The sequence below is a fragment of the Arachis ipaensis genome, chromosome B10, assembly GCF_059453495.1.
Source record: "Arachis ipaensis isolate K30076 ecotype BB chromosome B10, ASM5945349v1, whole genome shotgun sequence".
Taxonomy (NCBI): domain Eukaryota; kingdom Viridiplantae; phylum Streptophyta; class Magnoliopsida; order Fabales; family Fabaceae; genus Arachis; species Arachis ipaensis.
The window spans coordinates 22,973,623-23,261,980 of NC_142435.1; the positions used below are offsets into that span (position 1 = coordinate 22,973,623).

A 288,358-nucleotide genomic window follows, 5' to 3' on the forward strand; every position below is an offset into this window, starting at 1 on the left:
CAATTGAAAATCAAATAGGATAAAAAGAAGAGAATATACTATAAATTCCAAACTATCAATGAAACATAGCTTCAATCAGATGAGCGGGACTTGTAGCTTTTTGCCTCTTGAATAGTTTTGGCATCTCACTTTATCCATTGAAGTTCAGAATGATTGGCATCTATAGGAACTCAGAGTTCAGATAGTGTTATTGATTCTCCTAGTTCAGTATGATGATTCTTGAACACAGCTATTTTATGAGTCTTGGCCGTGGCCCTAAGCACTTTGTTTTCCAGTATTACCACCGGATACATAAATGCCACAGACACATAATTGGGTGAACCTTTTCAGATTGTGACTCAGCTTTGCTAAAGTCCCCAATTAGAGGTGTCCAGGGTTCTTAAGCACACTCTTCTTTTGCTTTGGACCTTGACTTTAACCGCTCAGTCTCAAGTTTTCACTTGACACCTTCACGCCACAAGCACATGGTTAGGGACAGCTTGGTTTAGCCGCTTAGGCCAGGATTTTATTTCTTTAGGCCCTCCTATCCACTGATGCTCAAAGCCTTGGGATCCTTTTTATTTGTCCTTGCCTTTTGGTTTTAAGGGTTATTGGCTTTTTGCTCTTGCCTCTTGGTTTTAAGAGCTTTTGGCTTTTTCTGCTTGCTTTTTCTTTTTCTTTCTAATTTTTTTTTCGCCCATTTTTTTTCTCTGCAAGCTTTGTTATTTGCTGCTTTTTCTTGCTTCAAGAATCATTTTTATGATTTTTCAGATTATCAAATAACATGTCTCCTAGTCATCATTCTTTCAAGAGCCAACATATTTAACATTCTTAAACAACAACTTCAAAAGACATATGCACTGTTCAAGCATACATTCAGAAAACAAGAAGCATTGTCACCACATCAATATAATTAAGCTAAGTTCAAGGATAAATTCGAAACTCATGTACTTCTTGTTCTTTTGAATTAAAACAGTTTTTATTTAAGAGAGGTGATGGATTCATAGGACATTCATAACTTTAATACATAGTTACTAACTACTAATGATCATGTAATGAAGACACAAACATGGATAAGCACATAACATAGAAAACGAAAAACAGAAGAAAGAAGAACAAGGAATGAATCCACCTTAGTGATGGTGGCGTTTCCTTCTTGAGGAACCAATGATGTCCTTGAGCTCTTCTATGTCTCTTCCTTGTCTTTGTTGCTCCTCCCTCATTGCTTTTTGATCTTCTCTTATTTCATGAAGGATGATGGAGTACTCTTGATGTTCCACCCTTAATTGTCCCATGTTGGAACTTGATTCTCCTAGGGAGGTGTTGATTTGCTCCCACTATTTATGTGGAGGGGAGTGCATCCCCTGAGATATCTCAGGGATCTCTTGATTTGCAGCCACATGTTCTACCACTGAGCTATAGACCCTTGAGATGAATCTTTCCATCTCCCATGACTCAGAGGTGGAAGCCTTTGTCTTCCCTTCCCCTCTTTTAGAGGTTTAGGTGCTATCAATGGTAATGGAAAAACAAAAAGCTTATGCTTTTTTACCACACCAAACTTAGAATGTTGCTCGCCCTCGAGCAAAAGAAGAAAGAATAGAAGAAGAAGAAGATATGGAGGAGATGGAGGGATGTGTGTATGGATGTGAGTGGTGAATAGAAAACAGAAGGGATGGTCATGAATGGAAAAAGAGAGGGTGAGGTGGGTAGGGACCCTGTGAGGTCCACAGATCCTGAGGTGATCCTGTGGGGTCCACAGATCCTGAGGTGTCAAGTATTTACATCCCTGCACCAACTAGGCATGTAAAATGCCTTTGCACACAACTCTGGGCGTTCAGCGCCAGGTTGGTGCCCATTTTGGGCGTTCAACGCCCATTTGTTGCCATTTCTGGCGTTGAACGCCATAACCATGCTTGTTCTGGGCGTTCAGCGCCAGGATGCTGCCCATTTTGGGCGTTCATCACCAGAACCATGCTCTGTTCTGGTGTTGAACGCCAGACAGGTGCTTCCTCCAGGGTGTGATTTTTCTTCTGCTGTTTTTGATTCCGTTTCTAATTTTTTTGTTTATTTTGTGACTCCACATGATCATGAACCTAAAAAAACATGAAAAACAAAAACAAAATTAGATAAATAAACATTGGGTTGCCTCCCAACAAGCACTTCTTTAATGTCAATAGCTAGACAGTGGGCTCTCATGGAGCCTCACAAGCGTGCAGAGCTTTGTTGAGACTCTCCAACACCAAACTTAGAGTTTGGATATGGGAGTTCAACACCAAACTTAGAGTTTGGTTGTGGCCTCCCAACACCAAACTTAGAGTTTGACTGTGGGGGCTTTGTTTGACTCTGCTTTGAGAGAAGCTCTTTATGCTTCCTCTCCATGGATGCAGAGAGAGATCCTTGAGTTGTAAACACAAGGTTGTCCTTATTTAATTGAAGGATCAATTCTCCTCTGTCCACATCAATCACAGCTCTTGCTGTGGCTAGGAAAGGTCTTCCTAGGATGATGGATTCATCCTCTTCCTTTCCAGTATCTAGGACTATGAAATTAGCAGGGATGTAAAGGCCTTCAACCTTTACTAACACGTCCTCTACTTGTCCATAAGCCTGTTTTCTTGAATTGTCTGCCATCTCTAGTGAGATTTTAGCAGCTTGCACCCCATAGATTCCCAGTTTCTCTATTACAGAGAGGGGTATGAGGTTTATCCCTGAACCAAGGTCACACAGAGCCTTAAAGATTATGGTGCCTATGGTATAAGGTATTATGAACTTTCCAGGATCCTGTCTCTTCTGAGGCAATGTTAGTTGATCCAGATCACTTAGTTCATTAGTGAACAAGGGAGATTCATCTTTCCAAGTCTCAATACCAAACAATTTGGCATTCAGCTTCATAATTGCACCAAGAAACTTGGCAGTTTGCTCTTCAGTAACATCCTCATTCTCTTCAGAAGAGGAATACTCATCAGAGCTCATGAAGGGCATAAGGAGGTTCAATGGAATCTCTATGGTCTCTAGATGAGCCTCAGAGTCCTTTGGTTCCTCAGAGGGAAGCTCCTTATTGATCACTGGACGTTCCAAGAGGTCTTCCTCCTTGGGATTCACGTCCTCTCCTTCCCTTACAGGTTTGGCCATGATGCTTATGTCAATGGCCTTGCACTCTCCTTTTGGATTCTCTTCTGTATTGCTTGGGAGAGTACTAGGAGGGATTTCAGTGATCCTTTTACTCAGCTGGCCCACTTGTGCTTCCAAATTTCTAATGGAAGATCTTGTTTCATTCATGAAACTCACAGTGGCCTTAGATAGATCAGAGACTAAAATTGCTAAGCTAGATGGATTCTGCTCAGAATTCTCTGTTTGTTGCTGAGTGGATGATGGAAAAGATTTATTATTGTTGAACATGTTTCTTCCACCATTATTAAAGCCTTGTTGAGGCCTTTGATCCTTCCATGAGAAATTTGGATGATTTCTCCATGATGGATTATAGGTGTTTCCATAAGGTTCACCTAAGTAATTCACCTCTGCTATTGCAGGGTTTTCAGGATCATAAGCTTCTTCTGCATAAGAAGCCTCTTGAGTACTGTTGGATGCAGCTTGCGTTCCATTCAGACTCTGAGAAATCATATTGACTTGCTGAGTCAATATTTTGTTCTGAGCCAATATGGCATTCAGAGTATCAACTTCAAGAACTCCCTTCTTCATAGGCGTCCCATTACTCACAGGATTCCTTTCAGAAGTGTACATGAACTGTTTATTAGCAACCATGTCAATGAGTTCCTGAGCTTCTGCAGGCGTTTTCTTTAGGTGAATGGATCCACCTACAGAAGTATCCAATGACATCTTTGATAGCTCAGACAAACCATCATAGAATATATCCAGGATGGTCCATTCTGAAAGCATGTCAGAAGGACACTTTTTGGTCAGCTGTTTGTATCTTTCCCAAGCTTCGTAGAGGGATTCACCATCTTTTTGTTTGAAGGTTTGAACATCCACTCTAAGCTTGCTCAGCTTTTGAGGAGGAAAGAACTTGGCTAAGAAAGCCGTGACCAGCTTATCCCAAGAGTTCAGGCTATCTTTAGATTGAGAGTCCAACCATACTCTAGCTCTGTCTCTTACAGCAAAAGGGAAAAGTATGAGCCTGTAGACTTCAGGATCTACTCCATTAGTCTTAACAGTGTCACATATCTGCAAGAATTCAGTTAAGAACTGAAAAGGATCTTCAGATGGAAGTCCATGAAACTTGCAGTTCTGCTGCATCAGAGAAACTAATTGAGGTTTCAGCTCAAAATTGTTTGCTCTAATGGCAGGAATGGAGATGCTTCTTTCATGTAAATTGGAATTAGGTGCAGTAAAGTCACCAAGCATCCTTCTTGCATTATTATTATTTTCGGCTGCCATCTCCTCTTCCTGTTCAAAAATTTCTGACAGGTGCTTGCTGGATAGTTGTAATTTAGCTTCTCTTAGTTTCCTCTTCAGAGTCCTATCAGGTTCTGAATCTGCTTCAACAAGGATGTTCTTGTCCTTGCTCCTGCTCATATGACAAAGAAGAGGGCACGGAAAAATAATAATAATAGGGATCCTTTTTACCCAAGTATAGAGGTTCCCTTTAGGTGAGTGGAAGAAAAGGAGAAGAAAAGAGAGAGAGGGAATTTTCGAAAATTGTTTTTGAAAAATGGTTAGTGATTTTCGAAAATAATTTTTGAAAAAGGTTAGTGATTTTTTTTTTCGAAAATTAAAATAAAAAATTAAAATAATTAGTTAATTAAAAAGAATTTTTGAAAAAGAGGGAAGATATTTTCGAAAATTAGAGAGAGAGAGTTAGTTAGGTGGTTTTGAAAAAGGTAAGAAACAAACAAAAAGTTAGTTAGTTAGTTGAAACAAATTTTGAAAAGATGAGAAGTTAGGAGGTTAGAAAAGATATTTTTGAAAAGATATGATAGAAATTGGTTTTGAAAAAGGTTTGATTTTTTTTTAAAATCACAATTAATGACTTGATTCACAAGAAATCATGAGATATGATTCTAGAACTTAAAGTTTGAATCTTTCTTAACAAGCAAGTAACAAACTTAAAATTTTTGAATCAAAACATTAATTGTTATTGTTATTTTCGAAAATTTGATATAAAAATAAGAAAAAGATTTTTGAAAAATATTTTTGGAATTTTCGAAAATAACTAAGAAATTTGAAAAAGATTTGATTTTTTGAAAAAGATTTTGAAAAAGATAAGATTTTCAAATTGAAAATTTAATTTGACTCATAAGAAACAACTTGATTTTAAAAATTTTTGAAAAAGTCAATCCAAATTTTCGAATTTGATGAGAGAAAAAAGAAAAGATATTTTTTTTATTTTTGAATTTTTATGATGCGAGAGAAAAACAACAAAAATGATGCAATGCATGAAAGTTATGGATCAAAACAATGAATGCATGCAAGAATGCTATGAATGTCAAGATGAATACCAAGAACACTATGAAGATCATGATGAACATCAAGAACACATTTTTGAAAAATTTTTAATGCAAAGAAAACATGCAAGACACCAAACTTAAAATTCTTTAATGCTTAGACACTAAGAATTCAAGAATGCATATGAAAAACAAGAAAAGACACAAAACATGCAAATGCAAAGATCAAACAAGAAGACTTACCAAGAACAACTTGAAGATCATGAAGAACACTATGAATGCATGAATTTTCGAAAAAAATACAAGATGCACATGCAATTGACACCAAACTTATAACATGACTCAAGACTCAAACAAGAACACAAAAATATTTTTGATTTTTTTATGATTTTATGATTTTTTTGTAATTTTTTCGAAAATTATTTGAAAAACAAAAATAAGGATTCCAAAATTTTTAATATGAATTCCAGGAATCTTATGCTCTTTAATCTAAAGCTCCAATCAAAGGGTCAGGTATGGCTTAATAGCCAGCCAAGCTTTAGTATGCTATTACATGCATCAGCTAATTTGCTAAGAAAGACAAAGAAGCTCTTCTCTTGAGTATAAGTGAAACCTCAATCCAAAAGAATTTAGACATGGTTTTACAGCCAGTCAGGCTTCAACATGCTTCATGAAACACTAGAATTCATTCTTTAAAAATTCTGAAGAAAATTACATTTTTGAAAACACATTTTTTTTTTCGAAAACAAAAGAAAAAATTTTTGAAAGATTTTTGACAAATTTTTGAAAACTTTTTGAAAAGAAAACGAAAAGAAAGTTACCCAATCTAAGCAACAAGATGAACCGTCAGTTGTCCAAACTCGAACAATCCCCGGCAACGGCGCCAAAAACTTGGTGCGCAGAAATTGTGATTACACTTTGATTATGTAAAATTCATCGCTCTTTCTTTCCCTGGTAATGGCGCCAAAAACATGATGCCAATACCATGGTTCACAACTTCGCACAACTAACCAGCAAGTGCACTGGGTCGTCCAAGTAATACCTTATGTGAGTAAGGGTCGAATCCCACGGAGATTGTTGGTATGAAGCAAGCTATGGTCACCTTGTAAATCTCAGTCAGGCGGATATCAAATGGTAATGGGGTTTTCGAAATTAAATAATAAAAGAGGGATAGAAATACTTATGTAAATCATTGGTGAGAATTTCAGATAAGCGCATAGAGATGCTTTCGTTCCTCTGAACCTCTGCTTTCCTGCTGTCTTCATCCAATCAGTCTTACTCCTTTCCATGGTTGGCTTTATGTAATGTATCACCATTGTCAATGGCTACTTTCGGTCTTCTCTCGGGAAAATGATCCAAATGCCCTGTCACGGCACGACTAATCGTCTGGAGGCATCACCTTTGTCAATGGTTACATCCTATCCTCTCAGTGAAAATGGTCAACGCACCCTGTCACGGCACGGCTATTCATCTGTCGGTTCTCGATCATGCTGGAATAGGATTTACTATCCTTTTGCGTCTGTCACTACGCTCGGCAATCGCGAGTTTGAAGCTCGTCACAGTCATTCAATCATTGAATCCTACTCGGAATACCACAGACAAGGTTTAGACTTTTCGGATTCTCTTGAATGCCGCCATTATTCTAGCTTACACCACGAAGATTCTGATTAAGAGATCTAAGAGATACTCATTCAGTCGAAGATAGAACGGAAGTGGTTGTCAGGCACGCGTTCATAGGGAATAATGATGATTGTCACGTTCATCACATTCAGGTTGAAGAGCGAATGAATATCTTAGAAGCGAAATAAGATGAATTGAATAGGAAACAGTAGTACTTTGCATTAATCTTTGAGGAACAGCAGAGCTCCACACCTTAATCTATGGAGTGTAGAAACTCTACCGTTAAAAGTACATAAGTGAAAGGTCCAGGCATGGCCGAATGGCCAGCCCCTCTGATCTAAGAACCAGACGTCCAAAGATGATCAAAAGATTCAAAGATGGTTTAAAAGATGTCTAATACAATAGTAAAAGGTCCTATTTATAATAAACTAGTCACTAGGGTTTACAGAAATAAGTAATTAATGCATAAATCTACTTCCGGGGCCCAGTTGGTGTGTGCTTGGGCTGAGCTTGAGTGCTGCACGTGTAGAGGTCCTTCTTGGAGTTGAACGCCAGTATTTGTGCCAGTTTGGGCGTTCAACTCTGGTTTTGGGTCCTTTTCTGGCGCTGGACGCCAGAATTGGGCAGAGAGCTGGCGTTGAACGCCAGTTTGCATCGTTTATTATTGGCCAAAGTATGGACTATTATATATTTCTGGAAAGCCCTGGAAGTCTACTTTCCAACGCAATTGGAAGTGCGCTATTTTGAGTTCTGTAGCTCCAGAAAATCCACTTTGAGTGCAGGGAGGTCAGAATCCAACAGCATCAGCAGTCCTTCTTCAACCTCTGAATCTGATTTTTGCTCAAGTCCCTCAATTTCAGCCAGAAAATACCTGAAATCACAGAAAAATACACAAACTCATAGTAAAGTCCAGAAATGTGAATTTAACATAAAAACTAATGAAAACATCCCTAAAAGTAACTAGATTCTACTAAAAACATACTAAAAATAGTGCCAAAAAGCGTATAAATTATCCGCTCATCACTGCTGATTAGTGGTTACTTGATGATTGACAAGACAAACAATCAAGTGTATATCAGATGGTTGCTACTGTTGGCTGACTTCGAGAGGTACAACAGTGTGTCGTGGGGGTCCGCAGTGCTTGCATGGACGTACTACTTGTTGTGCCTTGCAACACGTCGTGCTATCACAGGCATAGCCGGATGCACACCGCTCATAGTCTCGTGGATATATGATGAGTAGATATTTTATACGCTTTTTGGCATCACTTTCATATAGTTTTTGGTAGTTTTTATTTAATTTTTATAGGTTTTAGTGTTAAATTCTCATTTTTTGATTCTACTATGAGTTTTTGTGTTTTTGTACAATTTTAAGTATTTTTTTTTACTGAAATTAAGGAGCTGGAGCAGAAGTCTGATTCAAAGACAGAGAAAGCACTGCAGATGCTGTCCAGATCTGACTCCTTGCATTCAAAAGAGGTTTATTGGAGCTACAGAAGTCCAAATGAAGCGCTCTCAATGGCTATGAAAAGCTGACTTCCAGAGATTTCTAGAAATATATAATAGTCCATACATTTTTTGGGATTAAATGGCCCAAAACTAGCGTCTAACGCCAGCTTCCTGCCCCCTTCCAAGCGTCCAACGTCCAAAAGAGCAGAGACCAATGTACAAACGCCCAAAGAGGACTCCCTAGCTGGCGTTCCATGCCCTAGAGACCTCATAACACGTGGATCTCATCAAAGCTCAGCCCAAACACTCACTAAGTGGGCCCCAAAAGTAGATTTTAGCACTAAAAAAACTATTTTACCCTTGCTAGTCATTTGTTTTGTATTTAAGGGATTATGTTTATGTAATTCAGACCTTTTTATGCTATTTTCGAGTTTTACCTTGTGTTTTACATCAGTATGAGTTTTTAAACCTCCTAGGTTGAGAGGAGGAGCCCTGCTGAGTCATATGAATTAATAAAAGTATTAGTTTTTCTCTTCGATCCGTGTTTGATTAATTCTAAGATGTATATTCATTCTTCATCAATATGAATGTGTTGAACTGGCATAAGATTATCACATTCTACATGGGTTCAGAGTGCATCTTTCATCGGACAATGATGAACCACCAGCTTGAATATACGTCTCTCAGACGGCTAATCCACGACTTCGTTGGGGACTTCTCGAGACATCAATTCAGCCGATTTTCACGGAGATTAAGGTCTCTGTGGTAGAGGCTAGAACCCAAAGTGCAGCATTCTCTTATCCGGAAGATCTGACCTTGTCTGTGGCATTTTGAGTAGGATCACTAAGGAGAATGAACTGTACGAGCTTCACCCTGAAACAGAATGGATCCGCACTAAACCTGGGGTTCAGATCTGGAAGAGTATTCACAGCTGCTCAAACCAGTGTCAATCACATACAACCTGCCATTGAAAAAATCAATCACAAGCAAAGAGAGCAGTAATACCGAAGTTAAATCAGAAAGGCAAAGCAACTCCAATCCTCAACTCTATCTTTAAAGTATTAGCACCCTATTATAATAATCTCATAAATATTTATCTATCAACCTTCTAATCTGCTTGACTAAGACCTGCAAGATAACCATAACTTGCTTCAAACCACAATCCTCGTGGGATCGACCCTGACTCGCTCAGGTATTACTTGGACGACCCAGTGCACTTGCTGGTACTGCTGTACGAAGGTGTGGGGATTCGTACGCACCAATATACCACAGGTTTCTACAATGGTGTCCGTCTGAGAGGTAGATTCCAACGTTTCCCCTAGCAGCGAGGTAATTATTTTCATTTAAGGAGTTTGTCGTTTCTTTTTATGTAATTAAACTTTTTACTGCATGGAGTGACACACTTTGATTATGCATATGTTAACAGGTTGATAGGTATGTCCCAGCAAAATAGGGACTACCATACACAGAGAGTCCTTTGATAAGTTATCATGTTTCTCGTTTACAGTGTCAATGTTTTAAGTTATTATGTATCTCTATTCTTCTCCATGTAACATGTGTGCACACGTGATATATGAATAGGAGTTTGTGCACACTCTCTCATTTACACTGTAAATAAAATAAGACATGTTATGAAAATCGGTAAAAACTCTTCAAATTGTCTATTTCCATAATTAAAATATTTATTTTATTTATTTAAAAAAAAATCCTAGTTTCCATGCACAATTAGTCTAAAACACTTTTTTCTTATTTACCCTTTTTTATATATGTTGCTAAATTATTATCCAAAAAAGATTAATTAGATAAATATATAAAATGATCTATAATATCATTTCTTCTAAGTTAATTAAACTCTCCATAATCTTAAATTTCTTAATAATATTTTATTATTTTATAATTCCTGTTTTGCAATTTTTTTATGTCATTGTGAAGTTTAGTTTTTTAGCACGTCAGTATATGTATATTTTATTGATCTCTTATTTTTTTATATTCTATATTATTATTTAATATTTTTTTAATATTTTTGCTTTATTTTATCTATTCTAGATGACTCAACTAAAAAGAAAAAAAAGAGGTTGATATTACTTAGAATCATTGGGAAGCATAAAAAGAATTGGCTCTATATTAAATGCAAACATTATTCACATACTTATTAGAAGTGGTACTTCAAAAACGAAATATCAATTAGATAGAATAAGATGAAATGTGATCCCTTATTAGTCCAAATGAAGTTAAGAAAATGTTTGTGAAGTTATTACCCAAAAAAATGACAATCATGTCGAGTGTTTTAACTTTTAACGAGATTGAAGCTACAGTTACACAAAAGGGAACTATATATCTATTTGTCATTAAATGAAAAGAGGAAATAGCTAAAATTGTCAAATAACATAATAGAATTCTGATATGCCTCCTTTAACAGCAAGAAAACCAGTACCTTATGCTCAGAGATCAGATACAGTGGCGGAGCTTTGTCGTGGGAAGGGGGCATGGCCCCAAAATTTTTATAAAAATATTAGTAATTTTATTTTAAAGAAAATAAAATTAGTTTTGTTTAATTAAATTGATATACTTTTAATTTATGTATCGGAATTTTATGTCCATTTTTACCATTCTTTCAAACTTTTTATCCTATCCTATTTGACATAACAAATAGTATATATTTAAATCAACAACAAGTAACATATCTTTAAATCAACGTTACAAATTAAATATCATTATAAAATTAACACTAAATTATATTTAACTTCTCATATAGTTTCATGTATTATTTTATTTTTACAATAATAAAAATTATAATATAACTAGTAGTAATATCAGTTATTAATAAAAAAGTTATTATTTTATTTTTAGAGATAATGACCAAATCAGTACCTGAAAGATTCAAACGCTGACATTTTAGTACCTCACTATTGTTATTGACAAAATGGTCCTTAAAAGATTTTAAAATTTGACAAGCGTACCCACGAGTTCACCGGAACACATTTCCGGCAAGCACAGTGCTGACATGGCCACTGCGTTTTGATGACATGGCAAATACCCTTTCCCACCCTAATTCTTCTCCTTCTCCTTCCCCCTCCCCAACGCACTCCCCCCCTTCCCCTTCCTGAATGCATTCTCCCCCCCCCCCTCCCCAACCCTAATCCTTCCCTCCCCCCTCCCTAATCCTAATCCCCCATCTCCAACGCACTTCCCCCCTCCTCAATCCAAAATCCCCCTTTCTGAACCCTAATCCCCTTCTCTTACCCCTTTTAATAAATTCATCAATTTCCGCTTACCTTTCAAAATGATTTGCAGATTTCATTTAGCATTTCAGATTAAAACCATATATATTGAATAATTTTGTGATTTGACATTTCACATTCCAAAATCAAACACTTTTTTCTCATGCAATTCTCAACGATGTTAACAATTCAATCAAGGAGAAAATCACACGATTTAGCAGAAGGAAGAAGAAGGAATGGTGAATGCAAGATGATTTTAACAAATTTTTTTTTAAAAAGAACAAAACCAGCAAATTCGCGAGAAGGAGAGAAGAGAATCTGAAGCAGGACAGCGAATGAAGCAGTTCCAAATGGCAAGGGAGGAGGTAGTGTAAAGAGTGACGGGAACCACGGGAGAGAGCTACTTGCGAGAGAGGAAGCAGTGCCAGAAGTGAGACCTCGTCTTCGATACACGGAAAAATGGGAAAAGGGGACGGGAGCTAGCAGCAAGCACATACAAGTAGTGAAGGCGACAGCAGTGAAGGCGAAGGGGAGAGAGAGTTGAGAGTGTGAGACACTGTGTTGGGAAGGGGATTAGAATTCAAAGGGGTAAAGGAAGGGGATTAGGGTTCAGAAAGGGGGATTTTGGATTGAGGAGGGGGGAAGTGCGTTGGAGATGGGGGATTAGGATTAGGGAGGGGGAGGGAAGGATTAGGGTTGGGGAGGGGGGAGAATGCATTCAGGAAGGGGAAGGGGGGAGTGCGTTGGGGAGGGGGAAGGAGAAGGAGAAGAATTAGGGTGGGGAAGGGTATTTGCCATGTCATCAAAACGCAGTGGCTATGTCAGCACTGTGCTTGCCGGAAATGTGCTCCGGTGAACTCGTGGGTACGCTTGTCAAATTTTAAAATCTTTTAAGGACCATTTTGTCAATAACAATAGTGAGGTACCAAAATGTCAGCGTTTGAATCTTTCGGGTACTGATTTGGTCATTACCTCTTATTTTTAAATCAACTTTACAAATTTAATGTCATTATAGTATAACACTGTTTATATTAATAAATTTTGATATTTTTATTTTATTAGAAATTTAAGACTTTGTTTTGTTGTATTATATTATTTAATTTATAATAAAATAATAATAAAAATAATCAATCTTGAGACTTTTGAGAGATAAATATTATCAAAAATAAAATAAAATTTTTAAAATATTAAAAAATAATTTATAAGTTATAATTGATTTTATATAATTTAAATAAAAATTTAATTTTTTAAAATAAAAAATCAGTTTTTAAATAAAAAAAATTAGTTTTTTAAATAAAAATAGATTTTTATGTGCAAAAACTATTTTTTTATGTAAAAACTGATTTTTTTAAATTAATTTTTTATTTAAAATCAAATTGGCTTATTAACCTAAATAAAATATTTTATTAATCAAAATCAGAATTATTTTTTGTTAATCTTAATCATATATAATCCTATATATTAATAATAAATTTAAAAATAAAATAATTATATTTATAAATTTTATTTTAATATAAATATTTTTATATAATTTTTTATTAAGATTTTTTACTTTTGACCCTGTCAAAAATTTTTTTCAAACTCCGCCATTAGATCAAAACCAAGAAAGAACGAAAAGAAAGAAAGAGAGAACAGAAAATTCAATTGCTCAAGCATATAGAATTGTACTACAGAATGTTATTCACCACTATAACTAACCCCCAGGCTATCTATTTATAGCACTGTTTCATGCTCTCCTAACTAACTGACTCTTGTTAGCTTGGACCACAATTCTATTGTCCTACTACATAACTAACTCTACCACTTTTTTCAGTTTCTGATTGGACTTTTTCACACTCTTTATGCAACAAAAGAAGCCCCTTATTATATGAAAAGAAGGAACATCTAAGGAAACTATAGATCCATTTGTTAAGTTATACGACAACGCTTTGTATTTAATTTAGTGAGAAGTCTCTTATTTGTTGAAATATTGAAAAGCATTGATGATTGGTAAAAGTTTGAAACTTTCTACTTATCATGAGATAAGATTTTCTCGCTTAATGAAATTTATGGATAAGATCCATAACAATATGAATAAATATATGAGTGGTGAGAAAAAGCGAGGTTGTACTTCGATATGTGATGATTGGACAGATAATAGAAAAAAGATTACTAACTAATAATTTTTTAGTTAACCATCTAAGAGAGAGTGTTTTCCTAAAGAATATAGATAATAGTAATGTAATTAAGGATGTCAAAAAAATATTTGAACTATTGGACAACATAATAGAGGAAATCAAGAAAGACCATGTAGTTCAAGTTGCAATTGATAGAGCTTTAAATATTGTAGTAGTAAGGAGAATGTTAGAAGAAAAGAGGAAACAATCTATTTTGGTCTTCATGTGTGGCACCATAGTTGTCAGAATCAGACTGATTTATCTGGTCGGACCAGAAATCTAGTGAATTGATGACAAAGTCAATTCGAGTGTATAATTTGACCGAAAAAGAAATTAAACCAGTGTGATCCAGTTTGAACGGCCAGATTTAACTAAAACCAATGAGTTTGAAAAATCTGGACCGGTTCAGACTCTTTTATTTTTTCAAATCTAAAACAGCGTCATTTCTACCTTTAAAAAAACAAAAAAAAAAAAGAAAGAAACCCTAGCTCCTAAGTTGTCCGCACCCACCCAAAGTCCCAAACCCATCCAATTCCCTTCCCTCAAATAGCTGAGATAGTGCTTGTGAGACCTAACCCCTTCTCAGTCTCACTGTGCTTGCACCACTCGACCACCGGCCAGCGTCACCTCCATCGCACGGTTGCTGCGACATCACTGGCAACTCAAAGTCGTCTCAATGGCTCATGTGCATCTTGACTCATCGCCTCCTGTGTGTCTGTTGTCGTCCTCGCTTTGCTGGTTGTCCCCGTCCTCGTTGACATCACGTCTTTGGTTGTCCCTGTTGTAGTCGTCTCTGGTTGTCCTTGTTGTAGTCTTCGTCATCGTCGTGTCCTCGTCCGGCGTAGCTCATCGTCGCTTTTGCCTTCTCGCCGTGCTTGGTCTCCCATTTCTCAGGTATGTTTTTTAATTTTTTATTTATTCAGTTATTAACTTATTGTCTTATTGGGTTATAATTTGATTAACTGAGTCATTGAGGACCGAGTAATGATATTGATTAATTAAATTTGTTGAATCTTAATAGTTTTTTATTATATTCGGTTGATTATAATTTATTAATTAATGTTGCAATGCTAAAATTTTTTTTCTTGTGATTATAATTTTGTCTCTGTTTGAAAAAATATCCCCAAATTTGTCTTTGTTTTGATGTCTGATATTGAAATGATCATATATGTGGTGGATTTGAATGTTGCGGTGGCCATTGGATATAGTATTTTGGAGAGCTAGGATTCAGTGTGTTTGAAAAATTTAAATTTGAAAATTAGAAACAGATGAAGATGAAGATGAGTAGTTGAATTCATTACATATGGGAGAAAGATTTAGTAATTTTGTGTGTTAGGAATGTAGTGGGATTTAGAGTTGAATTTATATTATATTAGTATTGAGTTGAATTTGTATTATAGTTGAGTTGAATTCCAAACTTTTTATTGATTATATTTGGTTGGTTATAACTTGTAGTAGATTATTCAATTTTTTGTTTTATAGTGTAATATATTGTTCATTGTTGTGTTATGTTGTTGCTGTTGTATATATATTGTTGTATATATGTTGAAAATTTTTGCTTGTGATTATATATTGTTGTATATATGTTGTTTTATGTTGACTATTTTATATTTCTATTTACGTAGGATCAGGTTAACCAGTTCAACCTGTGACTCAACAGTTGAACCAGTAATTCAGTGACCCAATAACTTGACCAATTTGATCATCGATTCGGATCTGACAACTATGCGTGGCACCCTTAATGTGTGTATCTTTGCTCTATATCTTATAGATAGTAATTGCAGTAGGACAAATAAATATGCAGCCAAGATAACTAATTAATATAGTTGCAATAACAATATTCAAGATAATATTAGATCAAGCATAATTAAATAATAATTTCTTCCAAATCCAGTTAATTTGAGGGTATTACATATTCTTCTTACATGTTTCAATTAATTAATGACATGTGTACTCTTTAATACCAATCAACAAATGAATTTTTAATTTTTAAAAATAAAAATTAATGTATTTAATACATGTATAAAATACTTTATATAATCTTAAAACATTGTACGTACATTTATGTGTGGTTAAATCAAGCCACCATATGTGGTAAATCTTAAATAAATTATTTAAAAGAAAAAAAAAAGAAAAAGAATTAGAATTAGACAACGTTGTATCTACTGTTGGAGAAAGAGGAAAGAACATAGAACCCTAATTTCCTTCATTTAATTTTGTCTTCGTCTCTTTTCTATGTTCACAGAAAAAATTCGTTTTCGTCTTCTTTCCTCTTCCTCACTCTCATATACCTTCTTTTTCCTCCTCATTTTCCAAAGTCGTCGGCCTTGTTGCTGGAACCAGAACAATTGATCGTTTTTTCTCCTGTTCTTCAATTCAAAGTCGTCAACACAACAAATCTCTCTATCAGAATTAGATATTATCACACTCACTGTATTTGCAAATTGTAACAAGTCACTCTTCGTTCTCTTTTCTTCTCTTATTTTATTCTTTCCATTAATTAAAATTAACATTATTTGTCTGATGCTAATAATTGGTATAAGTGTATTTGTTCTTTGTTATTATTTATCATTTACAAAATTTATTTTAAAACCTATTATCTTTGATTTTTTTTCTTCCATAAGTAGCAATACTATTTCATTAATTTAGAATCACCAAAATAAAGAGTACTTCAAAGAGTATTAAGAAAAAAAAAGACTTAATAATAGCCATTGTTAATAATCCTACAACATAGATACATGATATAGCCCATAATTCCTAGCCCCTGTTTATGAATTATTAGTTTATACTTGATTTTATAGGTATAAAGTAGGATTAGTTCATTTTTAATATTATACAAATTAACTAAAAACAGAAGAGCTAATTAACATATTTCATGATATATAGCTCTTTAGATTATAATTACCTGCATAAAATATATTGTCAAATCTAAATATACTAGTTTAGATTAATTATTGTGAGATGCTAACGGTATGGAATAAGAGGGTCTTATAATGTTTTTTAGATACTAATTAGGAGTTATGTATGAGTAAGAATTAGCTAGTGTACTAAACTAATATTAAGCAAAATAGTTTTAATGGGAAGTTTTTGAAAAATCTAAGTCGTTGTTTTATAACTTCTAAAACTAAATATTGCTTAAAACTATCATCATGAACTTATAAACAACTTAAAATTAATTAATACATAAGTGCATTTATTCAAATTTTTCTTATGTATATCTATATTTGTTTACTATAGATAATAATTTGTTTGACATTAATTACTTGATAGTATATTATTATATATTGTGATAATATATTTTTTTTACTATTCAAATTTCCTTACGTGCAATTGAATAGTATTGTGCTCATATTTTTTTTTACGTTTTATGTTAATAATAGACTTACAACATAAGTATGGGTAACATTGACAAAGATTCAACAAAGAATTCTATTCAATTTGATGATTTGAGTTTTGATTATAGTGATAGTTCAAGTAAAAAAAATGATGTAAATATATCTCAAAAGAATGGTACAATTGGTGAAGGTATAAAAATGGTTGATCCTGGAAATAGATTTAGTGAAGTTGAGAAGAAGTTAACTGAGTTGACCAAGGATGACATTTGAGGTATTAAGCATGATAGTGTAGAGCAATGTGTTCAATTCTACAAAGATTATGCCAAAGTACATGATTTTGTTGCAAGGTGTGATCAAAAGGGTTATGATTTCAATGACAACCTTAATATGCGACAAATGATTTGTGATAGAGAGGGTACACAGAGAAAGAAATATTTGGAGATGGAGAATAGGAAAAGGGACCACAGGTCGATAACACGTGTAATGTGTCAAGCCAGAATTAGATTTTACTATGATATGAAATTGAGTAAGTGAAAAGTTACTGCATTTGAAGAGACTCACAATCATGACCTTATCCCAGCTAAATATATACAATTTTCCCCTGCATATTGCGTAATGACAGAGGCCGACAAAGCACAAGCCAACAGTCTACATGATTATGGTGTGAGAACTTGCCACATAATGAAATTTATGTTAAAGTAAAAGGGAGGACTTGAAAAAATTGGTTTTCAAAGAAGGATTTGTATAATCATATTGACAAATCAAAGCGTGCTAAAGTGAATGATGGTGATGCATATACAACATTGAATTACTTGATTTCTAAGGCCAATAAAGATCTATTGTTGTAAGAAAAATTTATTCTGAAAGATAATAAACTTGAAAATTTAGTATGGGCTGACAGGTCTAGCATAGTTGATTATCAATGTTTTGGTGATGTGCTAGCATTTGACACAACATACCTGAAAAATAAATACAATAAGCCATTGGTTGTCTTCTCAAGAACTAACCATCATAGTCAGACATGCATATTTGGTTGTGGCCTACTAGCAGATGAGAAGCATGAGATATATATATTAGTTTTGAAGATTTTTCTTAAAATAATGGGTAATAAACATCCAATAGCAGTGGTGACAGATGGTGATCTTGCAATGAGAGGAGCAATTTGAGAGGTGATGCCAAATGTAATACACCGACTTTGTGCATGGTATTTGCATCACAATGCATGTGAAGCTATAAAAAATTTTGAGTTTCTTCATGGATTGAAGCACCTTATGTAAGGGAATTTTTTTTCATATGAGTTTGAGGATAAATGGCATTGCTAAGTATCAAAATACAAGCTTTTTGAAAATGAATGGGTGAAAAAAACCTACGAGATCAAAAGGATGTGAGCTTCCGCATATTTGAATGACAAGTTTTTTGGTCAAATTAGGACTACGTCACAATGTGAAGGAATTCGTTCATTGATAAAGCATTATATTAGTAAAAAATGTTATCTTTTGGATTTGATGCATAATCTTAACGAGGTAGTGAGGAAATGTCGGACAAATGAGATATTATCTGACTTTAAGTCATTGTTTTCAAGTCAAATTTTAACTACATGTTTCGAAGACATCAAAAAAGAAGCAGCCAATATTTTTACCAGAATATGTTTAAAGAGGTGAGGAATGAGATAGTAGAAGCGAGTAAACTAAGCGTTATCAGCCATTCAAATAATGGTAACAAAATTGAGGTGAGAACGAACAAATATCAAGAGCTGGGTATTGAATATAAGGTTCGGTATGATAGAAGCACTAACAAATTTTTTCTTGTGATTGTCAATTATTTAAGAGTCGTGGTATTCCATGTTCCCATATTTTTTGTACTATAAGGCATGACTGTAACACCCTATCATACAGAGCTTTACGCTTAAGTCATAAATCAGAGGTGGTGAGATATTACAAATATAATTGAAAGGAGTTATAACTAGGAGCCTTGAAGAAGAAGATAAGTAACAGCGTAACAGAAAATCGAATCACTCACGTCCGGGTAAGCGTAAAATGAATAAACAAAATTGAAAAAAAGGCTAAACACACACACACACACACACACACACACACACACACACACATCATAGTTTCAAAAGATACAGATATCAAACTCCAAACTCGACCTGCGAAGCTAAAGTCCGCCAGAGTATATATATATACAACCCAAGGGTTAACTCAACTACAAAAATAAACACCTATTTCTCCAAGTCAACCTCTATGAGGGACAAAATATAAGATATACAGCACAGAGAATATAACTACATATATACATAGCTTAAACACCAAATATCATAACCCAAAATACAAATCTTCGCTTGGATAGAGAATTTCCAGACACTCAACGAGGTGCCTCTCGACCTGCATATAAAAAACAACAATATATGTGTGGAATGAGAACCGAGGGTTCTCAATATGGTTAAGGTGCCCATATAGATAATATATAAGGTCTCGAAAAAGTCAGAGGTATTCCTAGAACTTCGACGGTTCACATTAAACTTAAAGTTCATACTAAGCCAGAATTTCGGTAATCTATCTAAGGGATTCTAGTTTTAATCTAAGTATTCATTCTTTGTTTCCTTCATATCTCCTAACCACCATATATAGAACAACCCTCATCACACTTCCGCCATATGAGGGATCTCTCATGCACACACATACAATGCAGACAAGGAAAACACAGATAGGGTACAAATACAGCAAGTAAAGCAAGTAGCAGATAAGCATAACTAAGTAGTTAAGCAAACCAAAATAATGCACACTAAAGCAAAACACAAAATTGCACCTAATGTATGCTTGTGCTATGGCTAATAAGTCTCATCTATCGGTTATATAGCCAAATCCAACATGTCCGGTAGCTACCCCGGACATTGCCTCTCTGTTGTGCACAATTATCTCAGCACATCGTTCTGACCATTAGAGGGAGAGTGCCCTGTCATCATAAAAGGAATTATGTGCCCTGTCACCAAATGCAACCAGAGAGAATTCATAGACATATTCACCATCAATCATCGTCATTATTATAATTATCCCCATCATAACTCAACATCTCAACATTTATTGCTTACACACATAATCCTCTTCATCATCGCCTCACTACACTTAATCCATTTTTCCTCAATATAACTTCAACACCTTCAATATGTTCGCTACTATTTCGAAGCCTAAAAACCAGCTATTAGATCTTAAACAGGGGTTATGGAAGTTTACAAGTCTGCCGAGAAGGTTAAACAGTTAAAAATAGAGTTTTGTATGAAAAATAGGGCTTGTGCGTATGCATCAATGCTGTGCGTATGCACGCAGCAGAAGAACTTCCCAGCCTGTGTGCACGCATCATGGTGTGTGTGCGCACAACTTGTAAAATCCCCAGGGTGTGCATGCATACACTCCACGTGCGTACACACGAGTCTCACCAATGCTCTGGTCTATACCTGCGCACAATAGTGTCCGTACGCACGCATACCAGAAATTCTTGTTTTCTGCAAAATTATGTTTTTAAACCCAAATTTCAAATGCGCATAACTTTTTCGTTAAAAAAAGTTTTTAGTCCGTTCTTCAAACGTTATAAACTTTTTGAACCCAATTTTCATTCAAAATAAGTTTCACAATATTTGAGGGTCCGGAAGCCAAGTTATGTCCCGTTAAAGTTGGTCAAAAATTATGTTTTTCCCAAAAACTCAAACCTCAAGTTGTCCAAACTTTTCAATTCAAAACCAACCAAATCTTGACCAAATCCATCTCAAGCATTCTCATGACTTCCAAACACTAATCGACTACTTATCAATCATTTAGTCACTCAAAACTCATATCACATCATCATTATTATCAACTTCTTACACATATTCAATTTCAACCTCCAAATCAAATCCACCACACATATTACACACACACATTCAATCAATCCATACATACAATTTCAACCTATCTTAGGGCCATTAGGCTAAGTATTCACGTAATATTATATGTTAACTACGAGAAACCAAAATCATACCTTGACCGATTCCTTTCTAAGCTTGGAACACCTTAAAATTCTCTTTTTTACAAGCTCCAAGTCTCCAAATACCAATTCAAAAAGCTCAACCACCAGAATTTCATTCCAAACCATCAATTGGACTCCAATTTACATGAACTCAATCTAATTTCATACAACTCTTTGAAAATCACTACCAGGGCTTACCAATGTCAATAATTCACAAGGGTTAGGGTTTCCTTACTTCACCCACCAATGATTGGGGTAAAATCCAACAATTATCTAATGTTAGATTACACCTAAACTACTAAAATCATCAAAATATCTCAATATCCAAACCAAAAAACGTAGAAAAGAGAGGAATAGAGAACTCGGCACAAAAGTTAAAGATCCTTACCACTTTGTTAGATTAGGATTGAAGAGCTCAACGAGATGAATGCGTGGCCGTAAAAGGTGTAGCGATCGGAGCTCCGGATTGAAAGTTATGGGCAGAAGAAGATTGGGGTGAATAGTGTTTTCAAGTGTTTGTTTCCCTTCATCTCAATGCAGCATGTCTCACTATGAAACCAGGGAAGAATGGCTGAAAGCTTGCATATATACGAGGTAATGTAAGTGGACTTGGGCCCACTTGGGTCCGGTTCAATCGGTTTGGCTCGTTGGTCTAATTTTAGACCAAAATCTTTTAAATTAGTGTTAAAATTCGTATTTTAAACATTTTTTCCTCTTCAAAATATAAAATTTAATTTCTTAATTTCTTTGGCTCATAATTAATTTATCAGTTAATTATTTATTAGTTAATTAGAATTTTACAATGACCACATTAACACTATTCTTGATACTCTTATTCACAAGAGGTTGACGAAAGACGCCAAAAAAGAATACATTTGTTTGCTTACAGATAAGGATACTAAATTTGAAAAGATTGCTGGCATTAGGTACGGTTCCCTAACAATGCTTTGTTTTACACTTTGTGATAAAGAATCGAAACATCGGGATGACTTCATGGAAATCAGAGAAGACATTTTTGGATTGATTATGAAACTCCATAAAAGACACAGTCCTAATGAGAAGTTATCTTCTACCACCAATTTGGTAGGTGACCCAAGTATTGTGAAGACAAAAGAAACCCCACGATAAACAACTAGGGCTACTAAGGCCCATAAGTATTCGCATCGTAAACGGATTGGTCATACAGTTTGTAGGTGTCCAAAATTATATGGTGGAGAATGCTCACTAAGTTTGAATGAAGAAAAATTGCATACTGACAATGACCAATCAAGTACAGAATCAAATGATGTTATGGTTATATTTATTATTGATTTTTCTTTGTTTGGTTACATTATTTGTTGTACTACCTATTTGTTTTAAAATTTGTATGTTGTTGGAATATATTGTATTACAGGATATATCTGATAAGGAAATAAGACACCAGTGTAAGAAAAAAGATAGTGATTTGTTTGAAAATAGCCAAAATAAATAAATAAGGCTCATGTCAAATCAATAGAAGTTCAAAGTAACTACTACAATGATAACAAAACAAAAAAGTCTAGTGCACAAAAAAAATGCACAAGAAGCTACTTTTGAAGTATATAAGAGTGTATTATAAGATAATTATACCTGCAAGAGCTATTTTATGGTTTCCATAATTTTGCATATAGGACACAAAGAAGGATAGAATTTCAAATGTCCAAAAGAGTAATAAAAGAAAGCGAGTAGATAATAATCACATGAAAAAGGTTAGTTTGTTATGTTGTATCCTCATGTATTGATACAATCATAGTTGTCAGAACCGAACCGGTGATCGAACCGGTCAGGTTACCAGATCACTGGGTTACTGGTTCAACCAGTGAGTTACTGGTTGAACCATTTAACCCGGTCCTATATAAATAAAAATAGCTAAAAATTTAAAATACATGTTTTCGCTAACATTTTAAGAATATTAAACTATTTTAAAATAATATGGAATAGGAACAATAAGTATTTTGTTATTTTTATTCTATCATAAATATTTTTATTTTGTTTTTATATTAAAATAACTATTATTTTTAAATTTTAATAATTTATTAATTAGTTTATATCTATTATACTATTATATACTACAAGTATTTATTAAAAAATAATATTAATATATATTATATAATTATGAAAAGAAAAAATAAGTGAGTTTATAATTATTGTTAAATAAAAATATAATTAAAAATGATCGAATTTATAACTAAAATTAAAATAAATTAAATAAAAGTAAATTATTTGATAAAAGATATTTATATATATTATAATTTGCATGTAAATGAATAACGAACATAATAGCCTAGCGGCTATGATGGCACTTTTGTTCCGTGAGGACAGGAGTTTGAACCCTCCCTCTAACATTTTGAACAAATTTGCATTTCCAAGCGGTTCAGTCGGACCGGTTTTCAACGGTTTATTCTGGGTTTGACTGGTTTGTACCGATTCCCTTTCTTATGTGGTCTAACTTTCGGACCGAACCAGTATAGGATCTGGTTCACCGATTTTTCGGTTGAACTGGCCGATCCGGTCCAATTTTAATAACTATGGATACAATAATGTTTCTATAAAAGCATTTTTTTAAATTTATTTTTTTGATATTTATTTAGCAGAGTAGACAACCAAAGAAAGAAGATCATAAAGAAGTATCAACCGAAATTGTAACTTATGGTGTTATATCTTATACAAAGGGTTTTGAGAATTTTCAATACATGAATAGATTGTCTATGTATCCCAATTTTAATGGATATCTCAAGCCACCTTGTTATTCATACCGTAGAGTTAGAACACCCATATTCCAGATAAATCCATCACACCCTAATGTGGCAAATTACTATGATTATTGGAATGCAAGAATTTAATATTTTAACAAGAAGAAAAATTAATGCATTTTCCAATAGTTTAAAGTTGTGACTTGTGTTCGCATTGTTGTGAAAGTGTATTATTGATGAGCAGATATTTTATACGCTTTTTGGCATTGTTTTCATATAGTTTTTAGTATGTTTTATTTAAGTTTTATTATATTTTCATAGGTTTTAGTGCAAAATTCACATTTTTAGATTCTACTTTGAGTTTGTGTGTTTTATGGTGATTTCAGGTATTTTCTGGCTGAAATTGAGGAGTTGGAGCAAAAGTTTAATTCAGAGACAGAGAAAGCACTACAGATGCTATCAGGATCTGACCTCCGTGCACTCGAAAGAGCTTTTCTAGAGCTACAAAAGTCCAAATGGCGCGCTCTAAATGGCTATATAAAGCTAATATCCAGGGCTTTCTAGAAATATATAATAGTCTATATTTTACTTCAGAATTGAATGCCCAAAACTGGCATTCAACGCCAGCCACCAGCCCCATTCTTGGTGTCCAACGCCCAACAGGGGGTGGCCAGCATCCAACGCGCAAAAGGGGACCCCTAGCCAGCATTCAACGCCCCTAGGAAGTCTTAGCACGTGAGAGACACTCAAGCTCAGCCCAAGCACTCACCAAGTGGGCGCTAGAAGTGGATTTTCGCACTAATAGACTAGTTTATCATATTTCAGTAATTCTTAGTTACTAGACTAGTATATATAGGAGAAGATCACACATGTTTAGGATCTTTTTCCTCCCCCATTATTTCCGAACACTATTATGTACAGTATGAGCCACTAAACCTCCTAGGTTAAGGGGAGGAGCTTTGCTGAGTTTTATGGATTAATAAAAGTATTACTGTTCTATCTTCAATCCGTGTTTGATTCTCTATTCTAAGATGTATCTTCGTTCTTCATCATTATGAATGCGTTGAACCGGCACAAGGTTATTTCATTCTACATGGGTTCAGAGTGAGTCTTTCATTGGATAATGATTAACCACTAGCTTGATTATACATCTCTTAGACGGCTAATCCACAACTTCGTTGGGGACTTCTCGAGATACCAGTTCAGCCGAGGTATGGGGAGATTAGAGTCTTTGTGGTAGAGGCTAGAACCAAAGGCACAGCATTCTCTGATCCGAAAGATTCGACCTTGTCTGTGGCATTTTGAGTAGGATCACTAAGGGGAATAGACTGCACGAGCTTCACCCTCAATCAGACCTCTCAAAAAAGGTGTTGATCATATACAGCCTGCCATAGAAGAAGTCATTCACAGTTGGAGCAGACAGTAAAACTGAATTGATCCAGAAGAATAAAGCATCTCCGAAGCCTTAACCATCTTCTTATCATTGCATTCACCATCAACTGAGGCCCAGTTTGGGTAACTAACTTAATTAAGTTCCGTTTGATAAAATAACTTAAACAGTAAATGACTCTGTTAAAAGTAACTTATAAATAAGTTATTTTGTGTTTGGATTTTTAACTCTAAAAGTGCTTATTTTAAAGAAATGTAATGAAAAGTAGAAGTATTATGAGAGAAGTCATTTTTTTAACTTCTCTATAAGCTCCAAAATAGCTTCTTAGAAAGTTGCAATTTGGTTTTGAAAATTGCACCCGACATTAATACTACTACTTTTCATAAGTCAAAAGTTAAAAGAAGCTACTTCTAGAGTTTCCCAAACGGGCCCTGAGTAACGTTATCTTTATTTTACTTTTATGCATTTTAAACAACCAACCAACTTTTCTATCTGCCTGACTAGGATCTACAAGATAACCATAGCTTGTTTCAAATCACAATCCTCGTGGAATCGACCCTGACTCACTCAGGTATTACTTGGACGACCCAGTACATTTACTGGTTCAGTTATGCGAAGTGTAATTCCGCGCACCAAGTTTTTTGCGCCATTATCGGGGATTGTTTGAGTTTGAAGAAACTAATGGATTATTTTGTTGCTTAGATTAGGTATTGTCTTTAATTTTGTTTAAGTCTTTTATTTTCTTTTTCGAAAAAAAATAAAAAAATTTTCAAAAATCTTTTTCTTTTCTTTATTAATCTTTATCTTTTGTTTGAGTCTTTTGTTCTTTTTCTTGTTTGATTCTTTTTCAAATTTCTTGGTGTCTTTTTCCAAAAATTTTCAAAAATAGTGTCTTTTGTTTGAGTCTTGTGTCAATCTTTAAGTTTGGTGTCTTTTTGAGTCATCTTGAGTCTTTAAGTTTCTTTGATTTCAAAAATCTTAAGTTTAGTGTCCTGTGTGTGTTCTTTATTTCTTTAAATTTTTGAAAACTTGTTCTTTGTGTTCTTTCTTGGTATTCAAGTTATTCTTGTTTCTTTTCTTGTTTGATCTTAAAAATTTTAAGTTTGGTGTTTCTTTATGTTTTTCCTTTCTAAAATTTCGAAAATTATATGCTTTGATTTTAAAAACTTTTAAGTTTGATGTCCCTTGGTCCCTTTGGTTTTCATCTCTTTTAACCTGTTCTTGGTTTTTCTTTCTTGATATTCGAACTGTTCTTTGTAATTTTTCTTATTTTGATCTTTAAATTTTTAAGTTTGGTATCTTTTGGTGTTTTTCTTTTTCAATTTTCAAAAATTTAGTGTCTTAGATCTAAAAATTTTAACTTTGGTGTCTTTTGGTTGTTTTTCTCTTTCTTCATTAATTTAAAAAAATAAAATAAGATATCTTTTCTATCTTTATTTCAAAATTATTTTAAAAAATTTCAAACAAAATTTCAAATTTTAATTTCAAAATCATTATCTTATCTTATCTTAATTTCAAAAATCAAATTTCAAATATTATCTTTTTATATCTTATCATATCTTTCTTTTAATTTGATTCTTTCTTATCTTATCTTTCTTTTAAATTTTAAAATTCAAAACTTTTTCAAATCTTTATCTTATCTTTTTTTTAAGTAAACGAGCTCAACACAGTAAAGTGGAGCAAATAGAAAACGATAACCAAACTAGACTAGCAACACCTAGAAATGGACACAAAATAAAGAATCTCCCCATGTCATCTCCAGCATAGCCATCAATAACACAAAGAGAATACGCCTTCCCACTCCTTGTAGCTAATCACAGTCATATTGATGATTTCGTCTACACCTTTGCTTATATTCTGAAATATCCTCCTATTCCTTTCCATCCAAATGTGCCAGATGACCGCACAGAAGCACATCAGCCGCGGCTTTTGATCTTCCTTCCTACGCGGTTCTTCTGTCCAACTTAGGAAGTGGTCCTTCAACAATCCTGGAAAAGATCATAGTCTGCCAAACAAAGATATCCAAGCAGTCCACACCTGCCAAGCAAAATCACAGCCAAAAAATAAGTGATTGACCTGTTCAGCATCCCTGTTGCATAAAACACACCGCTTATCATCCTGATTGATTATCCTGAACCGACTCAGCCTATCCTTGGTATTCACCCTGCCTGTCAAGATAAACCAAGCAAACAATTCCACTTTTAGTGGAACTAAACCTTTCCAAATGGTTTTAGTGAAGCTATAACTGGCTATATCTTCTGAGAGCATTCCTTCTTGTAATACTTACTTTTTATGCTTGGGTCTACATCTTCTCATCTTCGCTTTCTGTTTTGCCATTTTCCTCTTTTGACCAAGTTTGTCATTCTGAGCCTGAAGAATGGCCATGATGTCAGCTTTATCATCGTACACCACAGCCCCTGATTCCATTGCCAGCTCCAATGTCAATTTGTTCTCCGTCATCTGTTCCTCAAATCCCTGGGTTTCACTCTCCCTATCCTCTGTTCCACAGTCATCTTGCCCAAAGCCAGCATCTCCAGAGGCTACCCCAGCATGCCCATCTGCCCTTCTTCCTCTACTTTGATCAGAGAGGGTTTCCTGAGCTGTTTCCATTTGACCATGGTTACCGTCTTCTTTCCTGTACATTTTAGCAGCAACACTCCCTCGAGACAGCCCATCTACGGTGGTCAATTCGTCCCCCACTGTGGCGTTGTGACTACCCTCAATCTCCCTTGTTCCCACCACCCTCCAGTTCGCGTCCCCACGCTCCTCCCCTGCGTCAGCCCGACCAGTCAAGAGAGCGGTGCTGCCGATCAGACCCGCCCCACCGTTGACGACATTACCGGTGCCGCCATCAGATCGATCGCTGCCTTCCTCTCCGCACAAGAAGAGGCATCCCGAGATCCTGACCATCGTTTCCCGCTGGCACCGTCTCCGGGTCGGGTGTGACCATCCCCACCATGACCGCCCTCTCCATCGAAACCCTTGAGCTGCTGAGCGAGAGGAGCAAGTGTGAGGGCCAGCGCCTCGTTCCCCTTACAATTCGGGTCGGGCTCTATAGCAAACGAGGATAAGCCCAGACTGATGGAGTTAGTTACCAAACACTTGTCCTTAGTCCTGGACCAAACCTTAGAGCCAACATGGGTTTTTTGTTGTTCCTTTTTTGAAAACCTGCCCAGCTTACTATGCATTGAGTTGTAAATGCATGTAACCGTCCTATTGATGTGTGGAAAACGATCCAACACGAAACTCACTGGCAAGTATACTGGGTCACATCAAGTAGTAAAACTCACGTGAGTGAGGTCGATCCCACAGGGATTGATGGATCAAGCAACTTTAGTGGGTTATTAGTTTAGTCCTTGAAGTGAATTGTGTGAAATTGTAACCAATAGAATTTTAAATGACAGGAAATTAAAGTTGCAGAATGTAAATGGGCAAAAACTTAAAGAACAAGCAATGTAAATTGCAGAAACTTAAATGACAAGAAATGTAAATTGCATGAAAAGTAGAGGAATTGGGTGCTGGAAATTAAAACAGAACTGAAAAATAAGAAGTGCCGTAAACTTAAGAACTCTCAGGTAAAGAAATTCAGAAACAGATTGATTCAATACCAAAACGGAAATGTAGAAGTGCAGAAGAATTAAAACAGAATTTAAATTTAGCTCCATTGTGAAATCTAAAGGAGAAATTTAAATTCTGTTTTAATTCTTCTGCACTTCTATATTTCCGTTTTGGTATTGAATCAATCTGTTTCTGAATTTCTTTACCTGAGAGTTCTTAAGTTTACGGCACTTCTTATTTTTCAGTTCTGTTTTAATTTCCAGCACCCAATTCCTTTACTTTTCATGCAATTTACATTTCTTGTCATTTAAGTTTCTGCAATTTACATTGATTGTTCTTTAAGTTTTTGCCCATTTACATTCTATAACTTTAATTTCCTGTCATTTAAAATTCTGTTGGTTACAATTTCACACAATTCACTTCAATGTTAGCTTGACTAAACTAATAACCCACTAAAGTTGCTTGATCCATAAATCCCTGTGGGATCGACCTCACTCACGTGAGTTTTACTACTTGATGCGACCCGGTATACTTGCCGGTGAGTTTCGTGTTGGATCGTTTTCCACACATCAAGTTTTTGGCGCCGTTGCCGGGGATTGATTTAGATCAACAATGATTAAGTGGGTGAGAAGTCTAGATCAAGTATTTTCTTTATTTTTGATCTCTGTTCTAAGTTGAAACCAAGGTGTTTGAGTTATTGCCTCACTAAGAAATTCATCTCTGAGATATGAATTTCAATTTTCCTTGGTGTTGTGTTTTACAAAATTCAAATGGAGTTCAACTCATCTTATGATCAAACAAATTTTATGGGATATTACCCACCATCACCAATCTCTAATGGTGGCTGGGAATATCACCAAGAGAATACACATTCTGAGCACTCCAATTCATGGAGATTTGCTTCAGAGACACAAGATGAGCAAGAAAATCATATGGAATATTTCCTTCCACCACAAAATGATGCAAGTCATGATTCTAATGGTGGCTGGAAAGGGAATTCTAATGCTCCATATGATATTCATCCAAAGTTATCATCACTTGACCATGCTTCAACAGAAAGCCCCTTTCAAAACTCACCACCCACACAAACTTCCATGAACCACTCAAGGTTCTCAAAGTTTGAATCCATGCTCAAAAGATATGAGGAGATGACAACGAAAGTTTGGAAAGAACAAGAAAACTCCCTCAAAAACATGGAAGTGCAGCTAGCTCAATTGGTGAGTGCAACGAAGAAGGAGGAAAAATAAGAGGAAGAAGCTACTGAGTCAAGTGGATTTTTAGTGAAGAAAAAAGAGGTGGTGGAAACATTTGAACCTGAACTTGCATATTCACAGAGGCCACTTGAGACGACAAGGGAACATGAAAAATCACAACTCTCTCAAACCTCCTTGAAACAAAACGGCTCAACAATTGAATCCATGATTGAAAGATATGAAGAGGAGATGAAGAAATGTTGGGAAGATCAACAAACCTCCTCCATAAAAGAACTATTAAGTCAAATGTTGGGTGCAAAGAAAGAAGTGGAGGAGCAAGAAAGTGAGAAAGACAACCAAAGAATTCCAAACTCAAGTGAAGCAGAGAAGTACAGAGAAGAAAAGCTCATGGAACCACCAATTCAAAAGGCTCTGGATGAATACAAAACTCCAATAATCACACAGCAACCAAGTCTTGAATCCAAAGAAGTGAAGGCAACTAGCAAGAACACCAATTCTGTCCCTAATCCAGCAAGCAAGATCAATCAAGCCATTTGCAAAAGGAAGCTTGCTGAGGAAAGGCCAAGACCAGGGACAGTAGCTGAATCTTCTCCCCCCCTTGAGGTCATTCCTCTTAACAAACTGGAAGAAGAGGAAGAAAGTGAAGAACAACATGTCAAGCTAATGACACTAAAAGAGCACTTGTTGGGAGGTAACCCAACCGTAGGTAACATTTCTTATCTGCTTTGTTTTCGTTCTTTGTTTTAATTCAAATAAATTGACATAGGATTGCATTCTAAGTTTGGTGTTGCTATGCAACAAAATTTGCTTCCAATCTTTACAGATACTTGCATCAATTCCAAGTGAAAGTGTCACACTAAGTTTGGTGTGCCACTTATCTTTTATGCAATGTATTGTGTACACCCTCTTATCTATGCAATCATAATGTCTCTGTCTCTTGTGCCTTGATTATTATCTTTAATTTTGCTTGCTTAGAACACATGTACTACTAACTTTTCATTGTGTAAGACATTCATGATCCATCTTAGCCCCATAGCCATTGTTCTAATTGTTGCTTGAGGATGAGCAAGCATTCTGAGTTTGGCAAGGGAAGGAGGAAGAATAGAGGAAAAAGGACAACAATAATGAAGATGAACTACAAGGTTGTAGAGTTCCTTTTCTCCTCATTTATTTCTAGCACTTACAATGCATGATTGTCTTTATATTCTCTATGTGCATGTGTGGTATGAATAAGCATAGCTTGAATACTGATTTGTAACATGTTGCCATGCCATTATGACTACCAACTTGAGTTTTGTAAAGCTTAAAGCAGTAAAGTATCATGATCATAAACAAACAAGGCATTAAAGAAGATTTTAGCATGTGCATACAAGTATTGGAAAGCTAGTATGATTAATTATTGCTCAATTGCATTGGATTTTATTTAATTGAAGTTTTCATCTAGTACATTTTGTGAAATCTTTTGAAAATCATGAAAACCTTGAAAGAAAAAGCAAAAAAGGGCAAGAAAAGAAAAAGGGAAAGAATGAGAAAGCTGAAGGCTCTGAGTACCAACGGCAATTTATTTGTTAAGTACTTGTGGTGTTTATGTATCAAGCCAAATGCTTGAAAACAAAACACTTAGAAGTCAAGGCTAGGCTCAAGTGCAAAAGCACTCCCTCAAAGCTCAAGGCTCTGAGCATCAATGATTAGAGAGTCAAGAAAAGAAAAGAAAAATGAGCTTAATGAAGTCCTCTAATCAAATGCTTGTGGTGCTTATGTATCAAGTGGTAATACTTGAAAACAAAGCATTTAGAAGTCGTAGCTTTGTTATCAACTCATGGGGCAAAGCACCCATAAGGAGAAGCTAATAAGAAAAATCAAAAGCTTGCTTCAAGGAAGAAATATAAAGAAAAGATTTCATAAATTGAGCTAGATAGAAGCATCAATCATTTACATTTCTTTTGTGATTGTAGCATGCTTAGAAAACTAGCTTACCATGAACATTGAGTTGCTATTCTTCTTACCTTGGATTGTCAATCTCTATTGCATGATTCTTTTCTTGCTTGAGGACAAGCAAGGTTTAAGTTTGGTGTTGTGATGACATGTCACCATGTCATGTTTTCCTATGCTTTTTCATTAGTTTTTTTTGGTTTTATGCACTTTCTTGAGCGATAAGTAAGCCAATTGGGTGGAATTTCATGTTTCCTTTGATTCGATCAACCATGGATAAATTAATGCATTTTCATGAGATTTTGTGCTATAATTGTTATATATTATGAAAGAATAACAATCTCATGATTTTGAGCATAGCTTTGATGTGCTTGGTTGATTGATGATAGGTGAAAAGAGCTTTGAAGAAGGTTGAAGAAAGAAGAAATGGCAAGGAGCAAGAGAGAACAAAAAGCTTGAGCAAAAGCTTGCCTCAAACTTTAGCTCAAACTTTTGGAAGAGTTGAAAACACCCTGGATGGAGCAAAAGCTTGCGCCAACGTTTGCCTCAAGCTTTTTGGCAAACGTTGGCACCACAAAACAAACACCCTGGAGGAAAAAGCTTGCGCCAACGTTTGCCTCAAGCTTTTTGGCAAACGTTGGCGCCACACCAACATACCCAGGGGAGAAAAAGCTTGCGCCAACATTTGCCTCAAACTTTTTGGCAAACGTTGGCGCTCACATGCATACAAGGGGTATACTTCCAACAAGAATAACTTGAGCTACAGAGCTCCAAATGAGGTGATTCAAAAAGCAATGGAAAGTAGGAATCGAGAGCTTTCCAAGCATATATGGCACTGCATGGTGGACACTAAAATTGAGGGAGAAAACTGCCCCGAAATGTGCATAAACGAACATGGTGGCAACCTGCAGTGAGGCCAACTGACCTCTGCACCTTCGACGGAGTATAACTCGAGCTGTAGAGCTCCAAATGATGCGCTTCCAACGGCATTGGAAAGTAGACATTCAGGGCTTTCCAACAATATATAATAGTATGGGGTGGACAATGCGTTTGAGCCTCCAAAACTGGCGTTTTCGACCACGTTTGAGGCAAACTTTACCTCAAACGCTGCACACCAAAGCCAGCGACCCTGTCCTCTTCAAATGAGCATAACTTGAGTTTTAGATGTCCAATTGAGGTGATTCCAATTGGGTTAGAAAGATGACATGCAGAGCTTGCCAACCATATATAATAGTCTATAGTTGGCATAAAATTTGCAATGTTGACAAGAGGACAAAGTAGCACCCCAAGAGGCATACAAGAGGGATCCACGTTTGGCTCAAAGTTTGACCTCAAACTTTGGCTCAAACGTGGATGGCAGCAAGGAAGGCTAGCTGATATGAAAAGTTTGAGTAAAAGTTTGACCTCAAACTTTTACTCAAGCTTTTCCGGTTCATGGCCCGGTTCACAAGTGAGTTTCTCTCCAACTCCAAGAGCAATCAACAGAGGCCATCCTCAACCCAAATCCAAAGCAAGCAAAGCCCATTATCATCACTCAAAGGCACAAGAGATAGATAAAATAGGAATTTTATTTAATTGTAATTTGTCGTTAATTTCACTTTCATTTTCATTTTCATTTTGTAAAAAGCCTATATAAGGCATCATTCTCATTTTAGAAAGAAGGGAGCTCTGATACAGAGCATTGAGAGGCTGGCTCCAATAGGGAGCAAGTAGAATAGAGAGCTCACTTTTACACCTTAGCTTGAATTGGAGAATTGAAGGAATTCTGTTTCAATTCTCATTCTGAAATCTCTTTGTTCTTCTTCTAGATAATTCAAATTTCATTTACTGTTTTAAAATCTTCTTCTTCTGCGATTGTTTCTTTTAACTTCTCTGCAATTATTCTCTTGTTGGATCTAGGAAGGGAGTGAGATCTAGACTTATTTTCTAGTCTCTTGGAGTCCCTGAGATCTTAAATTTTATTTTCCATTGAGTTGAATTTAATTTCTGTTTGCTTCTTCAAGCAATTCTGTTTAAAATCTACTGCATTTGATTTCACATTCTGGTTCTCGGATTGATTGCTCTCTATTCTAATTGTTCCCAATTTACTTTCCTGCACTTTTGTTCCTCTGCACTTTACATTTGAGTTGTTGTGATCTTGATTTATTTTTTTTCCTACAATTTACTATTCCTGCAATTGTTCTACTTCTTGAATTATTGCTTTCTTTAATTTTCAGCACCCACTCCCCTTTAATTTCATGCAATTTACATTTCTTGCAATTTAAGATTCTTGCAATTTACATTTCTAGCTCTTTAAGTTACTTGCCAATTTACATTCTGCAACTTTAAATTCATTGTCCTTTACTTCCTGTTGGTTACAATTTCACACAATTCACATCAATGTTAGCTTGACTAAACTAATCACCCACTAAAGTTGCTTGATCCATCAATCCCTATGGGATCGACCTCACTCACGTAAGGCAATCAAAGACCAGGAGGATCCTGAGAATGCCATTGAGCACGCCCTTATAGAAGAGAAGGAACCTCAAGTTGATTCTTCTCTGGGCGTGCAAGAGGAGCCTGTGATTACCACAGAGCTCGCCCTTGCAGAGGTGAAAGAGCCTCAAGAGTTACCTTTCCTAGGCATGCAAACAGAACCAGAAGATGAGACTGTGGTACTGACCAAAGAGTGCAGTGCTTTAGTACAGAATGAACTACCAAGGAAGATGCCAGACATAGGGAGCTTTCAGCTCCTATGTCCTATTGGAAAGATCACTTTTGACATGACCCTGTATGATCTGGGCTTGAGTTTAAATCTGATACCTTCATCTGTGATGAAGAAGCTGGGAATTCAAAAGGCACAAGAAACAAGGATTTCCTTGCATGAGGACTAGATGGTGTTCAAGGTTCTTGACCCTCCATTACCCCCTGACAAAGGAGGCACTTGCATAAAGGATTCAGCATTCAAGCCTCCTCCCTTGATTGAAACCAATTCAATCCCTCCTAAGACCAAATGTAAGTTTGGTGTTGGATGTACACTATCCACCAAGGAGGAAGGCCCCAAAAGGAAGATGCCTAGGGGCTGGAAAAATAAAAATATCCATACTGAAGACTTCTCATCATGGAAGATGGTAGTGTTCCCTTATCTCATCATGGTGTTCACCATGGAAGAGGGAAGTGGCAAAAAGGGACACCAGCATATTCCTGCAAGCCCAATCCTACCTCATGCAGTGAACAAGAGCCTGTCTCTTGAGCGTATTAAGCTAATCCATGAGAGCACAGGAAGGACGCTCCCAGTAAGGAGTAAGAGTTATTCCTCTATGACTATCTTCCTCCTTGAAAGGAGTTGTCCGTCAAGCTAATGACACTAAAGAAGCGCTTGTTGGGAGGCAACCCAACTATGAGTAGAGTATTTCTATTCTTATTTTTTTCTTTATTTTCATTTGAGTTTATTTTAGTTTATTTTTAGAGTTTTCCCTTAATTTTTAATGTTTGTGATCATGTGTAGTAGTTAGAATAGAAACAGAAATAGTCAGAGCTGAAAACAAAACACCCTGGAGCAGAGGCCCTACTGGCATTGAACGCCAGCCAAGGAGGCTAGAATGGGCGTTAAACGCCCATGAAGAGCTCATTGCTGGCGTTGAACGCCAACTAGGGAGCATAGCGCTGGCGTTGAACGCCAGCCAGGGAGTACATCACTGGCATTCAATGCCAGTAATGGGGCAGAAACCTGCGTTTAACGCCTAATAAGAGGTACATAGTTGGCGTTGAACGCCAGCCAGGGGCAATAGCTGGGCATTCAACGCCCACAAGAGGGCAGGGAACTTGAATTCCCTAGCCTCCCAGGACCAGTGGGTCCCACAGAAACTCCACTTACCTCACTTAACTCTCTCATTCCCAATTGTTCATATTTGCTCGAGGACGAGCAAAACTCTTAAGTTTGGTGTTGCAAAAGCTTTGCTTTTTTACTTCTACCACTCTTAAGTATGGCACCAAATACTAGGGAAACCTCAAGGAAGAGGAAGGGAAAGCCTTTGAGGTAGGGAAAGGCACTTGCCTCCACTTTCCTCACCTCATATGTCACTTGTGCAATTCAACTAGAATTGTCATAGAATGAGACATCCCCATTAAGAGGGACAAGCCCATCACTAAAAGAAGGATGGAGCATGTTAGAGAGCCAGCACATGGACCACAGCAAGAGCATGTGGAGCCGCCTCAACAAGAAATCCCTAAGATGCCTCAAGGATGTATTTTCCTCCCCAAAAATTTTTTGGGATCAACTGAACACCTCTCTGGGAGAATTAAGCTCCAACATGGATCAGTTGAGGATGGGACATCAAGAGCATTCCACCATCCTCTATAAAATAAGAGAAGATCAAAGAGCCATGAGGGAAGAACAACAGAGACAGGGGCGTGACATAGAAGAAATCAAGCACTCCATTGGATCCCCCAGAAGGAGCAGTAGCCACAATCACTAAGATGGATTCGTTCTCTTAATCCCCTATTGCTTATGTTATTTTTTCTGTTTTCCATGTATTTTGTTTTATTGTCTATTTCTAGTGCATGATCATCTTTATCTATGTCTTAAAGCTATGAAATATTCCATGCATCTCTCACATTGCTTAAAAGAAAAATTTTTTATTTGAAAAAAAAAGTAAGATGAATGAATTTTGAGTTATATATTAAGAATAGTTCAATTATTTGATGTGATGGCATTGCTTTTATTTTCTGAATGTATAAATGAACAATGCATATTTGATGTTGGAGTTAAGAATATCGGCTCTTGAAAGAATGATGATGAAAGTGAAGTGTTTTTGGTAATCTAAAAAATCCAAAAATTTATTCTTGAAGCAAGAAAAAGCAGCAAAAAGCAATAAAAGAACAAAAAGAGAATATATGTGCGAAAAAAAACAAGCAGAAAAAGAAATAAAAAGCAGAAAAAGCCAATAGCTCTTTAAACCAAAAGGCAAGAGCAAGGATCCAAGGCTTTGAACATCAATGGGTAGGAGGGCTTAAAAGAAGAAAAAACTTGGCCTGAACAGTTCAAATGAGCTGCTTCCCTAACTATATGCTTGTGGTGTGAAGGTGTCAAGTGAAAAACTTGAGACTGAGCAGTTAAAGTTGTGATCCAAAGAAAAGAGTGTGCTTAAGAACTCTGGACACCACTGGCTGGGTATTCTAGCAAAGTTGAATCACAATTCTAAGGGGTTCACCCAGTTAAGTGTCTGTGACATTTATGTATCTGGTGGTAATATTGGAAAACAAAGTACTTAGGGCCACAACCAAGACTCTAAAAGCTGTGTTCAAGAATAAAAAACAACTTAACTAGGAAAATCAATAATATCATCTGGATTCTGATTTCCTAAAGATGCCAATCATTCTGAGCTTCAATGGATAATGAGATGCCAAAACTATTCAAAAGCAAAAAACTACTAGTCCATCTCATCTAATTGAAACTGAGCTTCATTGAGAACTCTGAGATTTATTGTATCCTTCTCTTCTTTTTATCCTACCTTATTTTTGGTTGCTTGGCGACAAACAACAGTTTAAGTTTGGTGTTTTGATGAGCGGATATTTTATACGCTTTTTGGCATTGTTTTCGTATAGTTTTTAGTATGTTTTATTTAAGTTTTATTATAGTTTCCTAGATTTTAGTGAAAAATTCACATTTTTTTATTCTACTTTGAGTTTGTGTGTTTTATGATGATTTCAGGTATTTTCTGGCTGAAATTGAAGAGCTGGAGCAAAAGTTTGATTCAGAGACAGAGAAAGCACTACAAATGCTGTCAAGATCTGACCTCTATGCACTCGAAAGAGCTTTTCTGGAGCTATAGAAGTCCAAATCGCGCGCTCTAAATGGCTACGAAAAGATAATATCTAGGGCTTTCCAGAAATATATAATAGGAGTTAAACCCCAAAATGGTCCCTGAGATTGGCGTCGTGCACTAAAATCGTCCCTGAAATTCTAATTGCACCAATTACGTCCCTGAGATTGAAAAAAGTGCACCATATTAATCCCTGACCTATTTTCCATTAACAACGTGATGACATGGCATGATAACGTAGACTGTAAGTGACATGTGTCACTTCATGATTTGGCCACGTATAATGGTATGATGATGTGGTGACCAGCGACACGTGGCATGCTGATGTTGATGGTTGTGCCACGTGTCACAATGTTATTTGGCCACGTGTTCGTTTGTGCCACGTGTCGCAACAGTATTCGTCTGTCATCCATTATGTCATCATTGTATATGCACCAAATTAGTCCTTCACTTTACATTAAGTGACTCATTTTAGTCCCTGAAATTGAATGTTGTGCACCAAACTAATCCCTTCACCAATTTTTTCTCATTTTTTTCTATAAATTCAAAATTCTCAATATTTTTGAATTCATTAATTTCAATTTTATTTTTTCACATGTTCTTAAAAAAAAGTGTTTTTATAAAATATTTTTTCTCTTGCGAATACCCTAACTGCCGACTTAGAGTTGACGTGAAGGCTTTTCAAACACCTGCACTACCATCTCCGACCTCTTTTAGTACTTTTATAAAATATTTTTTTTCTTGTGGATACCCCTAATAACCGCCGTCTTGGAGTTGACGTGAAGGCATTTCAAGCTTTCCTCATTACCATCTCCGACCTCTTTCGTCTAGACTGCAGAGGTCAAAGATGGTAGCGAGGGTGCTTGAAGTGCCTTCAATCTAGCTCATTTATACATAACGAAAATGTGTATTTCATAAGAAAAAAATGATTATTTTAATTATTAATTTATTTTTTAAAACACATATTTTTTATGAAAAAAATGTGTCTAATCAATCATATAATTATTTTTTTATAATAACATACTTATATATTACAAAATTTATCAATGTTAAATTATTAAAAAAATTATATAATTAAAATTAAAAAGTAAAATCTTAAAAATTTTTATGAAAGCACTTGTATTTAAATGATATATGAAAAAATAGAATTGAAATTAGTGTATCCAAAATATTAAAAGTTTAAATTTAAAAAAATGAGAAAAAATTAGTGAAGGGACTAGTTTGGTCCACGACATTCAATTTCAGGGACTAAAATGAGTCACATGCAAAGTAAGGGACTAATTTGGTGCATATACAACGATGACATAATGGATGACATGTGGATGAATACTGTTGCGACACGTGGCACAAACGAACACGTGGCCAAATAATATTGTGACACGTGGCACAACCATCCACGTTAGCATGCCACGTGTCACTGGTCACCACATCATCATACCATTACACGTGGCCAAATCATGAAGTGACATGTGTCACTTAAAGTCCACATCATCATGCCATGTCATCATATCGTTAATGGAAAATAAGTCAGGGACTAATATGGTGCATTTTTTTCAATCTCAGGGACGTAATTGGTGCAATTGGAATCTCAGGGACGATTTTAGTGCATGACACCAATCTCAGGGACCATTTTGGGGTTTAACTCTATATAATAGACCATACTTTACTTCAGATTGAATGCCCAAAACTGGTGTTCAACGCCAGCCACCAGCCCCATTCCTGGTGTCCAACGCCCAACAGGGGGTGACCAGCATCCAACGCCCAAAAGGGGACCCCTAGCCAGCGTTCAATGCCCCTAGGAAGTCTTAGCACATGGGAGACACTCAAGCTTAGCCTAAACACTCACCAAGTAGGCCCTAGAAGTGAATTTTTGCACTAATAGACTAGTTTATCATATTTCAGTAATCCTTAGTTACTAGACTAGTATATATAGGAGAAGATCACCCATGTTTAGGATCTTCTTCCTCCCCCATTATTTTCGAACACTATTATATACAGTATGAGCCACTAAACCTCCTAGGTTGAGGGGAGGAGCTCTGCTGAGTTTTATGGATTAATAAAAGTATTACTGTTCTATCTTCAATCCCTGTTTGATTCTCTATTCTAATATGTATCTTCGTTCTTCATCATTATGAATTTGTTGAACCGGCACAAGGTTATCTCATTCTACATGGGTTCAGAGTGAGTCTTTCATCGGAAAATGATGAACCACTAGCTTGATTATACATCTTTTAGACGGCAAATCCACAACTTCATTGGGGACTTCTTGAGATACAAGTTCAGTGGAGGTGTGGTGAGATTAGAGTCTTTGTGGTAGAGGCTAGAACCAAAGGCACAGTATTCTCTGGTATGGAATATTCGACCTTGTTTGTGGCATTTTGAGTAGGATCACTAAGGGGAATGGACTGCAGGAGCTTCACCCTCAATCAGACTGGATACGCACTAATAACCTTGGTGTTCAACTTTGGAGGAGAATCGACGACCTCTCAAGAAAGGTGTTGATCACAGTTGGAGGAGACAGTAAAACTGAATTGATCCAGAAGAATAAAGCATCTCTGAAGCCTTAACCATTTTCTTATCATTGCATTCACCATCAACTGAGTAATGTTATCTTTATTTTACTTTTATGCATTTTAAACAACCAACCAACTTTTCTATCCGCCTGACTAAGATCTACTAGATAACTATAGCTTGCTTCAAATCACAATCCTCGTGGGATCGACCCTAACTCACTCAGGTATTACTTGGACGACCCAGTGCACTTGCTGGTTCAGTTGTGCAAAGTGTAATTCCGCGCACCAATTATTATGCTCCAAAAAAAATTTTATGTTGTGCTATTAGTTGAAGTATTGTGGTAAGAAAATATCAATTTAATTCTCAACCTCTCTTTCCCCCAATTTCAAAAATTGAACAATTGGGTAATGAGATTTGTGGTTGTTTTAGTGATTTAGGATCTAATTAACCTGAGAAAATTAGTGGTCTTATTCAATTGATGCATGAATAAGGTAAGAACCCTTAAACCCTCTGTGGATTATTAAGTTAGTGAGCTTTGATGTCGATTATAGCGTTATGTGTAAAATTAGATTGAATTATGTTGGTTTGTAGTTTATTGATGATGTTGGGAGCTTGATTTTGGATCTTGGTGGCTGGAATTCTGTTTGGAGAGGCTTTGGGGCTGTTGACACTTGAGAAATGATGAAATTGAGGTGTCTTTAGCTTAGGGAGAAATCGGCCCAAGGTATGATTTTGGTTTCTCGAAGATAATATATAATGTTTCATGAAAACATAGGCTAGACAACTGATGAGCGGATAATTTATACGCTTTTTGACATTGTTTTTAGTATGTTTTTAGTAGGATCTAGTTACTTTTAGGGATGTTTTCATTAGTTTTTATGTTAAATTCACATTTCTGGACTTTACTATGAGTTTGTGTATTTTTCTGTGATTTCAGGTATTTTCTGGCTGAAATTGAGGGACTTGAGCAAAAATCAGATTCAGAGGTTGAAGAAGGACTGCTGATGCTGTTGGATTCTGACCTCCCTGCACTCAAAGTGGATTTTCTGGAGCTACAGAACTCGAAATGGCGCTCTTCAAATTGCGTTGGAAAGTAGACATCCAGGGCTTTCCAGCAATATATAATAGTCTATACTTTGGTCAAGAATAGACTACGTAAACTGGCGTTCAACGCCAGCTCTCTGCCCAATTCTGGCGTCCAGCGCCAGAAAAGGATCCAAAACCAGAGTTGAACGTCCAAACTGGCACAAATACTGGCGTTCAACTCCAAGAAGGACCTCTACACGTGCAACACTCAAAGCTCATCCCAAGCACACACCAAGTGGGCCCCGGAAGTGGATTTATGCATCAATTACTTACTTCTGTAAACCCTAGTAGCTAGTTTATTATAAATAGGACCTTTTACTATTGTATTAGACATCTTTGATCAGTTGTATGCTATCTTAGATCACGTTTTGGGGGCTGGCCATCTCGGCCATGCCTACCCTCTATTCACTTATGTATTTTCAACGGTAGAGTTTCTACACTCCATAGATTAAGGTGTGGAGCTCTGCTGTTCCTCAAAGATTAATGCAAACTACTACTGTTTTCTATTCAATTCATCTTATTTCACTTCTAAGATATTCATTCGCTCTTCAAGCTGAATGTGATGAACGTGACAATCATCATCATTCCCTATGAACGCGTGCCTGACAACCACTTCCGTTCTACCTTCGACTGAATGAGTATCTCTTAGATCTCTTAATCAGAATCTTCGTGGTGTAAGCTAGAATGATGGCGGCATTCAAGAGAATCCAGAAAGTCTAAACCTTGTCTGTGGTATTCTGAGTAGGATTCAATGATTGAATGACTATGACGAGCTTCAAACTCGCGATTGCCGAGCGTAGTGACAGACGCAAAAGGATAGTAAATCCTATTCCAGCATGATCGAGAACTGACAGATGAATAGCCGTGCCGTGACAGGGTGCGTTGACCATTTTCACTGAGAGGATAGGATGAAACCATTGACAAGGGTGATGCCTCCAGACAATTAGCCGTGCCGTGACAGGGCATTTGGATCATTTTCCCGAGAGAAGAACGAAAGTAGCCATTGACAGTGGTGATGTATCACATAAAGCCAGCCACGGAAAGGAGTAAGACTGATTGGATGAAGATAGCAGGAAAGCAGAGGTTTAGAGGAACGAAAGCATCTATATTCGCTTATCTGAAATTCTCACCAATGAATTACATAAGTATTTCTATCCTTTATTATTTATCTTTTAATTATATAATCTAATCACATTTGACCCTACCTGACTGAGATTCGCAAGGTGACCATAGCTTGCTTCATACCAACAATCTCCGTGGGATTCGACCCTTACTCACGTAAGGTATTACTTGGATGACCCAGTGCACTTGCTGGTTAGTTATGCGAAGTTGTGAACCATGGTATTGGCATCATGTGTTTGGCGCCATTACCAGGGAAAGAAAGAGCAATAAATTTTACATAATTAAAGTGTAATCACAATTTCTGCGCACCAACAACCATAGGATAGGTTGGAATGTGAAAGTATGTTAATGTTTAGTAACCCTGAATGAAATATGGAATATGTTGAGAATGAGTTGATGAATGACGTTATTGTTGATTGTGATGTTGATGTATGATGATGATAATATATTATGATGTGTTATGTGTATGATTTTGGGTGTTTGGAGTGGAAATCAATATAATTGAGTAAATGATTTAAGGGGGAGGAAATGGAATGGTTGTGATCTTGTTTTATATGCAATGGGTATGGTTTTGAGGAGTATATATTAGTTTTGAAATGAAAGTTGGTGAATATAGAGGTTTTGGTGATTTTGAAAGAAACTTAATTTTTGATCAAATTTTGGTGGACCGTAACTTGGCTTCTGAACTCTTAAACTTTTCCAAACTTATTTTAAATAAAAATTGGGTCTGTGAAGTTTACATCGTTTGAAGAATGGACTAAAAATGATTTCTAACAAAAAAGTTATGCGCGTCAAAAGTTTGGTGTGTAAAAGCGGATTCTGCAGGACTTAGCAGCTTTTTGACACTTATTGAGGGCATCCGTACGCAAACACACATGCGACGCAGACCCTGGGCTCTGCCCAGACATCTCGCGTACGCGGGCAGTGCCACGCGACGCGGGAAGTTTTCCCTGCCCAAGGGGATCGCGTACACGAGAATGGCAAATGACACCACCGCGTAAGCAAAACACTACATGCGTATGCGGAACCCCTGTTTTTTAGAAAAGTGGATTTTTTATGATTTCAACTTATTTTTTAACTTCCAAACCTCTATAGTTGCCTTTTGAGTTCCGAATTTAGTTTTTACTCATGGTGAGAGGGGTGAACCTTGAGGGGGTGTTGACTTGGTGGTGAAGAAAGATTGTAATGTGGTGAATTATGATTGAAAAGTGCTAAAACACTGAATGTGCGATGAACAATGGCTAAGATTATATTGAATAATTGAAATCTGAATGATTATTTTGGTTGTGCACTTCTTTTTTATCTGAGATACGAGTTTTTCTGGGTAAATGTAGTGGCTAAACACCACTTGCTCCAGGTTGAGACTCGATACTCTATTGACCCTACGTCGCAAAATTTAGCCGGGCACTTTAACTCTCCATAAATTCCCCCAATGAGCTTAATTTGATAATTGATTGAAAAAGCTATGCATAGACTCTTGGGGATACATGCACAAAAGGATTGTCCAGGGTTAGCTACCAGACATGTCGAGTTTGACTTTATAATCGATAGATGAGACTCATCAGTCATAGGGTAGGCATACATCATATGCATTTGTGTATTTTGTTTGAATTTGCATTACTTGGGATTGCCTATTTGATAATCTATGCTTAACTGCTATGTGTTCTGTTTGCTGTAACTATATTCTACCTGTGTTTTCTTTGTATGCATTATATGTCTTTGCAATTAAAAGATCCCTCGTCTAGCAGAGGAAGGACGTGGATAGTTTTACCGGTGTTTTGGAGTGTTAGAGGAAAGTGAGAATCGATAGGTTAAGTTAGAATTAGGTTAGAACCTAAGTACCTTAGATAACTTACCTTGTTCATGGTTTTGAATTATAACTCTAAGTTTTAAATCTGGGTGTCGGAGTTCTAGGATCGCCTCTGGCTTTCCCAAAACCTTATATTATGTATGTTGGTATCATTACCATGCTGAGAACCCCCGGTTCTCATTTCATACATATGTTGTCGTTTTCAGATGCAGGTTTAGAGGCACCTCGCTAGGCGTCTGGAGTTTCCTTTGGTAAGCGAAGATGGGATATTGTCTTTTTTATTTTGTTATGTATATAGATATGTGTATAGACTTCTCCTCTGGATATGCTTACTTTTGTTCCTCCTAGAGGTTTTGCGGATATATTGGAGTTTATGTCATGTATTTTGAGTACTTTTGGAATGTATATATATATATGTGTGTGTGTGTGTGTGTGTGTGTGATATTTTCTGGCCAGCTTTGGCTTCGCAGGTTGAGCCCAGAGCTTGATATTCAGTGTCTTTTGACACTCCGTTCTTATGATATATATGTGTCTTTACCTTTCTACGTATGCAAGTTTCTGTTATGTGAGCGTTACGCTTTTCTTTTCACGATTTTGCTTAAGCTTTCCTTCAAGGCTCCTCGATTATTAAATTCTTTCAACTATTATTATGTATATATTTTATTTTGGTTTAATTACTCTGTTGGTTCATATAGTTTCGCGAAATTTTTAATTAGGTCCTATACTTTTTTTCCTTTCAATTGAGTCTTTATACCAAATTTTTTTAATTGGGTCCCTATACTTTTTTTACTTTTATTTGGGTCCCTGTACCAATTTTTTTTAGTTGGGTCCCTATACAATTAAGCCAATTACTACCAAGAGGGACCTAATAAAAAAATTTTGGTGTAGGGATCCAATTAAAAGAAAAAAAGTATAGGGACCTAATTGAAAATTTCACGAAACTATAGGAACCAATAGAGTAATTAAATCTTTTATTTTTAGAGGTCGTAATACCACACCACCTCTGTTTTATAACTTAAACGTAAAGATTTGTGTGGTAGGATGTTACATTATGGTATCAGAGCAGTTCGTTCCTATAGAGTTTGAGGGACGAACTGGCTATGCTTTTGGACATACTCTAGGTGTCTATACATGATAAATTAGGATATCTAACTGATGTATGTGTCATGAATATTCATGAGCATGCATTTGGGACTTCGAAGTACTGGACTTGAGATATTGAGACTGATCACCTTGATATCACTTGCATGGTGTGCCTACCACCATAATCTTCGACAGAGATCCTCATTTCACTTTAAGATTATGGAAGCTTTCCAGCAAGCGTTTGGAACTCAGTTGAGTTTAAGTACAGCGTACCATCCTCAAACCAATGGCCAATCGGAGAGGACTATTCAAACCCTAGAAGATATGCTGAGGACTTGTGTTCTAGATCAACCAGCGAGTTCGAATCGGTATATGCCACTAGTGGAGTTTGTGTACAATAACAGTTACCATGCAAGCATCGGAATGGTTCCGTATGAAGCTCTGTATGGGAGAAAGTGCCAATCTCCACTATGTCAGTATGAAGCTGGAGAATCAAGTATGTTGGGGCCTGAGTTAGTAGCTGAAACCACTGAACATATTAAGAAGATCCGAAACAAAATTCTTACTGCTCAAAGCCGCTAGAAAAGTGATGCCGATCAAATGTAGAAGCCTTTAGAGTTCAAAGAAGGAGATCATGTGTTCCTAAAGGTTACACCAACAATTGAAGTAGGTAGAGTGATCAAGACAAAGAAGTTGAATCCTCGTTATATCGGTCTGTTTCAACTCTTGAAGAGAATTGGGCCGGTAGCCTACCGAATAGCCCTACCCCCGCATCTTTCGAACCTGCACGACATATTTTACTTGTCACAGCTTCAGAAGTATACTCCTGATGCCATCCATGTTCTGGAACCTGAATCAGTGCAATATAATTAAAAGAGGATTTGACACTTCAAGTAACTCCGGTTAGAATTGACAATACCAGCATCAAACAATTACGTGAAAAAGAGGTTTCATTAGTCAAAGTTGCTTGGAGTCGGGCTGGAATTGAAGAACACACCTGGAAACTTGAATCCGAAATACAGAAGGACTATCCACACTTGTTTTCAGGTAGCTAAATTTTTTGGGGGAAAAAATTCCTATTTAGGAGGGTAGGATGTAAACCCCGCGTAATTAGTAAATAATTAGCCAAGAAATTAATTATTAATCAAAAAATTAGGAAATTAAATTTTATTAATCCAATATGGTAAAATTATTAACACAATCACGCTAGGTAACCAAGAGAGGTTCTGTCAACTGCTGCCAGCTTCTATTGGGTTGGACTCCAAAGTCCATCTTAAAAAAAGAAAAAACAGATGTCCAATCATCCATGGTAAACCTTATTCACCCCTAATTACCACTAGTAAATATAATTAACTCTATCTTTTACCGTTCAAGTCCAGCCTCATCCCCCAACCCCGACGGCTGCCCCTTTTCGACCACTCTCCTCCATCCTTGGACCCATTTTCATCGCCAGTGTCAATAGTGGTCAGTGCCGCCCGCGCTTTCGTCGGCGAGCAACCACTGGTCTTTCGAAGTGTATTTGAGTGCCACCATTGCTATACAAGACACCTCCTGTACAAGACACATTCACAAAAGACACCTCTATTTAAAAGACACATCCACAAAAGACACCTCCATTAGAATACACATGTATAAAAAGATACTTCCTAAAGATACATGCATAAAAAGACACCTCCATTAGAAGCATATTCATAACCCGCATCAATGGACGATGCATTCGTTCCTTCTTCTCCAAATATACATTCCATCCACGAAGCCGTCGGAGGATGCAGGATTTTTGTTCGCGGCTTCGGGACGACGTCGAGGGATACGCGTTCGATAGCAATCGGGTGATAGAACACACACGAGTTTTCTTAATAACAGGTTTCACCATCACGAGACAGCGGCACACTAATGAACTGGCGATGCAACGGTTATTACGGCTGGAACAGCAATGCACCGCAACGGCGGTGAATTGGCACCTGGCAAGGAAGATGACCGCAACCCGCATGATAAAAGCTTTTGCTAGAGCAAAACAGCCGCGCACCAAGGAGCTGGTGACATGGTGGTTGTGCAGGTGTGATGGGAGGATGCTGCAGTGGCAGCGAAGCGGCGCTGTTGGCGAGAAAGAAGATGTCGCGATGATAGGAGGAAGACGGACACTGATCACAGTGACCTTGTGGGCGGTTACTCAACACAATCCTTATTATTCAAATTTCTCATTAATGTTATTTTTTTAAATTCAAATTTATTAAAATAATTTAAAATTATTAATTAGTAATTGAGGTGTCAAAAGTTGGCAGATTGACTCTTGGTACCCAATACTTTTCCATATAAAAATACGAATTTCGGTACTAATTTTAAAGAATTTAGCCCCAAATCGGGCTAACAAGCCAAACTGGTTGGATCGAGCCCAAATCGGACCCAAGGCCTAACCCAGACTCACCCACACTTAATGGCTTTAGCCATTTCTTCCCTCCCTGACTATGAAACACGCTGAAAACACCCAGGGAGGAGAACAAGAAACCCAAACCCTTGTTCTTGATTCAATTTGCTATAACTTTCAATTCGGAGCTCCGATCGTCGCATCGTTTGCAGTCACACGATCACTGTGTCAAACTCTAAAAAACCCACTAAACATTGTGGTAAGCGAATCTCAATTTCATTCTTAGACTCTCTTTCCCCAATTTCAAAATTTGAACAATTGGGTAATGAGATTTATGGTTGTTTTGGTGATTTAGGATCAAATTAACTTGAGAAAATTAGGGGGTCTTGTTCAATTGATGCATGAATAAGGTAAGAACCCTTAAACCCTATGTGGATTATTGATTTAGTGAGCTTTGATGTTGATTATAGTGTCATGTGTGAAAATAGATTGAATTATGTTGATTTGGAGTTCATTAATGATGTTGGGAGCTTGATTTTGGATCTTAGTGGCTGAAATTCTGTTTAGAGAGGCTTTGGGGCTGTGAACACTTGAGGAACGGTGAAATTGAGGTGTCTTTGTCTTAGGGAGAAATCGGCCAAGGTATGGTTTTGGTTTCTCGTAGATAATATATAATGTTTCGTGAAAATGTAGGCTAGACGACCATAGGATAGGTTGGAATGTGAAAGTATGTTAATGTTTAGTGACCTGAATGAAATATGGAATATGTTGAGAATGAGTTGATGAATGATGTTATAGTTGATTGTGATGTTGATGTATGATGATGATAATATATTATGATGAGTTATGTGTATGATTTTGGGTGTTTGGAGTGGAAATCAATATAATTGAGTAAATGATGTAAGGGGAGGAGATGGAATGGTTGTGATCTTGTTTTATATGCAATCGGTATGGTTTTGAGGAGTATATATTAGTTTTAAAATGAAAGTTAGTGAACATAGAGGTTTTGGTGATTTTGTAGAAAACTTGATTTTTAACCAAACTTTGTGGGGCCATAACTTGGCTTCCGTACCCTTAAAATTTTCTGAATTTTTTTAAATAAAAACTGGGTCCGTGAAGTTTACGTCGTTTGAAGAACAGACTAAAAATGATTTCTAACAAAAACGTTATGCGCGTCGGAAGTTTGGTGTGTAAAAATGGATTCTGCAGGATTTAGCAGCTTTTGACACTTATTGAGGGCATGCGTACGCAAACACACACGCGATGCAGATCCTGGGCTCTGCTCAGACGTCTCGCGTACGCGGACATGTGCATGCGTACGTGAGTGGGGAAACATACAGGCTCACATACGCGGACAGTTCCACGTAAAGCGTGGAGTTTTCCTTGCCAGAGGAGGTTCACGTACGCGTACAAGTGTTGTGTACGCGAGAATGGCAAATGACACCTTCGTGTACACGAAACACTGCATACGTACGCGAAATCCCTATTTTGAGAAATGTGATTTTTTTATGATTTTGACTTATTTTCTAACTTCCAAACCTCTATAGTTGCCTTTTGAGTTCCAAATTTAGTTTCAATTCATGGTGAAAGGGGTGAACCTTGAGGGGGTGTTGACTTGATGGTGAAGAAAGATTGTGAAATGGTGAATTATGATTGAGAAGTGCTGAAACACTAAATAATGTGTGATGAATAATGGCTAAGATTATATTGAATAATTGAAATCTGAATGATTATTTTGGTTGTGCCCTTCTTTTTATCTGAGATAAAAGTTTTCTTGTGTAGATGCAGTGGCTAGCCACCACTTGCTCCAGATTAAGACTCGATACTCTGTTGACCCTACGTCACAAGATGTGGCCGGGTACTTTAACTCCCCAGAAATTCCCCCAATGAACTGAATTTGATAATTGATTAAAAAAAGCTATGCATAGACTCTTGGGGATGCGCGCACGGAGGGACTGCCTAGGGTTAGCTACTGGACAAGTCAAGTTTGGCTTTATAACCGACAGATGAGACGCATCAGACATAGGGCACGCATACATCATATGCATTTGTCTGTTTTGTTTTAATTTACATTACTTGGGATTGCCTACTTGATAATCTATGCTTAACTGCTATATGTTCTATTTATTGTAATTGTATTCTACCTGTATTTTCTTTGTATGCATTATATGTCTGTGCAACTGAGAGATCCCTCGTCTGGTAAAAAAGAGATGAGGGTAGTTCCACTGGTGTTTTGGAGGGTTGGAGAAATGTCAGAATTGAGGGTTTAAGTTAGAATTAGGTTAGAACCTAAGTACCTTAGATAACTTACCTTGTTCATGATTTTGAATTATAACTCTTTAAGTTTTAAATCTGAGTGTCAGAGTTCTAGAATCGCCTCTAGCTTTCCCGTGACCTTATATATTATGTATGTTAGTACCATTACCATGCTGAGAACCCCCAGTTCTCATTCCATACATATGTTGTTATTTTCAGATATAGGTCGAGAGGCACCTCGCTAGGCGTCTGGAGTTTCCTTTGGCAAGCGAAGAAGGGATATTGTCTTTTGTATTTTGTTATGTATATAGATATGTGTATAGACTTCTCTGGATATGCTTTACTTTTGTTTCTCCTAGAGGTTTCATGGAGATATAGGAGTTTATGTCATGTATTTTGAGTACTTTTGGAATGTATATGTATATATATGTCTGAGATATTCTCTGGCCGGCTTTGGCTTCGCAGGTTGAGCCCAAAGCTTGATATTCTGTATCTTTTGACACTCCATTCTTATTATATATATATATGTGTGTGTGTGTGTGTGTGTGTGTGTGTGTGTGTGTGTGTGTGTGTGTGTGTGTGTGTGTGTGTGTGTGTGTGTGTGTGTGTGTGTGTGTGTGTGTGTGTGTGTGTGTGTGTGTGTGTGTATGTATGTGGTGTGTGTGTGTGTGTGTGTCTTTACGTTTCTTTGTACGCAAGTTTCTGTTACGTGAGCATTGCGCTTTTCTTTTCACAATTTTGCTTAAGCTTTTCTTTAAGACTCTTCAATTATTAAATTCTTTCAAGTATTATTATGTATATATTTTATTTTTAGATGCCGTAATACCACACTACCTCTGTTTTACGGCTTAAGCATAAAATTCTGTGTGGTAGGGTGTTACACATTTAAAATCCCTTCTTCTGATCAAGCAATGATAGACACGATAATGAAAATTTTGGTCACTCCCCCGGTTAAAAAAGGCTTTTTTTGACAGAAAAAAATCTATTCTCAGTGTGAAGAAGACTAATCCCAAAATTTCTAGCACCCAGTCATCCAAAAAAGTACATGATAAACAATTTTATGTAGCAGATACTCCACCAACTGATATTGTCAAGTCATTGCTGAGTAATGCATCTCCCACTAGCTATCATATAAACAAGAGGACTCCAGGGTTTACAAAACTCCAACAGAAAAATCTTGGGGTTGAAGCTCCATTTTTGAGTGTCAATTGCTTAAGTTTTATTCGTCCAAACACTTTTAAATATTTTTTAATTCTTGAGTTATTTTAAATTTGGAGACTTGGTTTTTGTTATCTTTTGTTCTTCTTAATAGTGACTACCAGTATTATTTGCATTGTCAACTACCATGGAATTAGATGACACAGAAATCATGGTTGTAACTTACATATTTGGAACAAATAAAGATAATGAGTTTAGGAGGTAACTTATTTTGAAAAAATAGTCTTTGTACTTTGTCATCTTATGATCATATGAGAAGAACAATGATAGATTATAATTTTTATATTTAATCAATTGTAGGCAAGAGATATTAGCAAAAGGATGCAAATTTGATACAACCAGGGATTCTTTCCTTAACCTAATTCTAAAGGATTGGATTGACCAAAATATAAGTTAATACGTACTATTAAATTTATTTGATTTAATTTTGGGTACCAATCCAATCTCATGATCATCATCATTATCTAACCACATTTAATATACATTTAGATACTAGATGTATATGCCTATATGCTAAATGATGAGGAAAAGACTAGCTCTGGAGTTTTAAGACATTGATATATGCCCACAGCCTTTTCGATAAGCCACACGTAACTCATAATAAATCCCTTCCATCAATATTTCAATAATCTTTAATATTTATCACACTTGTTCATATAAGGTAATATAAATGCTTCAAATGCTTATATAATATAAATAAATTAAAATCTTTCATACCAAAAGAAATATATAATTTTCATCATCATTGGGTGTAATATTTATATGTAACATTAGTTTGGAAATTTAACATTGACAAAATTATATTCTTCACAATGTATAACAAATCACATTGTCAAAAACTATCCCAACTAGTCAAGCTCGAGAGAATTATAAAGCGGCATTCATGGGCAAAGTTAAAGTCTGTAGAAAGGTAATAAAATCATATAATACTATTTCATCTCTACCAAATAAATGTGTTCCTCTATTTTTTATGCATCCTTGATAAATAAAATAATTATTTTGGGTTTGACAACTTTTTTCATCAAAATGTAAAGTGTTGAATCTTGTGATAATAGGTTTATTTTGGATAATAAGTCTTATGACTATATGGTAGCGTTTGGTGGAGAGACAGAGACGGAAAGATTGAGATTGAGAGACAGAGACTGAGACAGAGATTGAAATAAATCTCAGTATTCTGTTTGGTGTAAAGTGGGAGACAAAAATTGAAACAAGAATAAAATTCTAATTTAATTTGTACAAAGGGTAAAATTGGAATTAATTATTTGAAATGAAGGTATTCTAGGTATAAAATGTTATTAAAGTTTTAGTCTCTATCTCTAAAAATTTTAGTCCCATGTGTCCCCACTTTTTGGAGGTACTAAAATACTGAAATTTTAAGGACAGAGACAGAAATTTTAGTACCAGTCTCTGAACCAACAAACATGATACTGAATCTCAGTCTCTCAGTCTATGTCTCAGTACCTCAAAACAAACGCTACCTATGAGACTTCATATTAAAGACACTCCTATAATAAAAATTTTTATACTCTTTATAAAGAAATTTATATTTTTTAACTATCAAAAATAAAAAATAATTAATTCTTGTATATGTGTACAGATTTGTGTGCCTATTAATGAAGATAATCTCCATTGGTATCTTGTTATCTTCAACATGAATAAGTGTCAAATAATTTTTTTGGATTCCAACTTGGATTCTAAGAAGAAAGCCCGTAAAATATTCAACATTAAGCAACCGGTACATCATTTTTATATTCAAACATTTATAGCATAAATTTTACATCTTCGTTTATATTATTTTTACCATTTATAAAAATGCTAATTCAAACCTAACCACTTATTAGGCCTTGTACCTTAAAGGGATGCTTTAACATGACTCTTTCTATGATTTTAAAAGTACGATTAGGCATAAGGTGTTTGAGTGTCTCATTTTGGAAACTCTTGAAATAGAGAGACAAAGAAATGACCCGTAATTATCTAGATCTTTATTTGGTTTGTCAAGCAATCTTTTTTCTTTTGTCACATTGTCTAACTAGTACTTTTTTTTCATATAAAATATAAAGTAACTTTGATTGGGGTATTTGAGTAGCCACTTGGATAAAGAACTATATTTGGATTGATGATTATATCATTTATATAAGTTATATTATATGATAAATTTCTAATTGTTTAATTCCTAACTACATGAGTGTGTCTTACTACTGGTTTTATCATTTGAAGGCTTATGACACAACTAAGATGCGCATTGCTATAGATTTGATCATGAAATCATATAATCTAAAAAGAAAAACCATTATCAAAGCTGCTAAGAAGAACTACAAAAAATTTGAAGAAAAGAACAAGAATTTAGTTAAAAAAAAAAAAAAGAGTATATGTTACTCTTTAATGCATTAGTTGAAAAAACTCTAAATAAAGTATGTTAATTATAAATTATATAAATAAGTCATTTTAGTGCTAGTACTTTGTAATGTGACTTTTTTGTGGTAGCTATCTATTTATATAGAATCTTTCTACATATAAATTAAAATCTATAACAATCCTATATATTTATATTTTAAAATATTGAATTTTCTTTCATTTGTAAGAATGGATTTTGGTATGACACAATTTTTTATAGAATGTGTCAATATTTTTTACCATTCAAAGACTTTTATATTGATTGAAGACTATATAAAATTCAACAAAAAACAAGGATATGCTTACAATTTTTTTAATGTATATATCACTTTAAATAAATACAAAAAATTAATCTCTAATTACATTATTTACAAAAAGAATTTCAATATCAATTGGCTTTTCAAACATTGCAAGACAATACATCCATTAAATAAAAATCAAGAAACATCACAAGTATAATTTTGCATCACAAGTAATTATAAAGATCACATGTCCAATAATTTTAACTCAACAATGATCACTACTACATAACTAATTTGAACCAGTATGTTCAAAGCAAACTTTATACAAGTAAATATTATAAAATACTTCAAATTAACTGCTCTATTTTTGGTAAATTTGTATACCATTAGAAATTACTCTTGTTTTTTTTTTATTTGTTCAGCAGTCAAATAACATTACATCTATATAATCAAGTATGAACTAATAAATCATAAACAATGGTTTATAATCATCAATATGAAAATTATATATGAGTTATAACCTGTATTTATATTTTAGGATTATTAATAATGGCTACTATTGAGTCTTTTTTTCTAGTACTCTTTGAAGTATTCTTTGTTTTGGTGATTTTAAAATAATGAAATAGTGTTATTATTCAAGGAGGAAACAAATTGGAGAAAAAAAATAAAAAATAATAGGCTTCAAAATGAATTTTGTAAATGATAAACAATAACAAAGAACAAACACACTTATACCAATTATTAGAAGCAGACAAACAGTGTTAATTGTAATCAATGGAAAGAATAAAATAAAAAAAAGAAAAGAGAACAAAGAGTGACTTACTTGTAACAATTTACAAATGCAGAGAGTGTGACCGTATCTAGTTCAAATATAGAGAGCTTTGTTGTGTTGACGACTTCGAATTGAAGAATATGAGAAAAAATAATCAATTGTTCTGGTTGTAGCAACAAGGTCAACGAGTTTCCAAAATTAGGAGGGAAAAGAAGGTATATTTTGAGAGTGAGGAAGAGGGAAGAAAACGAAAACGAATTTTTTGTCTGTGAACATAGAAAATAAAAGAAGACAAAATTAAATGAAGGGGATTAGGGTTCTAGGTTCTTCCCTCTTTCTCCAACACAGATACAACATTGCCCAATTCTATTTTTTTTCTTTTTTTTCTTTTAAATAATTTATTTAAGGTTTATCACATATGGTGGTTTGATTTAACCAAACTTAAATGTATGTACGGTGCATTAAGATATGTATACATAAATATTTTTTACATGTATTAAATACATTAATTTTTATTTTTGAAAATTAAAAATTCATTTGCTGATTGGAATTAATGAGTACAAATGTCATTAATTAATTGGAATATATAAGAAGGGTATGTAATACCCTCAAATTAACTAGGTATGGAAGAAATCCCCATTAATAAAAGTTTGCAACAACCTTTAAGATAATATAAATTTATATCAAATGTCTCTCTAATATCATCACATTTACTTCCTTTTGTCACCAAGGCATGAATAAAAGGACCTGTTGAAGAAAGTTAGAGGCAAAATAATAACATAAGTAGTAGCAGTAACAGAATATTTAGTGATTACAGTTATCCAAAATTAAGAAAATTGTCAGATCATAAACAGCTATGAAATATGGACAGTAGCAATCTCATGCATTAAAACTGGGATCTTCAATTGTTAAGAATTTAGGATCCTCAATATACTGCTTGAAGAGGTAGGACAGGGGATGTAACACCGTACCACATAGAGTGTTACACTTAAGTCATAAATCAGAGGTAGTGAGGTATTACGACTTCGAAAATAAAATACATATAACTAGTTGAAGAATTTTAATAATCGAGGAGCCTTGAAAGAAGGTTTAAGCAAAACCGTGAAAGATAAAAGAACCTTTACTTGCGTACAAAGAAAGGTAAAGATATATATATATATATAAAATAAGAGCAAAGTGTCAAGGATACAAATATTCAAATTAAATGCTCAACCTGCGAAGCTAAGACTAGCCAGAGGATATTTACATAAGTATATATACAAAACCTAAGTTTCCAAAATACTCAAAATAAACCCTAGTTCTCCATCAAAAGCCTCTATGAGGTATAAGAGCGAAATAACATAAGGGAGAAGTCTATACAAAAATATACATCTACAACAAAACACCAAAAACACAACATCCTAACTCCGCTACGACAGAAACTCCAGACGTCTAGTGAGGTACCTCTCGACCTGCATCTGAAAATCACAAATATATGTATAGAATGAGAACCAGAGGTTCTTAGCATGGTAGTGTTTCCCAACACACATAATATATAAGGTCCTGGGAAAGCCAGACAACGAGCCTTTTAATTGCACAGACAAATAACACAGACAAATAACACAGACAAAGAAAACACAGGTAGAAAGCAAGTACAGCAGGTAGAATATATAGCAAATAAGCATAGGGAAATCACATAGGCAAACCCAAATAGTGCAGAATCAAACAAAACAAACATATGTATATGATGTATGTCTGTCTTATGGTTGATGATATCATCTGTTGATTATATAGTCAACCCGACATGTCTTGGTAGCTAATCTTGGATAGAAACCCCATTGCAAAGCAAGTGGGACTAGGCCACAACCCCCTTGCTACTATTCGCTTAACCCAAAGCAAGTGGAATAACCACTACTACTGATACTACCCAAGGCATGTGTTTACAAGCTCAACCTGGAGCAAGTGGGACGTACCACAATCCTTGTTACTGCCCAGGTATCTCATTAAAAAATTCATGCATTATCAATTCTGTCTTTATTCATAACATTATTATCATTACCGCACTTCATCAACCACAAATAATTACTCAAAACCTTTCTTCACTGCCATGTTAACACTCTCTCAAGGTTCTCCACTATCACTATAATTAAAATTAAGTTTTAGGACACTGAGGATTAAAAATAGAGGTTTAGAAGTTTAAAAATCATGTTTAAATTACAAAATCACAATATTACTGAAAACAGGGTCCCGCGTATGCATGCCATGTTGCGCGTACGCATGAGTGTCATTTTCCTCACTCGCGTATGTGACCCCTGTCTGCGTACGCGAGCCCCCTTAGACCGAACATTTAGCTCGCGTCGCATGACATTTGCCCGCATACGCAAGCATATAATTTTTACCTCTCGCGTACGCGGCACATGGTGCACGAAATTACAATCACACTTTTGTAACTCCGCACAACCAACCAGCAAGTGCACTGGGTCGTCCAAGTAATACCTTACGTGAGTAAGGGTCGATCCCACGGAGATTGTCGGCTTGAAGCAAGCTATAGTTATCTTGTAACTCTTAGTCAGGATATCAATAATTCTCAGATTTAATTGTAAAAAGTAAAAGAACATGAAATAAATACTTGTTATGCAATAATGGAGAACAGGTTGAGGTTTTGGAGATACTCCATCTTCTGAATCTCTGCTTTCCTACTGTCTTCTTCTTCAAGCACGCAAGGCTCCTTCCATGGCAAGCTGTATGTTAGGTTTCACCGTTGTCAATGGCTACCTCCCGTCCTCTCAGTGAAAATGTTCAACGCGCTCTGTCACAGCACGGCTAATCATCTGTCGGTTCTCGATCATGTCGGAATAGAATCCAGTGATTCTTTTGCGTCTGTCACTAACGCCCAACACTCGCGAGTTTGAAGCTCGTCACAGTCATTCAATCCTTGAATCCTACTCAGAATACCATAGACAAGGTTTAGACCTTCCGGATTCTCAGGAATGGCCGCCAATGGATTCTAGCTTATACCACGAGGATTCTGATTAAGGAATCCAAGAGATACACACTCAATCGAAGGTAGAACGGAGGTGGTTGTCAGGCACACGTTCATAGGTGAGAATGGTAATGAGTGTCACGGATCATCACATTCATCAGGTTGAAGAACAAGTGGTATCTTGGAATAGAACAAGCATGATTGAATGGGAGAAACAGTAGTAATTGCATTAATCCATCAAGACACAGCAGAGCTCCTCACCCCCAACCATGGGATTTAGAGACTCATGCCGTAGAAGATACAAAATGAAACGTGTAATGTGTCATGAGGTGAAAATACAATAGCAAAAGGTCCTATTTATAATGAACTAGTGACCTAGGGTTTACAGAAAAGAGTAAATGACGTAAAAATCCACTTCCGGGGCCCACTTGGTGTGTGCTTGGGCTGAGCATTGAAGCATTTTCGAGTAGAGGCTTTTCTTGGAGTTAAACGCCAGCTTTTGTGCCAGTTTGGGCGTTTAACTCCAGTTTTTGTGCCAGTTCTGGCGTTAAACGCCAGAATTCTTGAGCTGAATTTGAATGCCGGTTTGGGCCATCAAATCTCGAGCAAAGTATGGACTATTATATATTGCTGGAAAGCCCAGGATGTCTACTTTCCAACGCAATTGAGAGCGTGTCAATTGAGCTTCTGTAGCTCCAGAAAATCTACTTTGAGTACAGGGAGGTCAGAATCCAACAGCATCTGCAGTCCTTTTTCAGCCTCTGAATCAGATTTTTGCTCAGGTCCCTCAATTTCAGGTAGAAAATACCTGAAATCACAGAAAAACACACAAAATCATAGTAAAGTCCAGAAAAGTGAATTTTAAATAAAAACTAATAAAAATATAATATAAACTAATTAAAATATACTAAAAACATACTAAAAATAATGCCAAAAATTGTATAAATTATCCGCTCATCACAACACCAAACTTAAATTGTTGCTTGTCCCCAAGCAACTAAAAATCAAATAGGATAAAAGAAGAGAATATACAATGAATTCCAAAAACATCTATGAAGATCAGTATTAATTAGATGAGCGAGGCTTTTAGCTTTTTGCCTCTGAATAGTTTTGGCATCTCACTTTATCCTTTGAAGTTCAGAATGATTGGCTTCTATAGGAACTCTGAATCCAGATAGTGTTATTGATTCTCCTAGTTAAGTATGTTGATTCTTGAACATAGCTACTTTATGAGTCTTGGCCGTGACCCTAAGCATTTTGTTTTCCAGTATTACCACCGGATACATAAATGCCACAGACACATAACTGGGTGAACCTTTTCAGATTGTGACTCAGCTTTGCTAGAGTCCCCAATTAGAGGTGTCCAGAGCTCTTAAGCACACTCTTTTTGCTTTTGGACCACGACTTTAACCGCTCAGTCTCAAGTTTTCACTTGACACCTTCACGCCACAAGCACATGGTTAGGGACAGCTTGGTTCAGCCGCTTAGGCCAGGATTTTATTCCTGTGGGCCCTCCTATCCACTGATGCTCAAAGCCTTGGATCCTTTTTTTTATTTCACCCTTGCCTTTTGGTTTAAACGGCTATTGGCTTTTTTTGCTTGCTTTTTCTTTTTCTTTCTTTTTCTTTCTTTTCGCTTTTTTTTTGTGCAAGCTTTTCACTGCTTTTTCTTGCTTCAAGAATCAATTTTATGATTTTTCAGATTATCAAATAACATTTCTCCTTTTCCATCATTCTTTCAAGAGCCAACAATTTTAACATTCATGAATCAACAAATTCAAAAATATGTACTGTTCAAGCATTCATTCAGAAAAACAAAAGTATTGCCACCACATCAAAATAATTAATCTGTTTTAAAATTCAAAATTCATGCACTTCTTTTTCTTTTTCAATTAAAAACATTTTTTATTTAAGAGAGGTGATGGATTCATTTTCATAGCTTTAAGGCATAGACACTAAGACTCTAGTGATCATGTAATAAAGACATAAACATAGATAAACATAAAGCATAAAAATTCAAAAAATAGAAAATAAAGAACAAGGAAATTAAAGAACGGGTCCACCTTAGTGATGGCGGCTAGTTTTTCCTTTTGAAGATCTTATGAAGTGCTTGAGCTCCTCAATGTCTCTTCCTTGCCTTTGTTGCTCCTCTCTCATAACTCTTTGGTCTTCTAATTTCATGGAGGAGGATGGAATGCTCTTGGTGCTCCACCCTTAGTTGTCCCATATTGGAACTTAATTTTCCTAGGGAGGTGTTGATTCGCTCCCAATAATTTTGTGGAGGAAAATACATCCCTTGAGGCATCCCAGGGATTTCATGATGAAGAATTTCCTCATGCTCTTGTTGAGGTCCATGAGTGGGCTCTCTTATTTGCTCCATCCTTTTCTTAGTGATGGGCTTGTTCTCTTCAATGAGGAGTCTTGGCCACAACTTCATAGAAGTGGTCTTGATGGACCTTTGAGATGAATCTCTCCATCTCCCATGACTCGAAGGTGGAAGCAATTGCCTTTCCTTTCCTCTTTCTAGAGGTTTCTCCGGCCTTAGGTGCCATAAATGGTTATGGAAAAACAAAAAAGATTGAGCTTTTCCACACCAAACTTAAAAGGTTTGCTCGTCCTCGAGCAAAAGAATAAAGAAAGGAGGAGAAGAAGAAGAAGAAATAGAGGAGATGAAGGGGGTTTTGGGAGGCAAAGTGGTTTGAATTTGAATGGAGAAGGGTATTTAAGGAATAGTATTATGAAAAGGTGGGAAGAGAGAGTGAGTGGAGGTTGGTGGGAATCCTGTGGGGTCCACAGATCCTGAGGTGTCAAGGATTTCTCATCCCTGCACTAATGAGGCTTGCAAAACGCCCATTGCTGCCAATTCTGGCGTTAAACACCAGGTTGCTGCCCATTTCTGGCGTTTAACGCCAGCTTCTTGCCCTTTTCTGGTGTTAAACGCCAGTCTGGTGCCCATTTCTGGCGTTAAACACCCAGAATGGTGCCAGACTGGGCGATTAACGCCCATTCTGCTACCCTTACTGGCGTTTAAACGCCAGTAAGTTTCTCCTCTAGGGTGTTCTATTTTTCATTCTATTTTTCCTTCTGCTTTTGCTTTTTCAATTGTTTTTGTGACTTCACATGATCATCAACCTATAGAAAACATAAAATAACAATGGACCAACAAGCGCTTCTTTAATGTCAATAGCTTGAAAGTGGGCTCTCATGGAGCCTCACAGATGTTCAGAGCAATGTTGGAACCTCCCAACACCAAACTTAGAGTTTGAATGTGGGGGCTCTGTTTGAATCTGTATTGAGAGAAGCTCTTCATGCTTCTTCCTTTTTCTGTCTGCAAACCATGGTGCCTCCTGAATGGCAAAGAGTTGCTCATCTGGAAAGATTTCAGAGATATCAGTAGGAGGGAGGGATGCCCCTACTACTGGTTCTATCCGGGACAGGTGATCAGCTACCTGGTTCTCTGTCCCTTTTCTGTCTCTTATTTCTATATCAAACTCTTGCAGAAGCAACACCCATCTTATGAGCCTGGGTTTTGAATCCTGCTTTGTGAGTAGATATTTAAGAGCAGCATGGTCAGTATACACAATCACTTTTGAACCTACTAAATAGGATCTAAACTTGTCAATGGCATAAACCACTGCAAGTAACTCCTTTTCTGTGGTTGTGTAGTTCTTCTGTGCGTCATTTAGAACACGACTGGCATAGTAAATGACGTGCAGAAGCTTGTTATGCCTTTGTCCCAACACTGCACCAACGGAATGGTCACTGGCATCACACATTAATTCGAATGGCAATGTCCAGTCAGGTGCAGAGATGACTGGTACTGTGACCAGCTTGGCTTTCAGGGTCTCAAACGCCTGCAGACACTCTGTGTCAAACACAAATGGCGTGTCAGCAGCTAGCAGGTTGCTTAGAGATTTTGCGATTTTTGAAAAATCCTTTATGAACCTCCTATAAAATCCTGCATGCCCCAGAAAGCTTCTGATTGCCTTAACATTGGCAAGTGGTGGTAATTTCTCAATTACCTCCACCTTGGCTTGATCCACCTCTATCCCCTTGCTTGAAATTTTGTGTCCAAGGACAATTCCTTCAGTCACCATAAAGTGACATTTCTCCCAGTTTAAGACCAGGTTAGTCTCTTGGCACCTTTTCAGGACAAGTGCTAGATGATCAAGACAGGAGCTGAATGAGTCTCCAAATACTGAAAAGTCATCCATGAAGACTTCCAGGAACTTTTCCACCATATCAGAGAAGATGGAGAGCATGCACCTCTGAAAAGTTGCAGGTGCATTGCATAGACCAAAAGGCATTCTTCTGTAGGCAAATACGCCAGAAGGACATGTGAATGCTGTTTTTTCTTGATCTTTAGGGTCCACTGCAATTTGATTATAGCCTGAATAGCCATCTAAAAAGCAGTAATAATCATGACCCACTAGTCTTTCTAGCATTTGGTCTATGAATGGTAGAGGAAAATGATCCTTCCTGGTGGCTGTATTGAGCCTTCTGTAGTCAATACACATACGCCACCCTGTAATTGTCCTTGTAGGGACCAGTTCATTCCTTTTATTATGAACCACTGTCATGCCTCCCTTCTTGGGGACAACTTGGACAGGGCTCACCCAGGGACTATCAGAAATGGGATAAATAATCCCAGCCTCTAGTAACTTAGTGACCTCTTTCTGCACCACCTCCTTCATGGCTGGATTTAGCCGCTTCTGTGGTTGAACCACTGGCTTGACATTATCTTCCAATAGGATTTTGTGCATGCATCTTGCTGGGCTAATGCCCTTAAGATCACTTATGGACCACCCAAGAGCTGTCTTGTGTGTCCTCAGCACTTGAATCAGTGCTTCCTCTTCCTGTGAATTTAAAGCAGAGCTTATGATCACTGGAAAAGTGTCACCTTCTCCCAGAAATGCATACTTCAGGGATGGTGGTAGTGGCTTGAGCTCGGTTTTAGGAGGTTTCTCCTCTTTCTGAGGGATTTTCAGAGGTTCTTTTATTTCCTCTGATTCCTCCAGATCAGGCTGAACATCTTTAAAGATGTCCTCTAGCTCTGATTCAAGACTTTCAGTCATATTGACCTCTTCCACCAGGGAGTCAATAATATCAACGCTCATGCAGTCATTTGACGTGTCTAGATGCTGCATAGCTTTGACAACATTTAACTTGAACTCATCCTCATTTACTCTCAGGGTCACTTCCCCTTTTTGGACATCAATGAGAGTTCGTCCAGTTGCTAGGAAAGGTCTTCCTAGAATCAGAGTTGCACTCTTGTGCTCCTCCATTTCCAGCACTACAAAGTCAGTGGGAAAGGCAAATGGCCCAACCTTGACAATCATGTCCTCAATTATGCCTGATGGGTATTTAATGGAGCCATCAGCAAGTTGAAGACATATCCGGATTGGTTTGACCTCTTCAGTCAAGCCAAGCTTTCTGATGGTGGATGCAGGTATTAGATTGATACTTGCTCCAAGGTCACATAGAGCTGTCTTAGTACAAGCACCCTCTATTGTGCATGGTATCATAAAGCTCCCTGGATCTTGAAGCTTCTCTAGTAAGCTTTTCAGAATGACTGCACTACATTCTTCAGTGAGAAACACTTTTTCAGTTTCTCTCTAATCCTTCTTATGACTTAAGATCTCTTTCATGAACTTAGCATAAGAGGGTATTTGCTCAAGTGCCTCTGCAAACGGGATCTTTATTTCAAGAGTCCTGAGATAGTCTGCAAAGTGGGCAAATTGTTTATCCTGTTACGCTTGGCGGAGCTTCTGAGGATAAGGCATCTTGGCTTTATATTCTTCAACCTTAGTTACTGCAGGTTTATTCCCTACAGAAGTGGTTGGAGAAGCCTTCTTAGAGGGGTTACTATCAGCACTTGCAGGTGTCTGATCCCTCATTGGCGTTTGAACGCCAGGAATGGGGACTGAATGGGCATTTAACGCCAGGTTCCCACCCTTTTCTGGCGTTTGAACGCCAGATTTGGGCATCCATTGGGCGTTTAACGCCAGTTTTTCCCCCCTTTCTGGCGTTTGAACGCCAGAGTTATTCCTCTCTGGGCTCTTAATGTCCTCAGAGGGATTTTGGGCAATGGTTTGGTCATCCTCTGTCATTTGTTCCTTTCTTGACTTTTTGCTACTTTGAGCTGAGTTATTCAATGTCTTCCTGCTCCTTAGTTGGACAGCTTGGCATTCTTCTGTTATCTGTTTAGATAGCTGTTGTCTTGTCTGATTCAATTGTGCTTCTATATTCTTGTTAGCATCTTTAGTGTCTTGGAGCATCTCTTTGAATTCTGCTAATTGTTTTGTCATAAGGAGTAATTGCTGATTAAGTTCAACAATCTGTTCTTGAGGATTGGGATCAGTAGTTACTGCCATAGCCTCTTCTTTTATGGAGGACTCACTGTTTGAGTACAGATGTTGATTTCTAGCAATTGTATCTATGAGCTCTTGAGCTTCTTCAATTGTTTTTCTCATGTGTATAGATCCACCAGCTGATTGGTCTAGGAACATCTGAGCTTTTTCTGTAAGCCCATAGTAGAAGATGTCTAACTGTACCCACTCTGAAAATATTTCAGAGGGGCATTTTCTCAGCATCCCTTTGTACCTCTCCCAGGCATTATAAAGGGATTCATGATCCTCTTGTTTAAAGCCTTGGATATCCAGCCTTAGCTGTGTCATCCTTCTTGGAGGGTAAAATTGATTCAGGAATTTGTCTGACAACTGTCTCTATGTTTTTATGCTTGCTGTGGGTTGGTTATTTAACCACCTCTTAGCTTGATCTTTTACAGCAAATGGAAACAGTAATAATCTATAGACATCCTGATCCACTTCTTTATCACGTACTGTGTCAGCAATTTGTAAGAACTGTGCCAGAAACTCAGTAGGTTCTTCCTGTGGAAGACCGGAATACTGGCAATTTTGCTGCACTATGATAATGAGCTGAGGATTTAGCTCAAAGCTGCTTGCTTTGATGGGAGGTATACAGATGCTACTCCCATATGTAGCTGTAATGGGGTGAGCATATGACCCCAGAGTCCTTCTGGACTGTTCACTTCGCATGACATTTGCCCGCATACGCGAGCATATAATTTTTACCTCTCGCGTACGCGGCACATGGTGCACGAAATTACAATCACACTTTTGTAACTCCACACAACTAACCAGCAAGTGCACTGGGTCGTCCAAGTAATACCTTACGTGAGTAAGGGTCGATCCCACGGAGATTGTCGGCTTGAAGCAAGCTATGGTTATCTTGTAACTCTTAGTCAGGATATCAATAATTCTCAGATTTAATTGTAAAAAGTAAAAGAACATGAAATAAATACTTGTTATGCAATAATGGAGAACAGGTTGAGGTTTTGGAGATGCTCCATCTTCTGAATCTCTGCTTTCCTACTGTCTTCTTCTTCAAGCACGCAAGGCTCCTTCCATGGCAAGCTGTATGTTGGGTTTCACCGTTGTCAATGGCTACCTCCCGTCCTCTCAGTGAAAATGTTCAACGCGCTCTGTCACAGCACGGCTAATCATCTGTCGGTTCTCGATCATGTCGGAATAGAATACAGTGATTCTTTTGCGTCTGTCACTAACGCCCAACACTCGCGAGTTTGAAGCTCGTCACAGTCATTCAATCCTTGAATCCTACTCAGAATACCATAGACAAGGTTTAGACCTTCCGGATTCTCAGGAATGGCCGCCAATGGATTCTAGCTTATACCACGAGGATTCTGATTAAGGAATCCAAGAGATACACACTCAATCGAAGGTAGAACGGAGGTGGTTGTCAGGCACACGTTCATAGGTGAGAATGGTAATGAGTGTCACGGATCATCACATTCATCAGGTTGAAGAACAAGTGGTATCTTGGAATAGAACAAGCATGATTGAATGGGAGAAACAGTAGTAATTGCATTAATCCATCAAGACACAGCAGAGCTCCTCACCCCCAACCATGGAATTTAGAGACTCATGCCGTAGAAGATACAAAATGAAACGTGTAATGTGTCATGAGGTGAAAATACAATAGCAAAAGGTCCTATTTATAATGAACTAGTGACCTAGGGTTTACAGAAAAGAGTAAATGACGTAAAAATCCACTTCCGGGGCCCACTTGGTGTGTGCTTGGGCTGAGCATTGAAGCATTTTCGAGTAGAGGCTTTTCTTGGAGTTAAACGCCAGCTTTTGTGCCAGTTTGGGCGTTTAACTCCAGTTTTTGTGCCAGTTCTGGCGTTAAACGCCAGAATTCTTGAGCTGACTTTGAACGCCGATTTGGGCCATCAAATCTCGGGCAAAGTATAGACTATTATATATTGCTGGAAAGCCTTGGATGTCTACTTTCCAACGCAATTAAAAGCGCATCAATTGGGCTTCTGTAGCTCCAGAAAATTCACTTTGAGTGCAGGGAGGTCAGAATCCAACAGCATCTGCAGTCCTTTTTCAGCCTCTGAATCAGATTTTTGCTCAGGTCCCTCAATTTCAGGCAGAAAATACCTGAAATCACAGAAAAACACACAAACTCATAGTAAAGTCCAGAAAAGTGAATTTTAAATAAAAACTAATAAAAATATAATAAAAAGTAGTTAAAATATACTAAAAACATACTAAAAACAATGCCAAAAAGCGTATAAATTATCCGCTCATCAGCACACTCCCACATACGTGAACACGTATGAACAGAACTAAATGGTCACGTTGCGTGTGCACTCACGTATGCGAGTCCCTCAAAAATGCCAAAAAGCTATTAATGCTGCAAAATTCCCTTTTACACATCAAACTTCCGATGCCCATAACTTTTTCGTTAAAAATCGTTTTTCATTCGTTCTTTGAACGGCATAAACATCACAAACTCAATTTTTATATAAAAAAATTTGAGAGAAATCGAGGGTTTGGAAGCCAAGTTATGGCTCGCTGAAATTTGGCCAAAAACCAAGTTTTCACTCAAAATCTCAAAAACCCAAGTTTCTCAATCCAAAACAACACCAAATTCCATCCATAACCATTCCATACTCTTTTCACCCCTTTCGCAACACATAAATATCCAATTCTATCAATTTCAAAACAATAACTTCATAATTAAACAACATTTATGCATAATTTAACAATATATCACTAACATCACTCATCATCAACCATCAACCTCATCAACAATTAATAATCCACCACATTATCATAATTATCTCATCATGTACATCAAGAATCACTAATCTATAACAAGCCCAACTAATCCAACTTATCCTACGGTCAATGATAAACCACTATTTTATGGTTTATATTGTGCTGCTTTGAGTGGTTTTTATCAATTCTTTGCTCACTTATTCATATAAATGGCATGGTTTTACAATTCCTTCCTAATTCTGTGATATAGTTGAAAACATGTTTCCTGAGCCCTTAAACTGTCAATTTTAATTATCCTTTATTACCATTAGATGCCGTGATCTGTATGTTGAGTGCTTTCAGGCTTTATAGGGTAGGAATGGCATAGAGGATGGAAAGGAAACATGCAAAAGTGGAAGGAATACGAAAAATGGAGTTTTGAGGAGCTGGCAGCGACGCATACACATGGACTATGCGTACGTGTGCCTAGCGCAGAAGACGAGCGATGCGTACGCGTGACTGACGCGTACGCGTGACAAGGAATTTTGCCAAACGACGTGCACGCGTGACATGCGCCACGTGCAGGAAGTTGCAGAAAGCGCTGGGGTGATTTCTGGGCTCCTTTTGGCCCAGTTCCAAGCCCGAAAAACACAAAATAAGAGCTGCAGAATGGGGGAAACACATGAGACAACTCATACAACTTTCATTCACACAATCTTAGGTTTTAGATGTAGTTTCTAGAGAGAGAAGCTCTCTCCTCTCTCTAGGTTTTAGGATTTTTCTTAGTTTTAGGTTTATTCTTTCTCAATTCCAGGTTCAATGTTCATTTAATTTAGTTTCTCTTCTACTTTTATTTATTCTAGCATTCTAGTTTATTTATTTTCCTAATTTGGTTTATGAACTCCATGTTAGATTTGATTTCTTTATTTAATGCAATTTGAGGTATTTCATATTTATGATTTTAATTTAGCTTTTTACATTCTTAACTTTGGTTGAGTAATTAGAAACTCTTGAGTTATCAAACTCCGTTGTTGATTGATAATTGAAAGTTGCTAATTGACTTGAATTCCACTAACTCTAGTATTTCCTTGGGAGTTGACTAGGACTTGAGGATTCATATTGATTTATCCATTTGACTTACCTTTATAGTTAGAAGGTTAACCAAGTGGGAGCAATAAATAATTCTCATCACAATTGATAAGGATAACTAGGATAGGACGTCTAATTCTCATACCTTGCCAAGAATTTTTCTTAGTTATTAATTTAAATTCTTATCATTTACATTCCTTGTTCCTTATTCAAAAACCCAAAAAGATACTTTTCCATAACCAATAATAAATACACCTCCCTGCAATTCCTTGAGAGACGACCCAAGGTTTAAACACTTCGGTTTATGAATTTTATTGAGTTTGCTTTAATGACAAACAAGTTTTTGTACGAAAGGATTATTGTTAGTTTAGAAACTATACTTGCAACGAGAACTTATATCTGAATTCTTTACTAGCAAAAATCTGTTCGTCAAAATAGCGCCGTGCCGGGGAATTGCAAACGTGTACCTTATTATTGGTTATTGTAAATAATTTTGCTTTTTCGTTCTTTGTTCGTGTTTCTAGTTTTAGGAGTTTATTTTCATTAATTTTTATTAGTTTTTACTTTATCTTACTACTATGAGTTCTCACCCCTTTGGCTATGAGTTTGGGTCTAATTATGTTGTAGGGAATGGACGCTACACTGAGAATATGCATCAAGGATGGGAGAATCAAAGATGGGAGGAGCCACAAGGATTTTATCATCCCTCTTGGCAACAACCTCCACCAACATACTATGACCAAGAGCCATTCCAAGAGGCATACCAAGTTAATGGCTATGGTGAGCACTCTTTTGATTATCAACAACCACCACCATACGTCTGTGAACCCCCCCCCCCCCCTCAACATAATTTTGAACCACCATACTCACAAGCCCCTTACCACCAAACACCCCCATATGACCCTAATCCTTATCCACCATATGAACCATACATAGAACCATCCCAATTCCAAAACAATTTCCCCCCTTCATCCCCCAATGACAAGTTGCTTCACTCTGTTAAGACCATGGAAATCACACTTACCGATCTGACCTCCGGTATACAAGCCCTCGTCTCCCAGATTGGATCATCGAATACCTCCAACATTCAACCCTCAAACTTTACTGCACCACCTCCCCACGTGCAAGAATACCCATATCCATCAATCCAAGAGCAACACGATCCCAATTATGCTAGTGACATGGAACAAGAGAGAAGGGATCATCTTAGGAACGAAATGGATCTCATACTTCACAAGAAGCTAGAGGAGGCCCTAAAGGTGGCGGTAGGAGAGACCCTTGAAGGAAGTTGTCGAGAGATGAAAGTCAACAAGGAGGAGCTGGATTTTGTACTAGAGCAAATGGAGAAAGCTGAAATTACTGAAGAAGAGGAAGTGGTTGAAGATTTAGGAGATGCGGAACCAACATTTGAACCTCAAGTCATAGAGCCTCCTTCCAAGACGGTTGAATTTGATGTTGAGGATGATGTACAACCTCCAAGGCATATCATGGTTGAAGACTTGGAAGCGGCTGATCATGAGACAGGTTCAATAATTAATGAGTTTCTACCTATAATTGAACTCTCTCCCATTGAACTAGAGGAAGAGGTTAATGTTACAGAAGCTTGCAAAGAGGTGGAAGTTGTCAAAGAAGAGCTCAAGGGAATGGAGCTAAAAATCACCTTACCAAAGTTGTTGGAGACCTCTCCCCAAAGCCATCACCATCCATTCCTTCATTCAAGTGGGTAAATCTTTCATCTCTAAGCTTAATTAACCCACTTGAATATGCTTTGCTTGAGACAGATGGTCAACTTAGAGCTCTTTGTGGCTTTAAGAGTAAGAGGAAGATGGTTAGTGGTAGGAGTCGTCCTGCAAGGTTCAATACGGTTGCATGCTCCAAATTGAAGTACAAGGATTGGTGTAGAGCTCAATTGAATGGGTCTAGGAAGTTGTTTGGACGCTTCAGTGAGAATTCAAATTGTTTGCCACCCGGTTGGGACAATGATGATCAATGCGAAGACAGGTGCAAAAGCAAGGTTTGGGACCCCGGAATTCATTCTAGTAATCAACACTATTAGGGCCTTGTCACTTGCTTTAACTTGCTTACAGGCTTTATGCAACTAGTGTGGGATCCCGGAGGCTATTGGAATTACAAACACTGGTGGGGATTCCTAGATGAGTTCAAGCACAAGCCTCCATGACAAGGAACTCACCAATTGTCCAACTTAAGGACAATAACTAAAAGTGCTACGTGGGAGACAACCCACTATGGTATGATCCTTCTTTTTCAGTCTTAGTTTTATTTTATTTTGTTTTATTCTTTAGTTTTATTTTCTTTTATTTTTATTAGTTTTCATTCATAATCTCTGCATCATCACCTGCATTCTGCATTTTGCTTCCTGCATAAAAAAAAAAAGGGGCAACCCACGCGTGCGCATAGGCCACGTGCGGGCGTCAATCCCACATTTTGCTATCCAATCCAACGAACAGAAAGTTATGATGGAATCGTGCGGCTGGTATGCTCTGCACACAATTTGAGCCACACGTATGCATTTAGGACGCATGCGCGTCACCTGTAACCTGGGAAATCTACGCGTACGCGTCACCCACGCGCACACGTGGATAGGACAATCGGCGTAAATTGGTGTTTGACCCGAGAGTTGTGCTGCCCTTGCGATGGGACTGTGCTAGAGGCACAAAATCATTCTACGCGTATGCGTCCCTGACGCGTGCGCGTCATTTCGCTTTCAGACCACCCACACGTACGTGTGGGCGACGCTTACGCGTCGAACGGCCAACTCAGTTTTCATGCGTACGCGTGATGCACTCGTACGCGTCGCGCCCTGTTTTTAATTTTTTACTTCCTACTTCTCTCCTTTCTCCTTCTTTCTTCCTCCTTTCTTACTTACTTCTTCTCTCTTTCTTTAAACTTCTCACCTGTTTTCTCTCTCCTCTATCTTTACTTAATTTAATTGCATACTTCCATTCATTGTATTTTAATTTTGTGTATAATTCTTTTATTTTTTTCTAAGTTATTCTTTTACCATTGGTTTTAAATGTTCTTATTCAACTGTTGTATCTTTTCTGGTATTTTTATAGTGCTTAGTGACTTGTTCTACACTGTTGGGTAATATTACTTAAATCAATGCCAATCTTCTATGATACTTGTATTCCTTTTGCATTGACATGAACTTCCACTGTCTTTCATTACCTACTATCTCTTCCCCATTGTTGTAATTTTTTCACTATTGATATGCCATGTGCTTATACAGTTTTCTCACTTGCATGTTGTAGCTACCATGTAATTGAGACCCTCATTATTCGGCATACACCCAACCATATTTTATTTGTTTCTTATCTTTATTTCTGGGTTACTTTTCTCCTTTTTCCTCTTGTTTCAGGATGGCCACCGGAGAAGGGAAAGGGAAACGCTTCCCAATGGGACAACAAACAAGCCCGTACATACGCACAATCTTTAGAGAAAGGCATCAGTTGGAGCCACCCAACCACGTACACATCTTAGCATGCACCGAGGACGGTGCAATCTTTAAGTGTGGGGAGGTCGATACCAACTTCCGTGGGTTAGTTATTTCCTTCTCAAACACCAATGTTTAATTTTCGTTGTTAAATTAGTTGTTGCATTTGCATGTTTGACTGTATGTTTGTTTGTTTTTGTGCATTTAGCTACTACTTGGTTGAAGTAATATTTTCTTTTCAAGACTCTATTTTATAATATTTTACTAATTTAAATTAAAATTTTTTTGTTAAACTTGATTGAGGATGGTAAATTGGAACATGAATTATAGCTAAGAACACACAACCTGTGAGATTTGAGCTTAATTACATGGTTACACTATTTAACCATAATATTTTATTCTTGTGTGTTTTCTTCTCTATGATTGCAATCTATATTTTGTTTCATTCTATATGTCCATTGTTTAGTGAATTTACATGCTTGCATATGATTGAGGCCATTATTTGTTATTAGCTCACTTATCCCAAATAGCCTACTTTGAGCCTTTTAATCCCCTTTTGTTCTATATTTTACCACATCACTAGCCTTAAGCGGAAAAATAATTAATTACCCCAATTGAATCTTTGGTTAGCTTAAGTTAGAGATTGTGTATTAATTAAGTGTGGGGAACTGTGGGAACTTGGGTTGATGAAAGTGTACAGTGTTCTATTGATAAAATATTGGGAATTTGGGTGCCTACTCATGTGAGACCAGAAAAATTAAAATACCATGTGCATTGATATGTTATGTTTATTTTTACCTTAAAAAAATCAAATAAATATAAGTAAATAAATAAATAAGGGGACAAAATTACTCCAGTGTCAAGTTTAATAAAAGGTCAATGCATATGTGGTGAAACTAAAGAAATATTTGGTACATGAGTATATGATACAAAAGTGGGAATTATGGGTAGCTAGGCATGATTTTAGAAGTATATAGAGTGTGTATGTGTTAGGTGAGAGCTTAAGTTAGTCAAAGATTCATATTATAGCTCACTTGACCATACATATATCATCACCCTTACCTTAGCCCCATTACAACCTTGAAAAGACCTCATGATATTTGCATTGATATACTAAATTTTTGTTGATTGGTTAGATGAAGAACAAAGTTTAAAAAGCATGACTAGAGAAGAGTAGAGTGAATTAACCCTAGACACTTGAGAGATTAGAGTGCATATACACTACCAGTGAGGATTTAATGCTTGATTCTATGTTCCCTGCTTTCATGAGCTATCTTCTTACAAGCTTACTTGTCTTTTATTGTGTGATTTAAATTAGTGGAATCTGATTTATATTTGTCTTGGAGAATTTGTTTACTTTAACCAAGTCGGTAGAGTATTTTGCATTTCGTTACATTCACATTTAAATAGGTTGCATTGCATAAGTTCCACCATTCTGCCTTCACTCCTTTATAGCTTCTCTTGAACTTAGCATGAGGACATGCTAATGTTTAAGTGTGGGGAGATTTGATGCACCACTATTTCGTGATACATTTTGTACTTAATTAAGTGGATTTCATCCACTAAACTCACACTTATTCATACAATTTGCATGGTTTTACATTTTCCTTCCTAATTTTGTGCTATGATTGAAAACATGCTTTTTTGGCCTTAAATTACTAATTTTAATCCTCTCTTATTACCATTCGATACCGTGATATGTGTGTTAAGTGATTTCAGGGTTTATAGGGCAGGAATGGCTTAGAAGATGGAAAGGAAACATGCAAAAGTGGAAGGAATACAAGAAGTTGAAGGAATTGCTAAGCTGTCCAGCCTGACCTCTTCGTACTTAACAGACCATAACTTCAGCTACAAAGGTCCAAATGAAACGTTTTCAGTTGCATTGAAAATCCAACATCCGGGGCTTCGAAATGATATATAATTTGCCATAGTTTTTCTGAAGATAGGCAACGCGCACGCGTGGATCAAGTGTACGCGTGACCTGGCAAAATTTCAATCCACGCGTATGCGTGGACGACGCGTACGTGTGACAGAGCCACGTGCTGGACGCATTAGAAAACGCTGGGAGAAATTTCTGAGCTATTTTTGACTCAGATTTCGGCCCAGAAACACAGATTAAAAACTGCAGAGTGGGGGAATCAAAAAAAGACAACTCATACAACTTTCATTCACACAATCTTAGGTTTTAGATGTAGTTTCTAGAGAGAGAGGCTCTCTCCTCCCTCTAGGTTTTAGGATTTCTCTTAGTTTTAGGTTTATTCCTTCTCAATTCCAGGTTCAATGTTCCTTTAATTTCGTTTCTCTTCTACTTTTATTTATTCTAGCATTCTAGTTTATTTATTTTCCTAATTTGGTTTATGAACTCCATGTTAGATTTGATTTCTTTATTTAATGCAATTTGAGGTATTTCATATTTATGATTTTAATTTAGCTTTTTACATTCTTAGCTTTGGTTGAGTAATTAGAAACTCTTGAGTTATCAAACTCCGTTGTTGATTGATAATTGAAAGTTGCTAATTGACTTGAATTTCACTAACTCTAGTCTTTCCTTGGGAGTTGACTAGGACTTGAGGATTCATATTGATTTATCCATTTGACTTACCTTCATAGTTAGAGGTTAACCAAGTGGGAGCAACAAACAATTCTCATCACAATTGATAAGGATAACTAGGATAGAACGTCTAATTCTCATACCTTGCCAAGAGTTTTTCTTAGTTATTAATTTAAATTCTTATCATTTACATTTCTTGTTCCTTATTCAAAAATCCAAAAAGATACTTTTCCATAACCAATAATAAATACACCTCCCTACAATTCCTTGAGAGACATTATAATCTACGAGAAACCAAAACCATGCCTTGGCTAATCTTGCTAAGCCAAGGACACCTCAAGGTCACCAATCCTCAAGTGTCCACAGCCCAAATAGTGCACCAAACAGAAAATTCAGTTACCGCAGCCCAAATTCAGCTTACCAACACCACCAATTAGCCTCCAATTCCATCTACATGCCTCACAAACCCATAATTCACATCTAATACCAATAAATATTACTCAATCAATAGGGGTTTCACTATACCACAGATTTTTCACAAGGGTTAGAGTTGTCTCACCATACCATCGCGAAATTGAAGCAAGACCCAGTAATATCTCAAGATTAATATGCTCCTAAACATCAAAATTCAATAGAATCTCAACACCAAGGCTCAAGAAATTAGAAATTATAGGAGGAGCAGATGGGTGAGAAGATGTGACTTACCAACTAAATTGTTCGGTGGATTTTGTAAAGCTCGACACGGTGATTGCGTGGCTGCAAATGGTGCGGCGATCGGAGCTTCGGATCAAAAGTTATCTTAATTTCAAATCAAACCAAGGGTTTGTGATTTTGGAAATGTCTTCCCCCTTTCTATGAGCTTCAGCGTGTTTCATTGTTTTTAGGAGAGAGAATAGCTTATGCTCTTGTGTTTTAATGAACTGGGTTGGGCCTTGGGCCCGTTATGGGTCCGATTCGCTCAGTTTGGTCCGTTCGACCCGATTTTGGACCAAATCTTTTAAAATTAGTGTTAAAATATTTTAATTATTTCTACTTCATTAAAATATAAAATTTAATTTTATAATTTTTTTAAATGATAATTAATTTATTGGTTAATTATTTACTAATCACTCGGGATTTATAGGGGATGCAATAAAAAGGTGGCCAATAGGGGTGACAATGGATAGGATATGGTAGAGTTTGAATTCAACTTTAACTCTACCTGCGGGTTGAATTTGTTACTAAAATCTGGCTCTACTCTACTTGCGGGTTGAGAACAATCCAACCCTAATCCTACCTGCAAATTTTTACTAATATGCAATATTATCTCATTATCATATAACCTAATGAGCGTGCAAATTAAAAATTCAATACAAACAACACAATCATCCCACAAACAACACAATCGTCCCATAAACAATATTACCATCAACTGTTCAATTCTACACAAAAGTCTTTACTTAAATTAATAACACAAGCACAAATAAAATATTGTGATACAATATTGTATTTATATATCACTAAAATAGAATTGATTTTTTATATAAACAAAAGTGTTAAATTATTCTTTGATGATCTTGACTGACTTTTGCACTAAGTGAGAAGTCATTGGTTCAACATCTACCTATAACATATGTTTATAACATATACATATATAGGGTGTGGGTTTGTCAGGTAGGGTTGAGACTCAACTCACATAGGGCTGGACATGGATCGGATAAATTCTACATATCCGCGGTAATTATCCGCATCCAATTCAAATTTTACGGATATTATCCGATTGGCAGATTTGGCAGTGATATCCACGGATCCGATCCGCATATCCGCACGTCTCATATAAATAGCATAATTTATAATATCTTGTTTTTAATTTTTTATGTTGTACTTTAACTTAGAATAATTAAACTTAGATCTTGTGTTATTTTTTTTTTTAGTCAAGAGAACTTTTATTGATAATATTTTAGGAGTAAATAGGCTTAAACAAGTAAAAAAAAAAAAGATTTTCTAGACATTTTTTTTTTGTAAAAACAACCAAATAGGACCTTAAAACAATTTTTTCAAATTATGTGGTTATACCCGATATCCGACCCGACTTGAAAAAATGTGGATATCGTATCCGATCCGATGAGTGCAGTGCGGATCGGATAGTATTATAGGCTATATCCGATCCGATCCGTGTGCATCCCTAAACCCGCACCCTACCTGACCCGTGTTTAAACCCGCTCCATACTCAATCCTACTACCCGCAGCGGATCGGGTTGGCTATCCTACCCGACCGGATTGGGTAGGGTTGGATGCCTACGAGCTGAGTGCATGCTGGCACCCCTAGTGGCCAACAACTTTTATGTGAGCTATAGGTGAGTTAAGAATTTATATTTAAATTATATATTTTTTGGTGTCTGAACAAAAATTAAAGAAACTAAAAAAGCAAAAGAAAGACACATTGGAGACCTCTATAACTCAAGCAATATCTCGATCTTGAAGAAGAGCTTCAACAATGTTACTAGGAAATCAAACCACTCAACGTACTCGTTCTGACTCCAAGCTCCGAGCTTTGCTATCAGATCGGCCACCATATTTCTCTCTTGAAGCACTAGACTAAAATGAACCTCCGACTCCCTGCCAAGCATTTCATGAATACGCACCATCAGATCCCCATCTTCCCTGTCTTCTGAAGCAGGCTCACTCTGAGCAGCAATGAATACTTCCCTTGAATCTGTTTCGCACACAATCTTCTTTAAGTCACACTTTCACGCTAAAACCAGCTCTCTCCATATTGCAAAGAGTTTGGATCTTTTGATACTTCAAATTAGAATCCTCCCCAAACAACCTTTTATCCAAACACCTTCATTATTTCTAATCACACACCCAAAATCTGATTTTTGAGCTTCCAAAAAACTGCTAGCATCACAATTTACTTTCAAAAAATCAAGTTGAGAAAGTTTTCAATTCACATTCTTGAACAAAGATAGCTAACAAAGTTGAAACCGAGCCTGTTCTAACTCCATCTTCCATCTTCTAGCCAAGATCACCACTTTAAGTTGCGTCCAAACTTCATATGGATTAAAGTTTTCCTGATTTTGATGCCTCCAAATCCACCAAATGCTAGGGGAAAAAATAGGTTTTTGTTCTAAAACAGTAGCTCGCATCAAAGAAAACATATCCCCACCGACCTGAAGAATTGATGGATCCAATCTCATCCAAATGTCTTGTGCCTGTCGACAACGTAGCAAGCAATGCATTGCCGATTCTGTCTTTTTGCCACATCGAGGGCGCATGTTCGACTCAAAGAGTCCACGCCAGTGTCAGAAAGCCTCCGTTGGTAGGGAACCATGAATGGCAAACCACGCCAGGAATTTTGCTTTCTCCGGGGCGTTTGCCCGCCATAACCATTTCCAACTTCGTCCCTCATTTCACTGAATCCTTCTCTTCAGTAACTATGCATATCCCTCTTTAGTTGAATAACCTTTACTAATATTTGCTATCCAAATCCATCCAGGTTCAACTGTGTGCTGCCAAAACTAGTTGGAACATTGCATCATGTGGAGAACTAACTCTGATAATGGTGTCGCAATTCACTCAAAACGCCAACCATATTCACTCCAAACCTCCCTTATAGTCAATTGAGTATCGAAGATATGGACAAAAGGGAGATAATCATAGATTTTTCCTCCTGGATGCCAAGTATCAAACCAAACCGATTGGTCCAAGTTACCAGGGCTTCAAGCCAAACCCTCTTACAAAAACTGCATTACTTTTCCAATGCCCCTCCAACAAATAGATGCAATCTTTGGAACAGGAAATTCTAAGCTCAAAGACTTTTTGAGATTTTTGTTGAGCATAATTTGGACCCACAATTTGGCTTGAAAGTTTAGCATATGCCAAACTAACTTCCAATCATTGCCACGTTAAATAGAGAAGAATCTCGAATGTCCAGACTATCGAATTTTTTTGGAGTAATTAACATTTTTCAAGTTGGCCAAAGAGAGATATCTCTCATCAGTATTACCCTTCCAAAAGAACTGCCGGATGAGAGAATTAATCTTTTCACAAGCATAGCCTGGAAGAAGAAAGCATTGCATCTGATAAATAGGAATAGGTGATATGACCGATTTAACAAGACATAATCTCCCATCTCTATTCAACAGTCTCCCTTTCTATGATGCTTGAATTTTGTCAATAGTCTCTATAGCACAGACCCAAGTCACTCTCGGGTGCCCCAAGTTAACACCTAAGTATTTACCTAAGTGTTGCGTAAAACAGATAGATGATACCCCGGTAAACATCTCCTTCTTTACATTAGAAACATTTTTTGAACATATTGCTTTAGACTTCTTAAAGTTAACTTTCAATCCAGATGCTTTAAAAAAAGTGTTTAGGACTTCCATGACCATAATAACCTGTCTCTTATTAGCTTTGTAGAAAAGCAGGAGATCGTCCGCAAACATAAGATAAGAAAACTTTGGCCCCTCTCTGGATACAGAAACTGATTCCCACTCTCCTTCAGTCACCTTATGCGAAATGTAACAGTCCAATCTCTCCATGCAAAGAACAAACAAATAAGGCAACATTGGATCCCCTTGCCTTAGTCCCCTATCTGGACTAAAGCTCTCAAGCTTACCATCATTTCACAAAATAGATAAAGAAGAAAAAACCACATAATTCATAATCAACCTGGTTATACTGCTAGAAAAACCAAAATTATGAAGAGAATGCTCCAAGAACCTCCAGTCAACTCTGTCATACGCCTTTTCTAAGTCAATTTTAAAAGCTAAAGTTCCTTTCTTGATTTTCGTCTTTCTCATAAAATGAAGAATCTCCTGTGCTATGACAATATTATTTGTTGCTCTCCTACCTGGAATAAATCTTCCCTGAAGTGGGCCAATGATGTTAGAAAGAAAAGGCTGAAGACGATTCAACAAGAACTTTAGTAATAATCTTGTACATCACATTGCATAAACTGATAGGTCTAAAGTTTTTAAAAGATGTGGGTGTCCCAACCTTTGGAATAAGCACAATGAGAGTTTCAAAAATTGACGCATCCATACGTCCCCCGAAAAACGCCAGGCTTACAATGGACATCTTTCCCACTGTAATTCCAATACTCCTTGAAGAAGTATGCCTGGATGCCATCAGGACCTAGCGCCTTGAATGAGTTCATTCTCATAACCGCCTTCTTAACCTCCTCTAAAGTGACCGGCTCCATGTGGCATCTACACGCCTTCTGGCTTAACTGAGGAAAGGACCAAGAGCATTAATGTCAACCTATTCTCTTCTACAAAATAATTTCTTGAAAAACTTATTAGTCTTCGCCTTCAAATCCTCTATATCATTAGTCCAAGTTCCATCTTCCAGGAAAATATCATGAATCTTATTCCTTCGTCGACGCATGAGAGTCTGCATATGGAAAAAGCTTGTGTTCAGTTTAAATTATATATATTTCTAAAACAAATTATACTAAAAATTATATATTCAACAATAATTCATTGAATTTTTTTTCTCTTTCCAGGTCCAAGAAACTTTAATATAAAGATCATTGATAAGGAAAAATCAATAATATGAGATGAATAAGAATTTGAAGAGATTATTATAATTAGAGAAGGAAAAGAGATTTTGACTTTGAATGAAGAGGATGAACTTAGCAATATTGATCGTGGAGAATGATAAACGATAACTAATAATTTATGAAATAAAAAATTTTGATTTGCTTCCTACTTAAGAATTTTGATCTTTCTAAAAACTTAAATTACAAAACTTACTTGCAATTTTTTTAGTCTATATCTGACATTAATGATATAGTTATTTGAGTTTTAAAAGTTTTATTTTATTTATTATTATTGTTTATATAACTTACGATACACAATACGATACAATAGAATATACAATACAAAAAAAATAGACTTTTTGATACAAGATATGTATCCCAATTTAATAACCTTGATTTGATCTAAATATGGCTTAGTTGTTGAATTATCCAATCAAATATTAGTTCTGATTTTTAAGAAAAATATATATATGAACCAACAATTCCAAAGTAAACCCATTTAAATCTAAAAAAAAAACATCACATGACATTTTTTCCCCTTCTTCTGGCGACCTTAACATGACACTTCATATTATTGTTTTATGACGAATTTGCTCGCCATTGTACAACCCCACAATGCATAAATGATAAAACAGACCCACTATATTCCCGAAATTGACATCATCCAAAAAGCATATAAGGTGCTCCAAGCAGGCCTGCTAGTGTTTATCCTAAGGCAATGATGGTAACTTACACCTTAAAGTTACAAAGAATATTAATGATAAAAGAATTTGTCTGGAACCGGAGACAAAAAAATAAACAATTGCAGTTATATACACATTACAAAAGCATGACAAATATTAGAAAATGTGAAAAAAATTTAATTTAAACCATGTACCCTATGTTCCAGATCCAAAGCTTGATACTAAGAAAGGACAAGGGTATCACTTGTTGGACCATTGAAATTCTATTTCCAAATTCCTTGAGGGGCCACTTTTACTTTCCGGCAAGAGTGTGTACTCTCCAGATACTGCTCCTAGCATTACCACCCGATCAATTTGAATGGTCACTTTTCCAAATGAACTCTGTAATCAGATACCAAAAAACAGGTTCAGTGGAAATGTAAAAGCAAAAATTTAATTAATTTATAGATAGAGAGTTAGGATCGAATAATACCAATTTGATTAAAGTTACGTCAATTATAACTTTTTATAAAACATATATTTTATCTAACTAACCATTGCATTACAATAATATAATAATGAAAGATAATTTATACCAAAATTTCATCGAAATCGGACATCACATCAATAATCCTGTAATTGAATAAAGTTTTGTTTATGTATATTTTGAACAAATATATCACGTTAATTTTCAAGTATATAAAAGGTATAACACACGATTTTCGGTTGAGATAAATACAAGTTTAGAGAGGATCTATAACACACAAGCTTCTAATCCAATGGTTGGCATTTTAAAAAATTACATGAACAAAAAAAAAGTTACTAAACGGTGTAACAATTGATAGAAGTGTAAATCAATCCTAACTCAGAAGGAAAGAACTGAATAAATATCAGCATTTACCTTCCCCATTTTGCTCTTATTTTTGCAAGAAATATGAAGCTTCTGGCCTTTAGGAGGACTTTCAAAGGCCCATGAAAAGCTTTCGTCCCATTCCGGATTGGGGCCAGTTGAGACCACCTGATAAGAATATTCTCACCGTCATTAGTAATTTGGTATATTCTACCAGGAAAACTGATCTACGATAAAGTCCTTATTCAGCAGAAAATACATTGTTCCTAGTGTTACATGATACACTCACTTACTCAGGCAATAAATATATAACCCTTAAGAACTTAAGATTGTCATTAGGGAAGGGACAAGAACATAAAAGCTAAGTACTTTCACATAAAAAATCATATCTGTATTCTATAGCCTACAATGTGTCAACAAACCCACAGTGGCAATATGCATGACCAGCAGAAATTTTCTTTTAAGTTTGTTAATGAGTTTCGATTTTGAGAGGAGAATGGAATAAGGAAGGGGTTGAACTTTAAAGTCTACCCTGTCCCAAAAAAAAAACAAAAAAACTTTGTGTAAAATGAACTAATCTTCATACTTCAAGCCCGTCTCTTCTAGCTTCCTCCTCAAAACCAATAACTTAAAAACGCACACACAACAGCTATATAAAGGATATGGTAATTGATCATTTCTATTTTCATTCGGATAGAGTAGGTAACTTTATCAAGAGACATAGAGATACAATCATCTATAAGTCTCATAGTAAGGTTATATAATGTATCGATCTACTTGTCTGTACATTTTACACCCATGTCACTTCACCCCATGCACAAGAGTAGATCATAATATCATAATATGCAATAATTATTGCTTAAGAGAAAATATATACCTTGGTCTGCCGTGCAGGAGTATTGCCAAGTGTCAGCTTGCAATAAACACTTGGGTTTCCAACAGACTGCTTCATATTATTACCACGCTTGATGATCACCACCAGAGTACCAGGCAAACACTGCAACAAGAATTCTGCCCTTTCCTGAAACCGAGGTGGGCCTGATTGGATTAAGTATTGTAGCAAAGGAATAGCATCTGCAGCTGCTATGGATTGAGCTCTTGAAACTTCTGCCGGGCATGCAGTCCAAGCTTGCCTGAGCAGAGAGAGTGTGTCTAAGGCAGCTTCCTGTGTAGCCTCTGAGCCTGTCTTTAAGGATGTAACGAGATGAGGAATGCTAAGAGTTGCCGGTTCAGTTGCTCTCAATCGTGGGAAGTTGCTAAATAGAGAATTTAAGGCTTTCAGATACTCCTCATTCACAGTTCCAGTAGCCCACAAATCCTTCTCAATAGCAGCTAAAAGACCATAAAACTTTGTTAGCTCATTGATTACAGAACAATTAATGCAAATATGAGGAAATCTGGACCATGATCAGAGGAAAAGTAACAAAGACATCCTTCTATGAATTACATGAAAACAAAATATTATGCAGTTGATCAGAATAAAATGATGTGTCAACACCTTCATGATAAGTGAACTCACCGGTTATTGCTCTGACTGTTTCACTGGAAGCATACTCCTGAATAGTGTGATTTGAAAACAGAAGTTTTATAAACATCGCAGCCTGAACAGATGTTTCAGGATCACTAGAACCTATCAGATCTAGAACCACCTGAACACCACCGGCCTCTGCAACTGCTCTTTTATTTGATCTACTGTACATTACAAGGTTTTGCAAAGCACATATGGCTACAACTTTCATTTCTTCTGTTGGTTGCTCCTCGAGCACATTCACTAAAGCACGACAAGCTGAAACTGCATCACTTGTTCGAGCAAGACTTTCATTCTGGAATAAATCACCAAGAGCCAAAGTTGCTAATAGCCTTGGCTGCTGTGCTTGGGTTTGTGGATCCAAGAGGTACTGGGATAATGGTAAGATGGCTGATTTAGTAACTTTGGTTTCTCTGATCTTCACATTGTTTAGCAATACTTCCAAGAGTCTTGCAGCAGTTTCCTCGCATTGATGAGATCTTAGGAGCTCCAAGAGAGCTTCTATGGCACCACTTTCAGCCATTGCTTCTGCACTGGTTCCATCATCACTTTCCAACACAAGAAGGGCATTTAATGCACCAACAACTGTGCTCTCTGAGCCAGATCGAAGCAACCTTACTAAAACAGCAACAGGCACCTCCAAGTAGAATTCAGAACTAAATTGCAGAACACATGCCAAAACAGAGGCAGCAGACTCCCATAAAGCATGGGGAATGGAAGGATCAGCTTGCAATATCACTTTGGAAATTTCAACAACACCACCCTCTTTTGCAATTTCATTAGGCCATATATGTGCAATACTAACAAGGGCCTTCATAGCTCTCTGCTGCAAAATGTGTATACCAGAACCAAGAACTCTTATGAGCGGGCCAATTACTTGTTGAATCACTGGATCTTTCTGAAGGTGTTCTTCTAGAAGTAGATGTGAGAGAAGTTCAGCAGCCAATTGTTGTACTGCTGATATTGGAGAATCAAGCAAAGGGATAAGTGGCTCAATAGCTTGGTGGGAAGTCAACGTGTAATCAGCACGACACTGTGGATGCTCTAAGATATTAACCAAAACCTGCAATGCACTATGTTGTCCATCAGGCCCAAATTCTTGTCTCGTCAGCATAGAAAACAGGGGATCTACCACTTTAGCAGCAGATGGTCCTTTAGCTATGCTAGCATTATTTGTCAATATCCGCAAGAGTTCCGAAAAAGCTGCACATAGATAGTCAGGTGCTTCAAGAAGGATGTCAAGTATGCTTTCAATAACTCCAGCTTTCACCATTTCCACTTTACAAGCAGGCCTGTCTTTTCCTAACTTGACTAGAGCTCTCGATATGGCCTCATGAAGAACATAGTTCCTACCATACAGTAGGCCAACAAGAGGGATAACTGCACCATGTGCAGCAACTAATTCAGCGAGTTGCTCATCATCAACAAGCCTATCCAATGCCCGAACAACAGAGTGTTGAGCTGGACCAAACTCACTTACAAGGAGAGAGACCAGAGGTTCCACACAGCGTGCAGCAGCCATCGTAGACCGAATCCTTGTATTTGCAAAAAGAACACAACACAATTCAGCAGCATCCCCTTTGAGGTCCATTGAACAATTTGATGAAAGGATCCTGCAAAGAACATCCACTGCGTTCATCTCCACATCTGCAACAGCGAGTGCTCTTGAAGGGTTTTCACTCAGTAACCTAACCAATGCAGCAATTGCAGCGTGCTGCTCCCTCTCTAGACCTGTATTAAGAATCTCTACCAAGGGTTTAACAGCTTGTCGAGCAGTATCTGCATTTCTAATATGGTCAGCAGAGAATAAACTTTCTAAGGCTTTTGCAGCGCTATGCCTTGCAGCTCTTCCTCCTAAACGCAGGACAGCCACAAGTTGAGTGACAGCACCAAACGCAGATTCATGTCTCCGTATCTCAGCACTGCCAAACAGAATTCCTAACAGATCTGTAGCAGCTTCTTCAGTTGCATCTTGAGGACCTAGCGAAAGATATTTAGTTATTGCCTCCAAGGCCCCAGACTCTACCATTACAATCTTATTTGATGGACAATCTCTAGCAAGCTGAGTCAAAAGCCCAAGTGCTAAAAATGGTGCTCCTGGACGATCTGGAATTGGTTTAAGCAGATCAACGAGGGCAGGTATTGCCTTTCGAGAAGTGGCACCAACTCTGATGTCATCAACTCTAAACAACCTCTCAAGAGCAACTTGATCAGGATAACGTACCAAAGAAAATTCTTCGGACAATTCCAGAAGATCCTGAATATCAGTATCGGCACAGCCAAGCAACGTGATGAGTCCATTTGCTGCCCCAGAATTAGCCACAGAAAGAAGTGTTCCCCTGCTGCCATTACAGACCAGACTAGCTATTGATTGTGCTGCAAAGTATTTGTTTGCTGATTCTTCTGACTTCAGCAAATTGGCAAGAGCTGGTATAGATTTCATGGTTGCATGTGCACGTATAATATCTCTATCTTGGAATAATATTGCCAACAACAAAGCACAAATCCACATGCTGCTGTCTTCTTTATCATCAATCTATAATTTTTCCATAAAAGATCACAGAAACATTAATACACAGAAATATAGTTATTCGTAATATATATTTGACTAGTAACTATTACATGAGTCAATGAAGTGGGTTTGTGTATTTATTTTTTATTGACTGAAATGTCATGGAAAATGCACTTATTACCTGACTATACTGTGAGAAATAATTTGAGATCTTCTCTGAGAGAACCTCAATCGCTCCAGCCTCCATTATTGCAATTCTACTGTTTTCATCATGACAAGCAAGGATACACAGTAACCATATAGCTAAGTTGGCACCAGATATAATGGCAGTGCCACTGTTTGATTGATCATCACTGGATTCTTCTTTTGTATGCCGGCAAATGCTGATGACTTCCCTATTGTCATCTCCCTGATTGGCCAAAGATGAGTCTGAAGAATTAAGCATATCAACAAGTGATCGAACAAGACCAGCACACAAGTTTGATAAGTTCAGATCCTCCAGCAGTTTCTGATGATTTACTTTTGCAGCACAAATAAGCACTGCAGCTCCTCCAATTTTTTTTTTTACATTTGTGGAAGTAGAAATTATCCTCTTAGCTATTGAAGATATACATCCAGATGCAGTAGCAACAGTGTCCCCTAAGACAAGAGGCTGATCCTTACATAGTCGTGATAATATCTCAATAGCTTTATCCTGTAATGTTGGTGTAGAATCAGCAATAGACAGGACTATAGGGCTTATGCTTTTAGGGAATTCAGCCAAAACTGTCCATGCAGGTTTACTCTTTCCGCTGGTTTTTTCTGATCTGGACAGAATAGCGAGTGCATCTAGAGCCTCCAATGTGGCAGCAGATCCATTAATGGCAGAATCTAGAAAAGAAACTAACGCAAGAACAGTACCAGCACGATTCACACATTCTGTTACAGCATAATCAACTTGCCTAGAATGTAAGAGGCGAGCAATTGCTGCTGCTGCATGTGTTTTTCCAGAAATTGTGCCTTCACGTAATACTCTTGTAGCAGGCATGATAACCTCTTCTGCAACAGCTTTCTCTGCAATTTCACCATCTAAAATAAGATTTGCCACAGCACATGTTGCCAACTCTGCTACTTCCAAAACTGAGGAGTTGGCTAGTGCAATCAATGGAGACAATGAATCTCTAGCAATAGCAGCTACATCCCTGTTCTCTTTGATTGAAAGAAATATTGCAGCCAGGCAGTGTGAGGTTTCCATCAAGACACTTTCATATTCGACATTAAGCAATTTCGAGACTGATAGAAGAGTTTTAACAGCAATGCTGCTTTCACGCACATCTTTTCTTGTTTCAAAAAGTCCTGCTAGAGCTGCTGCAGACATCGCCTGAGTTTCTTCCTTGCTTGAGCTCAAAATTTTTATCATTGTACCAATTGCATCACTCGCAGCACTACCTTCGCGTAAAATATCACTAAGAGGAACAACAGAAAGCATACTTCTCAAGGCATCTAAGACATAAACCTTAGATTCTGGTAGATCACTTGTCAATAGTGCTGTAAGCTGGCTAATAGTTGCTGTATCAGATTTATGGATTAAGTGATTCAAGGTTTTTGCAGCAATCTCCTTCCCATTTGCGCTTCCATTCTTTAATAGCCACAACAATGCAGGAACTGCATCAGCACTTTCAACACAAGCACGTATATCCTCACTATGATTGCATAGGTTTCTAAGGATTGTTGCTGAATCTTCCTTTGCTTTTGCAGATCCTGACTCCAAAATTTGCACAAGCGGAGGTATACCACCAGCAGCAGTAATGGCCCATTTACTTTCATCATTTTCATTAGACAGAAGGCATAGTAGGGCAACAGCACATTCTTGCTGCTGTTCTGATGAAAGTCCCAAAAGAGATATCAACAGCTGAACTCCTTCACGGCCTTGAAGTGCACGCCATAAACTGCCTCCACTATTGCACAGTGTCAAGAGAGCTTTTAGAAGCTCGTCTTGCACTTCACTGGCAGCCATTGTTATTAAACCAACTAGCAAACGCTTTGCATCGGAATTTGTAAGTTTAATTGATAGTATGGGATTACTATATAAACTAGCCAGCGCTTCAATGGTCCGTTCCTGCACAAGGAAGGGAGACTGAGACTTAAACTGATTGAGTAATGTCTGCTCAACTGCCAAAGGATCCGATGCTCTTGTGGATTCTGCCTTTTCATCATATATCATAAGAGCCGAAGCTAAAGCCCCTAAAGTGTCAGCAATTTGTGCAGCTGAAGTGCATGATTCAAGGCTTTGACCAAGGCTGGAGATCACAGAAGACAAGCCACCAGAGATGTTCGCTAGGGCACACATAGCATTTTCCTGTAATGCTTGAGCATGCTCTCCTTGCATGAACTCTTTCGAAGGCGCTATGGTAGCATTAATCAGAGTAGGAATGCCATTAGAATTGGCTATCTCTCGTCTTGCATCTTTGCACTGAGCCGACAGAGATTTGAGCGCCCCGGCTGCTTCAGCTCTAACAGGGGCATCATTACCAGGGCCTAATAGTTTGAGAAGATGTTTTGTTGCCTCTGCTGCCAACACTTTTGAACAAATAGATGCATCCTCCATCATCAAGAACGCAAGTAAAAAGCACACATTGGCTTGAGTGCCAGACTGTCCTGTTGTTAGTAACTTCACTAATATGTCCACTCCTCCAGCTTGTACTGTGGCATTCCAGAATCCCTCTGTACTGCTGGAGAGATTCTTCAATGCTCCAGTCAATAAATTGTCAACTACATTTCCAGTCTTCATGCCCTTTTTCAATTGTTCCCAAAGAACTGGCACAACACCTTCAGTTGAAAAAATTTTTGAACCAACATGATCTTTGGCACCATCTTGAGAGACAGCATAAATAGTCTTGGCAGCAGCTACTTGACCTTCACCAGAACTGGACTTGAGTAAACTAAGCAATGGAGGAATGCATCCTCCAAGCAAGACTTTAACCCTCAGCTCATTTTCTTTACAAAGGGAGCCCAAGACAGTTGCTGCCTGTATCTTCACATTCAAGGATCCTGACCGGAGAAGGGAAACAAGCACTGGAACTGCTTGAGAGTGAGATCCAACAGCACTAAAAGCATTTTCACGCATATCAATAAGCTCCGATAACTGCTTCAGGGAGTTCTCTTTCTCTAGCATAGAAGATGAACTCTTACGCAGCTGCTCAATGCATTGGGCAACACTTGCCAATGTCCCATCTGGATCCTCCATGCTGCTACTGCGTTCTCTGAAACAGAATATTAATTTAAGGTACACATGTTTGTATATAAGATTTGTATGCCCAAATATTCAAATTTCCATAATCCATATAACAAAATATCAAGTTAGCTGGTTCTATGTATGAAGTTCTTAAGAAAAACATTCTGTATCAGACATTTTGACACAGAAAACACACTAGAACACCAGTACAAGAAGATATATTCGCAGGTGCTAGCTTGACTGCAAGCAGAATCAATGAGGCTAAAGAACAAAAGGCCTCTAACAGAAGAAAGTAAAACAACTGACTCAAGCAACATTTTACTAGGCTGCAGATTGTTCCTGTTTGACAAAATTTAAACTTTAAAGGCATGTTTTAAGGTTTAACTAACCTCAGTCCCATCTTCAAAACAGAATGGGGTGTTGGAGACTCTGTATCTTGAACCTTCCCATCACCATTTCTTTCCTGCAATAGAAAAAGAATGACATTCAAGAAGGTCAAATGGAATGTCTGTATATCTCTAAATAGTTCCATATGTTTACCACACCAAGTTGCTAATAATATATTATACACAATACAATATCAATTTAGAAGCATGTGATATTGTTCTTTCCTTACTCTCATTATTAATTCCATACTACATTGAAACGAGTTATCTCTTTACTCATTCCCCTATTTATAAATCCTGTAAAGTATGGAAAACTAAGCATTAGGTAAACCACAACATATCCCATCTTGATCAAATAAGACCATTGCTTCAACTTAAGTTTTTTTTTTTTTTTTCCTCATTTATTTTAGGATTGTGGCAAAACAGAGTGTACCATGCGAATAACAATGAAAAAAAAATTACGGAGCTGCATATGTATCCCCATACGTTCATATGTACCACAAATATCTAACTGACTAACTAACTATTCCATCAAGATGTCAGAGTCACGAATTAAGGATGAAACTAGATAGGAAAATAAGAATGAAAAAATGGAAGTCGTGCAGAACTGAAGTACCAGGTCATTAGCAGCGAGGGTGGTGCCATTGTTGGCAGCTAACCTCCAAGTCAACGTGGTTGCCATATTCGGTGCAAGGATACTCCCTAATCGGATTAGTCCAGGACAGTGCCCCCCTTCTCCAGATCTATTCAGGAAAGACTATCAGAACATCAAAGCCTCCCTGTCCCTGCCACAGCACGAATGCACAAATCAGAAACCAATCATGAATCAGTCAATCGCAAACTAACGCGAATTAGTTCTAAAATATCAAATGCTTATAATAATCACATCAATTGGAGTGAAATAACCATCATTAGTATCTACATCTGAATCAATTTAGTCTACACTACACGTGCACGGTGAAATTTCACAAACCAAAAAAATAAAATGCAGATCAACAACCGAGGAAGTGAAGAGAGGAAAGCATGTAGTGAGTGTTAGTCAACTCTAGATCAACACGGCAGGAAAAAAAAACGAAAGGAATGATTAAAAATGAAAGTGTGTGAGAAATGAAAGCGATGTTAGTAACTTGAGAGAGAGAGGAATGGGAATAGAACCTTGAGAGAGGAGAGAGTGGGAAAATGGCGGTGGTTTATTGTTTATATAGGTTGGAAATTTGAAGTGTTGATTTGGAATATGATGGGATGGGATGGGATAGGAAGGGTGTGAAGAGCGAAGAAGCTTGTGGTGTGGTGGTGATCGGATGCTGTGATTGTGTGTGTGAATGTGTCGCCGTCATCAGTGGAGAAAACAGCACCGACAGCTTACAGCTCAGAGATTCCAACGCTCAATTTAACGGCTAAGCTTCGGCTTCACAGTTAACGTTTATTTGTTAACTTCTCTCTCTCTCTTTTTCATTTCTCTATTTTTTATTTTTAACTAACACGTGTTATAAGACACACATGCCTTTTTTTTTTTTTAACTGAAATAAACTAAACAAAAAGAAAAACAAAACAATGAACTATTTAAATAGAAGGACAGTCCCGTTTAAGACTATTCTTAAACTCTTCCCAAGGTGAAAAAAGTTCCACATGTGAAAGTTGTAACTTCATCGCCATCTTTGTCATAGTATCTGACACCGTATTTGCATCTCTCATAATCAAACGAAAGTTAACACGCTAATTCCAATGCATGATATCTCTTATTTTGAGTATTAATGAATCAATAAACCCAAAACTATTTTGAGTAAGAAGATTAAATGCTTCCACACAATCCGTCTCAAAAATAACATCTCGTTGACCCACATCCCAAGCTAAGAGATATCCTCTCCAAACGGCAAACAATTCTCCTTGAAGAATACTATTACTCTCAATCATTCTCAAACACCCCCTTTGCCAACTCCCATTACAATCTCTAATAACACAAGCAAAACTAACACTATCACCCGAACCAAAATAACTAGTATCACAATTAATCTTAAAAGTACCAATGGATGGGGGATTTCAAAAACCATTTAGAGTAAAGGGAAGGGATATACGTTGTAATTCAAAAATATTCCTAACCGTGTCTTAAAAGAACAAATTAAGATTATTATTAATAAAATATTTCAAACTTTAATAAATATAATAATTATATTACAGTCTTGATTTGTATTTGTTAAGGTATACGTTAGTTACCAATGAATTATAGTTCAAATGATATAATCTTTCTATATCCACCTAAAAAGTCGCATATTTAAGTCTCCTTATCTTTAATAAAAAAAATTAGCTAACATATATTTTTTTTATTTTTTTGAGAAAAGGACAAATAGGTCCTTAACTTTTTTTTTCGCGGACATTTTCATCTTAAGGATTAAAAAATACATTTATGTTCCTGATTCTCTTAAAATGTGAACAAATTTACTCTTCCGTTAAAGTGACTCCATTTGACCCAACAGAAAAGTCTGACGTGGCTCCCGTGGCGCTAACCAGACCGTTACAGGAGCACACGTAGTATGTAGCTTTTGAAAACAAGACATATTAGTCCTCCGCACCAAAACGACGCCGTTTCAATTGGAGCCCTAATCTTCCAAAGTCAATACTTGGTTCATATTCAAACATAGCACTTCGGGTTCATTAATACTTCTCCTTTCATTCTTATTATTCTCCAAATTCTCACTCTCTTGCTCCCTGGCAACTACGACCTTGTTTCAGTTCCGCAATTCCAAATCGTGAGATGAGGACAAGTCGTTTGTCAACTCTGAAACCACGACGGCGGCGGCGCCGCGTATGAAGTCTCCCAGTTGTGGCACACTGCGCATTCGAGTGCTCCCTTTCCAATCTTGTGGATTTTACGATTGAGTATTTTAAGGTTAGAAACGAGTACTCTAGGTTTAATTATGTTGTTGGTTTTACAGTTTTATCAAAATTTTATAATGAGGTCTTTTTTATATCAAAAATGTTAATTTTAAAAGAAATATTCTATTAATTTTAATATTTTTATAAAAAAATAATCTAATTATAAAATTAAATGTGGTATAAAAATTTAATTAAAAAATATTAAAATTTAGTTAAAAATTCGATAAAATTATAAAAATTAATAAAGTAATTAAATCAAAATTCTATAAAAATAATACAATATTATCCATGTTATGGCCATTGACCAATAGGATCCACCTAAGGATGAAAATTATTAAGTGAAGATGAGAATGGGAATAAGAGTCTCCTGGTGGGAAGTTTCAAATTGAAAACTGAGACTCTATCTCTCACGGTCTCACCACATGGGGACTTCCTCTCCAAAAATTAAATAATGAGAATATATATATATATATATAACCAAAATATTAAAAAAAAAAAATTGTCACGCAATAAAGTCTAAATATATAGTAATCATGATTTTTTATGATAAAAGTATTAATATTTAAAAATTAAAAAAATACTTCAAATAGGAATTATTTAGTATCTATAATATTTTTATTTTAAATTAGAATTTATATTTTATATTAATTAACTTTATTTTTATTATTTTTACACACATTAAAAGAGGAAACAATAATAGAATTAAAAATTACATAAAAATTATTACTAGTTTATTGCAGACGAGAAAGTTTTTCACATTTCCGAGTAAAACAAATCAATAAAAAAGAAAGAAACGTGAGATCGAAAGAACAATTTCGTATCCTTGCAGCTAAGGCTTGTAAAGTATTTTTGCAGCCAAATTCTTTACTCTAATAGATAATTTGAGGTGAGAAGTTCAATCATTATTTGTGAAACTAGCAATTACTCACATGGGGCTTTGAATAATTTTAATTAAGTGAGCCGAGCTATATCGATTGTGTCTAAGCCTAAAGCCATTTCCAAGTCCACAAGTTCAAAATGTCATCTCAATTCTCAATTAAGTATCTTCCATCCTTTTATTGCTTAGTTGTCTGAAGAATACATATGAGAGAGAGGAACATGGTTTTCAAATGAATATTATTTAATTTCCTCATAATGTAAGAAATGATACCGGACAGCACACACACCACATGCATGCTATAATATTAAAAAAACATGCTTGTTTTGCACAAGTGGAAACTGTTGATGGTAACTGAATAACGAGATTTGTTTCATAAACTCATATTTGATATATAATAATGAGTATGATTTTGTCTGCGAGAGTAGTTAGAGCTCTTTCTTTTATTAATATTATTAAACTATTTTTTTATCTTAACCCAAGATAACAATAAAAAAATCTCGTAACTTATAAATTCAGTCCAACAAAATTTATAAATGAGTTCTAATTTTAGTCTTTATTATCTTATCTTATTTTTATTTTTATCTTTCGTAGACAATATTTTATATATATTTAGTTTTATCTTCACAATTCAATTCAATCAATCAAAAAATACTGATACAATATTTTTTATCTTTATTCTTTCACAATTTTTTTTTGTTCTTTATCTTTAATTACTTACTCTTGGGATTTCTTTGGGTTCGCAGTTTCATATTGATCATCGTCCATTACAAAATACCAATGGACCAATTTGACATAGGTGATTACTACATTGACGAGGAAGATGAAGAAGTCTACGTGAGTCATGATGATGATGCTTTTAAAAATTATTACCACGGTCACCCTGTTTCTTCTATTAAAAAGTCAAATTTGGAACCGAGCAATAAGATTATCATGTCCCTTCAGCACTTAATAAACTTTTGTATGCTGGAGTGGAATACTCTATGTTATTTGAAATGAGACATCTTTCTAATGAAAAATTTTCTCACTGCGGTGTCCTAGAATTCACTGCTAAAGAGGGAAAAATTTTTGTACCAAATTGGATGATGAAAAATATGCAGATAGAAGATGGAGATTTTGTGCTTCTGAAAAGCACCACACTTGCAAAAAGAACATACCTCAAGCTGCAGCCTCACACAAAGGATTTCATGGATCTCTCAAATATAAAAGCAATTCTGGAGATTAATTTGAGGAGCTTCTCATGTGTAACAACTGGTGACACAATAATGATTCCATACAACAACAAAGAGTACTACATTGATGTGATTGAAACTAAGCCATCTCATGCTATCAGCCTCATTGGAAACAGACTATGAAGTTGATTTTGTCCCACCTCTTGATTATAAAGAAGAAGTTAAGAAACAGTTGTCATCTACTTCATCTAGCAAGAAACAACAGCAAAAAGCTGATGACACTGATATTCTAACAAAGATTGGAGAATTTGTATCATTCTCTGGTTTTGCAAGGCATTTAGATGGTAAACCATCCATACCATCAAATAAACAAGCTTCTTCTTCCTCTTGTATGGCAAAACAGCAAGGTGATGATGAACACAAGAGTTCTGATTCCAAGTCTTCCTCGAATAATGTTTCATCTACAACTTTTGAGAAGCTTCTCTTTGGATCAAGACCACACAAGGCCTCTCAGAAATCCACTACTCAAGAGTCACACCACAAGACAGAAACAACCCAGAAACCATAAGAACCAAAATTTCAAGCTTTCACAGGAAAAAAGTATTCACTAAGAAGTTGATTCTTTTATTAAGCATTTTTTCTTTATCTTTTTAAGTTTAATATTAATTTACTGTGTAGTCCAACAGTTTTTTTTGTTAGGCTGAATTTGAAGACTATGAGATATTTTTATTATTGTCATGGATTAAGATAGAAGAATAGTTTAATAAATATCATTATTATTTAGATAATAAAATTTTTAATATTATATATATTATATTTAATTTGAGTTCAGTGACCATGCAAGCTGGAACAGCAACTGGCATATGTGTCGTGAGGTTAGATATACTATCATGCAATAATAGAACGAAGTGCGTAGCAACTAGTCATGTTATATTGGTACTGAAGCATGTGATGGTATACCTTATAGAATGAAAAAAAGTAAATAATTGGGACAATCCAATATGTACTGGCTTCTTTGGTTGCCAAAGTAGCCACCAATAAATGGGGATATAGTCTTCCTTCAGAGATGAGGGAGATAAAGAGACAGAAATAAAGAAGTTTTATATTTTGTTGGGTTATAATAACGAAAAGTAGAAAATAAAAGAAAAATATTAGTTATTATTATTTTTACAAAAATATTATTTACACATTAAAATTAATCACAAAAATCAGTTATTTTGTATTTGTTTATATTTATATATGTAGTTTAACTCATTTTTAATGTGTATTTTATATTTCAATATATATTATACACTGAAGACTAAATTTAGTAGTTAATTTTAGTATATACCTAACATAGTTGTTATTTTTATTTGTTGGGTACTAACAAAGTTAATAGAACAGAATAATACAACTAAAATTTATAAACAAAAAATAGACGAAATTGAACTAAAAATTCAGACAATAATAAAAATAATATGACTAAGTTGTAAATATTATAATTTTTTAAAATATATAAAAAAAATCTATAATATTCTATTATGTGTTATAAAAATTACGGGAGTCAGAGAAGAAGCACTATAGAGTTGTTCGCCAAAAGCTGTGGGAAAAATTTGTCGCGGAGATTCGTGACACGAACAAACAAGGGTCCAGAGTGTAGTTCAGAACCATCGATCCCACCAAGGCCTATGACCGTGCTGCCTTCAAGCTCTGTGGTGGTGGATTTTGCAGCGGAGGTGGTGGTGGTTATGGAAGGGATCGGAGATGAGGAAGGAAGAGGAAAGGAGAGAGATATTTGCATAATTATAAACAACCCATTTATAGATGAGTTATTTTTGTCAAACAAAACTTATCTTGTATGGGTATAATTTTAGTTTCAATTTTTCATGGTCAATTTTGTCAACATCCAAATCTTTTATGGTTAGAAATTGTTATTTTCTCATTTTTTAAATTACCGATTTTTATCTTTAACCTCTAATTCACTATCGAATAAAGCTCTACAACTAAGCAAAATACTTAAATCAAGTCTATCCAAGTTGCTATAACCGTTTTTCACATCATGCGCACACACTCTTCTTTCTCCTCCCCCTCCTTTTTCCTCATCTATCTCTTTTGTTATCACCGTCGTTACCACCACCACCTCCATATCCTCCTCTTCCTCCTCCTTTTCTTATTTGAATTTCTTCTCTTCCTTCCTTTTCCTCCTCCTCTTCCTCTCCTCCATCATCGTTGTCATCGTCGTTGTTGTTGTCGTCGTCTTCTTCTTGTTGTACATATAGTAGCTTCATTTTTTAAAATAATGTATGATGCAAGTTCATATCAGTTGAACCAAGATGAATTGGATCATTGTTCTAAGTCGAATCAACTCAACAAGGTTTGATTCGTTCTTTTGATTAATGTAGTTCATGAGTAATTGGTGTTCGTGTAGTAGTTTTGTATACAAGTTGAATAATTTTGTTTTTCTTTGTGAAAAGTAGTGTTGATAATTAGGAATTTGGATTAGAATAAAATCTAAAATTTTTGAATTGTTTTTTCGATCAATCTATTTTGTTACGATTAATGATAATTTCGGTGTTGTTTAAAACATAATTTCGTGCAAGGTAGAATTAATTTTGGTGTTGTGTATTTTGTTGTAGTTACTTTGATATATGATTTTGTGGTTGATGTTGTTGGTTCTTATGCTAAATATTTGGTACTAAATGAAATTATTTATTGTGTTTTTTACTTGGAAAAGTATAGGGAGATAACCCCCTTACAAGCCAACTCAGCCAACTCCCTTCTAAATTTAAATTCGAAATTCAAAAAATTAGGTTTTGCACTCTCTATATATCCGCACCATACAACCTAAAACCATAAATTACTCACTATACGCACTCCTATCCTCTCTCTTCCACTCCTACTCCCTTCCATCGCACCGTTGATATCTGCCTCCTTCCCCTATTGCACCGCTGTCACCTATCGCGTCGCGCCCCAACCATTGCGTCGCACTCCTTCATCTGTCTCCAGCTTCCTATCACGCCGCCATTGTTCATCACGCCACGCCCTCGCCCTCACGTCACACTCCTCCATCACACCACAGTAGGCGTATCATCCCTCACATCTCTGTTCTCCATCCCGCTCTATCCTCCATCGCATTGCACTCTCTGCCACCGTCCTTCTTCTTCTTCTAATTCTTTTGATGCGATTTGGATTTTTCGATGTGATTTGGATATTTTTCATGTAATTTGAAATTTTTTTTTTGAAAAAACAACCATTTGTACCCATGAACTTTACAAACCTTGACAAAAATACCCATCAAACAAGAAAACTAATGTTATACCCATGAAAGATGGGTCGGTTTCATGTAACAAAAGTACTCAAACACTAATCTTTTGTTAAATTTTTAATAAAATTTCTAAATTACCCCTATCTTTATCCTCCCCATCCTTACCCACTCTCTCTCTCTCCCTCTCTCTCTTTCTTCCTCACAATATGAAACAAACCCAACCTTGCACGACAACAAGCTCGTCTCCTTCCTCAAAGGGTCGACATTGAGACCAAGTTTGCTTGTTGCGTTGGGAATGAGAGAGAATAGAGGAGGCTCAGCGAGATTTGCAAATTCTGGCAGCCAGATCAGGAACCAAAACCGTGCTCCCTCAAGGTCGCCGACAACGCCCGTAACGATTATGTCTTGATGCCAAGAAAGACCCATTGAACTAAATGCATCGTCCTTGGCTTATGTAGGTTGTGCTCGCATCAAACGAGAAGAACAGAGCTGTGCTTGATGTCGATGGAGCAAGCTTCATCAATCTTCGATCAATGCTTCATCTTCTTGCAGAGTTCAAGTAGCAGCCGTCAGTCATAGCTCAGCAGCGTCAACAGGCTTGCCATACACCATTAGTTCTAATTTAGGCAGAGGTTACAAGAGGGGGAATGGTTATGTCTCTTTTTGAATTTGGGATTCTTTGCTTAGTTTTTTTGGATTCTCTAGCTTTGGAATTAATTCTTTGTTACTGATGGTTTGAGTTTTTGTGTAACTTTGTGTTTTTCATTGTTGCCGGTTACTTGAATTACTTGAACTCCACTGTGTTGACTTCTCCATCCTTCCCTAGAAGTCCTCCTTTGGATTTTAATTTCTGGAAAACTCCGCTTATTAGTAGCATCGACCGGCGCATTTAAATCTCTGTTTCTGGCAGAAGTTCACGAGATAGAGATACTCGATTTGAAGGGAGTGGCAGTGTTCCTCGTCATTTGTAGTAGAAGCAGAGGCGGAGAGCTCTGACGTTGTCGCCATTGCATTTGGGTTCGCCCCCTTATTTTGGTTGGAGTTGAGGTTGAAGATAAAGGGTTGGGGTAATTTGGAAATTTTAATAAAAAAGTAAACAAAAGATTAGGATTCAGGTACTTTTGTCACACAAAACTCATCTTTCCTTGGTATAACGATAGTTTCCTTGTTTGATGGTATTTTTGTCAACGTTCGTAAAGTTTATAGGTACAAATAATTGTTTTTTGTTAATATAATTTGAGATTTTTTTTGTATATTCTGGATGGATCCTTAGTAAGAAATATATTGGGATTTATAATACAGATATTTCTTTTAGAAAAAAAGAAACATCCAATTACAAAGAAAGAAACATCCACAACCCCCTTCAGAAATAAATTAATGTGATTGGGATTTTTTCGATGTAGTATAATTTTTTTCATGTAAAGTGGATAATTTTTTCAATATAATTTGGATTTTTTGGGTATATTGTGAATTTTTTTTCGTTCCTTAATAAGAAATGTATTGGTATTTAGGATACATTTTCTTTTACAAAGAAAGAAACATCCAATTAAAAAAAATCCACAACTCCTTCAGAATGAATTTAATATGATTTGAATTTTTTCGATGTGATTTGGATTTTTTCCATGTAGTTTTGATCTTTTTCGATATAATTTGGATTTTTTGGTATATTCACTACAAGAAAAGCGTTGTTTACCGTCGGATTTACCGTTAGATTAATCAAATAAATTCGTCGCTAAAAAGATTACCGTTGGATTTACCGTCGTCCTGTAGTTAATGGTATAAACAGCGCCGAAAACCCATTACCGGCAGATTTTGTCATCCGACGCTAATTACCGACAAATTTTTCGTTGGTATTTTCAATGGATTGTCGAGTATGAGTTGATGATGATTACCGTCGGATTAACTTTGGCACCATTTTGCTTGAAATGGCACCAAAAATTACCGTCGGATGAATTAGGCTTTTTATTTTTCTGGCACAGTTTAGCCACAACTAAAAGTCAAATCAAATTAAAAGTCTTGTTAACAAAATTGTTATCAGAAATCTAAAATTAGTAGAAATCAACAAATTATTTTATTAAAAGTAAATAGTATGAATGCAATAAAATATCACAGAAGTAGAGTATTGTACCATAAACAAACAAAAATATATAAAATCCTAACCCCCTACAGATCCTGATAATTGTCGTCGTCGTTAGTGTTGTGGTTCCCCTGCTAATGAGACGGTAGAGTAGGTTCTGCCGTCGATGCCCCACCAGCAGCGTCCTCACTGGAACCAATAGCGTCGCTACCTCCAGCGCACATCTGCTGGCTATACTCCTCTATCTGCTATTGCAACAGACCAAGCTACTCCAACTTCTCCGCCAGGTTGGAGCTGACAGCAATGCATGCAAGAATCTCTTGATACCTTTGCTCAGACTGCTCATGCTGCTAGTGGAGCTCCTGTTTAGGTTATGCACCTCCTCCCTCAGGTCAACAACTTCTTGGGAATCAGTAGAGCTGGTGGCAAAGGCAGAGGCAGAGGCATAGGAAGCCACCAACACAGAAGAGTGGATGCCACTGGCAAAGAACAAGCAAACTCAAAGCGGCGATTCTTGTGGGGTTCAGAGGTGGTCTCGGGCCAAATCCTTTCAGGATCCACGATTGAGGTCTCCGAGCCGGCTTTTTCAGCTCCACTACGCGACTGAGATTGCTGGATCCCGCGACCTCCAACCTCTGTTGATACTCCTCCTGTGTCACACACGTTACTTGTGATTAGGATAATAGTTAAATAATTAACTTTAAACCAAATAAAGTTAAATTTTAGGATTAATTTAAACTCACATAATGGGTCGCCGACTGCTCGTAAGCAAATATTTCCTTGTTTGCCTTCAAAGTATGGGTATACTTGAAGGTCTCCATTAGTGTTACCTCACAATCTAACGACTTAGACTACAAATTAATATATCAACTAAACAATAAAATAAACAAACAAATTAAACAATGACAGACAAATATATATGAGGCAGAAAATCTTAATTTTAATTTCAAAAATATAATTTTAATTTTTTTATTTCACTGAAAATCTTATAAAAATTTTGATAGAGTCTCCCTTGAAATTTGGATTTAGCCACCCTTGAAGGGTTCCATCCAAACCAAATATCCATAATTATTTTCACAGTCAAGTATGTTCCAAATAATTTTAGCAGCAGGAATCAGCAAACAGTTTGATAATCTAACATTTTCCAACAATCTTAGAGTCTAATATATCCTATTCTAACCTATCCTAACCATCTAAATCCACTAAAACTGAAAATTAAATTAACTAAACTCTACTAACTATTTAAGTAACTTGATGATAAAAAAGGAAATTAAACTGATGAAACAGTTCTATATCAGCTCAACTCAGTTTAATTCATACGAGACTACATAAGTGTATATCATAACAGAACAAGTAACTTATAAAATAATTGAACAAATTAAAAAACTAATTCAAGTAATTACTATAAAATAAAATAATGCCAAAATTATTACCAGTCTCATCCTCGTCTTCATGAAGATCACCGATCCACCCGCATACCTCGACGACCTGGGCGAAGCCCTGTTGGCGATGTTCGTCAGACGGCGACGCTTGAACCTCTTGTTATCTCGAAAATGAGCCTTCAGTTCACTCTTGATGTTTGGACGGATCCACGATGTCAGGTGGTCTTTCCCCTGAAGAACATAGCTCATCGTCTACTGAAAATGTTTGGCTGTCCAGTGGTCGTAGATCTTCCGGATGATAAGGTTATGCTCAACATCCCATATGAATTTTAATTATACAAACTGATTCACCAACATTAGTTAATTGGAATAAAATACAGTTAATTAATTCTAACCAAATTGGATTCTTACCACCCACTTCTGAAACCAGCGCTCTCTGATATCAGCTGGGATCTGCGTGTAGGTCGGCCATAGGTGGTCATACATAGACTAATGACCTCAGATACCTCCTGTGTGCAAGCATTAGGGTTCGGTGTAAACCTGTCAGAGAACAAACCGCACATTATCAAACACATAAGATAAACAAACTCAAGATAAACAAACGTAATATAAACAAACTTGAGATAAACAAACGTAATATTAAAAAAGTAAACTCATGACTACATGATATCGGGCCAAATCTTAATCCGGATGACGGACAGTGGTGGAGGGGCATCCTGCTCGGGGGCATTGGAGACATCACCCACCGCAGGCTCTGTTGATGTCATCGCTGCATTTGTAGGGGGCGTAGCAGAAGAAGGCACCCGGTTCGGATTTAGGACCATGATAAATTGATGATCTGATGGACCGCCTGTGACGTCACAGGGGTCGATGGGGTAGCCGCGGTAGAGGGTGATTGCTGGGCAGTCCTGGGGATTCGGTGGAATCCCCAGGACTGCCCAGTAATCACCCTCTACTCCCGCCCTCTACCACGACTACGTGTCCCACTCGACCTACCTCTATTGCCTGTCATCATGTCTGTACAGCAAATACATTAATAAATATTAATAACATAACAAACACCAATATATAATAACAAAAGAAGAAACTCAAGAAATAAAAATAACTTGAAATGTGGTTTAGTTTAGTAAATAAAAAAAGGAAATCACATAGTGTTTTAGTTTCAAAATAATTAAATTAGACTTTCAAGGCATTCTAACTTTATTCTATCTTATTTTCTTTTCAAAGTATTCTAACTTTCATATCATTCTAACAAAGCATTCTGATGGTAATCATTGGCTAAGAAAAGGGGGGTTGAATCTTAGCCCCTTTTCGCTGAGTAACACTTGCTGCCCTTTGAAATGAATTCAGGAGATTTTTCTTCTTTTTGTCTCGTAACTAGTCAAGAGACATTTTCATTTTGTCTCGTAACCAGTCAGGAGATATTTTTCAATTTTGTCTCCTATGCAACATAATCAGAAATGGAGTAGAAGAGAGAGAGAGAATCACACCAAGAAGTATCCTAGTTCAGCTGCTAAGTGCAATGCAGCCTACATCCAGTCTCCATCATAACTATGATGGAATTTCACTATAATCATACAGATTACAAACACCAATTCTCCCTAGGAACTAACCTTCCTATCCGGGACAAGTCCAGAATCTATCCCCAATCCTGAACTTGACTTGGTCACCTGCCAAGCTTTCAACTGCTAAGTGCTAACCCAACTTGCAAGGGGATTCCCACAGAATCATGATACATAACACAAATGTACAAAGGACCTCTAGGACATCCATGGCTTTTTCTTTAATTTTGTACCCTCTGCCTCTTTTCGCTCACTGGCTTTTTCTTACAAACCTCATATTGTTTGCCTTTTTCACCATGAGACTCAAGACAGACAAAACTAAAGAAAATACAAAATGAAACACATTGAAGGAGAAGATCTTCTGTTAACTTGGGTAGCTATGAGAACTCTGTGCTTTCTCACCTTGCTTCAAGCCTTAGCCGTTCACCCTTATTATAGAAGGGAAAGCTTCCAAAGTTGAAACTGGTCCAACCGAGCCAATTTCTTCTTCTTCAAACATCAAATCTGGTTCGGACAGAGAGAAGAGAGAGGGAACCGAAAAGCAAAACCAACATGCAATTACCTCTCTCTCATCCCTTTTCTTCAAGCTTCATCAATCTGAGCCTTCCATCTTGACTTGGTCCCCAAGAAGGATTTCTGACCCTTGATGAACACTTGATCCTTGACAGCTCCTCCTGCTACACTTCTGCTTCCTCCTCCACGTAGCTACAGTAGCTACCTTCTGTGATGGATTAAAAAAGTAGAGACGAGCCATACCCTAGGGATCTTTTTTTCTGACCGAATTGGATCTTCCACCATTTTTAGGCATGGTGATCCTGAGACTTCTTCACCACATCTTACCATAAGTGGCAAGGATCTCAATCACACCATACTGTAGATCTTCCTTTTGCAAGAGCCATCATCACCTTGGCTTCTTGCTTGTCCATAACTTCTGTTTTTTGCACCTCTCTTCTGATAACTTGCATATCCTCCCTTCCTGATGATATGATCGAAAGCAAAGAAAGAGAAGAGAGAGAAGAGTGAAATACTTTTACAAGAAGTAAAGAAGGTAATTAAAATTAATTAATTAACCACTTCCCTTTTCCCAAGCCTAGTAACGTGTGAGAGCAATAATAGCAATCAAATCAATGTAAGCTTTCTCTCTCATGTTACCAAGGCATGCAGTAAATCCATGTTGATTAAAATTTGAGTTCCATAACCCATTGAAAGGAAGTAACTGTGGAAGGCATGCACTCAATTTGAATTTGGATCCCACCAAAGTAAATGGGTAATAGAAACTACATGCTCCATTTTCTTTTAATTCAAACCAAGTTTTGTTGGTATTGTAACAAGGATTATTTTTGGGCTTGCATAATAATTTTTTGGCCCAAATACCATAATAATTTAGCCACATATCATATAGCATTTTTGCACAAGGCTAGATATTATTATTATCATATTGGGCTTAATTTTCTTGTTGCCCAACACCAAATCTGCATACCTCAACAAAATTGTTAAATAATCAATTTGTAATTAGGTTAATAATAACCAAAAATTAAATTAACAATTTTGTAAATAATATTTTTAACAATGTTTGATCATCACCATAATTTGAAGTTTTTCAGACTCAACAATCTCTCCCTTAATGACAAACATTATTAAAAAATTGAATTGAAATAGGGTAAGGATTAGAAGTACTCCCTTGAATATTTTTGGACCCTCCCCCTTTCAACTTGTCACAATGCTCCCCCTTAATATGTGCTATTTTGATTGATGGGAGCAATACCTATAATATTCTTAAAACCAAGCTTAAAGCCATAATGTATTCAACATATGGAATATTAAACAAATCTTGAACAGCTTGATATTTTTATGAGATGAAATATGATAATCAAAATTTGATTTATTATCATCTAAATAATTTTTTGCTCACAATAACAACCAAATTAATGTATGCTTGAGTACCTTCAAAGTAAATTTCAACATATAACCAAGACTCAACATACTTCAAATTAACATGTACAAATAATTTCTGTTAATAGGATTTTCTGTCAAACTATTAATCAAGAAAAAATCCAACAATTTACAAAAAAAAATGGCAAATAACAAATCAGAAAAATATCAGAGCACAAGCAAATTCATACCATGATAAAACGTAACTCAGAGCATAAACCACATAAACCAGAAATCAGAGCATAAATCATAAAGAAAAGTAAACAAATGAAGCACAAGCACAGGAAAAAAATTTGGAGCACAAGCACAGGGGTAATGATTAATCATTCAGATTTCAGCCGCTGTTTCATAGAGTCAGCCATGTTTTTCAATTTTTCTTAACTTTTCTCCCCCTTTTGTCATCAATGGGAGTCCTGCAAAACAAATGAAAATAACATACAAAAGGCAGAAAATTTTTTTTTTACCAAAACACAATGGTCCAAAGTATCCAAGTACAGTTAACTAACAGTTACACAATACCAAAACAAGAAAACATTAAAAGGAAAAAAGAGTTCATAGGTACGAGCAGCCAAGAGCATATCAAACATCAGAAAGATTAACGTCTGAGCCAAGGGATTCATTGTCTTCATCCGTAGCACCCATGTCTTTTTCAAAGCCATTGATAAGCAAATTGATTCTCTCATGACACTTTGTCTAGGCCTTTTCATTCTCATAGGCTTGTTTTCTGGCCTCCTTTGAAGATTTGATCATCATATAGCTCATGTGAGAGAATTCTTGCAGCACATCTTTGACTGAGTCAAAAAATTTGGAAGATTTTGAGTGATGATATTCAGTGTCACTGTCCGATGCAATCGCACTTTTTCCCTTTTTGCCTTTCATGGCTTCAGAAATTCCTCCTCCTTTCAAGGTTGAAACCCTGTTTTCTATAGGCTCATTGAGAACATCAACATTAAATTGTTCGAAAATGCAAGTTAGAAAAATACCATAAGGCAAATTTGCCTTTTTATCACTACGCACATATTCCCACATGTGATGCACCATTAAGTAAGCAAAAGAAATAGGAGATGAAGTGAAAATAGAAAATAAAACTAGGGTATCACAAATTGTTACCCTCTGATATGATCCGCTCTGAGGCATCAAAATATGGTTAATGATACGGTGAAGTAATGTTCTTACAGGGCCCAGAGCCTTGTGAGTCAGAATGGTTCCATCAAGAGCAGAAAAATTTTCGCAAACCCGAGAGAGAACAGTCTGAAGAGTAACCCCAACCTGAGAGTCCCATTTTCTTGACATGTAAGCTCTTGGTCCATCATCTTCATATCCTAGTGCAGCACTGATGGTCTCTCTATTCAAGGTCAGGTGCACCTTCTTAACATAGGAATGTAGGGCTCCATCAATGTACATCACGTTCGCATAAAACTCGCGAACTAGATTTGGGTAGACTGGCTTGTGGATCTTGAGCAGAGGAGTCCATTTCAGTTTATCAAAAAGGGTAGACAGATCAACACCCTTATCAAATAAATTTTCCAGAGAGACAACATAAGAGGTACACAAGTGGCGGTTGACTAGAACTTGAGAATAAAATTCATAAGCAGCGCATGAGTTGAACCAAGCCAGATCAAAATGTGAGTGATTCTTATTGAACTTGTTTTTGAAATCAAGAGAGTCCAAGTTTAGTGGCTCTCGAGTGTGGTGGAGGGTGTAACCCTTTGAACGCTTAGAACTGCGGCCAGAAGCATGTGGAGTTGATTTCCTTGGTGGTAAAGGTGGTGGAGATGATTGTGACTCTTCTTCAGCAGGCATTTGCTCCTTTTCCTTTTCAATCTTCCTTCTTGAGGAGGTTCTTTGAGCTATTACCTTCTTCCTCATGGTTTCGGTTGACTGTGAAGAAGGGGAAGAAGATGAAGTAGAGTGAATATGGATATGAGTGTGAGTGTGAGGAGCAGAAGAAGATGGAGGAATTTTGGAATGTGGGGTTTGGTTTCTTCTCCTAGGCGCTACCTTCTTTTTCATAATAAGAGAGGAAGAAGTAGATGGTGAGAATGTGAAGGGATGACCGAAGATAGTGGGATGTGGAGAGAGGTTACAACTGCATTTAATGGGAATTTAATGGCACGATTATCATCAAGGAAATCTTTTAAAATTTAAAAGGTAACTGGAAAATCTTTTCCTTGAATCAAGGGAGGGAATAAGAGAAAAGATTATGATTTGACAAGAACTCCTCCTAACAAGATATGATGTGATAACTACCAAAAAGAATTAATTTAAAAGATGAAGAACTCAAATGGGCCAGAGTCAAGGATTGTGACAAAAGAGATTGGCTGGGCCCATGTTCACTAACGCCGAGTTCAGTCTCCCCCTGTCTCATGGCTTGTTCAACACACATCCAAATTTGTCTCCTTCCTTCCTACGAGACAAAAATAAACAGAATCAATAAAATCACAATTTATCAACAGAATTCAAATCCAACATACCCACTGTTCTTTAATGAACAGAACCTATCACAAAGGTTTAGTGAATATATCAGCAAGTTGTTCTTCGGATTTTACAAATTGAATATCAATAGTACCTTTTTGCACATGTTCTCTAATAAAATGATATCTAACCTCAATGTGCTTAGTTCTAGAGTGCAAAATAGGATTTTTGGAAATATTTATTACACTCATATTATCACAGAACAAAGGTATACTATTGATTTTCAATTTATAATCCTCTAACTGAGTTTTCAACCAAATTAATTGAGAACAACAAGCAGAGGCAGATATGTATTCGGCTTCAGCTGTGGATAGAGCAATGGTGGCTTGTTTCTTACTTGACCACATGTTTAGTGAGCTTCCAAGGAAGCAACACATTCCGGATGTGCTCCTTCTATCCACCCGATCTCCCGCATAATCTGCATCACAAAACCCTACCGCACAGAAATCATTAGATCTAGGATACCATAAGCCATAATCACATGTTCCCTTATTGTATCTAATGATTCTTTTGACGGCTGAAAGATGGGATTCTTTTAGGTGAGATTGAAACCTCGAACATACACTCACACTTTGAACAATATCCGGCCTAGAGGAAGTAAGATACATAAGTGAGCCTATCATTTCTCTATACCTTGTTTCATCCACATCTTTGCCATTTTCATCCTTTTCAAGTTTAGTGTTTGGATGCATAGGAGTTCCTATTGGTTTGAAATTTTCAAGGCCAAATTTCTTGATTAATTCTTTAGCATATTTACCTTGGTGAATAAAAATATCACTAGGAGTTTGTTTAATTTGGAGACCAAGAAAGAAAGTTAATTCTCCCATTAAACTCATTTCAAACTCACTAGTCATAAGTTTTCCAAACACTTCACACAAGGTCTCATTGGCCGAACCAAACACAATACCATCCACATAAACTTGAACAAGAAGAATATCATCATTAGACTCTTTGATAAATAAAGTAGTATCGGTGGTACCCATTTGAAAGTGATTTTCCATCAAGAAGGCACTAAGCCTTTCATACCAAGCTCTTGGAGCTTGCCTAAGCCCATAAAGAGCTTTTGAAAGTTTAAAAACATAATTTGGAAATTCTTTATTTTCAAAACCGGGGGGTTGAACCACAAATAATTCTCTATCTATGAATCCATTATGGAAAGCACATTTAACATCCATTTGGAACATTTTAAAACCCTTATGGGCAACATAGGCAAGAAGCAACCTAATTGCTTCCATTCTTACTACTGGAGCAAAAGACTCATCAAAATCGATACCTTCCTCTTGATCGTAACCTTGGGACACTAATCTAGCCTTGTTACGAACAACATTACCATCCTCACCCAATTTATTTGTAAAGATCCACTTTGTACCGGTTACCTTCTTACCATTAGGATTGGGTACAAGTGTCTAAACCTCATTCTTTTCAAATTGAGCAAGCTCCTCTTCCATGGCTTTAACCCATGAGGGGTCTTCAAGGGCTTGCTTTACTTTGAGAGGCTCTAATTAGGACAAGAAAGCAACATTGCTTTGCTCAACTTGCTTCTTGCTTGAGGATCTAGTGGTCACGCCTTGGGAAGGATCATCAATGATAAAATCATTGGAGTAACCCTTCAAAAACTTCTATTCTCTTGGCCTTGGAGGTGAGGATCTACCTTGATGAGCTTCAGCAATATGGTCTGTTCTGGATTCTCTGACTGGTTCAAGAGACAAAGTGGAAATGTCTCCTCCATCCTGATGAGACATTTCTGGATGGACAAGTTCTTCACTTAGGACAGTTTTGAGATTTTCTTTACTGACTTCCTGGTTGACAATATCTTCACAACCTGCATCATCATCTACTACAACACTAGGAATTGAATTAGTATCACAAAAAGACACGTGTATGGATTCCTCTATGGTTCTATGTTCTTTGAGGTATATTCTATATGCTTTGCTAGTGGTGGAGTATCCAACAAACATTCCCTCATAGGATTTTGGATCAAATTTTTCAAGATTTTCTTTATTGTTAAGCACAAAGTATTTGCATCAAAAAATGTGAAAATACTTAAGATTAGGAGGGGTTCCTTTCCATAGCTCATAAGGAGTTTTCTTTAACCCTTTTCTATTGATAGTCCTATTCAAAATATAACAAGCCGTATTTACAGCTTCAGCCCATAGAAATTTTGGAACCTCATTTTCACAAAGCATAGCCCTAGTCATTTCTTGAAGACTTCTATTTCTTCTTTCAACTACCCCATTTTGTTGAGGAGTTCTAGGACATGAAAAATTATGAGCAATTACAAAGTCATCACATAATTTTTCAAAATCTTGATTTTCAAATTCTTTTCCATGATGACTTCTGATGAGCGGATAATTTATACGCTTTTTGGCACTGTTTTTAGTAGGATCTAGTTACTTTTAGGGATGTTTTCATTAGTTTTTATGTTAAATTCACATTTCTGGACTTTACTATGAGTTTGTGTATTTTTCTGTGATTTCAGGTATTTTCTGGCTGAAATTGAGGGACTTGAGCAGAAATCAGATTCAGAGGTTGAAAAAGGACTGCTGATGCTGTTGGATTCTGACCTCCCTGCACTCAAAGTGGATTTTATGGAGCTACAGAACTTGAAATGGCGCGCTTCCAATTGCGTTAAAAAGTAGACATCCAGGGCTTTCCAGCAATATATAATAGTCCATACTTTGGCCAAGAATTGACGATGTAAACTGGCGTTCAACGCCAGCCTTCTACCCAAATCTGGCGTCCAGCGCTAGATAAGGATCCAAAGCCAGAGTTGAACGCCCAAACTGGCACAGAAACTGGCGTTCAACTCCACAAATGGCCTCTGCACGTGCAACACTCAGGCTCAGCCCAAACACACACCAAGTGGGCCCAGGAAGTGGATTTATGCATCAATTACTTACTCATGTAAACCCTAGTAGCTAGTTTATTATAAATAGGACCTCTTACTATTGTATTAGGTATCTTTGGTCTCAGTTTTATTCCATTGTTCATCTTAGGAGACTATTGATCTCGTTTAGGGGGCTGGCCATCTCGGCCATGCCTGGACCTTCACTTATGTATTTTCATACGGTAGAGTTTCTACACTCCATAGATTAAGGTGTGGAGCTCTGCTGTTCCTCAAAGATTAATGAAAGTACTACTGTTTTCTATTCAATTCATCTTATTTCGCTTCTAAGATATCCATTCGCACCCAAGAACGTGATGAAGGTGATGATTATGTGTGACGCTCATCACCATCTCCCCTATGAACACGTGCCTGACAAACACCTCTGTTCTACATGAAATAAAGCTAGAATGAATATCTCTTAGATCTCCTAACCAGAATCTTCGTGGCGTAAGCTAGAATGATGGCGGCATTCAAGAGAATCTGGAAAGTCTAAACCTTGTCTGTGGTATTCTGAGTAGGATTCAATGATTGAATGACTGTGACGAGCTTCAAACTCGCGATTGTTGGGCGTTAGTGACAGACGCAAAAGGAGGGTGAATCCTATTCCAGCATGATCGAGAACCGACAGATGAATAGCCGTGCCGTGACAGGGTGCGTGAGCATATTATTCACTGAGAGGAGGGGATGTAGCCACTGACAACGGTGATGCCCTTGCATACAGCCAGCCATGGAAAGGAGTAAGACTGATTGGATGAAGATAGCAGGAAAGCAGAGGTTCAGAGGAACAAAAAGCATCTCCATTCGCTTATCTGAAATTCCTACCAATGATTTACATAAGTACCTCTATCCCTATCTTATTATATAATATTCGAAAACACCGTTATCACTTTATATCTGTCTGACTGAGATTTACAAGGTGACCATAGCTTGCTTCATACCAACAATCTCCGTGGGATTCGACCCTTACTCACGTAAGGTATTACTTGGACGACCCAGTGCACTTGCTGGTTAGTTGTATCGAAGTTGTGACAATTATGAATTAAGATCAGAGCACCAAGCTTTGGAGCCATTACCAGGATTTGTTCGAGCCTGGAGATCACAATTTCGTGCACCAAGTTTTTGGCGCCGTTGCCGGGGATTGTTCGAGTTTGGACAACTGACGGCTCATCTTGTTGCTCAGATTAGGTAATTTTCTTTTTGTTTTCTTTTCAAAAATTTTTCAAAAATAATTTCAAAATTTTCTCATCTATTTTCGAAAAAATTATAAAAATATTTTCAAAAATAAATTATTCTATGGCTTCAGAATTTTTAAGAATGAATTCTAGTGTTTCATAAAGCATGTTGAAGCCTGGCTGGCTGTAAAGCCATGTCTAAATTCATTTGGACTGAGGCTTGCAATTTGTTATCAAGAGCAATTTAGTTGTTGCTCATCCACCTGCTGCTGATCCATGATCACCTGCTGAAGCTTGGCTGGCCATTGGCCATGTCTAGTATTTTGGACTGGAGCTTTCTTTGAAAGCTTGGCTGGCTAGTGAGCCATGTCTAATTCCTGGACTGAAGCTTTAGACTAAGAATGCAAGATTTCTGGAATTCATATTAAAAATTTTGGAATCCTTATTTTTTTTTTTCAATAAATTTTCGAAAAAAATCCAAAAAAATAAGAAATTCATAAAAATCAAAAATATTTTCTGTTTCTTGTTTGAGTCTTGAGTCATATCATAAGTTTGGTGTCACTTGCATATGCATCTTGCATTTTTTCGAAAATATCATGCATTCATAGTGTTCTTCATGATCTTCAAGTTGTTCTTGGTAAGTCTTCTTGTTTGATCTTGATGTTTTCATGTTTTGTGTCTTTTCTTGTTTTCCATGTGCATTTTTCGTTTCTTAGAGTCTAAACATGAAAGATTTCTAAGTTTGGTGTCTTACATGTTTTCTTTGCATTAAAAATTTTTCAAAAATATGTTCTTGATGTTCATCTTGACATTCAAAGTGTTCTTGGTGTTCATCTTGACATTCATATCATTCATACATGCATTCATTGTTTTGATTCAAAAATTTCATGCATTGCATCTTTTTAGTGTTTTTCTCTTGCATCATAAAAATTCAAAAAAAAAAATATATCTTTCCTCTTTTCTCCCATCAAATTCGAAAATTTGGATTGACTTTTTCAAAAGTTTTTAAAATCAAATTGTTTCTTATGAGTCAAATCAAATTTTCAATTTGAAAATCTTATCTTTTTCAAAATCTTTTTCAAAATTCTTAATTATTTTCGAAAATTTCAAAAATATTTTTCAAAAATCTTTTTCTTATTTTTATACCAAATTTTCGAAAATAACAAAATCAATTAATGTTTTGATTCAAAAATTTGAAGTTTGTTACTTGCTTGTTAAGAAAGATTCAAACTTTAAGTTCTAGAATCATATCTTGTGATTTCTTATGAATCAAGTCATTAATTGAGATTTTAAAAATCAAATCTTTTTCAAAATTAGTTTCTAAAATATCTTCTTATCTTATCTTTTTCAAAAATATCTTTTCAAAATATCTTTTCTAACTTCCTAACTTCTTATCTTTTCAAAATTTGTTTCAACTAACTAACTAACTTTTGTTTGTTTCTTAACTTTTTCAAAACCACCTAACTAACTCTCTCTCTCTCATTTTCGAAAATATCCTCCCTCTTTTTCAAAAATTTCTTTTTAATTAACTAAATATTTTTATTTTTTTTTAATTTCAAAAATTTTCGAAAAAAAATACTAACAATTTTCAAAAACCATTTTCAAAAATCACTAACTCCTTTTCAAAAATTTTCGAAAATTCCCTCCCCCATCTCATTCTATTTATTCATTCATATCCTAACATCTCATCTCACCTCTCTTCCATCCTCACAGTTGTGTTTCTTCCATTATATTACATTCTTTGTCTCCCCCTCTTCTTCTACTCACACAGGGATCCCTATACTGTGGTATAGAGGATCTCTATTATTATTATTATTTTTCTGTGCCTTCTTCTTTGTCATATGAGCAGGAGCAAGGATAAGAACATTCTTGTGGAAGCAGATCCAGAACCTGAAAGGACTCTGAAGAGAAAATTAAGAGAAGCTAAAATACAACAATCCAGAGATAACCTTTCAGAAATTTTTGAACAGGAAGAGGAGATGGCAGCTGAAAATAATAATAATGCAAGGAGAATGCTTGGTGACTTCACTGCACCTAATTCCAATTTACATGGAAGAAGCATCTCCATTCCTGCCATTGGAGCAAACAACTTTGAGCTGAAACCTCAATTAGTTTCTCTGATGCAGCAGAACTGCAAGTTTCATGGACTTCCATCTGAAGATCCTTTTCAGTTCTTAACTGAATTCTTGCAGATATGTGATACTGTTAAGACTAATGGAGTAGATCCTGAAGTCTACAGGCTCATGCTTTTCCCTTTTGCTGTAAGAGACAGAGCTAGATTATGGTTGGATTCTCAACCCAAAGACAGCCTGAACTCTTGGGATAAGCTGGTCACGGCTTTCTTAGCCAAGTACTTTCCTCCTCAAAAGCTGAGCAAGCTTAGAGCTGATGTTCAAACCTTCAGACAGAAAGAGGGTGAATCCCTCTATGAAGCTTGGGAAAGATACAAACAGTTGACCAAAAAGTGTCCTTCTGACATGCTTTCAGAATGGACCATCCTGGATATATTCTATGATGGTTTATCTGAGCTATCAAAGATGTCACTGGACACTTCTGCAGGTGGATCCATTCACCTAAAGAAAACGCTTGCAGAAGCTCAAGAACTCATTGACATGGTTGCTAATAACCAGTTCATGTACACTTCTGAAAGAAATCCTGTGAGTAATGGGACGCCTATGAAGAAGGGAGTTCTTGAAGTTGATACTCTGAATGCCATATTGGCTCAGAATAAAATATTGACTCAGCAAGTCAATATGATCTCTCAGAGTCTGCATGGAATGCAAGCTGCATCCAACAGTACTCAAGAGGCATCTTCTGAAGAAGAAGCTTATGATCCTGAGAACCCTGCAATAGCAGAGGTAAATTACTTAGGTGAACCTTATGGAAACACCTATAACTCAACATGGAGAAATCATCCAAATTTCTCATGGAAGGATCAAAAGCCCCAACAAGGCTTTAATAATGGTGGAAGAAACAGGTTTAGCAACAGCAAGCCTTTTCCATCATCAACTCAGCAACAGACAGAGAACTCTGAACAAAATGCTTCTAATTTAGCAAATCTAGTCTCTGATCTATCTAAGGCCACTATAAGTTTCATGAATGAAACAAGGTCTTCCATTAGAAATTTGGAAGCACAAGTGGGCCAGCTGAGTAAAAGGATCACTGAAATCCCTCCTAGTACTCTCCCAAGCAATACAGAAGAGAACCCAAAAGGAGAGTGCAAGGCCATTGACATAAGCGCCATGGCCGAACCTGTGAGGAGAGGAGAGGACGTGAATCCCAAGGAGGAAGACCTCCTGGGATGTCCAGTGATCAATGAGGAGCTTCCTTCTGAGGAACCAAAGGACTCTGAGGCTCATCTAGAGACCATAGAGATTCCATTGAACCTCCTTATGCCCTTCATGAGCTCTGATGAGTATTCCTCTTCTGAAGAGAATGAGGATGTCACTGAAGAGCAAACTGCCAAGTTTCTTGGTGCAATCATGAAGATGAATGCCAAATTATTTGGCATTGATGCTTGGGAAGTTGAACCTCCCTTGTTCATCAATGAACTAAGTGATCTGGATCAACTGACATTGCCTCAGAAGAGACAGGATCCTGGAAAGTTCATAATACCCTATACCATAGGCACCATGATCTTTAAGGCTCTGTGTGACCTTGGTTTAGGAATTAACCTCATGCCCCTCTCTGTAATAGAGAAACTGGGAATCTATGGGGTGCAAGCTGCTAAAATCTCACTAGAGATGGCAGACAGCTCAAGAAAACAGGCTTATGGACAAGTAGAAGATGTATTAGTAAAGGTTGAGGGCCTTTACATACCTACTGATTTCATAGTCCTGGATACTGGAAAGGAAGAGGATGAATCCATCATCCTGGGAAGACCTTTCCTGGCCACAGCAAGAGCTGTGATTGATGTTGACAGAGGTGAAATATTCCTTCAATGGAATGAGAACTCCCTTGTGTTTAAAACTCAAGGATCTCCCTCTGCAACCATGGAGAGGAAGCAGAAAAAGCTTCTCTCAAAGCAGAGTCAACCAGAGCCCCCACAGTCAAACTCTAAGTTTGGTGTTGGGAGGCCACAACCAAACTCTAAGTTTGGTGTTGAACTCCCATATCCAAACTCTAAGTTTGGTGTTGGAGAGTCTCAACAAAGCTCTGCACATCTGTGAGGCTCCATGAGAGCCCACTGTCAAGCTATTGACATTAAAGAAGCGCTTGTTGGGAGGCAACCCAATGTTTATCTAATTCTTATTTTTATTGTTTTTCATGTTTTCTTAGGTTCATGATCATGTGGAGTCCCAAAATAAATAGAAAAATTGAAAACGGAATCAAAAACAGCAGAAGAAAAATCACACCCTGGAGGAGCATCTGTCTGGCGTTCAGCGCCAGAACAGAGCATGGTTCTGGCGCTGAACGCCCAAAATGGGCAGCTTCTGGGCGCTGAACGCCAGAACAGGCATGGTTCTGGTGTTCAACGCCAGAAATGGCACACAGATGGGCGTTGAACGCCCAAAATGGCCACCAACCTGGCGCTGAACGCCCAGAGTTGGGTACAAAGGCATTTTTACATGCCTAATGGGTGCAGGGATGTAAATCCTTGAACACCTTAGGATCTGTGGACCCCACAGGATCCCCACCTACCTCCACTCACTTCTTCTCACCACTCTCTTTCACACAACCCCATAAACACTCTTCCCTAAAAGCCCTTCACCAATCACCTCAATCTCTCTTCCCCATTAAACCTTCACCACTCACATCCACCCACTCTTCCCAATAAACCTACCTCATAAACTCCACCTACCTTCAAAATTCAAAACCAATTTCCCACCCAAACCCACCCATATGGCCGAAACCTTTCCCCCCTTCCCTTCCCTATATAAAGCCCTCCATTCTTCATCAGATTCATACAACACACCTCTTTACACTCTCCTTGGCCGAAACCACATCTCCCTCTCCCTCTCCATATTTCTTCTTCTTCTTCTTCTATTCTTTTGTTTATTGCTCGAGGGCGAGCAATATTCTAAGTTTGGTGTGGTAAAAGCATAGCTTTTTTGTTTTTCCATTACCATTGATGGCACCTAAGACCGGAGAATCCTCTAGAAGAGGGAAAGGGAAGATAAAAGCTTCCACATCCGAGTCATGGGAGATGGAAAGGTTCATCTCTAAAGCCCATCAAGACCACTTCTATGATGTTGTGGCCAAAAAGAAGGTGATCCCTGAGGTCCCTTTTAAACTCAAAAGAAATGAGTATCCGGAGATCCGACATGAAATTCAAAGAAGAGGTTGGGAAGTTCTAACAAATCCCATCCAACAAGTCGGCATCCTAATGGTTCAAGAGTTCTATGCCAATGCAGGGATCACCAAGAACCATGATCAAAGTAAGAACCCGGATCCAAAGAACTATGTTACAATAGTTCGGGGGAAATACTTAGATTTTAGTCCGGAGAATGTGAGGTTGGCGTTCAACTTGCCATACATGGAAGAGAACGCACGCCCCTACACAAGGAGAGTCAACTTTGATCAAAGGTTGGACCAAGTCCTTATGGACATATGTGTAGAAGGAGCTCAATGGAAGATTGACTCCAAAGACAAGCCGGTTCAACTAAGAAGATTGGACCTCAAGCCTATAGCTAGAGGATGGTTGGAGTTTATTCAATGCTCAATCATTCCCACTAGCAACCGGTCTGAAGTTACTATAGACCGGGCCATCATGATCCATAGCATCATGATTGGAGAAGAGGTGGAAGTTCATGAGATTATACCTCAAGAACTCTACAAGGTGGCTGACAAGTCCTCCACTAAGGCAAGGTTAGCCTTCCCTCACCTCATTTGCCACCTATGCAATTCAGCTGGGATTGACATAGAGGGAGATATCCTCATTAAAGAGGACAAGCCCATCACTAAGAAAAAGATGGAGCAAGCTAGAGAGCCCAGCCATGGAGCTCAAGAGGCGCAAGAAGCTCATTTCCATGAGATTCCGGAGATGCCTCAAATGCACTTTCCTCCACAAAATTATTGGGAGCAAATCAACACCTCCCTAGGAGAATTGAGTTCCAATATGGGACAACTAAGGGTGGAACATCAAGAGCACTCCATCATGCTTCATGAAATAAGAGAAGATCAAAAAGCAATGAGGGAGGAGCAACAAAGACAAGGAAGAGACATAGAAGAGCTCAAGGACATCATTGGTTCCTCAAGAAGGAAACGCCACCATCACTAAGGTGGATTCATTCATTGTTCTTGCTTTCTCTGTTTTTCGTTTTCTATATTATGTGCTTATCTATGTTTGTGCCTTCATTACATGATCATTAGTAGTTAGTAACTTTGTCTTAAAGATATGAATGTCCTATGAATCCATCACCTCTCTTAAATGAAAAATGTTTTAATTCAAAAGAACAAGAAGTACATGAGTTTCGAATTTATCCTTGAACTTAGCATAATTATATTGATGTGGTGACAATGCTTCTTGTTTTCTGAATGTATGCTTGAACAGTGCATATGTCTTTTGAAGTTGTTGTTTAAGAATGTTAAATATGTTGGCTCTTGAAAGAATGATGACTAGGAGACATGTTATTTGATAATCTGAAAAATCATAAAAATGATTCTTGAAGCAAGAAAAAGCAGCAAAGAACAAAGCTTGCAAAAAAAAAAAAAGCGAAAAAAATATATAGAAAGAAAAAAAAAAGCAAGCAGAAAAAGCCAATAACCCTTAAAACCAAAAGGCAAGGGCAAATAAAAAGGATCCCAAGGCTTTGAGCATCAGTGGATAGGAGGGCCTAAAGGAATAAAATCCTGGTCTAAGCGGCTAAACCAAGCTGTCCCTAACCATGTGCTTGTGGCGTGTAGGTGTCAAGTGAAAACTTGAGACTGAGCGGTTAAAGTCAAGGTCCAAAGAAAAAGAAGAGTGTGCTTAAGAACCCTGGACACCTCTAATTGGGGACTTTAGCAAAGCTGAGTCACAATCTGAAAAGGTTCACCCAATTATGTGTCTGTGGCATTTATGTATCCAGTAGTAATACTGGAAAACAAAGTGCTTAGGGCCACGGCCAAGACTCATAAAGAAGCTGTGTTCAAGAATCATCATACTGAACTAGGAGAATCAATAACACTATCTGAACTCTGAAGTTCCTATAGATGCCAATCATTCTGAACCTCAATGGATAAAGTGAGATGCCAAAACTATTCAAGAGGCAAAAAGCTATAAGTCCCGCTCATATGATTGGAGCTCTGTTTCATTGATAGTTTGGAATTTATAGTATATTCTCTTCTTTTTATCCTATTTAATTTTCAGTTGCTTGGGGACAAGCAACAATTTAAGTTTGGCGTTGTGATGAGCGGATAATTTATACGCTTTTTGGCACTGTTTTTAGTATGTTTTTAGTAGGATTTAGTTACTTTTAGGGATGTTTTCATTAGTTTTTATGTTAAATTCACATTTCTGGACTTTACTATGAGTTTGTGTGTTTTTCTGTGATTTCAGGTATTTTCTGGCTGAAATTGAGGGACTTGAGCAGAAATCAGATTCAGAGGTTGAAAAAGGACTGCTGATGCTGTTGGATTCTGACCTCCCTGCACTCAAAGTGGATTTTCTGGAGCTACAGAACTCGAAATGGCGCGCTTCCAATTGAGTTGGAAAGTAGACATCCAGGGCTTTCCAGCAATATATAATAGTCCATACTTTGGCCAAGAATTGATGATGTAAACTGGCGTTCAACGCCAGCCTTCTACCCAAATCTGGCGTCCAGCGCCAGATAAGGATCCAAAGCCAGAGTTGAACGCCCAAACTGGCACAGAAACTGGCGTTCAACTCCACAAATGGCCTCTGCACGTGCAACACTCAGGCTCAGCCCAAACACACACCAAGTGGGCCCAGAAAGTGGATTTATGCATCAATTACTTACTCATGTAAACCCTAGTAGCTAGTTTATTATAAATAGGACCTCTTACTATTGTATTAGGTATCTTTGGTCTCAGTTTTATTCCATTGTTCATCTTAGGAGACTATTGATCTCGTTTAGGGGGCTGGCCATCTCGGCCATGCCTGGACCTTCACTTATGTATTTTCATACGGTAGAGTTTCTACACTCCATAGATTAAGGTGTGGAGCTCTGCTGTTTCTCAAAGATTAATGAAAGTACTACTGTTTTCTATTCAATTCATCTTATTTCGCTTCTAAGATATCCATTCGCACCCAAGAACGTGATGAAGGTGATGATTATGTGTGACGCTCATCACCATCTCCCCTATGAACACGTGCCTGACAAACACCTCCGTTCTACATGAAATAAAGCTAGAATGAATATCTCTTAGATCTCCTAACCAGAATCTTCGTGGCGTAAGCTAGAATGATGGCGGCATTCAAGAGAATCCGGAAAGTCTAAACCTTGTCTGTGGTATTCTGAGTAGGATTCAATGATTGAATGACTGTGACGAGCTTCAAACTCGCGATTGTTGGGCGTTAGTGACAGACGCAAAAGGAGGGTGAATCCTATTCCAGCATGATCGAGAACCGACAGATGAATAGCCGTGCCGTGACAGGGTGCGTGAGCATATTATTCACTGAGAGGAGGGGATGTAGCCACTGACAACGGTGATGCCCTTGCATACAGCCAGCCATGAAAAGGAGTAAGACTGATTGGATGAAGATAGCAGGAAAGCAGAGGTTCAGAGGAACGAAAAGCATCTCCATTCGCTTATCTGAAATTCCTACCAATGATTTACATAAGTACCTCTATCCCTATCTTATTATATAATATTCGAAAACACCGTTATCACTTTATATCTGCCTGACTGAGATTTACAAGGTGACCATAGCTTGCTTCATACCAACAATCTCCGTGGGATTCGACCCTTACTCACGTAAGGTATTACTTGGACGACCCAGTGCACTTGCTGGTTAGTTGTATCGAAGTTGTGACAATTATGAATTAAGATCAGAGCACCAAGCTTTGGAGCCATTACCAGGATTTGTTCGAGCCTGGAGATCACAATTTCGTGCACCAACTTCTCAAGTGGGCAATTTTCAAATTCTTTTCATTTTGAATTCTTTTACAAAGAGTTGAAAAAGCATGGAAAGCATCATTCTTACGAGCTAGGAAGAGAACTCAACCGAATCTAGAGTAGTCATCTACCACCACCAAACCATAATGTTTACCTCCTAAACTTTGAGTTCTAGTTGGACCAAAAAGATCAATATACAACATTTCTAATGGCCTTTTGGTAGAAATTCCATCTTTTGGTTTAAAAGAGGATTTTACTTGTTTGCCTAATTGACAAGCATCACAAGTAATATCCTTATCAAATTTAATGTTTGGAATTCCTCTTACCAAATTTTTCTTAACAAGCTTAGAAATTTGGTACATGCTTGCATGACCCAATTTCTTATGCCAAAGCCATTTTTTAGATTTAAGAGATGTAAAGCATGTCACTTTTTGATCTTTTAAATCCTCAAGAGTCAATCCATACACATTATTACATCTTTTGGCTTCAAACAATATTTCACCAAATTTTTCACAAATAATTAAGCAATCCAATTTTCTAAAAATAACTTCATAACCAAGATCACATAATTGGCTAATGCTTAGTAAATTGTGTTTCAAACCATCAACAAGTAAAACATCATTTATGAAAGAAGAGAAATTTTTACCAACTTTTCCAATGGCCACTATTTTTCCTTTTTTCATTATCACCGAAAGTGACAAACCCTCCATCATATTCATCAAGCTTAATGAAGAAGGTTGCCTTTCCGGTCATATGCCTAGAGCATCCACTATCCATATACCACATATTGTCCTTTTGCTTGGATGCTAGGCAAACCTACAAAATAAGCTCAACTGACCTTAGGTATCCAAATTTTTTTTTGGATCCTTTCACGTCAAACCATCTTCTTTGTCCCAAGCCATTGTAGTCACAAACAATTATACAAACTTTGTTTCCAATCATTCTTTTATCAAAAAAACACTGAATAGGAAAGTGACCATTCCGGTTGCATAATCTACAAAATCTGTGAGTAGCTGTTTTCACAAAGTTTGTTGGGTTTTGAAACCTTACATCATTTGAGGATGATGACATGTTTGTAAAAGTAGATTTTCCAACAGATTTTGTAGTTTTATGAAAATCCAATCTAACTTTATCATAAAGAGGTTTTTGACTAGCCAAGAGTTGGTTTAAATTTTCTGAACTTTGAGCAAAAGTGGCTAAGTCCTCTTTGAGTCTTTTTACCTCTTTGAGCAGCTTCTCATTTTCTTCAAAGCAATTTAGATATGCAACCACATAATGCTATGTTTCACAACCTTTTATTTTAGCTTTCAACCGCTTGTTTTCTTCCACAAGATTAACAGCGGTTTCAGCCTCTCTCAATTTTTCTTTAAGAAAATGATTTTCAGCTTTAAGAATTTCAATTTGAGACTCAAGATTTTGGTTTTCATTTAAGAAACATCTAATTTTTTCAGAAAGGTGATCTATCATGAGATGAAGGTCTTCAGTGTCAGGGTTACGTAAAACTACCTGTTCTACGTGATCTGCCATGAGGCAAGTTTGAGACTTGGTTTTTGTTTCTTCATCTTCATCAGAATCGTTTTCCAAGTCTTCCCAAGAAGCCATGAGTCCCTTCCTCTTTCCCTTTTTCGACTTCTCCTCCTTCTTTAGTTTTGAGCAATCAGATTTGAAGTGTCCAGCCTCTTTGCAGTTGTAGCAGATCACCTTGCTGAAATCCTTCTTCCTTGAGCTTCTTCCTCTGTTTTTCTCCTTTAGTTTCACCATTTTTCTGAATTTCTTAGCAAACAAAATAAAATCATTTTCAGAGGAGTTATCACTGGATTCATCATCCAGAGGGTTAGTAACAGATTTAGAAGCTATTCCTTTCTTTTTTGTATCCTTTTTCAAATAAGTGTTTTCAAAAAGCAAGTAAGTTTTCTCTCAAATCATCATATTTCATGGAATCAAGACCACTACTCTCAAAAATTACTATCGCTTTAATTTCCCACTCTTTTGTGAGACTTCTCAAAATTCTCCTCACAAGCACATATTTAGGATACGTGATCCCCATAGCATCCAAGCCATTGATGATGATGTTGAATATTTTGAACAGATCATCAATAGATTCTCCTTCCTTCATTGAGAACATTTCATACTCTCTGTTTAGCATGTCAATTCTGGTCTTCTTCACTAGGATTGTGCCTTCATGAGTGACTTGTAATTTGTCCCAGATTTCCTTTGCTATTGTGCATCTTGATACTCGTCGGTATTCTTCGAAGCTAATTGCACAGTTAAGCAAGTTGATAGCTTTGGCATTGAGCTCCACCTTTTTTCTGTCTTCTTTGGTCCAGCTGGCTTCACCCTTGAGAGAGACCACACCATCTGCTCCTGTGGTGGTTGGGAATTGGGGACCTTCTAGGATTATTTTCCAGAGCCTGTAATCTATTGACTGAACAAAAATCTTCATTCTTTCCTTCCAATAGGTGTAGTTCTCACTACAAAAAATTTTGGTAAAAACGGCGGTTTTTTTTGGTATTTACGGCGGTTTAAACCGCCATTATTACCAAGTACGGCGGTTTTGAAAAGCGACGTAATTCTGGGCGCCATTCTGGTTATTACGGCGGTTTTTTGAAAACCGCCACAATTCCCTGAGGTTAAAACGGCGGTTTTCTGCTGGGTTAAAACGGCGGTTCAAACCGCCATTATTTCCAGGTTAAAACGGCGGTTTTTTACTGGGTTAAAATGGCGGTTCAAACCGCCGTTATTTCTAGGTTAAAACGGCGGTTTAAGAGTTGGTTAAAATGGCAGTTTAAACCGCCATTATTACCCTCACAGAATGGCATTTTAGTCGGTTAAAATGGCATTTTTGAACCGCCGTTTTTACCCTAATAGTGGCATTTTAGTCGGTTAAAACGGCATTTTTGAACCGCCGTTTTTACCCTTACAAGGTGGCTTTTGATTGATTAAAATGTCATTTTTGAACCGCCGTTTTAACCCTAACAGTGACACTTTTTTATCGTTTAAAAATGCAATTTTTACCCTCGTTTTTATCGTGTTAAACAAATAATATTTATTATTAGAAATCATAATCCATAAACAAAATATTATATAACTCAGAAACAAAGTATTAAACATAATATATGATTTTTTAGTATTAGAAATCAAAAGTAATAACTCTTATACAAAGTATCAAACATAACATAATTTTTCAACTATAAATGTCATAACATGTAACTCTTAATACATAAAATCTCCATCATATTTCATGCTGCTATATTGCTTGCTCCAGAATACCTACTTCCTAACTCTTTTGGCGATGAAATCTCACTCTCTTGATTCAATTCCTACAACAAAAATATAATTTGAAAATATAATAAACAAAATTACCCTTCTGATATTCAAGGCTTCCTAGTAAAGCTCTAGCTTCCTATGAGAAAAGGGTCATTTACTCATTTAGTTTCATCTTATAATGAAGAGACATCTCAATCAATGAAATCATCAAGAATATATTAAGAAAGGAAGCAGATTTTCTCACACAACATTCTGCTAACACAACATTTCATAAATCATAACCATCACACTGAAAAGAAAAACAGGCTTTCAATAATGTCATTACAACAATCATGCCATCACCAGTTACCTACCAAGCCCGAAATTTTACCTGTAAGTAATATGCATGCTCCCAAACATCTATGCCTCCTTCCTGTAAATAATGAAGCATTAAGCAAAAGAACTACTTAAATAATGAAGCATTAAGCAAAAGAACATCTATGCTCTCTGCAAATCAAGTTCTCAATTGGTTCAATTCATCAAAAAAAGATACTTCAGCCAGAGACGATGTCTTTGTACTTATCACTGTCTTTTGTTCACTTAAATTGAAGAAAGCAACATACAGTTCACCTAAACACGTATATAAAGTAAGGAATTAAGACTCTATTAAATGCTTGAATGATATATTGATTATTAAGATTCATCTAAAGTGTTGGTTGGCTATTCACCTCTTCTTCCTTTTGCAATCCAAGAGCAAATCCCACCAGGACTAATACCATCTGCATGAATGACCAATTTGGATTAAGAATAACAAAGAAGCACCGTAAAGACTTATAAAAGTGTTATCCAATTGAGAAATGTTTATAATTTCACAGTTTTACCTTTGGCAGATTCTGCTATTACACACAGACCGGAGTAATTTTTTACCATGGTCCCATTTGGATTTAGCTTCCACATCTGTTGGAACACTGGATAGATCAGCTTTCAATAGAATCTATATATATCAATCAACAAATACAAATTGGGCCAATGCAGGCTTCTATACTTATTTCTAGAGATTAAAGGCCACATGCAAATCTTGTATGTGAAATATGGAGTAAAGCATACCTGATTTGCATCCCATCTTCTATACCTTGTTGCGCTTCTTCTTCTTCGTCGTCTTCAAAAAACGCATTCATATTGCTGATCTCTGCAACATTATTTTAATAGGAACATGTAAGAATGCGTAGGATAAAAGGGATATATATAAATAACAAGAAAAACAAGGGCATGCAGGTGGAACTAACAAGACCTTTGGATTAAGGGGAATCTGCCAGTGAAGGTTGAGAAGGTGAGGAGAAAAATAGCAAGGGAGAAGTAGGAAGAGGAAGAGAAGCTGAAAAGAGACTGAGACATGGTTAAGGAGTTACCAAAGAAAATTATACTTGAAAAGTTGCAACAAAAATTTAGAATTCTTACTTGTATAATTAGGAGTAAGCTTAGTGCAGGGTAGAAAGCCATGATTTGGTGGAGGCTTCCACAGTTTCTCATAATCTGAATCCCATCTTGAATCATTCAACTGTAAAAAAAAGAATCAGAACACTGAAGTTGAAAGTTTTGTTTGCCATGATTTATAATATTCACCAAGATACACAACACCTCAAAATAGCTGAGAATCACAGCCTCAAAACAACTCAAATTTTAAAAGGTTTAATGAGTAAAATTTAACCAACTTTAATTTGTTTATAACAGTAACAGTGCATTCTAATACTTGTTATTAATTTGATCACATTCTCAGCATCCAAAAAAAATCATAATAAATCAGCTAGAAAGGTTAGTAATGACAAAAACTTTAGAAGCAGCAAATGATCCACAACTGATGGATACTAATAAGCATATGACTGATTTCTACAACTGAAAGTTCAGTAATGAATCTAAAGTGATGACAAAGCCAAACTTTCTAATTAATGAACAGTCACTGTACTACCAGGGTATGCTAATATACATGTATGAGTTACACTTAGCTAAGTCTAACTATTCATCTAGTATAACTAACTAAACAGCTTCTAACTACTTCTAATTCTAACTGACTGAGCTGGCAGCTGAGTAAACTACAATCCCTCAAACTATCATGAAATTATGATATAAATTGAAATTATTTACACTTAATACAGAATAAACTTCGAAAAAAGTTAATAAATCCTCACTTTAAACCAGTCTTGGGCATTAACTAAATCTGAACACTCAACATATAAACCACTAATCAAGAGTATCAATTTTGTTTCAGGGCAGCATTTAGTTTAAGCTTTCAACAAATTAGATATTAAACAAATATTTAAATAGTATTCTAAAAGAAACTATAAAAAAAATTATAATTACCTCTTGTCGCCGAAGCACGTGCACAAATTCTTCCTTTGTCAAATTCGTCATCTATTTATTATTTTACACAACACACCACCGTAATGTATCAAACTTGGAGAATAGAGATGCAAATCAAATGAATGAATTAATTAATTGATGAATCACCTGCTTCAAGTCTTCTTCGTAGTCTTCTATGTTGAAGTTAATGTCAGCCTCCACTCCGTGGAACTTAATTGCCGCTCTATCATAAGCACTGTCCAAAGCAGAAAAATGAATTAATACAAAAAGAAAGAAAGGTGAGGAGAGAGAAATATATATATGCTGGCTCGCTCACTCACCCAGCAGCTACATGTGCGGTGTCAAATCCACCTGCACAAATTTTACCCAGACAAAAGAGAACCAATTACTTCAGCCAGCATATTCATTGCAAGCATAGATGCAATAAAACAGTATCTTTGTGTATGCATCAGTTTATTGCCAAAAAATTTGGAGGAATTTGAAAGTTAAATAGAATGAAAAGTGGAAGCTAGTAAACTACTTGTCAGGGAACAACAAACCTGAATATGGTCATCAGGAAGTAAGACTTTCCGCGCATTTAGACATCTGCAGGTTGAAATATAACATGATTCCAGATATAGTGAAAGTTCAATCCAAGGATATAACAAATTAATAATATTGGAATAACCTTTCAAAAAGTTCTTTTGAATCTTTTAAATTGCAAGATGCTTGCAGGGTCAGAGCTAAAGATTCAGCTGCAACAACTGGACAACAAAATATATATTTAAATGATTCCAATTTCTAAGAAGCAAAATAACAAACACATAGAGTGCATTATTACAAAATAATGGAAAATAGGGTTATTATTGATGAGCCTTTGAACCTGAGGCATGAAGCCATTGAAGCTGAGCTTGAAGAGACAAAGAAAAACCTTCAAAAAGCTAAAGAAGAAACCATGTCAATGGCGCATTGTCTTTCTTCATTGCAAGAAGAGCTTGAACTCACAAGGCAAGAGCTTCAACAATTGAAGCAAGAATCCATGGGCAATAATAATAATAATAATAATAATAATAATAATAATAATAATAATAATAATAATAATAAGCATCATCCCATAATGCAAGAAGAAGAAGAACCGGTTATTATTGAAGATGTCAAGGACATGGAGAATAATAAAAATAAAAATAATGTAACAAAGTTTGATGATGATGAATTGCAAAAGAAAAGGCATGTGACTTTTGCAAATACACCCTCATTAACTCATATTATTTCACCGTCACCACAACCGCTTACACTTGAAGTTGAAAAATTGAAGAGGCACCATTCATTTGGGAGTGAGAAGAAGAAGAATAAGATCAAGCCACTTATTCCACTCATTGGTTTTGGAGGTATCTTTTCAAAGAAAAAGAGAAACAATTATTAAGAGAAAAATAATGCTTTCCATAGACACCTTGAATTTTATAGCTTTCATTTGTGTATTGCAAATTGTGTCACCTTCCAATTAAAATTCAGATAATAATGAAATATCACTCATGTCAAAATTATAAGAAAAAAGTAAAAAAAAAAATTGACGGTGTACATTAAGTAGTTTTTTTTTTCATTCTCTCATGTCCTTTGTATTGTATTTTATATAGTAGAGGCAAAATTAAACTAATAATATTGAGTGAGAGTGAAATTGAATATATATGGCATATGATATGAATATACTTTTTCAACTTGGTCTTGTTTATACAGCTGCACCCTTTCAGAATATCATTACTTTGAGTGACTTTCATGCCACTTCAAATCATATATATTCAAGCTTAGCTTGTACTTATTATATATTAAATTCAATAAATCATTCATTCAGCGAAAAGAAAAGCATCACGACTTTTCTTTTATACATTTTTATTCTAGATATACACCAAGCCGAAAGAATCATATCATATTCATATTAATTCAGAATAAGAGAGAAACAAATTTATAATGTTAAATTAAGATATAATAATATGTCATAGTGTAGAGTCTATAGCTTCTTAATTAGAAGTGAAGCTTCCATTTTAATCGCAAGTAAAATAGAAGAGTGGACCAAAATCAAATTTACCTCTAAGCTTAGCGCTGAGGGCGCAAGTAAAATTAGTAACCTTAAACTACTTGTAAACAATAAATGTGACTCAGACCACATCAAATTGTTCCATTAATATATATATTTTTATCTATACAATACTAATGCCATTGGCTCAAGAAGAACAAATACCTTCCTTGGGGCTATAAGAGTGACATCAACATCAAACAATGCAATCAAACCAGGTTTCCGGTAGCCATTTAGTCTTATTAGACAGGTTGTGATTAACAAAAAAGATATAGAAGATATAGAAGATCCCACTGCTACGATAACAGAAAGTGTGGACGCTGCATTAAGGCCTCCAGAAAAGAGTCCAACGACTTTCTGTAACATCAAGTGGATAAGGTTAAAATGCATAGGCAAAATAACTTAGTGTACAAAGTAGCACATAGATCAAACCAGAAAGGACTAACTCACAGCTTGCTTAAGGCCAAGGCTGTGTGTCTCACTAACTTTCTCAAAGTAGCATGAAATTTCATAATCTTCTTGAGCAAAAGATCTTACTATTCTTATGGCACCAAATGATTTCTAAGTAGCATGCAAAATTAAGATTAGATTGGAAATGAATATCATCTCCTAATGTTGGTTTGATGGAAGAGAAATACCTCAGCAATTGAAGATGCTACTGCAACTGCAGTTTGAATTTTGTGAGATAGTTCACGCAGCAAATGCCTAAATTTACAGACAGCAACAGAAATTACAGGCACAACAGTCAAAGGCAACACTATAAGATATTGAGGGAAGAGAGAGAAGTTAGGATTCGAACAATGGAATAAATGTATGTCTATAGTTTATGAAATAAACCTTCACTCTTCAACTACTCACATGTTAACTTCCAAGATGTTGCAAACATGAAGCTGAGACCCATAAGTGCTGTTGCTAGGTTCTTCATGGCCTCAGAAACATTGGTAGTTGCGGCATTCTTTATGATCTGTGTATCTTCCGACAACCTACTTAAGATTTCTCCCGTTCGAGTAACATCGAAGAAAGCAATCTCCTGAAAAATCGCGATTCCATAATAAACAAAAGCTTTCATTGAGCAGCAAGGACAGCTACAATCTGCAAGATTGAAAATTCCTATTCTCCAATTCATTGGACCAAAAATAGCACAGAGAAACACAATGCAAGAGTCATTGCAACAATATTAGACTCAAAGACAATAACACAAACACCTTATGGACAAGAAATTGCAAGAAACATGTTCAAACTCAACTGATGACAAAGATTACTAGAGAAATCATTTCAAAAGCAGTCAATTAACGCTACTGTTCTTTTAGATACTTCCTCTATGGCTTAGAAACAATCCATCTCAATCATATCAACAAAGCAAAAGTGAATGAATGATGACCCAAGCACAAAAAATGCATAAAGCATAAGCTCCTCAAAAGAAATATTAGACTCAGACAATAACACACCTTATGGACAAGAAATTGCAAGAAATTGTAAGAGCTAGTCACAACAAATATCAACTGAAAACAACTCTGAACTTTGAGTTGCACTAAAAGAAACGAAAATAGCACTCATCATTCCAAAATCTTAATGAGTCAGGGGTCCATTTCCATGTTTCAAGTTTAAACACCCTTACCAAAATCCCTGTTCTTCAATCAACTGTAACTGAAATGCAAAAATACAGCATATAAATTACGAGAAATCAAAACACTAACATTCAAATGCATTCTCATTCAATCACGTATTGTCTAGTCACAATTAGGTGCAAATGCTTGCCAAAAACCTAGGGCTCTTATTTCAATTGCAATAACAGTAGCTCAATCATAATCATAATCACATCAATAGCAATCTAAAACCGCAATTACAAGTTTACAAAAAGACATAAACCAGATTCAACCACACATCTTATTCTTGCTGTTGCTATTGATTTTGCTGCGCAAACAGTGGAACCACTCGCGATGAATCCTCGAAAACTACTTAAAAGAGGTAAGCCAACCTTTCTGATCCAGAACGAAAGGGAGGCGCTGAGATTTTGGCGGAGAAGACGCAGGGGATGGCAAGGAGAGGAAGCTAGAGGGGACGTCATCGGAAGAGATCGCCGCTGGGAAAGCTGTCGCTGGAGGAGATGTCACCGGAGAAGATCTTCGTTGGAGGAGATCGTAAGAGAACACGAGAGAGAGGTCACTGCAGTAGCGTCGTACACGAGCTTCAACTTTCAACCAAGTGTTTCTGTAACTAGGAATGTTCAATGTGTGTTTTTATATACAAGTGATAAAGGCGGTTCAAAACCGCCATAATGACTAAAACCGCCATCAAATACAAATTTATTACTGGCAGCGACCAAAAGTGCCATAATATCCAAATATTACGGCGGTTTTTTGAAACCGCCATAATATAAATGCCATTTTAAACTTCTTTTTTTGTAGTGTCTTTCCATTAAAGAGAGGAGGTCTGTTGCTTGACTGCCCTTCTGTCAGAGTATAGGCCACCAGGTCTGAGCCACTGTTTTCTGCCATCAGAATCTTTTCTCCAAGCTACAAAGCTTGATATCTTTGAGACCAAGCTCTGATACCAATTGATGGTAATTAGTGGCTAAGAGAAGGAGGGGTTGAATCTTAGCCCATTTTCGCTGAGTAACACTTGCTGTCCTTTGAAATAAATTCAGGAGATTTGTCTTCTTTTTGTCTCGTAACTAGTCAAGAGACATTTTTATTTTGTCTCGTAACCAGTCAGGAGATATTTTTCAATTTTGTCTCCTATGCAACAGAATCAGAAATGGAGTAGAAGAGAGAGAGAGAATCATACCAAGAAGTATCCTGGTTTAGCTGTTAAGTGCAATGCAGCCTACATTCAGTCTCCATCACAACTATGATGGAATTTCACTATAATCATACAAATTACAAACACCAATTCTCCCTAGGAACTACCTTTCCTATCCGAGACAAGTCCAGAATCTATCCCCAATCCTGAACTTGACTTGGTCACCTGCCAAGCTTTCAACTGCTAAGTGCTAACCCAACTTGCAAGGAGATTCCCACAGAGTCATGATACACAACACAGATGTACAAAGGACCTCTAGGACATCTATAGCTTTTTCTTTAATTTTGTACTCTCTACCTCTTTCCGCTCACTGGCTTTTTCTTACAAACCTCACATTGTTTGCCTTTTTCACCATGAGACTCAAGACAAACAAAACTAAAGAAAATACAAAATGAAACACATTGAAGGAGAAGATCTTCTGTTAACTTGGGTAGCTATGAGAACTCTGTGCTTTCTCTCTATGCTGCAAGCCTTGGTCGTTCACCCTTATTATAGAAGGGGAAGCTTCCAAAGTTGAAACCGGTCCAACCGAGCTAACTTCTTCTTCTTCAAACATCAAATCCAGTTCGGACAGAGAGAAGAGAGAGGGAACCAAAAAGCAAAACCAACATGAAATTACCTCTCTCTTATCCCTTTTCTTCAAGCTTCATCAATCTGAGCATTCCATCTTGACATGGTCCCCAAGAAGGATTTCTGACTCTTGATGAACACTTGATCCTTGATAGCTCCTCCTGCTCCACTTCTGCTTCCTCCTCCACATAGCTACAGTAGCTACCTTCTGTGATGGATGAAAAAAGTAGAGACGAGCCATACCCCAGGGATCTTTTTCTCTGACCAAATTGGATCTTCGACCATTTTTAGGCATGGTGATTCTGAGACTTTTTCACCACATCTTACCATAAGTGGCAAAGATCTCAGCCACACCATACTGTAGATCTTCCTTTTGCAAGAGCCATCATCACCTTGGCCTCTTGCTTGTCCATAGCTTCTGTTTCTTGCACCTCTCTTCTGATAACTTGCATATCCTCCCTTCCTGATGATATGACCGAAAGCAAAGAAAGAGAAGAGAGAAAAGAGTGAAATGCTTTTACAAGAAGTAAAGAAGGTAATTAAAATTAATTAATTAACCACTTCCCTTTTCCCAAGCCTAGTAACGTGTGAGAGCAATAATAGCAATCAAATCAATGTAAGCTTTCTCTCTCATATTACCAAGGCATGTAGTAAATCCAAGTTGATTAAAATTTGAGTTTCATATCCCATTGAAAGGAAGTAACCGTGGAAGGCATGCACTCAATTTGAATTTAGATCCCACCAAAGTAAATGGGTAATAGAAACCACATGCTCCATTTTCTTTTAATTCGGACCAAGTTTTGTTGGTCTTGTAACAAGGATTATTTTTGGGCTTGCATAATAATTTCCTGGCGCAAATACCATAATAATTCAACTATATATCATATAGCATTTTTGCACAAGGCTGGATATTATTATTATCACATTGGGCTTGATTTTCTTGTTGTCCAACACCAAATCTGCATACCTCAACAAAATTGTTAAATAATCAATTTATAATTAGATTAATAATAACCAAAAATTAAATTAACAATTTTGTAAATAATATTTTTAACAATGTTTAATCAACACCATAATTTAAAGTTTTTCAAACTCAACACATTCTAACTTTGTTAACAATTTTTTAAAATATTCTAACTTTCAAAGCATTCTAACAATCCAAAACATTTGAAATACAAATTCAAGAAAGCACAAAATAACATGATGAAACATCACTAGCAATGTATATGGCAAAATGCTGTAATTAATCGGCAAAAACCAGCAGTTCTAACAGCAATATGAATCAGGAAAGTAAGCATTAAAATAGTAATTTTCTACCAAAGCAATAGCAATCAGCGAATCATCAAAACAATTAAGCATTGCTCAAACAAATTTAGCATCAAATCTTCAGCTAAATTAACAGTAAAATACAAAATTAATGATTCAAACCAATTCAAAGAATTATAGCAATAAGAATCGACAATCTTAGATAATAATTCCAAACACATTGAGCAGAGATCAGAACCTGGCAATCTAACTAAATTATCCTAACTTAACCACCTAAAATCAACTACAATAGAAATTAATCTACCTAAACTATGTTCCAAAATCTTTATTCAGGCAAGTTCAATGAAAAGATTTAACTCAAATCAATAGGATGCCTTAAAACAATTTTCTTGAAAATTAATTATTCTAAGTAAATAGCTAAAACTAATTTTTTTTCATGTGGTTGGATGAAAAATTCACAACTTTAGGTTCTTTTCCTATTCCCTACGATTCCAAACATACATGCATAAGAGTAGGGATGTCAATGGGGCAGGGCGGGGGCGAGGGATGCCTCCCTACTCCCCATCCTCGCCCTCAGATTTGCTCCCCATCCCCGTCCCCATTCCCCGCCGTGGGGGAATATTGCTCCCCATCCCCATTCTCCACGGGCCCCATTCCCCGCGGGGACCCCATTCCTCATCTACATAATAGTTCTAACTAATTATTAATTTCCATATGAATAGAGCTACAAGAATCTATCTTATACAAAAACTGCAAGATTTTATACAAAAAGTCTAAATGACACGATGGTGACTTCTTTCGAAATAACGCAATGGGGGGACGCAACGACGAGCCAAAGGAAAAAGCAGTGGACGAGGTGGGAGACGCGGCAACAGAGAGGAGAATGGACACGACGGCAGAGTTACGAAAAGGAACGCCGCAAATAGAAATTACGACGCGGTAAGGGTGATGGCACGGTGAAGTGTGACGATGCGGTGAGAAAGGTGACGAGGGGGTGGTTGCAGAGAGGTTGGATGGAGTATGGACAGCCTTAGGGATCTCTGAATTGAAGAGGGGTTATGCAAATAAAGATTAGGAGTTTTGAGTTTTTATATATATGTGTGTGTGAGAAATGACTAAAAAACATATATGAGAAATAAACTATTAAGGATAATTTAAGGAATTCATAAATTTCGGGGAATAGCGGGGACAGGGCGGAAATCCCCGCTCGGGTCCCCGCGCCTGCTTCGGAGAAATTTTGTCTCCCATTCCCATCCTGCGAAAAAAATTCTCCAGAATCGGATCCCCATTCGGGGCAGTCCCCGCAGGGATCCCCGCGTCTGAGGGAATTTTGCCATCCCTACATAAGAGAAAGAAACCTAAATACTGTTCTTTATGTTCATCCAAACCTACCAAAAATTAAAGACAATATATATACAAACCAAAGAAAAAGAGAAAGTGCATCTAAACTAAACCAAAGTTCAAGATATATACAAACTAACATAAGGTGCGAATAATCAAAAGGATAAAAATGACAGTCATCCAATAATAAAAAAATGAAAGTAAGAACTAAAAGAAGGAAAAAAAAGTGTTCAAAATTAATTGACCCCCCCCCCCCCCCCACACACACACACACTTAGTCTTAGCATTACCCTCGGTGCTATGGAGTGGAAGGAGTCCTTTCTTCCTCCTCCACCTCTGTAGAAGCAACTGGCTCCTCTCCACTCTCATGGTCGGCAGGCTGCTCATCCTCCTCCTCAGGTGTATCTGGCTCCTCTAGACCCAGATCTTGTCTCTTGGTCATCTTTATAAATCACTCATATCGCCATGTTTGTGAGCCTTTGACAGATAGCTGCCATCGGGTTCGAAAAAGAACTCTCAGTGGTGGATCGACAGCACCGAAGTCGTGATGATTCAGTAGCTTCACCCTTGAACTTCAATCCCCTCAAAATGAGCTTGGCCTCCTCCAAAGTGTCAACCGTCAACTCGTCCTCCTCCGGTCAAATGCCGTAGGATGTAGCTAATCTCATAACAAGATTTGGAAATGGAAGCACTGAAGATTTGAAGAACTCCTTCATCTTGTTATGTATTAGCCGGTGGAGGTCCACCCGCCTTTCGTCCAAAATGCAATACAACCGAATTGCAGGGTCTGTTGTAATATCTGTGAAATGGGAGTTTGGGTGGACGTATGTGAAGATGAGGTATAGCCATGTGGTGGCTTCCTTGGTCAGCTGGTTCCCTTCTAGTCTAACTCGAGCCCCTTTGTGGTTGTATGTCCAAGTAGAGTTGGGCTCACAGAGCCTCTGGAGGATCGTATCCCACGAAACCTTATCTGTCGGTAAGCCTGGGGATGTTAACTTAGTGTAATCATCCTTTTCCCGTAAAGCCTGCAGAATCTGAAGGAGTTTCTGATGTCGTCCGGCTTCACGGGGATTTCCCGACACCGAAGGAAAAATGTCTCCATGCCCTCTTCATAGTAGTTGGCATAGAGCTTCCTAACTAAGGCCGGGCAAATGCTCTCTACCGGCCATTGAGTCAGAAAGTCCCGGCCACATTTCCTCACTGGCCCGTTGACATATTGGCAAATTTCATCATCCATCGCTAACCGACCCTCATAGTGGAGCTTTCTCTTGGAATAGAGGCCACCATAATATAACTCTGCAAATCGGTCTTAGAACCGAACAGGATCATTGGCCGGTCACCCTTTTTCTATAACATCTATAGATGCCTTAATGCGCTTTTCAGTAGTTTTGCCGTTGCGATCACTTGGGGCCTAATGGTGACTCATCCTGAAAGGAAAGGTGTGCGGAAAAAATAAGTCACAACGGAAAAGGATTTAAAGCAAGATAGCAGAGCTCAAGACAATCCAGCAAGGAGAGCAAGTATAAGCAAACAATACTCTATGTGCAGCAACCGAGGAAGTTCAAATTCTGAAGAATGAGGTTGAAAGCACTAAAATGAGTGAATTAATGATGTTGTGACATAGATGAGAGTAAGTATGTGAATTCTCAATTTGCTTGCAATTTAGAACTCACACTAGTATTTGAAAGCTTTATGTCACAATTATTCAAAAGAAAGCTAAGATGTAATTCACTCATTTTAGTGTGTTTGAAATATTTTAAAGAAACTTGTAAGTTGAGATGAACAAACAAATAATAAAGAAGCATAAAAGCACTCAAGCAATAATCAAATAATTGTGAAATGGACGATAAATGAAAATTAATTGATGTGCAAGTGAACTCAATGAACCAAATAAAATATCGAACTCACACATCAATTAATAACACAAATAAAATTTAATCACATCACCTAATTGACATAAAGTGGAGAAACATAGATGCTATGTTACTTGGTAAAAAAGAGATAGAAGTTTAATTGTTTAAATCATCACATAGCAAGCATGATTCAAAAGGTCTGAAAAATTCAAAAAAATGTCACTAGGTGAGCTTACAATCTAATTTCACAATTTCTCAATTTTAATGCATGAACTTAGTGATGTAAAGAAAAACCAAAATAAACAAGTATCATCTAGCAACAAATGCATCAACTATAAGCAATTGTCAAATTATAAATAATAAAATTAAATCACATGGTGACTAGCTACAACATGTAATTTAAAAATCCAAAAACATTCTTAAAGACAATTTCACAAGCACTTGATATGCACAAATATCCAGCATTCAGTTTGGCAATTTTTCTTCCCCTTACAATGCATCTACTATACTATAATGGTTTAGTAAAATTTCACCTTCAGTTTCCAAAAGTTAAAATCATTTGAACCTTTAAACTTTTCACTTTAAATTTTGATATCGACATCTTAGATCCGGAATAAAAAATAACTCTCTAATAACAAATAATAACTCTTTTTTGATATAGAAGATCAGACAGTGCTACAACCACAAAACATATTCAGAATGAATTTTATCCTGAAATCAAGCTATTCTGATACCGCTTGTTAGGATTATAAAAGTTGAGGACACTACTAGCATATTAAATACTATAAGCATGAAATGCTGTAATATCAAGTATTAATTAACCACCTTAAGAACAGGTTAAGTTCAAACTAATTAACCACATTAAGAGTAAAACCTAAGATCACAAGATGTATTTTCATTTTTTCACCCCAATTTAAAACTATAGATTTTTTGCTGCGTACGTTAACAGCATTATTCATTTCTCATTTATGTTAGCGCAAACACATGTACTTTGTCTTTTGTACTGTGTTATGTACAACCCCCTAAAACTTCCTTAAATATACAATTTTAATGATTGCTTTTTTATCACTTTTTTTTGGATTTTTTTCATAAAATATAAAAAAAATTAATTCCCAAAACAAATTAAAAGGATATTATTTTTCATGATCCATATTTTTGTTTTGTGTTTACATAAAGTTCACCTATATCCTAATTAGGGATGGCAAAAGAAATCGTACCCACAAGTAATATCTGTGTCGAGAATTCTAAAAGAAATCCGTAAAATTCTCACAGAGATGGAATCTCGCACCGCGAATAAATGGAGACAGGGACAGGAATTGAAGTACTCACCCCACGGGGACCTATGAAACCCCGTGAAAAAGAATTTACTTAAATGTTTTTATATATGTAAGTTATGTAAGTAACTCTAATTTATTTTATTTTAATTTATATGTTAAAAATTTTATGTGTATGTTATTATGTTAAATTTGTATTTAAATTGTGTTTGATTTGATATATTTGGTTGAATTGTATTGAATTTTATTATGGTTATGTTAATTTTATTTTTTTTTTAAATTAAAACTTAATATCTATAGATACTCGCAGATATCTATTTCCCCGTGAGGAGAAATAAACGGGACTCATGACGGAAATGGGATGAAAATGAAAAAAATTTTACTAAATAGGGACGGGAAATGGAGGAGGAATCCTACCCCATAGAAACTCATTGCCATTCCAAACTGACAAACTTCTACAATGCATACGAAGTTTGTCTATCACATCTACAAAATTTGTCTATCACATCAGCAAACTTGCTTATATCATGATACAATTTAGATGGTATTAGTATATTTTTATTCTTTTCAATTAATCCAACCCTATTCAAATAACTTAAAATTTTAAATTATAAATTTTTTTATTTAAAATTTAAATAGATATAATTTAAAAAAGTAGATTTTAGAAAATAATGTCCTTTTAATTTATTTTGGAAATTAACGTATTTTTTTATATTTTATTAAAGGAAAAAAAAATCATTTTTCTTCTAACAAAGTTGAATAAATTGCTAAGGTAATCAATATATAAAGGGTAAATAGATCTTGCAAGTTTGGCTATTTCTATCTTGGGATGCCGGTGAATGCATAGGAATTTTTGCAATGACGCTAGTCTTATATGGTTATTCTTTGGTGCAATGGAGAGCGACAATGAGCATAAAATGCAACCGTAGGCATTTATTTAGTTGGTTTTGTTAAAAAAATTACCTTCAAAAATGATTTGCACACACAATGTCCATAGAATTAATTAGTAAGTGTATACTACCATGCGAAGAACTTGAGAACATTAAAACTAACTATGAATCTCATGCGTACTTTCGATGTTTATCATAGCATTAGCAACGAATTTTTCGAAGATATCCCCAACATGTACACCACAACATTTTTCAAAACAAACGAATCACGCCTGGTAGAGATAAAACAGCATGATCAATGAAATGCTAAAGTATTATCCCACAATTCAGTTCAAATGTCAGCACAGAAACACATCTAACGTCAACTTTCGTCTTAAGTTCAGGATGTTTGGGCAAAGGTTCACTTTAACTTGTTCAACAGCGGGGGAAATTCGTCCACTCAAGTAGCTCTTAGTTTATGACACTTCTAAAACTAATCAAATTTAGTTCACAAGATGCATTAGGAATACGATAACATTTCCATAACTCAACACTAACTAGCTTGATGGCAAGAACACGAAAATCAGCAAAAGCTGCCAGGGTGACATATAGCATGCTATTTACCTACATCCGAGTGCTTTTACTGCGAGCTGCAAGTCTAGCAGATACTTGCTCTTCAGACAAAGGTAAATAGTAGATGCGAGGAGTTGCTGTGGTTTTGCGGAAGAGATCATCCAAAGTGAGAATAGGTGGGTCAACCTTCTCTGGAAGGGGCGGTGGGGACGGAAGCCGTTCTCTTGCCGCTGGTGGGAGCTTCGACAATGGGGGTGGAGGTGGGAGAGTAGCTGGAGCTGGAGGTTGCTCCCTGCGCATACGGGGGGAAGGCTCTGGTTGTGAGGATGGTGGTGTAGGAAGAACTGCTGGACCACTGCTGACAGGGGCGGCGGCAGGAGGAGGAGGAGGAGGAGGTTCTAACTTCATTTTCACCTCCTGAGGATCAACAAACTCGGCAACTAAGAGCCGCCCACCATTTGGAGGCCATTGCAAATTATACACAGCATTTCTGGTCTCAATAGCTTCTTCAACTGATGAGTACTACATAAACAAGAAATCAATGAATGGCCACTCAGAATTGTATTATAACAGCAACAGTACAGCATGATACATGACTTTGATAGTAGCACGCAGGCAGAGACAAGAATCAAGTCTTACAGTAACATAGCAATGGGTCTTTATTTGGTCCATCCAGAAACTAGTGATACTCCCACTTTTACCAAGAAGCCCTTGCACTGCTTTTAGGGTAAAAGGACGGAGGAAACGATCAATTCGGAGGGAATTAGTTGGGGGCTTTTGTGATGGTGGAACTGCCAAAGATAAAGAAACAACAGTAAGATGGAATGGAAACAAACATGACAAGCATGAAAACTCAAACAAGTGATTACTTATCAGTTATCATCAAATAATAATCTTAAGAGAATGTATTCAATAGAGATGTGCCCAAAATGTGCCGTGTCAAAGTGTCACAATCAAAATTCAAAAGTGCTAGGAATTTGTTAGTCCATTTGAAGTTACTATCCAATGCATTACCACAGATAAGAATATAAGCTTTACAGAGACTACCCCAATCTAGAGCACATCAACTTACCAATGCGTTCTTTAGGTGCATCATCAGTTACAGTTGAATCAGACCTAGAGAAGTTGCGTTTCAGCGCAACTGGCTCGTCCTTTGGTGTAGTTGCAGCTCTGGGAACAGTGCTTTTCAGATCTGGCCCTTTAACTGTTTCGGTGTTCCACCTGCGTTGCCTTTTTGCAGGCTCATTGCTCCCAACTGAAACTTGCTCTGCAACACAAGGTTCCAGAAAAGTTCAGGAAGATTAGTGAACACAAAAAAGATTGTCTATCACTAAGAACTATTAAGTAACAACAGCATGCCAGAAAAGGAACATGTATCACGCAAGGTCTTGTGCCAGTAAAATCCAAATTACAAAGCTTTTTAAGGGGATAAAGATAACAAATATAATGCTTACCGTTAAATTTTCGTTTCTCAGCCAAGGCAACAGGACTAATGTCAATGTCCTGATGAGTATCACTTTTCCCTGCAGATAGATCATTCTTCACGACTATAGTTTTACTTTCCTCCTTCACAATGGACACCTCAATATTCTCCACATTATCTCTTTCATCAACATCAAACTTAGAATCAACATGCTTACTCTCAGGTAAATCCTCTTCCATGGAATCATCACCAGAACTTCTATCTAGGTTTAACTTTTCTGGATACCCCACATCATCATTGCTATTGATCTTGTTCAAGTCTGGAGTCGTAACATTATTGCTATTTTCTTCAACAGATGCCTTTTTCTCAAGCAGCCCTCCAACATCCATTGAATGTGATACAGGTACATCTTTTCTGGATGATGGTTCTTCCACCATCTCCGGCCTAACAATATCTTGTTCTAATTTGACATTATCAGTAATTATAGTATCCTTTAATTCATTCTTTTGATTAATTGACACAGAATCACTAGAAATAGAATCAGATTTTACTTGAAACCCTAAACTAGGGTTGACCTCAGATACCTGGTTTTCTGGAACAGAAGTGTTGGGCATGAGATCCTCAGACGGGGGCTTTGTGTCACACTCCAGTTGGGGCTTTGTGTCACACTCCACCTGGGGCTTTGGGACCTCATTGTCCAGCTGCGCCTTTGATTCCTCATTCTCCACCTTGATTGCCAAATCCTTGTTACTCTTTACTTCACTATGAGTATGCTGATCACTGACCACTACTTCAGTTGATACAGTCTCCGTGATTTTATCGGATGTCTCCACAGTAGAGCCATGAGCACTTTGCTCATCTTTCACATTTTCAGGATCTACACCGGCTGGCAAACCAGCTTGTTCGATATCTTCATCCACAGCTGACACACTACTAATATCAACTGGGTTGGCAACACCACCCTGCTTGTCATTCTTCTTGCTCTCGTCATCCACATCCTCCTGAACTTTCTCTGTGCTCTCTGTGTCAATTGGCTCAACTACAACAGTATTCCCCTTCTCCACAGTTTCAACTTCTTGAGTTGGCTCAACATTTTCATTATTCCCCTTTTCCATGGTTTGGACACTTTCCTCTTCAATTGTTTGAACCACTTCAACATCCGCAGTAACCGTTTGTGAATCTTCACTGCCACCACCCGCATGGACCTCAAAACCGTTTGCATCATCCTTCGAGGCAGACTCATCAGCCTCCATCTCAGCACGAAGAGCTTCATCCAATCGCCTCACCAACTCGTCCTTCAAACCCTTGGTGGTTAATCTCCTCCTCTTCAGCTCCTCTTTCAGTTCTGTAACCTTCCACTGATGAATCGGCCGGTTGTCAAGTATGGGGTACTTCGACGACGACATTATATCCGACCACAAATCCCTGCCTCAACCTATTCCCAACAATCAATATGGGAACAAAGAAAACCAAAGAATATCAATACAAAACCCTGAAAAAGCATATATACAACAATGGCACCTATCAGAACAAATTCAAGGGACAGGATTACTCCCAAAAATCAGCAAGGTTTTGTTCATGAAACAATAAGACAAAACCCTGAAATATTTATCAAGAGCGAAAAAACCAACAGAACCAAACCAAACAACCCACGGTGCGAAACTCTACAAGTTTAAGAAGTACACATGCAATCTCAGATGAAAAAATAATAATTAAAAAAAAAAGCGATAATAGCATAACAAATAGAAAATATTTTTTTTTTTTTAATTTACCAAGTGAAAAGAAAATTAAAGAAGGGTTAAAGAATTACTCACAATGATGGCTTATTTTCAGGGGAGAATCGAAGGAAAGAGGGTAAGCGTTTTTGGTTTTACGGAAACCCTAATTTGAAAAGAGAATAGAAGGCACGAGAGAAGAAGAAACAGAGGAGCATCGAATGCGAAGAGCCAAGAAAACTAACGAATGCGCACACCGTCTTATTTACTCTTCTTGCACTCGTTTCATTTTTTTTCCCGTTCCCCTGAAAGCAGTGAAACAACAACAATAATAATAATACTGGCTAAAATACGCAGGAAATAAAACAAGGAAGAAGAAAATAATAGATATAATAAAGATTATGTATATAATAAGTAGTATAATTAAATTTCAGTAATATCTGCGCTGAAAATGTTGGGGTTATCGAAATGGGATTTGAATTGAGCACAGAGAAACTGGATACTGGATAGTAAGTAAAGGTTATCTAAATTCTTTACAAGTAGGACTCCTGCTGCTGCTGCTTCTTCTTCTTCTTTTCTTACTCTTTTTTTTCCTTCGTTTTTTATTTTTTATTTTCTATAATTTCTATTTTGCGTCCCTCTCTTTCGTTTCATGAGGGAACCCTCGAAGTGGAGTAATGAAGCTTTTGGGCCTACACTATATTACCCAAAAAAGAAGAATTTGGGCTGGTAGTACCGAAAATACCTTCCACCATGGCACTAATTTATCAACTATTTAACTAAATTGGATTGGCTAAGAGTGTGAGCTCACTCCTCTAGGTAAATAAATGTCGGAAGTTTATATTTTTTTTATGTATGTAATAATTTATTACCTAACATTAACTCTTAAATAGAATTTAGATCCACAGTAAATTAATTATTGACCTATCAATTTAAAAAATACTGTTTACAACTAAAAACTTATCAACTATTTCACATGACTACAGAAATAAACTAAGAGTGTATATGAAATGAGTGAAATCGAGTTTATTTTTATCTGAATTTAATTTTAAATATTGACCAGGTTTATTTTTAAAATTTTTATCCAATTCTAAACTTAATAAAATCTTATTATTTTCGAGTCACAATAGCACTAAATTTAGTAGGTGAAAATTGAATCTAGATAAAACTTATACCCAAATTATAACATTCACATAAAAAATATTTAGTAAGTAATAACTAAAAGATAAAATTAAAAATAATCATCACTAATTTCAAAATAAGTTCGTTACCACTAATAATTCAAAGGGATATTAAAACAATTTAAACTCTTAGAAATAACTAATAACAACAAAATATTTAAATCATAAATAACTACAATGCTAAATTTCATATAAGTGTAATTATCATTCATCAATTAATTTATAGCCACTTGTTTCTTGTAGTGTTTCTTTTTTTTTTTTATCAAAGATAGGAGATTCGAATCTACAACCTCTTAAATGAATATGGAGAGACTAGACCATTTGAGATATAACTCATTGGTTTCAAAAACATTCACCAAGTTGTTCCTTGTAGCATTGATGTGTTAGTCACATTTAAAAAACATGTAAAAATTAGTCTCTTTTTTGTATGAAAGATTATTACATGAATTTATTAATAAAAAAATAATAAAAACGTTATAACGTATATTTTTTTATTTTTAGGCCAACTGTATCGGATTGGATGACTTGAGTTAAAGCCTTAACCTGGTTGAATGGTTTAATCAAAACAATTTTTTAGATATTTGATCTAACTCTAGCTACAATAAAACAAGCTAAATTTGACCTAAATCAATTAGGTTTGGACCGAAATTTCTGATAAGTTTGAATCATGAACACTCCTACAATTTGTTAAGCCGCAATTGTTACCTCCCTAAGGAGTTAAGAAATATATTGATGCTGCATCAAATTCTTGTAAAGTGAAAAATTAATAAAATAATAAAATTATACTTTAATTATATTTAAATTAAAAAGTGAGATTCATGTGGTCTAGTTTTTGAAAAACGGAACTTTTTTTTTGAAAAAAAGAAATTTTTTCAAAAATTCAATGAGGCACCTCTATTGCATTAGCATTATCATTGGCTAAGTAAATACTTTTATTGCGTCATTACTGCATGATCATGAAACACACATCTCTATTGAGCCAAATAAGCATGTTGACTAAGTCGCAAAAAACTCAGTTTTCGAGCCACTCTGACTTGGAATTTTTAAATTCTAATTTCGGTAGTTAGACTCAGTTCGACGAGCTGGACCCGAATCTCGAGAAAAAAAATAATAACACAATATTATTATTATTATATTATTATTTTACCTGCTTTAGTTAAAACAGAGATAAATTTAATAATATTATAATCGGATTTAAAATCTACCGGCACGGACTAGTGCCGACACTCTCCAATGAATTTAGTTATGCTAGTTGTTCCGAGGGTTATCTGAAACTGTAGGTCGATCTCGGACGAGATCGTCTGTGCTGGTCAGTGCTGACGTGTCCGGCTGGTGGGTGGCGGACGGAGCTGTCGTGTCCGACTTGTTGGATTGGCTGCACTGCTGATCCTTCGTCACCGGAGGGTGGGGGGTACCTGCAAGGGACTCTGATGCTTAAGTTAGCAAGGGTATTAAGCAGATTTTTAGTAGAATCAGAGTATGAGTTATACCTGGGTGCTCTAGTGTATTTATAATGGTGTAGAGTGACCTTTTTAGATAAGATAAGTTAGTTATCTTATCTTATCTTATCTTTGAGTTGAGGTCAGCTTATCTTCAAGGGAACCGCCCTTATCTCTATAGGCTTGGACTGCCTTTGGATTTGGGTCGTGTTCCTCTATTTGGGCCCCTTACTGGGCTTTCCTGTCGATTTGACCGACCTCTTTGAGAAGAGGTCGGATAGCCTGACCTGAGGAGGTCGGTCACTTTATTACTGAACATCCCGGATCGGATAGCTCGACCCAAGGTGTGAACAGTGCCCCTGCTTGAGCTCGATCTTCTGCTTTGAGGTCGAGCCCTTGACTTCGATCTTTCTCTAATGAAGCCGAACTCGAGCATTTTGTCGATTCCTTTCTTTGTAGAACCTTTTTCAAATGTGGAACGTTTTTCTCTAAAAGCGCGCGCTTTTATATCAGCGCTTTGTTCTCGGGAACGTGCGAGGGTTTAATACCTTCATTAATTGGTATTCATTACCCCGTTTCCCTTGGCTTTTATTTTGAATTTTTGCAATCAGAAACGGTTTCTCTCCTTCATTTTTCTTTGTAACTTCTCCCTTCGTTCTCTCGCTTTCTGTTTTTCACCTACATTTTGCCTTTCTTGCGTTGTGGCGTCATTCAGCGATTTTGCCGGCGATTCCGTCTTTCTATCTTCAACCTCCCTCGAAGCTTCTTCATTCGTTCAAGTTGGTTTTTCTTTCTTTGTGCCTCTTTCGTCATTTTTGCCTTCAATTTTTGATAGGGTTTCGATTTTCTCTTGAAGTCTGAATCTTTTCGCATTACTGTGTGCCTGTTTGTTTACTGCTTAAGAGTTTTCTTTTTGCTTTTGAAATGGTCCTTTTGCATTCCTAGGGCTCACACTGCTTGTTTTCTTTGAAAGATTGTTCCTTTTGTCATGCTGATAGCTTCTACTGATGAATTATGTCATTTTGCTTTTTCTGGGGGATTTTTATTTTCTTGGAAAAGGTGGCGTCTTTGATGACTTTTTCTTTGATATGCTTTGCCATTGTGTTTGTTGATAAGCTGAGACTGTGAATTTGGAATATAGCTTTTTTGGCTTTGTCTGATTTGTTGGTTTCTGGGATACATGCTGCTTTCTTTTTCACTTTAAAGAGTTTTTCTCGTTAGCTTTGTAGGTTTTTCCTGAATCCTTGTTCCCTGACTGCCTCCAAAGGACGCCCCTGGACCTTCTGTGCGGGTTCTGAGGTTTTCCTTTTGTTGTTTGTGTCGTCTGAATCATATTAGCCAAGTTGTTTTGTCCTTCGTCCGAGATATTTTTTAGTAATCCGATCTTCTTTTCTTGTTGTAGGATTAGTTGGCCTCATGTCTTCTTGCAAAAATATTGTTGAGACGTCTTTCCAAGTCCCTGAGGGCATGGCTGATTGGGTGGGTTCTATGGTTTTGTTGTGTGTTTCTTTGGTTGACTCTGAGTTCTGTCAGCAACTTAGACAATTTCATAAGATCTGTGGTAGTGGTGGTGATGAAAAGAACTATGAATTTGTATCTCTGAGTTCTGAGGAAAGGGTCTGTTTCTCTACTCGGATTGCCGGAGAGCGCCCTTTTTTCTATGCCTACGACTTCTTTTTTAGTCAAATGAGTATTACTCTTCCTTTCACTGATTTTGAGACCAACCTGTTATGGTCATGTAATGTTGCTCCTTCCCAACTCCACCCCAATTCCTGGGGTTTCATAAAAATTTTTTCAAATGTTGTGTCATGGATTTGGTATTCCTGCTTCACAATCTCTTTTCTTCTATCTCTTTGTTTTGACGAAGCCTGGGGTAGTAAAGAAGAAAGCCGCTTGGGTTTCTTTCCGAGCTTCCCAGGGAAAGAAGGTCTTCTCCATGTTTGATGAATCTTTCCGTGATTTTAAAAATTACTTTTTCAAGGTCCGAGCTGTTGAAAGAGCTTGGCCCTTTTTTTCTGGATGAAAATGACGAGCTCGCCTTTCCTTTGGAATGGCAAAAGGATGTGAGAGTATCTAGATATACATGGGAAATGCTGGATGAGGCTGAGCAAGCTTTTGTGACTGTCTTGGAAGAACACTAGGGTCAGCCTCCCCATCTCGACACAAAGAAATTTTTAACCAATTCCTCTCTCCTCCAAACTGAGCTGGGTAGTTATGTTTTTTATTTTTCTCTATTGTCTGCTCCTATATTGTTCGCAAACTCTTTTTCGATTTTTGACTTGATTCCTTACTGTTGTGTTTTGCTTGCAGAGATGATTAAGAATAATGAATCTATGAAGGCCTTCAAAAGGGTGAGGAAAGCTACCGCAGCCCAAAACGTCTCGGCCAAGGCGGCCGGGGAGGGATCATCCCAGGCTCAGTCGAAGCCGGCCGTTCCGAGCTCACCTGGGGCGAGGAAAGTAATCCCGACTCCCCGGGTTCGTTTGGTTGATCCTCCCCAAACCTCTGTTGTCACTTCTGGTGCTCCTCCCAACAAAAAGCAAAAAATAATTGAGCCTTTCAACCTTGATGCCCCTGATTTTGACGCGGTCGAGTTCGTAGATCAGCAGATCGGTCCTTACGGTGCCCTCCATATGGATGATGTATCACTCCTTCGCCATTTGGACTTTATAACTTGGAGTAGTGTGAAGATGGCGCACATGGGGGCTGCCTTGTACCGAACTGCCCAAAATCTTCCTCTTCATGCCACCAAAGCCTTCATGGAGGAGGCTAAACAGGAGTTTGATCGGATGAAGGGCTTGAAGGAGGAGCTCGAAGTGAAAGTGACCAAACTGGAGAAAGGGCTGGAGAGCGAGAAGGCTAGCTCCCTTGCCTTGGCGGCTTCTGTGAGGTTGGCCGAGGACACGGCATTGAGGCATAAAGACAGCTATGTTACATCCTATCGGGAGGTAATGCGTCTGAGGGAGGAGTTGGAGTTTGCCCGAGCTGATTACTCCGAGCTCCAGGGTCATCTTGTCGGCAGCGTGAATGCTGCTTATGAGAACCTGAAGGACCAGGTTCGAATTCTGGCTCCCGAGGTCGACCTTTCTCTCTTCAGCCTGGACAATGTTGTGAGGGATGGTAAGATTGTCCCTGATGACCCAGATGATGATGATGTCAAACCTCTCCCTGCGCCTGCTGCCAAAGTGCCAACTTCTACAGTTCCTTCAGTTGAGGTCGGTCATCCCGTATCCGATCCGGACTGTCAAATCCTGAATCGGGATGATGGGACCGTGGATGCTGTGCCCATTCAGACTCACCCTCCTTCTCCCCGTGCTGATGCTACCGGGAAGGCTTCTGATGTTTAACTGAACTTTTTTATCTTGATTGTGTAGATAGCCCGACTTGTGGGCTTTTAAACTCTTTATTTTGTAAATTTCATTTTGCTGACTGTTGACACTTGTTTAGTTGCTTGTTTAGCAACTTTAGGCTGAAAAACAAAAAATAACTTCCAAGTTCTTAGGGCTGATTTGGGTAGCCCCTTTGAATTTGTTTTTATCACAACTTCGCGCATTTAGTATCATGTCGATCTTTATCTCGTCTAGGCACTTTTTCTAGGCTTTTGGTAGTACTAGAGCCTTGTCGCTCGATCTCTTTGAGTGGCTTTTGTGCTTGTGGCTTTGATTCCTTTGAGGCAACAAACAAAAATCCTGTTTTGTTTGGACCTTTTGTGAGGTCTCTGCCAAGTATTATTTTTTGTGGCCTTCGCACTTTATGTGGGTCGACTTCGTCATGTCGGGCCCTTCTAAGTTACTTTTGTAATCCTCTTTTTTGGACCTTGTTCAGGTCTCTTTCAAGGATTATGTTTATAACTTTTATGTTTTGGGCCGACTTCGTCATGTCAGATCAAGTTATTTTGTAATCCTCTTTCTTGGACCTTGTTCAGGTCTCTTTCAGGGATTACGTTTATAACTTTTATGTTTTGGGCCGACTTCGTCATGTCGGATCAAGTTATTTTGTAATCCTCTTTCTTGGACTTTGTTCAAGTCTCTTTCAGGGATTACTTCTATAACTTTATGTTTTGGGCCGACTTCGTCATGTCGGATCAAGCTATTTTGTAATCCTCTTTCTTGGACTTTGTTCAAGTCTCTTTCAGGGATTACTTCTATAACTTTATGTTTTGAGCCGACTTCGTCATGTCGGATCAAGTTATTTTGTAATCCTCTTTCTTGGACTTTGTTCAAGTCTCTTTCAGGGATTACTTCTATAACTTTATGTTTTGGGCCGACTTCGTCATGTCGGGCCCTTCTAAGTTACTTTTGTAATCCTCTTTCTTGGACCTTATTCAGGTCTCTTTTAGGGATTACTTCTATAACTTTATGTTTTGGGCCGACTTCGTCATGTCGAGCCCTTCTAAGTTAAAGTAATCCTCTTTTATAGGGATGGCCAGACCTCTTTCCAGGGTTTACTTATAACTTGGTTTGACTTGGTCCGACTTCTTAACATCGGCCAGTCTTTTAAGTTATTATTTAGCAATCCATCAGGACCTCGTCAGGTCCTTTCTCTGGATCACTTTCGATAACTTCTTGCATTATTCTGTTTTCACCTTTGCCGATTTGTAGAAGGTGGGTTAAATCCTCGTTTAGTCGACCTTTAGATGAATTTGGTTTTCATCTTTGTTGGTCTTTATCGTGATTGTGCAGTGAATTTGTTTTTCACTTTCTGCCAATCTGTCGCTTTATAATCGGACAATGAATGTTTCAGATTAATGCGTCTTGAAAACTTTGTAGAACGTCGAATATATTTTATTTAAAAGAAAATGAAAATATGTACATATAGAGTTTTTATCCTTTTGAGTCGGACAATTTCTAGATCTCAACTTGGTGCCTCATTAAAAAACCTTTTCAGGAAAAAGAGTGCATCCTATGATGAGATCTTTTACCTTCTCTAGCTATAGTACCTTCTTAGGTTGTAGGCGTGCCACGACCTAGGAAGTTCTCGCCCGTCGAGTTCGGATAGTCTGTAGTAGCCCTTCCCAAGTACTTCGATGACTCGGTAGGGTCCTTTCCAGTTTGCTGCCAGCTTTCCTTCTCCGGATCGAGTTGTTCCAATATCATTTCGGATTAGGATGAGATCATTCTCAGCGAAACCTCTTGGCACTACCTTTTGATTATATCTGGAAGCCATTCGACGTTTTAGTGCTTCTTCCCCGATCTGAGCTCTTTCTTGGATTTCAGGAAGTAGGTCGAGCTCTTCCCTTTGAAGTTGGGAGTTGGCTTCTTCGTTGTAATGGACCACTCTAGGTGACCCTTCCTCGATCTCTACCGGGATCATTGCCTCCGTTCCGTATGCTAATCGGAAGGGTGATTCCTTTGTGGTGGAATGTGGCGTTGTTCGATATGCCCATAGGACTTGTGGAAGTTCTTCGGCCCAAGCTCCCTTTACCTCTTGTAATCTTCGTTTTAGCCTGGCCAATATGAATTTGTTAGCAGCTTCGGCTTGTCCATTGGCTTGGGGATGTTCGACGGAGATGAACTGGTGCTTTATGTTCAAGTCGGCTACTAATTTTCTGAAGCCTGCATCTGTGAATTGGGTGCCATTGTCTGTGGTGATGGAGTATGGAACCCCGAACCTTGTGACAATGTTTCTATATAGGAATTTTCGACTTCTTTGAGCAGTGGCGTTAGCTAGGGATTTTGCCTCGATCCACTTTGTGAAATAGTCTACCCCTAATATGAGGAATTTAACTTGTTCCGATCCCTGGAGAAAGGGTCCGAGAAGGTCGAGTCCCCATTTCGTGAATGGCCAAGGTGAGGTTACGCTGATGAGCTCCACTGGCAGGGCGATGTGAAAGTTGGCATGTTTTTGACATGGTGGACATGTCTTTACAAACTCTGTGGCCTCCTTTTGTAGAGTTGGCTAATAAAATCCTGCCCGAAGTACTTTTTTGTGAGTGCTTGTGCTCCGAGATGATTGCCACAGATGCCACTGTGTATTTCTTCTAGGACTTCCTTCGTGTTGGAAGTCGGTACACATTTTAGCAATGGTATTAAAATTCCTCTTTTGTATAGAGTATTGTTTATGATAGTGTAGTATTGTGCCTCCCGTTTTAACCTTTTTGCCTCCTTCTCATATGTGGGAAGTGTTGATGTTTTGAGGTAGTTAATTATAGGAGTCATCCACCCTTGATCTAGACCTGTTATGGCTAGGATTTTTTCCTCTTCCGAGATTGACGGGTTCTGTAGTATTTCTTGGATGAAGCTTCTATTGTTGCCTCCTGGTTTGGTGCTGGCTAGTTTTGAGAGTGCGTCAGCTCGGGCATTCTGTTCGCGGGGTATGTGGCGGATCTCATATTCCCGAAATTGTCCAAGCTGTTCTCTAGTTTTACCCAGGTACTTTTTCATATTGGGGTCCTTGGCTTGGTAGCTCCCCGTTATTTGTGAAGTGATCACTTGTGAGTCGCTGAAGATAATGATTCTTTGAGCTCTGACCTCTTTAGCCAGCTTTAAACCAGCTAGTAGTGCCTCATATTCCGCCTGGTTATTTGAGGCAGGGAACCCGAATTTGAGAGAGAGTTCGATTTGGGTTCCTTGATTACTTTCTATTATCACACCTGCGCCGCTTCCAGTCTTACTCGAGGAACCATCCATGTAGAGATTTCATTCTGTGGGGGTTTCCAGGGTATCTATAAATTCTGCAATGAAGTCGGCTAAGTACTGTGATTTGATGGTTGTCCGAGCTTCATATTGGAGGTCGAACTCGAATAACTTGACTACCCATTGTAAAATTCTGCCTGCTAGATCTGTTTTTTGCAATATCCCTTTTATGGGCTGGTTGGTCCGAACCTTAATGGTGTGAGCTTGGAAGTACGGGCGAAGTCGTCGAGATGTTAGTATGAGAGTAGGGGTGTCAGGTGGGGAAGCCCGTCCCGCCCCGTCCCGTCCCGCCGGAAGCCCGCTCTCTGGCGGGCTGGCCCGCCCCGCCCCACCTATTCAGGCAGTCCCAAAATCCTAGCCCGCCCCGCCTAATGGCGGGCTAATTAATTATTTTTTTTATAAGAACATATCTAATATCTTCTATTTAAATTAATATAAATCGGGCTAAGCCCGCCTAATTAATTATTTTTTTTATAAGAACATATCTAATATCTTCTATTTAAATCAATATAAATACAAATATTAAATATAAATAGTCTTCAAAGTAAATAAACATAATCCAATTATCCAAAATACTCAAGTCATAGTTATAAATAGTCCCATAGACAAAATAAATATATAATCCAAAGTCCAAAAACATAATTATGAATAGTCTTCAAAGCAAATTAAACTTAATTCAATACACTTAATTTTCATCTTCATCTTCATATAAGTCAATAACATCATTGGAACCAACTCCTAAAGAATAGCCTTCTCCTTTTGCAATATCTTCCTGATCTTTATCTTCCTCTAGAAAAAAGTAAATAAATATATTAGCAAAATAGTACATAATAATGTTCAAAATCACTCAAGTATGTATGTCATAAATATAATATACCAAAATCATCATATCCACGTATCCAATTTCTGGTGCAAATCACTGCTTCAACATTATCTGACAACAAACGACTTCTATACTTATTCAAAACATGAGAACCCATGCTAAATGCAGATTCTGAAGCCATAGAAGTAATAGGAATGCTCAACAAATCTCGTGCCATTAGTGATAGTGTTGGAAAACGATGATGGTTGTCTTTCCACCATTGCAAAACATCAATGATTGCATCATTGCAAAATAATGTTGCCTCACTCAAATAAATATCCAGTTGGTTCTTTCCACTTTTCACTTCAGCTTCTTGATTATGGGACATCAAATCCTTTGCATTACAAACAATATAAATATATCAAAAAGCATGAAAAATAAAAAATACATATAATCAAGTAGATAAAAATACTTACACCAACAATTTTAATAAGCTGAGTTCCAATTGCAGAAGATGTTGCTTGAGAAAAATTACTTGAAAGTTGGGAAGAACTCTCTACAGTCGTAGAGGAATTTTGGTCATAAACCTCAAAAAGCTTGTATAACTTACTCTTCACATGCTCCACTTTGTCTTTAGCACTAATATGATCAATCTCATTATAGCAATGAACCAAAGTGTTGAGTTTAAATCTAGGATCAAGAACTGCCCCAAATGCAAGAACAACACTGTATTCTTGCCAATATTTCTTGAACTTAATCATCATTTTTTCTCCCATGTTCCTTATAAGCACTTCATCATTCTTCAAACTATTCATTAAAATAAGCTGGATTTGCCAAACTTGTAAAAAATACAAGTTGGATGTTGGGTAAGAAGTTCCAGACATTAACTTGGTAGTTTCGTAAAATAGTAACAAGAAATCACATATCTTTTCAGTTCTTCTCCACTCATCTGATGAAGGACAATACTCCCTAAACCCAGCTTCTTTTACTTTATACATTTCAAAAGCTTTCTTATAAGGAATAGCACTTGCAAGCATTGCATAAAGTGAATTCCACCTAGTAGGAACATCTAAACATAATGCAGTCGTATACTCAAGTCCCTCAATATCTTCAAAATATTCTTTAAACTTAACCATTCGACTTTCAGATTTTCTCAGAAACTTAATACCCTCTCTAATCTTATACACTGCATCACCACATATTTTCATTCCATCTTGGACAATAAGATTTAAAATATGAGCAGAGCAACGAACATGAAAGAATTCACCACCATACAACAATGAACCATGCACATCCAAAGTACTTTTCAAGTGTTCAACACAAGTATCATTAGAAGAAGCATTATCCAAAGTAATGGAAAAAATCTTTTTATCAACTTTTCACTCAGTCAAAAGCGTAAAGATTTTAGAAGACAATTCAAATCCTATGTGAGGAGGAGGCATATGACAAAAATTGAGAATTTTACTCTGTAATTTCCAGTTCTCATCAACAAAATGTGCAGTCAAACATATAAACCCCTCATTGGTACTGGAAGTCCAAAGATCAGATGTTAAGCAAATTCTATTTGGAATGGAAACTAAAATTTTTTTAAGTTTCGCAGCTTCTCTCTTGTGGACTTTCACTATGTCAGCCTTAACCGTATTCCTAGAAGGAAGTTTCAAAGTTGGACTAATATATTTCACCCAATTTCTAAATCTCCTATCATCAACCATATTAAAAGGCTTATCCCCAGCAACTACATACCCAGCAAACATATCTCTAGCCACTCCTGAATCAATATTAAGTGAACCCATTTTAAGTTGCAATTCTGCTATAGCCTGACCAATATCTTCATGCTTAATTTGAGTACAACTATCAAGATGCCGTTTTATAGTAGAAGTGTCATATCACTTACCTCCAACTTTAAACACTTTCTTGCATCCTTTACACTCAGCACGTTCTACTCCATCCTTATCTGGACCGAGCTTTTTGAAAAATTTCCAAACATCAGAGGTTGCTGGTCTCAGCCTTTTCGAACTAGGTTCATCAACCTCGACCGGAGCAGCCTCAGAACCAACTCCAGTAGTAATAAGGTTACTCACAGTTTCAGAATTCATATTTCCTGAAATAAAAGTAAATGTAAATTGTTTATATGAACTAGGTTTTTCAACCATTAGCAAACCATACAAAAAATAGCAAACAATTTCTGAATCCGCATCAGATTCAAGTATTCAGCCAAATATCAACCATTATCAACCATAATCAAAACTTAACCATTATGAAACAACACAAAAAACAAGAAACAATTTTTGAATCCGCATCAGATTCAAGTATTCAGCCAAATATCAACCATAATCAAAACTCAACCATTATGAAACAACACAAAAAACAGGAAACAATTTCTGAATCCGCATCAGATTCAAGTATTTAACCAAATATCAACCATTATCAACCATATTCAAAACTCAACCATTATCAAACAACACAAAAAATAAGAAACAATTTATGAATCTGCATGACTGCATCAGATTTAACCAAATAGGCAAATATCAACCATTATCAACCATCATCAAAACTCAACCATAATCAGATTTAACCAAATATCAACCATAATCAAAACTCAACCAAATATCAACCCTAATTTACCTATATCAAACAGCACAAAACACAACAAACAAACCTAAATCGATGAATCTCAAACCCTAAGCCAGAAAACTTACCAGAGGAGACGAGGACTAGGACAGAGCCACAAAGGAGGCGAGGAGCAACCGTGACGGAGAGCGAGACCAGCAGAGTCAGAGGACAAGACCCAGGAGCCCAGGACCGAGACTAGCAGGTAGCAGTGACGATGGCCAAATGGAGTAGCAGCGGCGGCTATAACCCAGTAGGCCACGACGACCGAAGATCGACGGTGAGGAAACTGACTCCGACTCAGTGACCGTCAGTGGTGAGGACGGAACTCTGAAGTTCGAGCTGAGGTCGATGGACGATGGAAGTGAGAGACTAAGGGTGACAGTGAGGAGATGAGGATGACCGAGTGAGAGACTGAGAGTGACGATAAGGAACTGAGGAATTGACGGTAAGGAACGCAGGAACTGAGGAACTGAGGAACCGAGTGAGAGGCTGAGAGCCGTCGAGGAGACTGGAGATGACTGAGTATTGACGAGGAACTGACGAGTGAGGAAGTTGCAAATCTGGAATTAGGGATTAGGTCTTGGCTCTTGGGGATTCATTAGGCCATTAGGGTTTCGGCCGTTTCACTGGGGATATGGGGAATGGGGATTGGGTCGGGCCGGGTAGGGGTGGGTGGGTTCATGGGTTCTGGGTCTGGGTTCATGGGTTCAGCACTTCAGCCAAAAAAAAAAAAGCATCAGCCCGCCGGGGAAGCCTGCCCCGCCCCGCCAAAGCCCACGATTTAAACGGTTTGGGTTAGACGGGGTTTTGTCTTTCGGCGGTCCCAAATTTCCAGCCCAACACGCCTTTTTTGGCGGGTTACGTGGGGCGGCCCGGCGGATTAAGGCCCGTTTGCCACCCCTATATGAGAGCATAGGCAAACTTTTCTATTTTTTGGTAGTTCAGCTCGGATCCTTGTAATGCTTTACTGATAAAGTATACGGGTTGTTGCCCACTATTCTCTTCTCGAACGAGTGCTGAGGCTACTACTCGACTTCCTACCGCGAGGTATAATATGAGTGGTTCTCCTTCTCGTGGCCGAGATAGGATAGGTGGCCGTCCTAAAAATCTTTTGAAATCTTGGAAGACTTGCTCGCACTCCATTGTCCATTCAAACTTCTTTCCTTTCCTTAGAGTAGCATAGAAGGGGAGAGATCTTATCGCTGATTCCGCTAGAAATCTGGATAAGGCTGCCAATCTCCCGTTGAGTTGTTGTACCTCTTTGACACAAGTTGGGCTCTTCATGTTGAGTATGGCCTGGCATTTATCCGGATTTTCCTCAATTCCTCTTTGTGTGAGCATAAAACCTAAGAATTTGCTTGCTTATACTGCAAAAGTTCATTTTGCAGGATTGAGTCACATGCCATGCTTCCTTATAGTGTCGAACACTTGGGCCAGGTCGGACAATAATGTCTCTTTGCTTTGTGTCTTTATCAATATGTCGTCTACGTAGACTTCCATGATTTTTCTGATATGATCTGAAAAGACTTTATTCATTAGCCTTTGATAAGTAGCTCCCGCGTTCTTGAGACCAAAAGGCATCACATTGTAGCAGTAATTTGCTTTTGGTGTTAAAAACGAGGTCTTTTCTTGATCTGGTGGATACATGGGAATTTGATTGTATCCGGAATATGCATCCATAAACGAGAGGTATTTATATCCGAAGGAGGCATCTACCAGAGCGTCGATGCTTGGGAGTGGATAAGGGTCTTTTGGGCAGGCTTTGTTGAGATCTGTATAGTCGGTGCACATTCGCCACTTCCCGTTTGATTTTTTCACCAAGGCGACATTAGCTAATCACAGTGGGTACTTGACTTCTCTTATGAATCCTGTCTCCAGTAGAGCTTGTACCTGCTCTTCCACAGCTTGGGATCTTTCGGGTCCGAGCTTTCTACGCCTCTGTTGTACTGGCCGAGATCCAGGGCAGACTGCTAGCTTATGACACATTAACTCGGGGTCTATGCCTGGCATGTCTGCAGCCTTCCACGCAAAGAGGTCGACATTATCTCGTAAAAATTGTACGAGTGTTTCTTCTATGTCTTCTTTTAGAGTCGTGCCAATATTGGTTGTTTTGTCCGAGGTGTCTCCGATCTGAACTTTCTCTACTTCACCTTCGGGTTGTGGACGGAGTTCTTCTCGTCTCTGAACTCCACCAAGCTCAATTGTATGGAATTCTTCTCTTCCGTCTCTGAGATTTAGACTTTCGTTATAACAGTGGCGCGCCATCTTTTGATCTGCTTTTACTGTAGCTATCCCTTCTGTAGTTGGGAATTTCATGCATAGATGTGGAGTTGAGACTATTGCGCCGAGTTGATTCAATGTTGTTCGACCTATTAAGGTATTATAGGCTGAACTCACGTTGACCACGATGTAGTCTATTTTGAGAGTTCTGGATTGGTTTCCTTTTCCAAACGTTGTGTGTAGTGAGATGTATCAAAGTGGTTGTACTGGGGTATCTCCCAGTCCGAACAGGCTGTTCGGGTATGCTCTAAGCTCTTTTTCTTCTAAGCCGAGCTTATCGAAGGCAATTTTGAATAAGATGTCGGCGGAGCTCCCTTGGTCTATTAATGTGCGGTGGAGATTGGCATTTTCCAGTATGATGGTGATGACCATGGGATCGTCGTGTCCTGAGATGATACCGGATACGTCTTCTTTGGTGAACGTGATTGCAGGGATGTCGGGCGCTTCCTCCTTTCCTTCGACATGATATACTTCTTTGAGATATCTTTTGCGGGATGACTTGGAGATTCCTCCTCCTACAAATCCTTTGTGTATCATATGAACATGTCTTTCTGGCGTACGAGGTGATCGCTCGGTTCGTCCGACCTCCTCGTCCCTCCTCCTTTTTCTTTGCTCATCGTCTCGGGTGGCCAAATACCGATCTAGTTTTCCTTTTCTTACTAACTTTTCTATGACATTTTTTATATCGAAGCATTCGTTGGTGGAATGTCCACGGACACGATGGTATTCACAATACTCGTTTCGGTTTCCTCCTCCTCTTTTGCCTTTGAGTGGTCGAGCTGGGGTATTTTTTCTGTGTGGCAGACTTCCTTGTACACATCCACAAGAGACACCCGAAGGGGGTGTAATTATGATATTTTTTAATTTTTTTTTCTTGTCGATCTTCCTTCTTTTTGGACTCTTTATCTTTATCCCGGTAGGTGAATCCGGATTTTGAGGTTTCTCCTAGTCGAGAATTTTCTTCCATGTTAATGTATTTCTCCGCTCGTTCTTGCACTTTGTCCAGAGATGTGGGGTATTTCTTTGATATAGATTGGCTAAAAGGTCCCTCTCGTAGGCCATTGATGAGGCCCATGATGGCGACCTCTGTTGGCAAGCTTTGTATGTTTAGGCATGTTTTGTTGAATCTTTCCATGTAGTTGCGAAGACTTTTCCGATCTCCTTGCTAGATTCCTAGTAGACTGGGGGCGTACTTAGCCTTGTCTTTTTGGATGGAGAATCTGGCTAGAAATTTTTTGGCTAGGTCATCAAAGCTTGAGATGGACTTCGGAGGTAGGTTATCGAACCATCTGATTGTTGTCTTCGTGAGAGTTGTTGGAAAAGCTTTGCCGCAAACTGCATCTGAGGTGTCGGTGAGGTACATCCTACTTCTGAAGTTGCTGAGGTGGTGGTTGGGATCTGTAGTGCCATCGTACAAAGTCATATCTGGAAGTTTAAAGTCCTTAGAAATTTTGGTCTTCATGATTTCCCTAGTGAATGGATCTTGATCTTTGCATGAGTTGTCCTCAGGGGTGGTCCGAGTAGCTTTTGCTTTGAGATCAGCTTCGAGTTTTAGAAGTTTATCTTCTAAGTCTCGACGTCACCTTACCTCTCTTTGTAGATCCTTCCCAATTTCTCGTTGGTGCTGGGTTTCTTTTTCAAGTTGCTTTAAATGATCTTGAAGCGCTTCCATCACTCCCGGATTTGATGAGTTTTTATCCCCGTTGGATTCCGGAGTATCTTTTAGCGTAGTGTCTGCATTTGTTGCGGTGTTCTATCCTCTAGATCCGAATCGTGGTCATTGTCATGATCGTCCGCCATGGTGATGGGATGACTTCCAAGTTCCCCGGCAACGGCGCCAATGTTCAGAGGGTTACCTGAAACTGTAGGTCGATCTCGGACGAGATCGTCTGTGCTGGTCGGTGCTAACGTGTCCAGCTGGTGGGTGGCGGCCGGAGCTGTCGTGTCTGACTTGTTGGACTGGCTGCACTGCTGATCCTTCGTCACCAGAGGGTGGGGGGTACCTGCAAGGGACTTTGATGCTTAAGTTAGCAAGGGTATTAAGCAGGTTTTTAGTAGAATCAGAGTATGAGTTATACCTGGGTGCTCCAGTGTATTTATGATAGTGTAGAGTGACCTTTTTAGATAAGATAAGTTAGTTATCTTATCTTTGAGTTGAGGTCAGCTTATCTTCAAGGGAACTGCCCTTATCTCTATAGGCTTGGACTGCCTTTGGATTTGGGTCGTGTTCCTCTATTTGGGCCCCTTACTGGACTTTCCTGTTGATTTAACCGACCTCTTTGAGAAGAGATCGGATAGCCTGACCTGAGGAGGTCGGTCGCTTTATTACTGAACATCCCGGATTGGATAGATCAACCCAGGGTGTGAACACTAGTGTTTTATCATAAATATTTTATCTTTGAGATAATCAAGTTACTAGTATCATTTATACTAGTAGCTCATATATTTACCTCTAAGAGTATAATTACTTGTGTTATAATACATCTAACTTTAGTAATTATCTCTTAGAAGATATTTTAGCACTTAAACTAGGTGACTAAGCACCTTAATGCCACGACCTCATCAAGAGAAGCCTCCAGCAGCTTCATTCTCTTCTTCCTTGGCCGAACTCTTGAGAGAAAAATCACAAAAACTTCCATTAATGTTCAAGCTTCAAGTTCATTTTTTTTAGCTCCAAAAATTTCATCAAAAATCCAAACCGATTAAAGTATTCCTCTTTTCTTCCTATTCATATCCATATCAGTTTTCACAAGGTAAGCCAAGGTTTGATTGCTGTACTTCCTCCTTGTATGATTCGGCTATGGTTAACTATTCCGAGGGTTACCTGAAACTGTAGGTCGATCTCGGATGAGATCTTCTGTACTAGTCGGAGATGACGTGTCCGGCTGGCTGGTGGCGGCCAGAGCTGTTTTGTCCGACTTGTTGGACTGGCTGCACTTCTGATCCTTGGTCACCGGAGGGTGGGGGGTACCTGCAAGAGACTCCGATGCTTAAGTTAGCACAGGTATTAAGCAGGTTTATTGTAGAATCAGAGTATGAGTTATACCTAGGTGCTCCGGTGTATTTATAGTGGTTGTAGAGTGACCTTTCTAGATAAGATAAGTTGGTTATCTTATCTTATCTTTATCTTTGAGTTGAGGTCAGCTTATCCTCAAGGGAACCGCCTTTATCTCTATAGGCTTGGATTACCTTTGGATTTGGGTCGTGTACATCTATTTGGGCCCTTTATTGGGCTTTCCTGTCGATTTGGCCGACCTCTTTGAGAAGAGGTCAGATAGCCTGACCTGAAGAGGTCGGTCGCTTTATTACTGAACATCTCGGGTCGGATAGCTCGACCGAGGATGTGAACAGTGCCCCTGCTCGAGCTCGGTCTTTCTTTTTTGGAGTCGAGTCTTAGACTTCGATCCTTCTCTGGTGGAGCCGAACTCGAGCATTTGTCGACTTCTTTCTTTTTGTAGAATTTTTTGAATGTGGAACGTTTTCTTCTGAAAGCGCGCGCTTGTGTATTAGCGCTTTGTTCTTGGTTACGTGCGAGGGTTTAATACCTTCATTAATTGGTATTAATTGCCCCATTTTCTTTGGCTTTATTTTGAATTTCTGTACCCAGAAAATGGTTTCTTTTCTTAATCTTTTTTTGTAACTTCTCCCTTCGTTCTCTCACTTTCTGCTTTTTGCCTACATTTTGCCTTTGTGGTGTCATTCAGCGATCCGGCGATTCCGTCTTTCCATCTTCAACCCTTCTGAGGCTCTGCTATTTTCCAGGTTGGTTCCATTTGCAATTTCTTTTCGTCTTTGTTGCTTTGTCTTTAGTTTTGTGGTGAAGTTTTGATTTTGCTTAGAGAAAGTTTGGATCTTTCTTGTCGCGCCTGCTTGCTGTGTGTTTTGAGAGTTTCTTCGCCCTTTGCATGAACCTTTTCGCCTTTCCTGTTGTTTGATGCTTCTAGGGCTTTGCTTGTTCTACTGTCGCTTCTATCCGATACCCAGAAAAACTGCATCTTTACTCACTTAAACGAAGATTGCTCCTTGGTTTTTTGCCCTGTTGACAGCTTTTCCTGTTTGCTGTGATATTTGTTTTGGTTTTTGTTTGATTCTGAGAAAAGGTTGCGCTTTTGACGATTTCCGCTTGGCATGATGCTTTTTGCTGATAGACTGTAAAAAGATAGTGACTTTTTATGTTCTGGCTTTCCTTTCCGAAATGTTTATTATTTGAAATCTTTTCTTGTTTGAGAGATGTCGGGACGTAAGCTGTGGATTTTTCCTGAAACCTTGCTTTGTTACTGCCTCCAAAGGATGCCCTAGGACTTTGGTTTGAGTCTTGGGGTTTTCCTTTTTTGTTTGTTTTTCTGTATACTAGTCGAGTTATTTTGCCCCTCGTCCAAGATGTTTTTTGGTAATCCCATCTTCTTTTCTTATTGTAGGATTAGTTGGCCTCATGTCTTCTCGCAATAACATTGTAGAGATGTCTTCTAAAGTTCCCGAGGGGATGTCTGATTGGCTGGACTCCCTTGTCTTGATGTGTGTCTCTGTAGTGGATGCTGATTTTTGTGTAGAGCTGAGAAAACGTCATAGGATTTGTGGTAGTAGTGCCCGGGAGAGGGATTATGAGCTTGTAGCGCCCGATTCTGATGAGAGGGTTTGTTTTCCTACTTCGGTCGAAGGGGAGCGTCCCTTTTTCTATGCCTATGAATATTTCTTCAGCCAGTTGGACATTACCTTTCCTTTTACTGCTTTCGAACCGATTTGTTGTGGTCTTGTAATATTGCCCCATCCCAACTTCATCCGAATTCCTGGGGTTTTATCAAGATTTTTCAGCTGCTTTGCCAAGAGTTAGGCATAACACCTTCTCAGACTCTTTTCCTCTATCTTTTTGTTTCTGCCAAGTCCGAAGGGTCTTCCAAAAAGAAAGCTTCCTGGGTTTCTTTTAGGTCGGCCCAAGGGCATAAAGTTTTTGCCATGTATGATGAGTCTTTTAAAGATTTTAAGAATTATTTCTTCCGAGTCCGTGCTGTTGAGGGGCCCGCCCCTTTTTTCTTGATGAAAATGATGAGCCTGCCTTTCTTTTAGAATGGCAAAAGATTGTGAGAGTGTCTCGCTATACCTGGGAGATGCTTGACGAGGTTGAACGAGCTTTTGTAGTTGTTCTTGAAGATTTATGGGGGAAACCACCCCATCTTGATACAAAAAGGTTTTTGAGTGACCCGTCTTTGGTCCGAACTGTTTTAGGTACTGTCCGACTTGTTTATATACTTGCTTTTTAGTTTTACTTCTTCTTTTTGTGATTGTAACCCATTGCTGTGGTCGATTCTGTATTTTTAAAGATGTCGAAAAATAACGATTCTATGAAGGCCTACAAGAAGGCAAAGAAGGCTGCAGCTGCTCAAAATATCTCGGCCAAGGTGGCGGGAGAGGGATCTTCCCAAGTTCCGGTGAAGCCGCCTGTGCCGAGTTCTCCTAGCCCGAGGAGGGTAATTCCCACTCCTAGGGTTCGCCTGGCCAAGCCTCCGCAGTCTTCCGCTGCTACTTCTGGTGCTCTTCCCAACAAGAAACAAAAAACAATTGAGCCTTTCAACCTTGATGCCCCTGATTTTGACGCGGTCGAGTTTGTAGATCAGCAGATCGGTCCATATGGTGTCCTTCCTATGGATGATGTATCACTTCTTTATCATTTAGACTTTATAACTCGGAGTAGTGTAAAAATGGCACATATGGGAGCTGCCTTGTATTGAACTGCTCAAAATCTTCCTCTCCATGCCACCAAAGCCTTCATGGAGGAGGAAAAACAGGAATTCGACCGGATGAAGGGCTTGAAAGAGGAGCTTGAGGTGAAAGTAGCCAAACTGGAGAAGGATCTGGAGAACGAAAAGGCTAGTTCTCTTGCTCTAGCGGCTTCTGTGAGATTGGCCGAGGACACTGCGTTGAGGCATAAAGATAGTTATGTCACGTCTTATCGGGAGGTGATACGTCTGAGGGAAGAGTTGGAATCAGCCCGAGTTGACTATTCCGAGCTCCAAGGTCACCTTGTCGGTAGTGTAAACGCTGCTTATGATAATTTGAAGGAGCAGGTTCAAGTTCTCGCTCTTGAGATTGATCTTACTCTTTTTAGCTTGGACAATATTGTGAGGGATGGTAAGATTATTCCCGACGACCAAGATGATGATGATGTCGAACCTCCCTCTGCGCCTGCTGCTAAAGTGTCGACCTCTATAGTTCCTCCTGCTGGGATTGCTCGTCCAGAATTAGATCCTGATTGTCAAATTCTGAATAGGGACGGCAGTACGGTGGATGCAGTGCCTCTCCAAACTCGCCCTCCTTCACCCCAGACTGATGCTACCGAGAAGGCTCCCGATCTTAACTAATTTTTCTTGGATGTTTGTGTAGATAGCCCGATTTGTGGGCTTTTTGAACTCTTTATTTCTGTAATTTGAATATTTTGCTGACTGTTGATACACCTTTTGGTTGCTTGTTTAGCAACTTTTTATTTTGAAAAAACAACAAGTAGCTTTCAAGCTTTAGGCCTGATCTTGAAGCTTGTTTATAATATTGCATTTTATATCATGCTTGTTTGCACTTGTTTTTGGCACCTTTATGGGTTTTGAGAATGCCGAAGCCTTGCTACTCGGCTGGTGAACGAAATTACAATCACACTTTTGCAACTCCGCACAACTAACCAGCAAGTGCACTGGGTCGTCCAAGTAATACCTTACGTGAGTAAAGGTCGATCCCACTGAGATTGTCGGCTTGAAGCAAGCTATGGTTATCTTGTAACTCTTAGTCAGGATATCAATAATTCTCAGATTTAATTGTAAAAAGTAAAAAAGAACATGAATAAATACTTGTTATGCAGTAATGAAGAACATGTTGAGGTTTTGGAGATGCTTTGTCATCTGAATCTCTTCTTTCCTGCTGTCTTCTTCTTCATGCATGAAAGGCTCCTTCCATGGCAAGCTTTATGTTGGGCATCACGGTTGTCAATGGCTACTTCCCGTCCTCTCAGTGAAAATGTTCCAAATGCGTTGTCATCGCACGGCTAATCAGCTGTTGGTTCTCAATCATATTGGAATAGGATCCATTGATCCTTTTGCGTCTGTCACACGCCCAACACTCGCGAGTTTGAAGCTCGTCAGGATCATCCCTTCCCATATCCTACTCGGAATACCACAGACAAGGTTTAGACTTTCCGGATCTCAGGAATGGCCGCCAGTAATTCTAGCCTATACCACGAAGGTTCCAATCTTAGATTAGAAACCCAAGAGATACACATTCAAGCTTGATTGCATGTAGAATGGAGGTGGTTGTCAAGCACACGTTCATAGGTGAGAATGATGATGATTGTCACAGATCATCACACTCATCAGGTTGAAGTGCGAATGAATATCTTAGAATAGAAGCAAGCGTGATAGAATGGAAAACAGTAGTAATTGCATTAATTCATGAAGAACAGCAGAGCTCCTCACCCCCAACAATGGGGTTTAGAGACTCATGCCGTAGAAGATACAATATGAAACGTGTAGAATGTCATGAGGTACAAGATGAATCACTAAAAGTAGTTTTTATAGTAAACTAGTGACCTAGGGTTACAAAAAATGAGTAAGCTAGGGTGTTTAGTGTAAAAATCCACTTCCGGGACCCACTTGGTGTGTGTTTGGGCTGAGCATTGAAGCTTTCATGTGTAGAGACTTTTCTTGGAGTTAAACGCCAGCTTTTGTGCCAGTTTGGGCGTTTAACTCCAGCTTTTATGCCAGTTCTGGCGTTAAACGCCAGAATTCTTAAGCTGACCTGGAATGCCGGTTTGGGCCATCAAACCTTGAGTAAAGTATGGACTATTATATATTGCTGGAAAGCCCAAGATGTCTACTTTCCAACGCAGTTGAGAGCGCGCCAATTGGGATTCTGTAGCTCCAGAAAATCTACTTCGAGTGCAGAGAGGTTAGAATCCAACAACATTTGCAGTCCTTTTTCAGCCTCTGAATCAGATTTTTGCTCAGGTCCCTCAATTTCAGCCAGAAAATACCTAAAATCACAAAAAAACACACAAAATCATAGTAAATTCCAGAAAAGTGAATTTTAAATAAAAACTAATAAAAATACAATAAAAACTAACTAAAATATACTAAAAACAGTGCCAAAAAGTGTATAAATTATCCGCTCATCACAACACCAAACTTAAATTGTTGCTTGTCCCCAAGCAACTGAAAATCAAATAGGATAAAAAGAAGAGAATATACAATGAATTCCAAAAACATCTATGAAGATCAGTATTAATTAGATGAGCGGGGCTTTTAGCTTTTTGCCTCTGAACAGTTTTGGCATCTCACTTTATCCTTTGAAGTTCAGAATGATTGACTTCTATAGGAACTCAGAATCCAGATAGTGTTATTGATTTTCCTAGTTAAGTATGTTGATTCTTGAACACAGCTACTTTATGAGTCTTGGCCGTGACCCTAAGTATTTTATTTTCCAGTATTACCACCGGATACATAAATGCCACAGACACATAACTGGGTGAACCTTTTCAGATTGTGACTTAGCTTTGCTAGAGTCCCCAATTAGAGGTGTCCAGAGCTCTTAAGCACACTCTTTTTCCTTTGGACCACGACTTTAACCGCTCAGTCTCAAGTTTTTACTTGACACCTTCACGCCACAAGCACATGGTTAGGGACAGCTTGGTTTAGCCGCTTAGGCCAGGATTTTATTCCTTTAGGCCCTCTTATCCACTGATGCTCAAAGCCTTAGATCCTTTTTATTTTACCCTTGCCTTTTGGTTTAAAGGGCTATTGGCTTTTTCTGCTTGCTTGTTCTTTTTCTTTCTCTTTCTCTCTTCTCTTTTTTTTTTATTCACTGCTTTTTCTTGCTTCAATAATCATTTTTATGATTTTTCAGATCATCAATAACATTTCTCCTTTTCCATCATTCTTTCAAGAGCCAACAATTTTAACATTCATAAACAACAATTTCAAAAATATGCACTGTTCAAGCATTCATTCAGAAAAATAAAAAGTATTGCCACCACATCAAAATAATTAATCTGTTTTAAAATTCAAAATTCATGTACTTCTTTTTTTTTTTTGCAATTAAAAATATTTTTCATTTAAGAAAGGTGATGGATTCATATTCATAGCTTTAAGGCATAGACACTTAGACACTAGTGATCATGTAATAAAGACACAAATATAGATAAACATAAAGCATAAAAATTCGAAAAACAGAAAATAAAGAACAAGGAGATTAAAGAACGGGTCCACCTTAGTGATGGCGGCTAGTTCTTCCTCTTGAAGATCTTATAGAGTGCTTGAGCTCCTCAATGTCTCTTCCTTGCCTTTGTTGCTCCTCTCTCATGACTCTTTGATCTTCTCTAATTTCATGAAGGAGGATGGAATGCTCTTGGTGCTCCACCCTTAGTTGTCCCATATTGGAACTTAATTTTCCTAGGGAGGTGTTAATTTGCTCCCAATAGTTTTATGGAGGAAAATGCATCCCTTGAGGCATCTTAGGGATTTCATGATGAGGATTTTCCTCATGCTCTTGTTGAGGTCCATGAGTGGGCTCTCTTGTTTGCTCCATCCTTTTCTTAGTGATGGGCTTGTCCTCTTCAATGAGGAGTCTTGGCTACAACTTCATAGAAGTGGTCTTGATTGACCTTTGAGATGAATCTCTCCATCTCTCATGACTCGAAGGTGGAAGAAATTACCTTTTCTTTCCTCTTTCTAGAGGTTTCTCCAGCCTTAGGTGTCATAAATGGTTATGGAAAAACAAAAAAGCTGAGCTTTTTCACACCAAACTTAAAAGGTTTGCTCGTCCTCGAGCAAAAGAATGAAGAAAGGAGGAGAAGAAGAAGAGATGGAGGTGTGTGAATTATTCGGCCAAGGGGGGTTTTAGGTGGTTATGATGTGAAAAAGGAAGGAGTGATGGTTTGAATTTAGTGGGTGGGTGTAGGTGGGTTGTATGATGATTTTGGAGGAGTAATGAAGGTGATTGGTGGAGGTTATTTGGGGAAGAGTATTATGAAAAAGTGTGAAAAAATGATAGAGTGAGTTGAGGTTGGCGGGGATCCTGTGGGGTCCACAGATCCTGAGGTGTCAAGGATTTCTCATCCCTGCACCAATTAGGCTTGCAAAACGCCCTCTGCTGCCAATCCTGGTGTTAAATGCCAGGTTGCTGCCCATTTCTGGCGTTTAACGCCAGCTTCTTGCCCTTTTCTGGCGTTAAACGCCAGTCTGGTGCCCATTTCTGGCGTTAAACACCCAAAATGGTGCCAGACTGGGCGTTTAACGCCCATTCTGCTGCCTTTACTGGCGTTTAAACGCCAGTAGGCTTCTCCTCCAGGGTATGCTGTTTTTCATTCTATTTTTCAGTTTGTTTTTGCTTTTTCAATTATTTTTGTGACTTCACATGACCATCAACCTACAGAAATTATAAAATAACAATGGAAAATAGAAATTTAACATAGATAAGTAAAATTGGGTTGTCTCCCAACAAGCGCTTCTTTAATGTCAGTAGCTTGACAGTGGGCTCTCATGGAGCCTCACAGATACCCAGAGCATGATGAATGCCTCTTAACACCAAACTTAGAGTTTGGTTGTGGCCTCCCAACACCAAACTTAGAGTTTGAATGTGGGGGTGTTATTTGACTCTGTATTGAGAGAAGCCTTTCATGCTTCTTCCCTTTCCTGTCTGCAAACCATGGTGCTTACTGAATGGCGAAGAGTTGCTCATCTGGAAAGGTTTCAGAGATCTCAGTAGGAGGGAGGGACGCCCCTGCTACTGGTTCTATCCGGGACAGGTGATCGGCTACCTGGTTCTCTATCCCTTTTCTGTCTCTTATTTCTATATCAAACTCTTGCAGAAGCAACACCCATCTTATGAGCCTGGGTTTTGAATCCTGCTTTGTGAGTAGGTATTTAAGAGCAGCATGGTCAGTATACACAATCACTTTTAAACCTACTAAATAGGATCTAAACTTGTCAATGGCATAAACCACTACAAGTAACTCTTTTTCTGTGGTTGTGTAATTCTTCTGTGCATCATTTAAAACATGGCTAGCATAGTAAATAACGTGCAGAAGCTTGTTATGCCTCTGTCCCAACACTGCACCAATGGCATGGTCACTAGCATCACATATTAGTTCGAATGGTAATGTCCAGTTTGGTGCAGGGATGACTGGTGCTGTGACCAGCTTAGCTTTCAGGGTTTCAAACGCTTGCAGACACTCTGTGTCAAATACAAATGGCGTGTCAGCAGCTAGCAGATTGCTCAGAGGTTTTTCAATTTTTGAAAAATCTTTTATAAACCTCCTGTAGAATTCTGCATGTCCCAGAAAGCTTCTGATTGCCTTTACATTGGCAGGGTGTGGTAATTTTTCAATTACTTCCACTTTAGCTTGATCCACCTCTATTCCCTTGTTTGAAATTTTATGCCCAAGGAAAATTCCTTCAGTCACCACGAAGTGACATTTTTCCCAATTTAAAACTAGGTTGGTCTCTTGGCATCTTTTCAGAACAAGTGCTAAATGGTCAAGATAGGAGCTGAATGAGTCTCCAAATACTGAAAAGTCATCCATGAAGACTTCCAGAAATTTTTCCACCTATATCAGAGAAAATAGAGAGCATACATCTCTGAAAGGTTGCAGGTGCATTGCACAGACCAAAAGGCATCCTTCTGTAGGAAAATACTCCAGAAGGACATGTGAATGTTGTTTTCTCTTGGTCCTGAGGATCCACTGCAATTTGGTTGTAACCTGAATAGCCATCCAAAAAGCAATAATATTCATGACCTGCTAGTCTCTCTAGCATCTGGTCTATGAATGGTAAAGGAAAGTGATCCTTTCGGGTGGCTGTATTGAGCCTTCTGTAGTCAATACACATACGCCACCCTGTAACTGTTCTTGTAGGAACCATTTTATTCTTTTCATTATGAACCACTGTCATGCCTCCCTTCTTGGAGACAACGTGGACAGGGCTCACCCAGGGGCTATCAAAAATAGGATAAATAATCCTAGCCTCTAGTAACTTAGTGACCTCTTTCTGTACCACTTCCTTCATGGCTGGATTTAGCCGCCTCTGTTGTTGAACCACTGGCTTAGCATCATCCTCCAATAGGATCTTGTGCATGCATCTTGCAGAGCTAATGCCCTTAAGGTCACTTATGGACCACCCAAGAGCTGTCTTGTGTGTCCTTAGCACTTGAATTAGTGCTTTCTCTTCTTGTAGATTTAAAGCAGAGCTTATGATCACTGGAAAAGTGTCACCCTCTCCCAGAAATACATATTTCAGGGATGGTGGTAGTGGTTTGAGCTCGGGTTTAGGAGGTTTCTCCTCTTCCTGAGGGATTTTCAGAGGTTCTTTTATTTCCTCTGATTCCTCCAGGTTAGGCTGAACATCTTTAAAGATGTCCTCTAGCTCTGATTCAAGACTTTCAGTCATATTGACCTCTTCCACCAGGGAGTCAATAATATCAACGCTCATGTAGTCATTTGACGTGTCTGGATGCTGCATAGCTTTGACAACATTTAACTTGAACTCATTCTCATTGACTCTCAGGGTCACTTTTCCTTTTTGGACATCAATGAGAGTTCGTCCAGTTGCTAGGAAAAGTCTTCCTAGAATCAGAGTTGCACTCTTATGCTCCTCCATTTCCAGCACTACAAAGTCAGTGAGAAAGGCAAATGGCCCAACCTTGACAATCATGTCCTCAATTATGCCTGATGGGTATTTAATGGAGCCATCAACAAGTTGAAGACATATCCGGGTTGGTTTGACCTCTTCAGTCAAGCCAAGCTTTCTGATGGTGGATGCAGGTATTAGATTGATACTTGCTCCAAGGTCACATAGAGCTGTCTTGGTACAAGCACCCTCTAATGTGCATGGTATCATAAAGCTCTCTGGATCTTGAAGCTTCTCTGGTAAGCTTTTCAGAATGACTGCACTGCATTCTTCAGTGAGAAACACTTTTTCAGTTTCTCTCCAATCCTTTTTATGTCTTAAGATCTCTTTCATGAACTTAGCATAAGAGGGTATTTGCTCAAGTGCCTCTACAAATGGGATCTTTATCTCAAGAGTCCTGAGATAGTATGCAAAGCAGGCAAATTGTTTATCCTGCTCCGCTTGGCGGAGTTTCTGAGGATAAGGCATCTTGGCTCTATATTCTTCAACCTTAGTTGCTGCAGGTTTATTCCCTACAGAGGTGGTTGGAGAAGCTTTCTTAGAGGGGTTACTATCAGCACTTGTAGGTGTCTGATCCCTCATTGGCGTTTGAACGCCAGAATTATTCCTCTCTGGGCTCTTGTTGTCCTCAGAGGGATTTTGGGTAGTGGGTTGGTCATCCTCTGTCAGTTGTTCCTTTCTTGGCTTTTTGCTACTTTGAGCTGATTTATTCAATGTCTTTCTGCTCCTTAATTGGATAGCTTGGCATTCTTCCGTTATTTGTTTAAATAGCTGCTGTCTTGTCTGATTCAATTGTGCTTCCATATTCTTGTTAGCATTTTTAGTGTCTTGGAGCATCTCTTTAAATTATGCTAATTGTTTTGTCATAAGGAGTAATTGTTGACTAAGCTCAATAATCTGTTCTTGAGGATTAGGGTCAGTAGTTACTGCCCTAGCTTCTTCCTTTATGGAGGACTCACTACTAGAGTACAAGTGTTGATTTCTAGCAACCGTATCTATAAGTTCTTGAACCTCTTCAATTGTCTTTCTCATGTGTATAGATCTACCAGCTGAGTAGTCTAGAGACATTTGAGCTCTTTCTGTAAGCCCATAGTAGAAGATGTCTAACTGTACCCACTCTGAAAATATTTCAGAGGGGCATTTCCTTAGCATCCCTCTGTACCTCTCCCAAGCATTATAAAGGGATTCATTATCCTCTTGTCTAAAGCCTTGGATGTCCAGCCTTAGCTGTGTCATCCTTTTTGGAGGGTAAAATTGATTTAGGAATTTGTCTGATAACTATCTCCATGTTTTTATGCTTGCTGTGGGTTGGTTATTTAACCACCTCTTAGCTTGATCTTTTACAGCAAATGAAAACAGTAATAATCTGTAGACATCCTGATCTACTTCTTTATCACGTACTGTATCAGCAATTTGTAAGAACTGTACCAGAAACTCAGTAGGTTCTTCCTTTGGAAGACCGGAATACTGGCAATTTTGCTGCACCATGATAATGAGCTGAGGATTTAGCTCAAAACTACTTGCTTTGATGGGAGGTATACAGATGCTACTCCCATATGCAGCTGTAATGGGGTTAGCAAATGACCCCAGAGTCCTTCTAGACTGTCCACTTCCACTTATGTCCATGATGGAGAAAAGGGAATTGATATGAAATTTTTTTATTTTATTTAATTAAAAGTAACCGAAAAAATAAAACAAAATAAATGAAAAATAAAATAAAAGTTTCGAAAATTTAAGAAAAAGTAAAAAGATAAATAAATAATTTGAATGCTAAAATGGCTAATTAATTAAAAAGATTTGAAAAATTTTGGATATAGTTTTCAAAAATTAGAGGAAAATGAATTAAAAGCAAATTGAAAACTAAATTAATTAATTAATTAGAAAGATTTTGGAATTAGCAATCAAAAAGATATGATTGAAAATTATTTTGAAAAAGATATGATTGAGAAGATATGATTGCAATTTAATAAAAAAAAAAAAGATATGATTAAAAAGATATGATTGAAGAAATTAAAAAGATTTGATTTTTGAAAAAGATTTGAAAAGATCAATTTTTGAAATTAGAATTTTGACTTGACTAAAAAAAAGATATGATTTTGAAAATCTTTGACTAATTTAATGCAAAATTTTGAAATTTATGAGTAAAATAAGGAAAAGATATTTTTTGATTTTTGAATTTTAATGAGGAAAGAGAAAAACAGCAAAATGACACTAAACTTAGAAATTTTAGATCAAAACAAAGAGAACAAACAAGAAAACTTTGAATGTCAAGATGAACACCAAGAACACTTTGAAGATCAAGATGAACACCAAGAACAGATTTTTGAAAAATTTTTAAGTAAATAAAAACACAAAAACACCAAACTTAAAATTTTTAGAAAATCAAACACAAATTTTCGAAAATTTAAAGGAAAACACAAAGAAGACACCAAACTTAGAATTTTTAAAGATCAAGAAAGAAATAAGAACATGCAAATTCAAAAAATTAAAAGAAAATAAAAGCATGCAATTGACACCAAACTTAAAATATGAAACTAAACTCAAATAAAAGACTCAAATTTAGTGACTCTAAACAAACAAAAATAAATTATTCCTAATCTAAGCAACAAGATAAACCGTCAGTTGTCCAAACTCGAACAATCCCCGGCAACGACGCCAAAAACTTGGTGCACGAAATTACAATCACACTTTTGCAATTCCGCATAACTAACTAGCAAGTGCACTGGGCCGTCCAAGTAATACCTTACGTGAGTAAGGGTCGATCCCACGGAGATTGTCGGCTTGAAGCAAGCTATGGTTATCTTGTAACTCTTAGTCAGGATATCAATAATTCTCAGATTTAATTGTAAAAAGTAAAAGAACATGAATAAATACTTGTTATGCAGTAATGAAGAACAGGTTGAGGTTTTGGAGATGCTTTGTCTTCTGAATCTCTGCTTTCCTGCTGTCTTCTTCTTCATGCACGCAAGGCTCCTTCCATGGCAAGCTTTATGTTGAGCATCACCATTGTCAATGGCTACTTCCCGTCCTCTCAGTGAAAATGTTCCAAATGCGCTGTCACCGCATGGCTAATCAGCTGTTGGTTCTCGATCATGTTGGAATAGGATCCATTGATCCTTTTGCGTCTGTCACACGCTCAACACTCGTGAGTTTGAAGCTCGTCACGGTCATCCCTTCCCAGATCCTACTCGGAATACCACAGACAAGGTTTAGACTTTCCGGATCTCAGGAATGGCCGCCAGTAATTCTAGCCTATACCACGAAGGTTCCAATCTTAGATTAGAAACCCAAGAGATACACATTCAAGCTTGATTGCATGTAGAACGGAGGTGGTTGTCAGGTACGTGTTCATAGGTGAGAATGATGATGATTGTCACAGATCATCACATTCATCAGGTTGAAGTGCGAATGAATATCTTAGAATAGAAGCAAGCGTGATAGAATGGAAAATAGTAGTAATTGCATTAATTCATGAAGAACAGCAGAGCTTCTCACCACCAACAATGGGGTTTAGAGACTCATGCTGTAGAAGATACAATATGAAACGTGTAGAATGTCATGAGGTACAAGATGAATCACTAAAAGTAGTTTTTATAGTAAACTAGTGACCTAGGGTTACAGAAAATGAGTAAGCTAGGGTGTTTAGTGTAAAAATCCACTTCCGGGGCCCACTTGGTGTGTGTTTGGGCTAAGCATTGAAGCTTTCATGTGTAGAGACTTTTCTTGGAGTTAAACGCCAGCTTTTGTGCCAGTTTGGGCGTTTAACTCCAGCTTTTATGCCAGTTCTGGTGTTAAACGCCAGAATTCTTAAGCTGACTTGGAACGCCGGTTTGGGCCATCAAACCTTGGGTAAAGTATGAACTATTATATATTTCTGGAAAGTCCAGGATGTCTACTTTCCAACGAAATTGAGAGCGCGCCAATTGGGATTTTGTAGCTCCAGAAAATCCACTTCAAGTGCAGAGAGGTCAGAATCCAACAGCATCTGTAGTCCTTTTTCAGCCTCTGAATCAGATTTTTGCTCAGGTGACCTCAATTTCAACCAGAAAATACCTAAAATCACAGAAAAACACACAAAATCATAGTAAAGTCCAGAAAAGTAAATTTTAAATAAAAACTAATAAAAATACAATAAAAACTAACTAAAATATACTAAAAATATACTAAAAACAGTGCCAAAAAGCGTATAAATTATCCACTCATCATCGGCCTCTTTGGATTGCTTTGTACTTATTGCTTGTAGCTTGGATCCTTTGCGGATGTGTGGATCCAACTCGTGTTTCGGTTTTCTAGCTCTTACTTGTATTTATTTCTGGCCATCCGTAACCGATTTCTTTACGTTGGTCCTCTTTCTAGTTATTTTTGTAGTCCTCTTTTTTGCACCTTTGTCAGGTCTCTTTCAGGGACTACTTTTATAACTTGTCTGTTGTAGGAGACCGACTTCTTTGCGTCGTCCTTTTCTAAGTTATTTTTGTAATCCTCTTTTTTGGACCTTTGTCAGGTCTCTTTCACGGATTACTTTTATAACTTGTTTGTTGTAGGAGACCGACTTCTTTATGTCGATCTCTTCTAAGTTATTTTGTAATCCTCTTTCTTGGACCTTTGTCAGGTCTCTTTCAGGGATTACTTTTATAACTTGTTTTTCGTAGGAGACCGACTTCTTTATGTCGATCTCTTCTAAGTTATTTTGTAATCCTCTTTCTTGGACCTTTGTCAGGTCTCTTTCAGGGATTACTTTTATAACTTGTTTTTCGTAGGAGACCGACTTCGTCATGTCGATCTCTTCTAAGTTATAGCAATTCCTCTTTTATAGGGTTGGCCAGACCTCTTTCCAGGGATTTGCTGATAACTTGGGTTGACTTGGTCTGACTTCTTAACGTCGGCCAATCTTTAAGTTATTATTTAGCAATCCATAAGACCTCGTCAGGTTCTTTTTCCGGATCACTTTCGATAACTTCTTGCATTATTCTGTGTTCATCTTGCCAATTTGTAGAAGGTGGTTTCTATCTTTGTTTGATCGACCTTTAGATGAATCCCGTTTTCATCTCTATTGGTCTTTATCATGATCGTGCAGTGAATTTGTTTTTCACTTTTCTGCCGATCTGTTGCTTTATAATCGGACGATGAATGCTTCAGATTAATGCGTCTTGAGAATTTGTAGAATATCTAAAATATATTTTATTTAAAAGAAAGTGCAAATATATGCATGTGGCAGTTTTTCATCCCTGTAAGTCGGATAGTTTGTAGGGCCTAGCTTGGTACCTCATTAAAAAACCTTCTCAGGAAAAAGAGTGTACCTTATCCCAAGATCCTTTATCATTCCTAACTATAGTACCTTCTTAGGTTGCAGGCGTGCCACGATCTGGGAAGCTCTCGTCCATCGAGTTCGGACAGTCTATAGTAGCCCTTCCCAAGTACTTCTATGACTCGGTAGGGTTCTTTCCAGTTTGCTGCCAGCTTTCCTTCTCCAGGTCGAGTTCTTCCGATATCATTTCGGATTAGAGTGAGGTCGTTTTCTGCGAAACCTCGCGGCATTACCTTTTGATTATATCTCGAAGCCATTCGACGTTTTAATACTTCTTTCCTGATCCGAGCTCTTTCCTGGACTTCTGGGAGTAGGTCGAGTTCTTCCCTTTGCAGTTGGGAGTTGGCTTCTTCATTGTAGTGTACTACTATAGGCGACCATTCCTTAATTTCTACCGGGACCATTGCCTCCACTCCATATGCTAGTCAGAAGGGTGATTCCTTTGTGGTGGAATGTGGCGTTGTCCGATATACCCATAGGACTTGTGGGAGTTCCTCAGCCCAAGCTCCTTTTACATCCTGTAATCTCCATTTTAATCCAGCCAATATGACTTTGTTGGCAGCTTTAGCTTGTCCATTGGCTTGGGGATGTTTCGACGGAGGTGAACTGGTGCTTTATGTTCAAATCGGCTGCTAATTTTCTGAAGCCTGCATCTGTGAATTGGGTACCATTGTCTGTGGTGATGGAGTATGGGACCCTGAACCTTGTGACAATGTTTCTATATAGGAATTTTTGATTTCTTTGAGCAGTGGCGTTGGCTAGGGGCTCTGCCTCAATCCATTTTGTGAAATAGTCTACTCCGACTATGAGGGATTTGACTTGTCCTGATCCCTGGGGAAAGGGTCCGAGAAGATCGAGTCCCTATTTTGCAAATGGCCAAGGCAAAGTTACGCTGATGAGCTCTTCTGGCGGGACGATGTGAAAGTTGGCATGTTTCTGGCATGGGGGACATGTCTTTACAAATTCTGTAGCTTCTTTTTGTAGAGTTGGCCAGTAAAATTCCGCCCGGAGTACCTTTTTGGTTAGAGCTTGTGCCCCAAGATGATTGTCACAAATGCCACTGTGTACTTCCTCTAAAACTTTCCTTGTGTTAGAGGTCGGCACACATTTTAACAATGGTATTGAAATTCCTCTTTTGTATAGGGTGTTGTTTATGATGGTGTAGTACTTTCCTTGTACTTCCTCCTTGTATGATTCGGCTATGGTTAACCATGGTGTAACTTGTTTTTTATGTTTTTCCTTGGGATCTCTTATCTAGGCACCTTGTGGATCAAGAAATTTTTATTTTCAGCAAGAGAAAGGTAAGAAAATCTCTCTCTATCCCATAATGAAGGTTCAGCCTTCACATATCTGTTGATTTAAAAGTTTATTTTGATTGAAAACTAGGTGAAAAGTGAGCTAAATAACACCTAGAAAAAATCATTTTTAAGAGCTGAATCAAGAGGTAAGGTTTGGCTAAATTAATGATTAATTGTGTTGCTGCTGTGTGGTTGATTAATTGATGTTTAATATTTAAAATTGGATGGTTATATGCTTGATTTGTTGTGTAATTTTAGTATTTTAAGAGCTTGGTAATTCGGTTTTATAATGAAGCATGAAAACTGAATTGATTATGAGCTTAAATGAAGTGTGTTTAAGCTTTAATCATGAGGAATTTCATGTGATATTGATGGTTGGAAGTTGGAGTTAAAAGAAATAAAAAAGTAGTAACCGAAAAGATTGAAAAATACGTGGGAATCAAGCTTAAAATCATGATGAAACATAATTCATGGCTGCGGTTCCATGCATGCATAGATGGCATGACTGTGTGACACCAAGGATACAATGATAAATAACTAAAAGATTAACAGTAAAAAGATAATTTTAAAGTTTAGGAGTATTTTGGGTATTAAAAAAAAAGTTCAAGAATAAAATAAAAATTTCATAAAAAATATAGGGATATTTTGGTCATTATAAAAAAGTACAAGAATATTTTGATAATTATATAAAAATATTGGGACAAAATTTAATTATAAAAATATTTGGGGTTTAAAATATAAATAGATAAAAGTTTTGGGCCAAACTGTAATTTCTAAAAGTTTAAGGATAAAATATTATTAAATAAGTTTTAATGACAAAATATTAAATAATATTAAAATATTAATATAATATAATAATTGAGGGACAAAATAATAATTTCACGTAAAGACTAGGAGTAAAATGGTAATTTTCTTAAAAATTTTAGAAAAACGATTTAAAACTCATCTCTTCATAAGAGCAAGAACAGGCTAAGGAGATAATAAAAAATGGAAGATAATAAAAGGAAACAAGTTACTAATGATGGATAAGAAGTTAAAAGTTGAGTATCTACTGTCCCAGGTAGATAGATATATGGTGATGCGCCCATCGAAAACGTTTTCCAGGGATACTCAACTATAATGTTGCACCCATAAGACAAAGAGGCTGCTTATGGAGGTATCATCAGCACAATCTCAGCTATAATTCTGCACCTGTAAGGCCATATCCGGACTTGATTCTGGTAACGTCGGGCCGAGTTTGTAAACTTGTACTATCATACTTGTGTGCACATTTTTCTCTGTTATGCTTTCTGTTTGAACATATGCTTTCTCTATTTATATTATATTTTCTGTATTTTCTTTGTTTGTTATTTGTTTGTATTTTTTATGATGCTCTGTTGTATGGTAATAACAAAGAAAAATAATGAACTTAACTAACTACCTTGACCTTACTAAGAACTTCCCAATTCTTACCCATTTTTTTCCCTTCAAATGGAAACGAGAGCTCTTTTCTATGAGCTTGAGTATCCCTACAAATACAAGGATTCGATATTTGGAAGTTACTATATTATAGCTATGGACCCTTGTATCCGTCTTTACGTTATACGAGATCATCCTTTTCAACACTCCTTAGATAGCCCGGATTTTGATTCTAATGCACCATACGAGGTTTTCGTTATCTTGGTAACACCCAGACATACCGGGACATCCTTTTTTTGACGGTGCCGAATATCCTTTTCCTGCACAGCCAGTGAATCAGGCGGCACCTGAGCCTGATCTAGTGGATGCATACGTACCAGAGTTTGATCCTGCTGATGCATATGTACTGGCAATACCTCTTGAGTGGGATTTACTGATGGAGCCGCTTATTCCACCTTCTCTAGCTGCCTAGTTAGAGGACCAGTTTGGACCTCTAGGAGAGGTACTTGCACTGATATACGCCAACGGTCCTGTTCATGTAGACGAGAGCAATAGTAGCAGCTCATCTAGTGGGACTGAGAATATTTTGGTAGCACCAGAGAAGGAGGAGGAGGAGGACGATCTGGAGGAGGATCCTAAAGAGAGACAGTTGTCATTTGGGAGCAACCAACTGGCAGGTGGGTCCCACGGAGACCTACCTAATTGTGATATATGACTGTGGTAATAGACGTATGGTGGCAGTCTTTTTTATGGCACTTCAGCTTAGCATCGGCTTCGAGTAGTCTCTCACTTTTGTTAGTACAACCGAGAGATTAGATGTGTCTAGAGTTTCTAGGCTAGTCTGAACGTCAGTTTAGAGGTTTTTTCTATGAGTTAGGTCCTAGGGTGTCATATGTCTATATATGTACATATTTACTAGTAGAGGTTATGACAGGGTGCGTACTAACTGGATTCCTATACGACATTGTATATGATGTATATTATAAGTTCGATTATCTGCTGTCTAGTTATGTTTATATTTCTGTTAATGCTTGTTACGAATGATTGCTATATCCTTTGCAAATGTTTTAAAAAAAATTACCCGTAAAAAAAATTAACAAGGTAACAGATTTATATAATATATTATTAGTTATAAAGTAGGAAGGCAAGTTAGTAGCGCTCGCCTTCTAGTATGATAATGATATATCAGAAATTAGGTCATTACAATTCACATATATTAAAATTATAAATTTAAGAGTGATTAAAATATTATTTTATTTTATTAATTATCTCACTTTAAAATTCTTTCTCTGTTGATATAATAACTCTATAAAAGTTAGAAAGTGGTTCTAGTATCTCGCTGTACTTGAGCAGAACTTGATATTCCGTTAGTCTCTATCATTCAGATATAATATAAATAATGTGAATGGTTAAGATCTTGAAAGTTGTGCTTGAGTGAAGATGAAAAGAAAGACCTCATGGTGAGTGCGAGACCGGCTGTGTAGTTGAAAAATTTTGATGTTCATGATTTGTCTCCATTGACTATGTATACTAATAGATAGATGTGCAGAGGCTTGATTTTCAGCGAAACTGTGGGGCTACTTTCAATTGAGTTGGGAAGTTTTTTAAGTTTGGTCTCCTCTGACTATTCTCTTTTCTCAATTCGATTCTTTCTTCTTTTTCTTTGCAGCCATGTGACCTTAATATTTTTAAAAAATAATAATTACTAAAAATTTAATTATATATTTTTATTTAATATAAAAATTTAATTACAAATTTCAAAACTATAAACTTTTATTAAAAAATAAAAAACTACAAAAACTAATAAAATAATTAAGCTTATGTGCTTTAAATCCATTTTTTTAGTTTTTTCCCTAATATCCAAATAGCTCTAGTTTTTCTAAGGTTAGATAATTTTAAATTTTCAAGTTTAAACTAAAGCTATTTGATTAATATGATTCTATTTATGATTAGGTTTTTTTTTTCTTTTGAAATTCGAATTCCTCATTTTTTTTCTAACCTATTTTTGAAGTTGTTAATTATTTAAAATTAAAATTTAAACTTTGATAAGGATAACAGGTGTTACAATTAACTTAATAAATATTAATATAATGTGTCTGTTAATATACTTTTTTATAACTAAATATATATAATAATAATTATTGGGTTAATTAACATGATAAATATTTTATATTTTAATTGAAAATTTTAAATTCAAATTTTATAAATACCTTTTATATTTATAAATTATATATAATAAAACATAATTTTTAAAAAATAAAATATATAAAACATTTTCCAATCTTGAGTATATATAATAGATTAGTAGGATAACATGTTTATTAATTTATTTTTTAAAATTAATTATGTATAATACTAATAAATGTAAAATTTATCAAAATATTTTTTTATTTTTTAATGATGAATGATGATTCTACATAATCGGTACCGAATATTATTTCCATCTCTTTTGGTAATTGGTTATTCCTTCTCCTACCTCTTCTGCGTCTCCATCCCAATTTAAAGAATTAATTGGAGTTTAGTGCATGATGAAAATTATTAATGTTATTGGGTTTAAATACAAAAAAATTTCAAGTTTGAGAGAAGAAATTGATATGAAAGATGGATATGAGTATGTACTTGGAGGACATTTTATACACAAAGTCACAAACCATTATGATGAATGCTACAAGAATCCCGCTAGCTTACACCTGAATTCTTTGCTATTAAGCCAGGAACTTATAAATTGTTTATTTCAGAGAGTTTTTACGTCAAAACACTCACATAATAAGGGACATTTTCGCTATTTCATGACTCAATACACAACAAAAGAAATTTAGGTAACCTGATCATATCATGAACATGGTGTTTCGTTTTTTTGTCGAAGGAACACTTGATAATTTTCCTAAATATGACAAGATATATCAATATTGAAAATGTTTTTAGGTTTTTTTTGAAATTTTGAAGTACCTTTATTTGAAGGCATTCAAATTTAATGTAAAATAAAGAGGCGGTTCAAATATAGTGGAAGACGAGTGATGTAGATATGCGGAAAAAGAGGTGCACGGAAGGTTACAACCGCGTCGTCATGTTAGATGTTTTCAAGTTGTTGAGCATGTCGGCTATTATCCTAAGGTGAGTGGAAGATTGTTTGGTGCAATGTGCAAGTGTGGCTTGAATGGAGTGACCCAAGCTGATATCATCAAGAGCGACCATTCATTTTGTTGGGCTCTTCGATAGAAAATAGGGCTGATTTTTTTTTTATGAAAAGAAAAGTGGAGTTACACGTTGAAATGGACGTGCATGAAGTAATTATACTGTTTTGATGTCAGAGCAAAATGTAGATAATAATTTAACTTGTTATTTTTTTTAAGGGTAATGCTAGGGAGACAAAAAATACAGACAGAACTTGCCTTATTTAACATTCATTAATTGTCGCAATAATTAATAAATGCTAAATAAGACAAGTTATGGCTGTTTTTGATTAACTTTCTTTGGTTACCAAACATTTCCCTTTTTTTAATTTAAAACCTACAAAATGCATATCACGATTTGATTATTTTATCTTTTTTTAATATAAAACCTGCAAAACGCACGTTGCAATTTTAGCTTTCTATTTTGTTTCAAAAATTTTGCAACATGCAAAACGCGGCTCATTTTTTTATTAAAAATCAATATGTAACTGATGAGAGGATATTTTATATGCTTTTTAGTATTGTTTTCATATAGTTTTTGTTATGTTTTGTTTAAGTTTTATTAAGTTTTCATAGATTTTAGTGCTAATAAATTCAAATTTTTGGATTCTACTTTGAGGTTGTGTGTTTTATGGTGATTTCAGGTATTTTCTGGCTGAAATTGAGGAGCTTGAGTAGAAGTCTGATTCAGAAGCACAGAAAGGACTGCAGATGATCTGTGACACTCATCCTCATTCTACATGCGTTCAGTGTGAGTCTTTAACCAGAGATCACCAAACTACCAGCTTGATTATACATCTCTTAGACGGCTAATCCACGACTTCGTTGGGGACTTCTCGAGACACCAGTTCAGCCGGGGTATGGGGATATTAGGGTCTTTGTGGTAGAGGCTAGAACCAAAGGTGCATTATTCTCTGATCCGAAAAATTTGACATTGTTTGTGGCATTTTGAGTAGGATCATCAAGAGAATGAACTGTAGGAGGTTCACCCTCATTCAGATTGGGCCCACACTAAACCTGGCGTTCGGCCTGAAGGAGGAAGATTGGTGACCATTAAACCGGCGTTGATCACTTACAGCCTGCCATGGAAAGAACCACAGTTGGAGAAGATAGTAAGAAAGGTTGATCCAGAAGAATGAAGCATCTCCGAAGTCTCAACCATTTTCTTATCATTGAATTCACAACTACTGAGTAAATCTATCTTTATTTAGTCTTTATGTGTTTTTCACAATATAACTCTTTTCTAATCGCCTGACTAAGATCTATAAGGTGTCCATAGCTTGATTCAAAACAACAATCTCCGTGGAATCGACCCTGACTCACCTCAGGTATTACTTGGACGACCCAGTGCACTTGCTGGTTCAGTTGTGCGAGTTCTTATTTCGCGCACCAAGTTTTTAGCGCCATTTCCGGGGATTGTTCGGATTTGACAAACTAACGGATTATCTTGTTGCTTAGATTAGGTACTTTTTTTTACTGTTTTGTTTGAGTCTTTTACTTTCTTTTTCGAAAAAATAAAAATTTTTCAAAAAAAAAATCTCTACTTTTCTTTTTGATCTTTATCTTTTTTTTGAGCATTTGTTCTTGTTCTTGTTAAAGTTTCGAACTCTTTTGCCTTCTTTTCAAAAAATTTTTAAAAATAGCGTCTTTTGTTTGAGTCTTGTGTCAATCTTTAAGTTTGGTGTCTTTTTGAGTAATCTTTGAGTCCTTAAGTTTTTTCTTTTCTTTTTTAAAATTAGAGTCTCTGATTTCAAAGTTTTTAAGTTTGGTGTATTTGAGTATTTTCCTTTAAAATTTTCGAAATTTATGTCTTTGATTTTCAAAGTTTTTAAGCTTGGTGTCACGTAGTTATTCTTTAATTGCTTTGAATTTTCAAATTTGTTCTTTGTATTCTTTCTTGGTATTCAAATTGTTCATATTTCTTTTCTTGTTTTGATCTTAAAAGTCTTAAATTTTGGTGGCCTTTGATGTTTTTCCTTTTAAGTTTTCGAAAATTTAGAGTTTTAAATCTAAAAATTTTAAGTTTGGTGTCTTTTGGTTGTTTTTCTCTTTCTTCATTAATTAAAAAAATAAAAAATATATTTTCTATCCTTAATTAATATTTTCAAAAATTCCAAAAAAGATTTCAAATTTTAATTTCAAAATCTTTATCTTATTTTATCTTAGTTTCAATTTTCAATTTTCAAATTTTATCTTTTTAAAATCGTTTTTTCAAATCTTTTCTTTTAATTGTGATTCTATCTTATCTTATCTTTCTTTCAAAATTTAAAATTCAAAACTTTTTTAAATATTTATCTTATCTCTTGTTATCTTTCATTAAATTTCAATTCATTATCTTATCTTGTTTTAATTTTGAATTTCAAAATCAAATCTTTTCAAAAACCAAATCTTTTTTAAATCTTTATCTTGTCTTATTTTCAAATTCAAAATTCAAAATTTAAGATTCAATTTTCAAAATCTTATCTTATCTTAATTCAATTTCAATTTTCAAAATTCAAATTTTAAAATTCAAAATTTAAATTTCAAATTCAAATCTTTTTCAAATCTTATCTTATTTTCAAATCTTTCTTAATTAGTTACTTGTTTTCTCTTCCTTCTTTTTCAAAACTTCCTAACTAATTCTTCTCTCTGTCCTTTTTCGAAAACTACCTTCTAATTTTCAAATCTTTTTATTTAATTAAGCTCTTATTTTCGAATTTAATTGATAAATAAAAATAAAAATATTTTAATTCTAGTTTCTCTTTTTACTTCTAATTTTCGAATTCTCTACCCCCCTTTTATTTGAATTCTTATTCTCTTCTCTCTATCTTCATTCTTTTTTCTTCTTCACATCTCACAGGGAGTTCTCTATTATTTGACATAGGGCTCCCATTCTTCTTCTTTCTCGTTTTCTTTTTCTTGTTTATGAGCAGAAACAAGGATAAAGAACCTCTCTTTGATCTTGATCCTAAACCTGAGAGGACTCTAAGGAAGCATTTGCAACAAGTTAAAACACAACACTCTGGGAGAGATCTCACAGAACATTTCGAACAAGAAACTGAAAGTACAGACATGGCAGATGAACCGAATAATGAATGAGATGTAAGGAAGGTTCTTGGTGACTTCACTGCACCAACTTCTGACTTCTATGGCAGAAGTATCTCTATACCTGCCATTAGAGCAAATAACTTTGAGCTAAAGCCTCAGTTAGTCTCTCTAATGCAACAGAATTGCAAGTTCCATGAACTTCCACTGGAAGATCCACATCAATTCTTATCTGAATTCTTGCTAATCTATGATACTGTTAAGACTAATGGAGTGGATCCTGAGGTCTATAGACTTATGCTTTTCCCCTTTGCTGTTAGGGACAGGGCTAGGATATGGTTGGATTCTCAACCAAAGGAAAGCCTAGACTCTTGGAAAAAGTTGGTCAATACTTTCTTGGCCAAGTTATTTTCACCTCAAAAGATGAGTAAGGTCAGGGTAGAAGTTCAAACCTTTAGACAAAAAGAGGGTGAATCCCTTTATGAAGCTTGGGAAAGATACAAGCAACTCATCAGAAGGTGCCCTCCTGACATGCTCTCAGAGTGGTCTATCCTAGGAATCTTCTATGATGGCCTATCTGAGCTTTCCAAGATGTTCTTGGACCATTCTGCAGGTTGATCACTCCACTTGAGGAAAACGACTAAAAAAGCACAGGAACTCATTGAAATGGTTGCAAACAACCAATTCATGTACACTTCTGAGAGAAACCCTGTGAACAAGGGGGTAGCTCAGAAGAAATGAGTTCTAAAAGTTGATACTTTGAATGTCATATTGGCCTAGAACAAGATCTTAACCCAGCAGGTCAATATGATCTCTCAGCATTTGACTGGATTACAAGCTGCAACTGGCAGCACTCAAGAAGCCTCCTATGGAGGAGAAGCTTATGATTCAGATCAACCTACAATGGAAGAGGTGAATTACATAGAAAAATCCTATGGAAATACCTACAATCCATCATGGAGGAATCATCCTAACCTTTCATGGAAGGATTCACAGAAGCCTCAGCAAGGCTTCATCAATAATCAAAGTGAAAGAAATCAAAATAGGTTCAACAACAGACCACCATTCCCATCTTCTCATGAACATATGGAGACTCCTAGACAGAGCCTTTCTGACTTAGTCACAATAGTCTCCAACCTCTCTAAGACCACTCATAGTTTCATAATTGAAAAAAGGTCCTCTATTAGAAATCTGGAGGTACAAGTTGGTCAACTGAACAAAAGAATCCCTGAGACTCCTCTTAACACTCTTTCTAGTAACACTGAAGTAAATCCAAGAGAAGAGTGCAAGGCCATCATAATGGACATTGAGGCCGAATCTGAAGGAGAGGATTTGGCGTTGAACGCCCACAAAGGCACCATCAATGGCGTTGAACGCCAGTAAAGAGGTCCTTACTGGGCGTTCAATGCCCAAAAAGGCACAACCACTGGTGTTGATCGCCAGTAAAGGGATGCATGATGGGCATTCAACACCCAAAGAAACAAAAGTCTTGGCAGTTAATGCCACAATAGGGATAGTTGGCAACTCTCAGCCCACTGAGAACTTCCCTAGAACTGATGGAACCAAAGATTCATGAAGAGCCCATTGAAGTTCCCTTGAATGCTTGGTTGAAGATCATAGAATCTGCAGAGTACTTCTCCTCTGATGAGGAAGAAAAAACTAGAAAAGAGCAAGTTGCTCGGTACCTAGGAATTCTGATAAAGTTGAATGCCTAGTTGTTTGGCATAGAGCCATTGGAGGAAGAACCTCCAGTGCTAACTAAGGAACTCAATGCCTTGGTTTAGCATAAGTTACCTAAGAAGAAGCCGGATCCTAGACGCTTCTTAGTCTCTTGTACCATAGGTACCATGACCTTTGATAAGGCTCTATGTGACCTAGGGTCAAGCATAAACTTCATGCCTCTCTCTGTAATGGAGAGGCTGTGAATCTTTGAGGTATAAGCTACAAGAATCTTTCTAAAGATGACAAAAAAGTCCATGAAAAAGGCTTATGGACTAGTAAAGGATGTCTTAGTGAAGGTTGAAGACCTTTACATCCCTGCTGATTTCATAATCCTGGATACTGGGGAGGAAGAGGATGAATCCATCATCCTTGGAAGACCCTTCCTAGCTACAGCCAAGGCTGTGATTGATGTAGACAAAGGAGAACTAGTCCTGCAATTAGATGAGGACTGTCTTGTGTTCAAGGTTCATAAACCTCATTCTACCTCAGTTGAGGGAAGCACTATTCATAAACATGAAGTGCTTTAACCTTCTCTCTTAGTGCAGAGTTATACAGAGCCCCTAGACACCAATTCTAAGTTTGGTGTTGGGCAGCTATTATCAAGCACTGAAAACAAAGGTACTAAGAAGAAAGTACCTAAAGGCTGAAGGGACAAGAAGATTCCCACTGAAGGCCTCTCACTTGGCATGAAAGTTATCTTCGTTGACAATCCTGTCATTCCACACATTGTGAATAGAATCCTGTCTCTTAAACATGTGAAACTTATCCATGCGAGCACAGGCAAGAAGTTCACTGTAAAGGGCGAAATTCTGAGCCCCTACCCATCTCCGTAAGGAGCTAACCGTCAAGCTAATGACGTTAAAGAAGCGCTTGTTGGGAGGCAACCCATCAATAATTAATGTTTTCTTATTTTTCCTTAAGTTTATTTAAGTTATTTCAGTTTAATGTTCATATTTGTTTAAGTTTGTGATCATGTGCAGTAGTTAGAACAGAAACAGAAATAGTCAGAGCTAGAAACAGAAAACCCTAGAGTAGAGACCTTGCTAGCGTTGAACGCCAGCCAGGGAGCACAGTGCTGGCATTGAACGCCAGGCAGGAACACCCCAATGGGCGTTCAACGCCCACTTAGAGGTACATAGCTGGCGTTGAACGCCAGCCAGGAGTAGTAGCTGGGCGTTCAACGCCCACAAGGGGGCAGGAAACTCGAATTCTCCAGCCCTTCAGAATCAGTGGGTCCCACAGAATCTTCACCTAACCCACCTTCTTCTCTCTCTTACTTTCACTCTTTTCCACATATCCTTCCCTATAAACCCTAACGCAATCACATCCATATCACTTTTCAAAACTATCATAACTCCCACCAACCCCCACCCACTTCAAATTCAAAAATTCCCCCCCCCCCAATTCTCACCCATTCATTCAAACCCCAACCTTTTCTACTCCTATAAATACCCCTTCTTCCTACTCTTCATACACATACCATTCATACACTAAAGCCCTACTTGGATGAATCCACTACCCTTCTCCATCTCCTCTATTCTCTTCTTCTTCTACTCTTTTTTTCCTATTTTGCTCGAGGACAAGCAAAGCTTTTAAGTTTGGTGTTGGAAAAGCGTTACTTTTTTTCTTCCCATTCATACTTATGGCACCCAAAGTCGGAGAACCCTCTAGAAAGAGGAAAGGGAAAGCTATAGCTTTTACCTCCGAATCTTTGGAGATGGAGAGATTCATCACCAAATCCCATCACCAAGAAAAGGATTGAGCAAACTAGAGAGCCCACACGTGCACCTCAACAAGAGCATGTAGAGCTGCCTCAACAAAAAATTCCTGAGATGCCTCAAAGGGTGCATTTTTCTCTCCAAGGCTATTGGGATCATTTGCACACTTCTCTTGAAAAACTAAGCACTAGCATGGATCAGTTGAGGATGGAACAACAAGATCATTCCAACATCCTCCATGAAATAAGAGAAGATCAAATAGTCATGAATGAAGAACAAAGAGTTATGAGGGAAGAATAATAGAAGTAGGGGCGTGACATAGAAGAAATCAAACACTCCATTGGATCCTCCAGAAGGAGTAGTAGCCGCTATCATTGAGGTGGATTCGTAATTTTACACCCCTATTGTCTATGTTATTTTTCATTTATCTGTTTTTCATGTATTTTATCTCACTGTCTGTTTCTAATTGCATGACCATCCTTATTTTATGTCTTAAGCCTTGAAATGTTACATGCATCTCTCACCTTGCTTAAAAGAAAATTTTAATTGAAAAAGAAAAATAAGATGCATGAATTTCGAGTTACATATTAAGAATGCTTCAATTATTTGATGTGGTGGCATTGCTTTTGTTTTCTGAATGCATGAATGAACAGTGCATGTTTGATGTTGGAGTTAAAGAATGTTGGTTCTTGAAAGAATGATGATGAAAGTGAAGTATTATTGGTAATCTGAAAAATCCAAAAATTGATTCTTGAAGCAAGAAAAAGCAGCAAAAAGCAATGAAAAAAACAAAATAGAGGTATATGTGAAATAATAAAAAAAAGCAAGCAGAAAAAAAAACAGAAAAAGCCAATAGCTCTTAAAACCAAAAGGCAAGAGCAAGGATCTAAGGCTTTGAGCATCAATGGTTAGGAGGGCCTAAAAGAAAGAAAAATCTTAGCCTAAACAGTTCAATTGAGCTGGTTCCCTGACTATATGCTTGTGGTGTGAAGGTGTCAAGTGAAAAGCTTGAGACTGAGCAGTTAAAGTCGTGATCCAAAGCAAAAAAGAGTGTGTTTAAGAACTCTGGACACCTCTAGCTGGGAATTCTACCAAAGCTGAATCACAATTCAATTGGGTTCACCCAGTCAAGTGTCTGTGGCATTTATGTATCCGATGGTAATACTGGAAAACAAAGTGTTTAAGGCCATGACCAAGACTCTAAAGAAGCTGTGTTCAAGAATAAAAAAGAACTAAATTAAGAAAGTCAATAATATCAACTGGATTCTAAGTTCCTAAAGATGCCAACTATTCTAAACTTCAACGAATAGTAAGATGCCAAAACTTTTGAGAAACAAAAAGCTACTAGTCCCGCTCATCTAATTGAAACTGAGCTTCATTGAAAACTCTGAGATTTATTGTATTCTTCTCTTCTTTTTATCCTACCCTATTTTTGGTTGCTTGGGGACAAGCAACAGTTTAAGTTTGGTGTTCTGATGAGCGGATATTTTATACGTTTTTTGGCATTGTTTTCATATAGTTTTTGTTATGTTTTGTTTAAGTTTTATTAAATTTTCATAGGTTTTAGTGCTAAATTCACATTTTTGGATTCTACTTTGAGTTTGTGCGTTTTATGGTGATTTTAGGTATTTTCTAGCTAAAATTGAGGAGCTTGAGCAGAAGTCTGATTTAGAAGCAGAGAAAGGACTGCAGATGCTGTCAAGATCTGACCTCCGTACACTTGAACTTTTCTGGAGCTACAAAAGTTCAAATGGCGCGCTCTCAATGGCTATGGAAAGCTAACATCTAGGGCTTTCCATAGATATATAATAGTTTCATACTTTGTTTTGAAAATGAAGGCCCAAAACTGGTATTCAACGCCAGCCACCAGTCCTATTCCTGGCGTCCAACGCCCACAGGGGAGCAACTGGAGTTCAACCCCCCAAAAGGGGGTCCACAGCCAGCGTTCAACACCCCTAAGGGACACTAGCACGTGGAAGACACTCAAGCTCAACCCAAACACTCACCAAGTGGATCTCAGAAGTGGATTTTCGCACTATCAACTTAGTTTATCTTATTTCTATAATCCTTAGTTATCATATTAATATATATATAGGAGAAGATCACCCTTGTTTAGGATCTTCTACCAGACTCTTGCCCACTTTTATGTTTCCATTGTATTTTTTCTATCAGCATGAGTCACTAAACCTCCTAGGTTAAGGTTAGGAAGTCTGCTGATTTTCATGGATTAATAAAAGTACTACTGTTCTATTCAATTCGTGTGTGACTCTATTTTAAGATGTATCTTCATTCTTCAACCTTATGAATGAGATGATCCGTGACACTCATCCACATTCTACATGGGTTCAGTGTGAGTCCTTAACCAGAGATCACTAAACCACCAGCTTGATTATACATCTCTTAGACGACTAATCCACGACTTCGTTGGGGACTTCTCGAGACACCAGTTCAGCCGAGGTATGGGGAGATTAGGGTCTTTGTGGTAGAGGCTAGAACCAAAGGCGCAACATTCTCTGATCCGGAAGATTCAACCTTGTCTGTGGCGTTTTCAATAGGATCATCAAGGGGATGAATTGCAGGAGCTTCACCATCATTCAGATTGGCCGCATACTAAACCTGGCGTTCGGCCTGAAGGAGGAAGATTAGCGGGCATTAAACTGGTGTTGATCACTTACAACCTGCCATGAAAAGAACCACTCACAGTTGGAGAAGACAGTAAAAAAAGTTGATCCAAAAGAATGAAGCATCTCTGAAGCCTTAACCGTCTTCTTATCATTGAATTCACAACTATTGAGTAAATCTATCTTTATTTAGTCTTTATGCGTTTTTCATAACATAACTCTTTTCTAATCGTCTGACTAAGATCTACAAGGTGTCCATAGCTTGATTCAAAACAACAATCTCCGTGGGATCGACTCTGACTTACCTCAAGTATTACTTAGACGATCCAGTGCACTTACTGGTTCAGTTGTGCGAGTTCTTATTTCGCGCACTAGTAACACAATGAAATTGAGGTATATAAAAATTTTACACTGCTATATGATGTTAGTGAAAATCACTACCTGCGTTTTGCTTTTTCATTTTCTTTTCTTTTTTTTTTTATGTCTGAAACACACCAAATGCAAATTATTTTTTTCCTTTGTAACCTTTTTCTTGTTAAAACTATTCTTTTAGTTTTTTATTTAATTAAAAATTGTGGCTAGCGACATAACAAAGCTTTGAATGTTCAAAGTAAAAATCAAAGCTTGCCAAAACTATCAAGAAAAGCGTAAATTTTAAATTTAAGTGTACCAAAAAATTTATGAAAATATAATCAAATTATAATCAAAGAATAATATTACTGCAACTTAATAAGATCAAGGTGAAAAGAATATGTTAGTATACACAACTATAAAAGTGAAATTTTTTTTTTCAATTACCTCACTGGGAGTAAGTTATAAAATATCAACTTATCCACAAAATATTTGATGATCATGTAGACCAAATACACTGCCACAAGAAAACTATATATAGGTAATGCATTGTTTTATATGTTAAGTTAATTTTGTTAAAAAATTAGTAAATAAAAATGAAGAGAAAAAAATAGTACAATTTCTCATACATGTAATTCTTTTGCACGAATATACTTTCCATAACATATAAGAGAGTACTATAAACTTTTTATATATATTTTGAGAAATTTTAATTATTATCACTTAATCATATTATTTTTATTATTATCCAAATTGATAATTTAGTTTCGTCTATTCTCGGCTACAAATTTTAGTCATATTATTTTGCATCATTAACTATGTATTTAACAATAAAGTGGCATGAATGGTCAATAATGATGGAACTTTTACCATCATAAGCGTATAACATTGAATCAGAAGTCATTGTTGGCTACCACAACACCTTAGTGTATAATATGGAAATGGAGTGAGTCAATGGATCAAGACATTCAACTGTAGAATCCTAACGACATCTCGTACTTTCAGGTGGTCTAGTACTAACCTCATTTGTGATTGTTGAAAGATTGCCATTGAAATCCTTATTATCAAAGACTACCCTGATTCTTCTCAAATTTGGTTAAAATTCATTGATTATCCACCAATTTTTTTATGGCTTTTTGAATTTCGGTGCAATTCTACTCTCACTTTTAACTTTAGAACTCAAAACCCAGAAGGTTGGATAAACATTCTCTTCAGAATATTTTAGAACATTTGGAGAAAACACAATAGTTATTTCTATGAAGGTTTACTACAAACAGAGCAAGTCACAATTGATGCCATTTCAACCCTTGCGTCTCCAGATCAAAACAACCAAATCCTCCTTTACAACTAGAGCTATAATGAGAAATGCTAGTTGTCTTTAACTTTTAGCCTTTATTCAGCTTTTTTAAAAATTTATTATTGTTTAATTAATTTAAATATCCACTTTTATATATCAGTTGTTAAAAAAATCAGAGAAAATTACTTATTTTTTATTTTATCTCTCCTCTAAAAATTGAATAAATAATAATATTTAAAAGATACATAGTTGCACTGATTAGCCAAATCACTCATGAAGTAAACATTAGTTAGCTACTTCTCCCACAATATTGGATTAAATTAATAAATTCAATTCATAACATTTTAAATTTTAATTGATATGTTGATCTCATATAAATTAAATTGTGTTTGATTTTAAATTATCATTTTTAAATTTTACATTTTAAATAATTTTAAATAATTAATTATTAATACAATTTACAAAGTTTTAAATTAATCAAATCAGACTAAACTAATTTTGTTAAATATAGTTTGCCAACCACACATATTTTTGCCGCTAAAAACTAATATAAGTACATAACAAAAACTAATGTCACAAATGTAAGGAAAAAAAAGCACAATCAAAAAATTTATCCAATTTTTCCTCGTCCTCCAAAAAATAATTTTTGTTATTTAATTTTGTTTTAATTATTTTAAAAATATTATTTTTTATTTATTTAAAAAATCTTTAAATTTTTTTTTTTTGACTAATTGAACATGCAAACGAAGAGGAATGTTGTGATTAAAAAATATTGCTGATTATCAAGATTAATTTTTAGCTACTAGTGTTCTCATTTGAAAGCACAAGATGAATAAATAATATACACTAAGAATTAGATTGATTTAGAAACTAATTTTTATATTTGAATGATAAATTAGAGAGAATTAAATCGATTTAAGTTTAAGATTTTATATTTCAATCATTTATTTTCCAATTATATTTCCTGTTCTCTTGGTTCTCTAACATTGAAAGAGTAAATTAATATTTTTCTATTTATAAAAAATTGAGAGAATTTAAAGTAATAATTAAAAAACGAAAATAAAACAAATTATCATTTTTATCAACAAAACTTAAAGATGCTGACAAATTTATTTATAAAAAAATAAAATTAATTTTATAATTTATATCCATAAAAGTAAATTTTAGTTGATAAAACTATTTAAATCTTAAAAAATTATTTAAAATTATTAAATTATCCTCTAATTTAACTTAGTTTCAAATTTTAATTCTTCTCTAAATTATTGTCATTCTAATTTTTAAATCACTACTACCCAAATTCTTCTTTATCATTGTTTTTGTCTCCAACTATCATTGTTGCCGCTACCATTACTACCAACTTTTCTCTTTTTCTTTTTAAACCTACCATTGCTATAATTTAACTAAACATAATTGAACTTTCACAATTCCATTGCTTAATTAAACAAATATAAATACAAAAAAGTTGAAGTCAGAGGCAAAAAAAAGAGAACACTCACAATTTTTCACAATTTTTATTTTTATTTTAATTAATTAATTAATTAATTAATCAATATTACCAACAATAACAACAAAAATAAGAATATATATTTCAAAAAATTAAAAAAGGGGCAAGGAAAGAAGGAACAAAGAAGAAGATAAATTTTCACCAAATGCATGAGGGTAAGATGTTTTTGTTTTTCTTATTTTATGTTGGGAGGTATCTTAAGCCTGCTTGATAATGACGATGATAGAGAATATGCAAATTAGAGAGATTAAATTAGATAAAAAGAAAAGAGAAGATTCTAAAGAATTGGGAGCAGGGACGGAACTTGAAGAGAAATTTGAAGGAATTAATATGCAATTTGAAAAATAGAAAATAATATATTATATTTTTATTTTAGTTATAAAAAGAATATTAAATCAAACATATTGAAATTATTTTGGATAATTTATATCAGATAAAGAATAATTATTTAAATATTTTTATTATAACATCTTTTAATTTTATCTTTTTTGTTTAAGTGATATTGTCAAAATTAAAACTAACTACTATTGGTAATGCAATGATTTAAAATATAACTCTACTATTTAAGTAGTGGTGGAAGTTTTTGAAAGAGGATTGTCCTTTATGAAAAAAAGTGGTATGCTCCTATAATAGCATGAATCCATCTAAGATGTTTTCTAGTCAGCCTATACTTACAAGAGGGGGTCTTTGAAAGAATATTTGTTAGCTACAAATTAGAGAGCCACAAGTGAGAGAAAAGATGAATAAAGGCTGTGAGATATATTTTCAAAATATGTGAAAAGCTATTTTGAAGAGTTACATCTCTTCATAGAGTTGTGACTTATTCAAAAGTTATGCATGTCAAAAGGTTGCAACTATTTGAAAAGTTATGTCTATTGAAAGGTCGTAACTATTTAAAATGTTGTGTCTATTGAGTACGTAGCTGCATGTTGCATGTACTCCGTATCTATAAATTTTCCTCATTTCATTATTGCGGAACTAATCCATCTCAACACTTTCTTTATGCGCAAAAGAAAGAATAGAGAATATTATTCTGTAAATTATCATTTAGTGTAAGGCTTGACTATGTGAGTGCATAAACAAATCAAGTGTTCTTCATTGTATCCTACAGAAAATTCGCCAGTAACCCATTTTGCACACCATTGTATATTGGTGGGGCGAATTAAACCTAAAGGAAAGTGTGTGTAACACACGCCTTGAAGAATTGCGCTATTTGATTCACTATTCCCTTCTCTCATAAATCACAATCTTTAGGCTTAATTATTCACCAATAAAACAAAAATGGTCACTGCATCAATTAAGGAGATGACGTCGGATTTTGTCAAGTTAGAAAGATTTGATGGTGGAAATTTCATACGATGGCAAAAGAAGATGCACTTCCTTCTCACAACACTAAAAGTGGCATATGTTCTTACTATACCAAGACCACCAGAAGTTGAAGGGGAGGCCATTGCAGAAACACGAGCCAGGCAAAAATGGGACAACGATGACTATATATGCACGGGCACATACTCAATGGCTGATGCACTGTTTGATGTCTACCAAAATGTTGCGAGCGCAAAAGAATCATGGGACAAATTAGAAGCAAAATATATGGCCGAGGATGCAACAAGTAAGAAATTTCTTGTCACTCGCTTTAATAATTATAAGATGGTTGATGGTAGACCTGTCATGGAACAACTGCATGAAATTGAGCGTATTTTAAATAATTTTAAGCAACATAACATGCACATGGATGATACCATCATTGTATCTTCAATTATTGACAAACTCCCTCCATCATGAAAAGAATTCAAAAGAACTATGAAACATAGAAATGATGATGTTTCTCTTGAGCAATTAAGTAATCACCTTCGTCTTGAAGAAGAGTATCGTAAACAAGACGATACTAAAGAACAAAGTGCTCATGCTAATCTTCACGTAATGGAAGATGAAAAATCCAACAAGCCCAACAAGAAGAGATACCGAGATTTTAATAAATCTCAAGGTAACAATGGTGATTTCAGAAAGAATAAAAAAAAAGAAAATTATTTTCATTGTGGAAAACTAGGACATTTTAAGAAAGAATGTCGTTTCTTAAGAAAGAAGAAAGAAAAGAACGACACAACAATAAAAGATAATCTTATTGCTGTTATTTCTGAGATCAACATGATTGAAGATATTGGATCATGGTGGATAGATTCTGGTGCAACTCGACATGTATGCAAGAATAGAGATTTTTTTAAGACATTCAAAGAAGAGAATGAGACTATTCTGTACATGAAAAATGTATCAACTGTTCAAGTAATGGGTAAAGGAACGGTGGAACTTGAATTTACTTTTGGAAGAGTACTAACTCTTACTGATGTATATTATGTACCCGAAGTCAGAAAAAATTTAGTTTCTGTCCCTCTACTTAACAAGTATGGATTTAAGTCTGTATTTGAAGGAGATCAATTTATTCTGTCTAAGGGTGGAGTGTTTGTGGGTGAAGGATATCTATGTGAGAATATGTTTAATAATAATAATAATAATAATAATAATAATAATAATAATAATAATAATAATAATAATAATAATGATGATGTTTCTGTTTATATTGCCGAGTCCTTTGATTTATGGCATAATCGTTTAGGACATGTTAATTTTCATAATTAAATGATATGATAAAATATGATCTTATTCCAAAATCAATTAAAAATTCAGATGTATGTACAACTTGTATGTTAACCAAGATAACAAGACTTTCTTTCAAAGAGTACAAAAAAATTCAAAGTTATTAGAATTAATACATTCTGATGTATGTGATTTGCATGGTTGGCTTACTATAGGTGGAAAGAAATATTTTGTAACTTTTATTGATGATTTCAGTAGATATTGTTACATATATTTGATGCATTCTAAAGATGAAGTCTTGGATAAATTTAAGATTTTAAAAACTGAAGTTGAATTACAACATGAAACCTTTATTAAGTGCTTAAGGTCTGACCATGGAGGAGAATATTATAATCCTAGTTATTTTGAGTCCACTGGTATTATTCATCAAACCACTGCACCATACTCTCCACAACAGAATGGTATTGCTGAAAGAAAAAATAGGGTGCTGGAAGAAATGGTTAATGCTATGCTATCTTATTCTGGTCTAGCAAAAGGTTATTGGGGTGAGGCTATCTTAACTTCCTGTTATATTTTAAATAGAATTCCTAATAAAAGGAATAAAATAACTCCATATGAACTTTGGAAGAATAAAAAGCCTAACCTTAAATATCTTAAAGTTTGGGGCTGTAGAACAATAGTAAAAGTTTCTGAACCTAAAAGAAAGAAATTAGGAGAAAGAGGCATAGAATGTATTTTCTTAGGATATGCTGAGAACAGTAAAGCTTATAGGTTTGTAGTTATTGAATCTAATGAATCATATTCTACTAATACAGTTATTGAATCAAGAGATGTAATTTTTTTAGAGGATAGATTTAATTCAACTCCAAGACCTGAAAGTAAAATTTACTTAGAAATAGAAGAAAATGTAGAAAATAAGTCCGTTGAAAATATTGAACTTAAAAAAAGTAAAAGAATAAGAAAAGCAAAGACTTATGGATCAGATTTCTTTATGTTCCTTGTGAAAGGAACAAGAGAATCAATAGATAGCATTGCACCTATATGTCTTCATATGGAAGGTGATCCTGAGACCTATAAAGAGGTTATAAGGTCTCGAGATTCAGATTTTTGGAAAGAAGCAATACAAGATGAGATGGACTCAATAATGAGAAATAACACTTGAAAATTAGTAGATCTTCCTCGTGGGTCAAAAGCCATTGGTTCTAAATGGATTTTCAAAAAGAAAATGAAAGTAGATGGAACTGTTGATAAGTTCAAAGCACGGTTAGTTGCTAAGGAGTTTGCACAAAAAGAAGGAATTGATTACTTTGATGCATATGCACCAGTAGCAAGAATTGCTACAATTAGAGTGTTTATAACACTTGCTTCAATTTTTAATTTTGTCATTCATCAAATGGATGTTAAAACAGCTTTCTTAAATGGTGAACTAGACGAAAAGGTGTATATAAAGCAACCCGATGGATTTATAGTTGCTAGTCAAGAAAATAAAATGTGCAAATTAATTAAGTCTTTATATGGACTGAAATAAACCCCTAAGTAATGGCATAAAAAATTTGATGAAACTGTTCGTACTAGTGGATATAAAATAAATGAATCTGATAAATGTGTATATAGTAAAGTTAAAAATGATAAAGGTGTTATGATTTGTTTATATGTTGATGATGTGCTTATTTTTGGTACTGATTTAGAAGAGGTAGAAAAAACTAAATATTTTTTGTCTAGTAATTTTGATATGAAAGATATGGGAGTTGCAGATATAATTTTAGGAATTAAAATTGTTAGAGATGGTCATAATTTAGGATTATCTCAATTTCATTATATAGAAAAATATTAAAAAGGTTTGATGAGTTTGAAGGATATTCGGTGAGTACTCCTTTTGATCCAAGTATTAAATTAGTACCCAATACAGATTCGTCTGTTTCATAAATTGAGTATGCAAAAATAATTGGATACTTAATGTATGTTATGACCTGTACTAGACCAGATATAGCATATGCTGTAGGTCGCTTAAGTCGGTATACAAGCAATCCAAGTAAAGACCATTGGCATGCTGTCCGAAGAATATTAAAATATTTGAAAGGAACAATACACTATACTTTGTTGTATAGTGGTGAACCTTCTGTTTTAGAAGGATATACAGATGCCAGTTGAATAAGCTATACAGAGGATCATGCATCAACAAGTGGTTGGATCTTTACCCTTGGTGGGGGTGCTGTTTCTTGGGGATCCAAGAAACAAACTTGCATAACGGACTCTACCATAGCTGCAGAATTTGTTGCTTTGGCAACAGCAAGCAAGGAAGCTGAATGGCTTAGAGATTTATTATATGAAATTTCAGTTTAGCCAAAACCAATGGCACCAATCTCTATACATTGTGATAGCCAAGCAACATTATCAAAGGCTTACAACCAAGTTTATAATGAAAAATCTAGGCACATTGGAGTAAGACATAGCTATGTTAAAAACCTTATTGGTAATGGAGTTATATCTATAAATTTTATAAGGTCAGAACAAAATCTTGTAGATCCTTTGACGAAAGGATTGACAAGGAATTTGGTGTTTAAAACATCAAAAGGGATGGGACTAAAATTCGTATTTTAAATAATTACCAATGGTGGAAACCTAACTCACACTTGAGTAACATCAAGTCTTGAGTTCAATGCGGTAAAGTACACTATTAGAGTAATTGCAAGTACTCATAATTATTTCTTTCATCCCAAGGTAAAAAGTACTTGGAACCATAATGGTATAAAGGAATAAGATGAGCTTTGCTCTTAATAGACCTATAGCAAGTATATTATTGTTGAAGTATTTAATTATGGGATACTTTTGATAGAGTCTGCCTATATGAGTGTGAACTGAGGTCGGTTCTTAGAGTTAAGATTTTACTCTTAAAGCACTCATGAAAGGATACAAGACACAAGGCCATGTAGTATACTAAATATGTCATATTTAATATAACATCTAAATGATACCAAAATTTTATGTGTCATCAGTGCACGCTTGTTCATATGAGTTAAATGGTTCAAAACTTGTTTACCATTTTAAATTCGGATGAGTGAATACCACTTGTTACTAGGTAAATGTTCAAATCGCAAGATACCTCTACTGAGAGCATAAAACTTCCAGAATGATAGGATTGAAAAAGAATTTTGAAAATGGTGGGGGATTGTGAGATATATTTTTAAAATATGTGAAAAGCTATTTTGAAGAGTTACATCTCTTCATAGAGTTGTGACTTATTCAAAAGTTATACATGTTAAAAGGTTGCAACTATTTGAAAAGTTATGTCTATTAAAAGGTAGTAACTATTTAAAAAGTTGTGTCTGTTGAGTACGTAGCTACATGTTGCATGTACTCCGTATCTATAAATTTCCCTCATTTCATTATTGTGGAACTAATCCATCTCAACACTTTCTTTATGCGCAAAAGAAAGAATAGAGAATATTATTCTGTAAATTATCATTTAGTGTAAGGCTTGACTGTGTGAGTGCATAAACAAGTCAAGTGTTCTTCATTGTATCCTACAGAAAATTCGCCAATAACCCATTTTGCACACCATTGTATATTGGCGGGGTGAATTAAGTCTAAAGAAAAGTATGTGTAACACACGCCTTGAAGAATTGCGCTATTTGCTTCACTATTCCCTTCTCTCATAACTCACAAAGGCTTGTCTATGGAATTAGGGAATGGAAGAACAATCCGGTTTTGGGAGGATAGTTGGGTACCTAGTGGTGCTTTGAAAGATGTATTTTCAAGACTTTTCTCAGTCTCAAACCTTAAAAGACCTGTTATAGGGGATTGTAGATTTTGAAATGGGTTAGAGAGGATATAGAGTTTCCAATGGAGGAGAGAATTATTCCAATGAGAGTTGGAACTTATAAACCAACTTCATGAGATGTTACAATCTGTTAAACTAGCAACTGAGAGAGAGGATAGAGTAGTATGAAAATTTGATAAAACGGTATTTATTCGACTAACTCATTTGTGCAAGTCTTACAGGCAAAAGTACTTCTGGAGAAAATAATAAGCTATAGTTTCACTAGTGCTATTTGGAGAAGTTTCGTCCCACCAAGAGTTGAATTGTTGGCTTGGTTTGTGTTGGTTGGCAGGGTAAATACTAAAGAAAGACTATGAAAAATAGGTGTGTTTGATCAGAATGATAATATGTGTGTCTTATGCTATAAGTCTGTGGAAACTGCTTTTCACTTGTTTATTGGATGTGAGGTTACTTGGCAGGTGTGGTGTGCTTGTCTGTTCGCTCTTGGTAGGATATGGACCATGCCAAGTACACTCAAGCAACACTTTGAAGGTTGGACGAATATTTCAGCTAAAAAGGATGAGAGGAAGATGTGGTTAATTGATTGGATTTTTTGCTATTATATGGACAATTTGGCTAAAAAGAAATGATAGAATCTTCAAAAATCAAGCATGATAAAAATTATGATCAGGTCTTTCACGATCTTCAATGAGTGGATTTGTGGTGAACCCTTTGGTTATTGATGGCAGTGCTGAAGATGACTATGGATTGTGTTGTACTTTATTTTTATCAGCTGTTGTTTGCTATTTTCATTTTCAATTGCTCCACCTTATTATGTTGTGTTTCTTCTATTTCAAAAAAAAAAAATAATTATTTTTAGGATTTCATTCTAAAAAAATAAGATAAAACAATAATATCAAACTTATTAATTAGTTATGATTATTTAAACTTTTAAAGGTTATATACTTGCATTGAATCACTTTTTTTTATATAATTTATTGGAATAGTGAAATTATCAACAAATATTGATATTATAGATTATATATATTTTTTTCCTTGAGCATTAACCTTTCTTGTAAAAAAGATATAATTCTTTGATTTTTATCATTATATTAGTAGAAAAATTAGAATATATAAAATATTAAATGTATAAAAAAATTGTCATTACAATAATAAATATTAAAAATTATAATATATGCTAATTGATAATTTGAAATTTTTATTGATAAAAAAATCAATTAAAAAAATAAAAAATATAAAATAATATTAAAATAAATTAATAAAAAATTATCTAATTTTTTAAAGATAATACATAAAATTATAATTGTTTAGAATTCAGTTTAGAACTTAAAAGATTGAAATTCTGAATATTATAACACTAATATTTATTGAATATTTTAATTTTGTATCTAAAAAGATTAATTTAAAAAAATAATAAAACTTAAAATAATATTAAATTAAATTATTGTTAAAAGTTAATTATCAAAATTTATTATAATCTAATATATTAGTATTTTTTTAATTTGTAATAAGACTTCAATTAGATAAAAAAACAAAGTCCAAAACTTATATTAAATATTTAGGGGCGATAGTTCTCATTGTCCATGAAAAGTTTCGCCCTGATTGAGAGGAAAAAAACCTTTCAACAACTATAAAAGGATTTTGATGAGTTATATTTCCGGCAATGGTGGTGGTCGATTTAAAGGTGATAAAAGATTTGGGAGGTAATAAGGTTAGGGAGTAGTAGTTGGAAAAAAAAAATTGAACATGACGAAAGATTTGGGGGTGGTGGAATTAGGAATTGAAATAATAGTAGTATAGAGTAAAATTAGAATTCAGATTTAGGTTAAATTAAAAGATAATTTGATAATTTTAAATAATTTTTTAAAATTTGATGAATATAAATAAATTGTCAGTATTTTAAATTTTCGTGCGAATAAAAACAGTAATTTATTTTTAAAAATAAATTCATGATATTTATAAATCAAATTGTTTACACTATTATTCTTCTTTTGTGTTTTTTGGTTTTTCACCAACTGTTTGTGGCTGCCAGGTGGCCTAACCCATGAAACACCTGGCGAGTTAAAAGCTCCAAAGCAACGCATCATTCTTCTTCTTCTTCTTCTTCTTCTTCTTCTATTTGATTGATTTTCAGTTGAACTTTCTTTTTTCTTTTTATTATTTTCATATGCCGCTTGCTTTCAATTTGTCTTTCTCTCTTAATATATATGTATGAAGAATTGGTAGTAGTAGTAGTAGTAGTATTGATACTGGAGCTCGTTTAGGTCCCAATTCTGTTAGGGCTCTAGTGTTGCCCACCCCAATTCAACTCGTTTTTACTTATATGATATAATTTCGTTAATTAATTAAAATTTTGTGGCATTGGTGGTGAGGAGAAATAATCGGAGAGAATGAATAGCGTTTTCAGCGACCAGATACTTGCCGACAAGCTCTCCAAGCTTAACAGCACCCAGCAGTGCATCGAAAGTATCCTTTTTTTTCTTTTTAATATTGTTATTATTTTCTAAATTTTTGTTGCTTTTACTTCAACTTCACTTTACTTTACTTTACTTTACTTTACCCAGTAATGTTTGCTCAGTTTCTGCATAAATAGTGATTTACTGTAGTGTTTAGCTGAATTGGCGCGTAACCAAGTTTTGATAATGTATACTATAATCAGTTGCAACTAAAACAGGATGGCATGGATATTTCTATAATTCTGTTAGTTAGCTTATCATAACTAGGCTTATGAAATTCGAATCCCAACTCCGAATTCATGATCTTGAGCTATCTAGGGATTTGATTTGTATTTGGGTGCCTACTGGGGGGAAAGAGGGGGGAGGGGGGTATCCGTATCTCGGTCAAATTTTTGGTTTCGGTTATTGTGAACTGCTTTCGATTTGAAAGCTCTTAGTTGTTGGATTCAGGCATTCAGCTAATGTTTGTGGCAAATACACGATGAGTCTTTCTCAAAACAAAATATTTCAAGATTCTAATGATAATTTTTCATGTTTGAATGAGTAACTTGGACAGTCGTTAGAAACTAAATATTTGAGCACATTTCTGGTTGACTTGTTACTATTCTATTAGGATATGAGCAATTACAGAGATAGGAAAAACACATTCTTTGTCATAAAATATCGGACCAATTATTGTTGCACTGGCATAATGGCAAGTAGTAATTTTGGTTCATCAAAATATTCAATTTCAGTAAATCTGTCATTTATGTTTCATTTTCTTTTTCGGAGACTAACTTTTTGTGGTTCGTGAATGTAAGTGGAGTGTGACTTTAATTAATTATCTTTTCTATATGAATTTGGATTTTACTCTCCAAAATAGTTTGTTTTACTGCATAATTAGCTTCAGTTGATTTTATTGAGCATGCTTACTTGTTAATTCAGCGTAGTTTGTTTTCGTTAACCTTTTATATAGCTTTATCACATTGGTGTATATTTCACCGGAGCAAAGCAGAACTGGTTGTTGAAACATGGAAGAAACAATTTGACAAATCTGAGATGGTTCAAAAAGTTCCCCTTCTATACCTTGCAAATGACATCTTGCAGAATAGCAAGCGGAAAGGAAATGAATTCGTGACCGAGTTTTGGAAGGTTCTCCCCTCTGCCCTTAAATATGTTGATGAGAAGGGTGATGATCATGAAAAGAAAGTGGCATCTAGACTGGTAAGCTCCTTTTGACAGTGTTTGATCTAAGTATTTCAAGTGAATTCAACCATGCCAATCAGTAAATGAGGAAAATGATAGGTTAGGAAGATTAGAATATGCAATTCTGCTACGCATACTTATTAATGTTTGGGCTGAAACCCCTGATACGGTATATACTTCTGATTTTATGTTTACATACCAATACCATCAGGTTATTGATTTCACTTTACACATTTTGACGTATTAACTTTGTTCTAATCTAACTTTAGGTTGATATATGGGAGCAAAGGAGAGTGTTTGGATCTCGGGCAAAGAACCTTAAAGATCTAATGCTTGCAGAAGAAGCACCTACACCATTGCAATTCAGCAAAAAGAGATCACGCTCTGGTTCTTTAAAAATTGTTAAAAGGGATTCTCGCTCCATCAAATTGGTAAGACTAAGCTCTACTCCTGCCTCTTCCAATTTTAAACTTAAATCATTCTATTGGTGATACGTCCCTCAAACTGGGTTGCAATATTCCTTAAATATCTCATTGTCGTGATATTGTATTGAAGCCAGAAATTGTCCATAGGAGGTCCAGCAGAAAAAATAGTATCTGCATTTCATTCGGTGCTCACTGAACAATCTATTGAAGATGCAGAGATGAGTAAATCCAAGTCTGCTATTCAACACATGAAAAAGATGGAAAACGATGTTGACATTGCGTGCTCTATTGGTAAGCATACAGCAGAACAGAGTAGCACCTGTAGCATGCAAGTTGGGATTTTATTATTGATTTTTATAAATTGTTTCAGCAAAGGATCCTAAGCGAAAAACTTTGTCAAAGGAGTTAGAGAAGGAAGAGAATACCTTGAAACAGTGCATAGAGAACCTTAAATTAGTTGAAGCAAATAGAGTTGTACTTGTTTCTCATTTAAAAGAAGCTTTGCATGAGCAGGTAAATTTTGATGCTGTTCAATCTACTTGATAGTTTTCTTTATGATTCATGCAGTTTTGTTCCTAACTGCATCTTGTTGCTGTTGCTTGTGGATACTTGTACCAGGAAGCGGACCTGGAGAATATTCGCACTCAGATGCTGGTATATACTGTTCATGATTCTTTTCTCCTCAATGGGTACCTGATTTTTTTTTGTTTCCTTCATGGCAAATTATATAGGATGGGTCACAATAATTGCTGATACTGTAGATGATTTTTGCTGAAAGTTCACAAACCATAAAGGAGTTAAGTGCAATAAACTCTATTTAGAAAGAAAATAGCATTTTTGGATGGAGAATTACTTGACAGAAGGATCATTACACAAGTCTATATGGCATTATAAGTTATTTCTATATGGCATTTTGAGCTTGCTTCGAATTCAACCATGCTAGGTGTACACAAAAAATTAGCCACCCATATAAAATACATATTAAAATACAAAATGCACATTGAAAATGAGTTAGATAAAACATGTATTTATAGATAAATAACGCGTATCATGTGCATATAGCATTTTTGCTTCGCATTACCTGAACTCGGATAAAGTTTTGGTTAATGATAATGCTTACAATTCTTGCTTTTTGACTAATTATATTTAGGTTGCACAAGCAAAAGTAGAAGAGGCAAGGATCATGCGGGCACGACTTGATAATGAAGATTCTTCGCAAAAAGCGACCACTGCAACAACTTCACCTGCTGTTGCAAATGGAAATTCAGAAGCAGCAATAAAAAAGTCAGCAGCAGCAATCGCTGCCGAGGTTGCAGATAAGCTCACATCATCATCATCATCTCAGTTGATCATGACTTCTGTTCTCTCAACATTTGCCGCCGAAGAGGCGAAAAGTGCTGGCCTGACTTCGTCTGAGTCAACCACACAACAGTTGATTGCTGCACAAAACCATTCATACCCATCAGTTTTGGTAACCCAACCAATCCTGCAGGATGTAGCCTCTGCATCCCAAGGTCAGTATCCCATGCTTTGTAATCCGTCTACGCAGCAATATGTGCAGTCAACGGGAGCTGCCCACTCTCCATATTATGTCAGCATCTCGCCAGTGCCGCTGCCGCAGCCGCCACCCCCAGCTCATGTAGCGGCGATGATGCCTTTACCACATCAGACGCTGCCAATCATGCAACAACAATCAATACCTGTACCACTGCAAGCCCCTGCACCTCCTAGTTTCCGGCCACTACAGCCGCCGGGAATGGTGTACTATACTAATCCCCAGCAATCTATATAAGACCTATAATGGCGAAACCGTAGTTAACATGACCGTTTTGGAAACAAGCGAATTCTGGATATTTGGAATTTTATTTATGTTACCATGGAGAACGCATGGGACTCGAGATTGAGCTGGAAAATGGAAGCAAAGATTACATATATCCCTGGAAATGGGATGGAGAGGAATCAGACCCGCATGAATTTCTAAGAGAGGAAGTATGAAGAGCCAACATCTTCGACCAAGGTTGTAGTTAACACTTAATATTCACCACTTAGAATTGAACATTAAAAAGAATCCTCCAAAATAATAAAAAATAATTAAAACAATTAAAACATTCAAAAGTAAAAAAAATATTTGAAAATCAAACAACGTAAAACCAATTTAGAGTATAGAATTTAGGATTTAGTCTTTAGGATATAGAGTGGTCAGAAGTGGTAGCTAGCTGGCAGCGGTAGCCATGGCAGTTGGAGATGGTAGTGGTGGTGTTGAAATTATGTGACGGGAAGAAAGAGGAGAAATAAAAAAGGGGGTAAAAAAGTAATTTAAAAAAATTGTGAATGCAGGAATCTTATGTCGGTTTCATAACATTACTAAACGAAATTCACTTAACCCTAATCTAAGTGAACAGATTATAATGAGCTAGTGTTGATTTCAACATACTATAGCAAGTGAAAAACGTATATTAACAATAAATAAATAAGAACATTTAGTGTGAATAAATATTGACTTGGAAATAAATAGATAAGTGCTAATTGTACATTTAAATAAGGTGTTTGTTAATTTTCAAGTTTCAACTCAGTTTGAAGGTAAAAAAAATAAGAGGTTTGATATTACATATTAGAATAAGAATTATGAAGTTGGGGGAACGGATTTTCTACTTTTTTTTTTAATTGATGGAATAAAAATGTAATTTCTAATTTTTTAATGGTTTTTTTTTTTATGTTTTTTCTTTGTCCTATTTATAAAATTAATAGTAAAAAATCACACTTTATCCTTTTAAGTGGAAAAAAATTAAGAGAATCAAATTTTTGAATTTAGATTTTCTAAAGTGAGAAAGTTGGTAAAATAATAAAGTGAAGGGTTAATCATCATTGATTTTGTAATTTTTATGAAATATGTGTCCTATCTTAATTTAAGAGTGATTAACTCTTCATTTGACTAGTTTACCAATTTTTTCACTTTAAAAGATCTTAATCTAAGAATTACACCTAAATCTAAATCTACTGTACTCCACATTGGATCAACTGGTGTATGGTACATCATGCATAATCAAGTGTATCACAGAATTAGCCTATACCTTAAAAGTATTCCTAGTCATTTATTCTTGGTTTTTAATATAACTTTTAACTACTACTAAAAAAAAATAAATGACTATAAATATTTTAGTATTTTGCTATCCAGAAACACTAACTTAGAATACTACAAGCAGAAAATCTTTATAGTAAATATATGTTAATTTTTTAAAATTTCTATATTTTTTATTTATTTAAAGAACACTGTCTTTTAACTCTGTTAACCAATGTCTTTAGAAAACTCTGAAGTCTTAACCAAATCCATAACACGTCAAAGTGAAAAATAAATATGCTAGTATTTCCTAAGAATATATTCTTTGGCTTTGGCGTAGTAACCTCATGGTATCATAGAAAAATATTTGTATAATATCGAAATAATAGTGTATTTTAACAAGATCTATAATAATTCAATAGAAGATCTATCTGGTATTATATTTTCAATTTGTATATTTCTAAGATTTATACTATAAAATATTTATATTTTTATATGTGTATTATTTATAATTTTATATATTATTATTTTATTATAATTCAGTTATTTTGATTGAACTGGTTATATATAAATCAATGACTAAATGGTTGGATAACTGATTTGATTTTTTGAGCTTTGATTAAATATGATTTAGAATATGCACCCTAGAGAAAATTTGGATGACGTAACTGGCATGTGAGGTGGTAATCACCAATGATGTAGATATTGGCTCTACTTTGGTAGCTCATGGAGAGGGGAAAGGGTTATTGACCCGATTTCATGAATGGACTAAAATTCCAACCCATCGGTCAAGGGCCACCAATGGACACTTTATTATCCATAAATTTCTTGGCAACTAACCAACTTAGATTTGTAATGAACAAAAACAAAACACCCAACTTAAATTTATTTAGTAGATAATTCTTGAGTAAATGTTAGAGAATTCGAATTTCGATATGTACATATTACATACAACAAGTTAGTAATTTATTGACTAATAATAAATCTTTAAATATCATGAAAAAACAAAAAAAAAAAAGTTTTCGACGCCTAAACTTACTCTTGATCAACACACTTTATTATTCTTAGAATTTAGATCGATGATTGAATGTTTAGAGTAAATTTTATTTTTTATATAAATATTTTATTTTTGTCTAAATATTTTAAATAGATTCAATAGTGTCCTAATATTAAATGTGAAAAAAATATTTAACATCATCCATTAAAAACATAATTAGTTAAACAATTATTATTAATTTATCTATTATCAGTTTACATATTGTCACTATATTGACATCGTTGTCCACCTATTTATTCAAGTAAATCCTATTATCTTCTAACGTAGACATTATTAAATTTGCCCTTATTTTTGAATTCAAATACTAATGATGTTAAGTATTTCACATATTCATTGAAATTATTTTTTGAATAAAGATGAAGTATTATCTTGATCTTTAATATTTAAGCCAAATTTTAATTTGATCTTTAATGTTTCGAATATCTTATTTTTATTCTAAAAAATTTTAAATAAATTTAATGTTATGCTATTATTAAATTTGATACGAATAATTAATAGAACGATTGACATAGACATTAACAACATTATTGTTAACTTATATCTTCTTCCGTATATTAAAAAAATATAACCAAAATTTTTTAATAGCATTTGTTGACCTCCTTGCAAAAAAAAAAAAAGATTTCAAATCATATTAATCAATCATCAAGTTCCATAATCAAAGAAAAAATTTTTTATTGGAGAATAAATTTTACTTATTTACCAAAATCAAATGTTATTAGGTGTTTAATATGCTAATTGTTCATGTTAAAGTGTGCGATAACATTGTACACGTTTAAAATTTTTTGAGACTGAAATAAGAAATTTAAAATTTTTTAGGAATGAAATAAGATGTTGGAAGTGTTAGGAACTAAATTAGAAGTTGGTCTAAATATTAGAGACCAAAATAATACTTTACCCTTTTGAATAAAAATAAGGATATATCTCTACAACTAAGTAATTTACTTAACCAAGTCCAACAAAGTCATTTGCATACACGCACGCACGTTCTTCACCCCTCTTGTTGCGTTTTCTTCTTCTATTTCTTCTTCTTTATTTTTCTCTTTCGTTATCATTATTACCACCACACCACAACACCTCCTCCTCTTCCTCCTTTTTTTTTTCATTGGAATTTCTGCTCCTCTTTCCTTTATCGTCATTGTCACTACCACTACCACCACCTCCATCTCCTTCTCCTCTTTCTTTTCTCATTTGAATTTTTTTGATCTCTTCCTTCTTTTTTCTCCTCCTGCTTTTGCTCCTCCTCCATCATCATTATTATCATCATCATCATCATCTTCTTATATGTATAACAGAAAAAAAGAAAGAAATAAGGAAAAAAAGAAGAAAAAAATACATTAAAGAAGATATTTTTGTGCTTTTGTAACAATTTCAGTGTAAAAACTAAGAAAATTATGTGTTATTGTTAAGAAATTTCGGTATATTTGTATTCTGATAAGTTCTGCATAATTTAAAACTCTTTCTCTTCTTCCTCCTCATCTTGTGCTTCTTCTTCTTTTTTTCCTTCTTGTTTTACCTTCTTAAGTTTCTTCTTGTTTTACTCTCTTAACAAGAATACAAACAAAAAAAAATATCAAACAAAGAAGAAGAAAAAACACATAATGCAACAAAATTATTAGGAAGAGGATGAACTTACATTCATTCAACTAAAAAAAGAAAGAAATAAAGAAAAAAAAAAGAAAAAATGTAGCATTAAAGAAAATATTTTTGTACATTTGTAGCAAAATTTCGGTGTAAAAACTAAGAAAGTTATGTGTTATTGTTAAGAAATTTCGGTATATTTTTATTTTGATAAGTTCTGCATAATTCAAAACTCTTCCTCTTTCTCCTCTCATCTTCTGCTACTGCTTCTTCTTCTTCATATTCTTCTTATTTCATTTTCTTATAATTCTTCTTGTTTCATTCTGTTAAGAGAAATGAAATTAAAAAAAGAAGAAAAATCAATGCTGTAAAATTATTAGGAAAAAAAGGAGAAAAAGAAAAAATGCAGCAACATTAGCAACAATAAAAAAACAATGATAGAGAGAAAACACGCAAACAAAAAGAAGGAACACGAAGAAGGAGATTAGTCTTTGTTTGTGTGTTTATTTTCGAACTGAATTTATGTCTCGCAATCATTAAGTAATTTTGGTGCATTTCTGAATTAATTGATGTGAATTCTGGGTTTAATTTCAGAGTTAATTGATGTGCATTCCGAAAATAAGCTCAGACCAAAAGTGTACCTTATTTAGATCCAGAATACACTGAAATTAAATCTATAATACACCGAAATTACTTAACGATAACTCTATTAAAAAATTGTGTCACAATTAAAAAATAGTTCTAGAAGGTTTAGAGAAGGGAGAGGGGGGGTTTAAATCTATAGCCTTCTTTAATTTTGAATTATTAAGCCTTTTATCAGAGAACTTTAAACCTGATTTCTATTGATCTGCGCAAGCGAATAAATCAGGAGACAATTTCATTTTGTCTCATAAAAAACCAGAAAATAAAACTAAAACAGAGAGGAAGAAGAAGAAGATGACACAGTCATATATCCTAGTTTAGTTGCCTTGTACAATGCAACCTACATCCAGTCTCCACCACAATATTGGTGGAATTTTCACTATAATCCAAGTAATACATACACGAATTCCCTAGGACTCAACTCAATCCTATCTGGGCACACAAGTTTCAACTCAAACTTGACTTGGATATGCTAATACCTAGACGCACCACACTAAGTGCTTACTCAACTTAGCAAGAAATATCTCTCAAGTATATGACACAAGACAGAAAATACAACAGAAAGAAATCTGAAATCACTCTTGGCTTTTCTCTCAATTGTATTACTTATTCTTTTTCACTCTATGATTTTTTTTTCAATGCCTCTCTTTCTTGCCTTTTACCTCTCAAAGAAAATACAGAAATATATATGTTAAAACTAAAATACAACATTGTAAAACATGAAGGAGATGATGAATAACAACTTTAACACTATGAACTGAACCCAACAACAGAACTCAAGACTTTGTCCTTCATCTTGGTAGAATGCTCCCTTTAGTGTAGGTGCAATACTTCCAAGACTTCAAAATCAGTAGTGAGGTTTCACTCTTTGCTTTTTCTCTCGGGTTCTCTCTCCTTGAGCTCTGATGAGAATCATTTTTCTTTTTGTATCTTCATTTGAGTCACAGCTTGAGTTCCTTCAGAGTCAACTTCTTGGACTTTGAACTATCAGCAATCATTCCTTCTCTTTTTTCAATCAACCCCAAAAATTAGGAATTTTGGAATTGGTCTTAACACCGTAGCAGACACAGCAGTAGCACCATCAACTTTTTCAATGAGCTTAACAACATCCAAACCATTAGATTTGTGCTTGGCCCCAAAAAATATTTTTGGCCATTGATATACAACAGGGATGTTCAGCCACCATTTTCTTCAATTTTTCCAAAATGGTGTTGCAAAGAGTAAGGAAGAAATGAAGAAATCAACTTGCATGCAAAAGAAAATTATTTACCTTTAACCTCTGACTTAATTTAACATACTCTTGATTAGTGTGATTTGACAACTCTCTCTCTCTCTCTCTCTCTCTCGTTTACCCGAAGTGCACAAGTGAACTTTGGCTGAGATTTGATTCAATGATGCTTAGTAGTGATTAGGCTAGGTTTGTGGATCAACACTTCATTCAACATGCTTGAGTCCGCTAAGTTTCATTGCTTTGGGCTGCTATAAAATCATTTGGGCCTACATTACTCAAATAAAATAATTAAAACTCAATTGGGTGTTTAACCCAATTACTTAATGTTTGTGATCATCATTAAATTAATTGTATTCTAAACTCAACATGTTATTTTTTGATAGATTTTGCATAACTCAAAACTCCTCTTCCTCTTCCTTTATCATTATCATTTTCTTCTTTTCTTGTTCATCTTCTTCTTATTTTACTCTCTTAATAAGAATAAAAAAAGTCAAATAAAAAAGAAAACAATACATAATGTTACAATATCAGCAACAATATCAGCAATAAAAAAATGACGACAAGGATGAAACACGCGAAGAAGAATAAATGCGAAGAAAAATGAAAAACGCAAAGAAAAAGGAGAAGAAGAAGGAGGAAGAACGTGAGATACGAACGTTGGAGGAGAAACGCGAAGAAGAAGAAGAAACACGAAGAAGAACGGCATGATTTCATGCACACGTTATATAAGTAGGTTTTGTTAGGTTAGGTTAATTTGGTTGGACTTTGTTGACAAAAAAATTTAAAGAATATTTTAAAAATAAAGCGTTTCGAATGTCTAATTAGTAAAAAAATACTTTATTTCAAAATTTATTTTGACCGGTTTTCTTCGGTAACACAAACATTTGTTTCCAATTATATTAGATGTTCATAAACACACTATCTTTTGAATGTTCAAATATCATAATCCTATTATGTCATACATTATTTTTCAACCTTGTATTCGTACCTACATCTCTCCATTAATTTGTGATGGAACTATGGCAGAGTGCAAAGAGAAAAGTTGGATGAAACAGAAATCACAAACAATTATGTTTGATTTATTGATTTTGAATACTACTGTGCTTCAAGTTATAAAGCATCACTTCATAATTCTACTGCTAATAAATAGATACATCATCCTTTTATTGGTACAAAAAACAAAGAAAGAAGTATATCGTTCCTTTAAAACTCGAGTCGAAAATTTGTTATCTAATGCACAGCTCTAGTTAGTATTAAAATCACGTTTAAATCTGAGAAAAATTAAACTTTAGTTGAACCATGTTCAAAGAAAGTTAAAATCAGCCAAACACCAACTCAAGAAAATATAAATTGAAGTACTATTCATTTATTCTCTACAATTTAAAAAACTTGGGATTGAATACAAGTTATCTAATATAAACGTAGAAGATGTATAGAACTATAGATCAAACTTTGAGTTCAGCATTTCATCGCTTTCTTCAAAATAAAGTCCCTAACACACAGCGGCAAATGGTACATGATGGCCATTGCGGTAGAGTAATGGCCGTAGGAGAACCACGCTGGTGGCTTCTTCTTCAGGATAGCGGCCACAGTGTGTTTCGCAAACTCATCATTGGGGGTTGACTTTGTTTTCTGAGAAAAATAAGCTCTATCTCGAATTGCGGCTTCAAAAGGCTTGAATAAGTCCCACTCAGGCATGTGGTCGTAGCTAGCTATGGCGGAATTTCCAATATTTGACTTGATAGCTCCAGGGACAACATTGACAACATCAATTCCAAAATGGCTAAGTTCCAATCTATCAGAAAACCAATACAATGGGAAATAAGAAAAACCGCATCGATTTGTCTGCATGTAAAGGCAAGTATAATAATAAGACAATGCATAAATGACAAACTCAACTAATAAGACAGAGCATAAAGGAAATCAACCAAATAGAAAATTGCAAAAATTGGCTGAGTTGAGCACTAAATCCCATAGTGCAGAGTCCAATCCACTATATGTTAACTTTTCCTTAGTTTCATTGCACTTAGTTTTAAGAGCATCTAACTGTGGTGTACTACTTCCAGTTTTATTAAAAATTTGAAGTATATCACTAATCTAAGGTATAAAGGGGGCCTCAAGGAAAGGCATGAACACAATATATAAAGCAACATATATATTTATTTTTGTTCTTTTCAAAAAAAATTGGATCTGTTTCCATACATTTGTGTCTCTAGTTTATTTGGACAACAGGTTGAATTAATCAAGTCTGAGAATAACACCTTTCTATTTGAAATTCTTTCCCATAGAAGCGGAAATCTATTATATCTATTATATATATCTAACTTTACAGCCAAAATGTGCCACATGTCACTTTCTCATTGCAATTAGAATCAAGTATTTCCCTCCAAAATTAAGGAATTTTCCTTACTAATTTTACAACCAAAATGTGTCACATATCACTCTCTCATTGTAATTGAAATTAATCTATTATATATATCTAATTTTACAACCAAAATATGCCACATGTCACTTTCTCATTGCAATTAAAATCAAATATTTCCCTCCAAAATTAAAGAATTCTCCTTACTAATTTTACAACCAAAATGTGTCACGTGTCACTCTCTCATTGTAATTGAAATTAAATCTTTCCCTCCAAAACTAAAGAATTCTTTCTCCCTCCTTACTAATTTTACAACCAAAATGTGCTACATGTCACTCTCTCATTGCAATTAAAATCAAATCCTTCCCTCCAAAATTAAAGAGTTCTCTCATCCTCCCTCTTCCTTTCTCTATTTCTCTTATTCCTTCAACCACTCTATCTATTTTATATATCATTATCAATATCAATATCAATGACTAATTACTAATTTACAATCAAAATGTACAACATGACATTCTTTAATTGCATTAAAATTAAAATTAAAATATTAAAATTGAAATTGAAATATACCTATATTATGTATCATTTATTACTATCTAATTTAAAAATTAAATGTGTCACATGACACTCTCTTATTTAAATTGAGAGAAAGTATTTTTTTTCAAAATTAATAAACTCCCTTCCTAAATTCTCTCATCTACTTCTCTCCATTTTTTTATTTCTCTCTACCATTTTTACTCTATATATAATTTATATTTTATATTAATAATTTGACAAATCAAAATATCTTATCCGGTATTTTTTTACAATTAAAATAAAAATTTTTCTTCTAAAATTAACAAACTCTCACTCTCACTCTCATTCTTCATCTTTATTTTTCTCTCTCTTTTCTCTCATTCTCTATTTTTTCTATCTTTCTGTTCTATAGAAAGTAAAATTAACAAAATAATATAATTCATATAAAAAATTATTATTATTATTATTATTATTATTATTATTATTATTATTATTATATACATATTTCTTTTAGTTTTTTATTTAGTTTTAAATTTTTACCGCTTATCTTTCTAATCTATATTTTCATTTCTTTTCTTTCAAATATTTATTACATATAATTTGGAGAGAATACTAATGTTATAATTAAAAGTTAAAATCAAGATTCAATTGTTTTAAAAAAATTTAATTTTGAGTTAATTTTATAACTATCAGTATAATTTTTTATGCTAATATTTAATTATATTTTTATATACATAGAGAAAAAAAATATTATTTTTAAATAGCAAGTATAAAAATTAATTATTTCTATTTGTGCAATAAACTTAACACCTAATTAAATGTAAAAATATACACGTTAAATTATTTTAAATTTTAGATAATGAATGTTAAAATTAATTATTAATAAAAAATTAGACTTTTTTATATAAAAATAATAACTAAAAATCTTATTATTTAATTTTTTATCTACAGAAGGTGATACCTTGATCTTCTTAGCCAGAGACTTTTGTCAATCTATGGCTTTTTTTTGTAAAAGTAGTTTGATTTTATAAATCTTTCGTGTCATGTATAATGTAATCTATACTATCAGAACAAAGTAGACCGTAATTTTAAAAAATTTATATTCTCGCAATGTTATTACGGGTAAAAATACTAGTATTTTAACTAAAGCTAAAAACACCTGGTAGAACAAAGTGTTTCAGGAAGTCATCCGAAAGAACTTTAAATCAATCAAGCAGTCCTTTGAGTTAGATTAGTCGGATTCTTGTAAGAGGGTTGGGATGCTAGTGACAAAGACCAAGAAAGCAAGCACTACAAGAGGAAAATGAATGAAACCTTAAGGTATCTGTCAAAGAATGAAGGGCAGCTTTGGACGAAGTATATGCGCCAGACCAAGGTCCAGATGCCATAGCCGTAACGCTTCCAACATTCACAATCTTACCCTGTTTCCGCTTTGCCATATGAGGAACAACAGCCTGAATCATCCTCAAGGCACCTGCATGTCCCCAATGAAATATAGAAATTTGATAAGTCCTACACAGACTGTGCTCATCTGCAAATCGTTTCCAGCACCCCCAGCATCGGTCCCCCAGGTTTTTGGTACTAAAAAGTATTAACAGATAAACAACGATCAAACAAGCAAACACTTCCCTCAACTCCAACACCAAAACCATTCAAAACAATGAACCATTTCATTCCTCTTTGGTTAAGCTTTAGATATTATTTTCCCCACAGTATCCTCTAGCCTAGCAGACTAAGGATTAATCCTTCGCGGATTAGAGCTACATTTAAGGTTTTGCTGCTAGCCAATGGTTACTGCATGCACAACACGAGCTTCAAACCCGACACTTGCTAAAGCAGATAAATAAGCTAACTAATTGACTAGGTTGGTTGGTTAAGCTTTAGATTGGAAACCTGAAATTGGATTCCTTGATTTGGAACTAATTAGTCTTATAAAATTGAAATCCTGATAGATTTAAATTCCCTTCATCAAAGGCTCAAAAGTTTTGTGATGGAATTAATTGACATTAAAAAAATAATATACCTGAACTATACTAAACTAACATATCTCTTCTCTTCCTCAGTCCTCACACTTCCAAAACAAAAGACAAAATAGTTAGAAACAAAGTATTGAACAATTACTATTAAATGCATTCCAAACTAAGAATTGAATTGAACCAAATTGAGTTGTATAATTTAATAGCAGTTAATAACACCAGATCCTATATCCACTAAAATCAATCCAACAAACACAGACTTCCGCAGTAAGAATTTCAGAAACTACAATGGAATCGAAGACACAAAGTTAGTTAGGGTTAGGGAATACCAAAGACGTTGGTTTCGTAGGTGCTCTGAATCGCAGAGAGAGGAACCTCGGGAAGAGGGCCCACACACTGAACGCCGGCATTGTTGACAAGAACGTCGACACGGCCGAAGTGGGCAATGACGGCGTCGAGAGCACGGCGAACGCTGTCGTCGGACTTGACGTCGAGCTCCTGAAGGAAGAAGCGGGTGTCGTGCTCAAGGTCCGCCATGGTGGAGCGCGACCTGCTGGTGGCGACGACAGCGCACTTGTTGGCTGCGAAGGCGCGTGCAAGCGCGTGGCCTATGCCTCCCTCGGAGCACCCCGTGATGAGTACTACCGGTTTGTTGAGGTCTTCGCGGGGATCCATCATTCAGTGGCAGTTGTGACTTGTGAGTACTGAGTATGATGATATTGCGTGTTCAAAACTTCAAATTTCGCTGATGGTGAGGTTTTGTTTTTCTATTGTGTTTATTTTTTATTTATCAATTTCGGAGTTCCATAGGTACGAATCGGGACCAGCATCGGGTGGTGTCGTTACAAAGTACAAACGATGAAGCTGCACGCATTTAACATTAATGTACTGGGTACCTAACTACCTATCCTGGAGATCGGTGTAGGGATGATAATGGAAATTTATAAATACCCTATCTATAAAATGTCAACTGTGGAAATGGAGGACATTAACTCTTCCCGAAGATAATTATAAGAATGAAAAAAGATCTTTTAAAGTGATATTGTTAGTAAAGTAATAAAGTAATGTTTTAATTATTTTTGAATTTATAACATTTATTATTTGTGAGTCTTATTATTTTAATCCAAATATAATTAATAGTGTACTTTTTTTTAAAGTGATAATATAACTTTAGAGAAGCCGGATCCATAAAAACGAATATTAAAATTAGTTATTAAAATTAATTATTAATATAAAATATATATTAAAATATAAATATATTTTAAAAATAAATTATATTATATATAAATATATTAATAGTTAAATTTTAATATATAATAATATTTTTATAATTATATATTAATAAAAAATAAATAGTTTAATGATAATATTTGTATATAAAAATAGAATTAAGATTTAAAGTGATCTTTTAAGTTACAATCGAATTTTATAGTAGTTTCTGAAATTAATAATTATTGATATGTATATTAATAATTATTTCTGAAGTTGCATTCCAGAATTTAAAGTTGTTCTTTAAATATTTTTTGTCAACTAGATTCCACCAAAAAGTTCAGGTAGATTCCTTTTTAACAAGTTGGCAAAGTAGCGAATAGAAGACGTGGACGAGAAAACATTTTGTGAGCAATTTGGTTCCTGAATTAATTTTAAGAAAATTCTAATCCCAAAATTAAAGACCCTATCTACATCCTTTTTGCTTTTCTTCTCTAACTTGGAAGACGTTTTCCTCTCCATCTTCAAAGTTATATGGTTATGGTCAGCGCGAGCTCAAAGCCTCAACCTTCTTTGTTGTTGCCTCTAGCCGGCCTCCATCTCGTCGCCGCGCCGCCACTGGCCTCTTTGCGTCACTGCGTCGTCTCGTTTCTCGTCTTCAATATTGTTGCTGTCACTGTTGCCATTCTGGATGCAACAACTTCAACTAGTTGACCCATATGCTTCTTAAAGAAAATATCAATAATTGTGTTTCTCTGCCAGATAAAACTGAAACAATCAATACAATAAGTCTAGGAATACATATCTTATTAACCTAGAAAAGGACTTCCGTCTTATGTGAAAGAGAAATTTTTCCAACAATTCAGAGGATGTATAATAAACTACTACTCAACATTCAAACTTATCTTTTTAACAAGTCGACTTCAAATGCAAAATAAGACTACTAATTGACATCTCTTCTAAAAATTAGAAGATATACAATTCAGAATTCAAAACTAGCAAGAATAAATTCAACTGCATTAGTTCTAGACAATGATATTAAGGAAAAAGAGGAAAATTAGTTGTGAGATATATAATATATATATATTTATTGTGTACGGAGTACGTGATTTTTGTATTCTAAGGTAGTGTTTGTTTTGAAGTATTGGGACAGAGACTGGGAGATTGAAATTTAGTATCATGTTTGTTGGCCCAGAGACTGGTACTGAAATTTCAGTTTCTGTCCCCAAAATTTCAGTATTTTAGTACCTCCAAAAAATGGAGATACAAGAGATTGAAACTTATTAGGATAGAAACTAAAACTTTAATAGTATTTTATACCCAAAATACTTTCAATTTAATTAATTAATTCCAACTTTATCCTTTGTTCAAATTAAATTAGAGTTTCATTCTTATTTCAGTCTCTATCTCCTACTTTACACCAAACACAATACTTAGACTTATTTCACTCTCTGTCTCTCAGTCCCTGTCTCTCTTCCAAACGCTACCTAAAGAAACCTGGCTCTAGATTAGATACCATAAAGGATAGAAAAGAAAGCTTAGAAAGAAAGCATCACAAAACAAGAAGAAACTGTGACAGCAGAAAAAAGAGAAAACTAGAGAGTATAGAAGTGATTATTAGAATTAAGTAAATTGAATATATATATATATATATATATATATATATATATATATATATATATATATATATTAATAAGTGATTTTTTTGGTATATGATAACAATATCAACCCTAGACAAACTACATTACAACTAAGAAGATCAAAAAATTTTATTTTAACAAAGAGAATTACAATCTAAAACTGAATACACCTGTACTATAAGAAATACATGGAGCTTCTCTCTCAACCCCCTCCATTTTAAACTTAAAAATCAAGAATAGTCATGTCAGGATGATGAATAAATAAACAAATTGTTATTCCTACACAAAGTTTCTGATACACTCAAGATGAAATTAAAACCTTAACCTACTACAAATATAAGTAACTTTCTTGTACCAGTACACTTTATTTATTTGTGACTGAAGGCTAAGAATCAATCATGTATTGACTCAAATCACTATGTTTTCATATTTATAAAATTTGTAATCAAATAAAAAATTTTACCTCACTATTTATTTATAAGTAAATTAAAAAAAAAACCTGAAAAGTTCACCCAAAAATATTCACAACCCTTAAATATTGATTATTAAAAAGATAACAATATCCTATATAAACAAGGGTACCAAAAGAAACCTTAAAAATAAATATGTCATATATAACAATTATTGTCGTATCCATAGCAGTGACAAATATGGTTAAACAAATGAAATTAAAGAAAATATCAGTAACAGGTACCTATGGTCCAGATAATATACATGAATCTAATAGGCTGTGAAGGATCTCAAGAAACTGGCAATGCATGTTGTGCCCAAAATCTGTTATCATTCCCTTAACCTGTACAGGATAACATGTCCTTATGAGTAATTTTATACATTCATGTCATAAGAAAAATGTGACCTCGCAAGAAGTCCAAGAAGTGTTATTCCTTCTTGCCGAATAGCATAGGATCACAAAAGATTAAGATCTTGATTCAAGTAGAGAATCAGGATATCTGCTCTGCAACCATCATAATAAGTTCACACATTAGAAATTAAACATAGGAAATGCATACACACCCAAAACTAAATCATAAACAGATCAAGGTGACAAAGGGGAATCAATATCCAATTAGCACCAACTTCTTATCTTGACTTTGCAAACCCTGGATGATGGCATCAAAGACGTCTTCATTCATTAAAACCCTAAAAACATACATAAAAATTAAAAGCTAAGAACCAACAGGATTCATAAAACCTGCAAACCTAGCTAGAATAAATCAAATAAAAAAATTAAGAATTAAACATTAGTGCTACAAGTCAGAAAAGTATTATAAACGATTATAATACCATACTACAGTTGCACATTATTATAATGTGAAAGATTACACAATACTAGTGCTATAATCTTGGTCAAAAAGCTTTAACTAGTTCCATGATCACAGTATCACATGTAATTACCTAAAGAGCCGAAGCTGCTAGACCATCTGTAAGCTCTTGCTTAAAGAAGAAAGATGGGAGAATGCGACTTTGCGTGGATTACCGGCAGTTAAACAAGGTGACTATGAAGAATAAGTATCCGTTGCCTAGGAATGATGACTTGATGGACTAGTTGCAAGAAGCTGAGGTATTTTCAAAGATTGATTTAAGATTCGGTTACCATCAGATAAGGGTAAAGGAGGATGAAATTTCGAAAACTGCATTTAGGACGCACTATGGACACTACAAGTTTGTGGTGATATCCTTTAGGTTGACGAATGCACCTACTGTGTTCATGGATTATATGAACAGAGTATTTTGTCTCTTTTTGGACAAATTTGTGGTAGTATTCATAGTCTACATTTTAGTTTACTCAAAGACGGCGAAGGAGCACGAAGAGCATTTGAGGATTGTGCTGCAAGTTCTAAAGGAGCGGAAATTGTATGCTAAGATTTCCAAATGTGAGTTCTGGAAGGAATAAGTGAAGTTCTTAGGTCACGTGATGAGTAAAGAAAAGATAACAGTGGATCCTTTGAAGGTTGAGGCGGTGATGGAATGAAAAAGACCGACAACAGTGACTGAGGTCAGAAGCTTCTTGGGGTTAGCTGGATATTACAGAAGGTTCATTCACAGGTTTTCACAAATTGCACTACGATGACTAAGTTAACAAGGAAAGAGACACCGTTTGTGTGGACGGCAGAGTGTGAGGAGAGCTTTCAAGCCTTAAAGGAGAAATTAACTTCAGCGCCTATTTTGATTTTTCCAGAATCGTACGAACTGTTTGAAGTGTACTGTGATGCTTCATTAAAGGGTTTGGGTTGCGTGTTGATGCAACACTGGAACGTAGTGGCTTACGTATTGCGTCAGCTGAGACCACATGAGGTAGCGATTGTGTTTGTGTTGAAGATTTGGAGGCATTACTTGTACGGAGTAAGGTTTAGAGTCTTTTCTGATCACAAAAGTCTTAAGTACATCTTTGATCAGAAAGAGCTCAATATGCGTCAAAGAAGATGGATGGAGCTACTGAAAGATTATGATTTTGAACTGAGTTATCACCCTGGGAAGGCTAATGTGGTAGCAGACGCTTTGAGCAGAAAGTCTTTGACGATCGCTTAGATGAGGATCAAAGAGGAGGAATTAGTGGATAAGTTTGCAGATCTCAAGTTGGACATTAGTGAAGTTGCCAGAATAGCTTGTTTGAATCAATTGTGCATTTCAAGTACTTTTAAGTCCGAAATTCAAAGGGCTCAGCAAAATGAGCAAGAACTTCAGAAGATGTTTCAACCAATTGGTAAAGAGAGGCACGGAGAGTTCACTAAGGATGATGAAGGGTTATGGAAGTATAAGGGGAGGATTTGTGTGCCGGATGTCGAAAGTTTAAGACAAGAGTTGTTGTCGGAAGCTCATAGCAGCGGGTTTTCTATTCATTCAGAAAGTACGAAGATGTACTATGATCTAAGAAGATGTTTTGGTGGCTTGGGATGAAGGGTGATGTAGCTACACTTGTATCTAAGTGTCTGACGTGTCAGAAGGTGAAGATAGAGCACCAGAGACTGTCGGGAATGTTACAGCCACTATAGATTCCTCAGTGGAAGTGGAAAGGAATTGCAATGGATTTTGTGACCGATTTACCGAGGACTAGATCAGAATTTGATGCGGTTTGGGTGATCGTGGATCGCTTAACTAAATCTGCTCACTTCCTGCCTATCCGAGTGAACTATTCATTGGAAGAATTGGCGAGGTTGTATATCAAGGAGATTGTAAGGTTGCACGGGGTGCCATCGAGCATAGTGTCGGACCGTGATCCCCGATTCATGTCAAGGTTTTGGGGAGCTTTCAAAAGAGTATTCGGTACGAGACTATGTCTCAGTATTGTGTATCATCCGCAAATGGATGGACAGTCAGAATGGACTATTCAGACGTTGGAGGATATGCTAAGGGCGTATGTGTTAGATTAACCGGGAAGTTAGGACCGTTACATGCCATTGGTGGAGTTTTCATACAACAACAGCTTTCACGCGAGCATTGGGATGGCTCCGTATGAGGCTTTGTATGGATAAAAGTGTCAATCTCCACTGTGTTGGTATGAAGCCGGTGAATCAAGTGTGTTGGGGCCTGATTTGCTAGCAGAGACTACTGAGAAGATTAAAAAGATTCGAGCTAGGATTTTAACTGCACAAAGCCGACAGAAAAGTTATGTGGATCAGAGAAGGAAACTGTTGAAATTCGAAGTGGGTGAGCATGTATTTTTTAGGGTTACTCCGACAACTGGAATTGAAAGGGCGATTAAGACGAAGAAGTTGAATTCGAGGTATATAGGACCGTTTGAGATTTTGAGACGATTCGGGCCGGTGGCATATCAAGTAGCTTTGCCGCCGCATTTGTCTAACTTACATGACGTATTCCACGCGTCGGATGCGGGTCATGTGTTAGAGCCTGAGTCGGTTGAGCTGAAGGAGAACCTGACTTTTCGAGTTACACCAGTGCAGATTGACGACACTAGTGTGAAGAAGTTGTGTCGAAAGGAGGTTCTATTGGTTAAGGTAGCTTGGAGAAGAGCAGGAGTGGAAGAGTATACTTGGAAATTGGAGTCCGAAATGCGGAAGGATTATCCCGAGCTATTCTCAAGTAATCACTAAATTTTGGGGACAAAATTTCTTATTTGGTGGGGAGAATGTAAGAACCACGATTAATTAGTCGCTTAATTAAATTAAATTAATTTCCCAAAATAGGATTAAAAAATTTAGAATAATAATTAAAAATTCAAATATGATTTTTGGACTTAGTAGATTTTTCTGAGTTGGAAAATGTAGTTCTCTGCGAAAAATTGCGTAAAAACGCGTACTGGTAAATTAACCGGCAGTACTGGTTTAAATCTATCCGGTACTGTGCGAGAGCAATAAATACTGTGGAAAAACTTAGGAAAATAGTTAAAGTTAAAAACTTAGTGCTAATTTTAAAGGTTTGGCCCAAAACGGGCCAAAAACGCTAACGGGTTGAGAGAGAAGAGAGGAAGAACACTATTCACTTCCTCATTCTTTTGCTCATAATTTGAGCTACAGTGCTCCAATTTGCAGCGAAGCTCTCACCGAGCCTGTCACTTCTATTTAGGTATTATGGTAAGCTTCTCAAAAATCTCTGCCCCGTTTTCAGCCATTGTGAATTTCAAAATTTTAGGTTTGGTTTTTGAGAGATTTTTGTGATTTTGGGTGTTTAGATACACTCTAGCACTTGGTTGCTATTAGGTTTTGCCCTCAAAACTATTGGATAAGGTAAGGATGTCTTAAACCCTTATGGATTTATGATTTTGGTAAACCCTAGATATTAATTATGATGAATTAATTGTGTATAGCTTGGAATTTATGATTATTGGAGCTTTTGGATTGTGTATGGTGGCTTGATTGAACTTGAAAACTTGTGGAAGCTTGGTTGGGGTCAAATTTGATGTATTGTGCATATTGGAAATCGGCCAAGGTATGGTTTCAGTTTTCTCTATATACTATGTAATATTTTTGGACACTTAGGCTAGTGGACCTTAGGATAGGATTGGATTGATTGTTGATAATTGTTGAAATGAGGTTGTTGTTTATAAATGGTGTTGATTTTGAGTTAATGATGTATGATGATGAATTATTGATGTTAAGCTATGATTGGTGGTGAATGACTATTATGATATTGAGGGGTGGTAAGCGATGAGTTTATGTATGAGGAATTATTGATGTGTGATGTTGTTGCATATTGTTTGAAAGAGTTATAGATTGAATGATGATTAGGTTTGGGAAGAATGAAAATGTGAATTGTAGGATGTGGAGTGAATTGGAATATATATGAATATAATTTAGATAAATTAGAACTGGTTTGGATGTTGAGCAATTGGCTTTGAATTGAGAGTTTTAGTAAAATTTGAGTTTCGAGGTTTTTGGCAAAAACGGATTTTGAGCCAACTTTGACGGATCATATCTTGAGCTTCAGTTTTCAAAATGAATTGAATTTTTTGTATCAAATAAAAGATAATTAAAAGAGCTTTAAAACAGTATAGATTTTTGTAGAAATCGGAATTTTGTAGAAAAAGTTATTATTATTGGAAGTTGGTGTCGAAAATTTGAAATTTGTGATGTTGCAGAATTTGTGATTTTTGGTATGTGTGTCCACGCACACTGTTGTATGTGTGCTCTGAACAGGGGCCATGTTTTCACTTGTGCGTACGCACACTTTTATGTGCACATATACCCTGTAAATTTTTGAAAACGTGCGTACACACACCGGTGCGCACGCACACACCGGTACGCACGCACACACAGGGATATGCCTACTGTTGGGAACGTTTGCACACTCTGGTGCGCACATACACCCTGCGAAATTTGCAAGTTGTGCGTACGCACACGTTGGGAAGTGCATTCTGTTGAGGGCGTTCTCATGTATCCATGTGTGCACATAAAATGAAAAAATTTACCTTGTGTGCATACACACACCTCTATACGTACGCACACTTTGAGAAAACTCTTCTGGGAGTGTATACGCACAACCCTATGCGTACGCACACTGCCTTGTTTTACAATAAAAGCCTTGTTTTAACCGTTTTACCTTCCCGGCAAGCTTGTAAACTTTCATAACGCTTATCTAGGTTTCCTTAGCTTGTTTTTAGGATTTAAACATAGAGAGTGCTCTAAGTGAGTTTAATTGGATATTTTCTGGTAAAAATTTTAGAAAACGGAGCCTTAGGTTTTTAGAGTACTGAGGATGGGTTAGTTGAGTGACATCGTAGAATACTGTAATGATGTTTGAGGTGATGAGTTGTGGAGTTACGGATTTATGGTGTTTGAGACGAGTCTAGGAGTCAGAGTGGAATGATGGCTTTATTGAGTATTGAAAATGATTTTTGAAAATCCACTAACATATTATTTTATACTAAGAATTGTTGAGATGCTATGCGCCTGGCAAGGACGGTGGTTAATCCCGTTTACGTTGAGATGTGAGGTCTGTGGCAGTCCGGTTCGCATCCTTTCGGATCACAAGAGTGTGCCCGGCACTATATCCGTGGGGGGATCCCACCTTTATTCGTGATCGAAAGGCGACATTCCCATGGGAATGTGTCAGGTTGGCAGTTGAACTGACAATGTGATATCACAGCCAAATAGGACAAGCATTCATCATGTGCATATTCTATATGTTTGCTTGCTTTGCTGACTTGCATTGTTTGCCTAATTGTATAACATGCTTAATTGCATCTTGAATTACTTGATATACATGATTATACTTGTATTTTACTTGCATTGCTACTACTTGTATTTCTACTGGGATTGAGGAGGTTCGGAAGGCGGTGGCAATAGATCGCATGGCGGTTAGGCTGGCGAAGGCTGTGGGATAGCGACGTAAATATTATATTAGAATTCCCTAAGTCAGATGACCTATTTAAGGAATTATTTACTTATTTTATAAGCTTGAATATCATGATGATGTGAAGTTCTAGGATCACTTCTGGCGTTCCGGAATCTTACATCTTACATTACTGGGCACTGTTACCATACTGAGAACCTCCAGTTCTCATACCATATTCTGTTGTTATTTTTTAGATGCAGGTCGTAACCAACCTCGGTGAGTTACGTAATGGTGACATAGCAGAGGATCTTTATCCCTTTTTGGAGTCATTTTGGATATTTTGTCTAGTACTCTCACTTTTGTATTTATATTTGCCTTAGAGGCTAACTTTGAGAGATATGATGTATATGTTGTTTTAACTTTTAAAACTCTGTATATCTGTATATAACTAGTAGGTCTAAACGCTGTGGGCTGAGGCTAGTATCTTATGATCATGATACTCTTATATCTATGTATGCCTTATTATTTGTATCTATGTCTTGTGCCTTATGCTTTTAGCTTTGTGTGAACGATTGCACTTTTGAAACCCTGTTTTTGAGCTTATTTCTTCATCGGGCTTCTAGTATTACTATATTTTTCTATATATATTATTGTATAAGCCTTAGGATTGTCATGACCTTTAGTTATCCTTTGCTTTACAGCATGAGGTAAGGCTTATGGTAATTAGGGTATTGCAGTTATCGCTCAATAATGTTTAAATAATAACCATAATGTTTTTACGATTATTTCTTATGGAGTGTGTTTTTTTTTCTAGTTTAAAAGAACTTTAAATAGGAATTATACAACATTTAACATGTTTTCGGTTTCAAAATTGCATTGTATATTTTATTTAAGATTTGTGTATTTGATGTTTATTATTATTCATGTATGATAATAATTTTGAGGTATATTTTGTCTTAGATGGAATCAAGCTTGTCTTTTTATCTCTAAATGATATATATTTCGATAAGGAAGAAGAACACAAAGGTAAACAAAGGATGGATACCGGCAAAATGCACTCCGATGCTTAAGTCAGTATGAGAAGTATATGACAATAGTAAAATAATTCAGATCTTAGAAAAATTTATCATCTGATATCCTCTTGATATATAGAAAGAGGTGTCTTTTATAGGCATAGAATGGATGAATAAAGTTGATGTTATGATAGTTAGTCATTAAGTCGGAATAATGGTCATTAAGATCGTTCTTTACAAACTTAGAATAAAGACAAATAAAGTTGAGTTATGATTCATAATGCATAATAAGATCGAGCTATAAGGTAACAGATCACAGCCCCTAAACTCTATTGGCCGATCATATAATTCAAGCTAAGCTTAGAAAATAAAATGAGTTATAACTCATTTAAAAGATAAGTAAATAATGATATGGTGAGTCCCCAAATTTAGTCAGATTCTTATGTCAATACTTATAAAAGATAAAAAATAAATAATTCTGTGATGAATTTTATCTGCTCAAGTTAACTATGAGATAGATACTTCATCAACCTATAACAAGAGACCGATGATTATTTCTTGTTCAAAATATTTAATTTATGAGTATTGGCTCAACCAAAATATGTTGTAAAATAAATTATATGAATTTGATAATAAATATGCATAAATTGTAGAATAAAATAATTGAACTGATTACCCATATGCCAAGTAGCAATATTTTAAATCAAGAAATTCTGAATTAGCATGAAAATGCATAAAGTTTTTATAATAAGATTCATCGTTAATAAACGCAAGCATTACTGTAGATGGGTGACTTCAATCCATCATTTTGCTTTGTTTGCATTTAATTTTAAATGCTAACAGATAAATGGAACAATAATTCAAAGAAAATACATTAAAATATAATGGTTATAAACTACTATATTTATTAATTACTTTTGCTTCAATTCATTTCAAATAGGAGCTCTACTATAAAATAATTTGGCTTTCCCATCATGCTCATTTTAAATTTACTTTTCATAAATTCTGAGAAGTGTTTGCATGGTGAATTTTGTAACATCCTACTATACAGAGTTTTGTGCTTAAGTTCGTAAAACAGAGGTGGTGAGGTATTACGACCTCTAAAGTAAAATATATACATAGATATACTTGAAGAAACTTATAACTAGGAGCCTTGAAGAAAAGTTTAAACAAAAATCGCAAACGAAAAGTGTATCATACTTGAAAACGTAAAACCGGATAAACCGAAAGGATAACCATAGATACATAAAGAGTAGAGTACCAAAATACATAATATCAAGTTCCAGACTCAACCTGCGAAGGTAAGGTTGGCCGGAGTATAATATATATAATTATATAAACCCAAAATATTCCCAAAATATAAGACAGAAAACCTGTTTCTCCATGTCGACCTATAAGAGGGACAAACACTAGTTATATATATACATAGGAGAATCCACAAACATAATACATAACCAATAGTCCAAAATATAAAATCTCAAAGCTAAACATTGCTTGGTTAGAAACTCCAGACGCTCAGCGAGGTACCTCTCGACCTGCATCTGAAAAATGACAACATATATATGGAATGAGAACCAGAGGTTTTCAGCATAGTAAAGGTGCCAACGTACATTATGTATAAGGTCTCGGACTCTCGGGAAAGCTAGAGGCAATCCTAGAACTCCGACACTCAGATTTAAAACTTAGAGTTATAAAATTAATCCAGAAATCAGATAAACTGTCTAAGGTACTCAGGTTCTAATCCAAATATAACCTAACACTTCAATCTCACTCTCCTCCAATCCTCCAAATCACCGGAGGAACAACCCTCATCACACTTCTACCACACAAGGGATCTCTCAGTCGCACATGCATACAAAGCATACAAAGAAAACACAATTAAGGATAGCAAGTACAGCATATAGGACAAGTAGCAGTTAATTACAAATAAGCAGATAGGCAAACTAATACAAATGCATACTCAAATAAGTCATACAAATGCATATGATGCATGTCTGTCCTATGGCTAATGAGCTCATTTGTCGGTTACACAGCCAACCCGACATATCTGATAGGTAACTTGGGCATTGTCTCTCTATTAAACACAAATATCTCAGCACATCGGCTAACTGTTAGAGGGAGAAGCACTATTAGAGGGAATATGTGTCCTATCACCATTACAACCAGAGAAAAAATATAGACATGTCACCAATCATCCTCAATCGTGTCTTATTTATCATATTCATTCAATATAAATTGATCATCATCAAGTTAGCCTTCATTCATAATAGTCTCAATATTCCGCACTTCTTCAATCAGCCAATATTAGTTTTATCATTATTCACACCGTATCCAACTTCGTTTAAGACTCTTAGTTCAAACTCTTCCATTCACACCCTTCTCCTATATGTTCACTATTCTCCCTATGCTTAGAAACTAGAGATTGGGTCTTAGAAAGTAGTTATAGAGGTTTGGAAAGCATAAGGAATGGTTTAAACTTGAAAAATACAACTTTTATAAATCAGCAGGGTCATGCATACGCATTGCCTCATGCATACGCATGATCACAAAAATGGACAAAAGTCACGTATGCGACCACCCTCATGCGTACGCGAGTGTCCGAGGCAGAAGAAAATGCTCGCGTCATGACCATGCTTCCGCGTACGCGAACCCTGTTTCTTTCAAAAGCTGCAAAAACCAGATTTTTGCACCAAATTTTGAACGTACATAACTTTGTCGTTTTAAATGATTTTTCATTCGTTCTTCAAATAGCATAAGTTTCACAGACCAAAATTTTATTTGAAACGGAAATGTTTGGTAACCAAAGAAAATTAGCCAAAAACAGGCATAACTTGCCTTATTTAGCATTTATTAATTGTTGCAACAATTAATAAATGCTAAATAAGGCAAGTTTTGGCTGTATTTTTTGTCTCCCTATTTGAAATAAGTTTGACATAAATTGAGGGTCCAGAAATCGAGTTATGACTCGCCGAAGTTGGTCAAAAATTCACTTTTACCAAAAACACCAAAACCTCTATTCTTTCCAAACTTTCATTTCAAAACCAAAGTTTTACACTTTAAAATAACTCTAAATGCATCCAACACAACTCCATATCCTTTCTATATCTTTTACAACCTACCATACCTCAATTTGTGAAACTTTATTCCAACAATTCTCAATCTCTACAAACACAATTAATCAAATTATCAACATTCACAACTCACATTCATGATCCTCATCAATCATCATCAAAATCATCAATCATCAATCCATTTCAAGATAACTCAATATTTTCATTAAGATTTCTAACTCTTAACATACATACTTGCTTCAACCTATCTTATGGTCATCTAGCCTACGTTTTCACGTGACATTATATATTGTCTACGAGAAACCAAAATAATACCTTGACCAATTCCTCTCTAAGCCAAAAACTCTTCAATTCGCAAAATCTCAAGCCTCTGTCACTAAGATTTCAGCACTCAATGCTCAATCCAAGCTTTCAATCTTCTCAAATAGGTTCCAAATCACATATATACTACCTAATTCATATCATTACATCTATATACACAATCTCAATATCCAACTTATATAATCAAAGAATTCACAAGGGTTTTAAGGGTTATTACCTTACCCACATATCAAATGAATAAAACACAATAGTTTCCTCAAACTAATTCAAGCCTAGCACATCAAAATCACACCATTTATCAAACTCAAAACCCTAAATTCGAATTTTAGGAGAGGAAGGTTGAGTAAAAAATTGAGATTTTCTTACCAAATTGTTGGGTGAATTTTCTAGAGCTCGACGCGGTGATCGCGTGTCCGTAAACGGTACGGCAATCGGAGCTCTGGATTGAAAGTTATGTGAGATTGAAATTTGAAGTGGAGTTAAGGTTCTCTTTTGCTTCTCACCGTGACTCCCTCTCCCCTTTCCAATGTGTTGCTAAAATGTTGTGATTTGGTTAAGGGTGATGGTGTTTTGATGGTTGGGCTTAGGCCCAATTGGGTCCGGTTCAACCAGTTCGACCCGTTGGTTTAACTTTGGGCCAAAATAATTAAAATTAGTGTAAAAATTCATATTTAATCATTTCTACTTTCCTAAACTATAAAATTTAATTTCCTAATTTTTTAAATAATAATTAATTTATTGGTTAATTATTACTAATTGTCCGAAGTTTACAAATTTAGAGGTGGTCTAAAAATAATATCATCAACATATATATGAACAAAAAAAAGCTCTTTTACTTAATGAAGGGTAAATAAAGCTATATCATGAATTTCTCTTTTGCCCATTCTTAGTTAAGAACGAAGTCAGATGATCATACCATGCTCTTGGTTCTTGCTTTAACCCATATAAAACTTTTATAAGCTTTAGCACATGACTTGGATGCTTCTTATCTTCAAAATGATATGGTTGTTTCACATATACATTTTTAGATATGAAGTAATTAAGAAATACCGACTTCACATCTATATGGTATAATGTGATATTCTGAGAAGTAGTAAAGACAAGCAGAAATCTAATGACTTCCAACCTTGCAACCAATTAGTGTGAAGGTTTCTTCATAATCAATGCCATTTTTTATTGTACCCTTGAGCAACCAATTTTGCTTTACTTCTCACAATCTTTCTGACTCCATCAAGCTTGTTCTTGAATACCAACTTATAGTTCTTATGATTGTTTTATCTTTGGGTCTCAAAAGTAAGTGCCAAACTTGATTTTTCTTAAATTGCTCAAGTTCTTATTTCAACATTAGAGTCTTCTTTCCTTTGGATTGTAAGGCTAAAGACTTTGTAATTTGAGTGATCTCAGTTAAAGTTACATCAAGCTCATACTCATGGTGATGGGTACCAAAAATTTCATCTAAGCCTAGTGTTTTTAGATATTTAGCTTTTTTAGAGGTTGTTGACATGGGAAGTCACCTTTTTGTGAAGCTTTTGAGAATCTTTTGAATGAGTTGGACATATATAAAAGTTTGAACCAAACTCTTGAGGGTGTTCACTATGTTTATCAGAATTTTGATATTTGTTTCCTTAACTTCCTCAATTCCTTTATAAAGCATGTTTAATTTATCCCATATTTACTTGGTTGTTTCACTAGGGTTTACAGAAGTAAGTAATTGATGCATAAATCCACTTCCGGGGCCCACTTGGTGTGTGCTTGGGCTGAGCTTGAAGTCTACACGTGGAGAGGTCATTCTTGGAGTTGAACTCCAGCTTTTGTGCCATTTTGGGCGTTGAACTCCACTTTGCAACTTGTTTCTGGCGCTGGACGCCAGAATTGGGCAGAGAGCTGGCGTTGAACGCCAGTTTGCGTCATCTAAACTTGGGCAAAGTATGGACTATTATATATTTCTGGAAAGCCCTGGATGTCTACTTTTCAACGCAATTGGAAGTGCGCCATTTTGAGTTTTGTAGCTCCAGAAAATTCATTTTGAGTGCAGGGAGGTCAGAATCCAACAGCATCAGCAGTCCTTCTTCAACCTCTGAATCTGATTTTTGCTCAAGTCCCTCAATTTCAGCCAGAAAATACCTGAAATCATAGAAAAATACACAAACTCACAGTAAAGTCTAGAAATGTGAATTTAACATAAAAACTAATAAAAACATCCCTAAAAGTAACCAGATTCTACTAAAAACATACTAAAAACAATGCCAAAAAGCGTATAAATTATCCGCTCATCACAACACCAAACTTAAATTGTTGCTTATCCCCAAGCAACTAAAAATAAAATAGGATAAAAAGAATAGAATATACTATAAATTCCAAACTATCAATGAAACATAGCTCCAATTAGATGAGCGGGACTTGTAGCTTTTTGCCTCTTGAATAGTTTTGGCATCTCACTTTATCCATTGAAGTTCAGAATGATTGGCATCTATAGGAACTCAGAGTTCAGATAGTGTTATTGATTCTCCTAGTTCAGTATGATGATTCTTGAACACAGCTATTTTATGAGTCTTGGCCGTGGCCCTAAGCACTTTGTTTTCCAGTATTACCACCGGATACATAAATGCCACAGACACATAATTGGGTGAACCTTTTCAGATTGACTCAGCTTTGCTAAAGTCCCCAATTAGAGGTGTCCAGGGTTCTTAAGCACACTCTTCTTTTGCTTTGGACCTTGACTTTAACCGCTCAGTCTCAAGTTTTCACTTGACACCTTCACGCCACAAGCACATGGTTAGGGACAGCTTAGTTTAGCCGCTTAGACCAGGATTTTATTCCTTTAGGCCCTCCTATCCACTGATGCTCAAAGCCTTGGGATCCTTTTTATTGGCTCTTGCCTTTTGGTTTTAAGGGTTATTGGCTTTTTGCTCTTGCCTCTTGGTTTTAAGAGCTTTTGGCTTTTTCTGCTTGCTTTTTCTTTTTCTTTCTATTTTTTTTTCGCCTATTTTTTTTTCTGCAAGCTTTGTTCTTTGCTGCTTTTTCTTGCTTCAAGAATCATTTTTTATGATTTTTCAGATTACCAAATAACATGTCTCCTAGTCATAATTCTTTCAAGAGCCAACATATTTAACATTCATGAACAACAACTTCAAAAGACATATGCACTGTTCAAGCATACATTCAGAAAACAAGAAGCATTGTCACCACATCAATATAATTAAACTAAGTTCAAGGATAAGTTCGAAACTCATGTACTTCTTGTTCTTTTGAATTAAAACAGTTTTCATTTAAGAGCGGTGATGGATTCATAGGACATTCATAACTTTAAGACAAAGTTACTAAATACTAATGATCATGTAATGAAGACACAAACATGGATAAACACTTAACATAGAGAAAACGAAAAATAGAGAAAGTAAGAACAAGGAATGAGTCCACCTTAGTGATGGTGGCGTTTCCTCCTTGAGGAACCAATGATGTCCTTGAGCTCTTCTATGTCTCTTCCTTGTCTTTGTTGCTCCTCCCTCATTGCTTTTTGATCTTCCCTAATTTCATGAAGGATGATGGAGTGCTCTTGATGTTCCACCCTTAGTTGTCCCATGTTGGAACTTAATTCTCCTAGGGAGGTGTTGATTTGCTCCCAAAAGTTCTGTGGAGGAAAGTGCATCCCCTGAGGTATCTCAGGGATCTCTTGATGATGAGCTTCTTCATGTGCTTGTTGAGATCCATGAATGTGCTCTCTTGTTTGCTCTATCATTTTCTTAGTGATGGGCTTCTCTTCCTCAATGGGAATGTCTCCTTCTATGGAAGCTCCAGCTGAGTAACATAGATGGCAAATAAGATGAGGAAAAGCTAGCCTTGCCCCAGGAGAGGGCTTTTTGGCTATTTTGTAGAGTTCAAGGGAGATGACTTCATGAACTTCTACTTCCTCTCCAATCATGATGCTATGGATCATGATGGCCCGATCCACAGTAACTTTAGATCGGTTGCTAGTGGGGATGATGGAGCGTTGGATGAACTCCAACCATCCTCTAGCCACAGGCTTGAGGTCCAATCTTCTTAGTTGAACCGGCTTGCCTTTGGAGTCAATCTTCCATTGAGCTCCTTCCACACATATGTCCATGAGGACTTGGTCCAACCTTTGATTAAAGTTGACCCTTCTAGTGTAGGGGCGTTCATCTCCTTGCATCATAGGCAAGTTAAACGCCAACCTCACATTTTCCGGACTAAAATCTAAGTATTTCCCCCGAACCATGGTAATGTAGTTCTTTGGATTCGGGTTCTTACTTTGATCATGGTTCCTAGTGATCCATGCATTGGCATAGAACTCTTGAACCATTAGGATGCCGACTTGTTGGATGGGTTTTGTTAGAACTTTCCAACCTCTTCTTTGGATTTCATGTCGGATCTCTGGATACTCATTCTTCTTGAGCTTGAAAGGGACCTCAGAGATCACCTTCTTCTTGGCCACAACATCATAGAAGTGGTTTTGATGAGCTCTGGAGATGAATCTTTCCATCTCCCATGACTCGGAGGTGGAAGCTTTTGTCTTCCCTTTCCCTTTTCTAGAGGATTCTCCGGTCTTAGGTGCCATCAATGGTAATGGAAAAACAAAAAGCTTATGCTTTTACCACACCAAACTTAGAATTTTGCTCGCCCTCGAGCAAGAAAAGAAAGAATGGATGAAGAAGAAGAAGAAATGTAGAGAAGAGGGGGAGAAGGGTATTCGGCCAAGAAGAGAAGAGAGGTTTGTGTTGTGTGAAAATGAGGAAGAATGGAGGGCTTTATATAGGGAAGGGAGGGGGGTTAGGTTCGGCCATTTAGGGTGGGTTGGGTGGGAAATTGATTTTGAATTTTGAAGGTAGGTGGAGTTTATGAGGTAGGTTTATGGGGAAGAGTGAATGGATGTGAGTGGTGAAGTGGTGATAAGGAAGAGAGATTGAGGTGATTGGTGAAGAGTTTTGGGGAAGAGTGTTTATGGGATTGTGTGAAAGAGGGGTGAAAAGAAGTGAGTGGGGGTAGGTGGAGATCCTGTGGGGTCCACAGATCCTGAGGTAATCCTGTGGGGTCCACAGATCCTGAGGTGTTCAAGGATTTACAACCTTGCACCAAATTGGGCATGCAAAATGCCCTTGCACACAACTCTGGGCGTTCAGCGCTAGCTCTTCTCTAGGGTGCTATTCTGGCGTTCAAACGCCCAGATGCTGCCCATTTTGGGCGTTCAGCACCAGAACCATGCTCTGTTCTGGCGTTGAACGCCAGCCAGATGCTTCTTACTGGCGTTTAAACGCCAGTAAGGTCTTCCTCCAGGGTGTGATTTTTCTTCTGCTGTTTTTGATTCCGTTTTCAATTTTTATATTTATTTTGTGACTCCACATGATCATGAACCTAATAAAACATGAAAAACAATGAAAATTAGATAAATAAACATTGGGTTGCCTCCCAACAAGCGCTTCTTTAATGTCAATAGCTTGACAGTGGGCTCTCATGGAGCCTCACAGATGTGCAGAGCTTTGTTGAGACCTCCCAACACCAAACTTAGAGTTTGGTTGTGGCCTTCTAACACCAAACTTAGAGTTTGACTGTGGGGGCTTTGTTTGACTCTGCTTTGAGAGAAGCTTTTTATGCTTCCTCTCCATGGATGCGGAGAGAGATCCTTGAGTTGTAAACACAAGGTTGTCCTCATTTAATTGAAGGATCAATTCTCCTCTGTCCACATCAATCACAGCTCTTGCTGTGGCTAGGAAGGGTCTTCCAAGGATGATGAATTCATCCTCATCCTTCCCAGTATCTAGGATTATAAAATCAGCAGAGATGTAAAGGCCTTCAATCTTTACTAACACGTCCTCTACTTGTCCATAAGCCTGTTTTCATGAATTGTCTGCCATCTCTAATGAGATTTTAGTGGCTTGCACCCCATAGATTCCCAGTTTCTCTATTACAGAGAGGGGCATGAGGTTTATCCCTAACCCAAGGTCACATAGAGCCTTCTCAAAGGTCATGGTGCCTATGGTACAAGGTATTAAGAACTTTCCAGGATCCTGTTTCTTCTGAGGCAATGTCAGTTGATCCAGATCACTTAGTTCATTGGTGAACAAGGGAGGGTTTTCTTCCCAAGTTTCAATACCAAATAATTTGGCATTCAGCTTCATGATTGCACCAAGAAACTTGGCAGCTTGCTCTTCAGTAACATCCTCATTCTCTTTAGAAGATGAATACTCATCAGAGCTCATGAATGGCATAAGGAGGTTTAATGGAATCTCTATGGTCTCTAGATGAGTCTCAGATTCCTTTGGTTCCTCAAAGGGAAGCTCCTTATTGATCACTGGATGTCCCAGGAGGTCTTCCTCCTTGGGATTCACGTCCTCTCCTTCCTTCACAGGTTCGGCCATGGTGATTAATTCAATGGCCTTGCACTCTCCTTTTGGATTTTCTTCTGTATTGCTTGGGAGAGTACTAGGAGGGATTTCAGTGATCCTTTTACTCAGCTGGCCCACTTGTGCTACCAAATTTCTAATGGATGACCTTGTTTCATTCATGAAACCCACAGTGGCCTTAGATAGATCAGAGACTAAGTTTGCTAATTTAGAGGTATTTTGTTCAGAGTTCTCTGTCTGTTGCTGAGTGGATGATGGAAAAGGCTTGCTATTGCTAAACCTGTATCTTCCACCATTATTAAAGCCTTGTTGAGGCTTTTGTTGATCCTTCCATGAGAAATTTGGATGATTTCTCCATGATGGATTATAGGTGTTTCCATAAGGTTCACCCATATAATTTACCTCTGCTATTGCAGGGTTCTCAGGATCATAAGCTTCTTCTTCAGAAGATGCCTCTTGAGTACTGTTGGATGCAGCTTGCATTCCATTCAGACTCTGAGAAATCATATTGACTTGCTGAGTCAATATTTTGTTCTGAGCCAATATGGCATTCAAAGTATCAATTTCAAGAACTCCCTTCTTCATAGGCGTCCCATTACTCACAGGATTCCTTTCAGAAGTGTACATGAACTGGTTATTAGCAACCATGTCAATGAGTTCTTGAGCTTCTGCAGGCGTTTTCTTTAGGTGAATGGATCCACCTGCAGAAGTATCCAATGACATTTTAGCCAATTCAGATAGACCATCATAGAATATATCCAGGATGGCCCATTCTGAAAGCATGTCAGAAGGACACTTTTTGGTCAGTGGCTTGTATCTTTCCCAAGCTTCATAGAGGGATTCACCTTCTTTCTGTCTGAAGGTTTGAACATCCACTCTAAGCTTGCTCAGCTTTTGAGGAGGAAAGAACTTGGCTAAGAAAGCCGTGACCAGCTTGTCTCAAGAGTTCAGGCTATCTCTGGGTTGAGAGTCCAACCATACTCTAGCTCTGTCCTTTACAGCAAAAGGGAAAAGCATGAGCCTGTAGACTTCAGGATCTACTCCATTAGTCTTAACAGTATCACAAATATGCAAGAATTCAGTTAAGAACTGAAAAGGATCTTCAGATGGAAGTCCATGAAACTTGCAGTTCTGCTGCATCAGAGAAACTAGCTGAGGTTTCAGCTCAAAATTGTTTGCTCCAATGGTAGGGATGGAGATGCTTCTTCCATGTAAATTGGAATTTGGTGTAGTAAAGTCACCAAGCATCCTCCTTGCATTATTATTATTTTCGGCTGCCATCTCATTTTCCTGTTCGAAAATTTCTGAAAGGTTATCTCTGGATTGTTGTAATTTAGCTTCTCTTAATTTTCTCTTCAGAGTCCTTTCAGGTTCTGGATCTGCTTCAACAAGAATGTTCTTGTCCTTGCTCCTGCTCATATGACAAAGAAGAGGGTACAGAAAAATAATAATAATAACAGGGATCCTTTATACCACAGTATAGAGGTCCTTATGTAAGTGGAAGAAAGGAAAGGGACAAAGAATGTAATGTAAAGAAAGAAACACAAGGGTGAGGAGAGCGGGGATGTGAGATGAGGAGATGTTAGTAGATGAATAAATAATTAGAATGAGATGAAAGAGGGAGAATTTCAAAAATTATTTTTGAAAAAGGGTTAGTGATTTTCGAAAATAGTTTTTGAAAAAGGTTAGTAATTTTCGAAAATTAAAATAAAAAATTAAAATAATTAGTTAATTAAAAAGAATTTTTGAAAAAGAGGGAAGATATTTTCGAAAATTAGAGAGAGAGAGAGTTAGTTAGGTAGTTTTGAAAAAGATAAGAAACAAACAAAAAGTTAGTTAGTTAGTTGAAACAAATTTTGAAAAGATAAGAAGTTAGGAAGTTAGAAAAGATATTTTGAAATCAAATTTTTGAAAAAGATAAGATAAGAAGATATTTTTGAAAAGATATGATTGAAATTAGTTTTTGAAAAAGATTTGATTTTTTAAAATCATAATTAATGACTTGATTCACAAGAAATCATGAGATATGATTCTAGAACTTAAAGTTTGAATCTTTCTTAAGAAGTAAGTAACAAACTTGAAATTTTTGAATCAAAACATTAATTGATGATGTTATTTTCGAAAATTATGTGATAAAGATAAGAAAAAAATTTTTGAAAAATATTTTTAGAATTTTCGAAAATAACTAAGAAAAATGAAAAAGATTTGATTTTTGAAAAATATTTTGAAAAAGATAAGATTTTTAAATTGAAAATTTGATTTGACTCATAAAAATAACTAGATTTTAAAAATTTTTGAAAAAGTCAACTCAAATTTTCGAATTTATGAGAGAAAAGAGGGAAAGATATATTTTTGATTTTTGAATTTTTATGATGAGAGAGAAAAACAACAAAAATACTCAATGCATGAAAATTTTTGGATCAAAACAATGAATGCATGCAAGAATGCTATGAATGTCAAGATGAACACCAAGAACACTTTGAAGATCATGATGAACATCAAGAACATATTTTTGAAAATTTTTATATGCAAAGAAAATATGCATGACACCAAACTTAGAAATCTTTAATGCTTAGGCACTAAGAATTCAAGAATGCATATGAAAAACACCATACAACACAAAAACAATGTAATATGAAGATCAATCAAGAAGGTTTATTAAGAACAACTTGAAGATCATGATGAATGCAATGCATGAATGCAATTTTCGAAAAATGCAAGATGAGTATGCAATTGACACCAAACTTAAAAATTGACTCAAGGCTCAAACAAGAAACACAAAATATTTTTTTTTTATGATTTTATGATTTTTTTCTATTTTCTTTTAATTTTTTCAAAAATCATTTTGAAAAAGAAAAATAAGGATTCCAAAATTTTTAATATGAATTCCAGGAATCTTATGCTCTTTAGTCTAAAGCTCCAATCAAAGGGTCAGGCATGGCTTAATAGCCAGCCAAGCTTTAGTGTGTAACTCGGACATGACACGCCTAACATGCCCTATCCAAAAGAATTAGACATGGCTTTACAGCCAGCCAGGTTTCAACATGCTTCATGAAACACTAGAATTCATTCTTAAAAATTCTGAAGAAAAATATATTTTTGAAAAGAAAACGAAAAGAAAGTTACCCAATCTGAGCAACAAGATGAACCGTCAGTTGTCCAAACTCAAACAATCCCCGGCAACGGCGCCAAAAACTTGGTGCACGAAATTGTGATCTCTGGTAATGGCTCCAAAAACTTGGTGCTCTAATCTCAATTCATAATTTGTCACAACTTCGATACAACTAACCAGCAAGTGCACTGGGTCGTCCAAGTAATAAACCTTACGTGAGTAAGGGTCGATCCCACGGAGATTGTCGGCTTGAAGCAAGCTATGGTCACCTTGTAGATCTCAGTCAGGCAGATATAAAATAAGTTATGGAGTTTTCGAAAATAAATAATAAAATAAGGGTAGAAATACTTATGTATATCACTGGTGAGAATTTCAGATAAGAGATGCATTCGTTCCTCTGAACCTCTGCTTTTCTGCTGTCTTCATCCAATCAGTCTTACTCCTTTCCATGGCTGGCTTTTTGTAAGGACTTCACCGTTGTCAATGGCTACTTTTAATCCTCTCTGGAAAATGGTCCAAATGCTCTGTCACAGCACGGCTAATCGTTTGGAGGCATCATCCTTGTCGATGGCTGCGCCCTATTCCTCTCTGTGAAAATGGTCCAATGCGCTGTCACTGCATGGCTAATCATTTGGAGGTTCTCGATCGTACTGGAATAGGATTTACTATCCTTTTGCGTCTGTCACTACGCCCAGCACTCGCGAGTTTGAAGTTCGTCACAGTCATTCAATCCCAGAGTCCTACTCGGAATACCACAGACAAGGTTTAGACTTTCCGGACTCTCATGAATGCCGCCATCAATCTAGCTTATACCACGAAGATTCTGATTAAGAGATCCAAGAGATACTCATTCAATCTAAGGTAGAACGGAAGTGGTTGTCAGACACGCGTTCATAGGGAATGATGATGATTGTCACGTTCATCACATTCAGGTTGAAGTGCGAATGAATATCTTAGAAGCGGAATAAGTTGAATTGAATAGAAAAACAGTAGTACTTTGCATTAATCTTTGAGGAACAGCAGAGCTCCACACCTTAATCTATGGAGTGTAGAAACTCTACCGTTGAAAATACATAAGTGAAAGGTCCAAGCATAGCCGAGAGGCCAGCCCCCATGATCTAAGAACCAGGCATCCAAAGATGTTCAAAGATGTCTAATACAATAGTAAAAAGTCCTATTTATAATAAACTAGCTACTAGGGTTTACAGAAGTAAGTAATTGATGCATAAATCCACTTCCGGGGCCCACTTGGTGTGTGCTTGGGCTGAGCTTGAGGTCTACACGTGGAGAGGTCATTCTTGGAGTTGAACACCAGCTTTTGTGCCATTTTGGGCGATGAACTCCACTTTGCAACTTGTTTCTGGCGCTGGACGCCAGAATTGGGCAGAGAGCTAGCGTTGAACACCAGTTTGCGTCGTCTAAACTTGGGCAAAGTATGGACTATTATATATTTTTGGAAAGCCCTGGATGTCTACTTTTCAACGCAATTGGAATCACGCCATTTTGAGTTCTGTAGCTCCAGAAAATCCATTTTGAGTGCAGGGAGGTCAGAATCCAACAACATCAGCAGTCCTTCTTCAACCTCTGAATCTGGTTTTTGCTCAAGTCCCTCAATTTCAGCCAGAAAATACCTGAAATCACAAAAAAACACACAAACTCATAGTAAAGTTCAGAAATGTGAATTTAACATAAAAACTAATAAAAACATCCCTAAAAGTAACCAGATTCTACTAAAAACATACTAAAAATAATGCCAAAAAGCGTATAAATTATCCGCTCATCAGTAGCCATTGACAAGGGTGATGTCCTTACATAAAGCCAGCCATGGAAAGGAGTAAGATTGATTGGATGAAGACAGCAGGAAAGCAGAAGTTCAGAGAAACGAACGCATCTCCACACACTTATTTGAAACTCTCACCAATGATATACATAAGTATTTCTATCTTTATTTTCTGTCTATTTATTATTTATATTCGAAAACTCCATAATCAATTATTATCCGCCTGACTGAGATTTACAAGATGACCATAGCTTGCTTCATACCAACAATCTCCGTGGGATCGACCCTTACTCGCGTAAGGTTTTATTACTTGGACGACCCAGTACACTTGCTGGTAAGTTGTATCGAAGTTGTGAATGAAAAACGATTTATTAAGACGTGCGTACAGAGTTTTTGGCGCCGTTGCCTGAGATCACAATTTCGTGCACCAAGTTTTTGGCGCCGTTGCCGGGGATTGTTCGAGTTTGGACAACTGACGGTTCATCTTGTTGTTCAGATTAGGTAATTTTCTTTTTGTTTTATTTTCAAAAATTTTTCAAAAATCTTTCAAAAATTTCTCCTTTGTTTTCGAATTTTTTTTTTAAAATAAATGTTTTCAAAAATATATTTTTTTCTTCAGAATTTTTAAGAATGAATTCTAGTGTTTCATGATGATTTTGTTGAATCCTGGCTGGCTGTAAGCCATGTCTAATCTTTTGGACTGGAGTTTCAACTTATCATCACAAGAGCTTGTTGATCTTCACACACTTAGTTGCCCTATACATGGAAAGTATCAATACATGCTAAAGCTTGACTGGTTATTAAGCCATGTCTAACCCTCATATTGGAGCTTTAGACTAAGAGTACAAGATTCCTGGAATTCATATAAAAAAATTTTGGAATCCTTATTTTTCTTTTTCAAATAATTTTTGAAAAATCCAAAAAAAAATCATAAAATCATAAAAAATCAAAAATATTTTGTGTTTATTGTTTGAGTCTTGAGTCAATTTTTAAGTTTGGTGTCAATTGCATACTCATCTTGCATTTTTCGAAAATTGCATTCATGCATTGCATTCATCATGATCTTCAAGTTGTTCTTGATAAACCTTCTTGATTGATCTTCATATTACATTATTTTTGTGTTGTATGGTGTTTTTCATATGCATTCTTGAATTCTTAGTGTCTCAGCATTAAAGATTTCTAAGTTTGGTGTTTTGCATGTTTTCTTTGCATTGAAAATTTTTCAAAAATATGTTCTTGATGTTCATCATGATCTTCAAAGTGTTCTTGGTGTTTATCTTGACATTCATAGCATTCTTGCATGCATTCATTGTTTTGATCCAAAATTTTCATGCATTGCATCATTTTCATGTTTTTTCTCTTTCATCATTAAAAATTCAAAAATTAAAAAAAAAATATCTTTTCTTTTTTCTCTCATAAATTTCGAAAATTTGGATTGACTTTCTCCAAAATTTTTAAAAATTCAATTGTTTCTTATGAGTCAAATCAAATTTTCAATTTAAAAATCTTATCTTTTTTAAAATCTTTTTCAAAAATCAAATCTTTTTCATTTTTCTTAATTATTTTCGAAAATTTTAAAATATTTTTCAAAAAAAATCTTTTTCTTATCTTTATCTCCTAATTTTCGAAAATAACATCATCAATTAATGTTTTGATTCAAAAATTTCAAGTTTGTTACTTGCTTGTTAAGAAAGATTCAAACTTTAAATTCTAGAATCATATCTTGTGATTTCTTGTGAATCAAGTCATTAATTGTGATTTTAAAAATTAAATCTTTTTGAAAACTAATTTCAATCATATCTTTTCAAAAAATATCTTTTTATCTTATCTTTTTCAAAATCATATCTTTTTCAAAAATTTGATTTTAAAATATCTTTTCTAACTTCTTATCTTCTTATCTTTTCAAAATTGATTTTTAAATTTGTTTCAACTAACTAACTAACTTTTTGTTTGTTTCTTATCTTTTTCAAAACTACCTAACTAACTCTCTCTCTCTAATTTTCAAAAATATCTCCCTCTTTTTCAAAAATTCTTTTTAATTAACTAATTGTTTCAAAATTCAATTTTAATTTATTTCTTCTTCTAAATTTCGAAAATCACTAACCATTTTTCAAAAATAATTTTCGAAAATTCTCTTCCCCCTCTCATCTTCTTCTATTTATTTATTTATTTACTAACATCTCTTCCTCACTCACAAAAAAATTCGAACCCCCTCTCTCTCTCTGAGTTCAGATTTTCTCTTTTCTCTGGGGTAAAAAGGATCCCTATTATTATTTTTCTGTTCTCTCTTTTTCATATGAGCAGGAGCAAGGACAAGAATATTCTTGTTGAAGCAGATCCAGAACCTGAAAGGACTCTGAAGAAGAAACTAAGAGAAGCTAAATTACAACAATCCAGCAAGCACCTGTCAGGAATTTTCGAACAAGAAGAGGATATGGCAGCCGAAAATAATAATAATACAAGGAGGATGCTTGGTGACTTTACTGCACCTAATTCTAATTTACATGGAAGAAGCATCTCCATCTCTACCATTGGAGCAAACAATTTTGAGCTGAAACCTCAATCAGTTTCTCTAATGCAGCAGAACTGCAAGTTCCATGGACTTCCATCTGAAGATCCTTTTCAGTTCTTAACTGAATTCTTGCAGATCTGTGATACTGTTAAGACTAATGGAGTAGATCCTGAAGTCTACAGGCTCATGCTTTTCCCCTTTGCTGTAAGAGACAGAGCTAGAGTGTGGTTGGACTCTCAACCCAAAGATAGCCTGAACTCTTGGGATAAGCTGGTCACGGCTTTCTTAGCCAAGTTCTTTCCTCCTCAAAAGCTTAGTAAGCTTAGAATGGATGTTCAAACCTTCAAACAGAAAGAAGGTGAATCCCTCTATGAAGCTTGGGAGAGATACAAGCAACTGACCAAAAAGTGTCCTTCTGACATGCTTTCAGAATGGACCATCCTGGATATATTCTATGATGGTCTGTCTAAATTAGCTAAGATGTCATTGGATACTTCTGTAGGTGGATCCATTCACCTAAAGAAAATGCCTGCAGAAGCTCAAGAACTCATTGACATGGTTGCTAACAACCAGTTCATGTACACTTCTGAGAGAAATCCTGTGAGTAATGGGACGCCTCAGAAGAAGGGAGTTCTTGAAATTGATACTCTGAATGCCATATTGGCTCAGAACAAACTATTGACTCAGCAAGTCAATATGATTTCTCAGAGTCTGAATGGAATGCAAGCTGCATCCAACAGTACTCAAGAGGCGCCTTCTGAAGAAGAGGCCTATGATCCTGAGAACCCTGCAATAGCAGAGGTAAATTACTTAGGTGAACCTTATGGAAACACCTATAACTCATCATGGAGAAATCACCCAAATTTCTCATGGAAGGATCAACAAAAGCCTCACAAGGCTTTAATAATGGTGGAAGAAACAGGTTTAACAATAGTAAACCTTGTCCATCATCCACTCAGCAACAGACAGAGAACTCTGAACAAAATACCTCTAATTTAGCAAACTTAGTCTCTGATCTGTCCAAGACCACTGTAAGTTTCATGAATGAAACAAGGTCCTCAATTAGAAATTTGGAGGCACAAGTGGGCCAGCTGAGTAAAAGGATCACTGAAATCCCTCCTAGTACTCTCCCAAGCAAACACAGAAGAAAATCCAAAAGGAGAGTGCAAGGCCATTGATATAACCATCATGGCCGAATCCAAAGAGGAAGGGAAGGACGTGCATCCCAAGGAGGAAGACCTCCTGGGACGTCCAGTAATCAATAAGGAGCTTCCCTCTGAGGAACCAAAGGAATCTGAGACTCATCTAGAGACCTGACAAACTCCAATTTGAGGATTTATCTTGTGATGATTTCAGGGGTTTTATCAATGATTCCACACACTTTCCATATGAAAATACAAGATTTTGCATTCCTTCCCTAGTTTTGCCTCATGAATGAAAACATGCTTGTTTCACACTAAAATAGATACATTTTTAATCTTCTCTTGATGCCATTCGATGCCGTGACTTGTGTGTTAAGTGGTTTCAGGATATAGAATAGGAATGGACCGAAAGAGAGAAGGAAGACGGGTACAAAGGAAGGAAGCATGAGGATTAAGCTTTGAAGGTTTCCGCATGGGCGCGTGCGCGCACCTGGCGTGCCCGCGCGGATAGAGCAACGCGAAGCCAAAGCCAAGAGCCGGCTTGAGAAGCGGCTAAGGCAGGATCTTCATGGGCGCGTACGCGTACATCACGCGTCCGCGCACATTACAAGACGTCTCAACGGCGCGCGCGCGTGCCTTGCCCGTGCGCGCCGATTTGCGAATATGATTTTTTAAGAAGTCACGTGACTTAGGCGTGGAGGCAGTTAAGGATTCCACTCTTGGAGAAACACCTTGGCGGGAAAAGCTTAAGAAGACCAAAGGAACAAGGGTTAAGGACACTTTTAGTTCATTTCTTCTAGATCTAGATATTTTCCTTTTTTTGGAGAGAAGAGAGAGTTAGTTACACTTTTTGGGAGAAGAAGAGGGAGATTCCAAGCTTCACTAGGGTTCATCCTCATCTAATTTCTGAATTTTCAATGACTTTTTGGTGAGATCCACTACAATTCTCACTCCACTTTGTTCATGTCATAGATTTTCTTCTCCAATTTCAAGTAGTAGATACAATTGATCAATTCTCATAGATCTAGAATTCAACTTTGTAATTTTGGATTTCATCTCTATTTTGGATTTTCATTGCTACTCTTTGAGACTTGTTGTTAGATCTTTGTGTTGCAATACTTTCAATTTGACTTTTCTTCTCATTTTACTATGACCTTCCTTCTTGCTCACCACATGTTTGATAAAATGACAACACTAGCTATGGAGTAGAATTCTCACACTTGGCATAGGGTTTGGTCTTTGGAAGAAGTTGAATAGTGTATCAATAGTTGATTTGGAATTAGGGATTGCTAGTTGGCTTGGAGTGCACTAAAGCTAGATTCCCATAAGGTGAAGCTAGGACTTGTGACTCAAGTTGATTACTTTCATTTGACCTTCCTCTATACCTAGGGGATAACTAAATGGAGCAAGGCCTAATTATTGTCAACATTGAATGGACTATAAGGATAGGATTTCTAATGCCAACCCTAAGCCAAGTCTTTTGATAATTGATTGTTTGTTTCTCATTGCTTTGCTAAAACCTTCAAAGAATTCCAACAAAGCTTACTAAATCAATAAGATGCACACTTTGGCAATTCCAAGGGAGAACGACTCGGGAGACTAGTACTCTCGGATATAGATTGTAGATTTGTTTGATGAAGGATTTTGCGTCGGTTTAGACTATACTACGATTGATCATTTGATAATTTCTATACCGGCAAAAATCCAATCGTCAAGACCATAGAGATTCCATTGAACCTCCTTATGCCATTCATGAGCTCTGATGAGTATTCCTCTTCTGAAGAGAATAAGGATGTTACTAAGGAGCAAGTTACCAAGTACCTTGGTGCAATCATTAAGCTGAATGCCAAATTATTTGGTATTGAGACTTGGGAAGATGAACCTCCCTTGTTCACCAATGAACTAAGTGATCTGGATCAACTGACATTGCCTCAGAAGAAACAGGATCCTGGAAAGTTCCTAATACCTTGTACCATAGGCACCATGATCTTTGAAAAAGCTCTGTGTGACCTTGGTTCAGGGATAAACCTCATGCCCCTCTCTGTAATAGAGAAACTGGGAATCTTTGGGGTGCAAGCTGCTAAAATCTCATTAGAGATGGCAGACAATTCAAGAAAATAGGCTTATGGACAAGTAGAGGACGTGTTAGTAAATGTTGAAGGCCTTTACATCCCTGCTGACTTCATAGTCCTAGATACTGGGAAGTATGAGGATGAATCCATCATCCTTGGAAGACCCTTCCTAGCCACAGCAAGAGCTGTGATTGATGTTGACAGAGGCGAATTAGTCCTTCAATTGAATGAGGACTCCCTTGAGTTTAAAACTCAAGGACATCCTTCTGTAAACATGGAAAAGAGACACAGTAAGCTTCTCTCAAAACAGAGTCAACCAGAGCCCCCACAGTCAAACTCTAAGTTTGGTGTTGAACTCCCATATCCAAACTCTAAATTTGGTGTTGGGGAATCTCAACAATACTCTGAACATCTGTGAGGCTTCATGAGAGCCCATTGTCAAGCTATTGACATTAAAGAAGCGCTTGTTGGGAGGCAACCCAATTTTTATTTATCTAATTTTAATTTATTTTTATTGTTATTTCATGTCTTTATAGGTTCATGATCATGTGGAGTCACAAAATAAATCAAAAAATTAAAAACAGTATCAAAAACAGCAGAAGAAAAATCACACCCTGGAGGAGGATCTCACTGGCGTTTAAACGCCAGTAAGGAGCATCTGTTTGGTGTTCAACGCCAGAACAGAGCATGTTTCTGGCGTTGAACGCCAGAAACAAGCAGCATCCTGGCGTAAGATTGATTGGATGAAGACAGCAGGAAAGCAGAAGTTCAGAGGAACGAACGCATCTCCATACACTTATCTGAAACTCTCACCAATGATATACATAAGTATTTCTATCTTTATTTTCTGTCTATTTATTATTTATATTCGAAAACTCCATAATCAATTATTATCCGCCTGACTGAGATTTACAAGATGACCATAGCTTGCTTCATACCAACAATCTCCGTGGGATCGACTCTTACTCGCATAAGGTTTTATTACTTGGACGACCCAGTGCACTTGCTGGTTAGTTGTATCGAAGTTGTGAATGAAAAACGATTTATTAAGACGTGCGTACAGAGTTTTTGGCGCCGTTGCTTGAGATCACAATTTCTTGCACCACAGGTCAAGTGGCCCCTCGCTGAGGTATTCGGGGAGCTTCCGAAAGCAAAGATCTTTTGTACTTTGGGACCTTAATTTTGGTTATGATGTATAGATATGTAGATACTTATTATCTCCACTACATATGTATGTTATGTTTTATCCCTCTTAGAGGTTGATTTCGAAGAAGCAGGTTTTATAAACTATATTTTGGGGTCTTTTGGGGTTTTCATGTATATATGTATATATACCTGTGGGCTCTGGTTGGTTTATCTTTGCGAGCCAAGTCAGAAGCTTTGATATCTGTTTCTTGAAACTCTCCATTATATTATCCTGCTTAGTTTATTATTATCTTACATTTCTTCGTACACAAGTTTTCTGTTTACGTGAGGGTTACAACTGTTGTTTTAAACTTTTCTTCAAAGGCTCCTTGTTATAAAATTTCTTTCAACTATTATATATATATGTAATTTTAATTTTAGAGGTCATAATACCTCACCACCTCTGTCTTATGACTTAAGCATAATGTTCTGTGTGGTAGAGTGTTGCATTATGGTATCAGAGCAGTTCGTTCCTGTAGAGCCTGAGGAATTGACTGACTATGCTTCTGAGCATACTCTGGCTATGTGTACATGCTATTTAGGATGTCTGCTTGACATATATAGCATAAATGTTCATGAGCATTACCTTCGGAGATTCAAAGCACTAGACTTTATATATTAAGATTGATCACTTTAATATCAATTGTTCGGGGTGGACAACACCCAAATGGCATCTCATGGAGGCGAGTGAGATGATACGGTGGATTTTAGGGTTGCTGTTGTGCGAGCTACTGCTGAAAAGGGAAGGAGCGGGTAACTTAGGAATTGTGATGGAGGTGGTGATGGATTAGGTGGGGAGAAAACCAAGGACTAGAACTCGTGTAGCTAAATAAATGGTCGACAACGTTTAGTTAGAGAGATAAACAGATTATTCAAGGAGTGTTCTGGTAGAGTATATGAATGACTAAGATCCTAGTGGCTTATAATCAGAGTAACGCTACGGAAGCACGGTGAATTTGGTGGCTATAGAATTGTAGTGATGTGAGAAAGGAGTATTGGGATATGAGAATAGATTTAGGATTGACATAGGATCGAGAAACGGAGAGTGTGTGTATACGGGTTTAGGTTAGAATGATTTGACTCAGACTAAGAAATTGAGCAATCGTTCAGTGTTTGAGATAGCTAAGAATGATTTGAGATTAATTTGACTTAGAAGGAACTTTTGAAGGGTAAGAAAGTTTGCAGTCATTGAAAAAGAACTAGACTAAGTTAAGAATGAAACAAACGAGTATAGTTAGGCTTGAATTTGATTAAGTTTATGATCTTGTACCAGAGACTAGAGAATGTGAATTTGTATTTTTAATTCATGTTGGGAGAATGGAAAAATGAATTATAAGAGTTCGGTTAAATCTAAGGGAGTGTATCTAAGGATTTGAGAGTAAATTTTCGAGGACGAAAATTTCTATTAGGGGGCTGAGAAATTAGTAAATGATTAGCCAATAAATTAATTATTAATCTAAGAAATTAGAAAATAGATTTTTATAGTTTAATGAGATAGAAAAAATTAAAATAAGAATTTTGACACTAATTTTAAAGAATTTGGCCCAAGGTTGGGCCGAACGGGCTAAACCAGTTGGACTAGGCTCAAACCAAGCCCAATAGCCCAATATATATAAACCTAAAGTTAAGCAATTCAGCCACAAATCCTCCCCATATTTGATTCACGCTAAAATAGAAGAGAGGCGAGAAGTGAGGGTTCCAATTTCAATTTCAATCTTCAACCCAACGTAACTTTTGATTCAGAGCTCTGATCGCCGCACCATTTGCGGTCACGCGACCGCAGCGTCGAGCTCTACAAAGCCCAGAACTTAATTAGGTAAGGAAGCCATGTTTTCCTTTTCAATTTTCTCTTCCCCAATTCCAAAACTCAATGTGAAATTTTGTTGAATTTTGCATGATTTCGGTGTTTAAGTTCGTGTTAACTTGCAGGTATTGTCGAGTTTAGCTCATTTGAGCTGTGGGTCAGGTAAGTACCCTTAAACCCTTGGTATATATATTAAATTAGTGAGCTCTATTTTTATTATAGTGGTAATTATGATAATAGATTGAAATTGAGTGTTGGATGGAGCCAATTTGAGGATTTGGAAGCTTAAGGTCAAGTTTTCGAGGCCAGGTTTCATTGGTGAGGTTTTGGAATCTTGAAAACTTGTGGTGCAGGAATGCTTGAGTTATGTTGAAGATTGATTATGAGTTATGTTGTTTTGGTTAATGAAATGAATGAATAATGGTAAGATAATTAATCCTTGAATATGAGGTTTGTTGATTATTAGAGTTGAGCTTGATGGATTTATGTATAAGGGTGTCATATTATGAATGTGGAGTTATGATGTATGATTTAGTGTGTCTTGATGTTGTGTGTAAGTTTGCAATGAGTTATGATTTTTGGTAAAATGGAGGTTTGAGGATCTTTCTAAAAAAGTTATTTTTGGCCGAACTTTGGCAAGCCATAACTCAGCTTCCGGACCTCCAAATTATTTCAAACTTATTTCATATGTAAATTGGGTCCGTGAAGTTTATACCATTTGAAGAACGGATGAAAATTATTTTAAAACGAGAAAGTTATGCGCATCGGAATTTCAGTGTGTAAAATTGAAATTATGCAGACTTAACCATTTTGACTAACCCGCAATGCATGCGTACGCAAACCCCTCCATACGCGGATGGGTGTTTCTATTTAGCATGCATGCGTACGCGGATGAGGTAATGCGTACGCATGACCCATGTTCCAGCAAACAAGAATTTTATGTTTTAAAACTTAATTTTGAACCTCTAAACCTCTATTCTTACTCTTTTAGCCCCTAGATCTTAGTAATATATCTAGTAATAAGATCAAGCTATGAAAAAAGAGGTTACTTGGAAGTGAAGAAAGGTTTGGAAGGATAAATTGGGGTTGGAAAAGTGTAGAACTGGTGATGATATATGATTAATGAACTGAGAATGATAAGATTTGAGTCGCGACGTGACTATATTGAGACGTAAATGTTGAGATTGGCAATGACCGAGTATGGCCGGAATGTTCGAGATGGCAAGGTCTGGGTGTGATCCTGCTTGCATGTTAACTTGAAAATATTATTGGATGGCAAGTTGAGGACGAAGGATTCCCTCTCTTGTCGTAATGGGGATGTGGGGAAGGTGAAAAGGCACTCTCTTTAGTATTATTTCTCCCACATTCTTCTCTTGTTGCAAGGTGGAAAGACACACTCCTTCGATGTGGAAAGGCACTTTCCTTCGTATATCCTCCAAGAGAAGGTGGAAAGGAACGCTCCTTCGATGTGGAAAGGCACTCTCCTTCGTTTATGATCCTCTTAGAAATGCGCAACCTAGAGATAAATGTGTGGATTTGCTACCAGATGTGTTGGGTTCTGGCGATTTAACTGACACACGAACTCACGGCCATTTGGATAAGCATGCATCATGTTGCATTTGTTTGCTTTGTTTGGGTGTGCATAATTATTTTAGTTTGCCTATCTGATAAATTCTGTTTAATTGGTAACTGTGATACTTACTGTAACTGTTCTTTAAATATGTTTGCCTTGTATTTGCTTGTGTCTGTGATTGTCTTTCTGTTTTGAGTACTTTGGTGGTGGACTGATAATAATGATGATTTGTTTTGAAATGGGCCGGATGCCGGATTGAGTTTATTTGGGCTGGAGGCCGAGCTGGTTTGATTGGATTTGGATCCTCTAAATTTTGAATTTCACTTTAGAGGGTAAAGTGTGATCTCTCACCATTTATTTCATAGGTGGGACTAAGAGAAAATATGAGAGAGAAAACATTCAATGATAAGAGATCACACTTTATTCTCTAAAGTAAAAATCCAAAATTTAGAAGATCCAAATTCGGTTTGATTTGGGCCAAAGGTTGTGACTAATTGGGTCAGTGGTAAGGGTTAGAGTTAAATGAGACAGAAAGTAAACTACAGAGTTAGAATTATACTGTGACTTGGGTACCTTGGAGAGTTTTACCAAATTTATGGTTCAGTTTATTCCTTTAAGTTTTATAATCTAAGTGTCGGCGTTCTAAAATTGCCTCTAGCTTTCCCGGGACCTTATTTATTATATATGTGGGCACCTTAACCATACTAAGAATCCCTGGTTCTCATCCCATATGATATTGTTGTTTTCCAGATGTAGGTCAGGCGGTACCTCGTTGAGGTATTCGTGGAGCTTCCAAAAGCGAAGATCTTTTGTACTTTGGGACCTTAATTTTGATTATGATGTATATATATGTAGATACTTATTATCTCCACTACAAATGTATGTTATGTTTTGTCCTCTTAGAGGTTGATTTTGGAGAAGCAGGTTCTATAAACTATATTTTGAGGTCTTTTGGGGTTTTCACGTATATATGTATATATACCTATGGGCTCTGGACGGTTTATCTTCGCGAGCCGAGTCAAAAGATTTGATATTTGTATCTTGGAACTCTCCTGTATATTATCCTGCTTAGTTTATTATTATCTTACATTTCTTCGTACACAAGTTTTCTGTTTATGTGAGCGTTATGACTGTTGTTTTAAACTTTCCTTCAAAGGTTCGTCGTTATAAAATTCCTTTCAACTATATTATATATGTGTAATTTTACTTTTAGAGGCCGTAATACCTCACCACCTCTATCTTATGACTTAAGCATAAGATTCTATGTGGTAGGGTGTTACGTTTCACATGTCAAGACTCGTAATATCTATGAAGAGCTTTATTTTGTCCTTCCAATAGTCATAGTGGTCTCCATCAAAGAATAGAGAGGATGGTTGAGTTAGAGTTCTTCAAGATGATTTGATGACAGATCTTCCTTGGATATTTACTTTTGTAACTATTAGGATGCTCAACCCAGAAGATAAGCTATTATGGCAATTGAAGTTGTAAAAAGTGCACAAGAAGAAAGGGATCGAATCCTACTTTGATTCTTTTGAATATGAAATAAGAATTTAAAAGTTTTTTCAAGTCTTTAGACTTATATATATATATATATATATATATAGCATGACGTATTCGCAAGCTTATATAAATTTCTTAAAGAAGATTCTGAGATATTATTTTGAAAAGAATAATTTCTGATGTCTTTGACAAACTTCAGATAACTGTATAAGTATTCTTGAACTCAAGTTAAATAAATAAATAGTAAATGCAAGAGATAAGGGTTTAAGAGAACTATACAATGATCTACACTGATTCATCCTATAATACCTACATTTAATCCTCAAGTATCTTGAAAGTTTAACTAATAAAATAAGATATTATTTGCAAAGAGCCTTCTCAGGCTTCAAGTTTGACTCAGACAGAACCATATAACCCAAACTATGGACCTTTTGTATTCTATTGACTTTTCCAGGCAAGACTCATATTGGATATTCTACCAATCTAAGAACGTTAGATATTATTTACTCAAGCTTTCTTAGGACTATAAAGTGGCTTAGATTGGTTACTCACCAATCTAAGAACCTTAGATATTCTTGCCTGAATCATTCTTAGGCTAAGAAATAACTCATATTGGATACTCCGACAACCTAAGATCTTGAGATATTTTCCTGATTTCTCAAGTAAGACTTAGATTATACCATAACTTAGCCTAAAGACATAAGATATTCTTTCCTTAAGTCTTCTCAGAATTAGATATCTTTACTAGATCATGTTACAATGCAAAACTGTTGATTTCAAAAATAACTAGAATGTTAAGGAAATTACAAACTTTTGTGAATCCTTTCTTAGTACTCTAATATTGTTCAAAGATGTCACAGATGAATATAGACTAGTCTCATATATACAAAACTGTAATCTAGTCAAAGATATGAAAATACAATTTGTCTAAATTATAACTTGAAGAAAAAATTTCTTCAAAAGAATGAAGAAAATAATACAAAACTTAGAAAATATGAAAACATAACACTTGTTTATCTCATTATTCCTCAAAAATATGGTGAAGTTTGGTGCGCGAAATTGAACTCCACAAGTTTCGCACAGATGAACCGGCAAGTGCACCGGGTCGTCCAAGTAATACTTCAGGTGATTGAGGGTCGAATCCCACAGAGATTGTCGGATTGAGCAAGTAATGGCTATCTTGTAGGTGTTAGTCAGGCGATTAAAAAAGATGGTTGTTTGTTTGAACGCGTAAATAAAATAGTGAAGAACGAAATACCAGGTTGGTGTGAAAACAGTGATAGATATTCAGTTAAGGCTTCGGAGATGCGTATTCTTTCTGGATTAACTTTTCTTACTGTCTACTTCAATAACGAATGATTCCTTCAATGGCAGTCATACGTGATTAACTCATGTCCTCTCATTAAGTTAATCTCTTCTAAACCATAGCAGTCCACCATATCCAAAAATGTGAATTTTGCGCTAAAACCTACGAAACTATGATAAATCTTAAACAAAACATAACTAAATAATATGAAAATGATGCCAAAAAGTGTATAAAATATCCGCTCATCAAAGGTCAAAATGCTTTTTTGTATATGTCAATGCTTTTTGCCATAGTAGCTTCATGGTATGCTTTTTACATATGAGAGAGAAAGCTTCAGTAAACATTTGACTTATTGAGCACACTCAAATTTAAATGTTGAAGGCAAGATAAATAGTTTCATTAAATGGTTTCTTAAGGTAAGTAGTTTCATGCCTTTAGCAGTTTCACAGTTAGGAATGAGACATACGTGTTTTTGAGTTGTGCTACAATGCTTTTGAGGTTACTTGAGTATTTCTGACATTCTGAAAACCGGATCGGACCGGTTAGTCGAACCAGTCTGATCGCAAACCGGTAGCTCAGGCAATTCAATTTACTAACAAAAACTGCTATTCTAAGAACCAAATATGAACCGCTGCCTGGCCGGTCAGACCGGACCGGAACCTGGCCGATTTATAAGAAACGACGTCGTTTCCTTCGTCGAAAGAAAAGGGATTGCACGCGTTTGTCCTTCTCCAACTCCTTCCTTCAACAAAATGCCCTAGCCTCCACTAAAGAAAGTAAACCCTAGCCTCCGCCAATCTTGTCGCCGTCTGTCAGAGTGAGAGACTACTGTTTTCACCTCCGTCGCACTCAAGAACTTCCATCTTCTGCTATCGGCGTTTGCTACTTCGCTTTCACCAATTGCCTAGTGATGGATGGAAAAATGCCAGTTAAGAATTTCTGATAAGAATAGTGTTTCAAGTCCAGTCTTAACTGACGAAATTTTCACTATCAATTTAAAATTGTGTCACAATTAAGAATAAATAATTGGGAGTAGAATCTCGGGTCATTTTCCAAAGAGTTGACACAAGATGCAAATTATTGGTTAGGATTTTCCTGGATATTTTTGAATTTGAGAATAGAAAAATAAATGGCTAGGAATTATATCAATAAATAATAACAAGAGGTGTTATGTATTTGAAATGAAAGGCCTTGGTTAGGAGAGAGAATTGGGGTTTCTATCCTTGTTGTCTTTCCCAAGTAGAATAGTACATGTTCATTGCTTCCACTTAGTTATCCTCTAACAACTAAAGGAAAGTCAAGTGGTTTTACTAACTCTAGCTCACAAGTCCTAATCACTTCATAGCAAAAGACTAGAGTTGGTGAAGATTGAGTTAGTCAAGCAATGTCCAATTACAGACAATACTTGAGTATCACAACTCAAGGGATCCCAATTAATCAACCCCTAAACCAAGTTGGAATATCTACTCCATTAACATGAATGCCATTTTCATAAAAACATAATAGGAGTAAATAAAAGACATGATAATTGTGAAAAATTAATTAAATCAAAAATGGCACGAACAATAATTAAGCATAATCAAACAAGTACTAAAATTAAATGTAAAAAATAATTCGATGCATTAATAAATTCAAAAATAACAAGATTCAAACATGAATTCAGAGCAATTAAATGGAAAAACAAAAGTAATAGAAGTAATGGAGAAGAAAACTGTAAGAATGATGACTCCAATTGAAGGTAGCAGCAGCTCTCTCTAGATCCAATTCAAAGTAGAACTAAGAACATCATAAACCCTAGGAGAAGTAGTGTTTCTCTCTCTAGAACTCAAAACTAAGTAAAAACTAAAGTGAAAAGTGAAAGTGTGTCAGTCTCAGCTCCATCTCTGCCTCTAGTCTGTGTTTTTGGCCTTGGATCTGGGTCCAAATCAGTCCAGAAATTGCCCCCAGCGAGTTCTGTTAAGTGCAGCACGTGACGCTTTGTCACGCATACACGTCGGCCACGCGTATACGTTGCTGAACCTTGCATCTGTCCACGCGTACGCGTCGCTGAACGACGCTCCTGGTCACGTGCACGCGTCGGTCATGCGTGCGCGTCGCTTCTCGCTTCTCAAATCTTCAACTTCTTGTACTCCTTCCACTTTAACATGCTTCATCTTCATCCTTTAAGCCATTCATGCCCTGTAAACCTGAAAACACTTAACAAACACATCACGGCATCGAATGGTAATAAAGGAGAATTAAAAATTAACAATTTTAAGGCCTAGGAAACATGTTTTCAATCATAGCACAAAATTGGGAAGGAAACTTAAAGCCATGCAATTTACATGAATAAGTGTGAGAATAATTGATAAAACCCACTCAATTGAGTCCAAAATATATCATAAAATAGTGGTTTATCACCTGGTCGCCATCGTCCGTCGCGCTCAACCGCTCTCTGTCGTCTATCGAAGGTCAATGCTTACTGCTAGATCTTGTTCTTTGTGTTTTTCTTATTGTTTGTTCATAAATCAAACCCTCTTCATGCTTGTTCTTCGATGGTTAGTGATCGTCGTTTTTTATTGCTCACAGTTGGTGTTTTGTGTTTTATTGATTGATGATTATTGATTATGTGATGTATTGCTATTTTCTTTTTTTACTTTGTGCTTGAGTTAATTGGTTGCTCTGTCAGTGCTTAGCGCTTGTTCTTGGTTGATTGGCTTTGCTCACTACTTTGGCTTGTTCTGGCCTGTTCTTGATTGATTAACTCTGTTACTGGCTTATTGATTGTTGATAAATTGATGCTGATAAACTGTTATTGGCTTGTTCTTACTGGTTCTTATTTATGTTGTCTGTTGTTAAATTTTGTTAAAGTTTCTTGATTTTGTGCTCATTACCTCATTCAGTACTTTTTTTGTTGTTAATCATTGTGCTGAGCTTGTTATAATTGGGTTGAAAACTTTGTTAATCTTTGTTAAAGCATGTTAATTTTTGTGTTAACCTTGTGAAAACTATGTTAAAAACTTGATGGTGCATCTTTTGGAGTTTGATGTATAATAAGTCGTTACAAAACTTTACTATTAGCGTGATTTTTAGTTTCTAATTTTGTTTCTCTCTTTATTATGTTATAATATTAGAGTTTTTGTGATTGTGAGTAGTCTATGATACTAGTAATAGAAGCTGCTTAGAGAAATTTCAAGCTTTGAGGTTTTCTTCCAACCATAATGCTGACAATTGGGGTAACTTAACAATTGGACTATTCATTTCAGAGAGCAAAACATCTATATAATTTTCATATTTTATTGATGAGCATTTAAGCAGTTTATATTTGATTCTTGTAAAACAGATGAAATGCTTTTTATGAAAACCACAAGTAAGTTTAATGTTCTTCTCATGGTTAGTTTTGCTTTGATTTCACTAAATACATGCATACACCTCCAGCTTTAATATGCTTTGAGCCATAGCATTAATATGTTTTGAATTATCTACTTGAAACTTTAATAGGGAGCAGCTCAAAATTGGGAGTGAAGTAGCTTGCAGCATTGAAAATCATCAGCACAATAAATTGGTAATGGAGGCAGTCATAATAATAAATAACATGCTAGTAGACAACACTAAGTGCTTCAGGAAGTATGGTGATAAAACAGAGGTTTCTTAACAAGTTTTTTGGATTTTATGTTTTAGAAGCTAAAGGATTAATCCTATTTTAAGTATCTTTCTAAAGATGGTTTACACGACTCAATTATGAATTTTTACCATCATCTAAAAACACGTTTGATTAGATGCTTGGAAAATATTTAACACTATCAATGTATTAACTATTAAACAAACATGTTCTATAATTTTATATTATAGCAATAAACATGTTCTATAATTTTTATTGTGTTGATGATTTATTGATTGTCTTTTATTGTGTTAATGAGAATTATTCTATAATTTATTTATTATTTTATTCTAAGACGGTTTTTTCAGTTGGACCACAGTTGGACCGGTTGGACTAGTGAACTAATGAACCAATAAGTAAAGCAGTTCAATGACCAGTCCAGTTCTCAGAACCTTGGATTATACCATAACTTAGCCTAAAGACATAAGATATTCTTTCCTTAAGTCTTCTCAGGATTAGATATCTTTACTAGATCATGTTACAATGCAAAACCGTTGATTTAAAAAATAAATAGTGATAACTAGAATGTTAAGGAAATTAAAAACTTTTGTGAATCTTTTCTTAGTACTCTAATATTATTGAAAGATGTTATAGATGGATACAAACTAGTCTTATATATACAAAACTGTAATCTGGTCAAAGATACGAAAATACAATTTGTCTAAATTACAACTTGAAGAAAAAATTTCTTCAAAAGAATGAAGAAAAGAATACAGAACTTGGAAAATATGAAAACATAACACTTGTTTGTTTCAACAATAGCTTTTTCTTCTTCCAGGACTTTGGATCTTATATATAGGTAGCACTTCTATTTTTATCTTATTATTCCTCAAAAATATGGTGAAGGTCAAAATGCTTTTTTTTTTTGTATATGTCAACGCTTTTTTCCATTTTTAATAGCTTCATAGTATGTTTTTTACATATGAGAGAGAAAGCGTAAACATTTGAATTATTGAGCACACTCAAATTTAAATGTTGGACGCAAGATAAATAGTTTCATTAAATGATTTCTTAAGGTAAGTAGTTTCATGGCTAGGAATGAGACCTACATGTTTTTGAGTTGTGCTACAATACTTCTGAGGTTGCTTGAGTATTTCTGATGTTATGTATTTTACACAGCATACCTTTTGAGGCTATATTCTTTGATATTTAAACTTTCTTACATTCAGAAGACACCTAGTTTGGTTATATTACTCAAGAAAAATTTTCTTAGATAGTTAATAAAATTATTAAGTATATTTAGCTTTGTTAACCATCAACATACATTCTTAGACATCGTAGAGATAACATTTATAAGAAATAGAAAACTGTATTTGTAACTTGAGGATTTTCATTAATTAAAGCTGATCTTCAAATTCGCCAATTTCACTAGCTATTCTTTTTGCTCGAACCTAAAATTCTGCATCAATAAAACAATTTTTTTCTGGGGCAGTGACCGTGGACTAGAGAAGAATTACATTAGTGAGGACGTGCATAGTATTTGTCAACCTAATGTTGAATCATGAACTTTGAAGAGTTTGAACGAAGCAATATCCATCAATGGATGTTAGACTTTCTCACCATATGATCTTTAAAATTTGGTGCACTTAATGGATCAATTGAAGTGCATTCAAGCGCATGATTTTTATTGATGGATATGTCTCTAAATGAACTGGATAGATGTAATCACTACAGAAAACACGCTCAGTACCATCGTATTTACAGTCAAATTTTTTTCACAGACTTTATCATTAGGTTTTCTGCCATAAAATCCAATGGTATGAAGGGAAAATAAATTTTAGCAAAGCATTACCATCGGAATAACATTTTCATAAAAAAATTCGATGGTAATAAATGGCCAAAAAAAACATCAAAGTGGTGTGTATTTACCATTGGAATTTTCGTCGGAAAATACGAGGGTTAGCAGTTGGGTTGAAACGTTGCGTTTCATTTAACAAAAATAACTTACTATTAGATTTTTTCGATGGTATGCTAGGGATTTATTCCTGACACACCTTCCTCTCCCTTCACTTTGCAACCACTAAAATTCACACCTCTCCTCCCTCCACTATCCCCAGCTACCACATCTGCCTTAGGATGCCACATTGTCGTTGTTGTTGTCATCCCTCTACCTCCTAAAATATGCATGAAGGATCCATACATGTTCCTAACATGAATCATACCTAGTCCAAGCAACTCCCAAGAAATCTAGTACATACATGTTTTGTGGATGTGTTCTTGTATCACACTGAAAGAGAATACGGAAAGATATACTGATAAGCAGTTTGAGAACTTAATGGTGAGTAATTAATAATTATCTTTATTTTATAACATATAATCCTTTTTCAAATAATGGTGACTATAGTTATCTTAATATTTATATGTCATTTGTTATCAGAACTTGGAGGCCATGACCTAGCAGTCTATGCATTTTGGGAAATGAAGGCACGAGTCGACCTGTTTAGTGATAGTGGATCCTTAGAGTGTGGCCTCAGATCGTATTCGAGCCATACAAGAACCACATATATTGAGTAGGTAGATTCTTTGCCGGCATTGTTTGCTCCTCCAGCTTCAGGGATTCCTCCACCTCAGCCACCAGCGCTCCAACTCCCTTGAACGTTGATCTGCGCGAGCAGGTCTACAACTTCACTCAGAGCCTATCTACATGATTAAGGTCAACAGCTACATCAGTCTGAGGAGAGGTATAAGGAGTTTCTTGCATGTATGGCATAGCATGATATACGTGATATAGAGATGGAATCCTTGAAGCAAGAGCTAGAGCAGATCCAAAATATGAGATAATAGATGGCGGTTTACTATGACTAAATACGTACATGCAATAGAACTTTTGATGGAGGGGTTCGTTCTCATCTCCCCTGGCACCAGCACCGGTACTGGCACCTCTACTGCTGCCTCTGCTGGACTTGGGGGATAGCTAGGAGGATGATGCAAATGACTATGAGAACACATAAACCATGCTTAGACATTTCTTTTTTTTCTTACATTTATTATTTCATATTTGTTTCGCATTAGAATTTATTTGTTTGTCATTAATTTTTTCTTACATTTGTTATCTCACATTTCGATAATTATTTTAATAAAAAATAATATTTAATTTTTATTAATTCTGATATAAATATTAATTGTTAAATTATTGAATCTGATGGCAGGTTATAATGAGAATATTGAATAGATATATTTTCAAAAAATAAAATTGTTGTTTATACAGATTTATTAGGAAAAAAATTTGGTGATAACTGTTTAAATTTAATTCTAAAATAATAGTTATACTTATTTATAACAGGCAGATTTATGATCAGATAAATTTGACACTAATAAATAATGCAAAAATTAAATTTGGCACCAAGATTCTCATCAAATTTTTACCGAAGATAACATTTTTTAATATTCATTCTCCTAAATATGCTTATTGGCGGATTTTTCGGTATTAATTAGTGTTGGATTTTAGGATTTGGACAGTAACTTTCTCCGGACAAAGCTTTTTTAATTATATTCTATCAAATTGTAATTGTATTACTGTCAATAATTTTATTATTGACGGATTTTTATAGCAAATTTGACAATAATAAATAATTTTCTATAGTGAATATTTTTGTACTTTATTGACTTCATGCATGATTAAATCCTAAAATCCTACAAAATGTTATATGGTGCAATCTTCCCTCGAATATTTAGCACACATTTATTTGCGAATGTCAAAGATATTTGGGAGGAATTGGAGGAGTTCTAACTTGTTCCCTCACGTAATTCTGGCAAATTACAATACAAGTTATTGCTTTTATACAAACTTAACATAGCTATCTAATTATAATCCTCCATTAACTAACTCTGACAAATTAATTGCCCGCTTGGCATATTCAAAAAAGCAAAGTACACTAGCTAATACTAACCAACTATTATAACTAACTACTTTTATAAATTCCTTTCCCCACTAACTTCTACCAATGGAAATCAACATGAAACTGAAATGCAAGTTTTCAATGAGAATATACGTCAATTATTGTCCAATATCAATTAGTATTGAATGGATTGTGATGCTCCATGAGATTATGAGTCGAATTTAACACAAAAAACTAATTGAGAAATAACGAGATTGTCAAGATATATACCACTCGAATTAGATAACAAATTCATGAAAATTGAAAAATTAATTCCGAGAGAGAGACTCGAATTGGATAACAAATTCTTAAAAATTGAAAAATGAATAGAGAGAGAGAGAGAGAGAGAGTTGAGAGTAGATGCTTTTATTCTATTCGACTCATCAGGTTTATAAAAACTATATCTATAATTAATTAATATATAAGTAGCAATATATTACATATTACATATAACTGATGATACTATATTAGAATTGAGCTAATAAGTTTAACTCAACTCCATAAACAACTAGACACATGAGAATTTTCTCATACTTATTAATACCATGAAGTCCATACTCTTAACAGATACAGGACTTCTACCAAAACATGGCACACACTGCTAAAATCACTCAGAATTTATACTTCTATACATATCCTAAGTAAAACAACCTTTACATTTTCCCCCCTCAGGGTTTATTTGGCTACTTAATTTTAAGTAAAATAAAACTTCTAACAATTAATCATACACAAAACAAAAAGAAAAATAAGTTACATGACTCACAAGGACTTTAATTTGAGCTTACTATTTTCTTGTTGGTGAATCAACCTTATTAGGCGGGTTTGACTACTTGTTCTTCAACACCTGGATGAACCTGATTACTCTTTCCAACACTAAAACTAGCAACTACCTTTCTCTCTTCACCACTCACCTCACCTCTTCTTTCTCTTTCCTCTTCCATTCTCTTCATCTTCTCTTCCTGCCTCTTCTTCATCACAAAAATGTGAGCTGAACTTGCCCCAATTGAAGACATTTTTTTCTCTGCAAAGACAAACAACAATTACTAAACTAAAGGTAGGTTAATTAGTAGGATATATGTTTTTGCTGCCTATAAATGTTCTTGTATGAAATTTGCATTGCCAAAGGTGGAATTTATAGGAGTTGAAGGTGAACATAAGACACACAGCATGTGTGTGGAACAAGCATCTAAGATTGGTTTTTCACTAATTAATGCCACTGTGGTTGTGTGCCTTTGCTTTACAACCACCCAATAATTATTAATCGTTTATCATAATTGCATAAAATAATTATGAGTTTAGCTTTAATGCTATTATTAGTAAAAATTTTCGAATTTTTTGTTTTAATAAATATATAATGCATTAAAAACTAAATTTTGTATCTTTTTCTATAATTTTTTTAATTAATAACTTTATTATATATGCTATAGGTATATTTGAGAGACAATAAAAAATCAGTTTAAAACAGTTAAATAAGTATTTAATTTCTTATTTTTTAATTATTATTTATCTCATTTTATATTTTTTAATTATTGTTAAAACAATTGAATAATATTAAATATAATAAATATATAATTATAAATATTATATACACAAAATATGGATATTAAATTAAATAAAATAATTTAGTTATTATCTTTCTAATATTCATGTATTAGCTAAACCCAATAATTAATTAAAATACGATGAGAACACAACTATTTTCTTGTATGAAAATTTAAAATAAAGTTGGGTCTGCGCACTACATTTCAATATTATTGCGTTCTAATATCTCAGCCATCTAAATATAGTAATTAATCAAAGTAATGCAAGTACTCTTTTCTTTTCTTTCTTTTTTTATTTTTTCCTTTTTTTTAATGCAACTACTATAGTGTCCTAACGGCACTATAGTAAAAAAATTTTAATATTGGAAAATGCTAATATTTTTATATATTAGGTTTATTGATAATTTTAAAATTTTATTTTAGAAGTTACAATAAGTGTTTAGAACATTAATTTACAACTTATATCCCTACTTATGTTTTTGAAAAGATGGTGATTTGGATAATTTAAGAAGGGAAACTCTAAAAATCATCCAATAGTTAAAAATATGAAATTTAAATATGTAGTTTCTATATATGTTTTGGATTTGTAATTATTCAACTTTTAAATGTCTTAAGTTTTTGTTAACAGATTAATGATCGTGTTTTGTTATTTTCCTATCATGATGACCGGTTTAACAATAATATAGAGGAAGCGTATATTAAATTTACGAGGAGTGTTAGGGGCAGTAATTTTTGTGATTTGTAGTTATCAAGTAGTTATTAATAATATTTTTAATGGTGTGAAATTTTATCCAATAATATAAAATTAAATTACTCACTTTTTTTTTGTTAGTTATATACTAGTCAGAATTTAATAAAGTTGCTAGTCTCTAGATTTTTTCTAAATTTATTGCATGACTTGAGTGGAACTCTTAGTTGTTTTAATTACGTAATGAATGTGGTTTAGCAGATTAATTAAACCATATTGTCACAAATTAAATATGCCACCAGGTCAGCTTTATTTGATAAGTGCGTGGTACTGATAAGCACATGTAGCACCTACTAATAATAACAAAGATTAAATTATTAAAATAGTATCTAAAAATTTATATCGTTGACAAAAAAAATTTCAAACGATAAATAAAATTATTGAAAGATTTAAAAATATGATTAAAAAAAATTAAATATTAAACATATATACTAAAAAAGATTTTAGATATCAGATTTTGATACAAATTTTTATAATTATTATAAAAAAAGATATTTTTATTTTAAAGTTTGATAATTTTATGTCAAGTAATAAATAATGTGACAATTTACTTCAATGTGCTTGGTTTTTTCGTGAAAAAATTGAATTAGATGCAATGTACATCGCTAATTGTTTGTCACAATAGAGATTGATCGGCTGAGAATGGGATACATGATAGTCATTAAAAAGATAAAGAAGCCATTAAACTTCTCGAGTTGCTTGTGCCATGGTACGATATTCAGCTTCTGAGGAAGAATATGCTATAGTTGTTTGCTTCTTGCTCTTCCAAGACACTAACGAAGAACCTAAAAAAAAATAGTACCCAATTATTTATCAACGAGTATCGGAACAAGTTGCCCAAATTGAATCAACATAACCATTCAATTTAAGATCATTATTTGAAGAGAAAAAAGACCCTTAGAAGGAGATTTTTTGATGTATCGAAAAATATGTAGTGCTGCCTTGTAATGGTCATCAGTTGCACAATCCAAAATTTGGTTGAGTTTCCCAACTGCAAAAGCAATGTCCGGACGAGTATTGGTGAGATATAGGAGTCGTCTGAACAATCTTCTATATTGTAATGGATCCATGTAATCTTGTTCCACTCTCCTTAAAAAATTTTTCATTATACAACATAGGAACTGAAGCAGGTTTAGCTTCCAACATACCATATTCCTCAAGCAAATCAAGAATGTACTTACGTTGATACAAAGCAATCTCTTTGGAACTACGAGCAACTTTCATTCTAAGAAAAAATTTCAACCGGCCTAAGTTCTTAATACTAAATTCAGCATCAAGAGCCCTTTTAATGGATTCAATTTCAAATAGATTATCTCTAGATAAAACAAGATCATCAACATAAAGAATAATAATAGCCAAGCCAAGGTTAGTGTGCTTGGTGAACAAAGAGTGATCATGAGAAGACTTGATAAAGCCATGTTATCGAAAAAACCACTTAATCTTAAATTCTATTGACAGTTTGCTTGTTTCAAGCTATATAAATAACGATTCAACTTACAAACAGTACTATTTGAAACATCGAGACCTTAGGAGGGTTATATAAACCTTTTCTTGTAATTCACCATGCAAGAATGTTGTATTAATGTCTAGTTGGTGAAGTTTTCAGCCATAGACAGAAGTAAGAGTAAGAATAAGTCGTAAAGTGGTGATTTTTACAATCGGAATGAATGTATCAAAGTAATCATAGCCAACTCGTTAACAAAAATCTTGAGCCACAAGACGTGCTTTGTGGCGTTCAACACTACCATCTGGATGAAACTTCACTTTAAAAATCCACTTGCATCCAATGAGGTGCTTTCCAAGAGGCAAAGAAGTGATAGACCAAGTCTTATGCTTCTCAAGAGCGAGCAATTTAGTACTAATTGTATTTCTCCAGTATTCGTTCTACATATCTTGTTCATAAGTCTTTGGTTCAACTGTTGTGGTTATTGCTAGAGAAAATGCTCTATGGGCAGGGGACAGCTTCCTATAATCCACCATATGAGATAGATCGTACCGCTTGTAACATGATTGATTATTAGATTTTTCTGTTCTAAGTAACATACAATGATAATCTTGAAGATAAGAAGGTAGTTTATATGTACGAGTTGATCTTCTAAAATCTTGATGATACATGTCATCATTTGAATAAATTAGATGATGCACTATTTGATAGACTACTAGAAGCTACATGTGAATCAGTGAGTGAGGTAGGGCTCCTAGGCTCATGAAAAGAATCAATATTTTCATGAGATGGATGAAATAAATCTAAAGAATCATAAGTAAAAGGATCAAATCCATTAAAATTAGAATCAGCAAAAGGTAGAGAAAAAATATTTATAGAATTTTTTGTCATGCCATCATGAAAGGATTTATAAGAAAAATAACATTTATAAAACTCCATATTTTGAGACAAAAATAGTTCTCTAGTGTGAATATCAAACAGACTATATCCTTTTGTGCCAGTTGAATAGCCAAGAAAAATACTCTTTCTTGCTCGTTTATCAAATTTTTTTCATTCATGAGTTAACATTGAAGTAAAAGCCAAGCATCTGAACACTTTAAGGTTATTAATATCCGCATCCTTGCCAAATAAGGTAGCATAAGGGGTTTTATCTTTTAAAACTGGAGTTGGAAGTCTATTAATTAAATATTTAGCTAAACCAATAGCAAAATTTCAAAAAGTTTTTGGCAAGGATGATTGAAACCTTAATGCTCTTGCAATGTTAAGAATATGTTGGTGTTTCCACTCAACAATACCATTTTGTTGAGGTGTCTCAACACATGGCATTTGATGCACAATACCCTGTGAATTATAAAATATATCAAATTTAAACTCAGGACCATGGTCAGTTCAGATAATCTTTACTTGAAAATTAAAATAAGTTTTCACATAGGCAACAAAATTCTGAACCAAACTGCTGCCCTCTGACTTTAATTTCATGAAATAAATCCATATAAATCTGGTTTTATCATCTACTACAATTAAAAAATATTAATAACCTTGTAGAGAAATAAGTGATATTGTCCCCCAGATATCGATATGTACTAAATCAAAACTGTTTAAATTTGTTGTTTCACCGGTATATGATAATCATTTTTGCTTAGCATAATGGCAAAAGTCACATAGTTTAGAGCAAGTAGATATAAGAAACTGCACACAAGGATATATTTGTTTGATAATATCAAATTTGTTTTGTAGTACATGACCCAATCTGAAATGCTATAAATTCTCAATAGAAAAATATGAAATTTGTGTAACCAAATTTATTGTCCTAAAATTAGAAAAAAATTAAAATCTCCGAAAGGTATGTCTTGGATTAATATACACCACCACTTCAATATACACCACCTTCAATGTATGCGAAATTTCAACCATAATATGATCCTAATTATGTTAGCCAAGCGGAACAAGAGCCACCGGATCATTTTAAGGAAGCAATGGATCGATTTCAAGCAACTATCCATCAAATGGAGCTAAAAGAAAGCCGAAAAGCACACGAAACTCTCATGGCTAACAAATTTCAACTTGAGAACGAGGGACTGGAGTGTGTTGTGCAACAAGTAGAAAAGATGGAGTGTTGAACCGCCACTTCCTTATCATGACGAACCACCTTCCTATCAAGAACCTTTCCTTCCAAGCAATGAACCCTCATATCCACTCCAATCTCCAATGAATGACACTCTTGGTGTTCTTCTTCAAGGGCAAAGAGAGATGCAAAGGGAGATATTAGAATTTACGGCTGCCTTGACTGAGGTAGTAAGTCGATTAGCTTCCCAACGTTTGGATACTCAAGGAACTCCCATGGCTGCATGTGGAGAATCTAATGAAGAATGTAGCATAAAGGAGAGATTAGGAACTCCGGTGGAAAATGAGGAATGTGGATTGTATTGGAACAATTGGAGGCAGCCATAATTGTTAAAGAGGAAGAAGTGGTCGAAGACTTAGGAGATTCCGAACCTCCATGGGAATCTAGAGTTGTAGAGTATTCCTCCAAGAAGCTTGAGATTGATGTTGAGGAGGATAGTACACAACCTCCAAGGCATGTTCCCTATGAAGAATTGGAAACTATTCTATAGCATTTCACTAATTCGAATTAAAAACCCAGTGAGCTTTTTGAACCTATTTGATTGGTTGCATCTTATCAACCAATATTTTGTTTTGGTGTATGTTGTTCTCTCTAAAATTGTGATCTTTGCCTTGCTTTATTCTATATTTCCATTGTTTGATGTATGCATGCACTTATGTGATTGAGACCTTTGTTTTACTGAGCTTACATACCTATATGGTCTTACCCTTTCATTATTCTTTGCAAACCAATGTTGAGCCCATTTCACCCCTTTTGTTCTTTACTTTAGCAAATTATTAACTCTAAGCGAAAAATAATAATATCCTTAATTTGAATCCTTGGTTAGCTTAGACTAGTGAGAGTGCTCATGAATTAAGTGTGAGAAAATTGGGTTGGAAACATTCGGTTTGAGAATTGGGTGTTATATACTTTTTGTAAAAATGTGCAAAGAATGTTGAGGACATGTTTATGCATTCAATACGTTAATCATATGCATTTAGAAAAACAAAAGAAAAGAAAAAAAAGAGAAAAAGAAAAAGAAAAGAGAAAATAAATAAAAAGGGGACAAAATGCCCCAAAGTAAATGATGGTAGCAATGCATATGTACTGTACTCAAAACTCAGATGCATGAATATGTGGAAAACATAGTTAATGGGTAGTTAAATTTTATACTCTGATTACATGGATTGTCTTAAGTTAGGTGGGAAGTTTAGGTTAATCAAGGATTCAGATTTTAGCCCACTTAACCAAATATATTCCTACCTTGACCCGAACCCCATTACAACCCTTAAAAGACCTCTTGATATGTGTATTCTTGCATTAAATTTTTGTTGATTGGTAGAAGAAGAGAAAGTCTTAGAAAGCAATTTTAGTATAGAATTGAAAGAATTAAACCTTAAACACTTGAGTGATTAGAGTGTATACACTTTCGGTGAGGGTTCGATGCTCGATTCTTTGTTCCCGGCCTTCATGAGCTTTCTTCTTGCAAGTTTACTTGTACTTTATTTTGAGATTTGAATTAGTAGAATCTGGTTCATATTTGTTCCTAGAGAATTTATTCACTTTTAACCAAATAGGTAGAAGCATTTCACATTTAGTTGCATTCATATAGATAGGTCACATTTAATAAGTCCTACCATTCCTCTTCACTTTTATGGTTCTCTTGAGCTTAGCATGAGGACATGCTAATGTTTAAGTGTAGAGAGATTGACAAACCGCTATTTTACGGTTTATTTTGTACTGAATTGAGTGGATTTTATCCATTATTCTCACACTTATTCATATAATTCGCATGTTTTACATTTTCCTTCCTAATTTTGTACTATGATCGAAAACATGTTTCTTTGGCCTTAAATTTGCTAATTTTAATCCTCTCTTATTACCATTCGATGTCGTGATATGTAGGCTGAGTATTTTCAGGGTTTATAGGGCAGGAATGGCTTAGAGGATGGAAAGAAAGCATGCGAAAGTGGAAGGAACACAAGGAATCAAGCATTTCAGAATCTGGTAGCGACGCGTGCAGGAGACATGCGACGCGTATGATGCCAGGGCATCTTAGCCTAGTTTTACTAGTCTTTTTCCTTTGTTTTTAATAGGTTTTATACACTTTCTTAAGTTACAAGTAAGACATTTGGGTAAGAATTCATGTGTACTTGGATTCAACCAACCATGAGTAAATTGATATATTTTCATGAGATTTTGTGCTATAATTGTTTATATGTCAAGGATAAGAAAAAGTCTCATGATTTTAGCATAGCTTTGATGCATTTGTTGATTGATGATAGGTAACCAAAAGGCTTGGAGGAAGGTTGAAGAAAGGGGATGGCAGGAATGGAAATGAAGGCAGCATTGAGAAGATCACGTTTGAGTTCACGTTTGCCTCAAACGTGAACTCAAACGTGGATAACAGCACAGCCACCCTGGAGGAGCTCAATGTTTGCGCCAACGTTTGCCTCAAACGTGAGGTCAAACGTTGGCTTAAGGAGTACCCTGGAGAGGAGCCACGTTTGCGCCAACGTTTGCCTCAAACGTGAGGTCAAACGTTGGCTGAAAATTACCTTGGGGAGAATCACATTTGACCTCAAATGTGAACTCAAACGTGAGTGACAGCAAGCACCCGTTCTGCATGATGCCATTACACGAAGACGTTTGAGTCAACGTTTGCCTCAAACGTTGACTCAAACGTGAATGATCCCAAAGTCCATAGCGCAAACGGATTTATTCTCAAGACCAAGAGCAAACAACGGAAGCTATCTTCAACCCAATTCCATCAAGGCCAAGGGCCCAAATTCAAGACTTAATGATTATTAGAAGGAAGTGTATAAATAGAAGCTAGTTTGATTTAGAAAGGACCTTTTTTCTTCTTTGAGAATTTTCACTTGTAATTTTGAGAGTTTTTACTTTGATTTTGGATATTGGTGAATTGGGAGGAGAATTGAGTTCTCTTCCTCTGGGTTTTCTTGTTTTCTTTTCTGCAAAGCTTTACTTGAGTCTTAAGTGTGAAGAATTGAGGAAATTCTGTCTCACTCTCCTCTTAAGATCTCTTTGTTCAATTTACTGCACCATTCAAGAATTTGTGTTCTTCTTTACTGATTTGTCTCTTCAATCATCTTTAAATTGTCTTCTAGATTGGATCAAGGAAGGTAGTGAGATCTAGACTTAGTTTTCTAGTCTCTTGACCCTTGAGATCTTGCATTTCCATTTAGTTTATCTGCTGAATATTTCTACGAGCAAATTTACCTTTCTGTTTTAGATCTACTGCAATCCAATTCATCTTCTACTCTTCTGCTTGTTGCAATTTACTTGTGATTGTTTAATTTCTGCACTCCCAGTCCCCAAATCCTTTTATTATTCAAGCCATTTACATTTCTTGCATTTTAAGTTTCAGTTATTTACATTTCTTGCAATTTAAATTTCTGCAATTTACATTACTTGCACTTTAAGATTCAGCTCTTTTAATTTTTCTGCACTTTAAATTCTTGTCAATTATCCCTCTCCCTTTAAATTTCAAGCAATTTAGCTTCTGTTGGATACAAATCACTCAAATAAACTCTTGTTCGCTTGACTAAATCAACCACTAAACTAAAATTGCTCAATTCTTCAATCCCTGTGGATCGACCTCACTCATGTGAGTTATTATTACTCGATGCGACCCGGTACACTTGCCGGTGAGTTTTGTGTTGGATCGTTTTCCACACATCAAGTTTTTGGCGCCGTTGTCGGGGATTGATTAGGTTGACAATGATTAAGTGAGGTGGTGATCTAGATTAAGCATTTTTTTTCTTTCTTTTATTTTCAGCTAACACATTAACTATTTGAATTTTTGCCTAAGCTAACCAAAACTTCACTCTAGCAATAGATTGAAGTGTTATTGGTTTTCTGGTTTTGTGTGTTTCTTGTGTTTTGTTTGTATGTCAGGTACAAGGAGAGCTATACCTACCTTTTGTGAACAAGACGAAAAACTCTCAGAAGGATAAGAAGAGAAGCTAGAGGGAAGGCTGTTGTTGGAGAGGAAGATTCTGAGGAGGAATATCACGAGATGGAAGGGGATCCCACTAATTCCAATCATCCAGAAGGAGGGGTCAACAACAATTCACCACAGAGGAGAGTATTGGCTTCGTACATATTTGCAAATCCTAGACATTGTGGGAGTAGCATTCTTACCCCAAATGTCAATGCAAATAACTTTGAAATGAAGCCACAACTCATCACATTGGTCCAAAACAATTGCTCTTTTGGAGGAGGGCCACTTGAAGATCCAAACCAACACTTATCCACTTTCCTGAGGATATGTGATACTGTTAAATCTAATGGTATGTATCCTGACATCTACAAGCTATTGCTATTCCCATTCTCCCTCAGAGACAAAGCTATTCAGTAGTTGGAGACATTTCCAAGAGAGAGCATCAACACTTGGGAAGATCTAGTGAGCAAGTTCCTTGCCAAATTTTACCCACCTCAGAGGATTATTAGATTGAAGACTGAAGTGCAAACATTCACACAATTGGATGCTGAATCTCTATATGAGGCATGGGGAGAGATACAAGGCTTTGCTCAGGAAATGTCCACCAGACATGTTCACTGAATGGGACAAGCTTCAAAACTTCTATGAAGGACTCACTTTGAAGGCTCAAGAAGCACTGGATCACTCAGCTGGAGGCTTTTTGCAACTCATGAAAACTGCAGAGGAGGCCCAAAACCTCATTGATATGGTGGCTAACAACCAATATTTCTTTTCTCATCAAAGGCAACGCCAACCATCACAAAGGAAAGGAGTAATGGAGTTGGAAGGAGTGGACTCAATCCTAGCTCAAAACAAAATAACGCAACAGCAAATTCAGCAACAATTTGAGCAAATGGCCAAAAGTATTGATAGCCTCCAAGTTGCAACAGTAAATACAAGTCAGCCATCAACCACATGGGGACAAGGTGAAGAAGCTTGTGAAGATCAACAGCAAGAACAAGTAAATTACATGCACAATCAAGGCTCTGGACACAATGAGGTTTATGGTGACACTTACAATCCCTCCTGAAAGAACCACCCAACCTCAAATGGGGAGACAATCACACTCAGACTCAACAGCCATGGCAAAAGAATTCAACCCAAAACAGTTGGAAAAACACAAACCACAACAACCAGCAGAATAATAACCAAAATACATACAAAAAACCACAAAACAATTACCCCAACTCTAACCATCATCCATCCAATAATCAAACCCTAACTAAAACACTTACCATCAACCCTCAACACCCCACAACCAACCAATCTCACAAGACTCTCAAAGGATCGCCAATTTGGAGCTCTTAATGGAAAAAATGATGAAGCACCAAGAAATGACAACAAAGAACCAGGAAGCTTCCATGAAAAATATGGAAAGGCAGATTGGACAACTTTCCAAGCAGATTGCTATTGAGAGACCATCAAGCTCATTACCAAGCGACACCATTTCTAATCCAAAAGAGGAGTGCAAAGCTATACAGCTAAGGAATGAAAAGACATTGGTGGACAACAAAGAAGCAACCAAGAAAGCTACGGACAGCAACAAAGAGCCAACAGAGAAAAAGGACAACCAGCCACACAATTCAAGGGGAGAAAAGGAGGAACAAACCCAAGGATAGCAGCAAGCAGAGAAGAGCTTTACACCTCCACTGCCATATCCCCAAAGATTCAATAAAGAAGCAAAGGATCAACACTTCCACAAATTCCTTGAGATTTTCAAGAGGCTGGAGATAAACATCCCTTTGGCTGAGGCATTAGAGCAAATGCCTCTATATGCGAAATTCCTGAAAGATCTCATCAATAAGAAGAGAAGTTGGCACGAGAAAAAAACTATATTGCTCACTGAAGAATGCAGGGAATTAATTCAAAAAGGACTTCCACCCAAACTTGAATACCCTGGAAGTTTCTTTCTGCCTTGCACCATTGGAAGATTGATCATCAACAAGGCAATGTGTGATTTAGGGGCAAGTATCAACCTAATTCCCTCTTCCTTGGTGAAAAAGCTTTGTATAGAGGAAGTGAAGCCAATATAAATGTCTCTGAAACTGGTGGATAAGTCAGTGATATGTCCCAGGGGTGTGATTGAAAACCTTCTAGTTAAGATGGACAAATTCATATTCCCTGCAGACTTTGTGGTCTTAGACTCAGATAAGGATGAAGGTGATTCCATTATACTGGGGAGACCATTCTTGGCCACTGCTAGGGCCATTATAGACGTGGAGCAGGGAGAGCTGACCCTCAGAATGCATGATGAAAGCATCACCTTGAATGTCTTTCCAGAGACACAGCTCAGAGATGAAAAGAAAAATTGCATAGAAATTAACAAAGAAGACTTGCAGTGGAAGGAAGGAACTAGCAAGGAAATCACTGATTATTTTCCAAGGCAAGAAACAAACAACACAGTAAGGAAAAAGGAGAATGAGACTGTGCGAGGCGAAGAGGGAAATCAAGAAGAAATTGAAGTGTTAACCACTGAGAAGAAAAGCCCCAAGGTGAAGCCTACTGTCAAGGAAGAAGGATCAACAAAAAGAAGAAAGAAAAGCAAGAAAAAGACTCAAAAGGGGTGGAATAACAAGAAGATCCCAACTGAGGGGTTCTCCAAGGGTGATGAAGTACAGTTGATCTATCAACAATTGGGAACAAGCCAACAAGCCAATGACTACTACACAGTTTACAAAATACTCTCACTTGAGCATGCTGAAATTGAGCATCAAGGAACAAAAAGGAAGCTCACAGTGAGGGGGGACAAGCTGAGACACTACAGTCATCAACCACCCTAATGGGGGCCAATGTCAAGCTAGTGACAATAAACGAGCGCTCCATGGGAGGCAACCCATGATTTAGTTTTTTTGTCTTTAATGTTTCAATATGAATAATAATTGTTGCACTAACTTGAATTCAATTCTTTCTAGATAAAATTGGCAACTGTTCATGGCATTGGAGGGCATATGATCGAATTCTAAGTTTGGTGTGCCCACAAGCACACTATGACATATGTTCCTTGGGCTGTGTAACCAATCATTCAGCCTGGTGTGGTACATATTGCAAGAACAAGCCATGAAAGTCAAGAATCTTTTGAGTTTTGAATCTCATGAAAGTACAACAATATATATAATAATTTTTTTTAAAATAAAATAAAGTACTTCTCATGAAGATTTAACCAAAAGTGACATTGAAATTTTAAAGGCAATAGTTGGAGGAAGCATCATTTTGGACTATACGACCAAACATTAAGTTTGGTGTCCTCCAAAAATATACAAAAGGAAGTCACGGTTAGATAAGCATAAGGAATGATAGTCAATCTATAGTTCTAGATATGAAAGGCTCTCTTGTTACCGTTTGATAATGCTTGTCTTATTGTGATTGTTAGGTAGTCAGAGAACTATTCAATGGAGGGGACAAGACAAAGAAAGGCAAGTTAGCATAGGACAAAAGTGGATCACATGGCTTGAAGGGAGAATCTGTACAACCCTGGAAAAGTACTTTGAGACCGAAGAGATACACTTCATGAAGATGCAAATTTTGTCTTCATTCAACTTTGCATGCACACCATTGATTTATAAATTGTCCTTATGAATTCTAACCATCCATCTTTCATAAAAGTGACTATAAAAAGCCTCACTTGAGCCATGTACATGAACAAAGAAGTTACACACATCTTGCACTCCAGATAGTCAAGCCTTGTGTTCTTCACTACTAAGGCTTAGAAACCGTACCCTGTGCAACAAAACACCCTTGTTCATGTGCACTCAAAACACCACCTTAACTTCAAACACTTTTCTTCCAAGAGTGCATCACATTATCCAAACCTTCCCCATAAACTCCTAACCTCAACGCTACCAACCACTCAAGGGAGCATGGTTCTTCTTCAAAGGCCAAACGAATAAGAGGAAAGGAACCCATAGTTGAAGAAAGTGAACCCGAATATGATCGATGGAAGTTCAAATCATGGTACCACCAATTTCAACTAGAATGGATGAATGATAAAAAGATATATCCGGAAGTCCCAATTCTATTGCCGGATGAAGGATGCCAGGAAATGAAAGCCAAGATTAGAAAGAGGAGATGGGAAGAGCTCACTTCACCAATCACTAGGATCAATGCAAACATTATAAGGGAATTTTATGCTAATACCCCAAGGCTTGATATGAATGAAGCTTCAACTTACAAGAGCTATGTACGGGGAACAGAAGTGGATTTTAGTTCAAATACTATCATGAAATTCTTAGGACTAAAAATAGTCCATTTTGATGAGCCAGGGTACCACCAAAGAATAAATGAAGACCCAGACTATAATGAAATTGCTAGTGATATCTGTGTGGTGAACACGGATTGGGTAGGAGATGCTAACAACAAGTACAAATACTTGAGAAGAGGAGATCTCACCCCTGAAGCAAAAGGGTGGTATGAGCTATTAAAGAGATCGATCCTAGGCACAGTGAACAACTCAGAGGTCAACACAAAAAGAGCTATCATGTTACATTGTATAGTAGTGGGAGGAGAAGTGAAAGTTCACGAGATCATTACAAGTGACATTCAAAGGATTGCAGAGAAGAATTCGGCTGGAGCTTGGCTACACTCCCAAGTACCATTATGCGGCTGTGCAGGAAGGCCAAAGTGCCAATGGAGGATGCAAACCCAACATGGTTGAATCCAGGCCTACCTGTAACCTTCGAGAGGATGATGATTGTCACAGAGACACAACAGAGTCGAAGGCCACAAAAAGGGAGAAGAAGAGAAGAACCACAAGAAGAACCACAAGGAGAATAGGAGGAACTGCAATAATTCCAACCACAGAACAACATGGACATGGTTTGGATGCAAGAGGCAATTGAGAGGTTGTTACAACAATACATGGGGATTCAAGAGAAGCAAGAAGAATTCCATTCACAGTACACGAGATCTCAACAAAGACAAGAGGAGCTTCAGTTGAGGATGATAAGTCAACAAAGGGATTATGAGTCAAGATCCTTAGTGATACAACAGGAACAAGCTTTCCAATTTCATGAATCATTTAACCAGTTGACCCAACTGCAAGCTGAGAATATGAGAGCTCTCAAGGAATTCACAACCCTTCAGGATGCAAGGTATGGAGTTCAAGCTGACTATAACATAAATGGCCAAGTAAAGTTGAGCTACATTGCAGACCATCTACACAATATGGAACCAGCATTTCCAAATTATGATGAATACTTTAAGGGGAGGAGTGAAAGAGAAGTAGACAAGGCAATACTCCTTGAAGAAAGAGTAGAAGAGACAATGAAGAAAGATGGATTCTGGCAAAAGCTAAAAGGCAAAAGCAAAGGAGAAACCAGTAAACAAGCAAGTGAGAAGAAAAAGAAAGACAAATGAAAGGTGGAATTGCTCCTTGCTTATCATATTCAATAAAGAAAGAGCATGCTTGTTTAGTTGGAAGTCATTTTATTTTAATAGTCTTTGCATCCTGTCTGTTTAACTTTGCAATAAGTAGGCTAGCCTAAGTGTGTTCTTGTGTTTATTCACTTTCACTTGATCAAATGTATGCTTTGTCCCCTGTGCCTTTTCAATTCAATAAAAGAGAAATGTTTGAATTAAGAAGTAAATATCCAATGTTGTATAAGTTAGAATGAAAGTTAGTGGTGGTATTTGTTGATTTAATGCATGGCTCATAAAATAAATGCTGCATAATGATTTGTTCTTTGAAGAAGGAACTAGTTTGCTGTTATAAATGCTTGTATCATTAAAGATCCCTTGAGAATGAAATAAAACAGAAAGAAAAAGAAAGAGAAAAAGCCAAGAGTGGCAAAGAAAACAAATAATAAGGCTAGGCACCAATAGCTTGGACCCTAGGACACATGCCTGTGGTAATTTTGTGCTAGGATATGCTTGGACAAGTAAGTTCTAAGGAGTATTTCAAAACTTGGCCACTTAGATCAATTGATTTGGGATTGCCAACTGAAAGTCTACAATAAAGAGCAACCTAGCTACAAAACACTTAGTTATCCAAAGAGATGTTGGGCATCAATGATCCTAGGAAGAAAAGGGTGAGCCATGTGTCTGTGGTGAAGGAATGTTGAGCAAAATTAAGCCAAAGGCTGCTGCAACATTTTTCACCAAGCCTTCAAAGAACAATAAGCTCTCTGAGCAAAACAAAGAAGGAAAAGTTAGCAAGGGAACAAGCAAAAGTAAAGCCTTATAGCAGCAAACATAGTGATCCTTTGAGGAAGCATCTCTTATGTAACAGCAAGCAATAAATGAGCCACCATTGTCTGCATAAAAACCCCATGAACCAAGTTCAACTATATGCTCAATAAGGATATGCACACTTCTCTGTTTCATGTCATTCTCTCTTATGTTTGATGCTTGCTTGGGGACAAGTAAGATTTAAGTTTGGTGTTGTGATGCCAGGGCATCTTAGCCTAGTTTTACTAGTCTTTTTCCTTTGTTTTTAATAGGGTTTATACACTTTCTTGAGTTACAAGTAAGCCATTTGGGTAAGAATTCATGTGTACTTGGATTCAATCAACCATGAGTAAATTGATACATTTTCATGAGGTTTTGTGCTATAATTGCTTATATGTCAAGGATAAGAAGAAGTCTCATGATTTTAGCATAGCTTTGATGCATTTGTTGATTGATGATAGGTGACCAAAAAGCTTGGAGGAAGGTTGAAGAAAGGGGATGGCAGGAATGGAAATGAAGGCAGCATTGAGAAGATCACGTTTGAGTTCACGTTTGCCTCAAACGTGGATAACAGCACAGCCACCCTGGAGGAGCTCAACGTTTGCGCCAACGTTTGCCTCAAACGTGAGGTCAAACGTTGGCCTAAGAAGTACCCTGGAGGAGCTCACGTTTGCGCCAACGTTTGCCTCAAACGTGAGGTCAAACGTTGGCTGAAAATTACCTTGGGGAGAATCACGTTTGAGCTCACGTTTGACCTCAAACGTGAGTGACAGCAAGCACCCGTTCTGCATGATGCCATTACACGAAGACGTTTGAGTCAACGTTTGCCTCAAACGTTGACTCAAACGTGAATGATCCCAAAGTCCATAGTGCAAACGAATTTCTTCTCAAGACCAAGAGCAAACAACGGAGGCTATCTTCAACCCAATTCCATCAAGGCCAAGGGCCCAAATTCAAGGCTTAATGATCATTAGAAGGAAGTGTATAAATAGAAGCTAGTTTGATTTAGAAAGGACCTTTTTTCTTCTTTGAGAATTTTCACTTGTAATTTTGAGAGTTTTTACTTTGATTTTCGATCTTGGAGAATTGGGAGGAGAATTGAGTTCTCTTCCTCTGGGTTTTCTTGTTTTCTTTTCTGCAAAGCTTTACTTGAGTCTTAAGTGTGAAGAATTGAGGAAATTCTTTCTCACTCTCCTCTTAAGATTTCTTTGTTCAATTTACTACACAATTCAAGAATTTGTGTTCTTCTTTACTGATTTGTATCTTCAATCCTCTTTAAATTGTCTTCTAGATTGGATTAAGGAAGGTTGTGAGATCTAGACTTAGTTTTCTAGTCTCTTGACCCCTGAGATCTTGCATTTTCATTTAGTTTATCTGCTGAATGTTTCTACGAGCAAATTTACCTTTCTGCTTTAGATCTACTGCAATCCAATTCATCTTCTACTCTTCTGCTTGTTGCAATTTACTTGTGATTGTTTAATTTCTGCACTCCCAGTCCCCAAATCCTTTTATTATTCAAGCTATTTACATTTCTTGCATTTTAAGTTTCAGTTATTTACATTTCTTGCAATTTAAGTTTCTGCAATTTACATTACTTGCACTTTAAGATTCAGCTCTTTTAATTTTTCTACACTTTAAATTCTTGTCAATTATCCCTTTCCCTTTAAATTTAAAGCAATTTAGCTTTTGTTGGATACAAATCACTCAAATCAACTCTTGTTCGCTTGACTAAATCAACCACTAAACTAAAATTGCTCAATCCTTCAATTCCTGTGGGATCGACCTCACTCATGTGAGTTATTATTACTTGATGCGACCCGGTACACTTGCCGGTGAGTTTTGTGTTGGATCGTTTTTCACACATCAGCGTACACATGGATGACGTGTACGCGTGACCAGGAATTTGTTCAGCGACGCGTACGCGTGGCTGACGCGTATGCCTGATAAAGCATTACGTGCTGCAGATATCAGAATTCGCTGGGGGCGATTTCTGGGCTATTTTTGGCCCAGTTTCAAGCCCGAAAATGCACATTAGAGGCTGTAGAGTGGAATTGGAAGGGAAAATCAATCATTCACTTCTCTTTCACATTAGTTAGGTTTTAGATGTAGTTTTCTAGAGAGAGAAGCTCTCTCCTTTCTCTAGGTTTTAGGGTTTTTAGGTTTATTTCTTCTCCAATTTAGATTTCTATCTTACTTTAATTTAGTTTCTATTCTGCATTCTCTTATTCTAGCATCTTAGTTTATTTTCTCTTGTTGATTTCTCTATTTTCCCAATTTAGTTTATGAACTCTTCATGTTAGATTCAATTTCCTTTTAATGCAATTTGAGGTATTTCATGTTTATTGCTTCTTTCTTCATTTGTTATTATTAATGCCTTGCAATTGTTGGTTTTAGATTTTTCATTCTCTTATTACTTTTCTATGCTTTTATTTCGTGCCTACCAAGTGTTTGATAAAATGCTTGGTAGGATTTTAAATTAGATTTTTATGTTCTTAATTTGGATTGATCAATTAGAGACTCTTGAGTTATCAAAACTCTTTTGTTGATTGGTGATTGAAGATTGCCAGTTAGCTTGAATTTCACCAAAGCTAGTCTCTCTCTATCAGTTGACTAGGACTTGTGAACTCAAGTTGATTGTATGTACTTGACCTTCCTCCATTGGTTTGAGGTTAACTAAGTGAAGGCAATTCACATTTACCATCACAATTGACAATAGTAATAAGGATAGGACTTCTAATCCTCTTTTCTTGTTAAGAGCTTTCCTAAGTATTATTTTATTTTCTTGCCATTTTACTTTCCTGTCTCTTAATTCAAAAACCCCAAAAAATATTTTCCATAACCAATAGTAAGTACACTTCCCTGCAATTTCTTGAGAGACGACCTGGTGTTTAAATACTTTGGTTAATTTTATTGGGTTTGTATTTGTGACAAACAATTTAAATATTGATTGAGGTCTAATTGTTGGTTTGGATCTATACTTGCAACGTGATATTTTTATAAAAATCTTTACCGACGATTTACCCCCCCCATCAATTTTTGGCGCCGTTGTCGGGGAATTGCAAATGTGTGTCTTATTATTGGTTATTGTGAATATTGTGAATATGTTTACCTTTTATTTCTTTGTTAGTTGTTTCTAGTTTTAGGAGTTTATTTTCATTATTTCTTATTAGGTTTTGTTTTTATTTTCTCTTGTTACTATGAATTCTCACCCATTTGGCTATGAGTTTGGTTCAAATTATGTTGTAGGGAATGGAAGCTAAAATGAGAACATGAATCAAGGATGGGACAATCAAAGATGGGAGGAGCCACAAGGATTTGAGCAACCCTCTTGGAAACAACCTCCATCAACGTACTATGAGCAAGAGCCATTCCAAGGTGCATATCAAACCAATAGCTATGGTGGACCCCCTTGTAGTTACCAACAAGCCCCACCATATGCCTATGAGCCCCCTCCTCAACATAGTTTTGAACCATTGTACTCACAAGCCCGATGTTACCAAATACCCCCGTATGACCCTAACCCATATCCACCATACTAACCACCTTATGAGCCATATGAACCATACATAGAACCACCCCAATTCCAACCCAATTACTCCCAAGAACCACCACTTTAATATACACCACCTCTAATGTATGCGAACTTTCAACCACAATATAATCCTAATTATGTTGGCCAAGTGGAACAAGAGCCACCAGATTATTTTAAGGAAGCAATGGATCGACTTCAAGCAACTATCCATCAAATGGAGCTAAAGGAAAGCCGAAAAGCACACAAATCTCTCATGGCTAACAAATTTCAACTTGAGAACAAGGGACTGGAGTGTGTTGTGCAATAAGTGGAAAAGATAGAGAGTGTTGAACCGCCACTTCCTTATCATGACGAATCACCTTCCTATCAAGAACATTTTCTCCCAAGCAATGAAGTCTCATATCCACTCCAATCTCCAATGGATGACACTCTTGGTGTTCTTTTTCAAGGACAAAGAGAGATGCAAAGGGAGGTATTAGAATTCACGGCTGCCTTGACTGAGGTAGTAAGTCGATTAGCTTCCCAACGTTTGGACACTCAAGGAACTCCCATGGCTACATGTGGAGAATATAATCAAGAATGTAGCATGAAGGAGAGATTAGGAACCCCGGTAAAAAATGAGGAATGTGGCTTTGTATTGGAACAATTGGAGGCAACCGTAATTATTGAAGAGGAAGAAGTGGTCGAAGACTTAGGAGATGCCAAACCTCCATGGGAATCTAGAGTTGTAGAGTATTCCTCCAAGAAGCTTGAGATTGATGTTGAGGAGGATAGTGCACAACCTCCAAGGCATGTTCCCTATGAAGAATTGGACGGGATAGATCAAGAAGCAAGTTCCCTTGGTGATGATGATCATGAATCAAGCCATCCTAGTCATGAATTTGCATCCGAAATTGAACTCCTTGAGTTTCAAGAACCTTCTCCCGAAGAAATTGAAAGCGACGTTGAAGTAGATTTCTCTTAACCTCATATTTATAATTTGAGTGACGGAGAGGAGTTGGATGAACTCGGTGAGAAAAAGCTTGAAAGTGAAGAATCTCTTCAAAAGGTGGAAGTCCTTCGAAAAGGATGGACGTATATTATCTCCAACAAAACCCTCTCTAAAAAAATTAGAGTTCTAACAATGTCTTTCCATACGTACGATAATAATCACTTGATTCGGTTATCCTACACATACTTACCTAGCCATTTTGTCTTAATGGTACAAAAATTGCCAAACAAACTTATCAAGCAGAGATATATTTACCATCAGAGAATCCCTAATAAAGCTAAATCACCCTACCTTTTCAGATATCAGAATTTTCCACGAGGTTAAGGGTAAATCGTGACTTCCAGATCCACCCCAATAGATTGTCTCACACAAGACAATCAATTTTTGCACAAAGAGAATTAGGAAAAAGACTAACTTGTATTATACACACTTGGATGGATGCTATGATGCTATCAAAGATTTCACTAAACAAATCATACGACCTGTTGTATCCAAGAAGTTGCCCTTCCAAGAAGCTAGTTACTATTGACTCTATCAATATCATTTTAGGAGGACTTTCGAACCCGCTCATGACATAGAAGGCTTTTAAAATACTTACTTAAGTTATTTACAAATCTAATAGAAACTTTTTTGGTAAAAATGTCTCTCTTCTGATGAGAAACATTCAAATAATATAACGCCTTTTATTGACTTTTCAAAATTTATTTTCATATCCGATACTTGATAAAATTGATCCATGGTATTCAACACCTGATAAATTTAATTTTACCTTATCTTGAAAAAAGGAGCAGATCATCATGAGCAAATGTAAAATGAGAGAAAACAGGTCATTTCAAAGACAATGGAATTAGTACCCCACTAACTATAATAGACTTACTAAGTAACGAAGCATCTAAAATGCTTTATGTAGAGAACAAAGAGATAAAATGACAAAAAATTTCTCTAGCTTGCATCTCTTAAAAGGTTTAAGCTTGTCTAGTTAATTTTTAGTGCAAAGAAAAAAAAGAAAGAGACTGCATATTAAATTCATAAAACAAAAGTTTTAATTTAAAAAATGCAATAGATAATTTATAATATTATTTAAAATATATTATTTAATTTCATTATAAAAAATGCCATAGCGTTCTTTAACAGTTTAAATTGTTTTAGGATTTAAGATCTTTTATTTTTAATGTTTAAAATAAGTCTTAATTTTATTTTTAACAGTTAAAATATCTTATTTTTATCTCAAACTTCTTAATTATTTTATCGTAATTTAGTCATTTAGCTAAAAGAAAATCTTTCATACATAGCTGTTTCTTTTATTATCATCATCTTCTGATAATAATAATGTCGTAATTGGGGTGGTAGTAACAGTAGTTATAGTTATTTGAAAGTGAAATTGGTAAAAGAAAAATAAATAAATAAATAATAGTAATTAAAAAATAATATTTTTGCAAAAAAAATATTTTTGACTAAAGAATAAAATAAGACAAAATAAAATATTTAGAACAAAAATATGATATTTTAAATATTAGAAACGAAATTAGAATTTAACTCAAATGTTAAGAAATAAAATAATATTTTATTCTAATATTAAATTTGTGAGACATTACATCAGTTTTGCCAAAGAAATAATACTAATCAATAAACAAAAATTTTGTTCTTGTCTATTTTAAATTTTAAAATTATATATTTATGATTTTTTAGGATATTTTTCAATTCAATAGATTGAGAATTAATCTGTGTGAATTAAAATTTCATTTAAGAATTTATCGCTGATCAATAATTATTGTGTATATGCATGTAAGACGGGATTCAAACTTCTAATACTTATTTAAATAAATTATAAACTAATCACTCAACCAACTCACCATAAGTTTTACTCCCATGAAATCTAAACTGATATTGATATCTAACAAATGTGGACGTACTATCTAACTCTTGACAATTATATTAGTAAAATTATTTTCTGATGTAATCTTTGTTATCTTTTAGAATTTCAAAGCATAAAATAAAATTTATTTTCTGATGTTCAAAGTTAGAGATTTTCCTTATAGATGGTGAGATGTTTGCTAGAGATCAAGGCTTTATTAGAGGATCCAAGTGAGTTAAAATCGAAAATCTAATAAATTTAGAGGAAGAAATTTATTAATAGAGTGGATAATATTAACTTTAAAAAAATCTTATATAAAATTTTCTTGTGTTATAATTTTATTTTACACTCATTATGTGTAACCCGTAAAAAGTTATTGCAAGTTTGAGACAACAATGACAATTATGTTGCAGATAAACCAGCTAAAATATTATATTTTACCTTTATGATTGATATTTATGTTTCTTAGGTCACATCTATATTGAGGAATCACATCACCAGGTTCTCAAAAGATATGTTGAAGCTTTTGCATTACCAAATGTATGTCATAAATGTTCTAAGTATTTACTTTTTTACTAACTGGGAGATAATTAATTATTTTCATGAAAGTTTTATTGATGATATTGCCTGAGAAATCAAAACATATTTTCAATTGAGGATTTGATAATTGAATCGTCAACTCAGAACAATTTTAAATATTCTGACTTAAAGAGTTTAATTATTATTAGGTTCTATATCATACAATTTTGTTATTGAGGCCTACTTGTACTGGGGACCGAAGGCAGGATACGACATTTACTATATGGTATGATAATGCGCTTAAATATCAAATACTAGGAGAATTCATTACAAAAAGAGCTTAGTCAAAGCGGTTCTATTTAAGACTTAGTTATTGATAGAGTCCAGTTGGATTCCTCAACCTCTTCTAATAGGTTAAAGATTGATTGTTATTGTAGTTGTGAATTTATTAATATTTATGAAAATTTTGCTTCTTTGACAATTTTATTATTTATTTTTTTTGGACAGAGTAATTGGTGCACGAAATTGTGATCGTTCATTCCTTGGTAACGGCGCTAAAAACTTAATACGCACGTTCATAATCTTAGTTCTTTGTCACAACTTCGCACAACTAACCAGCAAGTGCACTGGGTCGTCCAAGTAATAAACCTTACGTGAGTAAGGGTCGATCCCACAGAGATTGTCGGCTTGAAGCAAGCTATGTTCACCTTGTAAATCTCAGTCAGGTGGATTCAAATGGTTATGGAGTTTTAATAATTAAAAGATAAATAAAACGTAAAATAAAGATAGAGATACTTATGTAATTCATTGGTGAGAATTTCAGATAAGCATATAGAGATGCTTTCGTTCCTCCTAAACCTCTGCTTTCCTACTGTCTTCATCCAATCATTCCCACCCCTTTCTATGGCAAGCTTTGTGTAGGGCATCACCGTTGTCAATGGCTACTTCTCATCCTCTCAGTGAAAATGGTCCAAGATGCGCTGTCACCGCACGACTATTCATCTGTCGGTTCTCGATCATACTGGAATAGGATTCAGTAATCCTTTTGCGTCTGTCACTACGCCCAGTACTCGCGAGTTTGAAGCTTGTCATAGCCATCCCTTCCCGGATCCTACTCGGAATACCACAGACAAGGTTTAGACTTTCCGGACCTCAAGAATGGCCGCCAATAATTCTAGCCTATACCACGAAGACTCTGATCTCACCATCAGAAGGCTAAGAGATACACATTCAAGCCTGTTTGCATGTAGAACGGAAGTGTTTGTCAGGCACGCGTTCATAAGTGAGAATGATGATGAGCGTGTCATAATCATCACATTCATCATGTTTCTGTGTGCGAATGAATATCTTAGAGAAGAAATAGGCTTGAGTTGAATAGAAAAACAATAGTACTTTGCATTAATTCATGAGGAACAGCAGAGCTCCACACCTTAATCTATGGTGTGTAGAAACTCTACTGTTGAAAATACATAAGTGGTAATGGTCAAGGCATGGCCGAATGGCCAGCCTCCCAAAGAGATTTCAATCATCAAAACATGATCAAAAGATGTCTAACACAATAGTAAAAAGTTCTATTTATACTAAACTAGTTACTAGGGTTACAGAAATGAGTAAATGATGCAGAAATTCACTTCCGGGCCCACTTGGTGTGTGCTTGGACTGAGCATTGAAGCTTTCACGTGCAGAGGTTTTCCTTGGAGTTAAACGCCAGTTTGTAACCTGTTTTTGGTGTTTAACTCTGCTTTGCAACCTGTTTCTGGCGTTTAACTCCAGAATAGGGCAGAGAGCTGGCGTTGAACGCCAGTTTGTGTCATCTAAACTCGGGCAAAGTATGGACTATTATATATTGCTGGAAAGCCCTGGATGTCTACTTTCCAAACCAATTAAGAGCGCGCCATTTGGACTTCTGTAGCTCCAGAAAATCCACTTTGAGTGCAGGGAGGTCAGAATCCAACAGCATCTGCAGTCCTTCTTCAACCTCTGAATTTGATTTTTGGTCAAGTCCCTCAATTTCAGCCAGAAAATACCTAAAATCGCAGAAAACACATAAACTCATAGTAAAGTCCAGAAATGTGATTTTTATTTAAAAACTAATAAAAATATACTAAAAACTAACTAAATCATACTAAAAACTATGTAGAAACAATGCCAAAAAGCGTATAAATTATCCGCTCATCACAACACCAAACTTAAATTGTTGCTTGTCCCCAAGCAACTGAAAATCAAATAGGATAAAAAGAAGAGAACATACTATAAATTCTAAAATATCAATGAAACTTAGCTCCAATCAGATGAGCGGGACTAGTAGTTTTTTGCCTCTTGAATAGTTTTGGCATCTCACTTTATCCCTTGAAGTTCAGAATGACTGGCATCTATAGGAACTTAGAATTCAGATAGTGTTATTGATTCTCCTAGTTCAGTATGTTGATTCTTGAACACAGCTACTTTATGAGTCTTGGCCGTGGCCCTAAGCACTTTGTTTTCCAATATTACCACCGGATACATAAATGCCACAGACACATAACTGGGTGAACCTTTTCAGATTGTGACTCAGCTTTGCTAGAGTCCCCAATTAGAGGTGTCCAGGGTTCTTAAGCACACTCTTTTTTTTGCTTTGGACCTCAACTTTAACCGCTCAGTCTCAAGTTTTCACTTGACACCTTCACACCACAAGCACATGGTTAGGGACAGCTTGGTTTAGCCGCTTAGGCCAGGATTTTATTCCTTTAGGCCCTCCTATCCACTGATGCTCAAAGCCTTGGATCCTTTTTATTACCCTTGCCTTTTGGTTTTAAGGGCTATTGGCTTTTTACTCTTGCCTTTTGGTTTAAAGAGCTTTTGGCTTTTTCTGCTTGCTTTTTCTTTTTCTTTCTATTTTTTTTTGCCAATTTTTTTTTCGCAAGCTCTTCTCTATTCACTGCTTTTTCTTGCTTCAAGAATCAATTTTTATGATTTTTCAGATTATCAATAACATTTCTCCTTTTCATCATTCTTTCAAGAGCCAACATATTTAACATTCATAAACCACAATATCAAAAGACATATGCACTGTTCAAGCATTCATTCAGAAAATAAAAAGTATTGTCACCACATCAAAATAATTAAACTAGTTTCAAGGATGAATTCGAAACCCTGTACTTCTTGTTCTTTTGTTTTTAGAACAGTTTTCAATTAAGAGAGGTGATGGATTCATAGGACATTCATAGCTTTAAGACATAGACACTTAGACACTAATGATCATATAGTAAAGACACAAACATAAATAAACATGAAGCATAATAAACAAAAAATAGGAAAATAAGAACAAGGAGATTAAGGAACGGGTCCACCTTAGTGAGGGTGGCGTCTTCCTCTTCTTGAAGAACCAATGGTGCTCTTGAGCTCCTCTATGTCTCTTGTCTTTGTTGCTCCTCCCTCATAGCTCTTTGATCTTCTCTAATCTCATGGAGAATGATGGAGTGCTCTTGGTGTTTCACCCTTAGTTGTCCCATGTTGGAACTTAATTCTCCTAGGGAGGTGTTGATTTGCTCCCAATAGTTTTGTGGAGGAAAGTGCATCCCTTGAGGCATCTCAGGGATTTCATGGTGAAGAATTTCTTCATGCTCTTATTGAGGTCCATGATCTCTTATTTTGCAGTCAAATGCTCTACTACTGAGCTATGGACCCTTGAGATGAATCTCTCCATCTCCCATGACTCAGAGGTGGAAGCTTTTGTCTTCCCTTTCCTCTTTCTAGAGGTTTTTCCGGCCTTAGGTGCCATAAATGGTTATGGAAAAACAAAAAGCAATGCTTTTACCATACCAAACTTAAAAGGTTTGCTCGTCCTCGAGCAAAAGAAGGAAGAAGGTAGTAGAAAAAAAAGAAAATGGAGGAGATGGAGGGAGGTGAGTGGTTCGGCCATGTGTGGGTGGGTTTGGGAGGGGGAGAATGGTGAAGAGGTGATGGGGAAGAGAGAATGAGGTAATTGGTGAAGGGTATTTGTGAAGAGTGTTATGGAAAGGTGTGAAGAGGAGAGAAGAAAAGGTGGGGATCCTGTGGGGTCCACAGATCTAGTGGGGTCAAGGACTTAACATCCCTGCTCCAATTAGGCGTGTAAAACGCCCTTAGCATGCATGCTTGGCGTTAAACGCCAGCTTGCTGCTTGTTTTTAGCGTTAAACGCCAAAATGTAGCATGTTTCTGGCGTTTAACGCCACTTCCATGCTCTGTTCTGGCGTTAAACGCCAGTCTGGTGCTTGTTTCTGGCATTTAACGCCAGCTTGATGCTTCTTTCTGGCGTTAAACGCCATTTTGATGCTTCTTACTGGCGTTTAAATGCCAGTAAGTTCTTCCTCCAGGGTGAGCTGTTTTTAAAGCTGTTTTTCATTCTGTTTTTAATTTTTCAGTAGTTTTTGTGACTCCACATGATCATCAACCTAAAAAAATATAAAATAACAATAAAATAGATATAATTAAATAACATTGGGTTACCTTCTAATAAGCGCTTCTTTAATGTCAATAGCTTGACAGTGAGCTCTCATGGAGCCTCACAGATGTTCAGAGCATTGTTGGAACCTCCCAACACCAAACTTAGAGTTTGACTGTGGGGGCTTTGGTTGACTCTGCAGTGAGAGAAGCTTTTCATGCTTCCTCTCTATAGTTACAGAAGGAGATCCTTGAGTTTTAAACACAAGGTTGTCCTCATTCAGTTGAAGGACTAATTCTCCTCTGTCCACATCAATCACAGCTCTTGTTGTGGCTAGGAAGGGTCTTCCAAGGATGATGGATTCATCCTCATCCTTTCCAGTGTCTAGGATTATGAAATCAGCAGGGATGTAAAGGTCTTCAACCTTTACTAACACGTCCTCTACTAGTCCATAAGCCTGTTTTCTTGAGTTGTCTGCCATCTCTAATGAGATTTTGGCAGCTTGCACCTCAAAGATCCCAAGTTTTTCCATTACAGAGAGTGGCATTAAGTTTATTCCTGACCCCAGGTCACACAGAGCTTTCTCAAAGGTCATGGTACCTATGTTACAGGGAATTAAGAATTTACCAGGATCCTGTTTCTTTTGAGGTAGAGTTTGCTGAACCAAGGCATTTAGTTCCTTGATGAGCAATGGAGGTTCATCCTCCCAAGTCTCATTACCAAATAATTTGGTATTCAGCTTCATGATTGCTCCTAAATATTGAGCGACTTGCTCTTCAGCAATGTCTTCATCTTCTTCAGAAGATGAATACTGATGAGCGGATAATTTATACGCTTTTTGGCATTGTTTTTACTTAGTTTTTAGTATGATTTAGTTGG

General features: G+C 36.2%; 8 protein-coding genes, 3 non-coding genes and 2 pseudogenes across 17 annotated transcripts; 3 read left to right on the forward strand and 10 right to left on the reverse strand.

Moving 5' to 3' along the window:
* Window positions 1–79,923: 79,923 nt before the first annotated feature.
* On the reverse strand, window positions 79,924–89,863 carry LOC107622378 (protein CELLULOSE SYNTHASE INTERACTIVE 1). 5 transcript variants are annotated; one of them, XR_015906999.1, is made up of 9 exons: window positions 89,607–89,863; window positions 89,068–89,236; window positions 88,455–88,528; window positions 85,033–88,093; window positions 82,331–84,875; window positions 81,850–82,143; window positions 81,689–81,754; window positions 80,863–80,979; window positions 79,924–80,363 (listed from the first exon to the last, which is right to left on the reverse strand). XR_015906999.1 is itself a non-coding variant. In XM_016324249.3 (8 exons), the coding sequence occupies exons 2-8, from the start codon at window positions 89,131–89,133 to the stop codon at window positions 80,223–80,225; spliced, it is 6,459 nt and encodes a 2,152-aa protein (XP_016179735.1). In that variant the 5' UTR covers window positions 89,134–89,236; window positions 89,607–89,863; the 3' UTR covers window positions 79,924–80,222. The 5 variants fall into 5 exon arrangements, 4 of the variants coding, with proteins under 4 accessions (XP_016179735.1, XP_020970046.1, XP_088363038.1 ...); XM_016324249.3 differs by having other exon boundaries at window positions 81,689–82,143; XM_021114387.2 differs by having other exon boundaries at window positions 81,689–82,143; window positions 89,425–89,609.
* Window positions 89,864–92,955: 3,092 nt separating this feature from the next.
* LOC107620432 (ubiquitin fusion degradation protein 1 C pseudogene) lies at window positions 92,956–93,993 on the forward strand (annotated as a pseudogene).
* An 18,487-nt stretch (window positions 93,994–112,480) lies between these two features.
* LOC148579407 (small nucleolar RNA R71) lies at window positions 112,481–112,588 on the reverse strand. Its single transcript, XR_015896267.1, has one exon. It is a non-coding gene; the product is annotated as a small nucleolar RNA R71 (small nucleolar RNA).
* An 8,411-nt stretch (window positions 112,589–120,999) lies between these two features.
* Window positions 121,000–121,548, reverse strand: LOC107620431 (uncharacterized). The gene has a single exon (XM_016322591.1). It carries the CDS (start codon window positions 121,546–121,548, stop codon window positions 121,000–121,002), a length of 549 nt encoding a protein of 182 aa, XP_016178077.1.
* A 3,488-nt stretch (window positions 121,549–125,036) lies between these two features.
* LOC148579408 (ABC transporter B family member 25-like) lies at window positions 125,037–128,827 on the reverse strand. The gene is made up of 9 exons (XM_088509249.1): window positions 128,738–128,827; window positions 127,618–127,789; window positions 127,398–127,516; window positions 127,210–127,320; window positions 126,925–127,116; window positions 125,572–125,629; window positions 125,377–125,452; window positions 125,249–125,294; window positions 125,037–125,060 (listed from the first exon to the last, which is right to left on the reverse strand). Exons 1-9 carry the CDS (start codon window positions 128,825–128,827, stop codon window positions 125,037–125,039), a joined length of 888 nt encoding a protein of 295 aa, XP_088365375.1.
* Window positions 128,828–132,714: 3,887 nt separating this feature from the next.
* On the reverse strand, window positions 132,715–133,847 carry LOC148579409 (uncharacterized; annotated as a pseudogene). The gene is made up of 2 exons (XR_015907460.1): window positions 133,029–133,847; window positions 132,715–132,736 (listed from the first exon to the last, which is right to left on the reverse strand). The product of XR_015907460.1 is annotated as an uncharacterized LOC148579409 (transcript).
* Window positions 133,848–137,035: 3,188 nt separating this feature from the next.
* On the reverse strand, window positions 137,036–141,123 carry LOC107622560 (uncharacterized). Its single transcript, XM_016324504.3, has 6 exons — window positions 140,983–141,123; window positions 140,545–140,750; window positions 138,762–140,165; window positions 138,380–138,574; window positions 137,947–138,098; window positions 137,036–137,829 (listed from the first exon to the last, which is right to left on the reverse strand). Exons 3-6 carry the CDS (start codon window positions 140,134–140,136, stop codon window positions 137,359–137,361), a joined length of 2,193 nt encoding a protein of 730 aa, XP_016179990.1. The 5' UTR covers window positions 140,137–140,165; window positions 140,545–140,750; window positions 140,983–141,123; the 3' UTR covers window positions 137,036–137,358.
* Window positions 141,124–150,385: 9,262 nt separating this feature from the next.
* LOC107620429 (zinc finger BED domain-containing protein RICESLEEPER 2-like) lies at window positions 150,386–152,598 on the reverse strand. The gene is made up of 5 exons (XM_088489917.1): window positions 152,397–152,598; window positions 151,968–152,270; window positions 150,979–151,877; window positions 150,578–150,896; window positions 150,386–150,489 (listed from the first exon to the last, which is right to left on the reverse strand). Exons 1-5 carry the CDS (start codon window positions 152,596–152,598, stop codon window positions 150,386–150,388), a joined length of 1,827 nt encoding a protein of 608 aa, XP_088346043.1.
* A 30,083-nt stretch (window positions 152,599–182,681) lies between these two features.
* On the reverse strand, window positions 182,682–182,790 carry LOC148579410 (small nucleolar RNA R71). Its single transcript, XR_015895003.1, has one exon. It is a non-coding gene; the product is annotated as a small nucleolar RNA R71 (small nucleolar RNA).
* Window positions 182,791–192,746: 9,956 nt separating this feature from the next.
* LOC107620428 (uncharacterized) lies at window positions 192,747–193,250 on the forward strand. Its single transcript, XM_016322587.3, has one exon. The coding sequence runs from the start codon at window positions 192,747–192,749 to the stop codon at window positions 193,248–193,250; it is 504 nt and encodes a 167-aa protein (XP_016178073.1).
* Window positions 193,251–199,834: 6,584 nt separating this feature from the next.
* On the forward strand, window positions 199,835–204,232 carry LOC107623840 (uncharacterized). 2 transcript variants are annotated; one of them, XM_016326227.3, is made up of 7 exons: window positions 199,835–200,307; window positions 201,253–201,500; window positions 201,752–201,913; window positions 202,042–202,198; window positions 202,278–202,420; window positions 202,526–202,561; window positions 203,058–204,232. In XM_016326227.3, the coding sequence occupies exons 1-7, from the start codon at window positions 200,232–200,234 to the stop codon at window positions 203,697–203,699; spliced, it is 1,464 nt and encodes a 487-aa protein (XP_016181713.1). In that variant the 5' UTR covers window positions 199,835–200,231; the 3' UTR covers window positions 203,700–204,232. The 2 variants fall into 2 exon arrangements, with proteins under 2 accessions (XP_016181713.1, XP_088363047.1); XM_088506921.1 differs by having other exon boundaries at window positions 199,851–200,453; window positions 200,861–201,500.
* A 6,560-nt stretch (window positions 204,233–210,792) lies between these two features.
* On the reverse strand, window positions 210,793–215,307 carry LOC107623864 (short-chain dehydrogenase RED1). The gene is made up of 3 exons (XM_016326257.3): window positions 214,657–215,307; window positions 213,666–213,825; window positions 210,793–211,268 (listed from the first exon to the last, which is right to left on the reverse strand). Exons 1-3 carry the CDS (start codon window positions 215,003–215,005, stop codon window positions 210,932–210,934), a joined length of 846 nt encoding a protein of 281 aa, XP_016181743.1. The 5' UTR covers window positions 215,006–215,307; the 3' UTR covers window positions 210,793–210,931.
* A 27,087-nt stretch (window positions 215,308–242,394) lies between these two features.
* On the reverse strand, window positions 242,395–242,502 carry LOC148579411 (small nucleolar RNA R71). The gene has a single exon (XR_015899646.1). It is a non-coding gene; the product is annotated as a small nucleolar RNA R71 (small nucleolar RNA).
* Between the last annotated feature and the right edge of the window lie 45,856 nt (window positions 242,503–288,358).

Coding starts and splice junctions, on each gene's coding strand:
- LOC107622378 (XM_016324249.3), bottom strand. CDS start 89,133: ATGGCAACCACGTTGACTTGGAGGTTAGCTGCCAACAATGGCACCACC. Junction 88,094..88,454: donor GTTTTGAAGATGGGACTGAG/GTTAGTTAAACC, acceptor ATTCTGTTTCAG/AGAACGCAGTAGCAGCATGG. Junction 80,980..81,688: donor CTCCTGCACGGCAGACCAAG/GTATATATTTTC, acceptor TATTCTTATCAG/GTGGTCTCAACTGGCCCCAA.
- LOC107620431 (XM_016322591.1), bottom strand. CDS start 121,548: ATGAAGATTTTTGTTCAGTCAATAGATTACAGGCTCTGGAAAATAATC.
- LOC148579408 (XM_088509249.1), bottom strand. CDS start 128,827: ATGACGTCCCCTCTAGCTTCCTCTCCTTGCCATCCCCTGCGTCTTCTC. Junction 127,517..127,617: donor AACATCTTGGAAGTTAACAT/GTGAGTAGTTGA, acceptor AATATCTTATAG/TGTTGCCTTTGACTGTTGTG. Junction 127,321..127,397: donor TAGCATCTTCAATTGCTGAG/GTATTTCTCTTC, acceptor CATGCTACTTAG/AAATCATTTGGTGCCATAAG.
- LOC107622560 (XM_016324504.3), bottom strand. CDS start 140,136: ATGTCGTCGTCGAAGTACCCCATACTTGACAACCGGCCGATTCATCAG. Junction 138,575..138,761: donor TGAGAAACGAAAATTTAACG/GTAAGCATTATA, acceptor CTTGTGTTGCAG/AGCAAGTTTCAGTTGGGAGC. Junction 138,099..138,379: donor TGCACCTAAAGAACGCATTG/GTAAGTTGATGT, acceptor TATCTTTGGCAG/TTCCACCATCACAAAAGCCC.
- LOC107620429 (XM_088489917.1), bottom strand. CDS start 152,598: ATGAATTCTGAAACTGTGAGTAACCTTATTACTACTGGAGTTGGTTCT. Junction 152,271..152,396: donor GAAAGTGTTTAAAGTTGGAG/GTAAGTGATATG, acceptor ATATTGATTCAG/GAGTGGCTAGAGATATGTTT. Junction 150,490..150,577: donor ACGTGGATATGATGATTTTG/GTATATTATATT, acceptor ACTTTTTTCTAG/AGGAAGATAAAGATCAGGAA.
- LOC107620428 (XM_016322587.3), top strand. CDS start 192,747: ATGGTCACTGCATCAATTAAGGAGATGACGTCGGATTTTGTCAAGTTA.
- LOC107623840 (XM_016326227.3), top strand. CDS start 200,232: ATGAATAGCGTTTTCAGCGACCAGATACTTGCCGACAAGCTCTCCAAG. Junction 201,914..202,041: donor ATTCTCGCTCCATCAAATTG/GTAAGACTAAGC, acceptor TATTGAAGCCAG/AAATTGTCCATAGGAGGTCC. Junction 202,421..202,525: donor AAGAAGCTTTGCATGAGCAG/GTAAATTTTGAT, acceptor TACTTGTACCAG/GAAGCGGACCTGGAGAATAT.
- LOC107623864 (XM_016326257.3), bottom strand. CDS start 215,005: ATGATGGATCCCCGCGAAGACCTCAACAAACCGGTAGTACTCATCACG. Junction 213,826..214,656: donor CTACGAAACCAACGTCTTTG/GTATTCCCTAAC, acceptor GGGGACATGCAG/GTGCCTTGAGGATGATTCAG. Junction 211,269..213,665: donor TCTTTGACAGATACCTTAAG/GTTTCATTCATT, acceptor GTTTTCTGATAG/ATTGGAACTTAGCCATTTTG.